Source organism: Aethalodelphis obliquidens, unplaced genomic scaffold, assembly GCF_003676395.1.
Source record: "Aethalodelphis obliquidens isolate GAN/ISIS:26980383/991018 unplaced genomic scaffold, ASM367639v1 scaffold30, whole genome shotgun sequence".
NCBI classification, from domain to species: domain Eukaryota; kingdom Metazoa; phylum Chordata; class Mammalia; order Artiodactyla; family Delphinidae; genus Aethalodelphis; species Aethalodelphis obliquidens.
In genome coordinates this window covers 8,417,751-8,702,506 of record NW_020837974.1, presented here as the reverse complement: position 1 = coordinate 8,702,506, position 284,756 = coordinate 8,417,751, and the positions used below count along the sequence as shown (strand labels likewise).

At 48.1% G+C, this 284,756-nt stretch overlaps 9 protein-coding genes and 1 non-coding gene across 23 annotated transcripts in view; 3 read left to right on the top strand and 7 right to left on the bottom strand.

Annotated features, from left to right (window-relative positions):
- Positions 1-17,560, bottom strand: part of HIP1 (huntingtin interacting protein 1) — a 153,175-nt gene extending 135,615 nt beyond the window's left edge. Inside the window, exon 1 of the mRNA XM_027126129.1 lies at positions 17,390-17,560. Coding sequence (XP_026981930.1) covers positions 17,390-17,509 — 120 coding nt within the window. The 5' untranslated portion in view covers positions 17,510-17,560. The remainder of the gene's footprint in view (positions 1-17,389) is intronic.
- A 26,800-nt stretch (positions 17,561-44,360) lies between these two features.
- CCL26 (C-C motif chemokine ligand 26) lies at positions 44,361-48,062 on the bottom strand. The gene is made up of 3 exons (XM_027126128.1): positions 47,830-48,062; positions 47,626-47,740; positions 44,361-44,855 (listed from the first exon to the last, which is right to left on the bottom strand). The coding sequence occupies exons 1-3, from the start codon at positions 47,900-47,902 to the stop codon at positions 44,759-44,761; spliced, it is 285 nt and encodes a 94-aa protein (XP_026981929.1). The 5' UTR covers positions 47,903-48,062; the 3' UTR covers positions 44,361-44,758.
- A 239-nt stretch (positions 48,063-48,301) lies between these two features.
- On the bottom strand, positions 48,302-48,373 carry TRNAR-UCG (transfer RNA arginine (anticodon UCG)). The gene has a single exon. It is a non-coding gene; the product is annotated as a tRNA-Arg (tRNA).
- Positions 48,374-57,418: 9,045 nt separating this feature from the next.
- Positions 57,419-59,086, bottom strand: CCL24 (C-C motif chemokine ligand 24). Its single transcript, XM_027125481.1, has 3 exons — positions 59,014-59,086; positions 58,656-58,773; positions 57,419-57,587 (listed from the first exon to the last, which is right to left on the bottom strand). The coding sequence occupies exons 1-3, from the start codon at positions 59,084-59,086 to the stop codon at positions 57,419-57,421; spliced, it is 360 nt and encodes a 119-aa protein (XP_026981282.1).
- A 34,512-nt stretch (positions 59,087-93,598) lies between these two features.
- RHBDD2 (rhomboid domain containing 2) lies at positions 93,599-104,675 on the top strand. 2 transcript variants are annotated; one of them, XM_027126126.1, is made up of 5 exons: positions 93,640-93,858; positions 95,476-95,600; positions 95,933-96,340; positions 101,078-101,228; positions 103,694-104,675. In XM_027126126.1, exons 3-5 carry the CDS (start codon positions 96,178-96,180, stop codon positions 104,049-104,051), a joined length of 672 nt encoding a protein of 223 aa, XP_026981927.1. In that variant the 5' UTR covers positions 93,640-93,858; positions 95,476-95,600; positions 95,933-96,177; the 3' UTR covers positions 104,052-104,675. The 2 variants fall into 2 exon arrangements, with proteins under 2 accessions (XP_026981928.1, XP_026981927.1); XM_027126127.1 differs by lacking the exon at positions 95,476-95,600 and having other exon boundaries at positions 93,599-93,858.
- Positions 104,676-133,488: 28,813 nt separating this feature from the next.
- POR (cytochrome p450 oxidoreductase) lies at positions 133,489-192,339 on the top strand. The gene is made up of 16 exons (XM_027126108.1): positions 133,489-133,504; positions 164,206-164,397; positions 179,978-180,026; positions 183,646-183,774; positions 185,326-185,475; positions 185,955-186,079; positions 186,477-186,566; positions 186,954-187,052; positions 188,058-188,174; positions 188,281-188,399; positions 190,229-190,410; positions 190,567-190,716; positions 191,065-191,335; positions 191,423-191,568; positions 191,644-191,729; positions 191,830-192,339. Exons 2-16 carry the CDS (start codon positions 164,219-164,221, stop codon positions 191,972-191,974), a joined length of 2,037 nt encoding a protein of 678 aa, XP_026981909.1. The 5' UTR covers positions 133,489-133,504; positions 164,206-164,218; the 3' UTR covers positions 191,975-192,339.
- LOC113630310 (60S ribosomal protein L9-like) lies at positions 143,149-161,733 on the bottom strand. The gene is given in 7 exon segments (XM_027125508.1): positions 143,149-143,193; positions 143,628-143,695; positions 144,209-144,322; positions 144,325-144,775; positions 160,202-160,206; positions 161,234-161,454; positions 161,723-161,733. Coding segments are annotated over 7 exon segments (915 nt in total).
- A 119-nt stretch (positions 192,340-192,458) lies between the features above and the next one.
- On the bottom strand, positions 192,459-199,583 carry TMEM120A (transmembrane protein 120A). 2 transcript variants are annotated; one of them, XM_027126109.1, is made up of 12 exons: positions 198,166-199,583; positions 196,426-196,544; positions 196,059-196,175; positions 194,357-194,416; positions 194,045-194,140; positions 193,878-193,967; positions 193,603-193,668; positions 193,443-193,504; positions 193,243-193,335; positions 193,055-193,119; positions 192,894-192,962; positions 192,459-192,819 (listed from the first exon to the last, which is right to left on the bottom strand). In XM_027126109.1, the coding sequence occupies exons 1-12, from the start codon at positions 198,244-198,246 to the stop codon at positions 192,706-192,708; spliced, it is 1,032 nt and encodes a 343-aa protein (XP_026981910.1). In that variant the 5' UTR covers positions 198,247-199,583; the 3' UTR covers positions 192,459-192,705. The 2 variants fall into 2 exon arrangements, with proteins under 2 accessions (XP_026981910.1, XP_026981912.1); XM_027126111.1 differs by having other exon boundaries at positions 192,459-192,744.
- Positions 199,584-199,696: 113 nt separating this feature from the next.
- Positions 199,697-267,362, bottom strand: STYXL1 (serine/threonine/tyrosine interacting like 1). 12 transcript variants are annotated; one of them, XM_027126119.1, is made up of 11 exons: positions 266,476-266,616; positions 266,029-266,195; positions 255,875-255,978; positions 233,068-233,129; positions 229,342-229,483; positions 225,520-225,665; positions 219,394-219,539; positions 210,865-210,962; positions 209,149-209,261; positions 207,134-207,180; positions 199,851-199,962 (listed from the first exon to the last, which is right to left on the bottom strand). In XM_027126119.1, exons 2-10 carry the CDS (start codon positions 266,046-266,048, stop codon positions 207,139-207,141), a joined length of 873 nt encoding a protein of 290 aa, XP_026981920.1. In that variant the 5' UTR covers positions 266,049-266,195; positions 266,476-266,616; the 3' UTR covers positions 199,851-199,962; positions 207,134-207,138. The 12 variants fall into 12 exon arrangements, with proteins under 12 accessions (XP_026981915.1, XP_026981914.1, XP_026981916.1 ...); XM_027126114.1 differs by lacking the exon at positions 207,134-207,180 and having other exon boundaries at positions 199,697-199,962; positions 266,610-266,694; XM_027126113.1 differs by lacking the exon at positions 207,134-207,180 and having other exon boundaries at positions 199,697-199,962.
- Positions 266,735-280,304, top strand: MDH2 (malate dehydrogenase 2). Its single transcript, XM_027126112.1, has 9 exons — positions 266,735-266,898; positions 270,675-270,843; positions 272,372-272,455; positions 272,948-273,057; positions 274,407-274,532; positions 277,154-277,231; positions 278,067-278,166; positions 278,509-278,660; positions 279,987-280,304. The coding sequence occupies exons 1-9, from the start codon at positions 266,833-266,835 to the stop codon at positions 280,116-280,118; spliced, it is 1,017 nt and encodes a 338-aa protein (XP_026981913.1). The 5' UTR covers positions 266,735-266,832; the 3' UTR covers positions 280,119-280,304.
- Positions 280,305-284,756: the final 4,452 nt, after the last annotated feature.

The following is a 284,756-nucleotide window of genomic DNA, read 5'->3' as shown; positions in this document are numbered from 1 at the left end:
ACACCATTGTCCTGTCCCTCTGCATGTGGGGTCTCCGGGGTCTCCACGATGACCCAAGGGAGTAGAGGAATGCACATTTACTTAGCCCTGACTAACGTCTGCTAAGCAACATGCCATTCTTTTTTTTTTTTAACATTTTAGTTTGAGATAATTTTAGACTTTCAGAAGAATTGCAAAAATAGTACAAAGTTCCTGTACATCTTTGCCTGGCTTCCCCTTATATTAACTAACATCTTATATAACCATAGGAAAAATCATCAAAATGAAGAAATTCACTTTGGTACAATATTATTAACTATATTACAAAATTAATTTGGATTTCTCCAGTTTTTCCATTAGTATCCTCCTTTTTTTTTTTTAACTGAAGTATAGCTGGTTTACAATGTTGTGTTAGTTTCAGGTGTACAGCAAAGTGATTCAGTTATTTTATATATATATATATATATATATGCACATATATATTCTTTTTCAAATTATTTTCCAATATAGGTTATTACAGAATAATGAGTATATTGGGACTTCCCTGGTGGCGCAGTGGTTAAGAATCCGCCTGCCAATGCAGGGGACATGGGTTCAAGCCCTGGTCCAGGTAGATCCCACATGCCGTGGAGCAACTAGGCCCGTGAGCCACAACTACTGAAGCCCGTGTGCCTAGAGCCCGTGCTCCGCAACGAGAGGCCACCACAATGAGAAGCCTGCGCACCGCAACGAAGAGTAGCCCTGGCTCACCACAACTAGAGGAAGCCCGCGCACAGCAACGAAGACCCAACACAGCCAAAAATAAATAAATAAATATATATATATATTTTAAAAAAAGAATATTGAATATAGTTCCCTGTGCTATACAGTAGGTCCTTGTTGGTTATCTATTTTATATATAGTAGTGTATATGTTAATCCCAAACTCCTATTTTATCCCTCCCCCCCACCCCCAGTGTCCTCTTTCTATTTCAGGATCCAATCCAGGATCCCAGCTTGTATTAATTGTCACATATCCTTAGTCATTCCTGGTCTTTCATGACCTTGACATGTTTGAAGAGGACTGGTCAGTTATTTTGTAGAACATCCCTCAATTGGGGTTTGTCTGATGTTTTCTCATGATTAAATTGAGGTTATGCACTTTTGGCAAGAAAGCCACATAGGTGATGTGCCCAGGTCAGATTACATCGTCATTCATTTCAATCCACTGCCCTCTCTGACTTTCTCTGTATCCTCAGGGTAAACCCATTCGAGAGGTATTACTACCCCCACTATATAGATTGGAAAACTGAGGCAAGGAAGTTAAGGCATTTGCCCAAGGTCACAGGGGTGGTAAGTAACAGAGACAGGATTTGAACTCAGTTCTGTCTTTGGATCATGCTATTACTCACCAAGCTGCTACTTCAAGTCTTTCTAGCTTAAAATAATTCATCATGATCTTGACTGAATATAGGAAGTTGGACTTGGATATTAATTATTCCTAGTTCTACAAGTGTGATTCTAAAACCAATGAATAATAAGGATAACAGCTAACATTTACTTATTGAGCACCTCCTATTTGCTTGGCATAGTGCTTCATCTTTTCCATCTAAGGTATCGTATTCAAATCCTTCCAACAACACGATGGAGTGGGCACTCCAGGGCACAATCCCTTATCCCAAACTCTTGGGGGCTGGTGTGTTTGGGAATTTGGGGGTCTGGGTAACACCTTCTAATCAAACACGGTAACATCTTTGCAGCGTATCGTATGACCATCCATTCTAAAATGGGCAAATAACAGACTATAAATAGGCCCAGACAAGAACAGGTTGGGTACCAAACTTTGAAAAGAACTTTAGGTTTCCAGAGCCTCTGGGATTTTGTGGGGATAACAGACTGCAGGCCTGTACTATTATGTAAAGTAACTTGCAAATGAGGAAACAGAGCTTTAGGGCGTCTCACAGCCAGTCTGCCCCCTCACTCTGAGGCCTAATTCCCCTGACATTTAAGACTCTCCTATCACTTGGTTTTTATTCCCCGTTTTCCATGACAAAACACATTCTAAATATACTCAACTGGCACTCAGAATAAATGAAAATAAATTTTCAAAAAACTCCTAGGCTCAGCTGTTCCTGGAGCAGGGGTCTGGGAGAGATGCAGGTTGTTCTCAATGACATAAGGACACGCTTAACTGCTCACACTTTCCTTCATAAGTCCCAGCTACATCATCTATGACTTGATCCAAACTCCTCATGGACCTGGAAACACGTGTAGCCTATTTTGCCTCTTGGGTTGGATGTGCCTTAGTCCCCACTCTTTTCACAGGGAGGTATCCTTTCATTTGCCCTATAATTACTGTCCAGTTTGGAGGTTTGCAAAGAAAGTTCCGGACTGCAGCCATTATCCCAGTCTAGGTCATCTTCATGATTCCTGACTCCTTACCAAGCCCCTGCCCATCCGCATTCTCACTTGACCCTAGGATGATGAAACTGACAATACGTACCGTATTAAGTAGGTGGCGATTGACACACTGGAGGGATGGTCCTAGATAAATCAGTGATGAGCCCAAGCAAACAAAGAATAACAAAAATGCATACAGGAATGTATATCAAAATATGGGGGGGGGGCTTCCCGGGTGGCACAGTGGTTAAGAATCTGCCTGCCAGCGCACGGGACATGGGTTCAACCCCTGGTCTAGGAAGATCCCACATGCTGCGGAGCAACTAAGCCCGTGCACCACAACTACTGAGCCCGCATGCCACAACTACTGAAGCCCGCATGCCTAGAGCCCGTGCTCTGCAACAAAGAGAAGCCACTGCAATGAGAAGCCCGCGCACCGCAACGAAGAGTAGCCCCTGCTTGCTGCAACTAGAGAAAGCCTTCGCGCAGCAACAAAGACCCAATGTAGCCAAAAATAAAAATTAATTAATTAATTAAAAATATATATATATAGGAGGGGCTCAGCTGTCCCTAGCATGGACAGGGTCATGATAAAGTTGACACTGAATACAGAGTTAAAACTCTGGGGGGATAATGAAGGGAAAGTGATTGTCAGGGGATGGAAGGCACCTATATTAATGAAAGCGAGATCTTTCTCTTATGTAATGGCAGGTTCATGCTAATGGCTATAATGAACACAGTTTAAGCAGGAAATAGTTGGGGAGGGAGAAGGAACTGGGCCAGGAGACTGCTGGGTTTTGGTAACAAGCCTGTGGAACTCTTACCTCCTGTACGTGTATACCTTTAAGGAAAATAAAATCACACAACTAGTCATGGGTAGAGCCTCGACCCAAACCCCATGCCCTGCCCTGGGGGCCTGTGTTCTCTCCGGTCTGCATCCTTGCTTCAGCCTCTGTCTTTCCAGACTGGGCAGTTCTCACTGCATGCCCTCTGTCACCTAACTGTCACCTCTGAGCCAGCTTTGTGCCTCAATGTATTTCCTGAGGCCTTAGAACCAGAAATGCAGATTCCTCCAAGCAGGCGGTTCACCCAAGATCCTGTGCAAAGGCAGGCCGATGTGTTCAGGTCATGGTGCAGGAAAACACCTCCTGAGATCTCCGGGTAATTCCTCCTGTGGTTCTGCACACCACCCTCTGAAACGGCGCCCCTGAAAACCCGGGGACTTCCCTGTGTAGGTCCTCGTCTAGATGAGCCTCAACCCGGGCTTCATCAGGGAGCAGACAAACCAGACCAAGACCCATCCATTTACTTATCCAACAGCCATGTGCCTACACTCTGTGCCAAACAGTGCACTAACCCCCAAACTCAGATGTTACTAAGTACAAGTAAGAGAATAGTTATAAGAGCTGATATTTCCAAGTGCTCACCACGTGGAAGGCAACGCATTGAGCATCTTTTATTTATTATGTCATTTGATCCTTTCAACAGCCCTATGAGGTAGGTATTTTTATTACTGTAGATGCTCTTTCAACAAATCTCTACTTCATTGATCCAGATTAACCTATGCCCACCAGCATCTCTGTAAAGCGGGCTGCCTGGGACCCCAGGCAGGTAAACCGTCTGGCTCTAAAGCCCATGCTCATCACGTCTACAGAGTCTTGGGGCACAACCCAGACCCAGACACAACTGGGTCTGCCTCAAATTTGGGCACTGACTTGCAGTATGGACCCTATTTTTCTTTTCTAATCTTCATTTCCCTTTAGGAAACAGGATTGAATCAGAGGCCATATCTAGATAACAACAGGAACCAGGGAGGTAAGGTCAAAGCATGAAGCAGGCTGGCAGAAGACAACAGGGAGTGGTGGAGACTGTGGAAAATCAGTGTTTATGCCCTGGCCACGGGTTTCAGGTTTATTTGTAAAATTTAAAGAAACACATCTGTAGCTGCTAGCTTGAATCTCGCACATCCCTTCTGGCTCTAACATTCTCTAAATCAAATAGATTTGATAGGTCGGGCCCCAGGTTCACTGCAATGGCATCATGACAGACACTCCATGTGGCCTCTGATTCAGTGTCAAAGAGTTTTTCTGGAAAAAAAATTTATGCTACAAAGTTAGGCCTGATGGGCTACCACTGGGAAGGTGAAATTCAAAAGACACTTCCAAAGTTGTGCAGTGCTCAGCCTGGGCAGACGTACCTGGCAGTTCTAAGCAGAAGACAGAAGATGGTGCCTGGGAAGAAGTAACCAACTGCAAAGGGCTTCTCACTGGGTGTTTTCTGAGTGACTTTGGGAGGCCAGTTCTTTTGGTGGGGGGACAGGTCCATCTGACCAACGCAGAAGAAGTTACCCATAGAAACTAAGCGCAGCTAGGGTTATCCAGGAGGAAAGGTCTCACACAGAGGGGAAAGCCAAACAGAATTCAGTGTCTGAAGCTGAGAACCAAAATCTGGGGTAACAATGGCCAGGTGTTGTTAGAAGGCAGTCAATTCTGCCAGGGCTGTTGCTTCAGTAACTACACTTGCAAGGAATCCCAATTTTCTAAGCCTTTGGGGCAATCTTATCCAACTCCCTCACTTCACAGACCGATAGAAGGTAGGGAACATGGCAGAACAGAGAGAACCACAGCCAGGAGAGGCCAGGCTTCCCAATTCTTAATCCAGAGTTCCGGGACCTCCTGACTGCTCTGCAGGTAAGCCCAAGGATACGGGAACATTCCAGACCACCAGCGAACCTGAGTAAGTCTCAGGACACAGCAGGCCCACCCTGAGGGAAGCCCTTCATTTATTCCCACCTGTGCTTCCTGCCTTTAAGTCAGTTCCCTCAAGCAAAGACACCATCAGGATCCTATAGTAACACTGGGATTTCCCACCTGCCTTTTTTTTTTTTTTAATAGACAGCACAGCACTTGATCAAAAAAAATTTTTTTTTAAGGCTAAGTAACTTACATCTATGATCCTCGAACTTGGAATTGCACCAGAGAACTCCATGGCCCAACAGGAAAGAATGTTTCGAACAGGCTGCTGAATTGTTTTTTCCAGGATAAAACACCTCTGAATAAGTGCCAAGCGTGGAAATCCATTGTTTTATCTATGGCCACAACAAGCATGGATGAAGTAACAAGTGTTCCTCTAGGTTTAAAAGCATGGCCTGTCTGTGCAGCGAGGCCTGGCCTCCACTGGGCTTCTTGCCCTGGAGCGTGCGTTACCTGTTACCATCCTGTATTAGCTTTTACCACTGCTTAACAAATTATCACAAACTTAGCAGCTTAAAACAACACCCATTCACCATCTCACAGTTCCATAGGTCAGAAGTCCAACAAGGTCTCACTGGGCTAAAATCAAGGTGTCAGCAGGCTGCATTCCTTACTGGAAGCTCTGGGGAAAATTCGCTTTGAAGCTCACTCCAGTTGTTGGTAGAATTCAATTCCTTGCTATTCGAGACCCGAGGTCCCCATGTCCTTGCTGGTTGTCGGCCAGGGCCCACTCTGAGCTTCTGGAGGCTTCCCTTGGGTCCCTGCACGTCAGCCCCTCCATCTCAGAGCCAGCAATGGGACATTGAATCCTTCTCTCACTTGGAATCCCTCTGACTTCTCCTTCTGCCATGTCTCTCTTCTGCTTGGCAGCCAGAGAAGATTCTCTGCTTTTAAGGGCATGTGTGATTAGACTGGGCCCACCTGGATACTCCAGGCTCCTCTCCGTATCTTGAGGTCCTTCATTACATCTGCAGAGTCCCTTTCGCCAGGTAACAGAACATAGTCACAGGTGGATATGTTGATGGTGGGGACGTTATTCTACCTACCACATTTCACTTCACATTTCTGAGCTGCAGAAAGAACAGCTAGCAGTCCACTGACAGAACATAAATCAGGCCCCTAATCCGCTGGCTCTAGGTGTACCGTGCCTGCACACGGAAGCCACCTCTGTAAATCTGTCCCTCCCACTGAATTCTCCACTCCTAAAACACGCTCACCTTGAACCCACCAGTGTTGCCAAAACCTTCGTTTCAGTCCAATGTGACACAGATCACATGCGTTCACCTCGGTGTTAAGCATCTGCCTTGGGGTGGGAACTGGGCCCATTCCCTTTTCCGTTACCGCAACAATCAAATAAAATTAGGTCCTTAAGATGCATCATTAGTTCATTTGACAAACATCTCCTGAGGTCCTACTGGGCACTGAGCCCTTTGCTCAGGGTGGGGAGGCCTACAGAGCAGGCTAAGCTATAAGGAAGCTCATGGTCCAGTGTGGGACAGACACCCAGATAAACACGGTAGCACAGAACACACAGAAACAGCAGTCAGTAAATCTGCCTGGGCGGGGGTGGAGGGAGACTTCCCAGAGGAGGGGCTATCGAGCGTGGGACTTAACGGATGAAGAGTTTGGCAGGTGGATGAAGTGGGAGTGGCATTCTAGGCAGACGAGAATGCTGCCACCTGGAAAAACCCAGGAGTGAAGCAGCCGTGGGCTGTGCTGGGAAAGTGCTAAGGCGCTTGGTAGGGCTGCGGGTGCTAACATTAAGGCTGGCCAAGCTGGGCTGTGTGCTGTGACAATGAGCTTGGGTTTCAGCTTAGAGTAGCGCATAACAAACAGAGGTTGTTAAAACCTGGAGTGATACAAACAGTTGGACCTCTTAAAACCAAACTCTGATGGCCAAGGAGAGGGTAGCTCTCATGAGGGTCGAGACTGGAGGGCAGGAGGGCCGGGTGGGCCATGCAATAAATAGCTCGGGCTTGAGATGAAGACCTGAACTAAGGTGGAGAAGGCGGAGGCGGTGGTGGAGAAGTTGGGGCGATACGGCGCGCAGTCAAGGAGGCAGGAACAACAGGCCTCTGTGACTAGCTGCAGGGGTGCAGAACAGCGGGGTCTCCTAGGGTGACTGGCAGAACTTCAGGTGGAATGGCCCGAGATGGTTTATAAACTGAGATTCTCTGAAGCTGTGAACAAAGGAGAATGAGCAAGTCTGTGGCAGGAGATGGAGACAAAGTTTAGGTGGGTTGGGTTTTTCTTTTTCTTTTTTTTTCTTTTTTGAGTCGGATTTTTCTTATCAACAGTAACAAGGCCTTGGCTGTACAGGGAGATCCCATCCTGGAATAAGGGTCTCAAGGGAAGCAGGAGATCGCAAGTCACTGCCGAGCATGAGTCAGGGAGTTGACGTTCAATAGGAAGTCCCCAAGGACCACCCACAGTTACATCAGAGAGACGGTGTCTTCAGGGTCCCTCTTGGTGGCTCCAATTGTGCTCATGTGACCCCAGATTCAGGGTTCGCAAATCAGGGTTCACATTTTAGAACTGGGACCCAAAATGGTTGATGCCCATTCAGTCCTTCACCCAAAATATTTTATCCTTCATTCCACGAACCCTTATCAAGAGTCGCTCGGGGCCAGACACTGCGCCAGGAACTTGAGCTGACAAAGAAAAGGCACTCAACATATATATTTTTTGAATTTCTACCACGTGCCAAGCCCAGAGAGGTGGAGCCCTGGGATGACCTGTGACTCCAAGGGAAGCTGATCTGGATCTTGCTCGGAGAGGAAACCACAGAGCTCATGCCTATGTCTTTCTGAAGGATTATGGGAAATGGGAGGGAAGAATATAGCAATAGTTAAGCCAGATCCAAGGAAAACCGAACAGAGAAGGTATTTGCTTCCAGGCCAGTATGGGAGAGGGGACACGTGACAGCCTAGTAAGACATAATAACACATACAGGAACTGTCTAGCCTAAGAACTGTCACCATGGGCTGGCCCCAGGGACCACACAGCCAGACGGAGACCTCAAAGAACCACTGTTAGAAGGTCAGCGTTTCTGCCATGTTCCCAGGTGACATCCTCCAGGCTCCCAGATTCTCACAGTGGCTCACCGTGTCTGGCTTGATCTCAAGCTTTGGAACAGCAGCCAAGCCCGAGGTTCTGTGTTTCAGAAGCCTATCACCTGGGTCTTTGGTTTATTCAAATGTGCTTCTTTTGAGCCTAGAGGCACGCTTTCTTCTCTCGTTCTCTCCTTTGAGAACTTCTCACCGCCTAATTTATTTCGTATTTAACAGACATCCTGAGCTTTGGCTGGTGTAAAGCCCTCTGCTAGACACTGGGGCAACTCACCAAAAGATGAGTGAGAAATAAGGGCGCGGGACTTCCCTGGTGGCGCAGCGGTTAAGAATCCGCCTGCCAATGCAGGGGACATGGGTTTGAGCCCTGGTCCGGGAAGATCCCACATGCTGCGGAGCAACTAAGCCTGTGAGCCACAACTACTGAGCCTGCGCTCTAGAGCCCGTGCTCCACAACAAGAGAAGCCACCACAATGAGAAGCCTGCGCACCGCAACGAAGAGTAGCCCCCAGTCGCCGCAACTAGAGAAAGCCCGTGCGCAGCAACGAAGATCCAACGCAGCCAAAAATAAATAAATTAATTAAAAAAAAAAAAAGAAAAAGAAATGAGGGCCCGTCTGCCACGAAGGAAGGTAGGCACAAGACACACATGAACGGGAGCCAAGGGCACCATGCTAAGTGTGGGCTAATGATAGGTGTCAACTTCCTGGCTACGTGTTACAGCAGGGCTCAGGGTGTGCTGCTTGTATATGCGTGATTCATATATCAAACATTTCCCAGTTCTAGGGCAGCCTCAGAAGTGCTTTCACGGGGGAGGCTGTGTTTGAGAAAGACCTCAAAGGGTGGGTGGATATCTAAATGGCAGGTTCTTATTTAGCCTCCTTAAGACCGTCTCCTACTCCCTGGGAGGAGCCTTTTTATAATCCTTTGTATTCTGAAATATATAAATAGAGAAAACTGCATGAAGCAAAAATGGAAAGCTTAATGAATTATCATAAACCACCACCCAGGCCAATAAACAGATGGATGGCAGGACCTCAGAAGCTCCCCTGTTCTGAACATCCTACCCATCACTAACCTCTCCTGCACCCAGGGATGACCTTTATCTGGACTTTTATAATAATCACTCCCTTTTTTTTCTTTTCAGTTTTACCATCTAAGCAAGCACCCCTAAATCCCAGTTTTGCTTTGCCTGTTTTTTGAACTTAATATAAATGGAAGCCTTCAGAGTTGTCCTTTGGGGTCTGCCATTTTTCCCCTCAACGTTATGTTTGCAAGAGTCACCCGTGTTGTTGAGAGAAACCACAGTTTGTTCATCTTCACTGCTGTATAGTATCCCAATGAGAAACCAGATCACAATTTATTTATCCATCTACTGCTGATGGGCTTTTGGACTGTTTACAGTTTGGGGTTATTATTAGACATGATTATGGATAGTCTTCTAAATATCTTTTAGTGCGTGTGCATGCATTTCTGTTGGGTATATAGCTCGCTGTGGACTTGCTGGGTTACTAAGTGTGCTTATCTTCAATTTTGGGATAATACCAGGCTGTTTTCCAATGCAGTTGCACCAGTGTACACCCCCCTCAGCAGTGCATGAGTGCTTTCACTGCTTCACATGCTTGCCAACACTTGGCACTGTCAATTTTTTTTTCATTTTTATTTCAGCCATCCTGCATCTCACTGTAATTTCAAGTTTCACTTCCTTGACTTATAACGAAGTTGCACACTTTTTCATATGGTTACTGGCCATTTGCTTATCCTCTTTTGTGAAGTACCTCCTGCCTGTTTTTCTATTAGGTTGTCCTTTTTTTTTTTTTCTTTTAAGTTTTTTTTACATATTCTGGATAAAGGTCCTTCGGTAGTTACGTGTGTTGCTAAAAATCTTCTGGGAGGAATTTCAAATGTCCAAATAAGTCAATTTGGAAAAGACCTAGGGGGAAAAAAAAAGAAATCTCTGTACCTTTTCTAAGTTACCAGCCCCAGGCCAGGCTTCAGTTTTAGAGGGAAGTATGGAAAGGAAAGTGTACAATTTGAGATCAGACCCACCAGGTTCAAGTCTCAGCTCCTCGGGCCACTTCCTGAGTGCTCTTAGGCAAGTCACAGAGCTCTCTGGGCCTCAGTATCCACACTTGAGAACTGACCAAAATTACCTCCTGCACGGTTGTTCTGTGGCTGGAAAGAGGTTATGTGTAAACGTACTTTAAAAACTGCACATGGTGGTAGCTGTAGTTAAATCAGAAGCAACTGGCCACACTGGCTTCCTGAACTGCCCGACCAGCTTCCTGAGCTGTGTCCCAACACTAACAGCAGAGGTGGCAGCAGCCACCTTTCAGATCCAAGAAGATCCCTTCTCTCTTTCCTGTGGGCTAAGCCAGAGGAACCTTTAATCCCCAGCTCTCTCCCCGCAGTGTCAGACTGTACTGCCCACAGCCTGGAACAGGGCTCCTCCCTGCCTGCCCAGGCAGGAAAACAGGAAGCACTCCCCACCCTGCCAGGAGGTGGGGCTGACTACTTCCCTCTTCTAGGTGGGCATCTGTCCAGGACATCAACCCTTCTGGATGCAGGAGAAGTCATGGCCGCTGGCCTGTGGCACCACTGCACCAAGCTGTGCCCTACACCCCGCCCAGGTCACTCCCACACTTTGTCCCGAGGTAGTGGAATAAGTGGGCCCACGCATGGGGAGCATAAAACGGGCCTCACCAGTGCCTCACAAGCAAGGAACCCTTTCAGTGCTCAAGTGGGGCTGGGAATCTGCTCTCTTGGACCACACGGACACACCCTATCCCTTCCCAAGGTGCACTAGCATCCTTTCATGAGCCCCACGTCACTGGTACCTGGGCCCCATTCCACATACAGGGGGCAACTGGAAACCCCTTTCCAGAGAGCAGTTGAGAGCTCAGAAGAAATGTGTGTCCTTATTCTAATGGCAAAGGCTGCTTACAGGAGTTTTATAAGCTGAAATATTTGAGAGCTGGAAGGACCCCCAGAAATCTCTTCCAGCCTCCTCATTTTGAAATGAGAGATGCAGGGGCAGAGCCAGAGACATATTTCCTGTCTCTGCACTCATCCTAACATCCCTCATGCCCTGCTGCAAACTACAGCACCTGCACGCAGGCCACTGCCATCAGCCACGTCCAGGTGCCCGGGACACTAGGCCAGTTTCTCTCCCTTCCCTGTAACCTCTTCTAGCTCAGAAAGATCTGACCTGAAGCAGAATGAAGCCCTGGGAAGTCCAAGACCATAGTTCGGGAATGTTTATCAAGTGTTCTGAACTTGATGGAAATTCAAACTGTCAACCTTGAGCCCTAATTCTGTTTCCAGCCCCTGCAGGCTCTTTCCTAAGTGAAGTCTCCAACCTAGTGGGCCATGTATTTCCATGGTACCCTGGGTGCCCAGGCCTGGCACACAGGGCAGGCACTCAGTGAGATATGCTCATTGGGGAAATCAAAGGAGACAGAGGGAGAATCTCCAAAATGTGCAAAGGAAAAGCACTCTGCAAGTGGAGGTCTGCCTGCGGCCCTCAGGCTGCTGTAGATCCTCCGACTGTTGTATGTTCACATGTTTGGCAAACAGGCCCCAGTGCCTGCCTCATGCAAGGGCCCACTGGGCACTGAAACCCAGACCCTGCCCTCAAGACCTTCCAGTCTGGAAGGGAAGCCAAGATGTGCGCGTGGATGAATGGGAGGGACATAGAGTAGCTAAGGGACCCTGCTCACCTGAACCAGACTGCAGGGGCTGCCTGGTGGAGGGATGCCCTGTAAGTTAAGGCCTGCAAACGACAGGGACTAGGGACCCTGATGGTGCCACATCATGTGGGGTCTCTGTGCAGCCAGCAAAGCTTCCTGGAAAATGGGCAGTGCTGGGCTTTAGAGACAATCCATCTGGCATCAGATGCTTTGGGAGGCAGGGAGGATGGAATTACAACAATACAGGCGAAGGAGGAAATAAGGGCAGCGACAGCGAGAAGCAAAGGAGGGAAGGACAAGAGAAACATCACAGAATAGAGTGTGGCTGTGAGGGCAAGAGGCGGGGAGGGCTCAGAGCTGATGCCCAGGAGATGATGGGACTAATGGGGACCAGGCACAGGCGTTCACAGGCTGGGGAGGCCCAAGCAGAGTTTGGGGCATGTGTGGTTTATCAGGGGGCAGATATCCAATGGGAAGTGGTCACACAGGCCAGGAAGTCAGAGAGTCGGCGTCATTGAGGTGAGAACAGAAACCATCAGATGGAAGTGAGGGCAGAGGAAGTGGACAGGAGGAAAAAGAGAAGTGAGGTAAGGACAGAGCCTTGGGGACCCCAAGTGTTAGGGGAGGAAGGAGGATGAGAGCTGGAGGGGGCCAGGCAGTGCCACAGGGATGGCAATCGGGGCCAGTTTTCCTGGGTTTGAGTCCCAGCTGTCACTTACTTCAGAATCTTGAGCTGGTTATTAACCCCTCTCAGCCTCAATTGCCTCATCTGTAAAATAGGGTTTATAACCCTATTTGTAAGTTTGTTGTAAGACTTGAAAGGGGAGATTTGTGCAAGGCCCTTACACTTGCACAAGAGTAAGTGTGATAAGTGCAGGCTTTTCTCATTAGTATTGGTGGGAGGAAACCAGAAGAGGACAGAACCACAGAAAAACCAAAGAAAGCTCTCGGCATCCTTTCTAGTTTTCAATACCAACTAAGGGAGCAAGCAGGGGACAGGAAGGGTACAGCACCTTTTATGTTAGAAACCATTCCTGTGTAGCCAGGGTTGCGACCCACTGATTCCTCTAGCCCAACCCTACAATTTTTCAGCTGGTTAATCGAAGGTTGAACAACTTCTGATAATCATGAACGAGATGGCAGAAACATCCCTGACTTAAACATGGAGAAGAGGACTTGTCATCTGATTTTGAAGCCCTGGCTTGTCTGTCTACTTGCTATGTGGCCTTGGAAAAGTCACTTGGCCTCTCTGAGCCTGAGCTGTTAAATAGGTTAAAGGCTATAAATCCCCTAGCATGTTCCTAGGACCCAGCAAGCCCTGCATAAATATTTGTTTCTGTTCCTGGCTCTTCCCAGTGTATGACTGGTTAGGATCCTTTACTCTATCGTGGGCTCCATCCAAGAGATTGTGACTAACGGTTTGTTCCTTCCCCTGTGTTTCCAGAGCCCCATCCTCTCCTCTGATCCCAGCATTCACCTGCCACAGAGCAGAGCTGCTCAAACTTCCGTGTCTGATTGAAATGCAGGCTCTAATGCAGCAGGTCCTGCCTTGCTAATGGCTCCAGTGATGCCGGTGCCACGGGTCCTCTGTCCCCCTTGCAGAGAAGGCCCGCAGTGGCCGGTCCACCTCCCTGCTGACTCATGAGCTCCTCTGGGGCCACTCTCTTTACATTACTCATCTCTGAGTTCCCTTCATGGTATGTACTCACTAAATGGATGTGGAAAAAAACAAGTAAACCATACAGAAAACCATTTTCCAGATAAGTAAATACAGACAGGGTATTTTGTTTGTGAGTGGCAACCCTCCAGATTCATTCCAGAATCGCCCTCTTGCCCGACTTGAGGACAGTGTGGTGGGCCTGAGACCTGGAACCCAGAGTCCTGGGTTTGAATCCTGACCCTTTCTCTCACCGACCAGCGGCCCTGGGCAAGTTACCAAGCTCTCATCCATAAAATGAGGGTGATAACACCGAACCACAGTGTAACCCCAAGGATGGCTAAAACCTGCTTTATAAACTGTAAAGTACTCCAGGCAACGTAGCATTATTACTGCAGCTTTTTTGAGGGCGGGAACTACTTTTTATTTCCCTAGAGACTGAAGGTTGCTTGTGATGGGCTGGGTGGGAGACACACCAGGGGTCTGGTTGCAGATGGGGACTGAGGCAGGCAGGACAGGGGTCTCCACTCTGGCAGGGACACTGGCCACGTGAAGTGTGAGGATGATCCCAGGAGAGTCGAGGAGGGAAGGCTTCCCAGAAGAGGCTGGCAGTGGTGGGGAAACAAGGCGGGTCTGAGGGCACAGGCAGCTGGGGAACGGGCCTGACCGGAAGGAAGGCAGAGAAATCAGAGTCCCCTGATAGGCCTGGGGCAGGGCTCCCGACTGAGACTGCAGAGACAAGGCAGGACCAGGAGGGAACTTGGGGCCACTAGCAAAGAACATCAAGTAATTACAGATGTTCCCTGCAGCCCAGAGCCGAGTTCCCCATCCAGGCCAGGCCTCCCTGTGGGACCAACCAGTCACTCTGTACCCTTGACTACAGCCACTTCACCACTCACATGAGCCTCAGGCATGTGAGGACAGAGGCAAGAGCAACAAGACACAGTCCCGCCCTCAGGACGCTCACAGTTTACTGAGGGTCACAGAGAAATGGGGACAGGACAGGTAGCAGGTGCAAGACGTTCAGAGGTGGAAGGGACCAGTTCTGCTCCTGTCTCCACTCAGCCAATAAGTCTCATCCACACCCATCTCCAGACCATTCCCCATTCCTGGAATGGCCCGGTCCCTCCTCTCCACCCAGCAAGTGCTAGCTCAGGCTGAAGGGTGGGGTTCAGACCTCAGAGGGCTCCCACCCCCTTGCCACCCCCTTCCCACCCCCTTCCCACCCCCATGGCCTGTACTTTAAGCACACACTCTTAGTAATTATTGCATTAACTAGTAACACTTCTGCCCTTTTACTGAAGAGTTAATCACAGCCGATGCAACTAAGACCCGATGCAGCCAAAAAATAAAGAAATAAATAAGTAAATTAAATAAAAAGAAAGGTTAGACAACTTGCCTGGGGCCACACCACCCATCCACGTGCCTGGCAATCAAACTCCAACCTCTTCTAGCTCCCATGCCAGTGTTCTGCCCAGTACTCAGAGGCCACACAAGGTAGTAGTTAAGGCCACACAAGGTAGTAGTTAAAGGCTGGGATCAATTCCAGCTGTGTGACCTTGGGCAAGTTACTTAACTTCTCTGTGACACAATTTCATCCAGGTAAAATGTGGCTGATACCCACCTCATAGGTCCTTATCGATACCACCTCACAGGACCTTACTGAGATTAAAGAAGGAAATATAATAAAGTACTTAGAACAGTGCCAAACACAATAATTAGTTACAATTATCATTCTAACGTCGTTAATTCTCATGGTTTCTTAACTCATTAAAAAATTTTTTTCTAACTCATGTTTATATCTCGTAATACATTTCATAGGTAGTCATTAAAGAAAATACATTTCTGCAGCTTGACTAAGGTGAGGTTTCAGGATTATCCTCTTTCCTTTTCTTCACTCTCCTACTCCCCTAATAGTTTCAACAATAGAGAAACTCTCTTTTCCTGATTCATTCTACCTCCCCTCCACACTACACACACACAGACACACACACGCGCGCACATGCACACACACATGTGCAACGCGTGCACGTGTGCACACAACACATGTGCACACATGCACGTGTGTGCGCGCGCACACACACACACACACACAAGCCACTAGGTCAAATTTGGCCAATTATCAGTGTTCCATAGAATGGAACTGGCAAACACTGACCTAGACTCTTCTTATTGGGCTGTCCCTGGATAGCTAGAGAAACTTCCATAAACCTAATTTCTATCACTATAATGGGTCAAAGTCTTACGTGTATTTCTCTATTGCTCCAGTTTTTACTTATTTGAGACTCTAGAAGGAATGAATTACCATTCATTTTCCTTTGCCATTAAAAAAAAAAAAAAAAAAAAGATTCACACTGTTTCCTGGAGCAAGAAGCCTCATGTGCCCAGGCAGCTAGTTGAAGCCATAATACCCACAGCAGACAGGTAGCTTCCTTCTTTTCTGGGGTCCAATCCACAAAGTCAGAGAATAAACCTTAAACCCAGCTGGGCCCTGGGAGACAGAAGTGAACAGCCATCTCTCCCATCCCACCTGGGGTAGGATGGTGACCTAGGAAGGGGACACTCCCTACTCTACATCACCCAAACACACCTGCGAAGGGCTTGGAAAAAGAAGAGAAGGAAGTCCCCTGGGATGAAAAGCTTCATTCTTTGCAAGATTCTCTATATAGAACACTCAGTCAGGAGCTCACCATCTGTATCTAAAACCCCAAAGCCCTTCCCTCACACGGTACTGTATTTGGGGGTGGGGGGGAGCAGAACACAGCAGGAGAACCAGCCTCTGGCAGTAGAAGTCCCACTGGTTCTTCAAAGGTTCCACTCTGAGAGCAAGAGTGAAGAAAAAATGTGCCCATACCACTTTGGCCCTGGGATTCAAAGAGGTGCTGTGCCCTTGGAAACGGATTTTGCATACAAACGAGCCAATGAACACCACAAACATGTCAGCTTTATTCAGTCCAATCAATACACAAGGCATTAAAACTCTGAGGTAAAAATGGATTGTGGCTTTTTGTTGACGACAGTGAGGAATTTTGGCCCCCAGCCCTGCTCAGGCTGGACAAATGGGGCAGTCTGCCTATTAGCTGTCAGGCACATCTTGGGGGATGAAACCAAAACCCCAATTCAGGGTTCTGGGCACCCCAGGGCAGCTCAACTTGACCGGCATGGGGCCACTGGTCTAAAAGCCTCAATTCCTGCCCCCGGGCCGGCCCCCTCCAGCCCCCAGTCATCTTCCAAACTCGGCCACACATCACATTTCCCACATTCCTTCTCACCGCTCAGACCCCTTCAGCCGGGCCCTCGGAGACCGACAGCTGGGGGTGGTGTGAGCCAAGCAAGAGGCACAAGGAAGGAGGCGCTAGGGGTGGGGGCAATGTCAGCACAACCCTGAAGCGATCGAGAGGGGAGGAAAGGGCTCCCCACCCTTCACATCCCCGACCCAGCGCCCCACTCTCGGCCGCCAGTAGCCCCCTCAGTAGCCTCAGCTACCCTCAGCAGCCCCCCCCAGTGAGCTTCCCCAGCCTAGGAGCAAGCCTTCCATTCGGCTCGTTTTCGGGTTCCTTCCCCTCTCACCGCCCCTGTGACCCCTGCCTTGCCCCGCAGGGATCGGCTCCCCTCAGTCGCGCCGCACGGATCATGTCAGCTCCTCGGGGCCGCCCTGCCCTCTTCCCCAGGCCAGCCGGGTGCCCCCGGGGTCCCCGACCTTCCCTGACCGCCCTGACCTGCGCACCAGATGCCCTCTCTCGCGGCCCCCTTGCTCTGTCCTTTCCTGGGTCTGCAAGACCCCTACTCCCTTCAAGTCCGCTCCAGGACACTGCGTCTCTCGGGATGCCCCAGCCATGCGCGACCCGGGGTCCCCCGGTCCTCACCTGAGTCCGCTCGAAGCTCTCCCGCTCCGCCGCCTCCATCCCCGCGCCGACCCCACGTCGGCTCAGCACCTTTGGCAGGGGGTTGGGTACTTGCTTCATGGAGCTAGTCATCCGGTCCATGTCGCCCCGCGGAGCCGAGTCAGGGGCCCTCAGCAGCCCCGGGATCCCCTCTGCGCCGCCCGCCCCGCCCTACCCACTGGGATCCGGCGCTAACGGTACGGCTCCCGCCTCCCATTGGCTGAGAGCACTGCTACTCTCCTGAGGCCCCGCCCCCGCCCAGAGGCTTCCCCGTCCGCCCCCGCCCTCTCCAGAGCCCCTTGACTCGCCCTACCCGGCTGGGCCCTAGGGACGGTGAGGCCGGCCGTGACCGGCCCGGAGGCCTGTCCGTCACCGGGCCCCACCTCCCCTGGCGGGGGCGGGCCTGGGGCGGGGCTTGGGGCGGCCCTGACCTGCCCTCGCCCTCCCCTCCCCCGACGCCCAGCGCACCGCTCTCCCTGCTCTGCCGGCGCCCGAGCCTTCCCCGCGACCAGCGCTCTCCCAGTGTCGGGGCCGCTGCGAGATCCCGGCTTGGGGGGCGGGAGTCAAGCTGGCGGGGAGTCGGACCGCCCGCAGGGAATCCGGGTCCGCTTGGGACTGGCCTATTTACTCCTTTCGGGCCGGGGACGAGAGAGCGCGCGTTGGACCGGCTCTGCGGCCGGAGTCCCAAGATGCGCTGCCTCGAGGCCCGGCTTAAGCAGGTTGGGTCAGCTTGTTTTAGACCTGGCCGCCATGGGTAGCGACTCCCGCCCAGCTCCCTCTGCTTCCTTCCTTATCCTCCCCCTGCCCCGAATCCCTGCCCATCCCTTTTGTAATGTTCTCAGACCAGGGAGCGCTGGGCTGGGTCGGGTCAGTGGAAACTTCTCGACACCTTTCCAAACCTCTCATCATCTGGATCTGGCCAGAACGTATTCAGACACTTTATATTTATCCCCGGCTCTGGGACACCCCTCCCATCCTGCTCAGTCGTCAGCCAGGGTACCGACAGGCAGAGGGAAGTGTGATCCTTAGCGGAGATGCTGAAGAAAGTTAAAAGTTTTCCGTTCAGTGCCAATTTTGGTGTTTTTAAAATAAATGCTTTTGAAACTCAAAGAAAGCCGTTACTTAAAAAAAAAGAAACTAAGAGCTTTTGATAAAAATTTGCACATTCAGTAGAGAAGGGGAAGAGGGGGTGGGCCTCGGTAGGCACTAGGAAGCTACTGAAGGCTTTGCCAGCTGGCATTGTATGGACGGGATTATGGGGGCGAGAGGGAAGGGAGGGAACCAATGCGGAGACTCCAGAAGTAGGTGAGACAACGAGGGCCTCCACTAGCGAGGAGCAGAGAGTTCGGTCCCGTGGGAGGTTGTGTGAATAGGTTTGGACAAAGGGAATGCGGGGAGGGAGTGTCGGGGCCAGAATTTCTGTAGAAGAAGGATTTAAGGGTGGCATCGTGATGGAGGGGAATTGCGTTGAGGCTACATTTGCATAGCAAGAACCCTGGTTTCGCCTTCTTAGATTGTGTTCTTAGGGGAGGCCTTAGGAGTGGCTCTCCTTGGGTTGCTCTGGGATGGGGTTAGCTGTCACCTAGTTTTGGATTCTTTGCTCCAATCGTGGGAGAGGAGGCACCTGACAAGAATTGTGACCTAAGGTAGAAAACCAGTCACCGGGAGACCGCAATCTCTGTCTTTCCCCTCCTCTCATTTCCTACTAGTGCCTCCCCCTGGCCAAACCCAGCTGGAGGCAGGAGGGCTAAGGGTGATGGATCAGGTCTGCCCCCTCCCCTCCTTGCAGGCTCAGAGCAGAGTGGAGAAGAGTGGAGGCTGGAGCTGGAGGTTCCCAGCATGGGGAGGGGGTGGGGAGGGGCTCACAGGAGTCTGCCTACAAAGAAAACAGACAAGCTTCCTAAGCTTTACTTCTCTGAGCCCATTCTGTTCTGTACCCACCTCCTGCTCTGGACCCAGCTAAAGAGTGATTTATGATCCTTTGCCCTGAGTTTATGGCTTCAATAAACAGCGGCCCTTTAAACAGGGATTAAGGGATCAGCCTACTTCTTATTAGAATAAACCAGAGTAGGAGTCAGGAATCTGTGGTTTGGAGGCACCCTGTGGAGAAAGATTCAAGCGAGTTACCTTCCACTGTGAAACTCAAGAGTAAGTTAAAAATAAGATTTCCCACTTGCCGCAGCAGCAAAACCCTTTACCAAGGGTAGAGGGAAACCCTCCCCCAGGAAGTAAACTACAGGACCCTGCCTGCTTCCTTCAGCTCTTAGCAACTCTCCCAGCAACGTTGAAACCACTTGTTTTATACGTTCTAGGGATACCGTTTGCAGACGTGGAATCTATCTCTGGGAAACCCACAGGGGGATCATAACTGTCTTATTACCTGCCTCTCCACAACTGGTGAAATCTGCCCTACCCCACACCTAGTTTGGATCTGATTTAATATCTTATGATACCTAAGCTGACCACACTGTTCCTACGGGTTCCTGGAGCCCACGTATACATATGTTGATAGCTTGATGAGATATAATTAATATATATTAAACTGCATATATTTAAAGTATACAATCTGATGAGGTTTGACATACATATAAACACTCATGAAAACATCACCACGTCAAGAACATATTCAACGACCCCAAACGTTTCCTCATGCCCTTTTGCAATCTGGTCTTACTTCCTCCCAAACTTCTGTACTTAGGCAATTACTGATCTGCTTTTTGCCACTATAGATTAGTTGCATTTTCTAGAATTTTATATAAATAGAATCATACAGGATGTACTCTTTTTTGTCCCCCTCTTTTCACCAAGAATCGTTATTTTGAAATTTATGTTGTTACATGTATCAATAGTTTGTTCCTCTTAATTGCTGAGTAGTATTCCAGGGTATGGATAAGTCCACAATTTGTTTATCTATTAACCTGCTGATGGACATTTGGATTCTTTCCAGTTTCTGACTATTACCCTCCTCCCCAAAAGATGCTATGAACAGTTGTGTACAAGTCTTTGTATGAACATATGCTTTCATTTCTCTTAGGTGAGTATCTAGCATCAAATGTCTGGGTTGTATGTATGTTTAAGTTTTTAAAAAATTGCCAAACTGTTTTCCAAAATAGTTGTGCCACTTTACATTCCCACCATCAGAGAGTTCCAGTTGCTTCACATCCTTGTCAACACTTGATATGATAGACTTTTAGATTTTAGCCGTTCTAATGAGTGTGTGGTGATATCTTATTGGTTTTTAAATTTGCGTTTCCCCAATAACTAATGATATTGATTGTCTTTTCAGATACTTATTTGACATCTGTATATTCTTTCTGGTAAAGTGTTTATGTAAATCTTTTGCCCATTATAAAAACCTTTTTGTATTGAAATAAGAATAAACAGAGTTGCAGGATGGTGGTAGTGTCTATCATTTTTCTCCACTGTGAAGTTACTGTTTTTCCCTTTGTAATAAATAAAAGTTGGGGGGAGATACTTTGAGGCTATGCCAATACGCTGCTTCTCCTTAAATTTTTTGCCCATCTTTTAATTGGGTTGTTTGTCTTTTTATTGAATGAATAAGTGAGTTTAGCAAGGCTGAAGGAATCAGAGTCAACATACAAAATTCAATTGTATTTCTGTACACTAGCAGTTAACAATCAGAAATTTTAAAACAATACCATATAGAATAGTTTCAAAAATATGAAGTACTTAGGGATAAATTTGACAAAAGACATGAAAGTCATGTACGCTGAAAACTAAGCCATTCCTGAAAGACATAAAGAAGACTTAAATAGTGGAGAGCTACACCATGGTCATGGGTCTGAGACTCAATTTTGTTAAGGTGCCAGTTCTTCCCAAATTGACTTACAGATTTGATGCAGTTCTGATCAAATTTCCAGCAGCTTTTTTGTAAAAGCTAGTAAGGTGATTCTAAAATTTATATGGAAAGGTAAAGGATCTAGACTATCCAAAATGACTTTGAAACAGAACACATTTCCACTATTTACATTACAAGATCAAGACTTATAAGGCTACAATAGTCAAAACGGCGTGGTATTGGTGAAAAGGTAGATATATCAATCAATAGAACAGATTAGAGAGCCCAGAAATAGACCCACGCCATATACGGTCAATTGATTTTCCAAAAAGGTACCAGGAAATTCAAAGGAAGAAAGATAATCTATTTTAACAAATGGTGCTAGAACAATTGGATAACCATTAAAAAAAAAAAATCCAAATACTTCAGTCCTTTCCTCACACCATATATCAATACAAAAATTAACTCCAGATGGATCATAGACATAAGTCTGAAAACTAAGACTTAAAACTTATAAAAGGAAACAGGAGAAAATCATAGTGACCTTAGGTTTGGCAAACGTTTGCTAAATACAACACCGAAAGCATGAAGTACAAAAAGAAAAAAAAATCAATAAAAACGACTTCATCAAAATTAAAAACTTTCGCTCTTCAAAAGACAGCTATGAAAATGAAAAGGAAGGCACAGACTGGAAAAGGATATTTGTAAAACATTCATCCAACAAAGAATTTGTAACTAGAATATATCAAGTATATATTTTTAAAGTTTGCGTGGCTTGGATTTTAAATTATTCACACAGATCAGGGTGACCCAGGCACAAGAAGACAGTGTAGGGAACTACATACAGACTTTACAATGACAGGGATCTGAGTCTGAGCTGCTGCTCCACTGAATTTTTTTTTTTTAACATCTTTATTGAGTATAATTGCTTTACAATGGTGTGTTAGTTTCTGCTTCATAACAAAGTGAATCAGCTATACATATACATGTATCCCCATATCTCTTCTGTCTTGCGTCTCCCTCCCACCCTCCCTATCCCACTCCTCTAGGTGGTCACAAAGCACCGAGCTGATCTCCCTGTGCTACGTGGCTGCTTCCCACTACCCATCTATTTTACATTTGGTTCCACTGAATTTTAGTTGTGGGTTCTTGAGCAGGTTAGCTAATGCTCTGAGCCTCTTAACCCAGTGTAAACCAGGAAGAATAATAGTATAACTTTCATTCACTCAGCAGACATTGGTTGAGCTCCTAGTCTGGAAAAGGCACAGGACTAATGGGGTTATAAATTTACTGTTTGGTTATGGATACACAAGTTAATAAAAACACAGCCTACACAAGGAGGCAAGGTAGAGAATAGAGGTAGGAGAATGCCACATTTCTCCAGATATTTGTGGGATTAAAGAAGAATTGGAGGGAATTCCCTGGCGGTCTAATGGTTAGGACTCTGCGCTTTCACTGCCCAGGGCCCAGTTTCAATCCCTTGGATCCCATTTATGCAAACGTAAAACGTATATCTCTCTATGTGTGCATATGTGTGTATGAATACATAAGAAAAAAAGGTAGAGTTAGGGCTTCCCTGGTGGCGCAGTGGTTGAGAGTCCGCCTGCCGATGCAGGGGACATGGGTTTGTGCCCCGATCTGGGAAGATCCCACATGCCGTGGAGCAGCTAGGCCCGTGAGCCATGGCCGCTGAGCCTGCGCATCCAGAGCCTGTGCTCCACAACGGGAGAGGCCACAACAATGAGAGGCCCGCGTGCTGCAAAAAAAAAAAAAAAAAGTTAGAGTTAGATCTGTATTTACTGAATTATAAGAATGTCTGTGTTAAATTGTCAAAAGGAAGAGAAGAAGCAAGCTGCAAAGTAATATGTATAGAATGATTCTACTTTGGTAGAAACAAGCAAACAAAATTTGCATAGAGCTGTAGATAAGCTTTTGTGTGTGAATGAACACAGAAAAGGGTATGAAACAACATATTCCAGGCTGCTAATACTTGTTATGAGATGGAGATAGGGTTTTTTTTTAAAAGTATTATTATTTATTTATTTATACATTTACACGTTTATTTATTTTATTTTTGGTTGCATTGGGTCTTTGTTGTTGCACGTGGGCTTTCTCTAGTTGTGGTGAGCAGGGGCTACTCTTCGTTGCAGTGCACGGGCTTCTCATAGCGGTGGCTTGTCTTTGTTGTGGAGCACGGGCTCTAGGCACGTGGGCTTCAGTGGTTGTGGCAGGCGGGGGCTCGGTAGTTGTGGCTCATGGGCTCTAGAGCACAGGCTCAGTAGTTGTGGCGCACGGGCTTAGCTGCTCCGCAGCATGGGGGACCGTCCTGGACCAGGGCTCGAACCCATGTTCCCTGCATTGGCAGGCGGATTCTCAACCACTGTGCCACCAGGGAAGTCCCAGAGATAGGGTTTTATAGGGATAGAGATTATTGCTTTTATGGATCTTTTAATTTAGAAAATAAAATTAAGAAAATGTAAACATAGTAGTTGATAAACACAGAAACAACAAAACACACCCCAAGAAGTACTTTTAATGTTGGTTGAAACAGACTGTCAGCTTATTACCAGCTGGTGCACAGTAGGAGCTCCAAGACTGAAAACTTTCCTTAGTGATGCAGGGATGACTTATACTTTATTATCCAAAGGCTTTGCCAGGTCTCGGAATGTTCATGCCGGTACTCAGAATGTTAACTGTGTGTGTGTGTGTGTGTGTGTGTGTGTGTGTTGTAGGGGAGTCAGGGTAGATTGGAGAGAAGGGTGGTGACCAGTAACAGGGCAGCAGAGACCTACCAGGAATGGTCTGGGGTGCCCCACACCTGACCAGGCCAGGTAAACTGGGATGGGTCACCTATCCTGGTTGAATCAGGAGCTAAGGCAGAACCTGATACTGGAGCCTGGGGCTGTGTCAAGTCAGAAGCCAGGGGGACAGGAACTAAGCCAAAATGGGAACCCCAGCTAACGCCAGACAAGCAGCCTGCAAACCAGGAGTGGGGGGACAGTGCTGAATTGACCCCAGTGATGGACCAGGGTCAAGTGTCTACAGGGCAAGCTGATCTTCTCCTGCACTAGCAAAATAATGCCATTGACCGATATGAGGAATACATTCAGGGAAAGATAATGAGTTCACTTGTGGACACTCCGGGGTTCAAATGCCACACAGAGATGTACATCAGGCTACTGGAACCTCAGAAGGGCTGTCAGAGCTGTAGATGTAAGCTGAGTGTCACTCTCATAGAGAGGAGAGGGGAAGCTGTGGGCCTGGATGAGAGAAGAGAGGAGGATACAGAGAGAAACTTGGAGCAAGCCGCACACTAGGAGAAAATATTTTCAAAACATTTATCCAATAAAGGACATGTATCTAGAATATACTAAGTATACATATTTAAAGTTTACCTGGTTTTAAATTATTCACACAGGTCAGGATGACTAAGGAGCAAGGGGACAGTGCAGGGGACCAAGCCAGGGATTTGCAACAACAAGGATCTGGGTCTGAGTTTCCACCCCAGTGTGTTTAGTTATCACTTGGAGAAGTCATAAGAAGCATCCACAAGAAATGGTCAAGGAAAAGGAGACTGAGAAAATGAGGACGGAGAAGTAGAAGGGAGGCCAGCAGATCTCAGTGCCATCAGAGCCCAGGCAGGAGAGCATCGCAAGAAAAAAGGGGGCCAATAAAAGTGTCAAAGTTCACAGAGGATGAGTGGGAGAGGACCTCGAAAGTGGAAAGTTGTGCCTCTGATGCAGCAGTTTGCGTACGTGTGTGGATGCTGCAATGTTCAGGGGTCCCCAAGGTTTGATAATTCACTGGAAAGACTCACAGAATTCACTGAAAGCTGTTAGACTTGTGGCTACAGTTTATTACAATGAAAGGACACAGATCGAATCCCTCTAAGGACAGAGTTCGGGAGGGCTCTGCACTTGGAGTTTCCAGTTTTCCCTCCCAGTGGAGGTGTGGGCAGTGCTAACTTCTCCCAGCAATGACATGTGACAATATGCATGGAGTATCGCCAACCAGGGAAGCCCCCCACCCCCAAGCCTTGTGTGTGGAATTTTAATGAGGCTCCATCACATAGACATGGTGGTTGCCCTTTAGTCTCTGCCCCCTCCAAAGGTCAAGCTGATACTGTGTGGCCCCAAGCCCCAATGATAAATCACACTGTTAGACTGTCCAGTGTGGCCAAGGCCCCCAGGTAGACAGAGATGCTCTTATCAGACAGGATGCTCAAAGGGCTTTGAGATCATCACCCAGGAGCTGAAGGCAAAGCCAGCCCTCTCCTTGGGTAAGGTCAATGCTTTACGACACAGATGCTAACTTGCAGTGAGTTGAGAAGTGAACTAAACACGAGCAAGGGAAGTTGTCACTGTAGCTCTATGGCACTAATCCAAATCACGTGTCAGGAAAAATGAAGGTGGAGAAATGGGGAGGAGCAGAAAAATGGAAAGATGATGAGGGGCTGCAGGAATGCAGAGATGCAGGCTGCCACGAAAACAGAGTGGAGTCCAAGGCCATGAGAGAGGAGACAGGTGGAAGACACTTAGGTTGTGTCCAGAGAGGGGTAGGATTGGGAGAGGATTTCTGCAGGGAAGGTGAGGTTCCCCATCTGGCAGTGAGATTCTAAAGTGGGACCGGGTATCACCTCCGGGATAGGAGGCGACAAAGAATTGGGGGTGAGAGTTGATGGGGCCATTCACACTGGACGTGAGAGAGAGCAAAATCAGAAGAAAAATTCGCTGAAGGGAGAAATCTGTGACTAGGGGAGTGGCAGGATAATACTGAGTTGGCCAAAAATTTGTTCAGGTTTTTCCATTAGATGTTACGGAAAACCCGAACGAACTTCTTGGTCAACCCCATATTTTTGCAGTACGTCACTGAGGTCCCCCCTCACCACGCTTCCCACAGTATATTCCCTTGCCCCTTACCCAGTGGCATTTACTGCCTCAGGGGAAGAGAGATACAGCAGAAAAGCAGAAAGAAATGCTTTGGGGTTACAGAAGCCCAGAGCTTGAGTTTCCAAAGCCTGGAAGGACACAGTTATGCCATAAACAGTAGATAGGAAAGAACGGAGGAAAGATCAGGCTTTCCCATCCTCAAACCAGAGAAGTCAGAATGTCTCCCATGAACCCAAGAGCTGTGGGCAGTGGCCCAGGGAGCCGGCATGGATTTGTGGGGACCGTGCTCTGAGGGCACAGAGGGCACAAGGATGTCTCGGGGGTGTCAGTGTGGACAGATGTTGACAACCAAGGACCTGATGGCCCCCCCCACAATTCCTTAGCACTATAAGAGCCCCGTGGAGAAAGGCACCATGAGACCCTGAACGGCTGGAGATGGGCTCTGCCCTCTGGAAAGCCAGGAGCTCAAAGGAGAACTCCAGCTCGCTTACAAAAAAACAGGTACCTTTCATCGGACTGTGAATTTTGCAATCTGGATAACTAATACGTGTAGACTAGGGAAGGACTTCTTTCTGATACAGTGTTTGGACCAAACTTCCATCCTATTCGCCCAGGGTTCCATTTTACAACACCCATCAGTTTTCTTGACTATGGAGAAACAGAGTCTTCCTTGAGTAACACTTTTTTCTCTGTAGTTTCTAATGGTCTCCAACCAGTAAAAAGGGCTGCTGAGGTCATTTTCAGGAAGAACTGAAGGAGCCAGCCAGACTCCAGCAGTAGTGAGTAAGAGAGGGTGGAGGGCTTCTATAGGCGGCAGTAAGCAGGGCCATGGTGGGTGGCAGGGCACATGGAAAATAGGGCCAAGGGTGATCCCAAGTTCTCAGTTACACTCTGGGATGAAGCAAGTTCCCCTACAAAACCACTTCCTTGAAAGACTCTTTTGTCCTTTCCAGGACCACGTCTCTGTGCTCCTGACCATACGGCAGGGCCTGTCTGGCAGCCTTTGCCCCCACCCATCTCTCCATCATTTAGCAGCAATGGGCTGTTATGGGCTAAAGGCGTCCACCCAAATTCATGTGTTGAAGTCCAAACCCTTAGTTCCTTAGAATGTAACTGTTTTTGGAGATAAGGGTCTTTAGAGAGGTAATTAAATTAAAGGAGGTCACTGGGGTGGGCCTTAATCCAATGACAGTTGTTCTTATAAGAAGAGGTGATTAGGACACCGAAACATACACAGAGGGAAGGCCATGTGAGGACACAAGGAGGAGGTGACCACCTACAAGCCAAGGAGAGAGGTGTCAAAAGGAACCAACTTGCCGACACCTTGATCTTTTAGCCTCAGAACTGTGAGAACATAAATTTGTGTTGTTTAAGCCACCAGGTCTGTGGCACTTTGTTATGGCAGCCTGAGTAGACTAACACACCTGCTACTCAGAACACTTAACCCTCTCCTTCTAATGTGGGGATATAACCTCCTTTCCAGGGACTTACATACCTGTAAAAATACGTTCAGTTGAGAAACTCAGGAGAACAGAACTTCGCTTGTGTTTTCATCTTGCCCCTTATCCTGTGGCTCCAGTCCCATTTCTCATTCATTCAGCTAATGTCCATGGCTGATTTTGTGCAGGAGGACGACATAGGCAGAGAGACAGACGTGGTCCTTGCCTGCATGGAACCTGCAGTCTGGTGGCAAGGCATTGTCAGCCTGACAAATAATACAGGGCCATAGACACACAAATGCCACAGATTCTAAAGCAATATGAATCACTTGAAATAGAACGGTATAGAGAAGAGAGCATGAGCTTTGGGGTTAGACATATCTGGGTTTTCATTTTCCTTTCTTGTCTGTTCTTTTTTTTAATTAAATATTTAATGACCACTTGCTATCCCTGTCCACAGACGTAGGGATGACCACAGAAGATACTATCTTTCCCCTTAAGGAGCACATAATCAGAAACTGTTCTTAGGATCTGATATATAATTTACATTTGTGTCAGTTTGCATTCATCAAGAAACACTGGCTCAGTGTCTCTACATGCTGGTCTAGAGTGCATACAAATATGAATGGGAAAAGTTACTCTATCATAGAGCTTTAGTAGAAAGAAAGAAAGAAGGAAAGAAAGAGAGAGAAAGAAAGAAAGAAAGAAAGGAAGGAAGGAAGGAAGGAAAGAAGGAGGAAAGGAGGGAGGGAGAGAGGGAGAAGGAAGGAATGAAGGAAGGAAAGAAAGAAAAGAAAGAGAAAGAATAAAAGAAAGAAAAGAAAGAAAGAAAGAAAGAAAAAGGAAGGAAGGAAGAAAGAAGGAAAGAAAGAGGGAGGGAAGAAGAAGAAAGAAGGAAAGAGTTAATAATTCTGGCTCATTCAAACACACGGGAATTTATAGGAAGACTATCTGGCAGGACTAGTTACATAATTTGGAGAGGCCAGTGCCAAATGAAAACGCAGGCCCTTTTTCAAAAAGTATCAAGAATTTCAAGATAACAACAGCAGAGCATTGAACCAAGTATGGGACCCTTCCAAGCGCAAAGCCTTGTAAAACTGCACACACAGGTCATAGGCCCATGAAGCAAAGCCAGCCCTGCTATGCAGGCGGGGCAGGCAGGAGAATAAGGCTTGCAAAGGGGAAAACCATGACAGCTACAAAGGACTCATCAGTGATTTCAAGTTATGTTCACAAAATCTTCAATCCACATTTTAAGGGGTGGAGCCTAATTCTCCTTCTCTTGAATGTGGGCTGGACATAGTGATTGGCTTCTAATGAATAGAACAAAGCAGAAGTGACAGAGTGTGAATTTGGGGACTGGGTGGTGAAAGGCCCTGCACCTCAGGGGGAAGCCAGCTGCCATGACACGAGGACACTCAAATGGCCCAGGGAGAGGCCCACAAGGCAAGGAACTAAGGACTTCTGCCAATAGCCACATGTGTGAATGAATCCCCTTGGGAACCCATCCTGCAGCTGCATTCGAGCTTTCAGATGACTGCAGCCCCTGGGGGCACGTTGGATGAAACCATGGGAAACCGTAAGCTGGAAACACCTAGCTAATCTACTCCTGAATTCCCAACTGTGAGATAATGAATATTAACTGTTTCTGTCACTACTTTTTGGGGCAATTTGTTACACAGCAGTAGACAACCAACACAGCGCAGAAGCTGGAGCTACATGATAGGTCTTTTAGTAGACCTTTCTGGTGGATCCATCCCTTCCTTCTTCAGCCTTCAAGCACTTGCTCAAGATTCAAAATCTTGGGAGAGAGTATCTGAGCTTAGGTCAGGCTGAGCAGGACAGTTAGAGAAAGGATGTCAAAGGTGTCCCTTTGACAGTTTTCTGTCTTAATGGGTAGGTACTTTGGGTTTACCCCCCCTCTGAGGTTGTCTTTATTGGGAGGGGGTGCTGTTGGGAAGAGAAAAGGGCCCAGGTACAACAGATGTCTGCTAGTTCTACTTAGGGAACCCAGATCAGATTCTTTTTTTTTTTGCCACACCTGGTGGCTTGCAGGATCTTAGTTCCCCAATCAGGGATCGAACCCAGGCCCCCTGTGGTGGAAGCTTGGAGTTGTAACCACTGGACCTCCAGGGAATTCCCAAATCCAGATTCTTAACACATGAAAGAGGACTCACAATAAAAGTGGCCAATGAGCATCGAGGGAGAGTCCTTGCTTTCATGATGGCTGTGGGATGGGAGGTTTTGTCCTCTCTTAAAGGAGTTTCGGGCATCTGTAGCAGACGAGGAAGGAGATGTTGGGCCTGGAACCTTCCCAATGTCCATGTACCAGGTGGCTGGTCATTTCTTCCTTTGACAGTGAGCCTGTGCAGCTGGAGAAGCACAGATTTTGGGGTCAGCCGACCTGAGGCCAAGTGCCAGACCCACTTGCTAACTGTGTACTCATCACTTAACCTCTTTGACCCTCAACTTCCTCATCTGTAAAATAAGTATGTAACTAATTCTTACCATAGTAAACTCTTAGATCCAAGGAAATAATGCTGGAATTATCTTTCGGGTTTTTTTCCTTTAAAATTTTTTATTTTTATCAAAGTTGTAATGTTTAGAGTTTTAAAATATCAAATAGTAGTTCTCTAAGGCTAGTAAACCAAAGAATCAGCCTCCTCCCCTCCCCTCCTCTCCCCTCCCCTTCATGATGGCTGTGGGATGGGAGGTTCTGTCCTCTCTGAAAGGAGTTTCAGGCAACTGTAGCAGACAAGGAAGGAGATGTTGGGTCTGGAACCTTCCCTTGGGACCACCCATCCCAGGTCAGCTAATTCCTAGAGATGGCAACTTCCCTGGGAGTGTACCTTTCATATGCAAACCCCGTACCCCAGGGTTCACACCTTAACCCACTCCTTTATGGAGTGCTCATTCCAGGCCCCTACCCACCTGCCCTAATCTCCCCTGGGCCAGGTACCAGACAACTAGGGACGGCCCTATCATACCCCAGAGCCCGCTGAAATTATCCAAAGGAGCCAATCCTAAACCTATTGACCCTCCTCGCCCATTAAAACCACAACAAAGGCTCTTGCCATTTTCCTTTCTCCCTCTGCCTTCTGATGGGATCTGTGAGTTTAACAAACTACTTTTTCAATGACAGTCATCTCCCGATCTGTCAGCCTTACCATACCTGAGTAATAATAAAATCTGCATTTTAAAACATTGACGATTCTAGCTTCCTGGCTCACTGTCACTCTCATCAACATTACTCCGTCTCGATTCCCCGGTGATTTCCATTTGCACGCAAATCATCCTCCCGCATCCCCGGTTCTCAGTTCCTTGTCCTGCACCCAATCCCAGCCACCCATTCCCAAGTTCATACCCTTGACTTCATAGATATCAATCACTTGATTTTGTGCTTTCCACTCGCTGGCCACCACCTCTTATCCTTCCACCTTCCTCCTCTAGAACCTGACTCCAGTTCTGTGGGGTCTGCCATCCTTTGAGGCTACCACCTCTTCATTGCCCCCGCTGCCACAGTCCCCCATTCCTCTCTTAGCAATGAAACCGAGCAGGACACTGTGGGGTTCCTGGGCATAAAAGGCTTTCTGTGTCCCCTGTTTCTTGTGTGTAGGAAATAGACTTCATTCAGCCTCCACGACCTTCCCTGAGTTCCAAAGGGCAGGTTCTAAGCAGGGAAGGGAGGCGATGCAGAGACAAGGTAGCAGAAGTCAAGATACAATAGTGCAGCCTTGGGGCAGGTCCTGGTTCCCCCTCAAGGGATACACATAACAATATCTTTGAGCTCTTAAGCAGAACTAAAGCCGCCAACCAATGGAAGATGTTAACTGCTAGGTGAAGCATTCTTCACTCCAGAGAGAAGGTCACAGTTCACCCGTCACCAGCTGATGCCAGATGATCTCTGGATTGAAGGAATGCGGGCCCTGCAGACACACTGATTCTTATCAACAACCCCGCCCCTGGGTTATAAGACTTCTCACACACACACACCCCACCCCCATCCCCAGGTTGCCACACAGTTTTGCAGGCATTAGCCTACTGTGGCCCCCTTTGCCTGGTACAGCAATAAAGCTATTCTTTTCTGTTTCACCCCAAACTCTCAGATTCAATTTCGTACCAGTGCACAGTAAGAGCCAAGGTCTTGACAATAAGCCACAAGACCCTACATGCTTTGTCCCCTATTATCTCTCTGATGTCACCTGCTAATCTTCTTCACTTCACTCACTTCTCTTTCATTATACTATCTCATCTAACAAAGCCAGGCACACTTCTACCTCAGGCCCTTTGCACTGGCTATTGCCCATCCCTGGAACATTTCTTCTTTCAGATACCTGCAGAGCTCATGCTCTCACCTCCTTCAAGTCTTTGCTCAGATGTCACCTTCTCATTGAGGCTTTTGCTGAGCACCTCCCCACCACTTCTATTCTTTCAGAGCTCTTTCCTTCCAATGCACTATCTAGTTTACTTATTTATTATGTTTATTGCTTATCATATAGCTCCCCTCCCCCCACAAATGTGAATGCAGAGATTTTTCTCTTTCACAGCTGTATCCTCAGCCTCTAGAAGAGTGCTTTGCATATAATACATGCTCAATAAACATTTAATGAATGAACAGAATTTTAGCCCCTGAGATCATCTTGTCCAACTTTCTCATTGTAACAATAATAAAGACAACAGAAGACCCAGCTGCAGCAACTGACATAGTTAATCACCGACCACAGACCCGGCCCTGCACTCTCAGCTTTTAATGCATTACCTCATTTAGACCTCAGGGCGACCCCTTGAGCTTAGTGTCACTACAGTCTCCACTTTCCTGGTAAGGAAACCGGGGTTAATGGAGAGTTCAGGTTCAGGAACTTATCTTAGATCCGCAAAGTGATAAGCGATGGTGCTGGGGCCCGAGCCAGGCAGCCTAAGTCCAAGCCCGAACTCCCAGCCACTGGCTCTGCTGCCTGCAACGTGCAGATCATGTGCAGAACGTCCCGGAATGAGAAAACTGCTTCACAAGGAGGAGGAATTATTATGTAGGACGCTGGGAACTGCTTGGTGCAGACGTCCTTAGTCAAGCTCCTTGAATTTGCTGGGGTTCCTGGTTGGGGGGAGGTGTGGGGAGTGGACGGGCAGGCCGGTGGGTGAGTGGTGCCTCTCTGCCTGCACCGTCTCCACTCTAATGCACTTGGTGGAGCCTGACAGCCCCAGGAGAGCCTTAATGGACCTGCAGAGTCACAACTTCAGCTGAAACAGTGGATAATAATGGAGGAGGCAAGGTCATTAAGGACCAGAGCTGGGAGGTAGAGGAAAGAAGAACTGTGATTGGCTTCTAAGGATCCAACCCCACTCTGGCCAATCCTTGGCTCCTATCTCTCCATCCACAGCTTCGCTCTTCTCTGTTTCAGGGTCCCAGTGTCTACCAAGGCCCCAATCCATCTGTATGCCTGGGTTTCTCACCTGCCAGGAGTCCACCTCACCTGATTGATTATCCCCCAGCCTCCACCCCACCTGAGACTGCATTGGAATTTGGCCGTGGCACTGGGACAGCATTCCTTGAAGGGCAGGAGTAAGTTTATGTAGTAAAGGCTTCCCTGTGATTCTATGATGCTACTCCCTCTCTGCCGTGTCTGCTGAGAGCCACTGCTGTGGAGTTCTGGTTTTTTTATTCCTTCCTTCCTTCCTACAATACATTGGTATTAAGTATTTAATGTGTGTCAGGCATTAGCCCAGGCACTATATCAAAGATGTATTAGATAATTGGGCAGCTACATGTAAAAGAATGAAATTAGAACACTCCCTAACACCATACACAAAAATAAACTCAAAATGGATTAAAGACCTAAATGTAAGGCCAGACACCATCAAACTCTTAGAGGAAAGCACAGGCAGAACACTCCGTGACATAAATCACAGCAAGATCCTTTCTGACCCACCTCCTAGAGAAATGGAAATAAAAACAAAAATAAACAAATGGGACCTAATGAAACTTCAAAGCTTTTGCACAGCAAAGGAAACCATAAACAAGATGAAAAGACAACCCTCAGAATGGAAGAAAATATTTGCAAGTGAAGCAACTGACAAAGGATTAATCTCCAAAATTTACAAGCAGCTCATGCAGCTCAGTATCAAAATAACAAACAACCCAATCCAAAAATGGACAGAAGACCTAAATAGACATTTCTCCAAAGAAGACATACAGATTGCCAACAGACACATGAAAGAATGCTCAACATCATTAATCATTAGAGAAATGCAAATCAAAACTACAATGAGATATCATCTCACACCGGTCAGAATGGCCATCATCAAAAAATCTAGAAACAGTAAATGCTGGAGAGGGTATGGAGAAAACGGAACCCTCTTGCACTGTTGGTGGGAATGTAAATTGATACAGCCACTATGGAGAACAGCATGGAAGTTCCTTAAAAAACTAAAAATAGAACTACCGTACGACCCAGCAATCCCACTACTGGGCATATACCCTGAGAAAACCATAATTCAAAAAGACTCATGTACCACAATGTTCATTGTAGCTCTATTTACAGTAGCCAGGACATGGAGGAAACCTAAGTGTCCATCAACAGATGAATGGATAAAGAAGATGTGGCACATATATACAATGGAATATTACTCAGCCATAAAAAGGAACAAAACTGGGTTATTTGTAGTGAGGTGGATGGACCTAGAGACTGTCATACGGAGTGAAGTAAGTCAGAAAGAGAAAAACAAATACTGTATGATAACACATATATATGGAATCTAAAAAAAAAAAAGGTAATGAAGAACCTAGATGCAGAATGGGAATAAAGACGCAGACCTACTAGAGAATGGACTTGAGGACGTGGGAAGGGGGAAGGGTAAGCTGGGACAAAGTGAGAGTGGTAGTGTATATATGGACGTATAAACACTACCAAATGTAAAATAGATAGCTAGTGGGAAGCAGCCGCGTAGCACAGGGAGATCAGCTCTGTGTTTTGTGACCACCTAGAGGGGTGGGATAGGGAGGGTGGGAGGGAGGGAGATGCAAGAAGGAAGAGATATGGGGACATATGTATATGTATAACTGATTCAATTTGTTATAAAGCAGAAACTAACACACCATTGTAAAGCAATTATACTCCAATAAAGATGTTAAAAAAAAGATGTATCAGATAATTCATAGTAGTAGCATAACAGAAGCAGACAATTTTAGAATAGAATCAAAGCATGTGAACCTTGAAGAGGATCCAGGTGGGAACAGCGGCCCTCGGCATTTCTCACGTGGACTCTGTAGCAGTCTCCCCACCATTTTTTAAAAAATAAATTTATTTATTTATTTTTGGCTGCATTGGGTCTTCATTGCTGCGCGTGGGCTTTCTCTAGTTGTGGAGAGCAGGGGCTACTCTTCCTTGTGGTGCATGGGCTTCTCCTTGCAGTGGCTTCTCTTGTTGCGGAGCACGGGCTCTAGGCGCACGGGCTTCAGTAGTTGTGGCACGAGGGCTCAGTAGTTGTGGCTCGTGGGCTCTCGAGCGCAGTCTCAGTAGTTGCGGTGCACGAGCTTGCTTGCTCTGCGGCATGTGGGATCTTCCTGGACCAGGGCTCGAACCCGTGTCCCCTGTATTGGCAGGCGGATTCTTAACCACTGCGCCACTAGGGAAGTCACCTCCCCACCATTTTTAAAAACTATTTTTCATTGTGGTAAAATATACATCACATAAAATGTATCATTTTAACCATTTTTAAGGGTACAATTCAGGGGCATTAAGTAACTTCACAATGTCATGTGACCACCACCACTATCTATTTCCAGAACTTTTCCATCAAGCCAAACAGAAACTCTGAACCATTAAATAATAACTCACTACTCCTCCCTCCTGGTCCTCAGTAACCTCTCTTCTACTTTCCATCTCTATGAATTTGCCTCTTATAGGTACCTTATATAAGTCAATCATACAATATTTATCCTTTTCTGTCTGGCTTCTTTCATTTGGCATAATGCTTCTCCATGTTGTGGCATGTATCAGCATGTGTCCCTTTTAAGGCTGAATAATATTCTATTGCATGTATATTCCACATTTTGGGTATCCATTCAGTGGTGATGGGCATCTGGGTCATTTCCACCTTTTGGCTATTGTGAATGATATTGTTATGAACACGGGTGCATCCCTGCTTTTGATCGTGTACCCAGCCTGTTCTCCATACAAATGTCAGACACGATTTCCTAAAATACAGATTTGATCATTTACTCTCCTACTTAAAATCCGCAAAATGCTCCCTGTTGTTCACACAGTCGAGTCCAGAGCTGCCCTGGGTGTTTGAGTCTTTTCACAATTCCAGCCTACGCTTTCTGCTCCCCTGCAACCTGCCACTGTGGTGCTCTGTGTGTTCTCCAAACACACCCTGCCCTTCCCAGCTCCCGATGTTTCTGCATGTGCTCTTCCCTGCTTGCCAAGACGCAGCGTAAACACCAGTCTTCTTCAATCCTGATAGTGAATGAACCCTACCTTCTGCCATGTCCTGGCTCTGAGGATAGACAGAAGGGATAGGAATTCCCACCTCTGCCACTTGTTTAGCTGGTGACTTTGGGCAAGTTTCTTAACCTCTCTGAACCTCTTTTCTCATCTCTAAAGTATATTATTGAAAGATAATTTTCAGAAAAAGGCAAAATCGTGGCTTCATACAGGTATAAAAATGAACACACAGTAAAGATTTTATTTTACTCATAATAAGGGAACCAGGCAGATGTTATGACTGGTTCAAAAGAGTCTGAGAAACAGACACCTTTACAGATCAAGAATATTGAAATGAATATGCAAATAGAGGCAAACTAGTTTTTCCACAAAGAGAGAGTGCGCTTAATTGAACTTCTGTCAGATGGAACAGAATTCACGTGTCTATCAGTTACCTGAACCTTACAGAGTTGTAGAAGAGTTCCCATAGAATCAGAATCTGATAGAGCGGATGGTATGTTATAGATACTGCATTGCTCTCCCTATTTGACTTTAGTACCCACCAATATTTTCTTTCTTTCTTTCTGGGCACAAGGAAGACAACTTCCAGGCCCCCTTATGGTTGACTGAGGTCTTGTAGGGGGATCTGTACAGTGAATGGACAGGTGTCACTATGGGCCACAACATTTAGCTGCTGGTTCAGAGTTCATTTTATCCTGTCGTTGCAATCACAAAAGCGTAGTCAAGATGGAACCTCAGTTGGCCTGGATCCCTGAGTGACCATGTGAGCAAAGCTTCTTGCCCACCCATGTTAGAGTGGGACATGTATGAGTGGGACATAAACTGAGATTTGGGCTTATTTGTTCTGGAGCATGACTTAATTTGTCCTGACTGATCTCAAAGGAAGTTGTGACCAAGCCCTTTATGCAGGGCTTAGCATATAGAAGCTACCCAATCACTGTTCTTACCTTCCTCAACATTCTACTGTAGCACTTATTACATTGCAACATAATAATATATTACTGTGTCTATCTTTTTTTGCTAGAACATGATTGCCACAGGCTAGGGAGCATAATTTGTTGGCCTCCATATTCTCAAATAGCACCTGGTCATCCAGTGGTTCGTAATAAATATTTACTGATTGCATAAGTCAAGTATCTGTTGAATTCAAGCTCTGCCACTTGAGCTAGTTATAAATTTGGGGAGCCTTAGATTTTCTTATCTTTAAATTAGAGGGAAAAATTTCCTAACAGAGTTATAAAGAATGAAAAAAAATATGAGGATGTGGGAACATGTTATCAGTTTTAAAATTACATGCAAATGAGAGGGATTATTATAAATTTAAAACCTAAATTATAAATTAAAGGTCCCCAAAGATGGAGTGACTGAGCTGAAACCAGGACTAACTCAGTCCTGAGCTGAAACTCAGGACTAACTCTAAAACTTGAGATTTTGAGACTTAAAAGTTCAGAGTTGAAGGGACCCTGAGAGGCCTTCTGGAAGTCTCTTTGGGGGCATCAACCATATGGATCTCCAGGGTCCTACATGAGTATACTCCTTTTTTGACCAAATGGAACTGGAGATTGAGTGACTCACTGCTGATGTCAGGGGCTCAGCAGGGAGGGGCAAGTGTCTCATGAGATTCCCAGCAGCCTGGGATGAGTTTGAGAGTCCCTGGAGAGCCAGTAACCATGGGACAGGGCAAGGACACCAGCCCCTGGTAGTCACTCTGGGAGTATATGCTACCCAAGTAGCCCAGGATTTCCCTCAGGGGACCAAGAGGTTTGTTTGTTCCCTAATTAGTAAAGAGTAAAGGAGGAGTTTTCTGATGTTCTGGTCTGAGAGCCAAGATTTTCGATTTTGTAGCTGACCAGCGGGGTCTTATTGCAGCATGAGGAAGTACACAAAACCACAGGATATGAATCTGGAGAAACTGGTGATAGCCTGCGTTCCACCACTCCCAGAAGTGTGACCTCAACCCCAGTACTTCATGTTTCTACCTCTGCTTCCTTGAAAATGGGAATCCTTGTCTTCCTCACCTCACAGGATTGAGGAATACTCTAGACGTGTTTTTTAAATGATAAGGCGATAGGTATATCAACGTTAGCTATTTTGACAGCTCTTATCGCATGGCACTGTACAAATTTCACTGTAAATATTTGTTGGCATGTCAGTTCTCCGTTAGACCATGAACTCCTAGGAAACAGGGAAAGTCTTTGCCACTTTTACGTGTCACCCCTCCCCCGCCTCAGGGCCCCCAGCACCTAGCAGAGTGTCTAGCACAGAGCCTGTGAAAGTGGCTGAGAAGAAGAAAGGACTGAATGGGAAGAACCAGGTGCAGTATGGACAGAGCTGTTTATTTCTACAATTGCCTCTCCCTTACCAAACCCTGCCCATCTTTCTGGACCCAGCCCCAGTCTCCTTCACGAAACCTTGCAGAGCTAGATCTGCACATGGTGATCTCTCTTTTAGCATCTATTCCAACCTTCTGATTTTACGAATGAAGAAACTGAGGCCCAAGGAGATTGTGTCTCCACTCAAGCTCCCACAGGTCCCGTATCTTGTAGGGGATCTTAATTGTTTTGTGTGCATTTCCTTCCCACCCTCCCTAGACCCCCAATCCCTGAACTGTACCCTCTGAAGACTGAGCCAAGTCTTCCTTTTCTCATATCTCTCCTTTGCCTTCCTCCTCCAGTGCCTGTGTGTGACCCTGGATCTCAGGTAGATCCTCAGTAAAGACTCATAGAATGGACTTCTGTGCAAATTGGCCCCTTGGCAGGGAAGAGGTAACAAGAGTCTTGGAAAGATGGTAAGTGACTGTTGCCATCTGCTGGTAGCTGTGTGGAACTACAGACAAAAGTCTTGCAGGCTTGCATGTCTTGCCCTCTTCCTGTGTATAAACCACTGTTACTGGAGCCTAGGCAAAGTGTGTCTGGCAACGTTCGCGGCATAGTCCACAAATGTTTGCTGAGTCCTTTACTTCTGCAAAGATATTTACACTTAACTCCTGACCTCCAGGAGCCTACAGTCCGGTAGAGAGCTAAGAACATCAGTAAATATGTCACAATTGAAAGATACACTCATATTCTGAGCCATAAAACAAACCTCAGATCAAAAAGAATTGAAATCATACAGAGTGTGTTCTCTGACCACACTGGAATAAAACTAGAAACTAATAACAGAAGGATAACAAACACTTGGAACAAATACTTGGATACTAAACAACAGACTTAAAATAATCCATGGTCCAAAGAGGAAGTCTCAAGGGAAATTTTAAAAATATATTGAGTGAAACTACAACATATTAAAATGTGTGAGACACAGCTAAAGCAGAGCTAAGAGGAAAACTTATAGCACTAAATGCTGACATTAGGAAAAAGAAACAGTCTCAGATCAATCACCTAAGCTACTACCTTAAGATATTAGAAAAATAAAGGAATAAACCCAAAGCAAACAAAAGGGAAGAAATTATAAGAAGTAGAAATCAATGAAGATTGAAAACAGAAAAACAATAGAGAAAATAAAAGAAACCAAAAGCTGATTCTTTGAAAAGGTCAATGCAGTTGACAAACCTCTAGCAAGAATGACAAAGAAAAAAAGAGAGAAAATGCAAATTACAAAATTCAGGGATGACATGGAGGAAACCACTATAGACCCTGCAGACTTCAAAAGGTTAATAAAAGGACACTTGGAACATCTACGTGTAGAACATCCACACGTACGAATTTGACAAAGATGAAATGAACCAGTTCCTCAAAAAATACAAACTATCACATCTAAACAACAATATGAAATAGATAATTTGAATAGCCCTGCAACTATTAAGGAAATTGAGTTTGTAATTTAAAACTCCTAAAAAAGAAATCTCCAGGCCCAGATGTTTTCATTGGAGAATTCTGCCAAGCATTTAAAGAGGAATAAATGTCAATTCTACACAATCTCTCATAGAAAGTAGAAATGGAAGAAGCACTTCCCAATTAATTTTATCTAGAACTACGCTAATACCAAAACCAAACAGACAGTACCGAGAGAGAGAGAGAGGGGACTACAGATCAATATCTCTCGTGACTATAGACACAGAAATCCTTAACAAAATCTTTCAAATAGAATTCAGCAATATATACACCATAACAAGTGAGGTTTCTTCCAGGGATGCAAGACTGGCTCAATATTTGAAAATCAATCAACGTAATCCATCATATTAACAGACTAAAAGAGAAAAATCACATAATCGTGTTAATCCAAAAAAGCATTTGACAAAACTGAACACTCATTCATGATAAAAACTCTCAAAAATAGGCATAGTGGGGAGCTTTCTCAATTATGAGCAAAAAAAAAAAAAAAACCTAAACAACTAGAACTAACATCATCCTTAACGGTGAAAGATTGCTTTCTCCCTGAGATTGGGAACAAAGCAAGGATGTCTACTCTCACCACTCTTACTCAACAAAGTACTTGAAGTTCTAGCTAATGCAAGAAGTCAAGAAAAGGAAATAAAAGGCATACAGATCAAAAAGAAGGAAATAAAACTGCCCCTGTCTGCAGCTGACACAACTGTCTGCTTAGAAGTTCTAATATCTAATAAGGTTCCAGTATTTAGAATATATAAATACCTCTTACAACTCAACAATGAAAAGACAGAGTCAAAGGATTTGAATAGACATTTCTCCAAAGATGTACAAAGGGCCAATAAGCACATGAAAAGATGCTCAACATCATTAGTCATAAGGGAAATACAAATCAAAACCACAATGAGATACCAATTTCCATTTACTAGGATGGCTAACATCAAAAGGACAGACAAGGGTTGGCAAGGATATGGAGAAATTAGAATCCTCATACATTGATGGTGGGAATGTAAATTGATGCAGCTGCTGTGGAAAGCAGTTCTACAGTTTCTCAGAAAGTTAAACATAGAGTTACCATATACCCAACAGTTTCATCCGTACACGTATACCCAAGAGAAATGAAAATATGTGTTCATAAAAATTTGTACACCATCATTCATAATAGCCAAAAAAGTGGAAACAGACCAAATGTCCTTCAACTAATGAATGGATAAACAAAATGTGGTATATCCATGCAATGGAATATTATTCAGCCATAAAAAGGAACAAAATACTGATATATGCTACAACAGGAATGAAACTTGAAAAGATTATGCCAAGTGAGAGAAGCCAGATGCAAAAGGCCACACATTGTATGATCCCATTTATATGAAATGTTCAGAATAGGAAAATCTATAGAGACAGAAGTAGATTAGTGGCTGCCAGGGCTGGGGGTGGGGGTGGGGGAAGAGGTTGCCAGGGCTGTTAGGGAGTGAATACTAACAGGTATGGGGTTTCTTTAGGGAAGTGATGAAAGTATTCTGGAATTAGTAGTGATGATGGTTGCAGTACTTTGTGACTATACTAAAAATCACTGAATTGTACACTTCTAAATGGTGAATTTTATGGTGTGTAAATTAATCTCAAAAAAATTTTTTTAAATTGATTGTATTTATGAAACAGATGAGACAGAACATAGAGCCCAGATATAGCTCCACACAAGAACTGAAGGGCAAAAGCAATTCAATGGGGGAAGAAGAGTCTTTTCATTAAACGGTGCTGGAGCAATTGAGTTGGTAGGTAGGTAGGTACGTAAATCAATCAACCAACCAACCAACCAGTCAACCTTGACCTAAACCTCACACCTATATAAAAACTAACACCCAATCCACCCTAGGTTCAAATGTAAATGTAAAACTATAAAACTTTAAGGAGAAAACATAGAAAAAAAATGTTTGGGACCTAGGGCTTGGTGATGAGTTCTTCGGGAGGACACCAAAATCATTCTCCATAAAAGGAGAAAATCAATAAATTAGACTTCATCAAAATTAAATCTTTGAGGCTTACCTGGCAGTACAGCGGTTAAGACTCCCCAATTCCACTGCAGGGGGCACGAGTTTGATCCCTGGTCGGGGATCCTGCATGCTGCGCCGTGTGGCCAAAAAAAAAAAAATTAAATCTTTAACTCTGTGAAAGACGCTGTTAAGAAGAAGAAAAGACAGAAAACCACGTATCTGACAAAGGACTCATATCTGGAATCTATCTGATAAAGGACTCATATCAAAACTCAACAGTGCTATTTACAATAGCCAGGTCATGGAAACAACCTAAATGCCCATTGACAGATGAATGGATAAAGAAGATGTGGTACATATATAAAATGGAATATTACTCAGCCATAAAAAGGAATGAAATTGGGTCATTTGTAGAGACGTGGATGGATTTAGAGAGTGTCATACAGAGTGAAGGAAGTCAGAAAGAGAAAAACAAATATCATATATTAATGCATATATGTGGAACCTAGAAAAATGGTACAGATGAACCGGTCTGCAGGGCAGAAATAGAGACACAGATGTAGAGAACAAATGTATGGACACCAAGGGGGGAAAGCGGCAGGGGGATGGGGGTGATGGTGGTGGGATGAATTGGGAGATTGGGATTGACATATATACACTAATATGTGTAAAATAGATAACTAACAAGAACCTGCTGTATAAAAAATAAATAAATAAAATTAAATTAAAAAACCTCAACAGTGAAAACAAGCACTTTAATTAGAAAGTAGAGAAAAAACACAAGAAACTTTTCACCAAAGAGGATATATAGATGGCAAATAAGCACATGAAAAGACATTGCATAGTGATAGCCATTCAGGAAGTGAAAATTAAGACCACAATGAGAGTTTGAAATGGAGCAGGGTCCCATGGTCCTTCTCTCCCCATGTCCTCAGCCTGCCTTTTGTCTGTGGAAAAACTTTAGCCAAAGAATAAGTTTAATCAGAGAAATGAGAAAATGCAGAAACAAAGGAAAACAGTCAAAGGAGACCAAATAATAATAGTTTAGTCACTAAGTATAGTCAAGGACCTTTAGTTCCTCCCCACAGGCTACAGATAATATTCTGAGCCATATCCTGTAAACTGTCTTATAGATACTGAAACCCACACCAGGTGGAAGAAGTTAACTATGTGATGACCAGACTGTAGCCATGATGGTAAGCTGCCACAAACAGTTCCGAGAACTGGCCTCAAGGAAATGGGAACAAACCAACCCTGGAACTGAAGACTAACTGTACTTAAAACAATCAAGATGGTGCTGGGCAGACCCCTTCATGATTAATTTCAAGATGACCATCAGAGCTGACTGTGCTGTTTCTGCACGTAGCCCCCTCCCTCCGCCTATAAAAGCTCTTGCGCCCTGATTGTCAGTGGGGGGAGTCGGCCTTTGGACAGGCATCCGCCCTCCCCCACCCCCGTTGCCAGCATCCAAAATAAAGCAAACTTTCCTTTCCACCAACTTGGCCTCTTTATTGGCTTTCGAGCGATGAGCAGCCGGATCCCACATTCGGTTACAATATCACTACACACCTATTAGAACAGCTAAAATGAAAAACAAGTGATAATAGCAAATGCTAGCCCAGATGCACAGAAAGCTGGTGGAAACATACATTACTCGTGGAAAGGTCAAATGACACAGTGACCCTGGAAAATAGCTTGGCAGTTTCTTTAAAACAAAACCGAAACATACATTTAATTTATGACCCCCAGCAATTAATTGCATGCCTGGGCGTTTATCTCAGAGAAATGAAAACCTATGTCCACTCGAAAACATCTGTGTGCGTGACTGTTCTTCTTAGCTTTATTTGTAATAGCCCCAAAATGAAAACCTACAGGAGGGTAGTGGTTCAATAAACTGCAGTGTGGCACTCCATGGAATACTAGTTAACAGTAAAAAAGAATAAACTATTGAAACCCACAACAACTTGGATGTATCTCAAGAGCATTGTGTGAAGTTAAAAAAAAAAACAATCTCAAAAGGTCACGTATGATATGATATGATTGTTTATATAACCTTCTCGAAATGACAAAATCATGGAGAAGAATAGATTAGTGGTTGCTAAGGGTTAAGGATGGTGGGGGAGGGGAGATGTGACCGAAGAGAGAGAACACTGGTGAGATCTTTGTGCTGACGGAAAAGATCTGTATCTTGGTTGTAATGATGGCTACACTAATCTACGCGCGATAAAGTCACAGAACGATACAGACACTTTATACCAATGTCGATTTCCTAGGTGTGGTATTGTACTGTGATTATGTAAGATGTGACTATTGGGGAAAACTGGGTAAAAGGTACCCCTGACTTCCTTGTATTGTTTTGCAACTTCTGGTGAAGCTATAATTTTTTTTTTTTAAGTTCTTTAGGCTATATAGACATAGGCATCTTAGGATTGGTAGGTAGACAATATTCATGCTTATTAATTAATGCCTTATGAGAAAACACTGCCCAATATGGTTGCATTTCATATACCCCGCACCAACAGGCTGTGAGGCTATGAGGTGTTGCACAGAGTTTAATTTTCCATACAACATAAACTTGTCTCTCTAAATAATGTTAAGACATTTCATGGGCATTTTGCCAAAATATATTAACATTGTCCCTGCTTTTTTTGCCCAAACAAAAACATGAGGCAGAATTCAATACCAGGGTCAGTTCAGGGATTGGAGACTTGCCAGGCCGTCAGCTGCAAATATCGACTGCTTTATTTTCTTTGAAGAAAACTCAGTTTTTATTGAATTAGAATGTTTATTGAGCAAATGAAATCTTTATTAAAAAAAAAGAAAAGGCTGGTGAGAAATATCCTGTCCTCCCCACCAGACCCATGCAGCCTTCTGTTGGAGAAATTCTTCAGGCTCCACCAAGGGGGGCAAAGCCAAGAACAGAGCAGGATCCAGGCGTTTTGGACTGAGAATTCGGCGGTCACGGTTGTTGCCGGGCTCTTAGTAAAGACACGTATTTTCGCACCCATGCTTCCCTCGGTGTTGCACAGAGTTTCTGGCCTCTTTTGGTGGTGAATCTATGGAAAAGAGATGCTGACAGTCAATGCTAAAAACTTTTGTCTCCCGGAAAGGGATGGAAAGGGAGGGGCAGCCCCCCGCCCCAATCTTCTTGCTCGCTTTGCTGTACCCCTGTCACACTGTCCCTGCTCCCCCTTCTGGCCCTTGACCTCCCTCTTCTCTGCTATCCTGTTTTCCACTGGAAACCACACTTCCTGGCCCACCTTCACCAGGAAAGATGTAACAACAGCTCTGGTCTGAAGCAGGTAATCTGCACCGTGCCTCTTAACTCTTTCGTTTTAATGTAACAGTTTTGTTGGGATATAAGTCACTAATTTGCCCACTTAAAGTGTATAATCATAATTCATTGGTTTTAGTATATCAATAGATGATGCAACCGTCACCATGATCAATTTTATAACATTTGTATTGCCCCGCAAAGGAACCTCTTGTGTATTGTGCCACTTAATTCTTAATCACATTATCATGGGTTGTTAGCCACGGCTGCTTACGTGGATACGATTCCTGCCTTCCTTACCACACTGTGAGCTCATTACGACTGGGGGTTGTGGTTGATGTCCCTGAAAGGCTTCCAGCCTTTACTCCCTGAGAGTACTCGGAAGTGACAAGAGCCTAGGTCAGGGGGTGCTCTAACCTGGAGCAGGGGAGAAGAGCCAAAAGGATGGGGAAATAAGAGAGAGGAAGGGCTCTGTGGGTGTTTGAACATCCATGTGACATTGCTCCCATTGAGAGATGGGAGTCTATGTCCCCTCCCCTTGAATTTAGGCCAGTCTTAAGGACTGGTTGACTAATAGAGAATGGCAAAAGTGATGCTATGTGATTTGGTAGCTAAGTCATAGAAGGTTGTAGAACTTCTGCCTGGTTCACTGAGCACTTACACAGGAGCTGTGGACTTCCTCATAAGGAGTCCTACCACCCCAGCTCACCATAGTATGAGGAAGCCCAAACTAGCCCAACAGAGAGACCACACAGAGGGGCCCTGGAGGGAGATGCCTCCAGCCCCCTGAGCTGTTCCAGCTCCAGCACCATCTGTCTGCAACCACACAAGAGACGCCTTTCCAGAACCTTGCAGCCAAGCCTTTCTGGAATTCCAGACCCATGGAAACCGCAAGAGATGAGAAGATGACCATTGTTGGATTAAGCCACTAAGCTTTGGGTGGTTGGTTACGCAGCAACAGTTGACTGATATAGGCCCCTCATCTTCCTTCTACAAATGAGGAAACTTGACTTGCCCAAGGTCACACAGCTTATAAAATGAAAGAGCCACTGCTTTGAGCTCAGCTCAGGGCTCTTTGCCAGCTGTTGGTTAAGTGTTGGTGTCTTTAAAACTCCAGAAAGCCAATCAAGACACAAAGGAGAAGACCCAGGACATCCTGAGCCCTGGAGCATCCCCCTCCATATCGAGGCACTTGAGTGCTTCTTTCCCATCCATAACTGTCTCAAAATGATAACATTCAGCTTTGTCCCTGGAGCCCGTTTTCTCCCTTTCCGCACCGTTCTCTCATGCTCAGGAACCCAAGGTCCCCTGATTGTGTATTTGCACTTAAAGATCGCTTCCATTTGCTGAATGTTTACTGTGGGCAGGCTCAGCGCTAAATTCTTTGCATATATTAACCTCATTTAGTCCTGCCAGGGAGCCTTCCAGGTGTGTGTCATCTCTCCTGCTACCGATGAGCTTGGCGTGACATGCCTCCTGTCTACCTGTCTGCCTAGTCAGTAACATGTTCATCCTTCTCCCCTCCACCATGCTCCTGCCTGCCCCCTTCACCTGGGCTACTCCCGCTTAGCCTTGGGGGGGGTCTCAGTGTAAATGTCACTCCCTCCAGGAGACCCTCCCAACACTAAGTTAGGTCCTCCTGTGACTATGATGAAGGGTGGCCGAATATGCCGCCCCCAAATATGCCACTTTGACGTGAGGATTATTCTGAACGAAAGACACTAAAAAAACCCCCAATGAAACAGAACAAAACAAAAAAACCCCAGCAGGGGGCAAGAAGAGCGTTCTGACCTCCCCTTTTTCCCTGAAAGCAGGAGATGAAACTCCCATGTGAAAAATGTCCTCCTCCTACCAGGAGGAAAGAAATATTCTTAACACCAGAGATAGAGTCAAGGCCAAGTGAACTCTGTAAAAACAGACCTTGTTAAGATAACTCTTATCAGTCGTTAGCTTTCCCCACGCCCATATATTTTAATTACTTCTCCACAGTTCCTTCCTTGTTCAAAAGCACGCAGGTTTTATATAAAAAGCATGTAGCTTTTGCCACTTCTTTGGGTCTTCAGCTTTCTGTGGGGCTCCTGTGTGCGTGTAAAAAGCTATATGTTTTCCTCTTGTTAATGTCTTATGTCGATTTAATTCTAAAGCCCAGCTGGAGCCCCTAAGAGGGTAGAGAGAAAGTTTTGCCTGCGCTACAATATGCTCCCTCCTGCTCTCTCTCCCACTGTCTTTTTCAAGCACTCATCACAATCTTGATTATTTTGTGCAAATGTCTTTTAATGCCCTCTTTCTTATGCTAGATATAAGGTCTGTAAGGGCTGTTTATTCTTTTATACCCAGCACTTAGCACAGTGCCTGGCAGGCGCCCAGCTCATGGTCTGCAAGCTAGGAAACCAAGCTCAGGGTTACGCTTCTTAAGGCCTGAGATAAGGTGATAACCCAAGTCACTGGGTTCCCATCTTGAGGCTCATCCTGGCACTGTGGGGGCCTTCCCAGAATCCATCCAACAGCATGAATGGTAAGGGACCCTAAAAGCCCAAAGGAGAAATACTTACATCACAGCCTGCTGGGAGCAGCTATTCCTGGTGAATTCATAGTTACTCACCCACCTCCAGGGAGGGATCTTGTGGGTGTATCGAAAGCAGCAGAACTTAGCCACATCACTGCCACCTAAATAAACAGGGAGAGAAAGGAGCTTGGAGATGTCCCTTTGCTTCCATCCCTAGCCAGCCTGGGAAGGGAGTTGGACAGCGCCGTACGTGCAGCAGCTCCAAGATGGACACTCAGGATAAAAACCAGGAAAAGAGGGAAAGCCGTGGGGAAGTTCTTCATGGTGCTACAAGCTGGGTCCTTCACAGCCTTCTTCCTAATTCCTCCTGTCTCAGCAGTACCCTCTTTTATGGGGCTGAGTGGTCCCTGAAGATAATTCCAGAGAATTTTACCGTAAAGCACAAAAGCAGCTCTTTTGTACTACAGAGGGGAAGCAACCTGACACCCCTGAAAAGGAGATTGGAAAGTGAGGAGGTGTCATGGGGCGGGAAGGGGAGGAGTCAGCACACCCTTGAGAGTCTCCCAGCCAGTGCGATGGTCTGAGGCAATGCTTGATTGTTTGAAAAGCAAAAGCAGAGGAAATAAGAATTCCAGAGAATTGATCTTAGTTATTCCAGATACATTCCTGGCTCTTGCCCAGAGTTTTTTCTGTTTTTCGCCACATGGCATGTAGGATGCTAGTTCCCTGACGAGGGATCGAACCTGTGCCCCCGCATTCGAAGCACGGAGTCCTAACCACTGGACCACCAGGGAAGTCCCCTTTCTTGGTTTTCTAAACATTGTTTATCTCTTGTTGAGGTCTGGACAGTCTCAGGACAGGAGCATAGAGCAGCCTGACCACACAATGGATGTTCAGGAATGAAGCTCCTGGGGAGGAGCTTCAAGATGGCAGAAGAGTAAGACGTGGAGGTCACCTTCCTCCCCACAAATACATCAGAAATACATCTACACGTGGAAAAACTCCTACAGAACACCTACTGAACGCTGGCAGAACACCTCAGACCTCCCAAAAGGCAAGAAACCCCCCCACGTACCTGGGTAGGGCAAAAGAAAAAAGAATAAACAGACACAAAAGGATAGGGACGGGACCTGCACCAGTGGGAGGGAGCTGTGAAGGAGGAAAGGTTTCCACACACTAGGAAGCCCCTTCGCGGGCGGAGACTGCGGGAGGCGGAGGGGGGAGCTTCGGAGCCGCGGAGGAGAGCGCAGCCACAGGGGTGTGGAGGGCAAAGCGGGGAGATTCCCGCACAAAGGATCAGGGCCGACCGGCACTCACCAGCCCGAGACGCTTGTCTGCTCACCCGCCGGGGCGGGCGGGGCTGCGACCTGAGGCTCGGGCTTTGGTCGGAGCGCCGGGAGAGGACTGGGGTTGGCGGCGTGAACACAGCCTGCAGGGGGTTAGTGCACCACGGCTAGCCGGGAGGGAGTCCGGGGAAAAGTCTGGACCTGCCAAAGAGGCAAGAGACTTTTTCTTCCCTCTTTGTTTCCTGGTGCGCGAGGAGAGGGGATTAAGAGCGCTGCTTAAAGGAGCTCCAGAGACGGCGCGAGCCGCGGCTAAAAGCGCGGACCCCAGAGGCGGGCATGAGACGCTAAGGCTGCTGCTGCCGCCACCAAGAAGCCTGTGTGCGAGCACAGGTCACTCTCCACACACCCCCTTCCGGGGAGCCTGTGCAGCCCGCCACAGCCAGGGTCCCGGGACCCAGGGACAACTTCCCCGGGAGAACGCACGGCGCGCCTCAGGTTGGTGCAACGTCTCGTCTGCCTCTGCCGCCGCAGGATCGCCCCGCACTCCGTGCCCCTCCCTCCCCCCGGCCTCAGTGAGCCAGAGCCCCCGAATCAGCGGCTCCTTTAACCCCGTCCTGTCTGAGCGAAGAACAGACGCCCTCCGGCGAACTACACGCAGAGGCGGGGCCAAATCCAAAGCTGAACCCCGGGAGCTGTGAGAACAAAGAAGAGAAAGGGAAATCTCTCCCAGCAGCCTCAGGAGCAGCGGATTAAAGCTCCACAATCAACTTGATGTACCCTGCATCTGTAGAATACATGAATAGATAACGAATCATCCCAAATTGAGGAGATGGACTTTGGGAGCAACGATATGTATATGTTTTCCCCTTTTCCTCTTTTTGTGAGTGTGTATGCTTCTGTGTGTGATTTTGTCTGTATAGCTTTGCTTTTACCATTGTCCTAGGGTTCTGTCTGTCCTTTTTTTTTTTTTTAGTATAGTTTTTAGCGCTTGTTATCATGGGTGGATTTGTCTTTTGGTTTGGTTGCTCTCTTCTTTCATTTTTTTTATTTAAAATTTTTTTTATTAATTATTTTTTATTTTATCTTCTTTGCGGTACGCGGGCCTCTCACTGTTGTGGCCTCTCTCGTTGCGGAGCACAGGCTCCGGACGCGCAGGCTCAGCGGCCATGGCTCACGGGCACAGCCGCTCCGCGGCATGTGGGATCTTCCCGGACCGGGGCACGAACCCGTGTCCCCTGCATCGGCAGGCGGACTCTCAACCACTGCGCCACCAGGGAAGCCCCTAACCAACATTTTAAGATAACTATAAATGGAATATAACCTTTAAAAAGTGAATCACCATGTTGTACACTTGAAACTTATATAATATTGTACATAAACTATACCTCAATTAAAAAAAAAGACTTTATGATGACCCCAACATTATTTTGCCGCTCCAGCTGCCACCTGGAAGGAGAGGTGGCTGAGACCAGACTCTGTTCATCAGCTGCCCCTGCCCCCAAGCAGGGGTCCTGAGTCACTTAACCCAGCTCAGCACTTCTCAACTGGTCCTCCTGTGCCAGATGAAGCCAAAGGTCCCTTCTCCTCCCCGGTCCCTTGTCTGCCAGAGTGGGAGATAAAGTCTGTCAACCTGGCTGGCTGTGACAATAACCTGGACTACTTTTTTTTAAAATTGCGATATAATTGACGTATAACCTATTCATTTTAGGTGTACGACACAATAAGTTGATATATGTATACACTGTGAAATTATTGCCACAAGTTAACATCCATCACCACATAGAGTTACAAATTTTGTTTTCTTGTGAGCAGAACGTTTAAGATCTACTGTCTTAGCGACTTTCAAATACACAATACAGTATTGTTAACTACAGTCGCGATGCTGTATGTTATACCTCCAGGGCTTGTTCATCTTATAACTGGAAATTTGTAACTTTGACCCCCTTCACCCATTTTGCCCAACCCCTAGCCCCCGCCTCTGGCAACCACCAATCTGTTCTCTGTATCTATGAGTCTGGGGTTTTATTGTGTTTTAGATTCCACATATAAAGGAGATCAGATGGCATTTGTCTTTCTCTGTCTATCTTATTTCGCTCAGCACAATGCCCTCAAGGTCCATCCATGTTGTCGCAAATGGCAAGGTGTCATTCTTTTTTATGGCTGAGTAACATTCCACTGTGTGTATATGTGTGTGTGTGTGTGTATTTTCTTCTTTATCCATTCATCCTCCAGTGGACACTTAGGCTGCTTCCGTGTCTTGGCTGTTTTAAATAATGCTGCAATGAACATCAGGGTGCAGATATCTTTTCAACTAAGTGTATTCATTTCCTTCTGATAAATACCCAGAAGTGGAATTCCTGGATCGTATGGCAGTTTTGTTTCTACGTTTTTGAGAAAGCTGCATACAGTTTTTATTTGTTTGTTTGTTTGTTTGTTTTGCGGTACGCGGGCCTCTCACTGCCGTGGCCTCTCCCGTTGCGGAGCACAGGCTCCAGACGCACAGGCCCAGCCGCTCCGCGGCACGCGGGATCCTCCCAGGCCGGGACACGAACCCGTGTCCCCTGCATCGGCAGGCGGACCCTCAACCACTGTGCCACCAGGAAAGCCCACTCCATACAGTTTTCGATAGTGGCTGCGCCAACTGGGGCAACTTCTTCAAGAATGCAGATTTCTGGGCCCCATCCCAGCAGAGTCATCACGTATGGGGCAGGGCCCAGGAATCTGCATTTTAAGTCAGATTCTGATTCTAAAGCCCCGCTAGGGTTGAGAACTGCTGTTCTGTGGGTCTTCTTTGTTCCTCCTCCCACCCCTTGGACTCAAGGGCTCACCTGTGCTTGCTTCCTCTTCCACCCTTGGATTATGATTGTACTTTTTGATATGTCAGCCGTGGGCTAGAGCAGAGCTTAATTAACTCTGTTTCAGTGAGTCATAGGACAGGTTTTGTCCGGGGTGGAGTATTCTCCCAAACACAGACCAACTTTGTCTTAACGTGGCCACAAACTAAGCCTGGTCCCTCCCTGACCACAGCAGCTTCCGGCACCCCTCCATCTCCAGAATATCTCAAGGTAGCTTGAGAAAGACTGTGGGGGACTCAGTGCATTGTCATTGTGCTGGTGGTCCGCCCAGAGCCAGGGCGGGAGCTGTCACCTCCCCACACACAGACTGGCCATCCACGGCCAAGGCTCGCATCCCAAAGCAAGGCCGGGCCAAGGCAGGCCAGGACTTCTGGTGGACAGTTCAGGCGCCCCATGATCAGCACTCCAGTCAGTGCCTCCTTTCTCCAGAGGCATTTAATGGCCACCAGAGAAATGAGACAGGAGGAAGCAGGGGGCACAGAGCCACTGGAGTGGCCATAGAAGTATTAGCTGGGTGCCCCGGCCACAGCAAGACCAGCTTCAGCTTCTCTGCCTCCTGCCTAAACTTGAGGCTGCCCACAGCCTTTATACCATGTGCCAGGCATTCAGCTAAATGCTTCCCATGCATTAATTGCCTGTTTAATACTTACAGCCGACCCATGAAATAGGTACTTCCATTATGCTCATTTTACAGATGTGGAAACTGAGGCCTGAGAGTTCAGTTAGCTTCCTCCAGCACCACACAGTCAGAAACCGAGGAGGCTGGGATCAAATCCAGGTCCATCTGACTTCCTAGACCAAGTCATTTCTCCTTTATTTATTTATTTGTCATCTAAACTAGTTGACTTGGTTTGTATTCTCCCAAATACAAACCCTGGGACAAGGGTTTGGGAGTATGTAGTTTATTCAGGAGAGGCAGAGACACCGGCGAGAAGGGCAGGCAGCCAGGAGCGTGTGTTGTCAAGCCAGTGACTGATCGGGAAACAGGGCAACGATTGGCAGAGAGCGGAGAACACACTCCCTAGAGCTATTCCGACCAGGGAGTTAGGGACCTGGGATGGTGGTTAGACACCCACTTTAATTAGCTGTTGGTTGAGGGCTGCCCGGGGGCTGTTCATTCCCTGGCACTTCTGGCCTGACCCAGCAGAGCAGCCTTCGGGGCGAAGCACCCAGGCACAGAGAGGCAGATCCTCCTGGCTGTTGGAAGAAGTCAGGAGCATGATGAAAGATAACAGTCCGACGGAAAGGCGCACAGGCAACGCATCGACAGCTTCTGTACACTAGTTTTTACTACAAAAGGGATAAATGCACATAGCAAGAAGTTTAAACACCCCAGAAAAGTACTGATAAAGATGTATCTTCTCTCTCCCTGACTCCCAGCGTGACTTGCCTAAGGCAACCACCTGTCACCTACAAATTGGCCCTTGCCCTCTACCTCTGCAAGGATCAAATTATGAGCTGCTGCAGCTGCTGACCATTGACACCCCCTGAAAGGAGTTCAGGGTGGAGATCAGGAATGAGGCCCTCTGTGCTCTGGGAAGAACTGGCAGAACATGTCTTTAGATAGTTAGATATTTTCAGGAGAAGACTTTATGAGCCCAACTCTTGCATCTCCTCGTGTCTAGAAAAGCACTAACATCCTTCATGGTGACGTCCGCTCCTCGTGACTAGCAGCAACCTTCTGCAAAAAATGTGTGCTTGGTTGCATGTACTCCCCCTTCACCAAACTCACATCTATACTCATCTTCCCCCCTACCTCTCTGGAGCAGTTTCTCAGAGCTATCTGAAATGCTGTCTCCTGGACCACAGTCCTCATTTTGCCCCTCATTAAGTTTGTAAAACGTAACTCGCAACTCTCACGTTGTGCATTTTTTTCAGTCAACACAACTTTGATAGTTTGCATCCATCAAGTTGCTAAGCATACGTGTATTTTTTTTTACATGAATAGGATCATACAGTGCATGTCCTTGTGTACCTTGTTTTTTTTCACTTAAAAATATATCTTTGCTGAGTCCCCTATGAATTGGCAATTAGGTTGTTGCTAGTTCTCTATAACCACAAATAGTGCTGCCTGCATCCTTGTACATGAACCTCTGTGCAAATGTGTAGGACATATTTCTGGAGGTGGAATTGCTGGGTCAATGGCGTGTGTGTGTATGTATGTATGTATGTATTTATTTATTTTGGCTGTGTTGGGTCTTTGTTGCTGTGCGCGGGCTTTTCTCTAGTTGTAGCGAGCGGGGGGCTACTCTTGCGGTGCGCAGGCTTCTCACTGCGGTGGCTTCTCTTGTTGCGGAGCACGGGCTCTAGGCGCGCAGGCTTCAGTAGTTGTGGTGTGCGGGCTCAGTAGTTGTGGCTCGCGGGCTTAGCTGCTCCGCGGCATGTGGGATCCTCCCGGACTGGGGCTCGAACCCGTGTCCCCTGCATTGGCAGGCGGATTCTTAACCACTGCGCCACCAGGGAAGTCCCAGTATGTGTGTCTAGCATTTTAGCATATGCTACCAGACGGTCCTCCAAAGAGGCTGGCCCAGGAGACACACCTGCCAGAAGAAGGACAGGGTTCCAGCTTTGCACACTCTTGGAGGCTCTCCCCTCCTCGCCACTGCCTGCTTCAATCCTTCCATGGCTGCATGGCTGCAACTGTACCAGATTTTACAGCTTCCCTGATGAAATAAATGAGAACCCTCAGATGGGAACCAGCAAAGGTAGTTTATTTAGCGCTTGCCTAGCAAGGGAATCAGGCGCATCACCTGTGTTTGGCAGAGACTCACAGGCCTCCGGGGAGTGGGAGAGCTTCAGAGAGGACCAGAGGGAAAGCACAGGTATATCTTGAATGGAGGCTGTTGGCCCGGGAAGCTGGAGGCGGGATAACTAGAAGCAGACATCTTCTGTGATTGATTCGGGAGTATGTTTGGCCATCTCTGGTTGGTTCTGAGTTGGAGAAAGGGGACAATTAGGAAGCTGGCAGTCACTGACCAATCTCATGATTCTGGGGTTTTTGCTGCAGAGGCTGTGCGTCAGAGTTCTGTTGTCACCTACAGTCTGACCAATGTCTGTTTGTAGTTCCGTCTCTCACCTGAAGACACCAGCTCTCTTCCATCCTTAGAAAAACACTCTGTGGGAATTCCCTGGTGGTCTAGGGGTTAGGACTCTGTGCTTCCACTGCTTGGGAACTGTTCGGGGGTGAGGGTGGGGAACTAAGATCCCTCACAGCTGCACGGCACGGCCAAAAAAAAGGAAGAAAAGACTTTTTTTTTTTTTTTTTTTAACATCTTTATTGGAGTATAATTGCTTTACAATGGTATGTTAGTTTCAGCTTCACAACAAAATGAATCAGTTATATATATATACATATATTCCCATATCTCTTCCCGCTTGCGTCTCCCTCCCTCCCACCCTCCCTATCCCACCCCTCCAGGCGGTCACAAAGCACCGAGCTGATCTCCCTGTGCTATGCGGCTGCTTCCCATTAGCTATCTACCTTACGTTTGGTAGTGTATATATGTCCATGCCTCTTTATCGCTTTGTCACCGTTTACACTTCCCCCTCCCCATAGCCTCAAGTCCATTCTCTAGTAAGTCTGTGTCTTTCATACAGAGTAAAGTAAGTCAGAAAGAGAGAGACAAATACCGTATGCTAACACATATATATGGAATTTAAAAAAAAAAAAAAATGTCATGAAAAACCTAGGGGTGAAACAGGAATAAAGACACAGACTTACTAGAGAAAAGACTTTTTAAAAAGAAGAAACACTGTTCTTTAGAGAGTGAAAGCTCAGTCACCGTTCAGAGGCCAGCTCTGGGCCGAGGATTTCTGCAGGCTCTCTTCCCCCATCAGAATGTCCTCTCTTGTTTTTAACGCTACCCTTGATTCTGCTTTGTATTGAGTTAAAAGAACCTTAATAGTCTGCTGCCAGGCCTTTCCTGTGCTCTGCAGACTCTCTGTACCTGAAGGCTTGTTTTGAACCGTGGAAGGTTGCCCTGCTCCCACTTGCAGTAAGACCGACCCTCCCCGCAGCTGACAATGACTAATGGAGGGGGTGTAATTCTGAGGGGTGGGTCTCACACCACTGCCCAGTGGCTGGAGCTCTAATTCCCCTCTGCTTGATAACACACTCTTATTGGAAGTGATAACACACTCTTATTGGCAGTGATAACACACTCTTATTTCCTTCCCTTGTATTACCTCCTCATTTTCCTGGTGTTGTTTCCTGTACCTCCCAAATATAATATCTGAACCCAAATCTTTGTTTTCAGTGAGTGCTTCTGGGGAAACCCCAAACAAAATTGAAAGGTTTCCTTATCCGTATTTTACAGATGAGGGAAACTGAGGCTCAGAGAGGTTAAGTAACATATTTCAAGGTCATGCGGCTTCTCAGTCAGGACTGGTGTTAAACCCACACTGCTTTTGATTTGTGAGTGTGTTATTTTTCTCCCTAATCCTTTGAAGCCGGAGGCCAACCACCTTTTATAATTTAATAGTCTTTTGATGCCTAAACAGCTCCTTGTGCAATAATACGTTCTGTCAAAATTTTTTACAAATTTAACTGAATCCAGCTATGCATGTATGTTCTTCAGGGTTCATAACAGGACTCCCAAGGGCTCAGGCTGTCTTCATTCCCCCCCCCGCCCAGCCTCGGATGGGCAACTCAGGGTGATTTCTGGGGCACGCACTCCACTGTTGACACCCCAACTCTGCCACCCAAGGGAGATGAGGACAGGCAAGACACGACCACCTTCGAAGGAGAAAGCACATTTTACTTAGATTGTTCTTAGAGAACAGCAAGTGTGTCCATCTACACTCGACATACAAATCACATAGTATAGAAAAAAAAAAAAGCTGGGATCCTCTCCCCCCTCAGCTCCCACCCCATCTTCCCCTCACCAAAATGTGGGGAAAGACCAGCCTTAAAGGCAGAGACGGCCTTTGTCCCCAAAGTAGCATGGAACACACTGTGCCATGAAGCAAAACATCTCCTTAAACCCATATCTTCACAAAGGAATTCAGCTCCCCAGGCTGGCCCCTCATCCAGGTCCTCCAGGTGCATTTCATTACAAAAACCAATGCGTTCCTGAAAAAACTTTATTAGTCGTATCCCACGAGAGGTGTGCCAGGAGGGTCAGGGTCTGGCAGTGAGCGCAGCAAAGAGCCCTGTGCTTTTGTTGGGTTTTTATTCACCTGGGAGGCTGCAAGTGGGACAGGCCAGGAGCATCCCCACTGTAATGGAGAGCTATGGGTGTTGAGAGGTCACCCATCCCCAGACAGATAGACAGACAGCCCGTAGGCCCCACTGCAAGACCAGAGGGCCCATAGAAGACGGCTGCAGGCTAAGGTACAAGCAGAGTCTGTCTGCAGGGTAGGACTCATGCGCTTGGGCTCTGACGGAACCCAGAAGTCAGGGAAGTGCCCGCCCCAGCTCAGGGGGAGGACAAAGGACCGCCATGGCCCTCCTCCGGGACCTTCTCTCCCAGCTCAGGAAAGGCAAGAGGCCCGGGATGCTTGGAGCCCTCATTCAGCCCCCAGGAGCAGGCCTCCCCTGCCTTGGGTTCTTTTAATAGACTAGACACATCCCCTGAGAATGATGCTAGGAAACAGGACCATTAGCCCTTTGCCTATCACCGCTGGCTCACCAGGCCCCAAGCAGCCTTTTAGGAGGTGAGACCCAGGCCCAAGCTCAGGGCTGGGGGCCGGGCAGGGGTTAGATGAAGGTGCTGTTGGCAGGGTGCCTCTGGACAGCGACTTTGGCATCCATCACTCTGGTCCTACTGGAGGCTTTCTTCTGCTTGGCATCCAAGTTCTTCATGTACCTCTGGACCCACAGCAACTTGGGGTTGCCACAGAACTTCTGGCCCTTCCTGGTGGTGAAGCTGCGGGAAGAGTGACAGGGCACACGTGAGGTCTGGCAGGGGGTCTGGATCCCTCCACTTTCTGAGGAGGTCGTGTGGAAGCCCAGAGGACACGCTGCTGTCCCAGCCTCCTGGCAGGTTCCTGACACGATGTCTCCTCTCTGTGCGTCTGCATCTCTTTGTTTCAATAACCTCATGTTCATGTTCAGTAACCTCCTTGTCATATGGGGGAGGCCCAGCCCTGCCTTTAGATAACACTGGGTCTGAAGAGAGAGACACAATGTCTACTCACAGGGGCGAGAGAAGATGCACTGAAAACCCCGAAGAAAAAAGGCCTCCAGTTCACACAGTGTGCAAGGAAGCGTGGCCGATAAGGATGCCAGAGCTGGGAGTGGGCAGTGGGATGCCATTTTCCAAGCCAGCTCCGAGCGGTGGATGCCAGGCTGTGGAGCTGGGTCTGGAGCCAGTGGGGAAAATTCCAGTTAATAATTAATTTTTTTTTCTCAAAGATGCAGACAAAATTAAGATTCAAAGTTTTAATTAATTTCCATACTGATGAAAATAATTCCATGAATTCGGTAAACCATTGCATAAATGCTATAGGGTAAAAAAATGTAAACAAGTTTAAACAATTCACTACAAGTAAATGATTCTGCATTATAAATACTACCTTCTGGGTTAAGAAAAGACCACATTTCTAGGGCATGCCACTGTTTACGCAGTGAGCTTACATTTGCTGTCTTGTAACTCTGAAGTTATTTGGGGTCCTAAGTGACCTTGAATAGGTCACCTTTCTGAGCCTTAATCGCCTCCTGTAAAATGAGAATAATCAATCCTGGCTCATAGAATGGCTGAGAGGGTGAGATAAGGGAATGTTATATGCCCCGAATGGTGCCTCGTATATATTTGGTGCTCAGTACATGATTATTGACTCTGAATCCTCTTCCTAATCTTATGGATGAGGAAGTTGAGGCTCAGAGAGGTGAGGTGACCTCCCCAGGGTCACAGAGCAGGGCCCTCAGTGATCCTGAAGGCTCACGTCTCCCTGCCCCACTCCTGCCAGGTGGCCGAGGAGGAGTAGTTTCTTACATCACTCCTGCCTTGGGGCAGACACTCCTGTTGGACAGCTGGTAGTTTATCACTCGTCTCTCAGGAATTCTCTTGGAAATGAAGGCTAAGCAGCAGGAAGAGGGGATGATCATGGAGCCTAAAAGACAGGAGAGAGAAGAGCCAATTTCTTTACCAGCCTGCTCTAGACTCTGGGCTTCAACATGGAGCCCGTCCCCTGCACTAAACCCCTCCAGTCCAGCCACTGGGCTGCCCCCTTCTCAGCAGTCCCCTCCAGACCCAGGCTGCTCAGTCCTCCATCCTCTCCTGTGCCATTTCAGCCATGCCCTTGGGACGGCTGTCCTGTGTGAGCAACCCAGGGTGGGGTCAGAGTTCTTACCTGTAAGGACAATGCAGTAGGTGCACAGGGCCAAGAGCAGGAGGCCGGTTGCCATGGTCATGGGGGCTGCCATGTCCTGGAGAGCAGAGGAGGCAGCTCAGAGCTCAAAGCTGGGGGCAGGAGGGGCGGGGCTGGGACAAGGGGTGTGGTTCCCTGCGAGCACTCCAGCTGCCCTCTGGCCTTTACCAGGGCAGCTAGGAGGAAACATGTGCTTATATATATATAGCCTCCCCAGGGAGCCTTCCCCTCCCCTCCTTCAAAGTCCTAGAAGCCTCTGAGATCAGCAAAAAGGAAGTCGCTGCTAACTGAGTCAGGGGTTATCTTGTCCTCTAAGAAAGGGCTGGCGGCGGAGGACATTGCCCTGCTAGGGCGAAGTGCAAACGCATTGGATGCATGATGGCGATCCTGGCTGTGCTGCTCATTTCCTGTGGGACCCTGGGTAAGTCATTCACTTCACTGAGCCTCAGTTTCCTCATCTGAAAAGGAGTAAAGTTATCCTCTTTCCTTCCATCCATTCGTTCATTCACCAACTCTTGTTAAGCAAGTGCCATGTGCCAGGCGTCTACTGCGGAGGCAGATGTGAGGTCAAACGTGCAGTCAACTATCACAGGCGCTGGTGGAGTGGGCATAGAGGAAAGCGGATGCCGTCACTGTTCATTACTATCTCCTCGGACCCCTCTCCCATGCTCATGCGGCACCCCCTCTTGGTGACCTTGCATTCCGAATCCCCAAGCTGCCAGAGCCACCTAGCCTGCAGGCTCTAGGCAAGTGGGACGTGCTTGGAGACTTACATCCTCGGGGAAGCCCTTGACCAATGCCTGCTGGAGGGGTACAGACTCCAGGTCCAGCGTGACGTGTACTGTTTCTCGAGTTCCTGGAGGGGTGGAGCCAGTTTCCTTCTGTGAGACAAGACTTGGCTGTCTCCTCCCCTTCAGGGTCTGCTTCCCCCTCCCCTACTGGTTTCCCCTGGAAGCTCTGCCTGATAAACGACTGGCCCACGAATCCTCGTCTCAGGGTCTCCTTTGGGGACCCCAATCTGAGACAATGTGTATGTGTGAGGGAGTGAGGCACATAGGGAGGACTGGCCAGTTCTTCTGGGGGGAGAGTGGCGCATGCACTTGTGGAGTATGAGGTTGGCTCTGCTGAGGTTTGGAAGATGAAAGGCAGTGGGGACCGCGCTGGGGCTTTGTAAACCATAATACTTGGCTCAGTTGTCAGAGTGGGACATGCCACCCACCCACCCCCCACCCCCATTCCAGACTCCCAGCCTGGGACCCCATGTTTAGAGACTCTTGTCACTGCTGCTTCCATTCCTAAACCCTTCGCGTCCTCTCCATTTCACCTCTCATGGAAATACTTGGTTTTCTCCAGCCTCCCTGCTGTGGCCTCCCAGGAGCACACCTGTGTGGCAGCACAGTGGCCCACATCACCTGGCTGATGATGACCAGCTGTGTGTCTACATCTCCCACTTGACCATGAGCACCTTGAGATCAATGTCTCATTTCCACGCCCACCAAGTCCCGTGCAGATCACCTGTCCCATGGCCAGCGTTTGTAGAATGAATATATGATGGACCGACTCTGAGTCATTCTCCTTTGGATCAGGGACTCCCATGTGGTCTCTGCCCAGCATGACTGGGGTCAGTGTGTACACAGGGGAGCCATGCAGCAGGTCCTCTGATGGGGACAAGACTGAAGTTGGGGAGGCCAGCAGTGCCTGATCTCATAGTCCTTATTTATGGAGTGAAATATGGTGAGCACCCCGCTCAGCTCTTCACTAGCTTTGCACATTCCCCTCCCCAGCCAGCAGTAAGGACCCTCACCTGGCAGAGGAGCATTCAGTGAGAGTCCTTTACATATGCAAGGGCTTCTCACTGCGTCCATTTTAGGAAGCTGCTTCTAATCTTTGCTCCTCAACAATTCCGAGGGGATAGCCTGCTCTCTGTCTGGGTTTTATAACAGGGGGCGCTGGGAGGGGTGGCTGGAGATGGGAGAGACAGAGGCAGCACGCAGGAGAAGGGTGAGGACTGGCCTGAGCAGGGTGGGAAGCCTTCGCGCCTTGACCACGTGTTGCAACTTCATTGGGACGGCAGAAGGTCATTGGGCAGGAGGGTTTGGGGTGGGGTGCCTCACCCCAATTAGTAACACTATTTAGGGGCTTTCCCAAGATGCTTTTTTTTTTTAAAGGCATTTCTTTTAAAGTTTATTTCTTTTATTTATTTATTTTTGGCTGCGTTGGGTCTTCGTTGCTGCGCGCGGGCTTTCTCTAGTTGCGGCGAGCGGGAGCTACTCTTCGTTGCGGTGCGCATGCTTCTCGTTGGGGTGGCTTCTCATGCTGCGGAGCAGGGGCTCTAGAGCGCAGGCCCAGTAGTTGTGGCTCGCGGGCGCTAGAGCGCAGGCCCAGTAGTTGGGGCACACGGGCTTAGTTGCTCCGCGGCACATGGGATCTTCCCAGACCAGGGCTCGAACCCTTGTCCCCTGCATTGGCAGGCAGATTCTTAACCACTGCGCCACCAGGGAAGCCTCCAAAGAAGCTTTTTAAAAAAGCACCCAGTCTCGCTGCTCTGTCTGGGAAAGTAAGTAAGGCAGGGACTACCAACCCATTTTACAAAAGGAAAAGCTGAGGTCTACGAAAGGTGAGTGAGTAGACACCGCCACGGAGCTACTTATGCTGACTCCCAAAATGGGAACTGCACGTTCCCGCTGGAAGGGGGGATTCCAACAGCCCTAGCAGTTATTCAAAGTAAGAGTGGGAGAAGTAGGAGATCCCAGGAAAGAATAGAAAGGGATAACTAGTGTAAACAGTGCTGCAGTGAACATTGGGGTGTATGTATCCTTTTGGACCATGTTTTTCTCCAGATATATGCACAGGAGTGGGATTGCAGGATCATATGGTAAGAGAGCTGACATTTAGATAGAGAAGGAGGAGGAGAAGGAGAAGGAGGGGAAGGGGGAGGGGAGGGGGAGGAAGAGGAGGGGGATGGGGAGGAGGAGGAGAAGGAGAAGGAGGGGCAGGAGGCCAAGACAGCAGATGCAGGCAAAGACTTGGGGAACGGGGCTTCCCTGGTGGCGCAGTGGTTAAGAGTCCGCCTGCCGATGCAGGGGACACGGGTTCGTGCCCCGGTCCGGGAAGATCCCACATGCCGCGGAGCGGCTGGGCCCGCGAGCCACAACTACTGGGCCCACACCCCACAACTACTGAAGCCCGCGCCCCTAGAGCCCGTGCTCCGCAACAAGAGAAGCCACGGCAATGAGAAGCCCGCGCACCGCAACGAAGAGTAGCCCGCATTCGCCACAACTAGAGAAAGCCCGCGCACAGCAACAAAGACCCAACTCAGCCAAAAATAAATAAATAAATACGTTTTTTTTAAAAAAGAAAAAATATGTTGGCTTATTTATTAAAGAGGTAGTTTAGTAAAGTGTATACCTGTTACCATATTTCAGCAAACAAAAAGTGGTCATTCTTGTTTTGTTGTTTTTATTACGACTCGTTTACAAGCTGGTGAACTGACTAAGCAATCCACAGTCTCTTCCCTTTAATATATCATGTCATTTAATCTAATCTTTACAGTAATGACCCTGTGGAGTAGATATTATTCATTTTGTTGCACAGAGGTGAAGTAACTTGTTCTGGTCACAGTCCCTGACCACACCTTGTTTGCAGCTGAAACCTGAAAACAAGAGTGTTAGAAATATGGGGAAAGTGAGGGAGAAAAAGGCTAAGAAAGAGGAGGAAAATGGACAAGATGATCCTAAAATTCATGTGGAAATGCAAGGAGCTCAGAACAGCCAAAAAAATCTTGAAAAAGAAAGACAAAGTTGGAGGACTAACACTTCTGGATTTCAAAACTTATTGCACCGTAAAGTAATCAAGGTAGTTTGATACTGGCGTGAGAATAGACATACAGATCAACAGAACAGAGCTGAGAGTCCGGAAAGAAACCCTTACATTTATAGTCAATTGATTTTTGACAAGGGTGCCAAGTCCATTCGACGGAAAAGAACAGTCTTTTCAACAGTTGGTGCTGGGACAACCGGATATCCACATGCAAATAAATAAAGTGAAACCCTACTCCATACCACGTACAAAAATTAATTCAATATGGAGCAAAAATCTAAATGAGAGATAAAACTCTTAGAAGAAAACAGGTGTAAATCTTCATGACCTTGGATTAAGTAACAGTTTCTTTGATGTGATATCAAAAGCACAAGCAAGCAAAGGAAAAATAGATAAGTTGGACTTCTTTAAAACTAAGAACTTTTGTGAATCAAAGCACACTATCAAGAAAGTGCAAAGCCAACCCACATAATGGGAGAAAATCTTTGGAAATCACCTGATAATTCTAGTATCCAGAATTATAAACAAGTCCACAATACAAAGACAAATAACCCAATTTAAAAATAAGCAAAGAATTTAACTAGACATTTCTCAGAAGAAGATATACAAATGGCCCATAAGCACATGAAAAGATGCTCAACTGTGGATTGCTTAGTCAATAGGGAAAAGCAAATCAAAACCACAATGAGATATCACTTCACAGCTAGTAGGATGGCTATGAAAAAAACCCAACAACAACAGAAAATAAAAAGTGTTGGCAAGGAAATGGGAACTCTCATATATTATTCATGGAAATGTAAGATGGTATAACCACTATGGAAAGGTTTGGCAGTTCCTCAAAAAGTTAAACATAGAGTTACAATATGACCCAATAATTTCACTCTAAAGTATATACCCTAGAAAACTGAAAATATTTACACAGAAACTTGCACATGAAGGTTCATAGCAGCATTATTCATAGTAGCCAAAAAGTGGAAACAACCTAACGTCCATCAATTGATAAATGGATAAACGAAGGTACAATGCAATATACAGTGGAATTTTATTCAACCATAAAAAGGAATGAAGTACCGATATATGCATTATGTTAAATGACAGACACAACAGACCAGACATTGTATGATTCCATTCATAAGAAATGTTCACAACAGACACATCCATAGAGACTTAAAGTAGATTCCTGGTTGCCAGGGGCCTGGAAGGAGTAGAAAGTAGGGAGATACAGAGTTTCTTTTGGGGGTGATGAAAATATTCTAGAATTCGATAGCAGTGAGCGTTGTACAAATTGTGAGTATAGCACTCACAGGTACACTTTAAAGGGGTTAAAATGATGAAGTTTATGTGATGTGGATTTTATCTCAATTAAAAATTAGACGAAAAAAGAAAGAGAAGATGCTGTGGAAACATTCAAAATGTTTGTTCAAATGGTGGGGCCTTTATTAATGGCTTTATTAAAGCTGCGCCCAGTTTCAAAGATCTTGTCTGCCTCCCTCATGTGGCCTGACTTTCATCAAACAGTCTGATATATTAGACTGGAAACCGAGAGGGCACAGGCAGTGGGATTTTCCCCGGTCCTCCCTTACCTTGGTCACACTTCCTGGCAAGCAGGCAGACAAGGAAGCTTCCTTCAGTGGGTCCCATGGCCGAGTCCTTAGAGAGTTGAGGCTTGAGGGCCCCCTTCTCTCTCTCTTTTTCCTCCTGTGACCGTCCTCAGACCCCAGTGCCTCCTTACTCCCTCTCTCCGTTCTTATATCAAAACCTACTCTATAGACAGGCAATAAAAGGCACACATTCCCTCTACACCTAAGTGACTGATAACAGCTTAAAATAAGACGCTTCTTGTATTCTAGGCCTCTGCAAATGAGGACCATTGAAGCCAGGTTTCTGCTTCTTGGAGAGAGGCATTGAAAATATGCAAAGGGGGAGGAGTGCGTGAACCCAACGTTGCTGAATTGAAAGCAGAGGTATCCATGTATATATCATCTTTTAGAAACACTGATACACCAATAGCGATGAGCATACCTAGCAAAGATATTTCTCCTTGGAGAAATAAATGATTCTAGTCCTGGGTCAAAGAAAGTAGAACCTGGAATATCTTTTTGGTGCCAGAAAGTAAGAAGTTGCTCAAAGAATCATGGGGATATGTCAAAAGGACATAGGAGCCAGCTCTCAGGGGCTCACACTGGCCAAATCTGAGACAGTTGGACCAGTAATAGTTGATAGTGATGTATTGAATAAGAAATCAATCAATCAATGAACAAACAAAGTAAGTCTGAGGTTGAATTTTGTCTCCCCACAAAAATGAATGTTGGGGTCCTAACCCCCAGGACCTCAGAATGTGACCTTATTTGAAGATAGGGTCTTCACAGAGATAATCAAGTTAAAATGAGGTCATTAAGGTGGGCCCTAATCCAGTATAACTGGTGTCCTTACAAAAAAAGGAAAATTGGACACAGAGATAGACACACAGAGAGAATATGATGTGAAGATACAGGGAGAAGATGGCCATTTGCAAACCAAAGAGAGAGGCCCGGAAGAGAGCCTTCCCTCAGAGCCCTCAAGGAAGAACCAACCCTGCTGACACCTTGATCCCAGACTTTTAGTGTCCAGAACTGACTGGGAGCAAATACATTTCTGTTGTTTAAGCCCCTCAGTTCATGGTGCTTCATTATGGCAGCCCTAGCAAACTAGGGAGAGAAGAGAAAGCTTTACCCTACAGTAGGATGCCAACTAATAAATATAGAAGAAATGATGGAGTTAGAAAATCATCGATGGATGCTAAAATGAGTGGGTAAACGGGTGATGAGAGATGGGATATTTACATAGTCTCAAAGTATCTCCCCACAAATCACATGTTAATTACAAAGAAAAAGTCGGTGACTCAGTAGTGAAGAAACCTGGGGGATAAATTTCTTAAAAACCATGTGAGTCTTCCTAGGAAGGTTTGGAACTGGACTGGGGATCAAGGAGAGAATCAGCTATGGTATACTGGAATGTTCTATACCCAGACCGCTAAGAACTAGCTGTGCAGACTTGAGCAGGTCACTCACTTCTCCCAAGCTTCAATTTCCTCATCTATGTAATGGGCAGGGGGTGTGGGTGACATGATCATGAGACTCCAAGGAAGTTATGGATATGAGAGCTTTTAGTAAACTTCAAAGCATGGTGCCCCTGCAAGTCTTCACCATCGAACAGCAATCAGAGCCTTAAACTAGAGGAATTAAGCCCATTTCAGGCATTAGACAGCAGAGGAGCAAATATATGGGGTCATTGAGGTCTTTCTTGGGCCCCTAAAATTGAATATCAAGGCAGATTGGCTCTTTTTCTTTTCAGGGCCACACCACGTGGCATGCAGGATCTCAGTACCTCCACCGGGGATGGAACCCACGCCCCCTGCAGTGGAAGTGCGAAGCCTCAACCGCTGGGCCACCAGGGAAATCCCTTTGCTGGCTCTTGAATGGGCTTTAAGGAAGAAGGGAAATGACTTGGAAGATAGGACCAACAATATCGGTCTTGCTCTTTTCTTGGGATCTGGGGTCTGGGTGACAGACAGCTGTTTCAAGATCCTTCCTGGGGTAGATGAAGTGGATGTGTTTTAAGAGGTTAAAAAAAATCTGTCGGGCTTCCCTGGTGGCGCAGTGGTTGAGAATCTGCCTGCTAATGCAGGGGACACGGGTTCGTGCCCCGGTCCGGGAAGATCCCACATGCCACGGAGCGGCTGGGCCCATGAGCCATGGCCGCTGAGCCTGCGTGTCCGGAACCTGTGCTCCGAAACGGGAGATGCCACAACAGTGAGAGGCCCGCGTACCGCAAAAAAAAAAAACCAAAAAAACCACAAAAATTTAATTGTAGACCTGCTTATTGATGATGTATATAAACATACTAGTAAAAAAGACTCTTGACCACGTAATAAAAACTAAACATATGTTTATGTCAGCGGCTCAGTGTGTGAAATTAACTCAGAAATCAACAATATAAAAGTCTCATAAGTTTCAAATAATGTAAGTTTTACTTGCAGCATGAGTTTATGCATTCACTATATATGGTTTTTACCATACACCATGCTTAGATTATTGGAGGCCAGAGCTCAACTTAACACAAACAGGAGCACAGATAGTGGTACCGCTAACCAGCTGGTCCACTCTGCCTGGTGAACTGGGACAGCTGTAAACCAAAGGGAACTAGAAGATCCCCTTGTATGTCTCAGTGTCATTGCTACCTCCTAGATGTTGGAGGCCCCAGGGGAACAGAAGCAGGGGTCAAGAGATAAAGCTCAAAGAAGAAAAACATTGGTAGTGGGCAGAGCCATTCAGAGACAGATCTGCTCACCTTGAATGATAGTGAGATCCCCAACAAGGGGACCATGCAAGCACCTCTTGGCAGGCCTCCAAGTAGGAAATTCAGGCTTCAGATGAGGAAGTCCCATTCAGTTCTGGGGTTCTGGGATACAGGGAAGGACCCATTTCAGACTCAATGCCATTAGAACTCTAAGTCCAATGGAAAGACAAATGCATAAATGAATAATTACACTATAGCATGATAAGGCATACGTAGCAGAGAGAATAAGAGCACGAGCTTTAGAGACAATTAGGCCTGGGTTCATATACTGGCTCTATCAGCCTCAGTTCTGTTATCTGTGAAGTAGGGATGAAACCCTTTGCTTCCCAGGGGTATTATAAGAAAAGAGTGAACCACGTGCTGTACATAATGTTCCTGGCAGGGTGCCCGGCCTGTAATAAATATTAACAAGGGGGGTCATTGCTAGTGCCAAGCACCTGCAGGCACAAAGGTACGAAGGGATCTGGGAGTGCAAAGGAAGACACGGTTCTGTGTGGCAAATGAGGAAGCTTCAGAAAAGAAGGCAGCCTACTCCTGGGCATATATCTGGAGAAAACCATGATTTGAAAAGATACATGTAGCCCAGTGTTCATTGCAGCACTATTTACAATAGCCAGGACATGGAAGCAACCTAAATATCCATTGACATAGGAGTGGATAAAGAAGATGTGGTACATATATCCATGGAATATTCCTCAGCCATAAAAAAGAATGAAATAATGCTATTTGCAACGACATGGATGGACCTAGAGATTGTCATACTGAGTGAAGTAAGTCAGACAGAGAAAGACAAACACCATATGATATCGCTTCTACGTGGAATCTAAAAAAATGGTACAAAGGAACCTATTTACAAAAGAGAAATAGACTCACAGAGGTAGAAAACAAACTTACAGCTATCAAGGGGAAAAAGGGAGGGGAGGGATAAACTAGGAGATTGGGCTGGCATATACACATTACTATATATAAAATTGATGACTAATAAGAACCTACTGTATAGCACAGGGAACTCTACTCAATACTCTGTAATGACCTATATGGGAATAGAATCTAAAAAAAGAGTGGACATACGTATATTTATAACTGATTCACTTTGCTGTACAGCAGAAATGAACACAACATTGTAAATCAACTATACTCCAATAAAAATTATTTTTTAAAAAAAAAAAGGAAGGCGGCAAGAGCTCCGCAGGACAAGGGGTCAAGGACATTCCAAGCCAATGGGAAGCCTGGTGAGCGGCAGATCGGTTGAGTTCCAGAAGGTAATGGGAGGAGGTGAGGTTGGGAGTTTGGGGGCAGAAATAACACACTGCATCTCAATTGTCCTGCCCCCAAAGCAACTCACATATTATTCCTTAATGTCCAGGGAAGTCACCATTGTCCCCTCCCCATATCTGATAATGTCTCTAATTTTGTTCATTGTACCTGTTTAACTCCCAGACCCATCTATTCCTTCTCAACCCCATTCCTCCGCCCCTACTTGCCTCCCTCCAATCTGTTCTGCACACAAATGCAAGAAAACTCCTCCTAAAATGCAAACTAGCCCTGCTCACTCCCCTGCCTAAAATTCTTCACTAGGACCCCATCACCAACAGCTAAACTTTGTTCATTCCATCATCTCCATAATTTTTTACCACTTCTGCCCACCACCCAATCTATTATACACTTAATTGAAATTGACTTCATCCAGAAATATCCATGAGGGAATTGCCTGGTGGTCGAGTGGTTAGGACTTGGCGCTCTCACTGCCAGGGGCCCAGGTTCCATCCCTGGTCAGGGCATTATGATCCCTCAAGCCATGTGCCACGGCCAAAAACACAAAAACAAAAAAATAAAAATACCCATGAAATCACAGATTTAGTGTACTGGCTGTATTTTTTCCAATATGCATTGAAACGGACCCACAAGTGTTAAGGTAAACCAGGAGTGAGTATGTGTGTATGTGTGTGTCTGTAGCAGAAACTATCCATGCTCTGCCCATATCTCCTTGTCCTTGTCAATTCAGGGCATGCTGGCCTGGCTTCCATTGCCACCACCTGGCTGGCTCTGCCCCCTGGGGCCTGGATGACCTGCTGGGAAAGGGGACTCAGGAACTCCACCTGGAAGTGGCTGATACCAATACCAGTGATTATGAGCAAATAACTTGGCAGGTCTTGGTTGACAGACAGGTAAGATGGGGCCAGTGATGTGCTGGTAAATGTTTAACAACTGGCTCTGAGCGGAAAGCTCTGATTTGCAATGTTTGCTGATTCCTATGATGTAAATACTCCTACAGTGGCTGATTTCAAGCTTTCAACCTGGTGTCACTGAACGTGGAGTTGGGAAGAGTTGCTGTCCCAGGTCGGTATGTGCTGGCCTTGGTATACCACTGGGTGGGACCCAGGATGAGGACTTAGGGGGCTCATGGTCCTTAAGTTCTGGGAGATGCAAGGAGGGGAAAGAGTGGTGCTGAGAGGGAGGTTGGAATATATTTACTAGCCAGAGGCTCACTGAAAGCAGGTGGATGCAGGAGGAGGGAAGGCCTCTGAGCACGTGCACAAAGGTCCTGATGGGCCACGGCTGAGGAGGCCACACCCTAAGAAGGCAAGGAGTCCCCGGGCTTGGGGACAGGAAGCCCTAACCACCAGCTTTTCCTGTCTTGCCTGAGGCCAGGTCCCATCCTTCTCCTTGTAGAAATAGCTCCTGCTTGGAAGCTAAGGAAGGATTAGATTCTGCTGATCCTCGAAAGCTCATGGCTGAGGACCTCACTAAAAGGAGAAGTGAAAGGGGCATTCTTCTTGAAGGACTAGCCCAGCTGGATTTCTTCCCTAAGACAGAAAAACATGAGGCTGGAGCCACAGAGGCCCAGCTCTTTCACTGGGCTGCCCAAGGATATTGAAGTTCTGGATCTGGGGTCAGACACACTGTTCCCATTTACTTGAACCCAAATCTCATGGGGTCGGTGGGAATAATTGGGAATCTTATGCTTCTGGGATATTCTTGCTTGCCCTACCTCCTGGAAGCAGTAGGAGGCTTGACTGAGAGACAGTTACAAGAGCACTTGGCAAATTGCAGAGCATTGAGTAGAAATGAGTGACGGAATGATGGTGATGCCTTATCCACCAAAAACCCCTGGGAAGCAGCCCCAACTCATTGACTCAGTGGCTCAGGCTACAGAGAAAGTCCTTGGTGAGTTGGGTAGTTAGCTGTCCAGTAAGTTTTGGGAGTCTGGGGGAGATGGGGTTCTAAAGGATCTCCTGGACACCAAGTGGGAAATTGGCGGGGGGTGGGGTGGTGGTGGGATGAACTGGGAGATTGGGGTTGACATATATACACTAATATGTATAAAATAGATAACTAATAAGAACCTGCTGTATAAAAAATTCAAAAAATAAAATTCAAAAAATAAACAAATAAAAATAAAATAAAATAAAGGAGCTCCTGGGAGAGGTGGAGCACCAAGACAGACGATGGCACTGAGAGAGGAGATGGGAAGGGTCTCAACACCAACCACTGTGCCCGTGAACCCTCTCCATCCTCAGGAAGCTTATAACCTCAGCAGGAAGACAGGGCACATGAGAAAGATCACTTTGCTCATCTTTTCCCTGGTTTCTGCTACCAAGGACCCCCAAGAATGGCTCCTTACAAGGAATGATCTCCTGATGGACAGAGTTTCCCAGAATATGATGACCCCAATAGGAGAAGCTGTCTATACAACACGAGGAGTTCTAACTATTTTGCCATCTTTGAGAAACATGGGAAGACACTGGACCGAGAGTTGATAGACCTAGATTCTGATTCCAGCTCTGCTACTTAGCAGCTGAGCAGGCAAGTCACTAACTCTTCCAGGGTCTCAGTTTTCCTACCTGTAAGATGGGCATGGTGATCTCCACCCTGTGTGCCAGCCCAAAAGCATTGTCAAAAACTTAGCTGAGTTAGTGGGTGTGAGATGGGAACTCTTATTCAGATATGAAGGCTGATGAGTTCTGTTCTGTTGGACCACAGACCTGGATCCTTAGGAAGGAATGAAGAACATCAGAAATAGTAAATATTTGGGTAAATATTAAAGGCAATATTTTTTCTTTTAATTTACTTAAAATATATATAACTGTTTATGACAAAGATTTAAAACATTTTGTGAGGTTTATTACATACGTAGGTATAATATATATGATAAGTATAGCATGAAGAATGAGAAGAAATGAACCTAGATGGTTGCAAAGTTCTTAGAGTGTATATCAAAAGATACAATATTAGCTGTAAATAGCCTGAAAAGTTAAGGATGTATATTGTGTTCCTTAGAGTAACCACTAAAAAGGTAATGTAAAGAGATATAGCAAAAGAACTAATAGATTAAAAAGAAATTCTAAAATAAATATGCTATTAACACAAAAGGAGGCAGGAAAGTAGGAACAGAGGAACGTAAGACAAAAGCAAAATAAAACAAACTAAAGGATAAGACAAACAGAAGCCAAATAAAATAGTAGCCCTAAACCCAGTTATACTGATGATTACATTAAATGTAAATGGATTCATATCAGGGTCCCCAAGACCATCTCTTCATGTAGAGATTCACTAGAAGGACTCAGCATTCATCATATAGTGTACTCATCCCTAAGATTTACTGCATTGATGTATGAAGAATGTACAGGGCTTCCCTGGTGGCACAGTGGTTGAGAGTCCACCTGCCGATGCAGGGGACACGGGTTCGTGCCCCAGTCCGGGAAGATCCCATATGCCGCGGAGCGGCTGGGCCCGTGAGCCGTGGCCGCTGGGCCTGTGTGTCCGGAGCCTGTGCTCCGCAACGGGAGAGGCCACAGCAGTGAGAGGCCTGCGTACCGGAAAAAAACAAAAAACAAAAAAAGACGATATGGAAATTTTGTAGATATCACAGGTGGCTGCTTCAGGCTTGTGATAAGATTTCCGGGCTTCCCTGGTGGCGCCATGGTTAAGAATCCGCCTGCCAATGCAGGGGACACGGGTTCGAGCCCTGGTCCGGGAAGATCCCACATGCCGCGGAGCAACTAAGCCCGTGCACAACAACTACTGAGCCTGCGCTCTAGAGCCTGCAAACCACAACTACTGAAGCCTGCGTGCCTAGAGCCCGTGCTCTGCAACAAGAGAAGCCACTGCAATGAGAAGCCTGCGCACCAAGGCGAAGAGTAGCCCCCGCTCGCTGCAACTAGAGAAAGCCGGCTCGCAGCAACGAAGACCCAACGCAGCCAAAAAAAAAAAAAAAAAAGAATAAATAAAATAAATTAATTAAAAAAATATTTTACAGATTTCCAATGATGACATCATATATGATTTCCAAAAGTGCTCTATTTAAAACCTGAGACATCTTAAATATGATGTGCTCTGGATACCCTCCTGAATGATTCAAAATATTGCTCTAGATATACACGCGTTGGAATAAAATTGTTGCATGAAATGTGAGAGTGGGGGAAACAGTATTCTTAATCAGTATATTATTTTCTATAATAGGTGAAACTACATGAAAATTAAATATGGTAAGAAAAAGAGAGAAAGAGAGACCTAAGAAGCATTGCGACCAAGTGTACTGTGTGGTCCCAGTTGGCGTCTCGTTGGAACAAACCGAAAAGACATTTTTGAGATAACTGGGGAAATTGAACACAGATTGGGTATTAGGTGATACTAAAAAATTGTTGATTTTGAAGGATGTCATAGTAGTCATTATGACTATATCATAATGAAGGATGTCATTATGATTATATTATCTGCCAAAAAGCCTTATTTATTAGAGACATAAACTGTAGTGAAAGGAGCCAAACACAAAAGGTCACATATTGTATGAAATACCCAGAAAAGTAAACCCAAAGAGACAGACAGCTGATTAGCGGTTGCCAGGGGTCGGGGGTAGGAGTGACTGCTTAATGGCTGTATGGGTTTCTTTGAGGCTGAAGGAAATGTTTTGAAACTAGACAGAGGGGGTGATTGTACAACATCATGAATATACTTAATGTCACTAAATTGTATACCCTTTAAATGGTTAATCTTACGTGAATTTTACCTCAATTTTTTTTTTTTTCGGCCACACCACATGACTTGTGGGATCTTAGTTCCCTGACCAGGGATTGAACCCGGGCCCTCGGCAGTGAGAGAGTGGAGTCCTAACCACTGGACTGCCAGGGAATTCCCCCTACCTCAATTTTTAAAAGAGAAAAAAAATATGTGGGAGAGATGAACAGGGTGGACATAAAGAAAACAAGATTGGCCAGGCATTGATAATTACTGAAGCTGGTAATGGGTACTTGGGGTTTCACTATACTACTCTCTTGATGTGTATATATGTTTAAAATGTTCTGTACTAAAAAGCTGTGTGTATTTGTGTGTGTGTGTGTGTGTGTGTGTGTGTGTGTGTGTGTGTGTGTGTTTAAGAGGAGGGTTCTAGTGATAATAAAGACACTGGTGTCAAAGATTCAGGGAAAGATTTGAAACAAATAGTTTCATGAAATCAGAAAATGGAAAATCCAATATTTGCAAATTAATACATTGTTATATATAACATGCATTTTAAAAAATGAGCATACACCTAAATGAATAAATTACATTTTTTAACATCTTTATTGGAGTATAATTGCTTTACAATGGTGTGTTAGTTTCTGCTTTATAACAAAGTGACTCAGTTATACATATGTCCCCATATCTCCTCCCTCTTGCGTCTCCCTCCCTCCCACCCTCCCTATCCCACTCTAGGTGGTCACAAAACACCGAGCTGATCTCCCTGTGCAATGCAGCCGCTTCCCACTAGCTATCTATTTTACGTTTGGTAGTGTATGTATGTCCATGCCACTCTCTCACTTTGTCCCAGCTTACCCTTCCCCCTCCCTGTGTCCTCAAGTCCATTCTCTGGTAGGTCTGCGTCTTTATTCCCGTCCTTTACCTAGGTTCTTCATGACCATACATTTTATAAATAGTACAAATATAATATTATAAATAGGCATCATTCTCCCTAAAAGTTTATATATTCAAGTTGGGAAAAAGACCCTTTATCTTAGACTTCTTCAGAAGGAGCTTTGTCTTTGTGGTCTTTTTATATTCTAGCATTTAAGGCATATTTCTGTGATGAACGAGAGGATCCCGTAATTAGAAAGGCATACTCATTCCTGGAGAAGAACTGGGTCCCAATGCTTCAGCAGAGCCTGGGTGACACGAGACCGGCCACGTCCACCAACCACCTCACTTTACCAACTCGGTTTCCGTGTTGAATAATTCTGCTGGTCCATCCACAAAAATGTTAAGTCCACACCTTCCCCAACAAAGTCTCATTATTTTCATTAAACCCCGCAAATGAGATTTACCTAGAGCCTGCTTTACCCATACTGGGACCCAGGTCCCCTCATATTATTCATCTGTCATTCCTGTGTGTCCCCAAGGGGCTGCTTCTCATGGACTCGAGGTGAATTTGTCAGTTTCTTCCCCTCTGGCCTTCTGACCACATCTGTCCCTTGTGAGATAACCATGCCCTGGGTACACACCTTTTCTGACGGTGATCTCCACGGCTCTCACCTCCCTTGACTTCCAGAGAGGGCACCAATTTTCCCCTGACACCATGTCATCCCTTAATTCCCCACAGAGCCGCTGCAATCAGACTATAACATCTGACGAAAGTCTATTGGACGTTAATGGGTAATAAGCCATAGCAGGGTCTGCAAACTTGTTTTCGTAAAGGGCCAAATCATAAATATTTTAGACATTGTGGGCCACATACAGTCTTCTGTCACCTATTCTTTTGGATTGTTTGTTTGTTTGTTTTGACAGCCCTTGAAATGTACAAAACCCAGTCTTAACTCCGTGAGCTGCACACGATGGGCTGGCGTGGATTTGGCTCTCAAGCCCAACATCTGCTGACCCTGGTGCACACCCTCCCAGCTGAGTCCTGGGAGGGGCTGCAGCCGGAGTCCACGGGTGCCCATCCCCCCACAGGACCCCTTCCAGCACTGCCCTTGCCCCACTCCCAGCCTCAGCTCTCGCAGGAGTCGGTTTCTGGAGAAATTGTTTGTGTTAGTGAGGATCCTCAGAGAAACAGAACCATTAGGGTGTAGAGCTAGAGCTAGAGCTTCCGGAAATAGAGATAGAGATTTATCTGAAGGAAGTGGCTCACAGGATTAGGGTTGAGGACGAGTCCAAAATCCGTAGGGCAAGACGACAGGCTGGAAATTCAGGATGATGTCACAGCGTCGAGTCCAGATTCCACAGGGCCGCTGACCGGATGCTCAGGGAGGAGGTTTATGTTACAGTCTGCAGGAGGAGAATTGCTTCTTTTCAGGAACCCTAGGCTTTTGCTTTTAAGGCCTTCAACTGATTGGATGAGGCCCATCTGCTTTATTCAACGTCTACTGATTCAAATGTTAATCACATCTAAAAAGTACCTCCACAGCCACATCTAGACTGGTGTTCAACCAACACCTGGGCATCTCAGCCTAGGCAGCTTGACGCATCAAGTGAACCATCCCTTTGCCTGTGCCTCAGAGCACATGTTCAATGGGCCTGAGGCCAGGAGAGAGAGAGAGACCTTTGCTTTCCTCCAGTCCAGTCTGAGCCCAGTCGGAGGAGTTCCCACCCTCCACTCCCCCACCCCGCCATTTACTGTCCAAGGACTGGCCTCTTTCCAGGTTGACTTAAAGTGAAATCTCTACTCCTTCCAGGGAAACACAACTCCCACCCACACTTCCTTAGTACTGAGTCAAGATGATGGGACCCAAATTCTAGTTCCAACTCTGCTGCTAACCTGCTGTGGGACCTCCTGCTGAACCCAATACACAGAAGAACCCTGTGGAACAAAGTAGATGTTCAACAGATATTTGTTACGTTGTCTTAGCTTTAGGAAGCCTTATCTGATCAGAAGATAGCTTTATTTCCCCAGGCTAGCCTTCCCTCCCCTTTTGCCCCTCAGCTTTGTGTCTCAGTGCCCATGTTTTGGCCCAAAGAACAGTATTCATTGTTTGCAGCTTGGGCTCACAGTGGCAAGTTAGTCTCCCTTCCTAATAAGGAGAACTTATCACTGACAAATGTCACCACCTGCCAGAAACGGTAAGCATTCTATTTAACCCTCGAAACAATCCCAGGTACTTTCACCTTCAAGCATCTTTGCTGTCAGCATCTTTGCCACAAGCATTCTTGCCAGACACATTTTCACCACGTAGCTAATTGGCCATAACGCATTTTTGCTGTGAAAGATGAGATAACTGGTTGACACTTTGGTTTGACTGTTTGGTTTCAACTGGTTACATGTGTTAGCATTTCTTCTACTTAGTGATGTGACTGATGGCTTTTTCGAGCTGACGATTGACAGTGATTGGCCCCAAGAGCTGGTTTCTTATTTTGAAACACACTACATTGGAGGAGAAAGAGGCTGAGAAGTTACTGAACCTCTCACTGAAGTTGATTTTTGGATTCTTTTTGCCATTACAAATAATGCTGTGGTGGATAATTTTGCACGTGAAGCCTTGCCAATATTTTGGGTTGTTTTCTGTGTGAAAGCTATTCACAAAGTGGATTGTGTTTAGAGGAGGGTGAACAGGATGGAGATTGAGGTTTGAATCCATGCAACGGGATAACTTCAGGTGATGTGGTACTTTACATTTTATGAAACACTTAGCTCTTCCTCCCTTTTGCAGATATGTGAAAAAGTGGGGATATTTAACCTGAAGAACAGGAGACTTAGAGGGTCATAATCACCACCTGTAAATCTCCAAATGGCACCATTTGAAATGGAAGAGACTCATTTCATATGATTCCAAAGAACAAGCTCTGCTCACTATTGGTCAAGCCTGTTGGGCTCGAATGTTTTCTCCCAGCCCTTCCCTATAGAGGGCAGCCTTTGAATAGCCTGGTGCTTCCGCCTGTGACTCAGAGGTGACTTCCTGTGAAATACAGATGGGTTTTATCTGTGAAAAGGAATTCTCAACTCTTTAGCAAGAACGAGATTAATGTAAATTTAGGCTGTCAGCAGAGTCGAGGTTTACCAAAGAGCTGACTTCCGGAAGGAAGGGAACTTTTTGTTCTGGGGAGTTGTCAAGGGATTGAGATAGGGGTGTGTGCGTGTGTTGAGAGATTCAGCTGCAGATGGAAAGGAGCAAGGGAATTTGGGTTACAATGTGTAGAAGAAGTTGTGGTTGGGACACAGTCAGAGTGAGTTTGTTTCTCGGGAAGGCACGTTAACCTAGGCTGGCAGTGGGCAGCATCTCAGAAAGGGATCCAGGTCAACGCGTGTTTGTGTCAGTGAAGGTAACACTGAGAAGGTAACATGTCAGCACTGGGCCATGAGAATGGAAGAATATGTGCCCTAAAGTTGCTCGTGTTTGCCGAAACAAGATGATTTTTAAATTTTTTATTTATTTATTTTACCTTTGGCTGCGTTGGGTCTTCATTGCTGCGTGCAGGCCTTCTCTAGTTGTGGCGAGTGGGGGCTGCTCTTCATTGTGGTGTGTAGACTCCTCATTGCGGTGGCTTCTCTTGTTGAGGAGCACAGGCTCTAGGCGCATAGGCGTCAGTAGTTGTGGCGCGCAGGCTCAGTAGTTGTGGCTCACGGGCTTAGTTGCTCCACAGCATGTGGGATCTTCCTGAACCAGGGCTTGAACCCATATCCCCTGTACTGGCAGGCGGATTCTTTTTTTTTTTTTTTTTTTTTTTTTGCGGTATGCGGGCCTCTCACTGTTGTGGCATCTCTCGTTGCGGAGCACAGGCTCTGGACGTGCAGGCTCAGCGGCCATGGCTCACGGGCCCTGCCGCTCTGCGGCATGTGGGATCTTCCCGGACCGGGGCATGAACCCGTGTCCCCTGCATCAGCAGGCGGACTCTCAACCACTGCGCCACCAGGGAAGCCCTGGCAGGCGGATTCTTAACCACTGCGCCACCAGGGAAGTCCCAAGAAGATGATGTTTTATTTCATTTTATAATTAAATAATGTTTTAATAAGCCGTTTCTAAAATCCTCCAAAGTTCCCTACTTTGGATTGGGGGAAATTCCTTGACTTCCAGGCCTCCCTCCACCCCAATATTCGCCAACGTGCAATGGTGGAACAGGAAAGGTTAACCATAGTAAACACTCCCACTCAGACAGGGGAAGATGGAAGGCCGCTTACCTGGGACTGGGGAAAATTCCTTGACTGGGTCTAGATTCTGTCTCTGGAAGTGTCTCCCTAGTCCATCGTTCCCTGTGGCTCTTGGATTCACTCTTTACAAAGCTCTGACTACATCATTACACCCAGCGGCCATATCTGAAGTAGACATTGGACAATAAGTTCTTCATGGGGGCTGAGTAACTTTCTCAATTTGCTTCCTTCCTGTAGAATGTTGGAGGGTCCAAGGATGATTTCAAGTACTGAAATAGTCACTCTTTCTTTTAGCTCAGATTAATGGTTCTTTTAATGCTACAACTTTCTCAAAAATTTCTTTGGTTTCATGAATATTTGTCAGATACAACCGAGTGAAACCAACTCATGCTACCAAATTTCTCATTTCTTTATCTAAAGCCAAAAGTTCATTAGCTAAATCATCTTCCTTCCCGGTTAGCTCAGGTGATAGTTTTGACAAAGGTTTTGCCACATGGACTGCCATTTTTTCCCAATCTCTAATGGCCCCCAAAACAATGTCACTTATTTTTAGATTTTCATACTTCCAGGTACCAATTCTTGTATAGGTCAGCATTCACTATAATGTTTCAATAACCACCCACAAATCTCAGTAGCCTACCAAAAGAAGTAAAGGCTATTTCTTGCTCACTTTACATGTTATTCTATGGTCAGCCCCAGCTATGTTCCATGTCCCAGGCTGCAAGAGCAGCTCTTATCTGGAACAAACCAGCCTCATGGCAGAGAAAAAGTACAAAGAGCAATGGTGGAAGCCTGAAGTAGAAGGATACTTCTACTCATGGGGTTCATTAGCTACATTCAGTAAATGCTCCTAAATGACTTCAGGAGTGTGGGGGGAATAATCTTCTCTAGGGAAGAACAGTGAATATTTGGAACAATAATACTATCTACCACAGGGCCAATGAACAGAACCCTCTTTTTTAATTTAATTTTTATTTTATATTGGGGTATAGTTGATTTACAATATTGTGTTAGTTTCAGATGTACAACAAAGTGGTTCAGTTATACATATACATATATCCGTTCTTTTTCAGGTTCCTTTCCCGTATAGGTTATTACAGAATATTGAGTAGAGTTCCCTGTGCTATACAGTAGGTCCTTGTTGATTATCTATTTTATATATAGTAGTGTGTATATGTTAATCCCAACCTCCTAATTTATCCCTCCCCTCTCTCCTTTCCCCTTTGGTAACCATAAGTTTGTTTTTGAAGTCTGTGAGTCTGTTTCTGTTTTGTAAGTAACAGAACCCTCTTTGTACTTGAGTTCTGAACTAAGACATAAGACAAAGGAGGCAACATACAGACGATCAAAATGACTCTTTTATTGCTAATATAGGCTAGATTGGAGGATAGCAGCTTGGTATAAGAGCCAAAATGGGATCCCTGATATACAAGCCCAGAGTTAAAAACCTTTCTGCCCAATCGACGCTTTGCTGGGTAGGGCAGGCCTGTAGGGGGAACCTGTTCCTGGAAGCCAACAGAAAATATACTCTGAGGGAAGGAACCAGCTCATAAGCAAAGGGGAAGATGGTGGGAGGTGAGGGGAGACACCTGATTTCTCCTTCCAAACTTTCCAGGCAAGTAAGTTATTCCAACTTCTCTGGAACAGAGTAAGCGGACAGACAGAGAAAGGCCAGGAGTGTATTGCCAACAAACTCCCGCCACATGGAAGGAAACATCCGGAGTGGAGAAGAAACACTTACAAAGTAGGTAACATGTCGGTGAAGACCAGTAACTCACTCAAGTCCCAAGCGGGCAGCTGAGTGTCACCCAACTCCAGGGGAGGGAGGGATCGATTTCTACTTAAGAGAGATCAGACTGTGCTTCGTGGAGAGGAATTTGCCATTTGGGTAGAAAGGTTAAGATTTGAGGAACATTTTCTTCATGTATCCAAATTTGTATCTGCTGATTTCATATAAATCTTCTCTTTGTGTTTGATGAGCATAAAATTTTTTAATAGTTTTATCTTTTTTAAATATTTTATTTATTTATTTGGTTGTGCCAGGTCTTAGTTGCAGCATGCGGGCTCCTTAGTCGTGACACGCATGTGGGATCTATTTCCCTGATGAGGGATGGAACCCAGGCCCCCTGCATTGGGAGCGCAGAGTCTTAACCACTACGCCACCAGGGAAGTTCTGAGGATATATGGTTTTAAACCTCCTTCCCAGTCCACTCCCCAGGATGGCCATTCAAGAAACCATAGAATCAGTGAAAATTGGTTGATTCTGAATAAAAACAGCTTTATTGGGACTTATTAGGCCTATTTTACAGGCCCAGAGGGGCTGAAATGGTGCCTGAAACCCAGATCAGAGGAGGCAGGGCTGGGACGTAAGCCCTGGTCTTCTGATTCCCATACTGTGTTCCTTCCCCTGTGTCACCCTGCCTGTCTCGCCTGATGAGGGGGCTTGAATGTCTCAGTGCACGTGTGCCACTCCCCAATCCCCAGTGGATGGCTGCCTGCTGATGCGAGTATGGGATCCCAAGCCAGTGCCAGGCTGACCCACGCAGGGGCCCCGAAGAGGGGTCTTTGCCTTTCACCAGGCTGTGATTCCTTCCAGGCAGCAAAGCAGACACCGTGGAGGCAAGACATCACGGACGTGCAATTCCAGGATTTACCGCCAGCAGCGGCAGCCCAGGAGCAGGCCAGAGTCACAGACTCTTCTCAAAATTCTCCCCATATCTGCCCCCAAACCGAGCTAAGAGACTATTTGTGAATCGTGACCCCTCTGGATTCTTGTTGCCCCATCTGACTCATCCCCATTGCCATGGCAACCGGAGGGGGATTCTCCTGGGTTTGTTTTTTGTGTATTTACGGATTCCCCCTTCATTCTTGGCTTTCCTCACTCTTTTTGACAAAAGAACGCAAACCAGGCCATCCTTCTGCTTCCTTTCTCTCCCTACTTTGCTTCTCTTTCCAAGGTCTGAATCTCCCTAAAAGATCAGATTGACCTCTGTCACCTCCCCCAGCATACTCACGTACATCTTTTAATTCCTCCAGCCGGTGGGTGCCTTAACCATCTCCTGTAAACAGGCTCTCTCTCGGATTTCTCCTTTAGGTTCCTACCTCCCAACAGTGAGGAGTTTCTACTTCACTTCCGGTGGTGAGGAATTCACAGGTGGGATTTGAGCCCTATCTGTTCTGGGAGGAGATTGATCTGGCACTAGTGGAGGGTCAATAATCACAGCTACAATTTATTGGCCGCTTGCTTTGTCATGTGTCTTACATATATTACTTCTAATGTTTTGAGGGAAGCTTTATTGTACCCATTTTACAGATGAGGAAGTTAAAGTGAAGAGGATTACGCCAGGTCCCCAGCTGGTGAGTGGCAAAACCAGGGTTCAACCCCACTTCTACTTGGCTCCAGCATCTGTGTCCTTCCCGTGTCCTCTCCAGAGGGGAAGCTCCTGGGGAAATGGAGACCTAACTGAGGACAGCACAGTGGGAATTTAGTGCATGTGGAGGGGGCAAGATGTAAGTCCTCGGGAATGCAGTCTGGGTTGGCTGGTGATCCTCAGGAGGGACACACAGGGGAGGGGCGTAACTCCAGTAAATTAGTTTTGGATAGCGCGTTATCAAACACTTCCACAGATATTAACTTGTTGGTTTCTCTTCACAGATTTGGGAAGTAAATCCTATTATCCCCTTAAATTCAGGTATTCTGATTCAAAAGCTGATGCGTGTATTCCCACCTTCTCACCCTCCCACCCACCACCAGCAGCACAAACTCTAGGGAATAAACTCCTATAAAGGAGATTTGACTCTTAGCTGTGGTGTAATTTTGGGTAAGAGCAGTGGCAGCTATAACAGGGTGGGCAGGATATTTTCCATCCCCCCAGACACACCCTCCACCCTTCTCCATCCTTCTCTGTGGAGTAGGCTGACCTTTATGTGTCATATCAGGGGGCTCCGTGGCCATCTGGCTTCAGGGGCGTTGACCAATGGGGGGCGCCAGGAAGTTAGCTCATCCGTCTCCTGGTACAGCTGCCCTCATCAGGCCCAGGAATGACACCCTCCTCTTACCCCTCAGGCCCTGGAGGTGTAATGACTCTTAGTCATTCCCAGCCCTGGGGTACCTACCAGCCTACCTGGCCCACACCTTTACAAAGAGTCCCTTTACTAAGTTTCCCTCAAGGACCCCATTTTGAGTGCGTCTACCATCCTTTTACTCCAGGGCCTTAATAAGAAAGATAGACCTGCAAATCTCAGTGGCTTGACCCAATAAGAGGTTATTTCTTGATCATGTCACAATCCATTGCGGGGCTGTGTATGTGTACACATGTATAGGAACTCTGGGAAGGAGATGGAGGAAGTTGGGTTAGACAGTATAGAAGAAAAGTTGTGGGTGGAGGGTTTGTTTCTCTGGAAGGCTTAGGGCATGCTGACCCAACTTGACATCTGGCAATAGCTCAGAAAGTGAGTTTGCAGGTCAATGTGCGTTCACTGGAATGAAGGTTTGTCAATCACAGAGAGATAGGAACCTCTTGTCAGCATTAAGCTGTGGAAATGAAAGAGTAATTGCCCTAAAGGGGCCGATGTTTGCTCAAAGAAAATAACTTTGATTTAATAATCATTTACTTTAATCTGCAACTTCTAAGCATAAAGCAATGTACTCACCTCTCTGGGAGTTATCAATCTGATGCAGACATAGGGTCTACCCTCAAGAAACTTGAAGTTTCTTCACACTTAAAATTTATTTTTAAATTTACACACAGGAAAATTCATTCTTTTGGCCTACAATCCCATCAGGTTTTTAGTTTATTTTAAAATTTGTATTCTTTTGCACATATTTTCATTGCAATATAATTCACATACCATAAAATTCACCATTTTATAAATTTATTTATTTATCCATTTCTTGGCTGTGTTGGGTCTTCGCCGCTGCGCACGAGCCCTCCCCAGCTGCGGCGAGCGGGGTGCCACTCCTCGCCGCAGTACACGGGCTTCTCACTGCGGTGGCCTCTCATTGTGGTGGCCTCTCCCGTTGCGGAGCACGGGCCCCAGGCCCGTAGTTGTGGCTCCTGGCTCCAGAGCGCAGGCCCAGCTGCTGTGGCACAAGGGCCCAGCCGCTCCGCGGCATGTGGGATCCTCCCGGACCAGGGCTCAAACCCCTGTCCCCTGCATTGGCAGGCGGACCCCCAACCACTGCACCACCAGGGAAGTCCCAAATTCACCATTTTAAAGTAGCCAGTTCAGTCACTTTTATTTTGTAATTATTTTTATTTTTATTTTTTATTTTTTATTTTTATTTTTTTGGCTGCGCTGTGTGGCTTGTAATCGTAGTTCCCTGACCAGGGCTAGAACCCGGGCCCACAGCAGTGAAAGCACAGAGTCCTAATCACTGGACCACCAGGGAACTCCCTCAGTCATTTTTAGTATATTTGGAGTTAGGCAACCATCACCACTAGTTCTAGAACATTTTTATCATCCCCAAAAAGAGACACCATGCCTGTTAGTACTCACTCTCCATTCCCTTCCGCCTCCGCCACCCCTTTGCAACCTCTAGTGTATTTTCTGTCTCTGGATTTGCCTCCTTTGGGCTTTTCATAAAAATGGAATCATACAATATGTCCTCCTTTTGGACTTGTTTCTTTCACTCAGCGTTATGTTTTCAAGGTTCATCCATGTTATAGCATGTTTCAGTACTTCATTATTTATTATTTTTTTTTTTGCTGTGTTGGGTCTTCATTGCTGCACACGGGCTTTCTCTAGTTGCGGCAAACGGGAGCTACTCTTCATTGAGGTGCGTGGGCTTCTCGTTGCGGTGGCTTCTCTTGTTGTGGAACACAGGCTCTAGGTGCGCGGGCTTCAGTGGTTGGGACATGTGGGCTCAGTAGTTGTGGCACACGGGCTTCGTTGCTCCGTGGCGTGTGGGATCTTCCCAGACCAGGACTTGAACCTGTGTCCCCTGCATTGGCAGGCAGAATCTCAACCACTGCGCCACCAGGGAAGTCCCAGTACTTCATTCTTTTTTATGGCTGAATATTTCACTGTGTGTATACACCACATTTTGTCTATCCATCCATCAGTTGATGGACATTTGGGTTGTTTCCACTTTTTAGCTATTATGAATAATGCTGCTGTATACATTCCTGTGCAAGTTCTTGTTTGAATGCCGGTTTTTCAATTCTCTCAGGTTTGTACATAGGATTAGAATTTCTGAGTCATATGGTAATTCTACGTGTAGCTTTTTGAAAAACTACTGCTGTTTTCCGCAGTGGCTTCAGTATTTTACATTCTCCCCAGCAGTGTATGAGGGTTCTGACTTCACATCCCCACTAACACTGTGATTTCCTCTTTTTTCTTTTTTTTTTTTTTTTAAATTATAACCATCTTGGGGAGTGTAAAGTGGTATCTCATTATGGTTTTGATTTGCATTTCCCAAATGGTTAATGATGTTAAGCATTTTCTTATCGTCCATTTGTATATCTTCTTTGGAGAAATGTCCATTCAGACACTTTGCCCAGTTTTTTAATTGGGTTTTCTTTTATTGTTGAGTTATTTATATATTCTGGATACTAGACCCTTGTCAGATATGTGGTTTACAAACATTTTTTTCCCATTCTGTGTATTGTCATTTCATTTTCTTGATGGTGTCCTTTGACACATAAACGTTCTTAGTTTTGGACTTCCCTTGTGGCGCAGTGGTAAAGAATCCTCCTGCCAATGCAGGGGACACGGGTTCGAGCCCTGGTCCGGGAAGATCCCACATGCCGCGGAGCAACTAAGCCCGTGCGCCACAGCTACTGAGCCTGTGCTCTAGAGCCCGCGAGCTGCAACTACTGAGCCCACATGCCACAACTACGGAAGCCTGTGTGCCTAGAGCCCGTGCTCTGCAACAAGAGAAGCCACCGCAATGAGAAGCCTGCACACCACAACGAAGAGTAGCCCCCGCTCACTGCAGCTAGAGAAAGCCTGCACGCAGCAACGAAGACCCAACGCAGCCAAAAATAAATAAATAAATTTTAAATAAAAGTTCTTAGTTTTGATGACTTTCAACTTATCTATATTTTCTTTGGTTGCTTGTGCTTTTGATATGAAAACTAAGAAATTAGTGCCAAATCAAAGGTCACAAAGATTTACACCTATATTTCCTTCAAAGAGTTTTCTCCCATTCTGTGGGCTGTCTTTTCACTCTCTTTACAGTGTCCTTTGTTGCACAAAAGTTTTATATTTTGATGAGGTTCAGCGTATCTATTTTTTTTTTTTGCCTGTGCTTTTGGTGCCATATCCAAAAATAACTGCCAAATCCAATGTCATGAAGATTTCCCCCATGTTTTCTTCTAAGAGTTTTGTAGTTTTAGGGTTTTAACCCAGTTTGGGTTAACTTTTGTATATGGTTTTTTGTATAAGGATCCAACGTCATTCTTTTGCATGTGACATCCAGCTTTCCCAGCATTATTTGTTGGAAAGATTATTCTTTCCCCATTGAATGGCATTGGCACTCTGTCAAAAATCAATTGACCGCATTTGTGAGGGTTTATCTATTATGGGCTCTCTGTTTTACACCACTTGTCCACATGCCTGTCCTTATGCCGTACCCTAGTCTTCTTCTCGGTGAAGGCCTCACTCTGTAACCGAACGCAGATTCAGCCCCTTGCGTCACTAAACAGCCAATTAATCGAGGGACAAGCTTTGGTAGAGAAGAAAGGTACTTTATTCAGAAAAGCCGGCAATCTGGGGAGACGGTGGACTTAATGTTGAGAGACCAACTCTGAAGGTTCTGCTCAGCCATGACAATTTTTGAAGGGAAAAAGGGGAACGATCTCAATTAATCATTAAGGCAACAGGTCAGATTCTTTGTCATCTTTCCATTGCGTGCAGACCTGCTGACTTCTCTTGGTCTTACTTGGGATGCGGTCTTGTTCATGTGGTCTGCCTGCAAGTTTACTGAGGGTAAGCTAGGGGCAGAGGGTCAGTCATTCTTTAACTGCTTAATTCTTTATTCTTACTCCTTCTAATTCAGGAAAGGACTCAACAGGTTCCTTTCAGGAAACAGGAAAAGTGTTATATATATATTTTTTCTTTCGGCCACGCTGCATGGCTTGTGGGATCTTAGGTCCCCAACCAGGGATTGACCCTGGGCCACAGCCGTGAAAGGGCTAAGTCCTAACCACTGGACTGCCTAAAATGTTGTATATACCCAGTAAAGCAGAAGTCAGGAGCTAAATTAAATGTTTTCTAATGCTCTCGTCTCCTTGATTAATGTCTAAAGAAAACAGGGATGATCAAACAGAAAAGAGGCAAAGGAGCTGCTTACAAGTCGACCCCTGGGCAGTTTGAAGCTGCCATGATCCTTCAGAATTGTCACAAGTTGGGGTGAGGGATGCACCTTTATGCTCCCAGTTTATGTCATTGAATGTGGGCCACCCAGGAAAGTGTTGTGACCTCAAGCCAGGCAGCTCTCTTTAGCCGAGCCAATCTCCATAGAGCACCCATAGTGGAGGGCTTTCTGCAGGTAGCATGCCTAGCAGCTGGGAAAATAGGCCTTTGTTTCTAAAGGGCGATCTGAACGGTGCATCACTGTGTCCACCACATACACCTGTCCTCCACTCCTAGATGTAAATACCCAGTGCAGATGTATACACACACACACACACAAATCATGTATAAGAATGTGCATTGACGCTTCATTTATAATAACCAAAGGAAAAGAACAAAAAAAAAAGGAAAACAACCAAATGTTAATCAACAGGAACATGGAAACATAAATTATGATTTATTTATACAACCCAATATTACACACAGCAGTAATAATAACAACAGGACAAACTACTGCTACTTAGAACAATGTCAATGAATCTCATAGATAATATATTGAATGACGGAAGCCATACATAAAAGCATACTACTATATGATTCCATTTTTATGAAGTTCAAGAATGGTCGAAATGAATTCATGATAACAGCTGTCAGAATAAAGGTTATGGGGGGGGGGGTAGGAGGGAGAGGAACGGCTTGGGGTGGGGCAAGGTGGAAACTGAGAAAGGGCAGGAGAGGACCTGAAGGGACGCTAGAAATTCTCTTCATCTGGGTGAAAGTCACATGAGAGATATACATACATATATATGTGTGTTAAACTTGCCAATTATACTTAAGATTAACTTTTTACTGTAAGTTAGAGATGCTTTCATAAAAAAATAATTGAGTAAAAACATTTCCTTAATTTTATTTACTTTTTAAAATAGTATTACTTGCACATATGTCTTCGTCCACTTGGGCTGCTGTAACAAAATACCATACACCACGGGGCTTAAACAACAGACACTTCATGGGACTTCCCTGGAGGTCCAGCGGTTAAGATTCCGTGCTTTGAATGCAGGGGGCGTGAGTTCAATCTCTGGTCAGGGAACTAAGATCCCACATCCCTCGGGGCGCGCCCAAAAACAAACAAACAAAAAAAACCCAGACACTTCTTTCTTAAAGTTCTAGAGGCTGGGAAGTTCAATATCAAATTGCTGGCAGATTTGGTTCCTGGTGAGGACTGTCTTCCTGGCTTGCAGAGGGCCACCTTCTTGCTATGTTTTCACATGATTCTGGTCTCTTCCTCTTTTTATAACAGTAATCCCATTATGGGGTGACCACTCTCATGACCTCATATAAACCTAATTACCTCCCAAATGTCCCACCTCTGAATACCATCACCTTGGGGGTTAGGGCTTTAACATATGGATTTGGGAGGGACACAAACATTCAGGCCATAACAAAATTTTAAATGTACAAAAGAGATTACGAAAGAGCAAGCCTTCCCAGACCTACTCCCCAGTCACTCAGTTCCTCTCCCTGGAAGCCTCAGAATTATTCCACGCAGAGTAATGTATTATTTTCTCCCCACCTCTTTATATTTATTGTAGCACACTATATCCACTGACAATAACCTTGCTTCTCCACTCAACAAAATATTTTAGGTATCATTCCATATTGATACAGAGCTTTCTCAGTTTTTTGTTTCTTTTTATGACTGTGGAGTATTCCTTTGAAGGGATGTACCATCATTTATTAATCATCCCCACAATGACGGACACCTGGGCTGTTTCCAGTATTTACTATTGCAATCAACACTGCAATAAATAGCTTTTTACATAAGACATTTTCCACAGATGCAAGTATGTCAGTAGGTTAAAATCCTAGAAGTAGGATTGCTGCATCAAAGATATGTGCAGTAGTCATTTTGAAAGATGTTGCCAAACTTCCTTCTACAGAAATTGTACCAATATTCAGTCCTCTCAGCAATGTCTGAGGGCGCTCATTTCCTCCACTTTTGAAACCATAAATGGTTGATGACACTCTGGCATAACCCCTCTTTCCACTTTCTTGGAATAATATCTGCATTCCTCACCACAGCCTGCAAGGGCTTCCACTGTTTGGCCGCTGCCACCCTTTCTTCCCAGGCCCCACTGAAGCCAAGTGTTGGGGGAGATCCAAGGAGGATCATTGTAGAAAATGGGATGCCAGCCAGAAGGGGTCAGGGAACCGGCATTCCTTTCCCTGGGGGGATGTGTGTTTAGGCAGCGAGCTTGCTGCCGTGCACCCCATGCTGTGAGTGTGGGAAAAGAGAGCTGGGGCGAGATGGCATGGCACCCGAATGCCACGGAGGACTGAAGTTACATTGCTTTGGGGGTAGCCATCCAGGATTTTGGACCTACTCAGCTGTCCCCGAATTAAAACCATCCGTCTAGATGTGGGCTGCTTCCCAGGACAGCCAGCAGGGGAGCAGTATTCTGCTCTGGGACGTGGCCTCTTCGCCAACAGACCAGAGGAACCTTACACAGGGTTGTCCACCAGGGGCCAGTAAGGACGTGCCTTGGAGGCTCCACAGCAGCTTATTGAAGCTGGAGTTGGGAACTAGTTAAGAAACGTCATTCTGCACCGCTGCCATCCTCGGTGGAAATGAGGAGGAAAGAGAGGGACTTACGGGCCAGGAAGGAGCAGCACTGCTCAGTGGGGTCCGCCCAAGAGGAACCTGCTCTTCTGCGCCTCTGGAACTGCCCTTGGGGATGGATGAGGTCCAGTCCCCACCCTACCCCTAGCCCCCCAGAGCCCTTTGGTCATTCTGTACCTTCTGCAGATGTGCACTGCGGGTGGGGGCGGTAAATCCAGGAACACCCCTGCCCCATCAAGTTGGGTGGTTGGCACTGGTCCCAGTGCTGCCTAAGCCATGCGAAGTGCGACAGCTGGTGTTTGTTTAGCACCTCCTCGAACCCTCCACAGCCTTTCCTTCCCCACACCAGAGACACCAGCTGTGGAGAGCAGGGACTAAACAAGTATTTCTGGGTACCAACTGTGTGCCAGGCTCTATCCTAAGTGCTGGGATATGGCAGGTCCCTGCCCTCAGGGAGCTTGTAGTCTAGTAAGAGTGACAGTTAAATAAGTAAAGACACAAACAGGGGAGTGCACTGAAAGAAGTAACAGGAAGAGGTGACCTGGGAAGGCCCTTATGAGGAGCAGCATCTGAGCTGGAGACCTGATGGCTAAGAACGTGGCCACTATACTAAGAGCCAGGAGAGCATTTCAGCAGATGAAAGAGCATGTGCAAAGGCCCTGAAGTGAGAACAACTTTGGCTTGTTTGGAAAACAGAGACCAGTGTAGTGAGTGAGGGAATGAATTCATTTCTTATCGTTGCCATAACAAATTACTACAAACTTAGTGGTTTCAACAATGAGAAGCCCGCACACCGCAACGAGGAATAGCCCCCACTCACCGCAACTAGAGAAAGCCCACGCAAAGCAATGAAGACCCAACGCAGCCAAAAATCAATCAATCAATAAATAAAATTAAAAAAAAAACTTAGTGGCTTAACACGATACAAATTACCACTTCGCACCCATTAGGATGGTTACTATCCAAGAAACAGAAAATAACAAGTGTTGACAAGGATGTGGAGAAATTGGAACCCTTGTACATTGTTGGATGGAATGTAAAATGCTGCAGCCACTGTAAAACAGTATGGAGGCTCCTAAAAAAATTAAAAATAGCATGACCATATGATCCAGCAATCTTACTTCTGGGTATATACCCCAAAGAATTGAAGGCTAAGTCTCAAAGAGCAGCATTATTCACAATAGCTAAAAGGTGGAAACAACCCAAGTGTCCATCAACAGATGAATGGATAAAGAACGTGTGGTCCATCCATACAACGGAATATTATGCAGCCTTCAAAAGGAAGTATATTATGACACCTGCTCCAACATGGATAAGCCTTGAGGGCATTATGCTAAGTGAAAGAAGCCAGTCACAAAAAGCCAAATACTGCAGGATTCCACTTATATGGGGTACCTAGAGTGGTCAAATTCATAGAGACAGAAAGACACATAGTGGTTGCCAGGGACTGGGGCGAGTAGGGAGTGGGGAGCTATCATCTGATGTGTACAAGATCCAAAGAATTACAGAGATGGCTGGTGTTGATGGTTGCACAACCTTATGAATGTACTTAACACTACTGAACTGTACACTTAAAAATGGTTAAGATAGTAAATGTGGTGTGTACTTTCCCACAATGAAAAAACATTGGGGAAAAAACCCACGTACATTTACAATCTTACAGTTCTGGAGGTTAGAAGTCTGAAATGGGCTTGACAGGGCTACTTCAAGGTGTCAGCAGAACTGTGTTCCTTCTGGAGGATCTAGGGGAGAATCTGCTTCCTCGCCTTTTCCAGCTTCTAGCGGTACCCTCATTCCTTGACTCGTGGCCCCCACCTCCGCTTTCAAGCCTCATAGCTCCACCCTCTGCTTCTGTCATCACATTGCCGTCTCTCCCTCTGACCCTCCTGTTGCCTTAAAAGGACCTTCACAATTCCATTAGGCCCACTCAGATAATCCAGGATAATCTTCCCGTCTCAAGATCGTTAACTTAATCATACCCACAAAGTCCCTTTTGCTACATAAGGTAGCATAAACATAGAATCTGGGGATTTGGACGTGGACAGCATTGCTCGTGGGTTTCATCTAGAAATGTCCACACTGGTATGTGTGCCCCCTGAGAAGTCACCTGTCCCCCAGCCTCCAAGTCTGGCACGTGGAAAACTAGACACTCTCTAAGGAGGAGGATGCTTGGTGGAACCGTAAACAAAGGCAACTCCAGGTAGCACATTTGAGGCCTGGAAATGTTTGCAGACCAAGAGTGAAAAGACAGGACAAAAAAGATTCATGGTACTGGGTTGCCCCCTCCCTGCGCCCATCTGCTGAAGAAGGCTCTGCTTTGCTCGTGACAGTCCTCTGTCGCCTGAGCCGAAGAGAAGGTCTTGGGGTTTTCTGGGGGCATAATTGGAAAAAATGAGAAGAGGGAGGCAGAATCAGAGAGAAGGGAGACCATTGGGTGCTCCCTGCATTAGACTACACAGCCCTTGGCTGTAGGATATGTGATGTCACCACAACTCTCATCCTGCCAGGAATCCAAATGCAATTATCCCCAACCCCCCGGTAAGTGGCGAATGTATCAACACTCCATATGTGTTTGTTTGTTTATGGAGTCTTAGAACTGAAGGTCCAAAAAGATTTTAAAAGGCATCTAGTTCCACCTCCAAACTGACGCTTGAATCACTTCAGTTTTCTCATCAAGTCCCCAGATTGCCTCTGCTTGCACACTGTAGTCACAGGGAGCTCACTACCTATTAAGGCAGCTCATGCCACGGATAGACAGTCCAAACTGTCAGAAAGTTCTTTCTTTTTTAAAAAAATTTACTTATCTATTTATTATTTTTTGGCTGCATTGGGTCTTCGTTGCTGCACACGTGCTTTCTCTCTAGTTGCGGTGAGCAGGGGCTAGTCTTTGTTGTGGTGCACGGGCTTCTTATTGCAGTGGCTTCTCTTGCTGCGGTGCATGGGCTTCAGTAGTTGTGGCACTCAGGCTCAGTAGTTGCGGCTCACAGGCTCTAGAGCACAGGCTCAGTAGTTGTGGTGCACAGGCTTAGTTGCTCTGCGGCATGTGGGATCTTCTGGACCAGGACTCGAACCCTTGTCCTGTGCATCAGCAGGCGGATTCTTAACCACTGCACTACCAGGGAAGTCAGAAAGTTCTTTCTTAAGTCAAGTGTGTCGCCCTATCATTTCCAGGTCTCCCCTCTGGAGTAACACAGGATAAGTCTACTCCCCCTCTTCAGGAAAGCCCTTCACATAGTTAGAGCCAGTGGTCTGGACCACTAAGCTTCTCCACGGAAGTCTCCCTGGTCCCTTTAATTGTCCCTCATCAAGATATGATTTGAAATTTCCCCCTTTCCTCCCAGTCCTAGCCACTTTGTGTTGGACAAGCTCTAATTTTCTACATCCTTTTTCAGAATATATGTCTGAAAGTAGACCCAGAACTCCTGGAGTGGTCTGATGGGCACAGAGGAGATGGGACCATCACCCCCTTCCTCTTTCCAAGGCCCAGACTTTGGTTCCAGCAGCCCAAGTCCCCACTCGCTATTTTTAGCTGCTCCACCACACTTCTGATTCCCGTTTTGCTTCCTGTTGAGTAAAACCTTAATTTTCATGCCCACTGCTGCGTCGTGAGCAGCATTAGTTTAAATATACATAGCATTCATTGAAATATGTCCCATTGCTGTATATTTATATCCAGAAAATTACATGGTTATATTTTAGTACTAAACACAAAAGACAAAAAGAATCTTAGGTTCTCTTCCTGAGGTTCATGGGCACACAGACATTGCCAGAACTACTGAGGGGGGCAGACTAGGGCTGGGAACGGATCTGAATGTCCAGCACAGACAGTGAAGCATCTGTTTATTTTTCAGTAGTCGAATTTACATACATGTAGCAGTAGGCAGGATATTAGAGGGAAGTAGTGAAAAGGGAAGAAAATCGGGGCCTAGCAAACAGGAATTCAGATCCTAGTCCTACTGCTTCCCACTTGTGACCTTGGGCAAGTCACCTTCCAAAGTATCTGTAATCAGGGAAACCATATTCCAGTTGGCTACTTTAAATAGCTGTTCTCTGGTGAAGGTGCTTTTCAGACTTTAAGGGCTGAAATAGACCTTGGTTATCACTGTTGCTACATTACATCCCTTCGGGGACTTCAGTAGAATCCCTCCTTCCTCTCCCACCCCTGTTTCTCTAACCCAGGCACCTTGCCAGTAGCCAATTCCAGGCCATAGCAACTGGGGGGAACCTGAGTTCTAATTGTCTTTGCCATTTAACTGCATTACCCTGACACCAGTTTCTTCATTGGTATAATGGGGGTAAACACAGAAAAGGGGAGTGCTGCCGCCAGAGGGCGCTGTCCTACGCGCGGGGGAGACTGGCCAGAGCGACCGGATTGGGCAACTCTGCACGGGGCGGGGCGTCTGGGAGGCGGGGCTTCCGGCCACCTCCTCCGCTGTTGCCATGGGAGACAGCCGCAAGGAGGCGGAAGGAGCCGAGAACCTGCCGGAGTCGCCTAGGGGAGCGGGAGCCTTGGCGGCCATGGCGGTCTCGGAGCCCGGGTACCGGAGCTGGTCCTTGTGGCCCGAGGTGCCATCCGCCACCTTCTTCACCGCGCTGCTCTCGCTGCTGGTGTCTGGGCCTCGCCTGTTCCTGTTGCAGCCTCCCCTGGCGCCCTCGGGCCTCTCGCTGCGGTCCGAGGCTCTGCGCAACTGGCAAGGTGAGCAGGGCGGGGCCGGACCCCGGGTGCCAGACCTTTTCCTCCGACCTCGCCAGGCCCTGGGCTCTGGCCTCCCAGCATCCGCGTCACCCCGCCTCCGTCCGCATCATCATTCTGCCCACCTGGAAGACCAGCCCCATATTCCACGTCTTTGTGCAGAGCCCCATCTTCGTCACCACTGTAATGCTTCCCTACCCAGATTTGTTCCCTTACCTGTCTCCATCCGACTGGTCAAGGCCCCCATATCCATTCGTAGCAAATAGGTTTCATTCACCCCTGCTCCATCACCAAGGAGGATTTTTCTGTTCCCCTGCCTTGTCACATTCACACCTACGTCTGCTTTAAGGGCCCAACCTCCCACTGAAAAAATTTTTTTCTTTCGCCTTCGTCAAGACACTTGAACTTTATCTGTGGCCAGCCCTATAAGATCCTGGCTTCCTGGGGTTTAGAATTTATTGTGCTTCTTCGTTTTAATCTTAATCCTCACTCCGATTCCCTGCTCATGGCGCGAGGGGGTATCTTCTACCTTTGGGAGAGGTGTTTGTTTTCTCGGGGAGGGTGAGAGATTTTGCAGACCAATTAAGTATAAACATCTGCTCATAAAAGATGTTCTTAGTCTCTGTTTCTTACCCATTCTTTTATAGGGAGGAAAATGGGAAATTTGTATGACTTGTTTTCCAAAGCACATTCACATGCATTAATCTCGTTTAATACTCACGGTGATCCCATGACGTAATGTAGGCTTTATTGTTGCGCATTATTTAGATGAAACTGAGGCTTAATGCGAAGACTCGCAGAGCTATTGAGTTATATAATTGACACAGGAACCCAGATTTTTCTTTTTATCGTGTGATGTGTTGGGACTGGAACCTTGGGGTTTATGATCCCCAAATTATATAGAATTGCTTCTAGAATCTTCACATTTATACTTGGGATTTCAGTGTCAGAAGTACTCAGCAAGCAGTGACGTACTCTTCAGATAATGAAGCCTTACAGAGATGGCCTGACTGAGGTACATGGTTCATAGCCTGCCTCCCTGCTCAGATCTAAAACTGGTCCCTCCCAGCCTCACCTGAGATGCACACAGCACATCTGTCTTCAGAGGCAGATGCAAAATGCCAGCCTAAACTGAGCTCCCTTTTTTTTCTTTACTTCGCGGCTTCTCTGGGGCTCCCAGGCAATGTGAGTATTAGACATGTAAGAGACCTTTGAGGGCCTCGAGTGTATGCCTGTTATTATACAAAGAGAGAACTGAAGCCGATAGGGCCTGTGACTTGACTGAGCTCAACCGGCCTGGATGCGATAGAGCCAAGATTCCACTCCAAGCCTTTAGGCTCCCAAGTCCACTGTTACTGCCACTTCGCCAGTCCCCCTCCTTCAGTTTAGTATTTTGGCCTGTGGGGATGTAAAAGTACATAAGAGAGAGGACTGGTTCTAGAAAAATAAAAGTGAGATTCTTTGCTGTCTTATTGCATATAAAGCGTGGCTCTGCCTCGAAGACTAGATCAGCACTTTCAAGAAAGACTTCTGAGTTCTGTATCTACATTATCAGTGATAGTTGTCTAATCTTTACAGGTGCAAAATAATTCATGGTCCCTTTTTTCTTCCTCTGAACAGCCACTATGGAAGGAGAGGTCAGGATTACAGCCGAGGAGACGGGCACAAAGAGTGTTAAGTGACACCCACTCAATCCACCTGAAGCCGTTACAATTAATTAACCCTCAAACTGCCCGGTGAGATAGGTCAGTATTAAAACCTAAAAAAGGATTATAAAGCACATTGCAAATTTAAAGACCATCCCACGCTAAAAAGTGTTATTTTTTTCCCCACGTGGAAGCCAGTCACAGATAAGACTTGCTCCAGGTCTGGGAAAGAGCAAAGATTAGACATCCACGCCTCTACTTTGAGTCCTGGGTCTTTCGTTGTTGCCTCCCTCTGCTTATCCCACTGGCTCCGGGCTGATTTTCACTGGCAATGAGAGCCAGCTACTCCCCGTTTCCTAGGTGGGTTGTAACCTGGCTTTCCCTTCTTGGAACAACCCACCGTTGGGCCTCTAACTCAGTTCCCTCTGCAGTTTACAGGCTGGTGACTTACATCTTTGTCTACGAGAACCCAGTCTCCCTGCTCTGCGGTGCCATCATCATCTGGCGCTTTGCTGGCAATTTTGAGAGAACCGTGGGCACCGTCCGCCACTGCTTCTTCACCGTGATCTTCGCCATCATCTGCGCCATCATCTTCCTGTCTTTTGAAGCTGTGTCATCGCTGTCAAAGCTGGGGGAGGTAGAGGATGCCAGAGGTTTCACCCCAGTGGCTTTTGCCATGCTGGGAGTCAATTCCGTCCGCTCTCGGATGAGGAGGGCCCTGGTGTTTGGCATGGTTGTGCCCTCAATGCTGGTGCCGTGGCTTCTGCTCTGTGCCTCCTGGCTCATTCCCCAGACCTCTTTCCTCAGTAACGTCTGTGGACTTGGAATTGGGCTAACATGTATCCTTCCTAGAAGGTAACTGTAGAACAATGACATGCCAAAGGGTGAACCAAGTTGTGGGGCCTGGGGGTGTCAAGTAGATAGAGCTGTGAGCTCAGATGTAGGTAATCTGTGTGCTAGCTTCAGCTTTGAAAACGGTGTGGCCTCGGGCAGGTCACTTCCCTTCTTTAGGCCAGAGTTTTCTCATCTGGAAAAGATCACCATAGCTTACTCCTCACACTGGCTCAGCACTGCCAGTTAGTAAAATATTCTGTATTGATTTTTTCCAAGGTGTAAACCTACATTTGACTAATTTTTTTTATTGGAGGAACCTGAACTACCCATGGGCTGGAGAGGTTCCATGAAAGGAATAGGAAACAGGTTTGTTTGTTTTTGTTTGGCTTAATCTTTTTCTCAGAAGAAAAAAAAATTTTTTTTTTATGGTAGGCTTTTACCATATGGGTAGTTAAAAACTTAGGATAAGCCTCATATTCCTTGTATAAATATTCTGGCAATTAGGGGAAAGTATTCTAAAATACAAAGTGGTTCTTTTTTAAACATCAGAATGGTAGTGTTTGGAGTTGGACAAGGTGCATTCCTGACATATCTTACAATTTGTGATTCTATGAGCTGTTAGTGTGGGTAGTGTATAAATCCACATTGATAACATTGTTCTTATGTATCTTATTTTTAAATTCTAGTTTAATTTCATTGGTTTTAGACTTTTTTTCCTAACATGAAAATTTAAAGCTATACACTCCCCATGTAAGCACTACTTTAGCTGTGTCCCACAAATTTTGATATGTTGTGTTTTCATTATCCCTCAGTTAAAAGTATTTTCTAATTTTCCTTGGGATTTCTTTTTTGATCCAAGGGTTATTTATAAGGGAGTTGCTTAATTTCTAAATATTTGGTGATTTCCCAGATTTTGTTATTGATTTCTTATTTCATGTGGTCAGAGAAAATTCTTTGTAAGATTACAGTCCTTTTAAATTATTTCTGGCCCAGCATTTGTTACATCTTGGTGAGTATTCTGTGTGTACTTGAAAGGAATGTGCATTCTGCAGTTGGTGGGTATAGTGTTCAGTATATGTCAGTTAGGTCAAGGTATTGTATTGTTCAAATCTTCTATATCCTTATAGTTATTCTATTTATTACTGGGAGAAGACTGTTGACATCTCCAGCTAATACTGTAGATCTCTCTTTTTTGCTTTCAGTTCTTATCAGTTTTTGGCTTCAAGTGTTTTTGAAGTTCTGTTTATTGGATACATACACATTTGGGATTGTTGTATCATCTTAATGAATTTACCCTTTACTGTTATGAAATTGACCCTTTAAATCTCTGGTAATATTCTTTGCCCTAAATTCTTCATTGTCTGATATTAATTTACTTATTCCAGCTTTCTCCTTTCTTAGAATTAGGATTTACAAGGTATATATTTTCCCATCCTTATATTTTTAACATGTTTATGTCTACATTTAAAGCATCTTTCTTGTAGATAGCATGTAGGTGGTTCTCTGTCTGACAGTCTGCCTTTTAAAGGCTTGTTTAGCCCATTTGCATTTAGTGTAATTATTGATATAGTGGGGTTAAGTCTACCAGCTTGCTTTTTGTGTTCTTTTTGTCTCAAATGTTCTTTGTTCCTTTTTACCTCTTTTCCTGCCTTCAATTGCATATTTTCTTAGTATTTCATTTTATCTTCTTTGCTTATTAACCATGCCTCTTTGTTTTATTTTTTAGTGGTTGCTCTAGAGTTTAAATATGCATTTTTAGTTTATCACAGGCTACATTCAGATAATATACCACTTTGTATGTAAGAATCTTATTCCATTGTATTTCTGTTTTCCTTCTTTACATCCTTTGTGTTATTGTTGTTCTATGTTTTACTTCTACATATGTTATAAACCTCATAATACATTGCTGCTTCTCTTGCTACTCTTAAACAGTCAATTATATTTTTTTAAAAAGCAACATTTACTCACATATTTATCATCTCTATTTTTCTTCATTCTTTTGTGTAGATCCAAATTCCCACCTGGTATCATTTTCCTTTAGCCGAAAGAACTTCCTTTAACATTACAGTAGGTATGCTGGTGAAAAATTCTCTCCATCTTTGGTTCTTTGAAAATGCTTTTAGTTCACTAAATATAGAACTCTAGCCTTCTCTGATATCCTTTCACTTCTAAAGATGTCCTTGCATTACTTCTGGTTTGTATTGTTTCTGATAAGAAATCAGTAATCATTTTTATTGTTTCCCCATATAATTCATTGTTTTTCTCTGGCTCATTTCACAATTTTTTCTTTATCATTGGTTTTTAGCTATTATCTTGTGCCTTGAGGTGGTGTTTTTGTGTTTACCTTACTTGGAGTTTGTTGATCTTGGATGTGTGAGTTTAGAATTTTCATCAAGTCTAAAAAAATTATCGTCATTATGCCTTGAAGTATTTTTTTTCTATCCTCTTTTCTCTTCTCCAATTATATATATATAAGCTACATGGTATTGTTCAGTGGGTCACTAAGGCTGTTGTATTTTTTTTTAATTTTTGCCTTTTTTACCCTCTGCATTTCAGTTTGGATAATTTCTGTCACACTGCCTTCAAGTTCAGCAATCTCATCTTCCGCAGCGTCTACTCTGCTGTTAAACCTACCCAGTTAGTTTTTTATTCCTTGTGTTGTATATTTCAGTTCAAGAGGTTCTTCTTTATGGTTTTCATTTCTGTATTGCGATTCTTTATCTGTTTGTTATGTTTATGTTTTCCTTTAAACACATTCACTTACACATTTATAATAGCTGTTTTAAAATACTTGTCTCTTAATACCATCATCTTTGTCCTTTCTGGACCCGTTTCTTTTGACTGCTTTTCCTCTTGATTATGGACCCTATTTTCTTGCTTTGTCCCTTGTCTTGTAATTTTTTATTTTTTGATAAACATTGTGAATACTGTGTTATCAAGGGCTGAATATTGTTGTCTTCCTTTAAAGAGTATTTATTTTCCTAATAGGTAGTTAATTTACTTGTTAAGGCATTGCCTTTTGGGGGTCTCTTCTGAATGTCCTGGGTGTTCAGTGAAGTCTCTTTACTCTGGTTAGAACTTGAGCGTGTCCCTGTCCTGTGGGAGCTCCAGGAGTTGTTAATCTTACAGCTCTTTGATAGTTGTTGTTTCTTCAGTAGCTGTTCTTTGCCTGACTGGAGGAGTCTCAGCCTATGTACGTCTACATTAGTGTTTAGCTAAAGACTCGGGGAACCTCTTCGGGCCCAAGGGACTTGTGGCCCCATCCAGAAGAAGAGGAGGAGCTTCTTCTGCCTCCTCTCCATTACTGACCTGTAAATCGCAGGCATTTTTTCCTCCCTGAACTCTCTGTCTCTCTACAGTACAGGAGCACTGTACTCTGCTTGGATTCCCCGTGCTTGCTTCGGCCGCACGTATACTAAAGTTGGAATGATACTTGGATTCCGGTTCCTGTGCTGTGGTTTAGAAAGTGCCTCCGGGCAGAAAGCCAGCTTGATCTTGAGGCTCACTTACTTTGTGTCCCTTTTCTTAGGTATCACAGTTTGGTAGTGTTTGTGGTCCAAAGTCTGAAAGCAATTGTGTGAAATATTGTATCCTGGTTTATAGTTATATATGTGGGAGGACTAGTCTAGTATTGTTACTTCATCAGAGTCAGAAGCAGAACAGATTCTTGAGAGCATTCTGAAGTCATCAGCCATGACACCTTTTGACTTCCTTACAGCATTGCTTACCACCTGGAATCCGTATCTGGAAGCATACTGTCATCCCTGAAAGAATTTAGAAATAGCAAGGGTGTGTTTGTTTATCACAATGACTAGGTACTACCACCATGTGGTGGCTGGTGGCCAGGAACGCTAAATGTCCTATAATGAGTGGAACAGTCTAGCCCAGCAGAGAATTATCTCGCCGGCAGTATTCTCGTTAAGAACACTGCCGCAAGGAACAGTGCTCTTTTGGTGCTTCTGTACAGTCTTCTCTCTGCCAGCACCCCTCTTCTAGCCAGCACCCCTCACAATTTAGGCTTCAACATCCTCATCACATCCTTAGAGAAAAATTTCTCAGATCTCCCTAGGCCAGCTTACGGTCCCCAGCGTGGTCATCCATAGATAAGCTTTTGCTTGTGGCCACTTATTCTACCCCAGCACTTGGTACATACTAGAGGTTCAATGAATATTTGTCGAGAGGACGGATGGATGGTTGGATAAAGGCTGACTCTTTTTGGCTGTCTAGGCAGTGATGGGCTGACACAGGGCGGATGACCAGAGTACCATCACATCCCTGGGACCTCCCAGGGCTGCCACAGAGGCCCACAGGAAGCTCAGTTGGTCACCTTGAGACAAGGTTCCTCCTATTTGGGACAAAGTACAAGAAGATGTCAGTCCTCCCAGAGGGTATTAGGATAGCCTCCTGCTTCATCCCACTGGAAAGACAGAGATGTGTGCTGGCTTCTGACCGTGATTGAAGGGGCCAGAGGGGCTCAGGAGACAGGATGGGTGTGTCTAGGGGAAGGTGAAATGTTAGGACCTGTCTGCCCTCCCCTGTTGCTGGGTCATGTTCCCTCTGAGGTACAGGGGATAGAAACTCAACTCTTGGTTTCCCCTGAGATTGAAACTCCAGTCAGATATTATGGTGGAATAAGCACTTACGTCCCCTGTACAATCAATGTGGGCACCTGTGTCCTCTGGGGAGTGTTCAGCCCTCCTCCCTTTAGCTGCCTCCAGTTTTCCTTAATATGGCAACCTCAGATGGCTTCACCTACTGCTACTCCATCGACCTCCCAGAGCGAGTTGCACTGAAGCTTGACCAGAAGTTCCCCTTCAGCCTGATGAGGAAGATTTCGATGTTCAAGTACATCTCCGGCTCTTCAGCTGAAAGAAGGGCAGCCCAAAGCCGGAAGTAAGTTATAGAACTCTGTGCTTTATTCCTAAAGCAATTCCTGGGCCTCTAGAGGGTGTGACTCGTTCACTGTCCTGGGGAATAGGCAAGAGGGTGTGGGCAGCCTGGGCCCCAAAAAATCTGTGCACAAATTTCTCCCGAGCACCCTAGATTCTGCCCAGCTGCATCTGAAGTAGGGACCGAGCAGGAAGGGGCTCTTGTGCATAATCCCGAGTGACTTGTGGCCCCATCCAGTGGCATTAACAGCCCTCAGCGCCGACAAGCACCCTGTGCAGGTGGGATTGGGCTCCTGCGTGTGACGCTGGTAAGAAGCACAGTCCACGCAACGGACTGGGAGCCTTAGGAGGTGGCACAGCCCGAACCTGAGAGGGTTTTCTTGGCCACCTGGCAGGAGAAGGCGAAGCTTACTGTTTTCCAGTCCAGGCACGTTAACTCTCAATGGAAAGTCCTGGGCAAGCCACCAGAGCTCACGTAGCCTGACTCCCTCCTTTCAGAGAGAGGGCCCAAAGGGGACAAGAGTCTGTCTCCAGGTAACACAGAGTCAGAAGAGCCCAGTCTAGAGCCAGGGGCTCCTGCTTCCGGGTCCTACTGACTCCCTGTCGCTGGGGCACACACTGCCGGCCTCAGGTGGCCTTCACTGGTTTTTGCCGATGCTGAGAGTTCACAATGGAGGAGGTTTCCTTTCCTTCAAGTCCCTCCCAAAGAACGGATTCAGTACAAAGTCAAGGTGCTTTGTCAGTGGCCCTTTTCTGCTTCAGCTGTGCAATACATCTTGCCCCCACGCTGCCCTGGAGGCAGGACTTTGGCTGAATTGGAGTCTGCTCCTTGTACTTTATTTTAGGAGGTGGACACTCCAGCCTTCAGCAGCTCAGAGCCCTCTGACCATTTCTTTTTTATTTTTATTTTTTTCACCAGGCCGCACGGCTTGCAGGATGATCTTAGTTCTCTGACCAGGGATCGAACCCAGGTCCCCACAGTGAAAGCGCTGAGTCCTAACCACTGGACCGCCAGGGAATTCCCCACTCTGACCATTTCTTAAAGGCAGGGACGGGTACTGGGAAAAATAGAAACGCACACTCACCCATTTTGTTTCAGGCAAGTAATTCCTGGAGTCTAAATGGGTGGGAGGTGTTTAAATTTAGAATTAGGTGTATTGTAGCTTTTGGGCTCTTAATTGCTGTTCTCACAGAATCTAGAGAGAACTTAAGGGTCCACATTTGCAAATGCTCTCTCCCCCGCCCTCTCCCATGAAGGAATCCCCTCTAAGACAGCTGCCGATGTTCACCCCTGGCGGCTGGGGGCTGGCTCTCCAAGGCAGCCCCTAATGAGAAAGGTCTTCCACGCTGAATCGCAGTTACTTCTCTGTAACTGTGACACCGTGGTGCCGGGTGATCTTGCTTCACCATGACGCGCTGATCTGGCCAGGGGCCATGGTGACCCTCTCAGCTCCTTCTGTGTCCCTTGCATGGCGTGGTGTTCGATCCCTCGTTATCCTGGCCTGCTGTAGGCACCCGGAACAGAATGTGATGTTTTGGATGACCTGACAATGGGACACAGGTAGTATTAGAACACGCGTGTTTGTTTCGGCAGCGGACCTGACTGCCCGGACAGCCTTGCCTCCCTGGAGGCTCTTGTCAAGCTTCTTATCGGCCAAAACCTCTATATTTTTAAAATGCCAGAAGTGCTGTTAAGCGTCCTGTATCTGTACTTAAGCAGCTGATTTGTAAGCTTAGGTTTGGATTGAAATGTATACAGGTTTAGTCTAGTTACCTAACACAGGTATCAGTGGTGTTGACACTGTTCTTCATATTTGGAACTCTGCACGAAGGTCACAGGCTAAAACCCTTAGAACGTGTCCCCCTTTGTGGCCCCAGCCGCACGCGTCTGTGGTGGGGTCTCCAACCTCAGCACAGACAGCTCCCCACGTCTGTCATGTCGGTTCCTGCCTGCCAGGACTTTGAGTTGTGAGTCTTTATTCCTGAAGACGTGGGTAGAATATCTCCCAGCAGACAAGGCCTGGGCCCCAGCTCTGTGTTACCCGTTAGAGCCTTCCCCTCCTCCCTCCCACGGAGGTGGATCCATTCTCTCTGGGTCCAGTTGCTGAGCCGACCACAAACACTGACTGCTGTGATCTGTCCCCATCTCCATCCGGTCCATCCAGTTTGCAAGCTGCTCTCACACCTCAGCGTGTCTCAGGCATGGGCCTGATACCCCTTCTTCCTGCTGACTTACTGCAGGACTGTGAGTGGGCCCTGCCCCCTCTGGGCATATGTTTTCTGTCCAGTTGAGATTGACCTTCCTCCCCGCTTGGCACTTTCGCAGCTGGTTATAGGAACCGTCCACAGCACGTTGTAATAGAAAGCAGTATAGCGACCCACGCTTCGCGCCTGCGGATCGACCGCTGGGGCTGCTGTGAGCCCCGGCATGAGTGGCTGAGTGACCATTTTCTCTCTGTTCCTTTCCAGGCTGAACCCTGTGCCTGGCTCCTACCCCACACAGAGCGGCCACCCTCACCTGGCCCCGAACCACCCTGTGGCCCAGATGCAGCACACCAGTGGCCAGAAACTGGCCCCCTGGCCGTCCTGGGTCCCTGGGCACACGGCCACCCTGCCTCCGTACCAGCCCACGTCCGGCCTGTGTTACGTGCAGAACCATTTTGGCACAGTTCCCAGCTCCTCTGGTGTCTACCCGGCTTCTGCGGGTGCCTCCCTGGGGGTCCAGCCCCCCGCCCCCCTCAATTGCCCCGGCACAGTGCATTCCGGGGCCCTGGCCAGTTCAGCGACTACAGGCTCCAAGGAGTGCTCAAGGGTCCTGATCCCCTGAGAGAGAGTTTCCAGGGAAGCGATCTCCCATCTCGGCCTTCTGAGGAAGGTCCCTTCTGAGCTGAGATGTTCTTGACAAAAAGTTACTTACTGAACACCTCTATGTGCCAGGCTCTGTGTTGAGTATTTTGATATGTGTCTCTATTTCATTCTCATTCATCCTCGTGACAACTTGGTGAAGTACAGCTTGTCGTCCCCAGTTTACAGATGCAGAAAGCGTACAGTGAGGTCACGTGGCCTTGTAGTGGCACAGCTGGGGCGCTTGGCTCCAGGCCCAGGCCCCGGCCCCGCCCACCCACTGTCCCGCCCCCCACAGGACACCTGGGAGAAGAGGGCATTGGTGGTCAGTGGCTCGTTTCAGCTCTCCGTTCCCTTCCTGTCCTCGTACGTCATGCTCGTGGTTATGCCGTGTTCGTGTGACTGCGCGTGCCCTTTGGGAGCTCCCGGCTGGTGTGCTCGCCAGTCCCCAGGCCTGTGCGGTGTTCCTCCCTTGCGGTGACCCCCCAGCCCCACAACCAGACTTCTGCCCCGGAAGTGGTGCGACGGGCCAGCGTGAGCCGCAGCTGCATGCTTCTGGATCCATAGTGCTGATTACCTTTGTATAAAGAAACAGCCTCCAGCCTGCCCTCGGTGTGTGGTGTCTTTGTGGTCAAGTCAGGCAGACGACTCCCAGCGGGCATCTGGCGTGAGGGCGTGAGTTGAGAAGGTCCCCAGAGAGCTGAAAGGACAAACGGGAGAGTTTGGCAACCCTGAGATTGGCAACAGCGGGGAGCCGCTGTGGTGTTCCCAGGGCTCCAGGCTGGGTCACCACAAGAAGGGCTGCCCGCGGGACCTTACGCCAGGGAGTGACGCAGGCATCGGCCGCGGTGGCCTCTGGAGCAAGAGGCGGGGAGGAGAGCCCTGGCGGCTTTGTCGCCTGATCTACCCGCAGGGTCTCCCGTGGGCCATATTAACCAGGAAACCTTTGGCAAGTGAGCCCGGGAAATGCAGTTTGCAGAGGTCAGGCCCCCCACACACCACGCAGGGCGGGACAGGGACAGGGATGTGACTGAGCCTACGGGCGCCTGACCAGGCCGAGGGGAGCTCCTGGCTCCTGATCAGCCTTCAGCTGAGCTCTTTGAAGTGGGCTCACGTTGAGAAGACACGCCACATGCAGGTGTCCTCAGAGACACCAGCACACGCGGCCTTCGTTTACTCCTGGAGCTGCATGGCCTGCTCGGGGCTGGCTTTTTGGGAGGCCCTGGGTATTAGAGGTGGATGAGACACACCCACAAATCCGCAGCAGTGGACAGGGCAGTGAGTGGCCTGCACTGGGGCGGGGGGCAGGGCATGAAGCTGAGACGGTGGCTCCTGAGCGGGATTGTGAAGAGGATTCACCAGCCGAGGAGCTGGGGGCCCAGGCTGCAGCTGAGACCTGTCTGCAGTCCCGGAGCCTGGTGCCTCCAGCCACACCCAGCATCTTTCCCATCATGTTCACTCGCTGAGTGCAGGCTGCTGTGTGTCCCTTGGACATTTTCCCTCCAGTCCCAGCCTGTATCCAGAGGCAGGTGAGGTGGCCACCTGCTCCCAGTGTGGCACAGTCACCTCCCTCACGTCTGGCCTTCCTGCTGGGCTGTCTGGCTGGAGCTGTGGGGGCCTTGGGCCTTGGGGATGGTCAGGCTCCAGGGCCCTCATGCGACCCCGAGTAGAAAGCCGAAGGGCCCTCGGGTCGTTCTGTTCAGCCGTCTCCTCCACCCCTGCTTTCCTTAACGGGGTTCCAGGGAGGCAGGATGCGTCTCGCAGAGCAGCTGACAGCAGCGGCTGCCTTGGGCTGCGGCCACAGCTGCTACGCTGAGACTGGTTCTTAGTCCGTTCCCCCGGACTTTGCTTGGGCCACAGCAGGCAGCCTGGAGCCAGGTCAGAGGGGGCATTTCTCCCCTGAACACGCATATGAGAGGAACTGGAGGGGCTCCCAAGCCCCTCCCCAACTTGCTGTTGAATGATCCGCCTGTGTGCCCCCTTCTGCAAACACCAAGTGTGTGTCAAGCCTCAGGCTGGGCCTGGAAACGGAAAGGTGAGCTCCGTGGGGGCAGAGAACCCCCTACGCGGGGCTGACACGCAGTAAAGATCTGTTGAGCAATTGAATGAACTGGGATCCCTGCCCTTGGGGAGCTCAGTCTGGGGGTGGGGGCAGTGGATGATTAAAGAACTGTAATTCAGCAACGCTGTTCAGGCGCTCCCAGGAGGCGCCCAGACCAGCCTGGAGAGCTGGGGGTCGGTCTCGGATACCCAGGACACACCCTTCCACGGGGGCGAAGGGGTGACTTTGGAGGGAGGGAAAGAGGAAGACCCTAACCACTGGCTGTTAGGAGGATGAAGAATACAGCACGTTTGGCAAAGGGAAGGCCATTATTCCCCGCGCACCAGAAACCTCTCTCTTATCCCCAGGCCAGGAGGGAGCCACTGTAGCCAGAGACGCTTCCAGACTTCATCCAGTTTCCCCTTTTTCGTCAGCAGGGGGCAGCAGAGAAGCAGCCCCTTGGCTGCCTCTGAAACCTTCCCTGGGGCCGGCGCTGGGGGAACAGGAGGAAGAGGGATCGCTCCCATCCTTTGAGGAGGCCCCTCCCGGGAGGGAACCAGCTTTGTGGTTAACCGCGACTCAAGTTAAGGGCCTTGAGAGGCATGGCCGCCCTGCCCTGCGAGGCCTCCCTCCTTCACACACCTGCTCCTTCATTCTTCCATTTAACAAATGCTTTGTGAGCAACTGCTGAGTTCCAGGCCTGTGCTTGGCTCCGGGGACGTGAAGATGGAGAAGAACGAGTTGAGCCTTCAATGCACTCACAGTCCATTAAGGGAGACGTGCTCTATGGAGTGAGAGAGAGCAGCCAGGTGCAGAAGTGAGGTGAGCCCACCTTGCGGCGAGGGTGTCAGAGAGGAGACTTCCAGGAGGAGAGAGTTACCCAGCAAGGGCAGGGCCCGGAGGACGCCGGGTGACGGTGTGAGCCGAGACAGGAAGGCGGGGATCCAGTAGGCAGGGCGGAGACGTGAGCCCGGAGGCTGGGAGGGCAGGTAGGAAAGAGTTGGACGTGATGGGAGCCCGTCCTGAGGCCCTGGCCGAGGGGTGGGACAGGCAGAAACAGCCTAGACGCAAAGTGACTTTCCGGGGTCACACCAAGCGTGTTGCCGAGCTGAGAGCGTGTGCACAGCTCTCCCATCCGAAGTCCAGAGCTCCTGCCCTGCCTGAAGGTGCCCGCTCGCCCTCAGGTGGTGGGATGGGGGAGGGCCCCGGGTAGGGGTGGAGGCAGGACAATCCTGTAGGATGAGGTTCCCCCAAGCGTGGAATGAGGGGACTGGGGAAGGGCAGAGCTGGCCTCGGAGTTGGGTACTGGACCTTGGACTCCTGAGACCCGCAGGGGCACCTCCCCTAGTCTGCATCCCAGGATGCTCCCTGGCCTCTGCTCTGCCCATCTGTGCCTGGACAACCGCCAGCTGCAGGAGCCGCGTCCCCCCACCTGGACCCAAAGCTCGGCTCCTGAGGCGCCTCCACACCATCTCCAGATCCCAGGCCACCCGGGATCTTGCTCTGTTTTGAGCCTGGAGCCCCTCCCCAAGAAAGCTTGCCTGTCCAAGTCACATCCCAAGGCTGCTTCCTTAACAGAACTCCTCCTGGGGGCCTGGCTTCAGCACCCCCAGAGCCAAGGATCAGGTGGGCTACCCATAGAGGTGACACTGGGACAGCTCAGGCCTTCCCAGGGCCCGGGGCAGTTGGGACACAGAGGGCCCACACAAATACGCACACACACAAACACACACACATACCAACACAGGCACATGTAAACACGGACACGACACTTTGAACTCACAAACCTGGGCCCTTACCCACACATAAATTCAAGTTCAAATAGGTAGGTACCCACCCACAAAAAAGCACACATATGTGGTTAAGTCACACACCTATGTGTATTCGCACACGTACACACACAAAATCGTGCATAGGCTGGTCTGTGCCCCAGTACATGCTGTACATACATGCATGTGCACCTGACACGTCACAGAGCAAGGCAAGCCCTTGGGTGGGAACCCCTAACCCCCCCTCCTCGACCTTACCTGACGTGACCCCAGCCTCCCTCCCCAATCTCATCTCCCACCACCCTCCTGCTTTCCCCAAACAGACTGCTGCTGGCACGACGTGAGATGACCAGACAGCTGGCAGGAAGCTTCTGGAGATGAGTGAAATCTTTAGCAGCAGGGCAGCAGGAAAAGCCCAGCGGGCTGAACCTCCCTTCCAAGCGCCCATCACACACTGCCCGGAATTCCACCATCAAAGCCATTCCTGTGGGTTAGGCTCCTCTGACATTGAGGTAACCCTGGAAAAGATCTTGAGTCCAACCCTCACATTGCACTTGGGAATGTGAGGCCCAGAGAGGGGAAGTTACCTGGCTAAGGACACCCAGTGAATCCATGACAGGGCCAGCACCGAACCCGGGTCTCCTCACTCCTGTTTGCTCCGCTGTTCTGGTCGGTGGGTGGAATGGGCTGGCGGGCAGCTGGGATTACAGGCAGGCCCAGGCAGCGGCTCTCACCTGGCCCAGCTGAGCCCACTCAGCTGTGCTGATGCCAGGAGTGGTGGCAGGGGGTCCCAGTCCTCACAGGGTGTCCTGAAGCCCCCTTCAATCAGATTCTGCTGCCGAGGCGGGGTGGCCTCGGTGTACGAGAGCTCTCCGAACCCTTCCAGGACAGTGGCACCTCTCCGGAGAGATCAGGCGCTCAGAAGAGCAGGTGAGACCCCTTCTCCCATCAGGCTGGGCCAGGCCCTGGAGGCAGGACACGCAGGACCCCTTCCCAGCCTCATCTGCAGCCTGGGGTCTCCCTGGGGAGAGGAGAGCAGAGAGTTCCCACCCACCCCTACCAGGGCTGGACGGGACGGACCTCCACCTCTCCTGCAATCCCATCCGCACCTCTAGGGGATTCCCTGGCGGTCCAGTGGTTAGGACTTGGTGCTTACACTGCCACAGGCCTGGGTTCAATCCCTGGTTGGGGGACTAAGATCCCGCAAGCCGCAAAAAAAAAAAAAAAAAAAGCTTACCATCCCCGCGTCTAGCTCCCCTCGCCGGGACCACACCCCCGTACACTCATCCTTCTGAAGGGAGATTTCGGGGGAGGCTTTTAGGGCACAGGAGAAACACTCCCCCCCACGAACCCCAGTGCGGCCCCTTGCCCCCTTACCCTCTGCAGTGGCCAGGCCTCGCCGGGCCTCACCTGGGAAGAAGCAGGTCAGGGTGACGAGGAGAGACCCCAGCAAGGTGGCGCCCCACAGCACCCACACACGTGGCCACAGCAGCGAACCCACCACCTGCACTGCACCCCGGAGCGCAGCTTGGAGAGCGATCGCCCCTCCCCAGGGCTCGCACCTCGGCCCTACCCCGTCGGGGTGGCAGCCTCCCGGCTCAGCTTTGGTCATCCGCAGGGCCTCCCACTCCGTTGCCACCCTTTGGTTAGGGTCATGGGTTGTAATGTGTCCTCCCCACCAAAATATGTTGAAGTCCTAACCTCGGTACCTGTGAATGTGACATCATTTGGAAATAGGGTCTTTGCAGATGTAATTAGTTAAGATGAGGCCATACTGGATTCAGGCGGGTCCTAAACCCAACGACTGTTGTCCTTATAAGAAGGCCACGTAAAGACACAGGGACACAGAGACGCACAGGGAGAAGACAGCCGTGTGAAGACGGAGGCGGAGAAGGGGTGGATCTGTCTATCAGCCAGGGGGCGTCAAAGATCACTGGAAGCCACCAGAAGCTGAGAAGATGGGAGAAAGTGTTCCTTCCTAGAGCATTCAGGGGAAGCATGGCCGCCTGGACACCTTGATTTTGGACTTCCAGTCTCCGGAACTGTGAAAGAAAAATGTCTGTTGTTTGAAGCCACCCAGTTTGGGGCATTTTGTTACAGTGGCCCTAGGAAGCTAATACGGGCAAGGTCGTCTCCCCAGACGGCTACATTCAGTACATCACCATCCCGCTCAGAATCCCAGGAGCCCATCACAGCCGGCTCCCCCACCCCTACCCGGGCCCCCGGACCCCGCCCCTCGCCATCTCTCCACCAACAACGTGGTCAGTTCCACAACATCCTGTGCTCATTCGGTGGCAAGGAACGGGGGGAGGTGAGTAGAAGAGAAATGACATTTTGAACTCAGGTGACTGAGTCCCTACTGGAAATAGGGAGGCCAGAAGAGGGAGGTGGACTGCAGGCAGGGGTGCGAGTGGGTGCGCCACTTAGGGCCGTGTGATTCTGCAGTCACGAGGTCACGAGGTCACGAGGCAGAGACTGCTTGAGGCCTTGGAAAGAGATGGTGCTAGAACCCAGATTCTGAAGAATATAGACTTCAGCCCCGGGCCCCAGGGAGAGGGAAGGGAGAGCTGGAATTATAAATTGAGCCCAAGGAAGGAGCTCTGATCAGAAGGCAGAGGGGGGCCTCCAGGCTCCAGCTGCCTCTCCTGGCTATGAGGCCTTGGGCAAGTCACCTGCCTTCCCTGAGCTCAGGGAGACTTGCCTGCGCCACACAGGGAGATTATATAGGTAATAAAGAGGGAGGGGGGTTCAAACCATGCTTCTCTCTAGTGTTTGACCTGGGGGCAAGGCACGCATCCTCACCTGAGCTTCCTTCCCTCACCTGCCAAGTGGAAACAGTCATCCCTATCTTCAGGGAGGTTGTCAGAGGCACCTGACGTGATGTGAATGCAGCTTCGAGGGGTGGGGGAAAGGCTTTTATCAACTGTGGCAAATTGCACCAATTCAGGTGGCCTTCTCCAAGCAGGTGCCTGTGTACTGCACCTCAGACTCCGTGAAAACGGGAGCTGTCTGGCTTGGGCTCTCATCCCCAAAGTCTGCATTCACTCATTCACTGAACATCTACTGAGTACCTACTAGGTGCCAGGCTCTATTCCAGGTGTGGAGATGCAGCAGAGAGCAAGGTAGCCAAACGCCTGCCTTCAAAGAGTTTAATAATCTGTGTGTCAGGGACAGGGAGGAAGAGAAAGACAATTAGCAAACAAAAATAAACAGAAAATAGTAGCTAGTGATAGGGTGGTGCAGAGCATTAAGACAGGACAATGAGGCATAGAGAGGGGTAACCTTAGATCAGGGAAGGCCTCCTGGAGGAGGTGACTTTTCTGCTGAGACTTGATGGAATCCAAGGAGCAGCCATGAGAGGATCAGGGTGCAAGCATTCCAGGTGGACAGAGGGACAAGAGCAGAGGGCCAGGTGGGAAGGGTGGAGCATGGAGGAGAATGGCCTGGGGTGATGCACACCGTACGCGCTCAATCGATGCTGGTTGCCCTGGGAATCTGCATGTGGGCATCCTGGGCTGGGGAGGCCACACCCATGCTCACGGCTTGGTTCTCTGAGCCCAGATGACCTGTCCACCTGGCCCACAGAGAGCTCATTGTCAAGGGCCATAGATCCTGGGAGCCTGAGCCTTCACAGTGCCCACCCTCACTCATTTGTTTCATTCATTCATTCATTCATTCCCTTACCAAATAGTTACTGAGCATCTGCTACATCCTGGGCCTCATCCCAGGGGCTGGGGCACAAAGAGGACCACGGTCCCCTCCCATCGAGGTCTGATGAGGGAGACAGAAACCACAGTAACCCCGGGAGGCCCCAGCTCTGGGAGAGACATCTGCTCACCCCTGGCAGAGCACAGACAAGGGAGCAGCCAGCCCTACAGCACCCAGGGAAGGTGTCCCAGAGGAGGTGATCCCCGAACCTGGCCTGGAGGGCAGGACTCCCCAGAAGAGAATGTGGAGAAGGACATTCCAGGAGGAGAGGACAGCCTGGGACCAGATACTTGGCCAGCCCAGAAAGTGTGGTATGGAAGGGCCCATGGGGCCAGCACCGAGAGATCGATGTGGAGAGGCCGTGGTGGCCAGGGTGAGAAGGGCCCTGAGGGCCAGCCTAAGGAGTCTGGACTGGATCCTGTGGGTGGTGGAAACCTCCGTGGGTTTCCCTGCTCGGGTCACTGTGGGGTGTCTGAAGGGAGCTGCACACATTCACGTGGCTGAAGCCGGGCTTCTCCCCTGGGGCTGCCCCTGCCTTCCTCGTGTACCCAGGGCTCACGGGGCTGGAGGAGGACATTTAAGGGTGGGCAGAGCTGGCCCTTCCATGTGCCTGAGCTCTCTGCCGAAGCCGGCTCTCGGGATCTCCCTGGCCATGTGATGGGGCGGCCCCTCCCCCGTCCCACCCCCCACGCCGTCTGGGCATTCCTGTGGCTGGCAGAGAAGAAATCTAAAACCCCTGAGCCTTCTCGTCTGTTCTTTGTTGTTCACTCCCAGCTGTGGTCCCTCTTCTGTTAACTCCCAGGGCTCCAGGTGCACAGAAGTGTTACCTGCCATTACAGGTGAGGTAGGGCAGAGCCGAACTCCCCACATGGATGGATGGAGCCCAGGTGTCCCACTCCCCAGATCCCACCTGCCCCCAGTTCCTCCCCTCTCCGCTGTCTGAGGAAGTGGGCAAGTGGAGAAAAGGAGGGTTTTTCAGCCTCACTTCCTGAGGGCTCTGCCAGGGTGAGGCAAACTCTCCGCCATCCTGGCCGTGGCTGCTGGGACAGCCCCGAGCCCACGTCCCTCGAGAAATCAGCTGGCCTCAACTGCAGGTGTCAAATCCTGCTAACCCAGTATCCCTTCTCCTTATCTGGGATGTGAGGAGGGACAGGAGAGACCAGGACCTCCCCTGGGGCCTGAGGGAGCGGGCGGTAGCCCCAGTAGCAGCATCCCGTCCCCGTCACTCTTCCTTCCCTGGAGGAACCCAGGGATGGGCGGAGGAGCAACGGAGTGTGTGTATGAGTATGGCGGCTTGGGCAGCTGGAAGGTGGATGCATCGTTGTGTGTGTTCAACGTGGGAGCAGGTGGGTAAGTTTGAAGGTGCGGGTGACACTGCCTATTAGACATTTCTCCAGTGGAAAAGGTCCTTTCCCAGGCTGGTTCGGCCTAGGGGCACTGATGGCTGTGCGGGAAAGGCCCTTAGATCCCCTCTGGTCCTGAGAGGAAAGAACCCTTTCCCAGGGCTGCACAGGGAGTAGAGGCAAATCCCACACCCCAGCATCCCATTCATCCCCAGAGACTTTCTCCCATGAGTGAAAACTGCCCGGGTCCTGCCCTGCCCTGCGTCGGCCTCCACCCAGGCCTCTCCAGTCAGTGTGGCTCAGTCCCCCTTGGTGTTCAGCCAGCCCTCTGGGATGTTTGAGGTGGAACTCTCTGCTTGGAGTCTAGCCTTAAGCCTTCATGCTGCAGTCCCAAGTCCTGATGGAAGAAGCCCGGGTCTCTCCGTAGGGCCTTGACCCCTCCCTTCTCAAGGGTGCCAGGCCCTTCTGGTGGCTTCTGCACCTGGGAGAGGGTCAGTTTTCCTGAGAACCAAGGTCTGATGGGGTCAGGTTCCGACTTTCACTGGGAGGCTCCGGGTGGTATTAGGTAACAGTTCCAGCCCTCTCCAGCCTTCGGGAGCCGGCCCATCCCCCTTCACCTGTCCCGAGAGGCTGAGCTAGGTCAGAATGAGGGCAGAGGATGGTGAGACCTGGCTTCTTTTCCCCCCACCGCCCTGCAGGGCCCCTGAGCCTGGCACCCCACACTGGGAGGCAGGGACTCTCACTCCCATTTTATGGATGAGCACATCGAGGCTCTGGGAAGGAAGCCACTTGGCCAGTAAAAGCAGAGTCTTGCTGAGCACCCAGGTCTTCAGCCCACTGATCCTGCCCTGCTCACAGCCAGGAAGGGGGCTTGCAGAGAGGGTGGCCACAATGCCTGCTGGATGTGGCAGAACGGACCTGGGTCTTCTCAGAGCTCTGTGTGTGTGTATGTGCAGGCATGCGTCTGCATGTACGCGTGTTTCTGTGTGCATTTGTGTACATGTGTGTATGCGTGTGAATGGGGTGGGGGACCAGATTCCTCCATGAACCCCTCCCCTGCATGGAGCCCACTCTCCCCCTTCCCCTCACAGAAACTCGCTCCACCACCCCGTCAGAGAACTCCCTCCCCTCCCCTGCTCAGGAGCCCCTCCCTTGCACAGAACCCCTTCCCAACATATATATATAAAGTTCCATGAGGGACTTCTCTGGTGGTCCAGTGGTTAGGACTCTGTGCTTTCACTGCCAAGGGCGTGGGTTCCATCTCTGGTTGGGGAACTAAGATCCCGTAAGCTGTGCAACATAGCCAAAAAACAACAACAAAAAAAATTAAGTTCCATGAGATCAGAGCCTTGGTTTCATTCACAGCGTTATCCCCCGTGCCCAGAACTGTTCTTGTTCTGCCAGTCCTGGCACACGGCAGGCACTCAACAAATATTTGCTGGATAAAGGTAGTAACTCGTTTAATCATTGCAACGATCCTATGAGGTAGGAATGACTCATCGCTGTCGTCATATAGTAAAACCGACACGCAGAGAAGTAAAGTAAATCATCACAAGTCATACCATTAAGAAGCGAGGATTGAACCCAGGAGACAGATGCCAAAGCTCTGGGTTCTAACCTCCGTGCCAGCCCGCTGGGTGCAGCCGAGGTCCGCTCGGCTGCAACGTGGCGGCGCTGGGAGTGTCGTCATCAGCTGGGGACACAATCCCTGGCCGGTGCCCAGCCTGTTGAGCCTCTCTTGCGGGTCCACTGGCCCCTCCTGGTCTCACCCCTCCTCTGCAGCGAGAGCCTAGCTGTGCTCCCCCTTAGAGTGGATAGGGCTGCGCCCAGATGGGGACACAGAGAGACAAAAGGAAAAGTCCTGGGGAGAAGTCCAGAAGGTTCCTTGCAAGCCTGTGGAAGGCAAAGGGCCAGCTTCTAGTACAGGACAGGGAGAACCAGAAAGGTAGGCCAGGGTGTCTGCTCCTTCCGCAGCAGAACTTGGTGCTGGAAGTGTGTGTGTGTGTGTGTGTGTGTGTCTTCTGTTGGGAGAGGTGGAGGAAGGGCTGCCCAGGCGGGGCTGAACTCTGGAGAGGGAGGGACCACAGGGGTGCTGCCCGCTCTCGGGTGTGGGGGGCAGCGGCATGGCCATCAGGAGGCCGGCTTCACTGTGTGCCCTTGGCCTCCCAGTTCAGGTCACTCAACTGCAAAACGAAGGTCATGTTGCCCACCGCAGAGCCTGCTCTGGGAGCTGCGTGGACTGGTACAGCGGCCAGGGGGGCCCAGCTGAGGATGAACCGGCTGCCTTGGAAGACAGTGAGGTCCCGTCACCGAGGTGAGCAGACAAGGGGTGCTGTGAAGGCTGAATTTGATGTGCTGTAGGGTCCTGAAGACCATTGACTCTCTGAGAATTTGGGCAGAATTGGGGCAGATCACAGTCTACCTGGGCCTCGTCCACATAATGGGCATTTCTCCCCACTGCTCGGCTTCTGTCTATTCCCTACTGTGTGAACTACACCTAGAGCCAGGCTGTCTCTCCTCTCCTCCCTCCCCGCCCTACACCCGATGTGGTGTGCTCCAAGGACAAAGAACAAGATAAACTCAAGGGGCCAGTATTGCCTGAACAAAGATTTCCAGGACTCCTATCACTCTGTCACAGTGTGACCACTGCAATGTCCCAGAGCCCTCCCAAGCAGCATGCCCTGTCCCTTTCCCATCCCATATAAGGAAAGACATTTGCCATGTTTTTCTCCCGCTCAGCACACTGAAAGTATACATACTCTGCCTAGTCAGCAGAAGACTTGCAGGTTCCCTGGCTATAAAGCCAGACCAGCAACCCATGCTCACTTTCGACCTTCCCTGGCTACCAGAAAGTCGGCCCGCTGTTCTTGCAGCGACCCTTCTCTTTAATAAACTCTATCTTCCTTACATTCTGCCTTGTGCCTGGAAACTCTTTTCCAACCCCCGCTCGGACAACGACACCCGAGTCATCCTTTGTGGGCTGTACTCCCTGAGGGCTCTGGGAGGGTGGTAGGTAATGGGGGCAGTGGTGTCAACAGACCTCACCTCTCCTGGGGTCTGGATCACTGCTCGGAAGCAAACACAGCAGCAAGATGCCACCCTTCTTCAGGCTCTGGTCCCTTGTTCAGGGCTTTGCTGGGAATTGCTGGGTCTCTGAGGATGGAGAGTGGGCCCCACCCTGGACCCGCCGGTGCAGTGAGAAAGCTGTGTACACAGGAAGAAGGCCCACTCGAAAACCATGCTGTCCCTTTCTCGGCCGCCTTTGCCCCAAGCTGGCCGGGGAGGAGGCGGCTGCGTGTTACCATCCTCTTCCTGCAAGGAAGAAGCCAGATGCCCAGAGATGAGAAACACCAGGGGGGAATCAGATCTCTTTTTGCCTCATTGGGGGCCCACCCGTACTGGTCTGGGGTCCTCAGAGGCAGAACCAAAGACCCGAAAGTATCCTATCTGGTCTCCCCTTTCCAGCCTGCCTGTACCTCATCCCCCATTCCTGTCCCCTCTGATCAGTGGACAATGGAGTGACCAGAACACAAGGAAACAAGCCACAGCTCTTCCCAGCTCTCACCCCTTTGATGCCGCCCCCCTCCCCCCTCCCCCCGCCATCACACACGTTACCCTTTGTTCGTCAGCTCATTCAACAGATGTTTAGGAAGGGTCTGCTATGTGCCAGGCGGGGGTGCAGTGAGGATCAGCTTACAGGCTGGAGGGGAGAAAGCCAGTAATCACACAGCCACACAAATGAATATCTAATTACCAACCGTGGCAAGTGCTCTGGGGTAAATGAACATGGTTCAGTGGGGGGTTTAAACCGAGGACCCTGGCTGGCCAGGTAGAGGAGCAGGAGTTCACAGAGGACCCTGAGCAGGACATGAGGAAGAGAGCACCAGAGGGTCACAAGCCACAGAAGGCGAGGGTGGAGGGGCATTCAAAGGGGCCAAATGCCGCTGAGACATTGAGTAAGATGACAGAAAACCGTTCTTGGGGTAAAGCACAAACTTCTTAGTATGGCCATCAAGACCCTTCAGGATGGCCTCACTGAGAGCTCCACCCACCCCTGGCCGCAGCAGTCACCGTGCCTACCTTGCAGTTATTTGCACTGTCCTCCCTGCCTGGAATTCCCTTCTCCTCCTGGCAAATGCCCAATGATCCCACAAGTCTCAGCTCAAAAGCCACCTCCTCCGTGAAGCCTTCCCTGACTACCACCCCTCTGGTAGAGCATGTCACTACATCCTTGGGTGTTCCCTTAGCACTTAGTGCAAACCTCTGTTGGAACACATGGCAGACCAGTTGGGCCTGCCCAATGCCCTCTCCCCTCATCTTCCTGTGGGGAAGCAATGGTCCCAGCCCCAGCAGTACATTGGGATGGATCTAATCTGATTATGATAATCCTATGGTCTACTTTTCCAGCCTCCCTTGCAGTTAGAGGTGGCCGTATGACCCAGTTCTGCCCAATAAGACATGAATATAAATCTATTGCAGCAGGCAGGGTTGGAAAACCTTTGCCTTCCACTCTTTATTCCATCTTGAACACAGATATGATGGCTGGAGCCATGGCAGCCATCTTGAGGCCATGAGGGAAAAGTCAAGGACATTACAGAAATCTTGGTTCTGATACTATTGAACTGCTGAGCCAAAGCTAGCAGCAGACATACTTGGACTTCTTGTTTTGTGTGAGAAACAAAGCCTTCTTCATTTAAGCCATTGTTGATTGGGTTTTCGGTTGCTGGCAGCTGAGTGCCTCCCTAATAGCCAGTACTTTACAATTTATTTGGTTGCATGTCTCCTTTCCCTACTTGAGAGAAGGGATCCTGCCCCATTTGTCTTCAGGGCCTTCCAATTTAGCAGGGTGTTTGGCAGTGAGTCGGGGCCCAGTAAGGGTCCATTAACTTAAGATTTCTGAGGACCAAGGCCACTCCCAGGTGGAGGTGGAAACAGCAGTGACTTCAGAGTCTTAGTACTAGAGTTGCCAGGTAAAATACAGGATACTCAGTTAAACTGAATTTCAGATAAATCATGAATAATTTTTAAGTATAAGTAAGTCCCTTGTAATATTTGTGATATACTAAAAACTATTTATTGTTTATCTAAAATTCACATTTAACTGAGTAGCCTGTATTTTTATTTGCTAAATCTACTTAGGGCTATTTTCCACAAAGCACCCTCACCTGTGTTCAGGGGCTCTTCAGTGGGCGTGGGTGGCGGGGCCTTATCCACAAGGGGAGAGGCTATTCCTGGGGCCAGAGCTTGGACAAAATGGGATGAGAGGACTCTGGGAGCCTCACCGGCTTTCTGGCTGCAGAATGTGTAAGAGTGAGGCTGGAGAGAAGCCCCACTGTGAGTAACAGCCATTACCAGGAGGACCAGTGGGATATATGGAGATGTTGGGAACAATGGATCAGACTTTCCAGAAGGGCAGTGCTGAGACCAAGCCCTTCATGTCCCCTGGCAGAGGCAAGCACGGAGCCCTCCCCACACTGGCCTGTGGGTTGGAAGTACTGACGAGTTGGTGTCGGGTCCACCCTGCTTCTCCCACTCCAGGGCCTCTCATACAACCCACAGCACCTCCTGTCCTGCTTGGCAGGCTGCCGGGTATCTGCCTGTCTCCCTGTGTACCAGCCAGTCCCTTGAGGGTTCTTTCTTCATGGCCCCCCATCTGGTGTAAAATAAAGGGCTCCGTGATGAAATGTGGAACTTGAGGCCAAGGCGAGGGATGCAGTGCCAGCTGCCTTCAGCCCCAGCTAAGGATGCTCCTGGGTTCCCTCCCTGACTCCTTCATTGCTCATGCGGTTCTCAAAGGGTGCGACCAGCCCCTCAGTCCCTGGCCTCAAGGGCTCCTAGGCCTGGAGCTGAGTCTCAGAAAGGAGAGGAAGCTGGGTTCCTTGAAGAGCCACCTAATAATACAGGGGTTGCCATCTGACCCAGGCAGGCCTTCCAAGATCATTGTAAATGCCAGGGCTACCACTAACAGGGCCACCATCCTGGAAATGTCCTGGGAGGCTGGAGCAGCTCCCTCAGCGCAGGCTCCTGTGGCTGGGCTCTCCAGCCTTTTCACCTGGCCAGCTAGGTCCCAGGCTGTGCTGAGGGCCTACTGTGTGCTCACTGTTGACCAAAAGAAAAACACACAACCTAAGAGTTGTAAGTTTCAGTTTTTATTCAGGGGGCTTACTGAAGACTATAGCCCGGGAAACAGCCTCTCAGTAGTTTTGAGGAGACTGCTCTGAACAGGTAGTGGGGAAGAAGCCAGGATACGTGTATATATGATTTCGGCTGCAGAATACATACAATCAAGTATACCTTTTGGTAAAAGGTCACTGCTAGTCACAAGAAACAGGTATCTCAGTTAATGGTTTTAGTGCTTTTTCTATGTCTGGGAACGTGCAAGAATCTGGGTCCATTAAAATTCTTCCTGAGATGTATCTAACTATCTAAGTGGCCTGTTTTTTCAAAGAACAGAGTGCCTCATCCTGTTCTTGGTGTTGAATTCCTTTTGGGCTGCACTGTAGGTCAGCGACTGCGGTGGCTAATGACTTGATCCTTGAAGAACTGGATGGTGGGCAACATTCTTTGTTTTACATCAGGTAGGATGTGGATCCGCTTAGAGCCTGGGAACAGACCTGGTTCTGGTCCAGGCCCTGCCACTGACAACCTGTATAATCTTCAGCAAGTCACTGCAACTCTCTGAGCCTCAGTTTCCCCCTCTGTAAAACAGGGATTATAACTACCTCCTGGGGTTGGTTGCCACAGTGAAAGGTTTGCTCATGTAAAAATAGTCTGTAAGCTGTAAAGAGAGGTGGATGAAGGCGTGGACCATGTGGGCTGGGGAGTGCCTCTCCCATTGATAATAATACTCTTCCCTCACTCTAGGAAGGACAGGTAGGAAAATAAGATCTCGATGGCTTAAGTCCCAATATTATCTATTGCTGTATAACAAATTACTCCCAGATCTAGCAGCTTAAAATAACAAATATTTATTATCTCACAGTTTTTGTGGGTCAGAAATTTGGGAGCAACTTCACAGTGCGGTTCTGCTTAAGGCCTCCCTTGAGGTTATAGCCAAGGTATCATCTGAAGGTTTGACTGGGGCTGGAGGATCTGTTTCCATTTCCCACTCATATGGCTGTTGGTGGGAGAGCCCAGTGCCTTGCTGGCTGTTGGCAGAGGGCTCCATCCCGTAGCACACAGGTCTCTCCATGAGGCTGCTTGAACGTACCCACAATGTGCCGGCTGGCTTTTCCCCCAGAGCTGGTGATGGAAGAGAGAGTAAGACAGAAGCTATGATGTCTTTTATGACCCAGTTTTGGGAGTCACAAATCATTCTTTCTGCATATTCTACTGGTCACGTAGGCCAGTCCTGGTACAGTGTAGGTGGGGACTACACGATGACATGAATATCAGGACGCTGGATCATTGGGGGCCATCCTGGAGACTGGCTACCACAGTCCCCTGCTCCAAGATTTATACAACCACCCCTTCTCCCTCGTATACCAGGAATCTGGCCATCATGTTCCCCTCCCCCTTCACCCTCACTCTCTCCTTCAGTCACCAAAGCCCAGGATTGGGCCTCTACAATACCTCTTTCACCAGTTTCCCCATTTCTCCCCTCTGTTCCCACCCAGGTAAGATCCTTGTCACTTCGATCCTGAACACCCAGGCTCTTCTAATCCAAAATGTACATATTGCATAAAACTTTTGTTGGCTCCCCAGGATACACAGATTCCTGGGCGAGACACTCAGCCTCTGCTCACCACTCCTCAATGGACCTAACTTGAGCTTCACCAATGTTCTCTAAGCAAAGTTGTACCCCTTCATTGACCTTGTTAGCTCTGCCTGGAACACATTCTTTTTGTCTGTCTGTAAAACCCCTAGGCATCCTTCAAAACCCATATCCCATAACCCTTCTCTAACTTCCCAGGACAGTTAGTCTGTCCCTCCCCAGATACCCTCAGCCTCTGCTCACAAGCTTGCAACCATCTATTGATAATTACCTGCCAGGCTCTCCCTTCACAACTATGAGCTTCCCCAGGGGAGGCACAGAGTCTGGCTCATCTCAGGGTCCTTACAACAAAGCCCAGGACTGGGCACATCTGCTGACTAGTGCTGGGAATGATGCAGGTAGGGGCTGGAGAGAAGATCAGACAGGACACGTTTAGCTGTGAGTAAGAAAACCCAACTCAAATTGGCTTAACAAATGAGGACCTTCATTATCCCACACAGAGAGAAGTCCAGAGGCAGGTGGGCAGTTGGTGTGGTATGACCAGCAGTTCAGGAACTCTCTGCTCTACGATCCCCATCATTGGCTTTGTCCTCGGGCCAGTTCCCCTCATGGCCATAAGAAGGCTGCACGAGTTCCTATGTCACCAGTGGACATGACTATATCCGGAGGCAGAAAGGGGCCATTTCCTCTAGTATCTTTCTCTTGGGAGCCAGGAACTCCCTCCCTGCAGCCTCCCAAAAGACCTCCCCTCCTGCTTCATTGGCCAGAGCCAGGTCATGTGTCACTCCTAAGCCAGTTGCCATCAGGGAAACCACCTGGGCACAGGGGCTATTGGGAGGCAACCAGCCAGAGCGAGAGGGAGTCACAGCCTGACCATGAGAGGATGTGGGGGACAGTTATGGATGGAGCTGGGAAATGGGGAGAGACTTTGGCATGTTTAGATCAAGCAAGGTGAGAGGTTGAGGAAATAAAGTTGCTAGGGATGGGTCTCCAGACCCCTCCCAACCTAGTCATCTTTCTATTCATTCATTCATTCCTTCAAATAGTGATTGAGTAGCTATGTGCTAGGTCCTGGGTCAATCCTATGAAGTGAGTATTATTATTTCTACCTTAGAGTAAAGAAACTGGGCCCAGAGATGGCATAATTTGTTCAAGTTCCCAGAGTATGTGGGAATTGTCACATCTGTCTGGCCCCTGATGCAAAGGTCTGAGTCCCCCGAAGACAGGACCGCAGGGGGCTGGGGAGGGTGTGTGTCCCGAATGGGCCTCACTCCCCGGGGCCCTGACCAGCCCCCCAGGAAGCCCGGGCCTGGCTGGATGGGGCGTCTATGCTGTTTGTAAGGGGCCAGGGCCTCAGCCAGGGCAGAAGCTGTCTGGGAATCAGCTCCAGCCTCAGCTGCTCCTCACAGGGGCACTTGGCAGGGGCGGGGTGGGGGGCATTTCTCAGATACGACACAGATACACCAGGCTCCACCCCTAATCCCTCACGGCATACCTCTCTGTCCCATAAAAGGCCACCATGGGCTCAAGCCCTGGGAAGGCAGGACGGTCCTCAGCCCAGGACCTGCCCCAGGTGGTTGGCCCTGCCCAGGGCGCCCACACCTCCAGCTGCCCAGGTAGGTGCTTTCTCAGCATGGGGCAGGGTAGGGTGGAGGGGGAGGGGGCCAGAGGCTAAGCGCCGGAGGCGGCAGTCTTGCTGCTCCACCCCTCCTTGGCCCTCCTGGGAAGCCAGGTTCAGGGCAAGGAAGGCAGAGAGCAGGCTGCCTGCTCCTGGAAGGTCCACCAAAACTGCGAGTGAGAGCGGCTGAAGGCAGGAGGCATTGAGGATGCAGAGCCGCTGGCTGGGCTCTGCCCTGCCCTCTGTCCTGTCCCAGTCTGGGGGTGGGGGGCCTATCCCCCACCCGTGTCCAGACCTAGGGGTGCAGCAGGGAACGTCCTGGATACGGATGCTGAACCGAAGGCTCTAGTCACAGCCCTGACATTCATTTACTCTGTGACCTTGGGCAAGTGCTTCAACCTCTCTGGGCTGAGTTTTCTCATCTGTACCATGGGGAGGGTGCCTGTGATGATCCTGAAGGCTCTTCAGGGCTGACCATCTCTGCTTTAAGTTCGTGGTGGGACTGGGTGTGGGTGGCCCGCCCTCCTCCACCTTCCGCCCCATCTGCTCTCACCCTCATCCCGTCCTGCAGCCATTTCTGACTTCCAGCCTTGGGCCTCCAGGCCAAGGACTGGAGACTTTGGATAACTTTTCAGGGCCTTGTGGGGCCCAGATCTTCATGGTCATCTTCTCTCTTCCCCGGAGGCAGGCTGAGCAGGCATTTTTATCGGAGAGAAGGGGAGTGGAATGCCCAAGGCTGCACGGCTGGGGAGGCAGAGGACTGGCCTGTGAAGGGCGTGGGGCTGAGTCCCTGGAGAACCACCCCGAATTTCTCTAGCTCTGTGCTTCCTGGACCACCAGCAGGATGCAGATATGTGCACCTGCCCGGTGCCTGGCCTCCTGAATGGGACTCCTTGGCATGCACGGTACCTGGGGGATTCCTCTGCCGAATAGTTTGGAAGCCACTGCTCTGGAAGACCCAGGAAGGGGTAGGTAGTGAGACTGAGTCTCCTTTGCAAGCAGCCCTACAGAGATGGATGGGGGTGCCACTTGCAGCCTGGGAGGCTCCTGGACTCTCCGGGAGGTGGGCACCAGCAGCGTCTGGAACTGGGGGCCCCCAGGTACCCGGCTTAGGCCAGGAGTTAGGGTGTTCTCTGGAGACCTTTCAAAAAGGGGAGGAGGGAACTTCCCTGGCGGTCCAGCGGTTAAATCTCCGCGCTTCCACTGCAAGGGGCGCAGGTTCAATCCCTAGTCGAGAAACTAAGATCCCGCATGCTGCGTGGCATGGCCGAAGGAAAAAATATTTTTAAAATAAAAATAAAGGGAAATAAGTGCTCAATAAATATTGATCGAAAAAGATAAATAAATAACAAATAAAGGTGGGGGGAGGATGACCTCGACAAAGGAGGCACCCTCTGCAAAGCAGGGCCAGTGGCCACGTGCAGGCTGGGCAGCCCAAGGCGAGGAGGGAGTTTCTAGGGCTCCTTCCTTCTCCTGCTAGACACTCATCCCTCTTGAAAAACACGTTCTGGGGAATGAGGCCAGAGTTGTTTTAATTTCCTGACCTACCACATCCTTTTCTCTTGGCAGACTTGGCAGAGCCAGTGTTGCTAAAATGATTAAAATAATCCTGTTATCATCCCCCTGGCTCCGCACAAGAGGCTTTCCTTCCTTGTGAGACACTACCCCCCGGAAGCGAAGGGTCTCTCACAGGCCCTGGAGAGCTACCTCTGGGGTTGAAAAGTCTCTCTGATCCCAAATGTGGGCAAATCCCCTCACCCAAGAAATTGCATTGAGGCCCATTTTGCAAAGAATCCTGTGAAAAATAAGCCTGAAAAGCAAAACCCAAAAACAGTGATGGGCGACAAGTGGATTGTTCCATTGGCTTTTTCTAGAGAGCTGTCCTCCAAACTCACTGGTTCTACTGGTTCTGCCCCAGAGCTCCAGCTGGGGTCTCCCCCAGGCAGAATGCTAAGCTGGGATTCACTTCTGCCCCTCTCCGCCTCAATAGAAACAATCAACCAGTTTCCCTCATACCCAGACTCCAAGCATTCATCTTCAGAAATCAGAGAACATAATAATATCTCAACAGATGATTTCCCCTCCCATTAGCTTGTTTAATTCTCAGACCGACTTTGGAAGGTGGCTAGGTTCACCCCCATTTTACAGATGAGAAACTGAGGCCCAGAGTCAGAGGCAGATTTCCACGAAGCTAAGTCGCTTAACTTTCAAGATCCCCATTTGCTGAAAACAGTAATATATGTGAAATGATCACGGAAGATGCACTAAGTGAGTTTTACCTTTCTGTCATTACAAACCATCCAACTGTGAATTTATTCAACAAAAGAAACAAGTTCTGGAAAATCGTATTCTTTTTCTTGAAGGGGACTCCTGTGAAAACTGCTGAGGTCCTGCCAGTGTCTCTTGGGGAGGAAGTGGCAAGACGGAGGCTCCACGTCAGCGATCTTTCCCTCCACCACCTCCTGTCCTTCCTCCTGCCCCTTTCTACTTTCACCTCATCTTGTTGTTCCTACTGTTTTCAAGGCAATGGGTTGGTATGTTCTACTTGCCTTGTTTATCCGCAAAGGTGGGTGGTAGATTCATGGGAAATAATTGGGATAGATATTCTTACTTTAAAATAAGCCTGTAATCTCTGTTACGGGGGATTAGACTAACTCATATTGTAAAAGGTGGAAATTACACGGGGATGGATGTCAGCTCATTCAAAGGGAAACTTAAGCCCAACAGAGCTTTCACAGATGGATGGGCTGCCTGAAAAGGCAGTGAGTGCCCAGTCACGGAATGTGGGCAAAGAGAGGCTGGAAGTCATTCGTTGCTGAAGAGGTGATTGCAAATTTAGGGAGGCAGGTGTTCAGGCAGATGCTGTGTAAGAGGGGACCCTGAGAGTCTGCAGGGGGCAAAAGCGAGGAAAGAAACCAACCTAGCGTGCAGGTGAGTGAACACAGGAGAGGAGGTCTCAGGATTGGGGTCGGGCTTAGAAGCCTGGATGGCCTCGGCTGGGGGGCATTATGTCAGCCCAGTGTCCCCACATTTGGGGCAGGTGGTTGTCGCCAGGGCTGCTGCTCTTTCTGACTTTACTCCCAGCTCTTCTCTGCTCCCGTTGTAAGGTTTTCATTTCTGTCTGCATCGTCACTCTACCCCGACCCTGCCGGACACAGTGTAAGATACCTCTATGTTTCTCCAGCCAGGATCCAGGAAAAAGTATATCTGCTCATTACCTTATCACAGGTGCTACACAGGTAGAATTTGACACCGGGAGGGACCTGATAATCCAAACCCTTCATAAGCTCTCAGCTAGTCTGCACACAGAGCAGGACAGAGCCTCCGTTCCCTCATCTGTGATACAGGAACAATAGACCCCAGCTCTTGGGATTGGGTGAGGTTTTAATTAGATCTGTGGTCCTCAGACTTCAGCCTGCGTCAGCATCACCTGGGGGGCTTTTGTTAAAAGCCAGATTTCAGGATCCCCTCTCCCCCAGAATTTCTGATTCAGTAGACTTTGGAAGGAGCCTGAAATGTGGCATTTTGAACAAATTCAAAGGTAATACTGATGCTCCTGGTTTGGGGACCATACTTTGAGAATCATTCAACTAGACCAGTAGATTCTCTATCTTGGCCAGGAGACCACCAGCCCCTTAAAGCCAGGGACCAGCTCTAACTTATTTCCATTTCTGCTAAGGCCCATGGTAGGTGCTCTCAGGAAGTGCTGTTGCACTGAATGTAGATGGAAGCCAAGCAGGCTCCTCCTCAGAGGCTCTTTCTCAATGGCTGTCCCTGGGTTCTGGTTGCTGTGTCAACAGCTGGAGCAGCAGGCAGGCGATATGGGGAACGTAGTCACGCGGATCTTTGCAATAGTGAGGAGGGGGCGGAGGGCCTGACCTAGCAGCACGTGGACAAGAATGCGGAGGTAGGCAGGGAAGACGTGGCTTCCAAAACCTCCCATTACAGAGCCACCCTCCCATTGGCTTTGCAGCGGCCCCAAACCCAGGAATAATTTAAACTTTCGTTGCATAACAGAGAAAGGAACAAAGGGAAGGGGGCTGGGCGGGGGAGGGGCTCATATGTAGGAAACAGGAAAGAGGAAGGAACCCTGGTCCCTGAGAACCAACAGACACTTGGCTACTTCATGCCCATTAACTCATTTAATCCTCACCCAGACCCCAAGGGGCCGCATTACAAGGACCCACAGTACCCGTCCAAGGTTACACAGCTGTCTGGGCCTTGGCGGTGTCCAGATTGGAAATCCAATCTGCTGTTGCCAAGGGCTATGTTTGTTCTTTCATTTCAGGGCTGCCTCTTTGAAACTGTTGAACTTTGGACGAGGTTAGAGCACTAGGAGTGTGGGGTGGCAGGGAGGCTGTGAGGAAGGTCTGGGGACATTTTAACACCCCGGGGGGGGCCAGGCCAGTCATCATCTGAGCTTCTCCTTCAAAGCAACCACCCCCTCCTCTTTATCTGTTTTTGTGTTTGGATCCACCTGAGGTGTGCCTTGCCGTGGACATGCCACCCTCACCCCTGTTCTGGCCAAGTTAACCCCATAAGGCAGTGGTTCTCATATTCCAGTGTGGATAAGAGTGAAGCTTGTTTAAAATGTCAATTTCTGCCTTGCCTCTGGAGAGTCTGGTCCAACGGCTGGGGGTAGGGATGACCTAGGAATTGGCAGTTTTAATAGGCCCCAGGATGATTCTGATGTAGGGGACCCGTGAACTGCCCTTTGAGACATTCAGCCAGGGCCTCCGCTATCTCCTATACTTTCACTGTCCCTTCTGGAAGGCCCCAGGTTTCAGTGACTTCTCGTTCTAGCTCCCCGCTGCCCCTGCCCTCTCGTCCTCTCAGCTGTTCCCTGGGAACAATTCATGTTGTCCCCAGACACTGTCTCCAGACAGGATATCCACAGCTGCCCCCCGCTGGCCAGCTCACCCTGCAGCCAGCAGGCCCCCACACACCCAACTGGCTTAGTAAGCCCCGCAGCCAGGGCCTCTGCTCTTTCTCATAAGGACCTGGCTCCTGACCAGCCAGGGAGCCTTTGGGCAGGCTGAGCCAGCTGCCCCTGACATCAGAGGGAGCTAGGATGTCTGCCCTTTGTAAAAGAGGTTTGGGCAGAGAACCATCCCATCAATGGAGAAAGAACAGACTTTGGGTGCACCAGCCAGATGGAGCTGCTTTACTTCGCTGCCTTAGTTTCCTCATCTGTAAAATGGGGGCAAGACCAAGTGCTCATCGGAGAACTTGAGGAAGTTCAGAATCCCCCTAGGCACGAGATCAGGCATGAGATTTGGCCAGAGGCTTAGAGGTTGGGGAAGTGTGTCTTCAGGCTCCCTCCCTCTGCTCCTCTTTGACAATAAGTCTCACCTGGGTCCTTGCCTTCGGCCCTGCCGTCACAAATACATCCTTTGGTCATCACCACGAACCTCAGAACACCTGGGAGAAGGGGGTGCGGGACAGGGTTTTTCTCCCCATTTTGCTGATAAGGAAACATTTCTTATCCAGGGAGGCCGTGCATCTGGTTAGCAGTCAAAGCAGAATTTGGCTCCTGATTTCCAGATGGAGGTTCTGTGCCTCTGTGCTCTGGTGACTGCCGCATCCCTGGATCTATAAGTAGACAGGGCAGCCCCTTTCAACACACCTGGAGTGAGTTCCTGCTCAAGGCAAGGGGTTTTGAAGCGGATCTTGGAGACTGTGCACCCGAGAAGGAGGAAGCCGGAGTCAGAGGGAGCAGGGAAGAGTCAGGCTGACTGGGACAGGGGCCCTGAGAGGCTGAACCCTCCAAGGCAGAACTGCCCTGGGTGGGGCTGGGGGGAGCCTCCACCAGCATGAGAAATGGTACCACTCCGAAGCAAGAGTGGCACAAAGCCCCCCTCCTAGGCTGGGTGAGTTCCCCCGGGGGAAAGGACGGCTCCCAGGGTTGGGGTGAAGTGGGAAGGGTTTGGATGTGCTTGACACGCTGACCGGTGGGTACCAGGCCCCAGTCACAGTTTAAACACTTACTAGTTGTGGGATCTTGGGGAGCTTGGGACACATCTCCTCACTTCTCTGAGCCTCTGTTTACTCATCTGTCAAATGGGAATCATAGAATATACTTTTGAGAGAAGATTTGCAGTAACACCTGTAGACTGCTTAGTACAGCGCTCGGGATCTAGTTGGTGCTCAGTAAATGGTAATCAGCTCCTCCCTTCTGTCCCATAGCAAGTGGGAGCCCATTGCAAGTGCTCAGTGAACGTTTGGTTCTATAGAGCAAGGAGAGGCTTCAAGGGATCATGGCAATCAAGAGGTACGGATACAGGGTACGGTCCTTAGCTTTGTGGGATGTTATATGTGTAAAAGCTTCTGCTGTGGAGAGGAGCTTTGCTTTAGGGGTCAGTTTCTGGCCCCCCAGCCCCTGAGCTTTCTGTCTGTTGTAGGTGCTCTGAGCTTTCAGGCTGTTCACATTCAGAAGAACCTTGTGGGAAGAGGGTGCGGGATGGCAGAGAAAGGCCCTATCCTGATGGCCCCCATCCCTCCCTTAGAAGACTACATCTTCCTGATGAGCCCTTAATGCAGTGGTACCCGCACCTTCACCTGGACAAACCTTCTTCCATTCTGTTCAGTGGAAGGACACAGCCCTTCCAAAAGCAACAAAGCAGTGGCCTGGACAAGTCACAAAGTCCTTGTTCTGCCCAGACCACAGTCCATTTCCCTTCTCTCCCTCTCATTCCAGCCCTGGCTCTGGCATCCCTGCCCCTTGGACCCTCATTCTCGTTCACGCAAGCCCAAGCCCCTCGACTCCAGGCTGCCTTTCCTGAATCCTCTGCGGCTCATCCCGCAAATGCCTCCATGCTGCCTGCATCTGGCAGAACCTGGGGCTTGGGAGGCAGAGAGAGAAGAGGCTTCTGAGACAGACCTGCCCCGGAGACACTTAAGACTGACGAGACATGATTTAAAGTAGGAAATACTCTGGGCCTTGGAGAGCTGGACAGTAGTGAGGGAGCCATCACTTCTGGAGGGATCAGGGCATCTTCCAGAGGTGGAAGCATTGGTAGGAGATGGACATATAAACATGGAAGAGAACAACATTCCTAGTGGCTCAGAGGAATAAAAATGCACAGCATGTACAAAACTGGATTCATCCAGTCTTGCTACAGTGTAGAATTTGTGGAAGAAGGTTATAAAGATTGAGCTGGAAAGATACATTGGGGCCAGATTTTGAACGCTCTTCCTGCATTCCAGACTAAGGCAATCCACTCATTCCACAAACTGCTGTGCCCCTTTATGAGACCCGAAACACAGATAGGAATCAGCCTCGTCCTTTATAGTAACCAGTGTGGATGGGGGTGGGGTGTGCCTGAGAACCTTGGAGGGAGTCTCAGGAAAAAAGCTTGATACACCAGATCCCTGGAGAGATTGAGGATCTGTTTCTTTTAAATTGTGCCGGGAAAAAAATGAACTTTCAGAAAGAGGACACACAGCACGAGCCCTGTACTCATAGGGGTGGTTGGTTTGGTTGTGCATCCCCTGTACAATGTGACAACAGTCGGTGCTGCTTGACAGCTGGACTTCTAGGCTCAAGGGACAAAGCAAAGAGCATATGTACAATGCAAATGTCGTCAAGCTCAATAATGAAAATATGGAAGTTCAGACAGCTAAGTGGGGAGACAGAGGCTGGGGTACAGAGCAAAGGGAAGGGCAAGGATGCTGAGAGCTTCATGGTATGGCGTGAAAAGATACTGCTTGCAGTGGATGGCTCAAGAAATAAAGGTCCAAGGCTATTATTTCAATTATAAAAATGATTAACAGAGGAAGTAAAATAGGTATATAAATAATTATGTTGACATGTGGGCAGGGGAGGCGGGCTGTGGTTTTAATAACCTAACTCATCATTAGCAGGACTCTAGAGGTAACTCTAGAGGTAAAATTTCGGACAACAGGCAGCCACACAAACATTTCTTTACCAGCATGGAAATAAGGACCAGAAGCAAGTGCGAAACGAGGTAAGAAGTGATTCTTTCCGGGCAGTGAAGATGAGGCGTAACAGAGGGGAGTTGGCAGGAAACTGTTGTCTGTAACCCCACACGTGCTGAATTTTGATTTAAGAAAAATGAAGTGGATAGTCACTGTTCTTTACCTATTGGGAGCCAGTAAAAGAGTTGGTTCTTTGGCCAGCGACAAGGTTGTTTGAGTATTTTTAAAAGTATTTACGTATTTGACTTAGAATAAATAAAACATTCATAAGGCACAAAATGTGAAAGATACAAAGGGTGTACAGTGACGCTTCCTTTGCCCTTGGTCCCAGTTCTCCCAGTCCTCTAGAGACAACCAATGCTATCTCTTTTTTTCTTTCCACAGAGGTCACACACATACAACCAAATATATATACACAGTATGTACATTTTTTCCACCACTTTCCCCCACTGCAGTGCTTTTAAAAACACCAACAGTAGCATTCTCTGCCTTGTATTGGCCATCACCTTGTACTTTTAGTTCATCAATTTATCTGAGAGATTGTTCTGTATCAGCAATGAGCTTCCTTATTTGTCTTCTTTATAGCTGGATGATATTCATGTTTGGATGGGGAAACAATGAATGACAGTGTCTTTTTCCACACAGCTCCACCGACCCTGTGTCATCAGATTTTGTCATCATTGTAGGTGAAAACCAGTATCTTGGTCAACTTTTTTTTTTTTTTGCGGTACGCGGGCCTCTCACTGTTGTGGCCTCTCCCGTTGCGGAGCACAGCCTCCGGACGCGCAGGCTCAGCGGCCATGGCTCACGGGCCCAGCCACTCCGTGGCATGTGGGATCTTCCCGGACCGGGGCACGAACCCGTGTCCCCTGCATCGGCAGGCGGACTCTCAACCACTGCGCCACCAGGGAAGCCCTTGGTCAACTTTTAATTTGCATTTTTTCTACATGTGGGGTTGAATAACTTCTCATATGGTTAAGAGCCATTTGTATTTTTTCTTCTGTGAACTGATGATTCCTATCTTTTGCCCCTTTATATTAATGTCTTTTTCTTATTAATTAGTAGAGGCTGTTTATCAGGCAAATATTTCCTCCTGGGTTTGTCCTTTGCCTTTGGACTTTGCCCGTAGATCTTTGTCACACATCAAGTTTTTTTTTTTTTTTACACATCAAGTTTTGATTTTTAATCAGTTTACCTTTTTAAAAAAATTTTGGCCGCTTTGGGTCTTCGTTGCTGTGCGCAAGCTTTCTCTAGTTGTGGCGAGCGGGGGCTATCCTTTGTTGCAGTGTGCAGGCTTCTCATCGCGGTGGCTTCTCTTGTTGTGGTGCACAGGCTTCTAGGCACGTGGGCTTCAGTAGTTGCGGCACGCAGGCTCAGTAGTTGTGGCATGTGGGCTCTAGAGCTCAGGCTCAGTAGTTGTGGCACACGGGCTTAGCTGCTCTGCAGCATGTGGGATCTTCCCGGACCAGGGATCGAACCCTTGTCCCCTGCATTGGCAGGCGGATTCTTAACCACTGTGCCACCAGGGAAGTCCCAAGTTTTGATTTTTATGTAGTGGTTTTCTCAGTCATTTATGGCTCCTGGGGTTTGTAGTAGTTTTCTGTCATTTATGGCTTCTAACTCAGAAAGTCCTCTTGGAGATTAACACAATTCTCCCATGGTTTCTTGTAGGACTTTTCCTTTTTCTTCTCTTTTTAAAAATTGTTTACATCTTTTATCTATCAGGAGTTTATATTAACGTAAGGTGTGAGATGTGTCTCCAACTTACATTTTTTTCCCCCAGCTGGCTAGTGAGAGTATGTTTTGAGGAGGAAAGCTTAAGGGACAGGAAGGTAGGGCACTGAGCAGAGCAGTATAAGAGGAAGTTTCCCTGGTATAGGTATAGAAGAAACTGGAGGTGACATTCGAGTCAGGAACTGCTGAGATCAGCCAGGTGAAAGGTGAACCCAGGTAGGCCTAAACTAGGGTAGGGAGAGCAAGAAAGATGAGAAAGGGGGAGGGTGGTCCTGGAGACAGAATCCCTAGTACTCAGCTACTGGTTTAATGGTAAAAAGTAAGAGAAGATGCCTGTCTCCTGCCTCAGAGATGCTATTAGCAGAGAGAGAGAATTCAGTGGTATGTGTTCTGGCTTCACAGAAGCAGGGTGCAAGGATTCAGAGGCAAAGTTTGAAGCCTCTCTGGGACACGCAGGGAAGATTGTTCAGCAAGGTGGTGAAAAGGTGACAGGGAGTATCAGAGATCTGGGGGATGAATTTCCCTACTGCTCTCTTGAGGGCCTAGCATAGGAGTTACACATTCAGTCCCTTAGTTAGACAGGGGTACGCCCCACCCTGAGGGCTACTGCATTCATCCAACCTGTTGGAGGGACTGATTCAATGGGGTGAATCAGACATGTTCCTGACAGACTGGAACGATGGAACCCTAAAACTGGGGCCACGGGAATAATCCTCTCCTTATATAGGCCTTTAGTATTTTCAAAGTAATTGGTTGTCGTTGGTGGGTCCCATTTTTAAAGATGGAGAACGGGTTCTGAACGAAGTGAGTTGCCCACTGTTCCAAAAGGAATTCGCAGCAGAGCCTGTAATAATAATAACAACAACAACTTACATTTCTAGAGCACTTACTATCGCACTGAGCTAAATTATTTATGAACATGAGTTATATCATCTAATCCTCATAATCCTGTAATATAGGAACCACGGCAGGAGGAAAAGGTGGGCTTCTTACCCCCGACCAACACAGCCTATCTTTCCAAACCTGAAGTGCCTTCTGCCCCCTCCTGCCTCTTCGGTCCAGTCCTTGTCCCCTGCCTGCTCACTTCCTGCCCCCCGACCCAAGCAGGCCAGCATTCCAGTCCCAGGCTGGAGGGACCCCCGACACTCTGTTCATGCAGGTTCGCCATTTTCAGGCAAGGGCACTGAGGATCGTGGAGGAGAAAGAGTCGCGAACACACGCGAGCGGCGGCCGGCAGCAGGAGGCCAGAAGGCGCGGCTCACGGCTACAGCCCCCACGGAACTGTCAAAGGCGTGAGGGGACTCCCGCCCCCTCCGGGACTAAGCGCGGAGCTCCGGGGTCCCTCTGCTGAGCTGGGACGCTAAGGGGGCGTGGCCTTCAGGGCCGTACCAAGAGCGCGGATTCGCAGGGGGGAAGCCTGGCCCCAGAAACAAGCGCACGGCCGGGTTAGGCGGAGCGGCGCCGCCGTCGGCCACGCTCCCACCCCCGCAGCCGGCGCGGGCGGTGGTAGCGCCTCAGTGGTGTGGGCCTGCGTCCTGCTCAGGTGTCCGTACTGCAGCCGGCCGACCGTGGTGAGTACGTGCGTTCGCTGGTGCTGGGTTGGCGGGGTCCGGTCGCCAGGACTCTGGGTGCCCGGGCTCCGGGGCCCGACGCCTTCTGGCCGCCTCGGCCGCCCTGGCCCTCGGCATGGGGGCGGGCTCTTGGGCCGGGTCACTGCCCAATTCGCCAGACGCGGAAAGCGCGGCTCCCATTTCGGCCCTTCTTAGGGTGGCCCTTCCCCTCGAGCTGACCTCTCGAGGAGGCTTGAGGGTCGTCGTTTCCACGGCCGAAGGCGCCCTACCGGCCCTTCGGCGGAGGCTCGGGTCTCGGCGTGAGAGGGCTCCAGACCCCACGCCGCCACCCTTGGGCTAAGCCACTTTTCCTCTCTGAGCCTCAGGTTCCCCGTCTGTACAGTGGGCCTCAGGAGGCGGCCACTTATTGGGTTCACTCGCGTAGGACGCGCTCGATGAGTGTGGGTGGGACCCGAATCTGATCTCGCAGCATCAGGTGGGCTCAGTCGAGCCCGCCAGCCCGGCCTCTCCTGGGAAACGTTCTGCGTGTCGGCGGCATCCCTGGGGGATAGTGCTCCTCGCGGGCAGGTGTCTTGGCAGGTGCTTTGCCGGGCTCTGCTGGGCAACCGTGACACCCTTAGCTCGTGGGAGCAGTTGGGAAAGAGGTGGAGTTCTTCTGGGCGGCGGGGGCACTTGACCTCGACTTTTTGCTTTTCATTTCTCGATGAGAGTCACCATTGCGTGAGCCGGTGACCAGTACTGAGAAGTTTGGGGCCATTTCAAAGAACGTGGCTGCCTCCTCTCTTAGACCGACAAAATACAGCCTTCCTTCTGAGCTTGGCCGAAGTAGGGAATAGTGCTAAGACCAAGGGAGACAGGTCTGGAGTGGGTAGTCCTCGGTTGGAACGTTGGCATCTTGGCAGGACACAACTTCTTGGAGCCTCTGTTTCCTACTCAGTAGCCCAGATGGTGATAACAGCCCACCCTGTAGGCCCCCACAGGGTTGAGGTTCAGAGGTTCAGAAGAGAGGGTCTCGAAGGGTGACACTGAGAACTGTGACATTCCACGTAAGCTGAGCAGTTAACTAACCCTCTGGGATCCAGTGTCCTTACTGTGCAATGCTGTAATTCACAGGCCTACCTGTTTGGGGAGAAAGCATTGATTCATCAACCACTGACAAGTTCTGTCTACACAAGTCCCCTTTGAGTGGTTGTGGGCTTGGCTTGATCAGGAAAAAAGTCCAAACGTCCCGGTTAGTAAAGCAGTGCACCCAGAAGAAACCACTTTCTTTTCTTTGTGTCCCTCTACGGAGTTCTCATTTTCCTTTCGAGAGAATGGTCAGTTCTGGAGCTTCTCATGACTTTCATACCACCTAGTTTAATCAAGTCTAAAAACGTGGTCTGCATTTCAGAGAACAGAATATTGGCTTCTAGTTGGGTTGTAGTGTTGAAAACTTCAGAGTGATCGTAACTCTCCCAAATCCTTCGTGTCTAGTACTTGAAAACGTTACAGGTAGGTTTGAGGTGAAAGGAATGTACTTCAGCACCTGGAAGTAGCAACCTTGACTGCAGTCAGCATGAGTAAGGCAGGCGAAACTCCTGAGTGGTATGAGTTTGTAAACAATTCATGAGATGTATGAGGTGCTTGTTGCCAGACAAGCCTTACATTTTAGGACATGCCGATGACTCTGAATTGATCCTTCCTTAACCCTTTGAACATTAGGATCCGAGTTCAATAAAGTTCACACGTACTTAGGAGATAGACTATTTGAAATCAGAACTGCTTGGCAAATCCAGAACATTTACTTGTTAAACTCATGGAACATTTCAAGTTCATAAAAATGTAGCTCTTAAGCAACTTTTTTTTTCCCCCCTAATAGAGGCTTCTGTAATTGTGGGACTTTTCATGGTTCCAGAGGGCCCAGCTGCCCTGGCAACATCTGCTTCCTCATGCTTTAGGAAGGAAGAGAGCCCTGGATGGGGTGGAGGGTGTGGTGTCCGGGGACCTGAGTCCCGGCTCAGGCACTAGCACTGTGTGCCTTTCACCAAGGCACCCCAGGCCCAGGGACCTCAGGTTAGTGCTGTGGGATTTAACTTACATGTCAGATTCATTTAAAAATTAAAATGAGAAAAAAGTGAAATGGAGAAATGACTTTTTATAAAAATAGATTTTATTCTGTTTACAAAATTACTAAGTGCTCATTATTTTAAAAAATACTCTTATATCAGAAGGAGAAAAACAGATACCGTATGCTAACACATACATGTGGAATCTAAAAAAAAAAAATGGTTCTGAAGAACCTAGGGGCAGGACAGGAATAAAGACACAGACGTAGAGAATGGACTTGAGGACACGGGGAGGGGGGAAGGGTAAGCTGGGATGAAGTGAGAGAGTGGCATGGACTTATATATGCTACCAAATGTAAAATAGATAGCTAGTGGGAAGCAGCTGCATGGCACAGGGAGATCAGCTCGGTGCTTTGTGACCACCTAGAGAGCTGGGATAAGGAGGGTGGGAGGGAGACACAAGAGGGAGGAGATATGGGGATACATGTATACGTATAGCTGATTCACTTTGTTATACTGCAGAAACTAACACAACATTGTAAAGCAATTATACTTCAATAGAGATGTTAAAAAAAAAACTCTTATAGAAATACTCAATATAATAGTGAACATTCCTCATAGCCTTACACTGAGACAAAAAAATTACTGCTAGTGGTGTAGTATATATTCTCCAGATATTTTTCTTCACATATAAAAACACTTATTACCTAGATTTTTTTTTTTACTTAAAATAACAGGAATTTTTTACTATTTAAATTGAAAACACAGAATTAAGATGAAACTAGTCATGTTGTTCTGAGTCTTGCTTTTTATAACTTAACATGATGTCTTTCTATAGCACTATGTAAAGATCTACCTCATTCCTTTTTTAAAACCTCATTCTTTTTAAAAATGACAATACCCCAGTATCCAATATTATTGAAAAAAAATTGTGTTGTTTGCAGCCTTTTACTGTTTTGAATTCTGCTGCAATGATTAGCCTTGTTCTTTATCTTTCAGCGATTAGACAAATATTTTTGCATAATGAATTCTTAGAAGTGGAAGAACTGGAACATTTTTGAGCTTTTAAATGTATTCGTTTAACAGATGTTGATTACCTGTGATATATCAGGCACTATTTGAGGTGTTAGGCCTATAGCAGTGAACATAACACACAAGTCCTCCATGGCTCTGACACATGGTTTGTCAAATGATGATATAATTTTAGATTTAACTTTTTACTATATGTCAGATTCATTTGAAAATTGAAATGGAGAAATGACTGTTTTTTATAAAAATGTATTTTTTCTGTTTACAAAATTATTAAATGCTCATTATAAGAAGTCTCTTACAGAAATGGCAATATAGAGAGCGAATGTCCTTCATAGCCTTACACTGAGACAGTTTCCAGATGGAGACAAATAGTACAGAGGAGTATGTGTGTTTGTAAAAATGGGGTGACTTTAAATGTCAATAGATATTGCCAAACTTCCCTCCAAAAATGATAATCTTGTTATGTTCCCACCAGCAGAGACTCATCATTTTTTTAAATTAATTAATTTTATTTTATTTTTGGCTGTGTTGGGTCTTCGTTGCTGCACGCAGGCTTTCTCTAGTTGCGGCAAGTGGGGGCTACTCTTTGTTGCGGTGCATGGGCTTCTCGTTGCGGTGGCTTCTCTTGTTGCAGAGCACTAGCTCTAGGTGCGCGGGCTTCAGTAGTTGTGGCTCGCGGGCTTAGTTGCTCCACAGCATGTGGGATCTTCCCAGACCAGGCCTTGAACCCGTGTCCCTTGCATCGACAGGTGGGTTCTTAACCACTGCACCACCAGGGAAGCCCAAGACTCATCATTTTTTAATTCATAATTCTAGGGCCAGTTGCTAACTGCTAAGGGCAGAGATGCTTTTTGTTTTTTGGCCGCACCATGAGTGCCATGTGACCTTAGTTCCTGGACCAGGGAATCGAACCCTCACCCCCTGCAGTGGAAGCACAGAGTCTTAACCACTGGACTGCAAGGGAAGCCCAGAGATGCTTTTATTTCAGGAAAATTTATGTGAGACTCTGAGCTAAGTTTGTATTAGGTATATATATATATATATATATATATATATATATATATGGCACAGAACAGTGTATTCTTTTCTTAGGTTTTCGGACTTTCTTACTTCTCTCTGGATGAATTCATCATTTAGGAATCTTACTCTGCCTAAATCTGTGTCATACCATTTTAGAACTCTACATCCTAAAAGTGTTTTTCCTTCCCCAACCCCCTCCCCAAGTGAGGTGTTTACATTGGTTGTGCGCCTGCTGGTATGTGTGTGTGTGAAGGTGGTGGAGGAGGCCCATGGCGCAAACCATGGCTCTTTGCGGACTGGTGGCTCCTGTTGGTTGGGTCCACTGGAGCCAAATTCATCAGCCTGTGTTATGCCCGTTGCTCGTTGGCATGGCAACACGCTCGGGGATGTTGTGAACAAAGCAGCTGGGGGACCTGGTCCTTCTTCTGGGTGGCTTAAGGAGAAAGCTGCTGACATAGGGGCTTACTTGTTTTACTTACAAAGAGGTGATGTGGTGGGGGAATATCTAAGAATTATCCTTTAATTGGAGTGCTGGAGGGTGAGGCATTCTGGTCTGTACGCAGCTGAGAGAATTGTACACGTGCTTCCCTGAAATTAATGTTTCAAAGCTAAACTAGAATAAAATGATGAGCCAGACTGTGGTGCCATCAGCCGTAGACTGTTTCTCAGAGAACTGGATTCTTTGGGAGTGACCTGTAGTAGGAAAATAGGACGGAAAAAGCTGAGTTTTGTCCCCTGGTTGTAATCACGGAGAAGATGGACTCTGTGAGGATACTCTGATGTGGGGTTGTGTAATCTGCTTCTAGGTGAACATCAAGAATGATGTTTAGTCATTTTTTTAAAAAATCTCCCCTAGTTTTTTGTCTTCAGTGCCTTTTCCTGTGGCCCTGTGTACCCCATTCCTTTTGCCAGAGCAGCCTTTCATATCACTTCTTCCTTTGACGCTTAGGTAAGAGCACTGTGACCGAGATAACTTTGATCCTCACGGCACACACCGTCACTGCGCCGGGTAGGCTGGGTCTGTACAAAGGTTGGAGGACTGGGTAGGAACACACGAACTCATGCTCAACTTCCCTGAACCCGATGTGCTGACTCTGTATCTACAGGTCACTTGGGGTCTGTTTTCAACACTGAAAACAGGGCTTGCAGTTCTTGAAAACACAGGAAAATGGATCAGCCAGTTGTGCCCGGCTTCTTTCAGAAGTGGGGTTTCGGGTGGGACTGTGGTCTTTTGAAGAAGGGCGTTTGTTGGTTTCAGAACCTTTGCGGTTAAGAAACCACATGGCATTACCTGGACATGTTGGACACCGTCCCTTATGTAATGTGATTTGCAAACTCTAAAAGGTCATTGAGCAAGACCGTCCGGCCTATCTGAAACCCCCACCAGCAAGGTCTCTGCCCCTGCTAGTGACCTTGCCGTCCCCTGGTCCCCGAAGCTCTAAGGACAAAAGACATTTTCCACTTTCCCCTTGTCTTCACGCTGGGGTGCCTCCACCACACAGTCCCAACAGTGTTTAGTCTTTGAATCTCCTTCCACTGCTGTGGTCTTATTGTGGCCCCTGTCATTTTCTGCTGTGCCAGCTCTCGAATTGGCCTCCCTGAGTCCAAAATTCTCCCTCCCTGCCCCACCCCATCACTTCTTGTGATCTGTCCATGGTACCATTGCTCATGAAGCCCAACTCTTATCAACCCTCCTTTGCTGAAGAATTTACAGTCGGGCTTCCCCGGTGGTGCAGTGGTTGAGAGTCCGCCTACCGCTGCAGGGGACGCAGGTTCATGCCCCGGTCCGGGAAGATCCCACATGCTGCGGAGCGTCTGGGCCTGTGAGCCATGGCCACTGAGCCTGCGCGTCCGGAGCCTGTGCTCCGCAGTGGGAGAGGCCACAGCAGTGAGAGGCCCGCGTACCACAAAAAAAAAAAAAAAAAAAAAGAATTTACAGTCACTCTTACTGTTTTCTGTTTATTTTTCCTTCTTCTCCATCTGCTTCCACCCAGAATATGGAAGTGGCTTATAATAAAATGAGTCTTATTCTCCCCATCTCTAATGGCAATATGGGGGTTGGAGAGGAATGTGGATTCGTTGAGAACAGAGAAGTCCCTTCATTTCTGCGAGTGTAGGCCAGCACATAGAATAGTGCCGGGCAGGAAGCAGGCCCTCAGAAACACTAGCTGGATGAGTGGCGCGTGGGTGCTTATGGCTTCTTCTCCCAGGTGTACTGCCCAGCTTTCTCCTGCATATTGACTGAGGTGCCAATATCGGGTCTGATCTATGTTTTTAAAGATTATTCTAAGATACAATATGAACTTTTTGTAGGATTTTAGTTTCCATCTAGGTGTGAAATTTTAAATGTTTCAAGTTCCTCCTGCCACTGATAGTTTATTCAATAATTATTTTTTAATTGAAGGAGAGAAAGAACTTGTGTACTGCCCTTCCATCATAGTATACTATGTCTTTCTGGATATTTCTAGATCAGGTACCTGGATGCCAAAAGCATGAATAAATTTGTTTATTTAAAAAATTCTCATGAAATGAATAAAAGGGATCTAATCTGACCTTTGAGTGTCTGTTGTATGTCAGGTGTTTCATATCTCATGTGCTGATCATATAACAATGTGAGAGGATGGTCAGCAAGGAGACCGAGGCAGAGTAAGCGACGTGCCCAGGGTCCCGTGGTGTGGAGGTGGCACATCTGGGGTTTGAACCAAGGTCTGTCTACCTACAAGGCCCATGTTCTTTTCATGGCTCAACTGGGTTTTATTTTAGGTTGGTTGAATTTCAAGGCCCACACCCTCCTCAGCAAAACCAAGAACCTAGTAATTGAGAGAAGGCCCCAGGAGGCAGGTAGTTTTACCAAAAGACAGTCAAGGGAAGTCATTGTGATGGAGCACAGAATTCATCTCAGAGCCTCGTGGAAGGCAAGGAAAGAAGGACAGGATTCACAGCAAACGTGATGGAAAAAAGGAAGCACTTTTCCTTGGGGCTTCGTATAACGGTCACTGAGTAAGGCACCGGGCAGCAGCCTCCGTACTCAGCAGGCGTTTGAAGAGCCCCTCGTGTGTACCAGGCCCCCTGTGAGGTGCTGGGACTGCACTGTGTGTGGACAAGGTCGACAGGATTAGATAGATGGCTTAGGCCAGGGTGGAGGGAATGTTCTAAAGAACAGAGGAGTGTGACCACAAGTCACCCTTTCTGGAACCCACTGCGGTAAAGGCAGCGAACTTCAGACTCCCTTATAATAGTGTCAGAGCAGCTCTTTGGAGATGGGAGCCAGAGAATAGACCCAGAGTGGTCTATTTTATCAGGCAGGGGTAGAGCAGGGGAGTCTGGGAGAGCGAGCGCAGAGAGACCCTTTGCCAGAGGTGGAAGGCAGGCAGTCCACAGTGGAGGCCCCGAGGCTCTCAGCGCATCCTCCACGCTGTGTCCAGCTATTTTGCCGTGAAAGTTGGAAAGCCTGGCTTGGCTTCTTGCCCCTGATCAGGTGACTGTAGGCAGAGCCGGGAGTTCTCAGAAGGCAGCACTGGTTATGGTTCAGTGCTCCCAGCCAGCATTCTGTACCACCGAGTGGGGAGCAAGAGAGATCCTGGAGCTTTTGTGGATTCAGTCGTGCAGCAGGTACATGGTGAGCACTGTGTCATGCCAGGCCTCCTGAGCACGAGGGCTACTGAAATGCAGGGCAGCCCCAGCCAGACACCAGCCCAGCAATGCTGTCACCTGATGGTATAGTCAGGATCTTAAACTGCCAGATGAATCCCAGGCCAGGCAGTGAGGCGGCTTCTGTCTACAGCTTGGCCTTGTTCTAAAAAGGTGGTGAAGGGCATGCAAATGGATGATTGAGTGGCTCTGACGCCAGTGGGTCTGGGTTTGAATCCTGCTTCTAACGCCTATCAGCTCCCTGACTTTGGACAAGGCACTCTAATCTCTGTGCTAATTACAGCTCCTGTGCCTCAGAGCGTTGCTGTAAGGAGAACATTAAGTAGTAGAAAGTCATAGTGTGAATGCTTCATACCTGGTAACGGCTGTTACAATTAGTATTTATTTAGAAAAAAGTAGATACGATGGCAGGTGGGGACCTAGGGATAAGATAGCATATGGCTGCTCAAGGCTGTTTGGATTTGTCCCGAGTTTCCTGATGTCCAGAGCAAAGAGGGGGTGGGGCACATCAGGGGTGGGAGTGGCTGCTGATGGGTACAGAGATTTCCTTTGGGGGGCGGGGGTGATGAAAATGTCCTGGGGTTAGCTAATTGTGCTGCTTGTGCAATGGGTGAACATAGTGAAAACCACTGAATCGTGCACTTTAAAATGGTGAATTTGGGGTGGGGGGGGCATGAATTATATCTCGATTTTTTTTTAATATTTATTTTTTTTGGCTGCATTGGGTCTTCATTGCTGCGCACGGGCTTTCTCTAGTTGCGGCGAGCAGGGGCTACTCTTCGTTGCAGTGCACAGGCTTCTCATTTGGGTGGCTTCTCTTGTTGCGGAGCACGGGCTCTAGACGTGCAGGCTTCAGTAGTTGTGGCACGCTGGCTCAGTAGTTGTGGCTCGTGGGCTCTAGAGCGCAGGCTCAGTAGTTGTGGCACACGGGCTCTGTTGCTCTGTGGCACGTGGGATCTTCCCGGACCAGGGCTTGAACCTGTGTCCCCTGCCTTGGCAGGCGGATTCTTAACCACTGCGCCCCCAGGGAATTCCCAATATATCTCGATTTTTTAAAATCAGGTTTATCGGTCTCAAGTCCTTGAGCAGCTAGACTCTCACTAGTTCTGCTACTGAGTCCCCATCACCTCGAGCAAGTTGTGCACACCTGCGGCAGACACATTCACTGCTCACGGCGTATTTCTGTCCCCACCCTCCCATCCCTTAGCCCTCTGGAAGTTAACCTCAGCTAACGCCCTGTGAGTGGGAGCATGGTGTGTCCCCTCTGCCCTGAAGCGTTTAAGGTCTGGGACCAATCCCTCCCAGTCTTCTCCTCATCACAGAAGCCCTGCAAGTTACATGTTGAGTTGGTGGCATCACAAGGAAAAAGCTGCTTGAAGCACCAAGTCCCCTTAACGAGGCCAAGAGCCTGGCAGAGACACCTGGCCTCCACTGGACATCGTGTAAACTTATGCATTACATCACTTGGGGCATAAGGCAGGGCTGGGAGGAAGACACCTTTCCCCGGTGCTGTGGCCTATGTCCTCATAGCCCCTCCCTCATGCGTGCTGTGTGATGTGGGTCTTTTCTAACCGAAGCCACAGCCGATGCACTGGGACCCAAGTGTGTCCCCACTGCTGGCTGCAGCCGAGTTCACAGCCCTGTCTGTCAGCGAGAGCATTAAACTCAGCCTCTGGGAGCATGTCGAGTGATTGAGTGTACCTGCCTCAAGTGACAGCGTGGTGTAATGTCAGGCCAGCATTTTGTCTTCCTCCCCCCCTAAGAGAACATGGTCAGGCAATCAAAAGCTCTCAGCAGCTCCTGGTTTAGTGTGGGTGGCGTAATAATCGTGGACACTTTTACAGACGCCATGAGACAGTCCTCTATCCCCATGGGGTCTGGTTCTTACCGACTCGCTCATGCTGTTCTGTTGTGAACTTCGATAACCCCACTGCCCACATCCTACCGTTGAAAAGCATGGTGTGACTCGGCAGGCAGAGATCGCGGAGATGACCTTCAGTTGGTGCTCAGACACACTTGACTGACACCAGCCTTTAACGCATGGCAGTGACCTAATGTCAAGGCGAAATGCAGGCAGAGCTGGGGATCAAAACAGTGCCATCCAAGGCCCAAGCCTGACGGCAGTCTGGCCTGACCGCATGATAAAAGCTGGCCCCTGGGAAGTGCGTGGCCACGTGTCTCTCTGCCGTCCTCCGTCAGCGCCTCCATCACTGTGTGTAGCTGCTGGCTGCAGCAGCCTTGTGCGGCTCCTGTCCTCACCCCCCCCCCCCCCCCGCCATCCCATCCCCCCACCCCCGGCAGAGACTCCATCTTCGTTGAAGGGCACCGACTCCTGCTGGCCAAACCTGGGGTGACAGGCCAGCCTGGGAACCAACCGGGACGATGATGAGCCAGATGAGTTGGGCCACCCTGTTGCTCGTCTGCAGGTAGACGATGACTAGAGCTGTGACAGGAAGTGACAGAGAGGGTCTCGTATGACCCTTAAATCTCCCTCTTTGAGTTGCTGGCTGTGGGACTTTCAGTGATTTTCTGGTTCCTTAGGTCTTCGAGTACGTGTCTGTAAAAATGGGTGAAATATTTATCTAAACAGACTAATCAGTAGATCAGTAGATCTACTGGACTTGCCAGCCTGCAGAACTATATTAAGTGTCTGTTGTATAAGCTACATAGTCTGTGGTGTTTGTTATGGCAGCCTGAGCTTAGACACAGACTTGTTGTTTCTGTAGCTGGATAACTTAGATCCTATTAATCAGTCTGCTGAACTGTTCCTTTTTCAGAAACATAGATACCATCCAAAAATTTTTCTGATATCCTTGTTTTTTTTGGTTTTTGGTTTTTGATTGTGGTACGCGGGCTTCTCACTGTGTGGCCTCTCCCATGGCGGAGCACAGGCTCTGGACGCACAGGCTCAGCGGCCACGGCTCATGGGCCCAGCCGCTCCGCGGCACGTGGGATCTTCCCAGACCGGGGCACGAACCCGTGTCCCCTGCATCGGCAGGCGGACTCTCAACCACTGCGCCACCAGGGAAGCCCATGGTATCCTTGTTTTTAACTGTTGTGGCTCGTGAGTCCAAGCAGCTGAGTTTGATACATGTTCACTGCCACCTCCTTCAAGAACTAGCTCATCTTCCTGGGCTTGAGGTAGTGAACATGCAACGCCTGGCCTCATCCGAACCCTGCGGATATATTTTTTGCCCAAGAAAATTTGGATTTCAACGAGAAGACTATTCTTTTGAATGATAGTGTGGACAGGGAAGTGAGAGTTCAGAGGCCGCACCTTGTAACGGGAGCCCCGTGTGACACCCGTGATCGTGTTCTGTATGTGACTACGGATAGTGCCAACGATAGCCAGGTCCTTTCTGTTTCCCCACCATTCGTCACCCCGGAGCCTCTTTCTCTTTCCAAGGAGGCCGAGTTCTACATTAATGTGATTGAAGACCCTCCACAGGGTGCCCCTGGGGCCCTTCACAATAACCGTGTGTCCCTTCAGAGTGATGTCCATGTTTTCTGGAGTGTTAATAGTCTGCTAAAACTGGGCTTCATCCCCGCAGTAGATGCAGAGAGGACACAGCTTTTTTTTGGCCACACCACACAGCTTGTGAGATCTTAATTCCCCAACCAGGGATTGAACCCAGGCCCTCGGCAGTGAGAGCACGGAGTCCTAACCACTGGACCGCCAGGGAAGTCCTGACATGGCTTATTTTAACCTGCTTCTGCCCTGAAGAATACGAATGGGAGAGAGAAGTAATCCACCAAGGTTCTTTGAGCGCCTACCATGCATTCTGTGCAGTTTTACCCATATTATCCTCCCAGTAGCCCTTTCGGAGTTATCAGTGATGATGATTCTCCATTTTAGATAGGAAAGCAGCTGAGGGAAGTTGAGTTTTGCCCAAAGTCATAGAACTGTAAGTGGCAGAGCAATTTTGAACTCGTTTTTATTTTTCTTTAGACCTGTGCCCCCATTTTCCCTTTAGGCCCTTCTGGATCCTCTTCTCCCCCCGCCCGCCCCCATCTCTGCCATTTTGCACCCTCTCCCATCAAGAAGCCATCCTAAGCCAGCCTCTGCCCAACCGTGAGCTGCACTGTTCATTTTGGCAAGGAAGTAACTGCGTGTCTCGTCTCTTTCCATAGAAGGACAGGGGACATCCCCTGACCTAGTTTGTCTTCGCCCGTTTAGGTGGCAGGGTGCTGGGCACGTGACCTACCTGATGAACGTGGAAGAGCCACTCTTGATATGAGTGGAGTGTTTCTCCTCAAGGCAATTTCACTTTGGACAGTTGTCTTCAAATCAACATCACCATCAGTATTTCTAGGATACTTTGCGGAATGCTTCCACAAGCATCAGTTGTGCAAAAGCCAAACAGGGATTAAAAGCCCACCTTGTTGGCTGAGGCTCAGTGAGAAGTAACTTGCTAAGGTGGTGGTCAAGCCGGGCCCCAAGTTCGGTTCTCTGAACTGCTGCCAAGTCCCACACCCTTTTCACTACGTCCCCCTGCTCCAGGTTTTCTGTTTTATAATCCAGTGGAGTGGAGAGAAATCAAAGAAAAGATGGGGCTCTTTGGTTCCCCTCAATGTTATGGTCCCTTCTCTGTGAAACCACTTCTAGTTAGAAAACTCATGATTTTTAGTTGAAATTTGAATATTACTTTCGGAAAGTGGTCTTGGTTTCCTATGATATGACTGAAAAGTAGAGTCACATTTCCAGAGTCAACAGATGATTAAAAAAAAAAAAAAAGTAGTCACTCCCTTTCTCTAGGGGATACTAAATGGAGGCATTTGGAAATTTGAAATTTGATGTAATACTATCATTGTGAAGGAATAAATAAATAAAGGTAGGTAGGTTTTTATTTATTTTGTTTTGTTTTATTTTCCTGTTAAGATGGTTTGGAACAAGGACAGGTTACTCTTCATGCCAGAGCAGACAGGTGAGTTTGGATAGAGGGGCCATCACCTTTCCATTCTGGCCGGTGGAAGTTGACAAAGACTGAGCTGACCTTGTCTGCTGATGGTAGAAAAATGCGGACAGAGGCGCACTGGGGTTTGGCAGGGGTTCCAGGTCCTAACCTGTGTGTTCTTAAAGCCCAGAAGATCTGTTGCTGTGCCTTTTTGAGTCATTTCAGACCTTCCGAGCTCTCTTCTGACCTGCCCTCTGCCAGGCATCGTCTCCTGTCTCCTCTCAGTAGCTTCTGGGGCCTGTGTCCACCCCCCGACCTTCCATCCCTTTAGTTAGAGGACTTGTATTGCATCAGGTATAAGGACCCAGATGTAAGTCAAGGTGAGCCCATCAAGAATGGTTGAAAGGTGATGAATTGAAACTCAACGTGCTCCTGTTGGCAGGGGCTGGGGGCAGGGCAGTGGGGGAGGGAGGGGTGGTGGTCCTTCCACTGCAGCTCAGCCTGAGGCAGGTCTCTGGATGAGTCCTCTGATGGCTCAGGTTCCCTGAAAGGCGGGATGGGACAGACTCTGGGAGCTCTAGACGTCAGAACCCAGATGCTTACTTTCCTCTCCGTAAAGGTCGGGTTTCTCCAGAGCCTTTGGGTGTCTCCAGACCATATTTCTCTAAACTCTTAAGGAAATCTAGGAGTTTCTGGGAGTCGCCCAGACTGCTTTCCCAGGACTCTGGTTCTTTCTTTCCGAGTCACCCACTGCTCTGCCTTGACGGTCTCCCCTCCAGCCATCACACCGCGGCAGGCTCAGGGGACTAAGGAGCAGGTGATGAGTAACTCACAGCAGGAGGAGAGCTGAGAGGTGGAACTAGTGTGTCTCCAGGCTGTGGTCCCCAGGTTGGTGTGTGGTTGTGACCCTGGGCCAGCACCTCCTGCTGCACACCTTTCCCACTTATTACCACAGAGGGTCTCCTTTACTGGGTATGGTTTCCGTGGTGGAGAGGGCCCATCTTTTTTTTTTTTTTAAGAACAGGAACCTGTAGGCAGTTTCCTTTTTTTTAAAATTAATTAATTAATTTATTTTTGGCTGCGTTGGGTCTTCATTTCTGCGCGAGGGCTCTCTCCAGTCAGGGCAAGTGGGAGCTACTCTTAATTGCGGTGTGCGGGCCCGTCACCGCTGCGGCCCCTCCCGTTGCAGGGCACAGGCTCCAGACGCGCAGGCTCAGTAGTTGTGGCTCACGGACCCAGTCGCTCCGCGGCATGTGGGATCCTCCCAGACCAGGGCTCAAACCCGTGTCCCCTGCATTGGCAGGCAGACTCTCAACCACTGCGCCACCAGGGAAGCCCAAGAGGGCCCATCTTGTCTATACATCCATCTCTCCAGTTTCTTCTCTTTGCCCGTCCTTCTGGGGCACAGGTGTTCTGGCCTCCCTGGAGTGCTTATTGATTCTTATATGTAGGGGTTTTTCTGTTTTCGTTTTTTAAAGAATCGATTTTATTTATTTTTGGTTGTGTTGGGTCTTTGTTGCTGCGCGCGGGCTTTCTCTAGTTGCGGTGAGCAGGGGCTTCTCTTCGTTGCGGTGCGCGGGCTTCTCATTGCAGTGGCTTCTCTTGTTGTGGAGCACAGGCTCTAGGCGCACGGGCTTCAGTAGTTGTGGCACATGGGCTCTAGAGCACAGGCTTAGTAGTTGTGGCGCACGGGCTTAGCTGCTCCGCGGCATGTGGGATCTTCCCGGACCAGGGCTCAAACCGTGTCCCCGGCATCGACAGGTGGATTCTTAACCACTGCACCACCAGGGAAGTCCCCATGTTTTTGTTTTTTTACCTTGCTTCCCTCCCAGGCTTCTGGGGATGCAGTGATTTGTGGGTTACTCTCACCTCCCCAGGTTAGCAATATGTCTTGCAGAGGGAAGGCTGCAGAGAAACGTTGAAAATAAATTGCTTTTTGGAAAATAATTTGACAGTGAGTCAAGAATCCTAAAAATATTTATTCCCTTTGATTCGGAAATATTTCTAAGATATATTCAGAAACTCAATAATCAGAGGTGCACAAAGATTTATCTTGAAAAGATATCAGTCATCTTGTTTATGGTGGTGTTGTTTACAATAGTGAAAATATCCAGTAAGGTGCTCTATATTCGTAGGCTGGAAGAACATTTGAGATTTTTTAAGCTTCGCAATTTAATAAATGAAAAAAGCAGGACAAGATTATATGTAGTATAAAACCAATAATGTTAAAAATAAATATATTTTACAATATACACGTAAAAATGGGTGGGACAAAAACAAATAGGTGTTTGGGTTATGTTTTCTTTAACTTTATGGTTTTAAATTTAGCATATTTTCTTCAGTAAGCATGTATTTATTTATTTTTAAATTTATTTATTTTATTTATTTATTTTTGTCTGCGTTGGGTCTTTGTTGCTGTGTGTGGGCTTTTTCTAGTTGGAGCGAGCGGGCGCTACTCTTTGTTGCAGTGTGCCGGCTTCTCATTGCAGTGGCTTCTCTTGTTGCGGAGCACAGGCTCTAGGCGTGGGGCTTCAGTAGTTGTGGCACGTGGGCTCAGTACTTATGGCTCGCGGGCTCAGTACTTGTGGCTCGTGGGCTTAGTTGCTCTGCGGCATATGGGATCTTCCCGGACCAGGGCTCGAACCCGTGTCCCCTGCATTGGCAAGCGGATCCTTAACCACTGCGCCACCAGGGAAGCCCGACATGTATTTATTTTTAACTTTTTTATTTTGAAATAGTCTCAGATTCACAGAGAAGTTACAAAAAATAGTGCAAAGAATTTTTGAATACTCTTTATGCAGATTCCCCAAATATTACCATTTTACCTTATACTCTCTCTCTCTGTCTTTTAAAATTGAAGTGTAATTGACCTATAGGTGTATGTTAGTTCCAGGTGCATGACATATTCTATACATTACATAATATTTCTATACATTACAAAATGATCATCATGATAAGTCTAATTACCATCTGTCACCATGCAAAGACATTACAATATTATTGGCTCTGTTCCGCATGCTGTGCATTTCATCCCCGTGACTAGTTAATTTTGTAACTGGAAGTTTGCTCCTCTTAATTTCCCTCAGCTATTTCATTCATCCCCCCTCCACCCACCCTCTCCTCTGGCAGCCACCTGTTTGTTCTGGAATCTGAGTCAATTTCTGTTTTGTTTTGTAGATTCCACATATAAGTGAGATCATATGGTACTTGTTTCTCTGTCTGACTTATTTCACTTGGCACAGTGTCCTCTAGGTCCATCCATGGTGTTGCAGATGGCAAGATTTCATTCTTTCTGATGGCTGAGTAATGTCCATTTTATACATATACCGTCTCTTCTTTATCCATTCATCTATGGATGGGCACTTAGGTTGCTCCCGTATATTGGCTGTTGTAAAAAATGCTACAGTGAACAGAGGGGTGCATATATTTTTTAAAATTAGTGTTTTTATTTTCTTTGGGAAAATACCTAGTAGTGGGATTGCTGGATCATATGGTAGTCCTATTTTTAGTTTTTTAAGGAACCTCCGTAGTGTTTTACACAGCGGCAGCACCAGTTTACACTCCCACCAACAGTGCGCGAGGGTTCTCTTTTCTCCACATCCTCGCAAATGCGTGTCTCTCTCTCTTTTTATCATGTCTTGTCCTGACCTTTTTGAGAATAAGTTGTACATATGGACATAGGAATTACTCTTAAGTACTTCAGTGTTTCTTTTCTAAAATTCAAGGGCACTTTCTTACATAGCCACAGTATAATAATCAATATCAGGAAATTAACATTGATATACTATGTTGTCTAATCATAGCAGTTATTCAGATTTCCCATTAATGTCTCTTATAGCAAAAAAAAAAAAAACTTTTTATTTTTCCCTTGGTCCAAGATTGCACTGAACTGTAACCACTTTTCAGTTTCCTTTGATCTGGAGCAGTGCCTCCGTCTTTTTTTATCTTTCATGACGTTGACATTTTTCAAAAAGTCAGGCCATCTCTTTATAGAATGTCCCTCAGTGTAGATTTGTCTGATGTTTCCACATGATAAGATTCAGATTATATGTTTTTTAGGGAATATCACAGAAATGGTATTTTGTCCTTGTCCCAGTATTGGACTTTGATCCCTTGGTTATGGTGGTGTTAGCCAGGCTCTCCACCAGGAAGTTCTGGTTTTTTTCGGATGGAATCAATAGCTTCTCGTCAGACTTTTACCCACGGGTTTTAGCACTCATGATTCTTGTCTGAAAGTTATTACTATGGTGGTTGCCAACTGGTGATTTTCTAAGCCCTTCATTCTTTCTGCATTTGTTAGCTCACATTCTACTCTAAGGAAGAACTTTCCTTTCTCACCGATGTGTTTATTTATTCATTTATGTGTTTATAGCAGTATTGACTCTTGCATTATTCTTCTATCCTTTGGGTTATAGTCTGTCGCTGACGGTGTTTATTTTAATGCTCAAGTTGTCCCAGATTTCCCAGTGGGAACCCCCTCATGTAGACTCTTATGTTCTTTAGCCATGTACCTGTCATTCTTCAAGCCCTTCCTTACCCTTTGGTGCGCAGCAAGGTGATCCAGGTTCATCCACTACTTTTCCTGCCCTTATTCTCCAGTCAGCCATCTCTCCAAAGAGCCCTGGTTTCTTTGGATGGAGAATGATGTTTAGAAACCAAGATTTGGGTGCTAGATGGCTCCTTGCTCCTAGGGTATCATTACTTCTATGCCCTCTCAGCAGACAAAACTAGGAAATACACACCAAACATATGCATTTCTATGTCCATCTTTATATATTAAGAGACCATTGTGTATTCTGATATCTGCAGTTTCAGTCCAGCCCCACAGCGTTCATTCCCCAGTCTCTCTTCCCATATTTGTACCTCCCTCCTTCAGCAGTAAGAAATCTAGCTCGCATGTATTTAACTTCAGAAGTAACACATGAATACCAACCATCTCCTTATAAAGAACAGACAAAGCAAAGGTCCCTTTAGACACCCCAATCATATTCTAGGTGTTTCCTAGAGGAAATCACTATTGTATATATCTTCCTGGATCATATTTCTGGAGAAATACCTAATTTTTCTTTTATTTCATTAACGGTTTCCTAATGAAAATATAACTTGCTTTTTTATTTAATATATTTTGTCAGTCTTGCAATGAGAGTACCATTAGCTCCACGTAACTATTTTTTAACTGTTGCATAGCATTCCATTACTTGGAATGGAAAACAAAGCATCCAGTTTGGGGCTGGTACAAGCAGTGCTGGGCTCAGTGAGAGGCACAGTTCAAGAAGAGAGTCACCAGACCCAAGGATCTGGGCCTTTTTTTTTCCCCATAAGAAAACAGCTTTAAAAATATTTTTCTGATTAGATAAATAGCCATTATTTTAAAAGAAGCAAGTAATACATTAAAAATAAAATGGGGGGTTTCCCTGGTGGAGCAGTGGCTGAGAATTCGCCTGCCAATGCAGGGGACACGGGTTCAAGCCTTGGTCCGGGAAGATCCCACATGCCGCAGAGCAACTAATCCTGTGTGCCCACAACTACTGAACCTGCGCTCTAGAGACTTTGAGCCACAACTACTGAAGCCCACATGCCTAGAGCCCGTGCTCTGCAGCAAGAGAAGCCACTGCAATGAGAAGCGTGCGCACTGCAATGAAGAGTAGCCCCCGCTCGCCACAAGTAGAGAAAGCCCCGCACACAGCAACGAAGACCCAACACAGCCAAAAATAAATAAATAAATAAATAAATTTATTTTAAAACTAATAATAGGGCTTCCCTGGTGGCGCAGTGGTTGAGAGTCTGCCTGCCGATGCAGGGGACACAGGTTCGTGCCCCAGTCCGGGAAGATCCCACATGCCACGGAGCGGCTGGGCCCGTGAGCCATGGCCACTGAGCCTGCGCGTCCGGAGCCTGTGCTCCGCAATGGGAGAGGCCACAACAGTGAGAGGCCCGCGTACAACAACAGCAAAAAAAAAAAAAAAAAAAAAATTAAGAAAATAAAACTAATAATAATAAAATAAAAATAAAGTAGGGGATAAAATTAAAATCTCACCCCTGAGATAATATTTTGGTAATCCTTTCACGTATCATCTTATGTATGTACATACATGAATATTTTTACATCATTGGGCCATAGTACCCATGCTGTTGTATTGTGGATACTTATCTTGCAGTGTGACTTACATACAGTGTATATACTTATATACAGTACGATCTTTAATGATGAATTCTTACGTAGATAAACTCCCCTGTAACTACCACCACAGATAAGGTACTGCACATAATCCAGCATGCCAGAACCTTCCCTTGTACCTCTTCCTCCACTTATGACCCTTGACCCAAAGGTAACTACTGTTCTGACCTCTATCACCCTTGACTTTTTGCCTTTTCTTGAAGTTCAACTATAAATGGAATCCTACAATAAGGTACTCTCCTGTGTTCAGCTTCCCTTGTTCAGTGTTACGTCTGTGAGATTCATCTGTGTTACTGCGTGCAATAGTTCATTCTTTTTCATGTCTATGGGTACTTAATACTTCTTCTTGTTTACTTCTTGTTGTTCAAAGAATTTTTCATAGTAGTAACAGCTACATTTATTACAGCACATACTCTGTGCTAGGCACTGTTCTAAACCCTTTACAAGTTCAGCTTGTTTAATCCTCACAATAACCCAGTGAAGTGGGTACTACTATTATTATAATAACATGTCCATGACTCTTTATCAGGTTGATGAAGTTCCCTATTATTCCTAGTTTACTGAATTTTTTCATCGTGAATAGATGTTGAATTTCTCCATCCATTGATGATCAGGTGGAGTTTTTACAAACCTGTTTATAGAGTGAATTACATTGATGTTTGGATGTTGAACTAACCTTGTATTCCTGGAGAAAACTCCATTTGATCATGACATAGTATCCTTTTTACATATTGCTGAATTCGATTGACTAATAGTTTAAATTTTTGCATCTGTGTTCACGAAGCATGTTGGTCTGTAGCCTTCTGTTTTGTACTGTTGCTGTCTGGTTTTGGTATCAGAGTAATACATACCTCATAAAAGAGTTGGGAAGTCTTCTATTTTCTGAAAGAATTTGTACAGAATTGGTATAATTTCTTCCTTAAATGTTTAATTTAATTCACCAGTGAAGCTGTCTGCTCCTGGAGTTCACTTTTTTTTTTTTTTTTTGCGGTACGTGGGCCTCTCACTGCTGTGGCCTCTCCCGTTGCGGAGCACAGGCTCCGGATGCGCAGGCCCAGCGGCCACGGCTCACGGGCCCAGCCGCTCCGTGGCACGTGGGATCCTCCCGGACCGGGGCACGAACCCGCGCCCCCTGCATCGGCAGGCAGACCCCCAACCTCTGGGCCACCAGGGAAGCCCCCTGGAGTTCACTTTTGGTGAAGGTTTTAACTAGTAATTTGAATTCTTTTAGAGAGCTCTTCAGCTTATCTATTTTTCTCAAATGAGCTCTGACAGTTTGTATCTAAGAAATTTGTCCATTTCATCTAAGTTATCAAATGTTGACATAAAGCTGTTCGTAATTTCCCATATTACCCTTTTAATGTCTATAGAATCTATTGATGTCCTCTTTTTCATTCCCTATATTGGTGATTTATGTCTTCTTTTCTTCCTGATCATTCTGCCTGAGATTGATCTATTTGAGAGCAATGTATGTGTCAGGAGTTCTAAGAATTCAAATCTAGTCGAGAATTTAAGGATTTTTTTAATTTTTTTTTTTTTTTAATTTTTGGCTGCATTGGGTCTTAGTTGCTGCGCGCGGGCTTTCTCTAGTTGTGGTGAGCGGGGGCTACTCCTTGTTGCGGTGCATGGGCTTCTCATTGCGATGGCTTCTCTTGTTGCAGATATTGGGCTCTAGGCGTGCAGGCTTCAGTAGTTGTAGCACACAGGCTCAGTAGTTGTGGCTCGTGGGCTCTAGAGCACAGGCTCAGTAGTTACGGCTCACAGGTTCTAGAGCACAGGCTCAGTAGTTGTGGCACATGGGCTTAGTTGCTCCGTGGCCTGTGGGATCTTCCCAGACCAGGGCTTGAACCCGTGTCCCCTGCATTGGCAGGTGGATTCTTAACCACTGTGCCACCAAGGAAGCCCTAATTTTTTTTTTAAATTTTAAAATTTATTTTATTTATCTATTTTTGGCTGTGTTGGGTTTTTGTTGTGGTGCACATGCTTCTCACTGCAGTGGCTTCTCTTGTTGAGAAGCACAGGCTCTAGAGCGCAGGCTCAGTAGTTGTAGCATGCGGGCTCAGTAGTTGTGGCTCGCGGGCTCTAGAGCACAGGCTCAGTAGTTGTGGCACACGGGCTTAGTTGCTCCGCGGCAACGTGGGATCTTCCTGGACCAGGGCTCAAACCTGTGTCCCCTGCACTGGCAGGCGGATTCCTAACCACTGCGCCACCAGGGAAGTCCTAAAATTTATTTATTTTGGCTGCGCCGGGTCTTAGTTGCGACACGCGGGATCTTCACTGGGGCATGCGGGATCTTTAGTTGTGGCATGCAGACTCTTAGTTGCGGCATGCATGCGGGATCTAGTTCCCCGACCAGGGATTGAACCCGGGCCCCTGCATTGGGAGCACGGAGTCTTACCCACTGGACCACCAGGGAAGTCCCCAAAGATTTTTTTTTTTTAAGAGAAAGATTTTTGTTTAAAGATACTTTTCTTAATAGTATTTAGGGAAGAAATCAGAATGGACGTCAGTAACAGACACATCTTAATTCAAACTGCACCCCTCACCAGCTGTGTGACCTCAGGCAAACCACTCAAACCCACCTGAGTACTGATGTCATCGTTATAAGGAGATAATAGTAATTTCCATGTAGAGTGGCTGAGACATTGATGTACACCCCAAAAGTGCCAGGCCCCGTGCCTGCTTACATGGGCACCTGTGCATCTGTTACTCAGAGTGAGAAGTTGGAGACGACCCTGCCAAAATCATCCCTGTGTGCAGTGTGCCCGCGTTTCCCTGGAGCAGCTCCTCACTTCTCCCCTCTGTCCCCACAGCACTTTGTAAACAGTGATTTTATAGCATTTCTCACATTTGACCGCAGTGTCTTCTGTGCTTCCTTGACCAGATTGCGCACTGCTGCACAGCCGGGCCATGTTTTTATCTTTTCTCTCTGTTGCCCATATAGATTTAAGTGCTCAAAAATATTTTAATAAACGTAGAATAGGAAAGTACGTCATAATGGTACGTCAAATCAGTGGACCGTCAGGCAGCCAAAGAAAATATCATTATAAAGGATTCTTTAGCAACGTGAAAAACTGTGTTACAAAGTAGAATACGTTTTATCTACTTTTGTTAATGAGTGTATGTAGATGCGTGTGTATAACGTATTTATATATGGAGAAAATGAAAGAAAACTCTAGAGAGAAAGCAGCTCTGTGGGCAGTCAGCTTCTGCCTGACCTTTCATCCTTTAAGATAACCATTTGAGTGGGGTGAGACTGGGATGGGAGGTGCTGAGTCCTCTGTCGCTAGAGGCTGTACAGGCACAAAAGAAATCACTGGAATCACGGGGCACAAAGGGCTGTCGAGGTGCCTGGTCCAGGAGGCCTGAGGCAGGCATTCCTTCCCTGCCCCGGTTTACCAAGTCCTTCCTCTTGGGGCCAGAAGGAGCAGTGAAGTCCCATCAGGGAGCAGCACTTGTGTCTGTGCAGAGGGAGTTGGGTTTGAAAAGATATCATACAGACATGATGGCCGTGTGCTTGGAGGCTAAGAGACTCATTTACCCCTGAAGATGCTCCTCCTTAAAAGCCGAAAGCCAGGCTCTGTGGGAAGCACAGACTGTTCTTGGGACCAGTTTCTTAATCGGAAGAGTTAGTACTTCCCCCTTTTTTCAGAGTCTGCTGTGTGGCTCCCCGTCTCTCTTCCTATTTCCTGAGTCCTTAGGATGTGCCACGGACCACGTGTCACAGCGTCATTGTCTGCTTTCACTTTCCATAGCTGCTCTTGTTTAACATGAACTAGAAGCGTGTGTGTGTGTGTGTGTGTGTGTGTGTGTGTGTGTGTGTGTGTGTTTCAACACGCTCAGGGAAAGAAGGTCCAGGAATCAGTGTTGGAGTATTAACTCAGGTCAGAGACTAGCGGTTTTTCCTCCTAGCATCGTCACCAATCAGCCGGTTCAGTTTAATGATCATTACTTTGGCAGGTCTGTGTCCCAGGCCCCTGGGGTGGCAGGCACTCTGTCATTAAGCACAGTTCACCTAGCCTTGTGTTGACACATCCCCAGTGATGGAGGTGGGGGGGCCACGCCTCACAACAGCTCATTTTCTTTCTACATATTTTTGTCAGAAAGTTCTTCTTGGAGAGTGTGTGAACCTCTGTCCTCCGTTACCGCGCAGGGTAAGGGCTCAGTCCCTCAAGACTGCTCCCCACACCCCGCTTCAGATGCCAGTCACAGGTCCAGGTTGTCACCTGTGCTTCTGACCAATCAGCTGTCAATGTGGACTCCCACAGCCTGCTGCTCGGGCTTGGTGAATTTGCTAGAGCAGCTCACAGAACTCAGGGAAACATTCACTTATGTTTACCAGTTTATTGAAGGATATGATGAAGGATACAGATGAAAAGATAGAGTGAGGTCTGGGAGGGTCCAGAACCCAGGAGTGTCTGTCCCTGTAGTGTGAGGGTCACTCTCCCGGCACATGGATGTGCTCACCAACCTGGAAGCTCTCTGAGCCCCACACTTCTGGGGTTTTAGGAAGGTCTCCTCATGTAGTCATGATCAGTTATTCACTCCATTTCCAGCCCCTCTCCCCTCTCTAGAGAAAGGGGTGGAGGCAGGGACTGAAAATTCCAAGCTTCTATTCATGGCTTGGGCTTTCTGGTAACCAGCCCCTGTGCAGGAGCCCACCCAGAGCTGCATTTGAACAAAAGGTGCTCCAAGTGCTCTTATCACTTAGGAAATTACAAGAGTTTTAGGAGCTCTGTGCCAGGGACTGGGGGCAGAGACATATATGTGTGTGTGTGTGTGTGTGTGTGTGTGTGTGTGTACATATATATATATATGTGTGTATATATATATATATGTGTGTGTATATATATATATTTTTTCTATTATCTCACAGAACTCCTGTGCAGTCTCTTGTACCCATAAATTGCCTTGTGCTAACTTTTGGTAGGGTTACTAAGTTATACCCTCAGAATGCCCCAGAGTACATTGCCTTAGGGGATCTGTGGGTTTGCCCCACTTGGAGTTCAGGCCAGGTGGCTGGGGCCCCAGAGAGGCTGATAGAAACAAGCCCACGTGGCTGCCCACGACCGGCTGCAGTTCCTGTGGTCAGCGCCTGTGGGGCTTTGTCAGCTCCATTTGTGCTGAGTGATGCTAGGTCTTCTGCCTGCTTCTCGCCAAGTCATGCTTTCACAGATCCAGCTCGCCTGGCTGCCTTCCTCTTTCACGTCATTGCATCAGACACAGTGCCAGTCATGCGTCTCCACATCCCACCCGTAAGCCCTGTTAAGTGGGGGAGAGGTCGTCAGCTGGGGCATTTAGGCATCTGCATAGAATGTTGGCCTGAGAGTGTTCTAGTCTAGGATGCCTTGGTCATAGCTCCATGTCTGCACTGATCCTTTGGGTGTGACCACTGTTCAGGGTTACCACCCTATGACATGGTTCTAATCATGCCACACCCTCGCCCTGTCATCATCTCCAACCAGGGCTCAAAGACTTTAGACACGTAGAGGGCTCCTGGGCCCTTTGCAAACTGGTCTTAATCTGTTTTTAAAGGCCATGCTCTTCCTCACCAGCCTTTTACCCATACATGCATCTCCTCACGCCACTCTTGAGTCACACTAGGTTCTTGTAACTACTGCTCTTTTATCATGTACACCTTGGCATGTGCTTCCTCTGTCTGGAACGACTCTTACCTCCTTTTCTTTTTTTTTTTTTTGACTGCATTGGGTCTTCATTGCGGCATCGGGATCTTTTCATTGTGGCTCACGAGCTTCTTTCTAGTTGTGTGTGGGCTCTGTAGTTTGTGGTACGCGGGCTCTCTCGCTGAGGCATGTGAGCTCAGTAGTTGTGGCTCGCGGGCTTAGTTGCCCTGCGGCTTGTGGAATCTTAGTTCCCTGACGAGGGATTGAACCCACGTCCCATGCGTTAGAAGGCGGATTCTTTACCACTGGACCACCAGGGAAGTCCCAACTCTTACCTCCTTTACCTGACTGTTGGAACCTGGTCACTTTTCATCACCCTGCTCAGAGGTTGGCCCCTGGGTGACCCTTCTTTGACTGTTTGGACTATCTGACCTTCTTCTTCCTCAGAGCTCCATTTTCCCCTATGCCTGGCCCCCCCACGGTGTTGAAACCATTGGGATATGCCTACAAATCACAGCAATGAGTTGGTGCCCTGCATCTCCCACCAGCGCAATGGTGGGAGAGGCCTGACAAAAGGGAGAATTTAAATAAGATTTAGAGTGTTATAATACCCAAAATGTTCAGGATACAATTTTTAAAATCACCATAGTGAGAACTAGGAAAATCTCAACTTGAGTGAGAAGAGACAATCATACAAGATATAAAGAAGAGCCAAACAGACATCTTAGAGCTGAAAAATACTATAACATAAAAAAAGAAAAGAAAACCACAACTCAGTATATGGTACCATGGCAGAATGGAGACGGCAGAGGGAATCACCAGTGAACTTGAAGATAGAACAATAGAAGTTACCCAGTCTGAGTCACAGAGAGAAACGAGACTGATAAAACTGAACAGATCCTCAGGGACTTGTGGGACTAATAACAAAACACATGTATGTCATCGCGGTCCCAGAAGGAGAAGAGAAAGAGGGTGGGGCTGAAAACGTATTTGGAGAAATAATGGCTGAAGAGTTCCTAAACCTACAGATTCAAGAAGCTGAGTGACTTCTAAACAGGATAAACTCAAAGAAAGCTGCACTGTCTTGTCTCGGTTCAGGTGATTGACGAGGTGGACAACAGAGGGGAATGTGTGCCAGCTGCAGTGCTCTCAGCAGGCTGCCTTGGGGAGGCACTTTCCCCTGAGTATCTCTCAGGCCCTGGAGGATGAGCTGTTAGGCAAGAGCAGGCTTGGTTTCCCTGAGGAGTTTCCCCTGTCTTAAAGCCACTGAACCATGGACGAGTTTTGTGACTGAGCAGGCCCTGCTTCCACTGCAGCTGGGGGGTCTGGGCTGCCTGTTCGCCTGGGCTCTGTGCTTGCTAAAGGGGCCGACTGACTTACTCGCTGGCTTCCTTCCCTCCTGTTGCTGCATCCATGGCCGGCTCACTGTGACGTCAGTGCCAGCTTGGTTGATCAGTCATTTACTGACCAGAAGTTATGTACAGCGAAGGCAAAGCCACAAATACTTCCTGGAGGATGATTTTACGCCCCGGTGTTGTAAACAGTCTGATGGAGAAAGAGCCCTGTTCTTGCCTCATTTGCCCTTTCAGAAGCTGGCAAAGCTCCCATCATGCTCTTGGCCTGGGTGACCAGCAATTTGTCCGCCCTGCTCTGCAGGGTGTCGGGCTGCCTGGGGACTGGAGTGGCTGCCTTTGACCTTCAGCATCAGTGGGAACTGGCTAATCAGTGAAATTCAGGAAGAATAGCCCCTGTCTCTCTACCTATCTTATGTATGTATCTATCTATGCCCGTTTCCAAATGTACATTGTCTTTATGATAAAAGTGAAAACCTACGTACAGACCTACTTTGTAATAAAAGATCGAATCAGACCTGCTCTGTTTGGGGTGGGCGAGACCTACTTGGCTAGTCTTTTGATGTACCCCCTTTTTCTGTGCCTAACCTTACAGATGAGGACATGAACGCCTACTGCCAAGTAAGGGATTTGCACAGCTGGAGGCAGAGCTGTGGCAAGAGCCTGGTCTAGTTAAGAACGTGCTCTACTTGCTCACGGCCCTTTTGGGTTGGTTGGTTGGTTTGTTTTCTGTTGCTGACAAATGCTGCTTTGGGCCCCATGAGCTCTGTAGTGTTTGGCGTTCCTCCTTTCCACTAAATGTAAAAGAATGGTGATTAATGGGCAGAAGGATCACACAGGGCTCCCAGAGGCTCCTGGGAGGGCCTGTGGGGACCTCAGACTGTCTCATGGTCACCCTACCACACCTGAAATGGAGGGACACTCACCAAGCAGGGTGGTCAAAATTTTCCCATCAGAATATTTCACACAGCAGAAGAGAGTGATTTTATGTCACAGAGTCTTGTCTCCCAGACTGTACCGAGGTGCCTCAAGGCACCACAGCCGGCGCCCAGAGGTGCTCAGGGAGAGTCCACGTCTGCCCCCGTTGGTGCAGCTTGGGGTGATTCTCAGTATCAATGTGGGATCGTCTACATTCCTTTGATCTTCTACATTCCTTTTGATACTTTGTGTCTTTGCAAAGCTGGGTTTTCAGGGGTTGTTTGGATCTAACTACTCCTAAATGGAACGATTAGGTATTTCTCTTGGCCTAGGGATACCATGAAAATTTCGCTGAAATGTCAGGGATTCCATGAGCTGAGAAAGTTTGGGAATCTGTGTCCCGGAGGATTGCCGCACAGGCACACTCCCAGTCCCGAAGTTCTTTTCAATCTGCAGGCTTCACATAGTGGTTCATGCAAATTTTACATTCTGTGTGTTGTAGTGAATTCACTGACTCCCTTCATTCATTCCACGGGGAGTTACGGAGCACTAGATTATGTGCCAAGCGCTGTGCCAGGAAAGTGTGACGCCCGGAAGTGACGGTTGAGCCGAGGTCTGAAGACTGAATAGGAAGCAAGTAGAGGGGGAGCATGCCAGGCACATGTAAAGGCCCTGGGGCAGGGATGCAGTGACACCGGCTGGAGAGATGGGTAGGCGTGTTTGTGTGCACTTCAACGTGACGATGGTGGTTTAACAGCTTGCTCTCGGCTTCAGCCCCCATGCACGCTGCTCCGATCCTAGTGGGAAGCATAGGGTGAAGGTTTTTCCTCCCAGGTTGACTTCCTTCTTGCCAGCCTGCCAATCCTTCCTTCCCACCATGTGCCAGATACAGAGGTGCCTCTGACACAGATACACGTGTCCATTCAGTCTCCCCACTTAAATGGGTAGTGAGCACAGCCCTCCCCTGGGAAGCTGGCGCTCCTTTCTAGTTTGCCGCTTGGGTGAGCTGCTTACCCCTTGGACCCTCCGACTCCCGGTTGTAGATCAGATGTTCTCCAGGGTCCTTTCCACTGCCCTTCTTCAGCTTTTGTCTGTCTGACCTCAGAGTTAAAGCTGCTGGGGACATTCTCAGGTCTGTGGAGACCTCAGGTCTGAGTGCTGGCGTGTCCAGCATGCTGGTGAGGGCCTGCTGCAGGGGGTCAGTCACGTTGCCTGTGCGCAGCGCCTGGTCATCTCTGCAGTGGGGCAGGAATTCGTGGTGTCCTGATTCTGAGCTCAAAGGGAGAGGCCTGGGATTCTGAAGGAAGCAGCAAGTCAGCTGTTCGAGACAGAGGGAGAGGGGAGAAGAGTGAACATAGCCTCACAAACTGCATTGTAATCACGTGTCTGTGTTGTGCTTTCCAGAATCTAAAACCGCTCCATAATTGTATGCCACGCTTTGCCAGCCCAGCTACTCTAGAATCTGATGCTCATTCATTGAACAATTCTATTCAGTTGCTATACCTGATGCTCATTATCTGCCCTTGTGGGTTGACCCTGTAGTCAGGGAGATGGCCAGTGGGGAAAACGTATAATATATGTCAGGTAGTGATCAGGGCTATGAGTGGGGAAGGGCAGGGAGAATGACAAGATACTATAGCAAGGCCAGGTCTCTCTGAGATGGTGACCTCTGAGCGGAGACCTGAATGAAGCAAGGGAGAGAACCCTGCAGGTAACTAGAAGAGAGTCCAGGTAGCCGTATTAACATGTGCAAAGGCCCTGGGGCACGAGCAGGCCTGGAGGCTTGAGGAGTAGTAAGGAGGCCAGTGTGACCGTGACCGTGAAGTGTGAGGAAAGGGGAGAGCAGTTAGAATCGGGGTGGGAGTGGTACCCAGGGGCGAGATCGCATGGGACTAATCGACCACGTTAAGGACGTTAGATTTTGTGCTGAGTATGATATGAAGTCATTTGAGGGTTTTGATTAGGGAGGTGACAGAGTCTGACTTTTTCAAAGCCTCCCTCTGGCTACTGTGTGGAGAGCAGCCCGTTAGGCACCTCTCGCAGGGTCGGGTGTGTGGGAAAGCCGCCAGGCAGCTCCCCTTGCTCTGCGCGCCGTCGCCTTAGACGCCTCCTCCAGGGCTGCGCTTTCTCCTCTGATTGCTTGGTCGACTGCGCGCGTGTCAAGAAACAGTCATTTCGTTTGGTGGGCATCAGTCACCCCTTGGTAAAGTAAGGGGGCCGGGCGGCCTGAATCAGAAAGGTGGCCGGACAGGGAGCGGGCGGTCGTTGCTGCGATGTGAGGGGCGCCAGCTGGGGGCTCTCCGGAGTCAGCACATCAGCCCTGCCCGGAACCCCCAGGCTTCCAGGCGGGCTCTGAGATCATGTGGGACAGGTCCCCTCCCCTCTGCTTCTCCATGGCAGTAGGCTTGTGGGCCAGATAACAGTGCCACCGCCAGGGTTGGATAGAAAGATGTGACTAACATTGAATAAATATTCAGTGTGTTTATAAGTTAATGCTTAAATATAGACAGTACTCTCTGGGCACTAGAATTAAGATTGTCCTTTAACGTCAGATATCGCAAAAGGGTGTAAGCTGACATGACTCAGGAACTCAGCATGAGGAAAGCCCCTCAGATTAATAACGAAGCCAAGAGCCAGGCTTGAGGGCCGTCCTGAATGGCCTGTTCCTGGCAGGTTGCACAGGTCAGCAGGACTGATGCCCAGCCCTCGGATGACAGGGTGCTCTGCTGCAGGGCCCACCCTGTGGCTTCCTGGAGGCGGTGACAGCTAAGGGAAGTCAGATGTGAAGTAATCTCCCATTGCCCGAGTTGCAGAGCTGTGACTAAGGCATTCCTGACCGAGTCTGGAGCCTGGTTACAGTGAGAGCCACCCACTCGGTGACAGGGCACAATGCCGACTCCAGAGCTGAGCCCAGCCTCGGTGATAAGAGGCAGAAATGCAGAAATGCGCTGCTGGGGTTTTAGGTCCTCTCACCTCGGGTCTTTGTTGACTCATATCTACATACCCGCCAGGTTTCAGTGGTGGAAGGACCAGTTGAGCACCCTTCAACGGAGCTAAGTAGGTTGGTGTGCTGGGGTCCCAAAGACCACCCCCTGGCTCAGTGATTCACCAGGACTTGCAGAACTCAGAAAAGCTGTTTTACTCTCAGTCACGGTTTATTACGGCAGAAGGAAACAGACTGAAATCAGCAAAAGAAAGACTCCGTAGGACAGAGTCTAGCAGGAGCCAGGCAGAAGCTTCCAGTTGTCCTCTGCCCGTGGAGTCACGCGACGGTGCTTGATTCTCCCAGCAGCCTCGTGTGGAAGCCCACTTGAGCCTTGGTGTCCAGGTTTTTTACTGGGGGTCAGTCTTGGAGGCATCGGGCGCCCCAGTGCCTAAGCTTACCTCCTCAGTCTCCAGCACCCCAGAGGCGACACCAGTGTGATGTGATTCAGAGCCCCAGGTGCTCCCCTCAATCACATCATTAGCATAAGCTACGTGCATGACCCAAGGTCTCAGTATATGGAGACACCTTATCAGGTGGCACATTCCGTGGCCCCAGGGGTGATTTCCTTGGAGCCATCCAAGGGCCAGTCCTGAAGACCTTTGGAATGTGCAGGGTTGGGGGCATCCCAGGCCTGCCACACAGCTGGGGAAAGGGTTTGCTGTGAAGCGGCCCCTCTATCGTGTGGAAGCAGTGCCTCTGCTGTGTCCTTGTGGGGCTGGAGAATGCGGGCACAGGGAGGCTGTGGCTTCCGTTCTCTGTGTCTGCAGGGGACCCAGTCCTAGTTCTAGCCGTAGGCTGCACCCAGGTGTGCCCAGGGCTGTGCAGGCACCGCGCAGGCCACGTGCGCTCTTAGTCCTGGTCCAAGGCTGCAGCTGCTGCCCCGAGGCTCTGCTAGTTGCTGCAGCCCTTGGGGCGTGAGCCCCAGACCAAAGCCTTCGGGGGGCTTCCCAGCAGGCCTCAGATGGACCCTGCTGACGGCTGTCCTTCTGTCTCCCAACAGTTTCTCGATCAACATGGGAGACTCCAGTGTGGAGGCTGGCGCCACCGCATCTGACACGGTGGCTGAAGAAGTGTCCCTTTTCAGCACGACGGACATGATCATGTTTTCCCTCATTGTGGGTCTCCTGACATACTGGTTCCTCTTCAGGAAGAAGAAAGACGAAGTCCCCGAGTTCACCAGAATTCAGACCACGTAAGTGACTCGCTCAGGATCCCTCTAGAGCACATCTCTGCCATCCCAGCAGTGCCTGGGCAGGAGCGAGCCGGCTGAGAGCTGCAGGGTCTCTCGTACCGTGTTGGGCTGCGTCTTGGGTTTTGCCTTATTGATGGACTCTGCTTTGGAGCCACCTTCGTAATCCCTTATGTTTACACTGCACTTCACAGTGTTCAGGGTCCTTTGATACCTGTTTCTTATTCAGGCTTCACAGGAACCATTCTGAGTAGAAGGCACCTTGCACAGACAGGTAACCTGAGGCTCAGGGCATTAAAGGTCATCAGCGTAGGGCAAGGTGTGGGGAAGGGGCACAGAGCTTCCATGCCCCCTCTGGGGTGCCACCCTGCCAGCACCTCCATGTGTCCGGCAACCCCGAAACTCTCCAAACCCCATCCTTTTGGGGTTTTATGAAGGTTTTGTTATGTAGGCATAATTGATTAAATCATTGACCATTGGGGATTAATTCAGCCTCCAGGCCCTCTCCCCTCCCCGGAGGTCAGTAACCCTAAATGAAGGCTCTTGTGGGTGACGGTTATGATGTTACCTAGCCCTGGTCCTGCCGCAAGGCAGCTGCTTAGTCTTTGTGTCAGAGAGTGTCTCGTACCAAGCACTACGCTGGGCGCTACAAGTAGGCAAAGGTGGCCTTTACATTAAAGAGGCTGAGAAGTCAGGACATTGAAAGATACTTTTGAAAAATGGTTTGTGAACTGCTTTCACGTGCATGATCTAATCAGGGCCTCTGCGACAGCAGTGCCCACTCGGTGCGGGGGGACGGCCTCATCGCTCATGATGGAGGGAGAGGCCAGGCAGCCGGGACACACTGGCTCTGGGGACTCCAAGAAGGAATTTCCCCTTGGAGGGATCGGGAAGGTGTGCTGCTGGAGGAGGGCCACACCCCGAGGCTTCGAGGACTTTGTCAGCAGAGGGCCAGAGGGAAGATGGGAGGCTGGGCAGGTGAGCAGGGTCCAGCCTGTTCCCTCGGGGCTGGACAGGTCCATTCCTGGTGTGGCAAAGTAGTTTTGCTGAAGATATGGCACTCGGGATAAGGGGGCCAGCGTCCAGGGCCCAGTTTACAGTAGCCCTGCGTTTCCTTGTCTGTGGGATGGAGGTGTGTCCCCACCCCCATCCCCAAGCGAGGTTGAGCCGCAGGAGAGCATGGGGCTGCCAGCCTCCCCGTCCCCAAGATCTCTGGCCTTGCAAGATGGACTTGAAGCAGAACTCCTGGACTTGTATCTTGTGGATTCTAATTGTTTCTCCTTGCCAGGATGCTGAAGCAATATTTCCCTCTTCATAATCTTAAAATTTTAACCCTATATGTTTAAATCCGCTTCTCATCCCTTATTATATCATGTTGAATACCCCATGGCCAGGGGTTCTACGTGTACACTGCACAGGGAAACTGTCATAGTGCAGTGGTTAGGTTCTAGGCCCTGACACTGGGTAATGAAGGTTTGAGTCCTGACTCTACCATGTATTAGCCATATGACATTTGCCCTTAATATGACATTAATCTTTTGAAGTCTCAACTGTATCTTTTGAAGTGTCCTCAACTGTAAATTGGAGATAATAATAGAACTTACCTTGTAGGGTTGTAAAAATTAAACGGCATAAGCTGTCGTAGAGCTCTTTGCCCAGGTCCTGGAGCCCTCCAATGGTATGTATTTTATGGTGCGTGGGCTTCTCATTGCGGTGGCTTCTTTTGCTGCAGAGTACAGGCTCTAGGGCATGCAGGCTTCAGTAGTTGTGGCACGTGGGCTCAGTAGTTGTGGCTCACGAGCTTAGTTGCTCCACAGCGTGTGGGATCTTCCCGGACCAGGGATCAAACCCGTGTCCCCTGCATTGGCAGGTGGATTCTTAACCACTGTGCCACCAGGGAAGTACCTATTCTTATTATTAATACCATATCCAGTCTTACAGGAGCCCTCCAAGAACACCATTATTACCCCATTTTGCAGAGGAGGAAACTGAGGCACTAGTGATTGAGGAGTTTGCCCGAGGCCACCTAACTCACAAGTAGCAGAGCTGCCTTTTGAACCCAGATCTACAAACTCCACACTCCCTGTTTTCCCTGCTTTGCCATGCTGCCTTCCATCTCTTAAGAGGTAGTTAATATCCCTATTTCAAAGATGAGAAAACTGAGACTCAGAGTGGTCACTTAGCTGATACATCTGGGCCACCAGCTAGATGGTGGCCACCAGCTAGATGGTGGCCGCCACCTCCTGCTAGAAATCCCGCACTGTTGTCCCTGCCCACTTGTACTTTCAGTGAACACAGGTGGTTTTGGCCATGGCACGGTGCCTCCCTTACCCCAGCAGGTCAGTGGAGGGTGATTAGTGTGGGGACAGTACGCGCCCAGGGTTGTATCAGTTCTCACCACAACCCCCAGTGGCTTCTAGTTGGTCTTTTAAGGCCTTTTCAGGCCTTCACCACCTGGGATGGTGAGTCCAAACCTTGGGGCATGGATGTTTTTTAAAAACCAAGCCAATGGGAACAATTGTGTCTGAGCAGCAAGCATAGGACACACACCTGCAGCCCCCTGACCCTGGACTTACAGGCGCAGGGGATTCAGAAGGAGTCCCTGTGCTCACAAGTGAATCTCCCAGGCACGCTGGCCACTGGGGCCCTCACCATCAGGCCGGATTTGGCTTCAGAACCTCAGGAGCCCAGGGAGGGCTTAGAGGGAGGTCAGTTCTGGAAGGCCTCCTGGATTTTTTTCATAAACTATTCACTGAAGTACTGAAGTACATAACAGGCAGACATAAAAGTATACAGATCGTAAGCACACAGTTTATTTGTCACAAAACGGATAGAATCATGTAAGAAAGGACCCCTCTTCCCCCTCCAATCCCACCACCCCCAGGTCACCCACTCTCCTGACTCCTCGTGACATAGACGAGTGTTGTCTGTGTCCCGGGATATGTAGTATTTGGCCATTCTTTCTGAGATTTCTCCATGTCGTGTGTAGTCGTAGTTCTCTCGTTCTCATTGTTGCATAATGTTCTGTTGTGGGAATAAACTGTAATTTATTCATTCCCATCATGATGGCCCTTTAGATTGCTTCCAGCCTAGGGCACTGTTACCAGCAGTCCTGCAGGGAACATCCTAGTACATGTGGATGTGGTTCCCATGTGGACGTAGCTCTGTTGGGTATGTGTTGGCTGTGGAGTTGGGGGGTCAGAGGGAAGGCTCATGTGCAGCTCTGTTAGATACAGCCAGTTTTCCAGCATCCAGTCCCACCCCCAGCATGTGGGGTTTCAGTTGCTGCCCATCCTCACCAACACTTATTTTTGTCAATTAAAAAATTTTAGCCATTCTAGGGAATTCCCTGGTGGTCCAGTGCTTAGGACCCCATGCTTTCACTGTCAGGCGCCCAGGTTTGATCCCTGGTCAGGGAACTAAGATTGCACAAGCCGTGCAGTGCAGCCAAAAAAATTTTTTTTTTTTATTAAAATGAAATGAAATAAAATTTTAGCCATTCTAATGGGCATGTGGTGGTAATTGTTTTAACTGCATTTCTCTTATGTCCAGTGACCTTTTCATATGTTTATTGGCCACTGAGGTATCTTTTGTGACTTGGCCCATTTTTTTCCTGTCGGGCTATTGGCCTTCTTGTTGATTTGTTACAGTTCTTTATATATTCTAGATCTGAGTCCCCTGTTAGATATCTATGTATTGTCAATATCTTTCTGTATAGTTGCCTTTTTACTCTCTTCAGTGTCTTTTTGTGATCAGAAGTTGTTGCCTTAAACTGGCCCAGTTTGTCAACCTTTTGGTTGGCCTTCACCTTTATGGTTAATGCTCTGGTGTTCAGTTTAAGAACTGTTATCTTGTGGTCAGGAAGCTTTTCTTTTGTATTTTCTTCTAGCAGCTTCACTCTTATAGTTCTTATCCTTAGATCTGCCATCCAGCTGAAATTGATTTTGGTATCAGCAAATTGTCAAGGCGCTTCGAAAATCATTTTTTCCTGTGGTTATCCATCCACTTGACCCAGCATCATTTACTGAAAAGGGTTATTCTTTTCTCACTGCACTGAAGCATCCCTGAAGATATAAATCAGGTGCCTGTATAGCTGGGGGTTGATTTCTAGACTGCTTGTTCTGTTGATCTGTTTTCCGCCCTTTCGCCAACACCACATGGTCTGCTTTCTGTGGTTTTACAGCAACCCTTGACTTGGTCACTGGTAGTCCAGGTCCTCCAGCTTTGTTCTTCTCTTTTAAGATTCTCTTGGCTTTTTTGGGGCCCTGGGCATTTCCATATACCTTTTAGAATCAGCTTGTCAAAGTCCACCAAAACAAACAAAAAAACCTTCTGGGATTTTAGTTGAGATTGGGTGGAATCTATAAATTAATTGGCATCTTCCAGTATTGAGCCTTCTAATCAGTGAACATGATTTTATCCCCCGGGGAGGTCTTTTGAATGGTTTATCATAGCAATTAAACACTGGTTAAAGAGGAGCAGTTACAGCAGCGCATTCTCTTAATCATAGTCATTTTAAAAGTCGCTCTTTCATCTCTCCTCCCACTGGCCCCTCAGGCTTTGCTCAGCTTGTACCTCTGGGCAGAGCACCGGGGCCAGGGCAGCTCCTGATGGAAGGGAGCCGGGGGGATGGTGGCTCCCAGAGGAGTCTGAAGCTCAGGGAGCCTCTCTGTGGCCCGAGGCGCATTGTTCGTGCCTGTAATGCAACACCCTTCTGGCTGGGTGGGAATTTGTTTCTATTTCTGTCTCCCGTAATGCAGAGGGAGCATCCCATTCCTGTCTGGGTCCCTGGCTCTGTGCAGGGCCTGTCGGAGTGAAGATACTCAGAGAAAGGCCATTGAATTAGTAAATGCTAAACCAGCACGTGTGTCTGCCTCTAAGGCAAACTAGCTCACAGTCTGGGTGTGGCTTATGTTAAAATTTTTTTAATTTTTAAATTAGAACATTGAAAACGCTGGCAATTCCACATAAAAGTCACTTATAGCTTCTTTTGGAAAAAACAAAACAAAACAGAGGACCTGACCCCACGGAGCCCACCGTGACACTTGCCAGCGGGGGCTGAGGCTGAGCGGGGCCACCCTTCCAGATGGGGCCTGCACCACAGCCTGTGCCCCCAGCCAACCCTAGCTGTCCTCCTCGGCTCTGCTCACAGCCCCCCACCCCCCTGCAGTCTGCTTCACTTGCAGCGCCTGAGTGCTTTAAAGAAAAACAAAGCTTTTTATTATGGAACGCTGCAAGCAAACACCAAAGCTGGAGCATAGGAGAGGGAACTCCTGCACCTGTCACCCAGTTTCAACAACTGTCCGCTCCTGGCCAGTCTTGCTTCCTTCCCCTTCCCCACTGTTGCTGGATTATCTTAAAGCAAGCATATAATTTCATAATTAATCCTATAATTCATATGAATTATGAATAAAGAAATCATGATTTCATAGGAAATTGGAAATATTTCCTATGAAATTATGTGGAAATATGAACTATGAGAATATTTCAGTCCTCTCAAATGCAGAGACTCCCCTTTTTAAACCTAACACAGAGCTGTCCTCCCACCCCTGTAAGTTCACAGTATGTCTCAGTACCATTGGATACTCAGCCGGCATTGTTCGTAGCTCCCTGAGTGACTGATCAATTTTTTTTAACCTTTTTTTTTTTTTTTTAATTCAGGATCGAAACCCACACATTGCAATTGACTACCGAATCTTTTAAGTCTCTCTTTCGGAGGTCAGGTCTATTGAGGTGTAATTTACATGCAGTAAAAGTCACCTTTTTAAAGTGTACAGTTTGATGCATCCTGATAGGTGTGTGCAGTTGTGTAACCAGTGTTGCAGTCAAGATACAGGACACTCCACACCCCAGAAAGCGCCCCCCCCTCCACTGCCCAGGTCCCATTGCAGTCGCCACCCCCCAGCCCCACCTCTGGCAACCACCAATCTGATTTTTGTCCCTGTAGTTCTTGCCTTTTCCAGACTGTCATGCATACGGGGTTATGTCATCACAGCCTCTGGTGCCAGGCTGCTTCCCCTTAACATAATGTCAGATCTCTCTCAGTCCGTGGGCTTCCTTCCATCCCTGTGATTCCCTCGTGGCATTTTCATCGAAGAACCCAGATCATTTGTTTCCCAAAGTTTCCCACAGTCTAGAATTTTGCTGCCTGCATCCCACTGGGGGTTGCTTCTGAGAAGCCACAAAAGAGCTCATTTTCCTCCGTGACCTTCGTTTGACGGCCTGCTCTTGCCAGAAAGGCCGGGAAAGCCAGGAGTCAAGGCTACCGGCATCATCTCTATCCATCTTTATCTTCTTTCTCCACACCCAGCTCAGGGCCACTCTTTCTAGAGATGGGTCCTTGGCTCTGCCGAGCACGACAATAGAAACATCAATGGGTTTTACAGAGAGAAGAGCACAAGGAAAGGCCCCTGTGGCCGTGGAGGGTGGAGAGTGCCCGAAGTGTCCTGCATCCGTGGAAACGGTGAGGCTGTGGGCTCAGGACATTCACGCCGCCCTGCAAGCACAGGCGTGGGTTTTCTGATGCAACCTGACCACCAAGGGACCTCTCCTGTCCCTTGATGAGACTGGGGTAGTTTTGCTGTTCTAGCCAGTGCCCGAAATCTTGACCGTGGCCTGTCTGGGAAGGTGATGCAGAGCCGAGTGTCATCGGACCTTCTGACCTCTCTGGGCATCACCAGGGCACTCGGTGCTGGCGGCTCCCTCTCTGGGCCAGACACCAGGGCACAGGGACATGCGGCATCCTCGGGGGCTCACATGCAGTTGGGGCGCGTGAGGATGGTACAGTGACGATGCTCGAACAGCCCAGGGCGCCACCGGGGAGGGGACTATGTCAGGATGGAGGTGCCCCCTGAACTGAGTCTGGGAGGCTGAGTAGGAAGCTGGGCCAGGGCTGCGTGTGCAGAAGCCCAGGGCAAGGAAAGCAGGGCCTGCTCTGGGAAGGGCGCGTCTTGGTAGAGCCTGGGTGTAAGTCGCCAAGGGAGTCAGGGGTCATGAAAGGAACTGAGAGGCCAGAGGATGGATCTACAGGGCCTTGGGGTTTTATCTGACCCTCGTGGGGAGCCGACGGGAGGGCTGGTGCCAGGGCAGCCCTGAGACCAGCCATTCCTGAATGCAGTTTGGAGTGGATTGGAGGAAGGTCGTCGGGAGGCGTTGGCGCTGACCAGGGCCCGCGGTACAGGCGACAGGCAGGGCACGGAGAGCAGCCGTGCCAGTGGCCCAGAGAGAGGATGTGTGCTGGGGCTTTCTAACACTTTAATTCTTGCATCCCTGTTTTCCAAGAGGCAGAGCCGATTCGGGGGGAGGTGAGTAACTTACCCAGGGCTGAGAAGGAATAAGCCCCAGGGCAGGACTTCACTCCCCAGGCCGTTGCCGCCACTCCTGCTAGCCCCCCGCCCGGCCCTGTCGCCACCGCCCCTCCCACCCCACTCTCCTTTCAGGGCCACTTTGTCTGTGACTAGAGCCACGTCATCCCAGTGTCAGACGCTGTGGCTTTTCCTCTGTCCTGGACAGGCTGGGTGACCCTGAGCAGTTTCTTGGGCCTCGGTCTCTGCACAGTAGCACTAGCCCTACCTGGCACCCAACTGGCCCAAGAGAGGGCAGGCCACCCGGGCCACGGCACGTTGTGGAGTCCCGACAGGCACGGTGGTGAATACGTGTTGAAGGCTGTGTGGGTAGGGGCTCTACCAGGGGAACAGCAGCCCCCTAGAGCCTTGGAGCACCCTAAGTGACAGGGAGGAGGCTCCCTGGGAAGGGCAGTGAAGTGTGAACGGGGCTGCTGTGTCCTGCATCCCGACTGATGAGGTGGCCAGGGGAGGTGCAGCCTTGCTCCGCACAGTGGGAGCAGATGCGAAGCTGTGGGGGCCCTGGGCTTTCACAGGCTTGGAGTTGCTGCTTCAGCCCTGAGCCTCACTCCCCTCCGCTGTCAAATGGGGTAGAATCCTTTGCCACTTCACAGGGTGGGGACAATTAAATGAAGTAAAATCAAAAGTATACAGGAGGTACTCAGTTAGTCGTAGTTCCTGTTCCCTTTTTTGTCTTTGACCAGTGGCCTCACACCTGCTTCAAGCTCCCACCTGTCCTCACTGCCTTCCGTTGGCGCTGGTCCCTGTTCCTGGCCCCGTCCGTGGAGAGAGCTGCGGTTTTTTGTTTAAGCTCCAGCGAACCACTTTGTCTTCACCAAAGGCAGCTCTTCCAAACCATTAGCTTTCTGCCACGAAGCTCCGGGCTGGCTCTGCCCCGGTCCAGCCGCCTGCTCAGCTCTCGTCCCCTCTCCTGTTGCGCTGCGCTGGGGACCAGAGAACTTGTTGCCACACGCTAGGCTCTGGAAGGGAGCCGTTCAAAAGCAACTGGCCTGTGTGTCGCCAAGGGCAGGGGGATATCTCAGAAGTCAGTTCCGCTCTGCAGAAAATTTAAATTTCAGAGTAACCCTTATGAGCCCTGCCTGGGACTGGAAACAAAATGAATCGTGCTGGGCCATCGTGGTTCATCTCTGTCCAAGTGACTCAGTGCTTTTGTCCAGCCTCCCTCTCGCTTCCCCACCCGGCGGGCTGCAGTTGACTTCCAAAGCCTGAACCAGAGACACTCCTGCTCCCAATCTGGGAGCCGAGAGCCCTAATTGGAACCACTTGTGCTCCATGCTGGAGCGTCGTGGTCTCTGGGCTCCGCGCCTGGGTCGGCTGCGGCCTCTCCTGATGGGCCGTTTGTACTTGGATGCCTTCGAAGGGGGCTCCTCACTTGCTAACGTCTCAGCAGCGAATGCGGTGCCCACCTTGCTGGGCATTCCCCGCGCTGTGTGACGGGAGGCCGAGATGTGCTGGTTCCACAGCGCGCTCTGCCCGCAGGTGACTGGACCCAGCATCGGAGGCTCTGTTACCCACAGTTCTTCTGGAGGGAGGGAGGTGGGAACCAGGTCTAATTTAATACGATCCTGAGGTGCCCCGGCAGCAGGCTCGCTGCGCTCCCTCTATGGGGAAACGGCCCTGCCATAGCAACCTGCACCACCGCCTTCCAGTGTCCAGAGGAGCTTTGTTCTGCCTGCACGACTCACTTTTTTTTTTTTTTTTTTTAATGGGAAAGGGGGAGGATGTGGGGAGAAAGGGCTCTGATATAAACAGTTACCAAGGAGACCCGAGCCGGGGTTGGAGAGGTTTCCTCCTTCCCTCGGTCCATACAGAAGGAGGAGGGGTGTGTGCCAGACGCAGGGGCTCACGGGAGGTTCCAGCCCAGAGTCCTGGTTCCTCCCTGCTGGAGCCGCCAGACGCAGCAGCTCTCCCAGGCTGCGGGGACCGAGGCAGGCAGGGGCTCAGCAGGGCTTCCGAGAGGACCAGGGTGTCCGGGAGGATGTTCAGTGTCTGCGGGCCAGTCTGCCCGCTGCCAGCACTGGTAGAGAATGGACAGAGCCCGACTCGCTAGCTGCTGGCTCCCCGTCCGTTTCCAGGAGAGCAGCAAGCTTCCTTTTCCCTTCAGTCCAGAGTTGAGAGTAAGAAACCATGGGGTGCGCGTACTCATCTCTGCAGGACGAGCCCATCCTGAGAAGGTCAGTTCCAGACAGTGTCCGGGCAGATGGTGTGGATGCCCGCGGGCACCCCTACTCAGTGTGGATGGAACTTCTTCCCCGGGCAGGGATGCCTGGAGGCACGAGGAGGGCGCTGTGTAGAGTTGACCACAGACTCGGGGGCAGTCCCAGGGGGCTCACCCGGGCACGGCCACCCTGGCTCCTTCGGTCCTGGTTTGCAGGCTGCATTTCTCTGCTTCCAGAGGAAGGGGTTTAGACCGGAAACCAGAAGGGCCCCCATCACCCACTCCTCGGCCTGTGAAAGATCGGGTTCCGAGTGCAGATCCCGGCATGAAGCTGTCAGGAGGGGTGAAGCCAGCCGAGGGCACCCAGGTGTGGACCTGCTCGGGGCCCGGCAGCCGGGCGTCGCAGTGGGCAGTGGCGGAACCCGCCTGGTGTAACCGGTGGGAACGTGGGGAGCTGCTCCGCGCCGGGCAGTGACTAGAGGCACGGACAGTGTCTTTCCCCGCCTCCACGGGTTTCCCTTTTCCCTCATGGGGCTGTGGGCGTGTTCCTCCTTTTCCCCGTGGGCCGAAGCTAATGACGGGACCAGTGCTGCCTTCAGAAGTGCATGCCCTTCTCAGGAGCACCCTTCCCCTGGGGGCGGGGGGCCCTAGCACCTCCTGCCCGCCCTCTGACACCCCCAGTGAGACCTGCGTGGAGGGCCCCCCCCCGCCCTTGCTGCCGGCCCGGATCGTCCTCCCCGTGCAGCTGCGTGGGCGCCCCCCAGACCTCCTCCCCAGAGCTCAGCTCCCACTCGCTGCTTGGGTCTCATCCAGCAGCCCCTCAGCTGCCGGCTGCCACGGCTTTCCCTCCTGGGAGCCGTTTTCCTCTCTGAGAATAGAGCCCAGCTCTTCCGCAAGGCCTTTCCTGGGTTCTTCGGCCGCAGTGCCTGCTCCCTCAGAAACCCCGTGGCATGGTGTCCGCTCCGTCCATTTGGTCTTCGCACACCTCACCCTGTTGAAATCACAGAGTGACCCAGACAGCTTTCTTCTGCCCTCCGTATCCTCGAGAGCTAAACAAGTTCCAGGTGCTGAGTGCGACCATGGGGTGACTGCAGACGCCGAGATGCAGTGTTTTCCATAGAGGAACCTGAGGCCTCAAGAGGCCCGACTTGTCCAGTCACAGGCCCATTTGGTGGCAGAACCAGAATTTGAACCCAAGTCTCTGCTCCTGGTGTGTGGCCCCTCCCCTTCCTCCGTGATTCTCCCGGGCTCTTTCTCCAGCCTGGCGATGGGCCCTTGGAAGGTGGAGGCTGCCTCATTTAGTCTCATGCCCTCGGCACCACCCAGTGCACACGTCACCCGGAGATGGAGAAAGGGCAACCGGGCACTCCCTGGGCGGTGCGGGTCCCTCTGGTCCCTTTCTTCAGCAAGGCCCCAAATCTGCTCAGATGTAGCTTCTGAGGAAACCTCTGCCCTTTGAGAAAAGAGAGCTTTTCTACTGACGTCAGACCCTCTCAGGTGGACAGGGGAGCCTCCAAAGGCCTCCAGGCTGCCTCAGCCAACCTTCTGTTGGGCAGAGACTCAGGACTGACCGCCCGAGAAGCCCATACAACGTCGTGTGCTGAGTGCCGGGCACCGTGCTGACTGCAAAGAGTTACACAGATAGCTCCCCCCAGATTGTGAAACCCAGGCCTCAAGTTGAGCAATGAGAATACGCTGAGACAAGCGCCTGGATGGAGTTCCTGAAGACGTACTGAAGACGGTGACAAACAACCTTATGTCTGAGCGGCAGGGAAAGGTGCTCTGGAGAGGAGCTTAGGCCGAGTGTCTTCAGGGATAAGCAGGGGTCGGTGGCAAAGGGTTAGAAGAAGGACACTCTAGGCCACGGCGTGGTGGGTCCAAGGGCACAATGGAACCAGGGAGCGGCGGGCTGGTCACTGTGGCCAGAGCATTTGGAAGGTGGAGGGGGGTGGATTCTGAACTGGTGGGCCCCTTTCTCTTACTTAGAATAGCTTCTCTGATGTGGGTTTCTACCCAGGGTGTAGCTCTTCTAGTCATCCTCACCAGAGCCTTCAAAATTAACCCATCTATATCCACTGGCACAGCGTTTCTTAAAATAGCAAGTAATTTGTATCTTCTTAGTACAAAAGCCTTACATTTTCATTGTAGGAAAGAAAAGAGTGGAGGAGTTGGGAATAGAAATTAGCAAGAAAAAGAAACAAAAAACTCATAATTGCTCAACCTGAGGACAGAACAGCTCTTAACACGTCAGCACCTACCCTTCTGTACCTTGCTTTTACACAAAAATGGGATTGTGTCACCTGTGTTACTTTGTAGCCTGCCTTTCCCATTTGACAAGAACATCAGGTGATGGTCTGTGCTGTTCGGTACAGAGCAGCGTGTGTCACAAGGCACTAAGCTGTTCAGCCTCTCCCCTGTCTTCAGACGTCTGAATGTGTATTTGAATATAAAATGTATTTTTAATTATAAAAGTAACAGAAGGGCTTCCCTGGTGGCGCAGTGGTTGAGAGTCCGCCTGCCGATGCAGGGGACACGGGTTCGTGCCCCGGTCTGGGAAGATCCCACATGCCGCGGAGAGGCTGGGCCTGTGAGCCATGGTCGCTGAGCCTGCGCGTCCGGAGCCTGTGCTCCGCAACGGGAGAGGCCGGAGCAGTGAGAGGCCCGAGTACCGCAAAAAAAAAAAAAAAAAAGTAACAGAAAACAAGAATTTGGAAAATTAGGGAAACCCTCTCACCTGTTATCCTTACACTCCCGTGTCCTCTGTCTTAAGATGCTGGTGTGTTTCTCTTCAGGCCACTTTTCTATGAACAACTAATCATGTGCATTCCACTTCTAAGGACACAGATTCTGCTTTTCCTAGAAGAGGGCAATTGTGAGGGAAGATGCATTGGTTACCTTGCTGGCTTGTTTCTCTCTTGGCTTTGCGTCGTCTGAATTTCTCCTGGAGCATCTGCTGTGGCCCGTCCACACGTGGAGAACTGGCAACGGTCAAGAAATTGACGAAGAAGAGTTCCATATAAGTGAATATTCCAAAACTCAAGCCTGGCCCCTTTTAGGTGTCAACTGAATGCATTTACTTTGTTTTCATTTTTTTAATTGAGGTGAAATTCACACCCCTTAAAATTCACGGCTTTCACCATTTTACAGTGTATAATTCAGTGGCTTTTAGTACAGTCATCCTGTTGTACAGGCATACCACTGCCTCATTCAAAACCTTTCATCACCCCAAAGGGAAACACTGTCACTCCCCACCCCCTCCCCCCAGCCCCTGGCACCACTAGTCCACCTCCCGTCACTATGGGTTTGCCTATTCCAGACGTTTCCTATAAATGGAAATTGCATTTAGTTTTGACCTGCTTTCTTTCTCATGATTTTTCATCAGAAACATTTGTCTAGGTTGCTGGTATTTAACCATCAGTTTAGATTTACATCTGATTTTATGTTTAGTGGGTAATATATTCTCATGACTCAGAATTCAAAGCTACTCAGTGGTGGAATTCGCGTCATCGTGCGCCTTGCTTCCTTTCCTGATGGTGTGTCTTGGTGAGCACGCCGTGTTAGTGCTCAGACAGACAGACAAGGTTGTAGGTTGTGTTGTAGTTCAGTCTGCACACAGCTAGAGGGTTAGTGAAGACGTGGCCATTCGCGGCTGGGCGCGGGCAGAAGTTGGACATGTGGCCAAGATGCTAGACACAAGACCCCTTTGAAGTGCAGGTTGGAGCTGGGTGTGGGAAGATGGAGCTGGGCATGGGAAGATGGAGCTGGGCTTGGGAAGATGGAGCTGGGCGTGGGAAGATGGAGCTGGGCGTGGGAAGATGGGGCCAGGCCTGAGGGCCTCTGCTCATTCGTGCTCCTGCCCTGGCCCTGCTGAGGTTAGGGATGGGCCGGCCCGGGGATGCCGGGATAAATGGGGAGTCGGGGATGGCCTGCTCTGGGTTCCTGTGCAGCTGGGCCCTTGCTGGGTGGGAAAGCCTGGGTGGCCAGCCCCCCGCTGCTCCCTGCTGCCCATTGTGGGGCTGTTGCACCGAAGGGACCTCGGGAGGGAGGAGGGAGGCTGGAGTGGCCAACCCGGGCACCGGGCCTCACCTTTCCCTGCTGCCTACTGTGATGTTATTTAATGCTAAGACCCTGAAAATAGCATTAGTCCTGCACCTACTAACCTAGTGAAAAACCCAGCGGGGGCTTAGACATGAAACTTCTGATACCCTTATGTTTACAAAATACCTGTCTGAACAGCTTTGCAGGGGCATCCTTAAAAGAAACTTTCAGGGCTTCCCTGGTGGCACAGTGGTTGACAGTCCGCCTGCCGATGCAGGGGACACGGGTTCGTGCCCTGGTCCGGGAAGATCCCACATGCCGCGGAGCGGCTGGGCCCGTGAGCCATGGCCGCTGAGCCTGCGCGTCCGGAGCCTGTGCTCCGCAACGGGAGAGGCCACAACAGTGAGAGGCCCGCGTACCGAAAAAAGAAACCTTCACTTACATAAGTTTTTCCACGGACTCCAGGCCTGTAGCCCTGACAGACATTGCTTCATGCTGTTGTGATGAGAGAGAGAGAGAGAGAGAGAGAGTGTGTGTGTGTGTGCGCGCGCGCGCGTGCATGCTGACACTTCACTCTGTTACACTCTACTGTGCACAGGAGGCAGTGGAAAGAGCAAAGAATGTATGTCTTTCGTTCCCCGGGTATGAATGCAGCCTATGGGGCATGTAGCAGAGTGAATTGCTGGGCTGTAGAATCACAGGAGGTACTGCCAAGCCGCGTTCCAAAGTCACCGTGCCATGTCGCCCTCTCCCAGCTGCATGTAGGAATTCCCATTGCTCCACAGCCTCGCTTGTTTGAGATCTTGTCTGTCTTTTCAGTTTTAGCCATTCTTACTGGGTGTATGATAGATCTCACTGTGGTTTTAACTTCCTTTTCTCTGGTATCTAATAACGTCGAGCACCCTTCCCTATGTTCTTTGGCTGTTTAGATGCTCTTTAAGAAGGTACCTGGTCAAGCCTTTTGACAATGTTTCTGTCGCAGTATTGTCTTTTCTGATCGATTTGTAGGGATTTCTTATATTCTCAACCCTAGTCATCAGTCAGATACGTGTACATTGCAGACACCTTCTCCCGTGCTGGGGCTTGCCTTCCATTCCCTTGATGGTGTCTTTTTAAACAGAAACAACGGTATTTTAGTGTTCAGATTTGTCGCTTGGTTCAGGCCAGCCATGTTTCAAACATCTTAAATATTTACCGTCCAGAGGTAAATCACCTTGCTGTCTTAGGCCTGAGCGTCCCTGGGGAGGCTCGCTGGGTTGCTGTAGATGGCTCTGCAGGCCTGGGGCAAGGACAGAGAGAAGGAAAAGGACCAGAAGTGGAGAGGGAGGGGCAGGAGGCCAGAACTAGGAGGTGGAGAGGCGGTCCAGTTCAGGGCTTTAGAAGGTGACAGGGTCACAGAGAGGGGAGCAAGTAAAAGTGGCTCCAGGGCAGGGGAGGACTGGGGGGGGGGGGTGTCTTGGGAATCCCACGGACTTGCTATTCACGTGGGGCCTTGGTGGGGAACAGGGGTCTGTCAGGTGAGGAACTGGAGTGAGGACGCTCTGGGCGGAGACGGTGGTGTTGACAGAATTCTAAGGACCATCGTGGAGGGCTGGTGTGTGGAGGGGAGTGGCAGGCGAGGCTGGGACAGGTTCTGAAGGGACTTGTGCACCCCTGGTCCTGTGGGTCATGGGAGCCATGGAAGGTTCCAGAGCGCAGCAGTAGCACGGTCAGAATCTTATTTGGGAAACTCCTGGTTGCCTTGAGGTGGGGACCATAGGCTGTGGATGGTGAGCGGCCGGGGAGTGAGCTTGACCCTTCGTTCTCGTGAACTCATGTGCCCGGGTGGGTCAGCCCAGGCCCTGCGAGGTGCTGGATTTGGACTTACCAGGCCCCGGAGCCTGGGTTCTGCCTCTTCCAGCCCCGGCACTGGACCAAAGGCGGCTGCTGGCGGGGGCACCACAGAGTGGAGCGGGCGGAGCTGGAAATGCCCCTCGCTGCTGCCATGTGCCTCCCGTGCCCAGCAGACACTTTTATTTTTCAGGACCTCCTCTGTCAAAGACAGCAGCTTCGTGGAAAAGATGAAGAAGACGGTGAGTTTTCTCTTTGTGCTCGGCCCTGGTGGGTGTGCGGGGGCATCCAGCAGAAGGCCAGCTTCACTGGCCGGGAAGCCGACTCAACTCCCTGTGTGCGTACTTTCTGGGCTAACCAGAGCCTCGAGGCTGCTCTGCTGTTGCTGGGACAGTTTACTCCGCTTTTTGCGTGTTTGCTTCTCGAACAAACCAAACTGTAAGAACAGACCCTCCCTCTGACTCGGATGCTGCCCCATCTCCTCCCTCCCAGGCCAGGCTGTGTCCGTGAGCATATGTAAACCTCACATAGCTGTGATCCTAGCACAGCTACAACTTTATCTGTTTGATTTTTGTTTATTTAAGTGTTGAATTTATGACCAGGTGCTGCATTCACATGGTTAAAGTCCAAAACATAAACTGTTTAGTGGAAAGCCCTCCTGCCCCTGTCGCCCATCACTGTCCTTAGTACTTTACAGATCCTTCTAGAGCTTTCCTATGCACATATAATAAAAACACATACAGACCTACACTTTTTAAACACAAAAGGTGGCATATTACGTACACTGCTATAGACCTTCATTTTTTTCCCACTTAATGGTATGTCTTGGAGCTCCTTTCACAACAATTCAAAAATACCTCCCGCATTCTTTAGTATAGTTGCGTGATGATCCCATGTGTGGCCACAAGTACTATAATTTGTTTTAATACTGCCTTGTTGATGGGCGCTTGGAATATTTCTAATCTTTAGCTCTTACAGATAGTGCTGCTGTGACTGTGTAGATCAGTTTGCATATTTGAAAATACAGTAAAATCCCAGAAGTGGAATTTTTGGATCAAAAGCTATATGCAGGGCTTCCCTGGTGGCGCAGTGGTTGAGCGTCCGCCTGCCGATGCAGGGGACGCGGGTTCGTGCCCCGGTCCGGGAAGATCCCACATGCCGCGGAGTGGCTGGGCCCATGAGCCATGGCCGCTGAGCCTGCGCTTCCAGCGCCTGTGCTCCGCAACGGGAGAGGCCACAGCAGTGAGAGGCCCGCGTACCGCCAAAAAAAAAAAAAAAAAAAAAAAGATACATGCATTTGTGATAGAAACTGCCAGATTGTGCCCCACCCCCGTAGAGGTCGCGCCGCGGGGCCGTCACTAGCAGTGTGAGAACACCTGCTCCCCAAGCCTTGCCAACAGAGTCTGCTATCAAAGTTTGGGATTTTGCCAGTTTTCTAGGTTACAAAAAAGATATTTCTGTGGAGTTCTAATTTGCATTTTTCCTATGAATGAGTTTAAGCAAATTTTCATGTTATGCTGGCATTTCTTTTCTCTTTTTTTACAGATTCTTTGTTCAAATCTTTTGCCCACTTTTCTGTTGGGATTGATCTTTCTCAAGGAACTCCTTAAACTTATTAGGGTGATTAACCCCTCGTCTGTGATATGAGTTAAAAATATTTCTCCCAGCTAACAGTTTGTGTATCATTCGGCTTATTGTGTGTTTACTTGTTCGTTTTGCCTGTTAAAGTTCTTTAGTCCATTTAACTGTTCTCTGACTTCTGGACTTTGAGTCATCATTTGAAAGGCTTCCCCCCTCTAAAGAGATAAAGGAATTCTTCCATATTTTTTTCTAGTATTTTTATGATTTTGTTTTCCATATTTAAAATTCAATCTGTTGGGAATTTATCCTGGTGTAAGATGTAAGGTATGGGTCCAACAATTTTTTACACAGCTCTCTAAATTCCGTGTAATAAAGTCCATCTTTTCCCCACTAGTTTTATCATAAATGTAATTCCCATGGGTATTTGAGTGTAGTTCTGTATTTTCCTGTTCTGGTACTTTGATCTAGCTGTCTGTGTATAAGCAATATCATACTGTTTAATTATTATAACATTGTTGTATAATTATTATAACTTGTTTTAATATCTGTAGCACTAGGCACTTCCTCCCTCCCCATCACTCTTATTTTTCAGTTTTCCTGGCTATTACTTCATACGTATTCATTCATGTTAGGTAGCAGTTTTATTGAGATATAATTCCTATTCCATACAGTTCTCCAATTTAAAGTTTATTTTAAAAAATAAATATACTAAAAATCACATCAGTGATTTTTAGTATATTCCCAGTTGTACAAACTATCACCACAATCCATTTTAGGACATTTCCATCATCCCCAAAAGAAACCCTATGCCCATAAGTAGTCACTCCCCATTCCCCCACCCTGAGCCCTAAGCAACTATTCATCTACTTTTTATCTCTATAGAGTTGCCTATATGGCAACTGGACATTTCATGTAAGTGGAATCATACCGTATATGGCCTTTTGTGGCATCTTTCACTTAGCGTAATGTCTTCAAGGTTCATCCATGCTATAGCTGTGTCAGCACTTAATTCCTTTTATTGCCAAATGATGTTCCAGTGGATGGATTCGCACTTATTTTTCCACAGGATTTTTAGGATCAAATAGTTGACGAAAAAAGAGCTGTTCAAGTTTTTATTAGGATCGTGTTACATTTCTGTACTGATAGAGGGAGGGCTGACATCTTGTACGTTGAGTTTTCCTGTGCAAAATCAGAGTGCCTTTCCATTTGGTTGAGTCCTTTATCACTCGGTAGCTTCTCACATGTTTCTTGTATGGCTTATTTCTAGGTACTTTATATATTTTGATGCTACCATAAATATTTAGCTACTGTTTTATATCCTCTTTTGCTCCCTTGACATCATAAGCATTATTTTAAAATACCTTTTTAAATGATTTTAAAATGATTTGTAGAAAATTCAGGAAATGTAAAAGGTATGAGAACACTTTACAGCAATTGTAGTCCCTCCGTTTTATTTTGTCATTTGTACCTGTCAGTTAGGGCTCTGTGCCAGGCCAGAGACCCCTCCAGGCATTTTGGGCACTGGAAGGCTGCCGCAGAGAAACCTCATGTCTACAGAAAGGGACCGGGGAGGTGGCCTGTGCCTTGCTTCCACCTTCCAGATCTTGCAAAGCGCATCCAGTTGGCTGGACCTAATTTGCTGCATCCCTGGCTGGAGGCAGTCTGGGGGATGGAGTTCCAGCTTTTCCAGAGCTGCTGCAGTGGGCACAGTAGGAGGAGGGTGGGATGAAAAGCCTGTGAGCCAGTCTATATGGTACCTTTCCCCATTGTCTAGATTTTTATAAAGCATATGCATTACTTTTGTAAACATCCAGAAAAACTCACCCATGATTCCCCATTTAGAGACTTGGTATGTTTCACGCCATTCTTTTTCCCTGTGCATTTATATGTATGAACACACACATGTATGTGGAGTGGATATGTAACAAAATTGGATTATGCTATACACAGTCTTTGATCACTTTTTTTTTTTTACTGAACGTCATTTCTGCATTTTTACATGTCCTTTAAAAATATGCCCACAGTGTGATTTTGAGCAGCTTGTGTGAGTAGCATTATCTTGATGGCTCCACTGAAGTCAGCTAGGTGGCCTCTGACCCCATCCGCTGCAGTGGCTGTGGCAGTGAGATGCTAGCCCCAGAGCGACTTAGAAAGGACCTGAAGCAGGCAGGAAAGAGGGTGCCCTTGAGGGACCTGCCTGCCCCTGTGGTCACCTAGAGCCTCCAGTGAAGCCTGTGGCTCTTGGCCCCTCACTGATCCCGCGTGTCTGGCCGTCCCTAGGGCAGGAACATCGTCGTGTTCTACGGCTCCCAGACGGGGACCGCCGAGGAGTTTGCCAACCGCTTGTCCAAGGACGCCCATCGCTACGGGATGCGGGGCATGGCGGCAGACCCGGAGGAGTATGACCTGGTGAGCTCTTGCCGCACCCTGCCCCCTTCCTCCCATGCAGTGCAGCCCAGGGCATTAAGGAAGTCACGTCTGGATTGTGGAGACGCTTAAAGGGCTGAGTTAGCCAAAGGGACAGACAGGAATAGGCGTCTCTTGTCATCTGTTCCAGCAGCCAGGTGGCCCCAGCTGTAAGGACATTAAGAACACCTGGCCCCGGTGTGCGCATGTGCGCTCAGCAGTGCTCACGCTCAGCCTTCCAAGCTCTCCACGCTGCAGGCTTTGCAAGTGCTGGGCAGGTGCCAGCAGAAGGGACTCGGGCACCTAGTGGATTGGTTGTGGCTTAAAAGATGAAAAGGGTCTCAGCAAGTCAGGAGAGGAACTGTTTCTCATCTCCCCTCAACCCCCACCTGAGAACTGCAGTTCCAGGGGAGCTGGGCCGAGTCATCGGGGGGTCTGGGCTCTAGTGCCGCTCTGCCCTGACTGCCCGTGTGACCCTGAGCGAGCGCCCACCGAGGGCCTTCCTTGACTCGTCTACAGAGAGGCAGTGAGGGTGTTGGGTGAGCCATCTCCAGGAACCCTTCAGCTGGGCTTTGAAATGAAGCTGCAAACTCGCATGTCTGGGCTTGGGGAGGGCCAAAGAGAGCCCAGGAATTGAGGGAAGGGCCCCCATCTGGAGCTGCAGGATCCCCGCCTTCTCCTGTCAGCCATCCTTGGCACGTGGCTCCTCCGGGCCAACACAGGACTGTCTGCAGGACGCAGTCCCCACTTCCTGGCCCCAGCTGCACCCAGCCTGCCTCTGAGGGTGGTGGGGACCCGCTCGCCTTGCTACCTCTCCTCCGCGCATTGGCTCTTTCGCCAGTCGTGGCTCTCCAAAGGGCAGGAAACTTCCAGCAGTCTGCTTGCCTGTTTCTGAGACAGCCAGGCCAGAGGCCCCAGGTGGACTCAGTGGGCAGGGAAGTGGGGAGTGGTCCTTAGGCACCCAGGAGGGGCAGGGCTGGCAGGGAGCAGGTAGTCCTGGGAAGATGCCCCAGGGAGTTGCCTTCCTGCTTCTCCCCTGAAGGGTCATTGCCAGACATCGGGGCAGGGGAGGCAATGTCGGGCTCTTGCTGCTCCAACAACATGGTAAATGAACTTTCCCTTAGAGCTGCTTCCCACATGTGCCACTCCATCTCCCAAACCGAACCATCCCCCACCTACTCCACACCCCTGCCTTCGGTCCTGGGGACGAGCACCACTACCCATCTGTCTTAGGACCTGGGTTTCGAGTTGGCGGACAGTTGGTTAGGAATTAGTGCGAGCCCAGGTCCTCCTGTGCCCCAGGGACTTGGTGGGATGATGAGGCTCTCCGGAGGTGGCCCAGGGCACCGTGTTCCAAGTGCCAGCCCATAGCCTAGAACCCAGCATACTTCTGTCCACACCCCAGGCCCTCACCTGTGCTCTTCTGGGCCTGCTGTTCCCTTTGCTCTTGAAATGCACCCCGTCCACGTGAACCCTTGACTCGCCCATCTGCACCCCTGCTGGGAGCAGGCTTAGTCTTGGTTGCTGGGCCTGGCCCTGCCTTTGTCTCCCCAGGGCGACCTGAGCAGCCTGTCAGAGATTGAGAACGCCCTGGCAGTGTTCTGTATGGCCACCTACGGCGAGGGGGACCCCACTGACAATGCCCAGGACTTCTATGACTGGCTTCAGGAGACGGACGTGGACCTCTCTGGGGTCAAGTATGCGGTGAGTCACCCGTGTGGGCTTGTGCAACCTCCGGAACCCCGTGTCCAAGAGGAACTCCTCCGGTTCTCACCTCGTTTGATCAGCTAGGGCAGGCCCAGGTGCCAGGACAGCGGCTTCGAGCTGAGGGCCTGGTAGGGAGCTCGTGGCAGGGAATCCCAGGAAGGCCGCTCATGGGGCGACCCTGTCTTGCGCCCGGGCCCGGCCCAAGAGCTCCCCCCCCGTCCCAGCCCCACTTTGCTCGGGAGCATGTGCTACTGGAGACTGAAGGCAAGAGAAGGGCGGTGGGCTGACCAGGATTTGGCTGGGCAAGGAGAATCTTGAATGGGCAGGGTGAACCCCCCCTGCTGCCGCCAGGGTCAAGGCCAAGGTGGTTGAGGAGGGGCTTGGACTGCAGGTCACCAAAACAAAGCCGCCTCTGGGGCCTTACAGTGCAAGGTGTCTGGCAGGGACCGCTGACCACTGGCCCCTCATGCACACAGGTGTTTGGCCTTGGGAACAAGACCTATGAGCACTTCAACGCCATGGGCAAGTATGTGGACAAGCGGCTGGAGCAGCTCGGGGCCCAGCGGATCTTTGATCTGGGGCTGGGCGACGACGACGGGAAGTAAGTGACCCCCCTCCAGGGCCCCCGCCCTTGCACGCCCCCCTGGGCTGTCGTGTGTCAGGAGCCACAGGTTAGGGCTGGCTGGGGCACAGGAGGAGAGGGCAGAGCCATGATGTCAGCGCAACTCCGTGACCCGCCTCACCACAGGGGAGGGAAGGCCATCCCCCCATCGCCAGTCCCCACGTTCTTTGCTCATCCACACCCTCCCGGCTCACCCGGCTCAGATGGCGCCTCCCGTGGTTACTGCAGACCCTCTGGACGCTTCCTGATGCCCTGGGTTACGTCACTGGGTGGGCTGGCGTGAAATGAACCCTCCAGCTTGGAGGGGTGATGGGACAGAGTCCGAGCTCTCCCGGCAGCCCCATCTGGAGCCTGGCTCATCCCCTCTCGTCCCCAGCCTGGAGGAGGACTTCATCACGTGGCGAGAGCAGTTCTGGCCGGCCGTGTGCGAGCACTTAGGGGTGGAAGCCACTGGAGAGGAGTCCAGGTGAGTGTGCGCAGGTGGGCTGGGGCCTCGGGTGCTGCCTGCCGAGGGCGGGTACTGGACTGGCGTGTGTGGTGGGGCTGGAGGAGGCTCCGTCAGGGTGTGGCAGGGGCGCGGGCCTAAGCGCTTGGGCTGTGCCTGCAGGTGACGGTCAGGGCGGGCTTCCTGGCCTCCTCAGGGCAGAGCCTCGGGCCTGCTGACGGGCCGCCCCGCCCTCCGAGCACGCTGTGCTGGCCCCTCCTGCCTCCCATGCTCACGCGTCTCCTTCCTTGTGGGTCACGTCTGGCCCCGCAGCCCTCGCCGCACGTCCCATCGCCTCACAGCCTCACTCCCTCCTTGGGACCCGGCCCCCTCCCGCCCCCCGCCTCACCCTGCGTCTCCCCTTTGCAGCATTCGCCAGTATGAGCTTGTGGTCCACACAGACATAGACGCGGCCAAGGTGTACGTGGGCGAAATGGGCCGCCTGAAGAGCTATGAGAACCAGAAACCGTGAGTAGAGAGCGTGGCTGGGGCCGGACAGCTGCCTGTCCTCCCAGGCCCTGTCCTGTGGGGCTTCCTTACCCCCACATCCAGGAGTGGGCCCGGGTGAGGGCACCTCCGTTTCCATCTCCACCACACAGGAGGGCGTGAGGCCTGGAGCAGAGAGAGATCGGAGGCTGCTCTGACCCCGGGGCCCTGGGGACCCCTCCACTCCGCTCCCAGCGGTCCCTCCGCCCAGGGCGTGGCCTTGGGGGGACTGGCCCTTGCTCAGCTTGTACTTCATTTTCCCTGTAAATACCCTGGGGTGGGGGGTACCCACCAGTCCCTGGACCAGGACAGTGAGTTCAGCTCTGGGTCTAGGTGGAACTTGGGCAAAAGGGCTCGCTTCCTTAAAAATCTGCCTCGACGTCTGGACATATGTCCAGAAACATAGTGTTCTTCTCTGGGGCCCCTGACTTGCCCCTGGGTGCCACCCAGAATCCTGCTGGAGCCGCCCAGGAAAGACCTCCTAGAACCACCAGGCTTTGAGACCAGCAGCCCTGCTGCAGCTGTAGCCGGAAAGCCCGACATTTCAGTGGCTTCACAGAGTGAAAGCCTCTCTCCTGCTCACGTACAGTCCTGGGCACGTTGGGGAGGGGGCTTTGCTCCACAGTCACTCGGAACCCAGGCCCCTTCCGTCCTGGGGAGCCACCTTCAAGGGCCTGGCCCTCCTTGTGCTCTGCTCACCAACGTGTGCAGAGTGTGGAGGGTCCCCCAGGTTTTTAGGGACCAGCCTCAGTTTCCATGTCTGTAAGTGGGGACACTGATAGCCTAGTTGTACCCCCTTGCGGGGTGCCAGGAGCACCGCTGTGGATTAGGCTGGGAAAGGCCACTACCTAATTGGAGAGGTGTCCTCGTGACCCTTGGAGGCCAGCTCTGATGTTTCCTGTGTCCTGTGTGGCCAGAAGTGTCCCTTGGGGTGGGAAGATTCAGACTGGAGGCCTGGCCAGTCACTGAGCTGCTCTCCCCACCCAGCCCCTTCGACGCCAAGAACCCCTTCTTGGCTGTCGTCACCACCAACCGGAAGCTGAACCAGGGAACCGAGCGACACTTCATGCACCTGGAATTAGACATCTCAGACTCCAAAATCAGGTATCAGCTGCTGCCACCCCCCACGCCCTCAGACCTTTCACTCAGGCCTCCTGTTTGGGTGCAGAGCTGTCTTCCACCCTCCTCCTGAGCCTCACATCTCCCCCAGGTATGAATCTGGAGACCACGTGGCTGTTTACCCAGCCAACGACTCTGCCCTGGTCAACCAGCTCGGCGAGATCCTGGGTGCCGACCTGGACGTTATCATGTCCCTGAACAATCTTGACGGTGAGTCCTGGGATCCAGGCCTCCCTACCTACCTGGGCCTGAGGTGGCTGGTGGGAATGGGCCCCTTGGCAAGGTCCATAGGTTGAACTTCTGCTTCGGCCTAAAGCCTGGTGCCCTAGAAGCCCCCATAACCAAGACCCCAGTTACAGGCTGTAGAACAAACTCAGGGCTGGGGGAAGAGGTGGCTGCAGGGTCTGGCACTCTCCCTTTTGGGGTTACCCCATCCCCTCACCGCCATACTCCCTTGAGGGAGTGTGGGTGCCTGGAGACAGAGCCAGCCCGTGTCCTACAGGGAAGAGAGCCACAACTGGCTGCTGAAGGTCCTCTCTGGCTCCAGGGTCTCCTCACCTGTGAACCCAGGGATCCGAGTCAACAATCCTGATGGCCCTCCAGGCCCATTCAGGATGCTCAGAGTGCAAGGGGCACTACCATGGGGCAGGGCTGCCCACTGACCTGGGGCCCAGCACGGCCTGGCCCTGCCCCGCTCACTCTTGTCCTCAGTGACCTGAGCCTGGGCAGCTCCTTCTCAGCAGCTCCCGAGTCAGCCTTGAGAGGAGCTGCGTGAAAGGGGGCTCATTTGTATCAGATCTCACTGTGCCGGCAGTGCACTCACGGTCGGTAGTGCACACGTGGGCCTTTCTTGCACTGGGGGGCATGTCTCTTGTGCCATCTGAGGCAGGACCTTGCTGGGGGTCAGGAGGGGTGTTGGTGCTCCCTCTGCCCCAGGAGACTCTGGGCCCCTGTGGAGAGCCGTCCACTGCCAAGAGCTGCTTAGGGAGAGGGCTGCAGAGGCTCAACCAGAGGCAGCAGTGGGGCTGCAGAAGCGCCCACACCTGCCCCTGTAGTGCAAGGCCTGAGCCCTGGTTGCTGGGCTCACACAAGAGGGCGCCTGGGCGCAGGGAACACCTGCTGCTTGGTGTGGGTGCTGGGCACACGAGGACTTTCAGTTCATGAAAATCCATCAGGCATTGCACCGTGACTTGTACACTGTACGTAGGTCACACTTCAGTACCAAGTTCAAACCCCTCCCCAAAACAGACCCAAACCCCTAAAGGCTGAGCCGTCCTGGGCCAGGCCCTCTCCTCTCCATGTGGCTCGGCAGCCTCGCGGTTCCACGGGGCTCATTTGTGCACAGGAATAAACACCCCTGCAGTCATGCCTCTAAGAGATGGAGTGGCTCCTGGGTCCAGTCCAGCTCTAGCCTGCTTGTGGGGAGCTGTCAGTAAAGCCAGCCTGTTGACTGTGGTAGTGGAAGGACCCTGGCAAGGGCTGGTGGGGGGGTCTGTGCCAGCAGCTGCCCCTGAGTGTACAGGATGCTGCCCCCATAGCTTGGCCCTTGGGTGACCCATGCACAGACCTCCACATGTGTCCAAGCATAAAAACCGACCTGGAGGGAGCTCTGCTGTCACAGCTGAAGGCCCGGTATTGGCATCGCACAGTCATGAGCCTGGAGCGCCACCCCCCCACAGTGGACCAGGTCCAGCCCGCAGGCAGGACACACTTGGGGAGCTCCCCCTCTACAGCCCTGTCTCTGAGCAGCTCTTGGCAGGGGAAGGGTGCCCGAAGGGGCTGATTCTCCTGGGTGGGGACAGTGACTGCCAGGCCTACCCCGGCAATATCCTGCCTCTGATGAAGACGACCTGTCCAGCGTGAAGCTTGAGGGTGGCCGAAGCCTGAGGCTTTGCCCCCAAAGTCAAGGAAGGACCAGAAAGAGCTGGTCTTGCTTCCAGTGAGAGCAGGCCTGAGGCTTTGCCCACCCCATCCCGTGGCACCCCACCCATCCCGGGGGCGGCCACTAACCCCGAACCCTGCCTGCTCTCTCCCTACAGAAGACTCCAACAAGAAGCACCCGTTCCCCTGCCCCACCTCCTACCGCACGGCCCTCACCTACTACCTGGATATCACCAACCCGCCCCGCACCAACGTGCTCTACGAGCTGGCCCAGTACGCCTCAGAGCCCTCGGAACAGGAGCAGCTGCGCAAGATGGCCTCCTCCTCGGGCGAGGGCAAGGTGGGCCTGCCACCCACACCCCAGCGCCCGCCACCGCCTCAGCCCTACACCGCGGCTCCCAGCCAGCACCCCCGGGCCATTCCCCAGGCTGCCTGGGCCCCACTTCAGCCCTGTCCCCTAGGTCCCCGTGTCTCACCTACGTCTGCATCTCCCCAGGAGCTGTACCTGAGCTGGGTGGTCGAGGCTCGAAGGCACATCCTGGCCATCCTGCAGGACTACTCGTCCCTGCGGCCCCCCATCGACCACTTGTGTGAGCTGCTGCCTCGTCTCCAGGCCCGCTACTACTCCATCGCCTCGTCCTCCAAGGTGTGGGCTCCAGGCCTGCCCGCTTATAGGAGACATAGTGTTGGCTCCTTGGAGGGACCGGGGTCCCTGGGCCACAGCCCCAGCTCTGCCCCCCGTGCCCAGGGCAGTTCACTCGAGACTCCTGGGCTGTGTGTCCAGTAGGCTGGACTGTAAGACTGCAAACTGCTGTCCGGCCCCAGTGCCGAGAGCCAGTCAGGAGAGCTGCCAGGAAGGGGCCTTTGAACAGGTTTGGGCGCCGCGAAGGGTGTAAAGAGGCGCTGAGCAGGGACCCCCCGCGGCAGGGTGGGTGGCAGGAGGGAGGGGGCCTCCGGCATCACCACGCTCACTCCGACCCTGCCGCCCCACCAGGTCTACCCCAACTCCGTGCACATCTGTGCGGTGGCTGTGGAGTATGAAACCCAGTCTGGCCGCGTTAACAAGGGCGTGGCCACCAGCTGGCTGCGGGCCAAGGAGCCCTCCGGGGAGAACGGCCACAGGGCCCTGGTGCCCATGTTCGTGCGCAAGTCCCAGTTCCGCCTGCCCTTCAAGGCCACCGTACCTGTCATCATGGTGGGCCCCGGCACCGGGGTTGCCCCCTTCATAGGCTTCATCCAGGAGCGGGCCTGGCTGAGGCAGCAGGGTGAGTGTACGGGCCCTGGGCGGGCGGGCGGGCGGGCAGTGGGGGCGGGACCGGCGTCCCACATTCCCCTGACTGCTGCTGCCCCAGGCAAGGAGGTGGGGGAGACGCTGCTCTACTACGGCTGCCGCCGCTCTGACGAGGACTACCTGTACCGCGAGGAGCTGGCCAAGCTCCACCAGGACGGTGCCCTCACCCAGCTCAACGTGGCCTTCTCCCGGGAGCAGCCCCAGAAGGTGAGGCCGCGGGCAGGGCCCCGCAGGGCGGAGGGTGGTGTGACCAGCCCTCCTCACAGGTGCCCCCACCCCCAGGTCTACGTGCAGCACTTGCTGAAGAGGGACAGGGAGCACCTCTGGAAGCTGATCCACGACAGGGGCGCCCACATCTACGTCTGTGGGTGAGTGAGGGCAGACGCGGGGCGGGGACAGGGCCTACCTGCCCGTGGGGGGAGGGGGACCCCTGCCCAGCCCCCAGTGCCACCTCCTTCCCGCCCCCAGGGACGCTCGGAACATGGCGAGGGACGTGCAGAACACCTTCTACGACATCGTGGCCGAGCAGGGGGCCATGGAGCACGCCCAGGCCGTGGACTATGTCAAGAAGCTGATGACCAAGGGCCGCTACTCCCTGGACGTGTGGAGCTAGGAGCACCCGGGCCGCCTTGCTCTGCTCTGCACGCCCTACAGACTCGCTCCCCAACGTGATCGCTTTCCTCGCTCCCCTCTGCCAGTCGCCTAGGTGGGTTCTGCTGGCCCTGCCACAGGAGGCAGGCCCAGTGACTGACAGAGACTGCTCCAGGCCTGAACTGTACCCTCGGACCCGCCAGCCCCAGGGGGCGTGGCTACGGGTGACCGGGCTGATGCTCCGTGAACACCTCGGGCCCTCGCTGGCTGAACAGGAGGGGCTCCTCCTCTCAGCTGAGTGGGGCCTGGCCCCTCCCCGTGATTTTCAATGAGTGTAAATAATTTTAAATAACCTCTGGCCCTTGGAATAAAGTTCTGTTTTCTGTATTTGCCAGGTATTACTTGCATAGATCTGGGGCCTCCACCAGGACTCCTTAATTCAGACCCCAGAGAGACCTCAGGAACCCCAAGACCCCTGTCTTACCAGCAGGAGAACACACACCGAGCCACTCTGAGCCTCTCACCCTTTATTGAGGTCGCTGGCCCCCGGCTCCCGCAGGCGGGGACACAGGCCCGGGTCTTCCTCTCCAGCGCCGCCTTCAGGGCCCACAGAGCCCACAAAACCCAGGGAAGAGCAGACAGACCCTCCCAGACGAGAGGAGCCCCCACCCCCTCAACACATGGGGTTCAGAAGCCCCTTCCAGGCCGGGGGTGCCATAGAGGGCTGTGCCAGCAGGCAGGGAAGGCCCAGCCTCATTCTTTCTTGCTCCCGTGCTGCTGGTTGTGGAACTTCTGGTGTACAACCCGCAGGGTGGTGAAGAAATTGCCAAGGAAGAGGAGGAGGAAGGGGAAGCCACACATGAGCACCTGGGGGAGGAATCGGGGTCAGGACAGAAGCCAGGCCCGGCCCTCCCGGCGTCCTCTCCAGGGGCCCGGCTCACCTGCCACTCCTTGCACTCGGGGTCCCGGGCCAGGTTGAACAACGTCAGCGCGTTGAAAAGCTGCCAGAACTGGGAGGGAGGGCGGTTTTTACACACAGTCCCTGTTCGAATCAGAGCCGGGGACAGACAGCCCGATGGACAGGGACAGAGGTACAACTTACGTGTCCAAAGAAGAGGAAGGGCAGCAGGAAGGTGAGGCCCCGCCACATCCAGGACTGGAAGCCCTCTGCAGGGACCACAACCAGGACAGAGACGACCCCATCACTCAGGCCCAGGTCAAGAGGAAAGGACTTTGCCCTTCCAGCTCCCCCGTCAGGATTCCAGAGAGGGGCGGCCACGCCCGACTCACCCACAGTGAGGTCCATGGTGTGCCTCTCGCCCAGGGCCCGCAGGCGGTACAGACAGCCGCTCTGGTAGTAATACTGGAGGAACTGCACGAAGCCTGGAGGGCGGGGGGGACATCAGGACTGGGCTGGAGTCCCAAGTCTCTTTCCCGCCCCTCCTAGGGGGGGCCGGTCCCAAGCTCAGCAGGACCTCTGAGACACTCACTCTGGTACATGGAGAAGGACAGGAACTGGTTCCGGAACTTCTGGTACATGAGGCCCTCGGGCCTAAGGCAGAGAGCAGAGGAAGGGGTCAGGGCTCGGGGATGCCACCTCTCCCTGCCCCGGCTCCCCCGGAGACCCTAGGACCAAGCTGGGCCACTCACCACGTCAGCATGACTCCTGACAGGAACGTGGACACGTAATGATGGAAAACCCACCAGCCTTTGATCCTGCGTCAGGAAGCCACCGTCACTCCTGTCCCCTCAGCCCCCAGGATCAGTGCTCCGGGACAGGAAGTGGGAAGAAACCAGTACCCCAGCCAGTTCCCGCTTCTCAGAGGGCCATGGCACCCGCCGCCCCCACCCCGCTTTCTAGGGCAGCTCCAGTGTCACTCCCCCCACCCCCCACCCCCAGGAGCCGGGCTCCGGCCCTCGCCCACCGGGAGCCGTTGTTGATGAGGATGCTCTCACGGATGGTCAGGGTGCAATAATACCAGACCAGCAGGAAGTTGAAGGCAGCGTCTGTCACCCTAGGGAGGGGTACAGAAGGTTGGTGCCAGAGCCTGGAGAGGGCACAGGGTCCAGCCCCGTGCAGCAGGACACCCACCTGGAGTTGAGGAGGAAGCGGCAGGTGAAGGAGATGAGGATGAGGATGATGGTGAGGTAGAGCTTGAACTTCTCGTACTCGTCTTTGTAGGCAAACCTGGGGAGGAGCGAGGGGTACACACTCATGGGACAGGCTGGGATGATGGCAGGGCCCACCCACGCCTCTGGACACACTGCTGTGGTGGCATGGGGCCAGCATGGGGGAGCAGCCCCTGAACCCCAAGCTTAGCCAGGGAAGCTGGGGCAGACTGGAAGGGGCCTGGGGCAGGGGACGGGGAGTAGGGTTGAGACCCCGCCCACGACAACAAATTACTTAGCCTGCTTGCTCAGGAGTGTCACGTTGACATTGCCCAGAACCAGGCTCAGATACAACCTGGGGGAGGGAACACCAGGTGAGGAGAGGTAGCCTTCAGCCCCAAGTCCACTGCAGCAACCCACACCTGTGACCACACCACCCTCCTCCCAACCCAAAAGGGCCTCCTCGGAAACCCTGGCTATATTCTGACCCCTGAGCGCCCAGTCTCCCACCCACAAGGACCCTCTCCCTCACTGAGGCTCCCAGGCCCTCCTGACCCTGGTCTCCCTTCCCGAGCCAGCTGAGTCACCAAGCCCTCCTCCATAACACGGAACCACTTTCTTGCCAATCCTTGCATTGCCATCACCCCACCATCTAAGCTTGTCTCGTCCTTCTCTGCCAGAGGAACTCCGTGAGGTGACTGAAAGCTACAGTCGTGTATTAAGCAGCTGTTCCCACAGGGGCTCTTGTTCACACTCGAGCCGTATGCACAGGCTCAGAGGGGTTCAGGGACTTGCCTGAGGCAGCGAAGAGATCATGGGGCACAGCGGGGACTGGGACCAGGCTGCCTCTCAGCATCGCCACGGGCTCCCTCTCCCATTCTCAGCAGTGGCCTTGTCCAACCCTCTCCCAAATCCTCCTACCTGTCCCCGTCCGGGCAGGTGACATCTCCCCTGCCTGCCTCCTCACCCTCATCTCTGCACCCCCCTATCCCAGAAAACAAGGGCCTACACCCACCCTTTCCCACCTCCCCAGGGACTTCCCTCCATTGTTTAGGGCACCTCTTCTGGGTCTCTCCCTCTGCTGGCCCACCTCTCAGCAGGTAGATATGCTCAAGTCTTTCCTATGTACAAACTTACACCCACACACCCAAACAAAAGCCACTCCTCAACTCTCATGCCAAGTCCTAGCCACCGGTTTCTCGTTGCCAGTTTCTCCTTCCACTCACAGCCAAGCTTCTGAAGCAAGGCCTAAACTTGGCTGTATCCTCAGCTCTTCTGTCATCCCCAGTATCAACTTCCACCCCTACGCTCCTGTGAAGCGGTTCTCTCCAAGGTCACCCTGACTTCCAGGAAACATTTCCCCTTCTGCATTGCATCTGACTGCCTCCCACGCTGCCCCGGGCCAACTAATCGGAGGCTACTGGCCAGGCCTCCCTTCCTTGCCTTCTGGAACACGCTCTCTCCCAGGTGTCTTGCTGCCTGGGGTCTCTGCGGGATTGTTTTCCCTAAACCTAGGCTTCTGCCATGTCCTCTACTGTGTCTGCAGCTGATCTAAGTGCATGACTGACCTGTCACTCTCCCCTGCCCACTGGGCCAGAGGGAAGCTCTGCAGGCTGGCTCCCCCTCTGGTCTCATCGCAACCTCTCACCACCTACTGTGAGCTATGGCTGTGACACCTACTATTTCCGCCTTCCCATGTCTGCCTGGCTCACTCCTCTTTATCCTTATGACTCAGCTCAGGCATCACCTACTCCAGGAGGCTTTCTCCGACCTCCCAAGTGGTTAGGTACCCCTCACTGTGCTCCCCCCATTCCCTATACCTCCCCCACAAAGCACTCATTGCAGTGAGCTGTCACTGTCACTCAGGCTGTCCCTGAGCTAGGACTGTGTCTCACTGGTCAGCCCAGAGTGGGTGCAGGAAGCCAAGCAGAGGAAGACGGCGCTTCAGGCCTCCCTCTCAGAAATGGCTGTGAACTGAGCTGGGGGAGGAACCTCACCCATTCTGCTTGGGCAAGTAGGCCTCCATATCAAAGAAAAGGCCTTGGCGCTCCTTGATCTGGTTTTCCAGCTCCTGCGCAGCTTTCTCGGCCTCTGACGGGAGGGAGGGTTTACATCTGCAGGTGCGGCCACAGAAGCCAGAGTCAGAACAGGGGACCCCCACGTGTGAATCACACCTGCGCGGCAGGAGAGCAAATGCAACCCAGAGAGGGGAGAAGCCATGCCCAGGGACATCTGGGAGTCAGTGCCAGCTCTCTACCCCACCAGGTCACACACCCACCCCCAGTCCGAGGCCACAGGGTATGGGGGGGTGGGTATGATGAGGTATGGGAGGGCATGGGGGAGTATATGGGGACAGGTCCTAACTTCTTCAGGACAAGGGCCAGCTCCTGGAGCTGCTTCTTCTGCCGAGTGATGGAGCTGGTACAGTTGTTCTGCAGCTTGGTCAGCTCCTCCAGCTTCAGGCGGTACAGCCGGTGGGTCTCCTGAGAACCAGGTCGGGGTAAGGCTCAGGCTGGCTAGTGGGCTCCCGAGCCAGAGCCTGCTGGGAAGGAGGTGGGGCATGGACTCCTCCAGGGCTCCTTGGGAGGGTCTCAGCAGGAAAGGAGACAGCCAGCTGTGCCAGCCCAGGGAACTCCCTGAGGGTACTCTCTCTCCAAGGCAGGCAAGGAGGCAGGGGTCTCCCTGTAAGCCCAGAAGCCCCTACAGTACCGCTCTCCCAGAAACAGGGGAGTTCTCTGAAGCTTTTCTTAGCCTCAGCCCATCTACTAGTTGTTCCCACCCCTCTCTGGCCTGTCCTGAATCCGGATTCTAGGCTCATGGGTCTACCTTCTGGCCCAAGCAGGCTACCTAAAGCCATCCCTGGCCCGCTCAGATCCTCCTGCCCAGATAGCCTGCAAGTGCAGGGGAAGATGAGGTTGTCCAAGATACCTGCTGCTCTGGCACTCCCAGCATCTTCCTCCCAGAGTAAAGGTCATCAGGCTTTAGCCCTTGGACCTCTTGCTATAAGACCATTCCTCTACTCTTCCCCCAACACCTTTGACCCAAGACTTCCCAGAGCACTTTGCCCCAATGGGTAAGTCTTGAGAAGGAACAGCCTAGAGATGGGGCAAGGAGCAGTGTGAGGAACGTCAGGCAGAGGCTGAGGCCAGGACAGTGGTGACCAAGCTGGGAAGCACTAATGGCAGCAGCTTGGCCAGGCCAGGGGCAGTCAGGCTTCAACGTGGACAGGAAAGGGCTGGAACCAGTCCAGGAGAGGCAAAGTCCTGACCAAGTGCCCAGCTGACCTGGGCTCTACCCTGCCTGGGTCTTGCTTCTCATACCCAGGAGGGGCAACCTCGGCCTACCCCCAGCCACCACGCTCTCCTGTCTGCCTTCCCACAGAACAGCACAGTGGCCCACAGCAGCCAGATCCAGACGATTCCTCCCTTGGCTTCCCACTGGTCTCAGAGAGATTCCAATCCCCGTCGCCCGTGAGGTCTCTCGGCAGGGTCTGGCCCACCCACTTTTCCCCTCACTCCCTGCATCAGCCACGTGGTCCTGTCTCTGGTGGGAGCTGTCCTTCACCCTGGATGGGCCCCGCCCCCATCCAGGGACTTCACCTAAACACCACTTACCCCGACCTAGGCCAGGCTGCCTCCCGGACTGCTCCCCAGCCACACTCAGCCCAGACCGCGCGGCCCGAGGGCGGGGAAGGCGCTCCTCGCCGGTCTGGCCCGGCCGGCGCCCACGGCGCATTTGCTCAGTAACTGACACAAGACTGGCCCCGGTCAGCTCGGACTCTCCTGGAAGGGGACCGGGTCGGAGTCGGGGCCTCTTTCCGAGGCCTCAGAGGGAGGCCGGAGGTCCGCCTGGGTCAGTGGGGTCACTCCGGGGTCGCGGCGGCCGCGCGGGGAAGAGGTCCCGCTGCCGAACATTCATTTGAGGCCGAGGGGAGGGTCCAACCGGGGACACCAAGACCCGGGGCCTCGCCGCCGTCGGGAGCGACACCAGGGTCCCCGACCCCTGACCCCGAGCTCCCGCTGCCCGACCCGGGGCTAACCGACCCTTGACCCAGAGCCAGATAGACATGGCTCGGAACCAATGGGGGACCGCATCAGCACTTACCTGGATGCCGTGGAAGTCCTGCTGGAGCTCCTCCCAGTCCCGCAGGCAGTCGCCCAACGGGCCCGGAGGCGGGGGATGCATTGCTGCCGTTCCGGGAGCCGGACAAGCCGAGTCGAAGACAGAGCCGCAACCCCGGCGGGCTCGAGGCGCCTCCGCCTCCGCCGCCTCCGCCCCCGTCAGCTTCCGGGCTCGAGCCGCCGCGACCACCAATGCGGAAAAGCCTGGAGCGGCGACCGCGCTGGCCCCGCCCCCTGCCTGAGCCAATCCGGGCCAGGGGCGGGGGCGGGGCCACGTGCTCCGAGGGCCCTACGCCCGGCTGCTCCCAGCTCGGAGGGTGGTGGCAGCCCCCAACCGGAGCACTCCTGGTGGCGCCAACTGTGTGGTGCAGCCAGCAGTGTCCTTGCCTGTCAGGCAGGGAGTAAACCAAGGCCCAGGGAGGTGCCACCTGCCTCAAACACTTTCCCCCTTGGGAAGCTGCTCTTTGGCAGGGAGGGGATTCCGAGCCTCTTATCTCGCTTGGATTTTTACAAGGGCCCCTTTACTGTCTCCCTGTCTCCAAGTTCACCGCTAGTGTCCCTTACCACACCCACCAGACTGCCCTGACTAAAACACAAGGCGAATCCCCACCATGTCCCTGCTGAACACTTTCCAATGGCTCTGCCCTTCCTGCCAGGAGGTCCCTAAGCCATCGCTCTGCAGCCATCCCAGGCTCTGTTCCAGTTCAAGTCCCGACTAAAGGCTGCACTGCCTGAAAAGCCCTTACCCCTCTGGCAAAACCCCACTCTTTGAGGGCGTGGGCTCCTTTTGGGGCACGGGGGAGTGCTACTCTAACCCTCTGCAAAGAGTCCTAGGAGGCAACATGGCGTTCACCTGTATGTCCTCAGCCCTGCCCAGGTGTCAGGGAATGTTTGCTGGATGAACGTGGACCGACATGTTAAATTCTCCATCAGTCCCCTTGTCTCCTGACTCCAGGCCCGTTCTGTGGGTGCTGCCAGCACTCAGAAGCGCAGTCAGAGGAAAATTCCTTTTGAGACCCGAGGAATTTCTAGAAACCTGGTTGTGAGGGATGGGAGGGTGAGAGTCTCTTCTTGGTGAACACAGCCAGGCAGAAATGAGTGAGGAGCAAGGAAAGGACATCTGTACAGGTGATGGAGCAGTAGGGATGCTGAAACTGGGGATGAGGCGAGGGTATGCCCTGGTGCCAGGAGCCTCTCAAAGCTGTGTAGCCTGCGGCCTGAGCCAAGGCTGAGCTTGGCATCTCTGGGGCTGGGGGATCTCCACCCATGGGTGGGCATTGTGACATCCCCTGTGGAACAACACAAGGCTGGGGGAACCCTTGGAGCTCCCACCCAGCAGCCTCCAAAGGGTCCACGTTATGGGGGACATGAGGGGCAGCTGCTCTGGCACCAGATGCTCCTCCAGAAGCAGCCTCAGGAGTGCAGTGGGGGTGGGTCCACGATGCCCCAGGGATGGGGGTTCTCGCTGAGTCTGAGCACCTCCTGTGCTAGCACAAATGAGGAACCTGGGAAGAAGCACTGCGGGAGGCTGACACAAGGCTCCAGGCAGCAAAGGCCTTCTCATTCCTGGTTACACACCCTGGCCCACTACCCACAAAAAGCTCCCAAGGCAGGTTCTTCTGGACCCATAGCTGGGCCACAGAGAAAATCAGTAGAGTGGATCCAAGATGTCTGTGACGCTGTCTCCAAGGATAACCTTCTCCCACTCTGACAGCTGAGCCACCAAAGCCCGATTTGGACGCATGTTGGTTTTACACTTCTTGACGTAGGCCCAGGACCTCTGTGAACCCAAGAAGAGAAAAGCAGACTTCAGGATTGGACCTGGGCCCTTACCACCTTGATCACAGCCAGCTCAGAGGGGACAGGAGGCACTTGCCCAGGGGTCAGAAACATAGCTTAAGGGCAGGACAAAGAAACAGCAGCAGCTTGGGGTTAACAGATTAGGGCAAGGAGTTGTAGGAGCTGGCTCTGCCTGGGGCAAGCCCCTCTGCATTCTGAATATAGACAGAAATCATTCTTATGTCAGATGGCTCCCGTGAAGGTTGAGAAAACATATGTGAAACCTCCTGTGGACAGGAAAGCACCATGCCCATGCCTGGCACTCAGTGCTGCCTCAACAAAGATTTGCATTGTAAGTGGATAAATGAATGGAAAGGGGAAGAGAACTTCGGCAAATTCTCTGAAGAAGAAAAACTGAAGCTGCCTTCTTTTAGGTGCCCACCCCCAAACGCAGGAAAGGTTATTACATGAAGGAAGGTGACCAGCTGGTCTCCATCTGGATTGAGGATAGAGGAAAAAGGAAAAGGCAAAAGCAGTTCCTCAACAAACTATGGATTAGAAGAAAACTATCTTAACATAATAAAGGTCATATATGAAAAGTACACAGGTAACATCATAATGGTGAAAGACTGAAAGCTTTTCCTCTGAGATCAGGAACAAGGCAAGGATGCCCACTTCCACAACTTCTATTCAACACTGTCCTAGACAGAGCAATTAGGAAAAAAAGAAAAGGCATCCAAATTGGAAAGGAAGAAGTAAAATTATTTCTGTTTGCAGATGATATGAACTTAATGTATGTTGAAAACCTTAAAGATTAAACACAAAAAACTGTTAGAATAAACGAATGTAACAAAGTTGCAGGATACAAAATCAGTTGTGTATCTAACTAACAATGAACAATCCGAAAAGGAAATTAAGAAAATTTCATTTACACTAGCATCAAGAGAATAAAATACTCAGGAATAAACTTAACCAAGGAGGTAAAAGACATGTGCCCTGAAAAATGCAAAATGTTGCTGAAAGAAATTAATGAAGACTAAAATAAATGGAAAGACATCCCAGGTACATGGAATAGAAGATTTAATATTGTTAAGATGCAAATACTACCCAAAGTGATCTGAAGATTTAATGCAATCTCTATCAAAATCCCAACAGCGTTTTTTGCAGAAATAGAAAAATCCATCCTAAAATCCATATTGAATCTCAAGGAACCCTGGAATAGCCAAAACAATTGTGAAAAAAGAGAGACGAAGTTGGGGTTCTCACACGTCGTTATTTCAAAACCTTTTAAGTTATTACACAACTATGATAAAAGAATATAGTACTGGCATAAAGACAGACATTTAGACCAGTGGAATAGAAGAGACAGCCCAGAAGTAAATGCTCACATATATAGTAAAATGATTTCAACAATGGTGCCAAAACTATTCAATGGAGAAAGGAGTCTTCAACAAATGTTGTTAGGAATACTGGATATCCACATGCAAAAGAATGAAACTAGTGTAAACTTACACCATGTACAAAAATTAACTCCAGATGATGGAAGATATAAAGTAAGAGCTAAAATTATAAAACCCTTGAAAGAAAACACAGGGGAAAAGCTTCATGATATTGGATTTGGCAATTATTTCTTGGATGTGACACCAAAAGCACAGGCAATAAAAGAAAAAATAGATTGGTTTATATCAAAATAAACAACTTCTGTGCATCCAAAAAAACACTTCTGTGCATCAAAAGACACAATCAACAGAGTGAAAAGGCAAGACACAGAATGGAAGGCAACATTTGCAAATCATATACCTGTTTTATATTTCAACCTTATTTCAAACCTTTTAAGTTATTACAAAACTATGATAAAAGAATGTGGTACTGGCATAAAGACAGACATTTAAGACCAGTGGAATAGGATAGACAGCCCAGAAATAAATGCTCACATATATAGTAAAATGATTCCAACAGGGGTGCCAAAACTCTTCAATGCACAAAGTGTTAATATGAGGAATATATAAGGAACTTCTAAAACTCAACAACAAAAAACAAACAACCCAACTAATAAATGGGCAAAGGACTCCGAATAGACATTTCTCCTAAGAAGGTATATGAATGGCCAATAAGCGTGCAAAAAGATGCTCAACATCACTAATCATTAGGGAAATGCAAATCAAAACCACAATGCTATACTTCCTCAAACTGATTACGATGGTACTATAAAGGAAAGAAAGGAAGGAAGGAAGGAAGAAAACAACTGTTGGCAAGGATGTGGAGAAATTAGAACACTTGTGCACTGTTGATGGAATGTATTAAATGGTACAGCCACTGTGGAAAACAGTATGGAGATCCCCCCAAAAAATTAAAATTAGAACTACCATATGACCCAGTAATTCATCTACTGGGTATATACCCAAAAGAGTTGAAGGCAGGGTCTCAAAGAGATATTTGCACAACCATGTTCACAGCAGCATTATTCATAATGGCTAAAACGTGGAAGCAATCCAAGTGTCCATCAATGAATAAATGGATAAGCAAAATGTGGTATATACATACAAGGGAATATTATTAGCCTTAAAAAGGAAGGAAATTTTGACATATGTTACAACATGGTTAAACCTTGAGGACATTATGCTAAGTGTAATAAGCCATTCATGAAAAAACAAATACTTTATGATTCCACTTATATGATGTACTTAGTGTAGTCAAAATTATAAAGACAGAAAGAAGAATGGTGGTCACCATGGGCTAGGGGGAGGGGAGAATAAGGAGTTATTGTTTAATAAATATAGAGTTTCAGTTTTACAAGATGAAGAGTTATGGGGCTAGGTGGTGGTGATGGGTGCACATTAGGAATGTATTTAACACTACTGAATTATATTCTTAAAAATTGTTAAGACAGGGGCTTCCCTGGTGGTGCAATGGTTAAGAATCTGCCTGCCAATGCAGGGGACATGGGTTCAAGCCCTGGTCCAGGAAGATCCCACATGCCACGGAGCAACTAAGCCCATGCACCACAACTACTGAGCCTGCGCCCTAGAGCCCACGAGCCACAACTACTGAGCCCTTGTGCCACAACTACTGAAAACCACATGCCTAGAGCCTGTGCTCCACAACAAGAGAAGTCACTGCAATGAGAAGCCCACGTACTGCAACAAAGAGTAGTCCCCACTCACCACAACTAGAGAAAGCCTGCATGCACAGCAGCACAGCAACAAAGACCCAACGCAGCCAAAAAAATAAATTTATTTTTTAAAAATTATTTCAAAAAATGGTTAAGAGAGTAAATTTTATATTATGTATTTTGTTGTTGTTGTTGTTATTGTTGTTTTTTGTTTTTGTTTTTTTGCTGTACGCGGGCCTCTCACTGTTGTGGTCCCTCCCGTTGCAGAGCACAGGCTCCGGACGCGCAGGCTCAGCGGCCATGGCTCACGGGCCCAGCCGCTCCACGGCATGGGGGATCCTCCCAGACCGGGGCACGAATCCGTGTCCCCTGCATCAACAGGCGGACCCTCAACCACTGCGCCACCAGGGAAGCCCCTGTTATGTATGTTTTAATGCAATAAAAAAGGGAAAAAATAACTACGAGATACCACCTCACACCCATTAGGGTGGCTACTATTAAAAAAAAAAAGAAAGAAAATAGTAAGTGTTGGTGAGGAAATGGAGAATTTGGAACCTTATGGTACTATGTATGGGAATGTAAAATGGTGCAGCTGCTATGGAAAACAGTGGTTCCTCAACAAAGTAAAAACAGAATTACCATATGATCTAGAAATTCCATTCTGGGTCTATACCCAAAAGAATTGAAAGCAAGTGGCCAGTGGGGCTTGTGTTCATGGGTTTAACAGGACAGTAGTAAACAAACAGTTCTTAACTGGATTATCAGCCCAGGGCTAAGTGCAAAGAAAGCATACAGAAACACCCTTTTTCCATTCTTCCCCTTAAAGAGATATATTTGCACACTTTAAAAGTTGCTGCCTGAGGGTCTGGCTTCCAATCAGCCTGAATCTAGGTGCAGACTGAGATCCTTCCCTTTGGAAGGCTGACAGGTCTTGGCACACCCTCAACTACTGGGAACCACTAAGAACAAAGTAGGCTGCTTGAACAATCACAAAGCTGTGAGAGATAACAAAGAGATAGGGAAGGGTTGGACAATATGGTTCATCTCTTACATGAGACACTAGGAGAGGTGGCTGTTTTATCTAATGCATAGAAACCAACACAGAGGGTTAAGGAAAATGAAGAAACATGGGAATATGTTCCAAATGAAACAAAAAGAGAAACCCTCACAAGAACACTTTAATGAAATGGAGATAAGTGATTTACCTGACAAAAGTTCAAAGTAACAGTCATAGAGATGATCACCAAGGTCAGAAGAATGCCTGAACAAAGTGAGAATCTCAACTAAGAGATAGAAAATATAAGGAAGTACAAAATAGAAGTCTCAGAGCATGCAATAACTGAACTGAAAAATGCAATAGAAGGATTCAACAGCAGACTAGATGAAGCAGAAGAAAGGCTCAGCAAACTCAAAGACAGTAGAACTCATTCATTCAGAGCAGCAAAAGGAAAGAATAATTAAAAACGGTGAAGATATTGAAAAAGAATATATACATGTATAACTGAATCACTCTGCTGTACACCTGAAACTAGCACAACATTGTTAATCAACGATACTCCAATACAAAAGTTTAAAATTAAATTTAAAAATCAGTGAAGATAGATTAAGGGACTTAAGGGACATCAAAAGGACCAATATTCACATTATAGAGATCACAGAGGAGAAGAGAAAGAGGAAGGGACAGAAAACTTATTTGAATAAATAATGGCTGAAAACCTCCTTATCCTGGGGAAGGAAACAAACTTCCAGATTCAGGAAGTCCCGTGAATCCAAACAAGATGAACCCAGAGAAACCCACACCAAGACATTATACTTAAATTGTCAAAGCTGAAGACAAGGAAAGAATCTTAAAAGCAACAAGAGAAAAACAACTTGGGAACCCCCATAAGACTGTCGGCAGATTTCTCAGCAGAAACTCTGCAGGCCAGGAGGGAGTGGCATAATATATTCAAAGAGCTGAAAGAAAAAAATTGCCAACCAAAAACTGCTTTACACCTGGCAAAGCTGTCCTCCTTCAAAACTGAAGGAGAGGTAGAGAGTTTTCCAGACAAGCAAAAGCTGAAGGAGTCCATCACCACTAGGCCTTGCAAGAAATGTTAAAGGGACTTCTTTAAGCTGAAATAAAAGGGCAGTAATTAGTAACAGGAAAACATATGAAACTATAAATCTCACTGGTAAAGGTAAATATATAGTAAAATTCAAAATAATCTAATGTAAAAGTGGTGGTTTAATAACTTCAGATGTATGGACACACACAGACTGAAAGTGAAAGGATGGAAGAAGATATTCTAGGCAAATGGAAACCAAAAGAAAGCTGGGTTAGCTATATTTATTCAGACAAAAATAGACTTTAAGACAAAGACTGTAGTAGACACAAAAGTAGGTCACTATAAAGGGGTCAATCCAACGAGTGAATATAACACTTATAAATATTTATGTACCCAACATAGGAGCATCTAAATATACAAAGCAAATATTAATAGTCCTAAAGGGAGAAGTAGACAGCAATACCCCACTTTCATCAATGGATAGATCATTCAGAAAAAATCAGTAAGGAAACACTGGACTTAAGCTACACATAGACTTAACAGACATTTACAGAACACTCCATCCAAAAGCAGCAGAATACACTTTCTCTCAAGTGCAGATGGAACATTCTCCTGTATAGACCATATATTAGACCACAAAACAAGTGTTAATAAATTTAAGTTTAAAATCATATCAAGCGGACTTCCCTGGTGGCCCAGTGGCTAGGAATCCACCTGCCAATGCAGAGGACATGGGTTCAAGCCCTGGTCTGGGAAGATCCCACATGCCACAGAGCAACTAAGCCCGTGTGCCACAACTACTGAGCCTGTGCTCTAGAGCCCACAAGCCACAACTACTGAGACCGCATGACACAACTACTGAAGTCCGCCCGCCTAGAGCCCGTGCTCTGCAACAAGAGAAGCCACCGCAATGAGAAGCCTGCGCTTGCCATAACTAGAGAAAGCCCACGCACAGCAACGAGGAGCCAGTGCAGCCATTAATTAATTAATTAATTAATTAATGTGTCCAAAAAAATTTTTAGATCATATCAAGCATCTCTCCTATCTCTCCTAATCACAATGGTATGAAACTAGAAATCAATTACAAGAAGAAAACTGAAAAATTCACAAGTATGTGAAAAGTAAAGAACATGCTACTTAACAACCAATGGGTCAAAGAAGAATTCAAACAAGAACTCAAAAAATATCGAGTCAGATTAAATGGAAATATAACATACCAAAACTTATGAGATGCAACAAAAGCAGTTCTAAAAGGGAAGTTCATAGCAATAAGTGCCTACATTAAAAATAAGAAAGATCTCAAATAAATTACCTAACCTTACACCTCAAGGAACTAGAAAAAGAACAAACTAAGCCTAAAGTGAACAGAAGGAAGGAAATAACAAAGATCAGCGGGGAAATAAATGAAATAGCAACTTAAAAGACAATAGAAAAGATCAATGAAACTACCAGCTAGTTTTTTGAAAAGTAAAACAAAATAGACAAAGCTTTAGCTAGATTCACCAAGAAAAAAAGAGAGAGGACTCAAATAAATAATACTAGAAATGAAAAAGGAGACATTAAACTGATACCACAGAAATACAAAAGATAGTAAGAAATCAGACAACCTAGAAGAAACGGATAAATTCCTAGAAATGCACAACTTACCAGGACTTAGCCATGAAGAAATAAGAAAATCTGAACAGACCAGTTACTAGCAAAGAGATGGAATCAGTAATCGAAAACCTCCCAAAAAACAAAAGTCCAGGACCAGATGGCTTCACTGGCAAATTCTACCAAACATTTGAACAAGAATTAATACCAATCCTTCTCAAACTCTTCCAAAAAACAGAAGAGGAGGGAACACTCCCAAATTCATTCTGTGAGGCCAGCATTACCCTGACACCAAAACCAGACAAGGACACCACAAGAAAAGAAAATTACAGGCCAATATCACTGATGAACATAAATACAAAATCCTCAACAAAATTTTAGCAAACTGAATTCAACAATACATTAAAAGGATCACACACCATGGTCAAGTGGGATTTGTTCCAGGGATGTATGGATGGTTCAACATCTGCAAAACAATCAATGTGATACATCAAATTAACAAAATGAAAGATAAAAATCATATGATCATCTCAAGAGATGCATAAAAAGCATTTGACAATATTCAACATCAATTTATGATAAAAATTCTCAACTAAGTGTGTACAGAGGGAATGTACCTCAACATAATAAAGGCCATATACGACAAGCTGACAGCTAACATCATACTCAACAGTGAAAAGTTGGAAGCTTTTCCTCTAAGATCAGGAAGAAGACAAGGATGCCTACTCTTACCACATTTATTCAACATAGTATTTCAAGTCCTAGACAGAGTAAGAAAAAGATATCCAAATCAGAAAGGAAGAAGTAAAACTGTCTCTCTTTACATACAACATATATATAGAAAACCCTAAAGACTTCACAAAAAAACTGTTAGAACTAATAAACAAATTCAGTAAAGTTACAGGATACAAAATCAATATACAAAAATCAGCTGTGTTTCTATACACTGATAACAAACTATCAGAAATAGAAATTAAGAAAATAATCCCAATTGCATCAGAAAGAGTAAGATACCTAGGAATAAATTTAACCAAGGAGGTGAAAGACTTGTACACTGAAAACTGTGACACTGATGAAAGAAATTAAAGACGACACAAATAAATAGAAAGATACTCCATGCTCATGGATTGGAGGAATATTGTTAGAATGTCCATACTACCTAAAGCAATCTACAGATTGAACACAATCCCTATCAAAATCCCAAAGGTAGCTTTCAGAGAAATAGAATAAACAGTCCTAAAACTTGTATGGAACGACAAGACCCCCAAATAGCCAAAGCAAACTTGAGGAAGAAGAATAAAGCTAGAGGCATCATGCGTCCTGATTTCAAACTATATTACAAAGCTATAGTAATCAAAGCAGTATGGTATTGGCATAAAATATATATACACATAGATCAATGGAATAGAATAGAGATCCCAGAAATAAGCCCATACATATATGGTCAATTAATTTAGGACAAAGGAGTTAATAATATGCAATGACAAAAGAACGGTCTCTTCAATAAGTAGTGCTGGGAAAACTGGACAGTCACATGCAAAAGAATGAAACTGGTGGGAATTCCCTGGCAGTCCAGTGGTTAGGACTCCATGCTTCCACTGCCAGGGGCTCAGGTTCAATCCCTGGTTGGGGAACTAAGATCCCGCAAGCCACACAGTGCAGCCAAAAAACAAAAGAAACTGGACCACTATCCTACACCATACACAAAAATCAACTCAAAATGGATTAAAGGCTCAAGTGGAAGACCTGAAATCATAAAACTACTAGAAGAAAACATAGGTGGTAAACTCCTTGACATCAGTCTGGTGGTAACTTTTTGGATTTGACACCAAAAGCAAAGGCAACAAAAGCAAAAATAAACAAGTGGGACTACATCAAACTAAAAGGCTTCTGCATAGCAAAGGAAACCATCAACAAAATGAAAAGGCAACCTAAGAAACGGGAGAAAATATCTGCAAATCATGTAACTGATAATGGGTTAATACCCAAAATATATAAAGAATTCATACAACTCAATAGCAAAAAAACAAAAAATCTGATTTTTAAAAGGGCCAAGATTCTGAATAGACATTTTTCCAAAGAAGACATACAGATGGTCAAGAGTCAAAATGCACCTCCCTTGGAAAACCCTGAACAAACACTGGTACACAGACTGACAGCATTGGGGGACACACAGATGGTGCTGCTGGCCACAGCCTTGCCCAGCCTGAGTCCCTGGGCCTGCCCTGTCTGCCCAGCCTCAGGTCTCTAACCCAGATCTCGGGTTCCTTCCCTTGGATGTGGTATGCTGGGTAAAGCCCTGGACTTGGGGCTCCACTCCCTGACCCTTCCCTCCCAAACCCCCCACCCCCAATTAAGGCCCCAAGTCGGTGCTGGAGACCCACTCCTCTGAGGCGCAGCTCTGACCCCACCTCCTGGACCAGGGAATACATACCTTCAGGGTCTGCTCATTTCGGTGCATAAGGTAGGCCAAGATGGCCGCACAGCTGCGACTGATGCCCATGGTGGAAAAGACCAGGATGACAGAGCCAAGCTCCAGGTGAATTTCTGCAAAAGGAAGGAAAGGTGTGAGGTTGTGCGTGGCCCCCTTCCTTGTGGGTCTGTAAGATGACTGGCCTCAGTGGGTCCAAGAGTAGGTTCAGAACCAGCACACCATGGTCTAGGCAAGTCACATGACATCTCTAGGATACTGTTTCATTGCCTGGCAAATGGGGATCCTCAGACTTAGCTGGCAGTTCAAGAGAATCACGCCTGGGCACTCAGCATTATCATGCAAAGGCCTTCTCTGGGCTATGAAGGCTTCCATCCCAGGAAGGTCTGCTACCAGTTGACCTCCCCGGGTAGGGATAAAAGGACTATACCCCAAGGGCACTTGGGTGCTGATAGAGGCAGTGTAGCCTGGATGTGAATCACAACCAGTAAGTACTGGCTGTTGGGCTTGGGCACTCTAACCCACAGTTTCCTCATCTGGAAAATGTGACAACAGTATACTACCTACCTGATAAGATTTTGCACTGTGCTTAGCCCAGTGCCTGGCACACAAGTGTCAGCTAACCACACTCAATAATGCCCCTGGGGCTGTCAATCTCACCCAGTGAGGGGTGGGAAGGAAATCTAAGCTGGCATCTTAGGCTGGTTGGTAACCCCCAAGAACTGAAGATAAATATACCAAGTGCAAAATCACAGACTGTCAGAGCTGGAGGATGACTCAAATGATTAAGGCCAACTGCCTCATTGTATGGATAAGGAAACTGAGGCACAGAGAAGTTAAGGGTTGGCTCAGAGCCACCCAGTGAGGTAGAGCTGGAGAGGGGGCTTCTTTGGGCCATAGGGCTCTGCCACCCCATGATGGGACCCAGGGCAAGTCTCAGTCTCAGCTCCTAGGCAAGTGATAGTTACAACCTCCCAGAAAAATAAAGGATGTCTGGGCCAAAATGCCATTCTCAGGCTGGGGACTGTGTTGGTGCTGAGCAGGCCGTCCTGGGGTGGGCCTCTAACCGGACACAACCTTGCTCTCTCCAGGGATCTTGCTCTCCTTAGGATGACTGAAAACTCCACCCTCAGGGAGGCAAGCGGCTGGTGGGCACTGCTGTGTGTGGTAGGAGAACAGAAGGGGCACTGGGCCCACACACTGGGGACCATGAAATTTAGAGATGGAAGGGCTCTGGAGTCTTCCTTCTACCCCACCATACTGACCAGAGAGGAGGGTCGGGACAGAGTGAGATTCACCTGCAGGTCACCGGAGCCTAGCCTGGAGCAGGTCTTCATGAACATATGCACCCAGGATGGGCCAGCACCCTCATTTCACAACAGGCACAGTGATGCCGAGACTGGAGCTTGGCCAGGCATGAAAGGACATAGCGATCCAGCCAGGGCCAGAACACAGGGCACTCAATCCACAGTCTGGGGCTCTCATTTGGCCCCACTGCTCCCAAGGTAAACGCATGGCTGCCCATATTTCCAAGGACCCCCCGGGGGGCAGGCTTGTCCCAGGGCTTGGCCACACCTGGCTGGGCATGTGCTGGGCCCTGCCCTTTTTCTCCTGAGTGCTGGGAGTGGCAGTCAGCAATAGGCATGTGGATGAGGTACCACAGCCCCTCTGCTCCCTGGGCACAGACCAGTTGTTGCCTGGTTAAAGAATGCTCCTTACCAATGAAGTGACAGAGGTGGCGTAAAAAGGGTGTAATGTTGGCTTCCAGGGAATCTTCTATCTGGATGTGCAGAAGCCTGTCGGCGTCACCTGCAAAACTAAATAGAAGAAAAGCACAGGTAATCAGGCAAACTCACACAGAGCCCTACTGTGGCATCCTTCACCCACAGCAATGGGATCATAGGGGAAGGAGGCTGAACTAGCATCAGGGAGATGTGGGCAAATAAATGAACCCCTCTCAAAAAAACAGCACCTACCTCATAGGGGTGTTGTGTAGATTAAGTCAATTAATCTATGTAAAGCATTCAGCAATCTGCTTGGCACATGGTAGTGCCCAATAAATGTGACATTATTATTATTAAACAAACCTGATGCTTTCCTAGAATACAGCAAAGATAGTGAGGGTGGAAAGGAATATGTAATGAATCTGCTATGTTAAATGGAGAAAGCAAGGTGAGAAGGATGGAGAGTGGTGGGCCTGCTATTTTAGATAGGATGGTCGTGGAAGGCTTTACTGAGGAGGTAACACTTGGGCAGAAGTTTAAAGGAGGTGACAGAACAAGCCAGGCAGTTATATGAGGAAAGAGTGTTCCAGGTAGGGAATACAAGTGCAAAGGCCCTGAGGGCAGTGTGTTTCATATGTTTGAGAAACAATAGGGAGATCAGAGTGGCTAGAGCTTTACCATCAAGGGGGAAAGAGGAGGGAGATGAGGTATGTGGCATGTTTAATGAGAAGATGCCCACAAGGAGCTTGGCACAATGCCTAGTGTGCAGTGCGCACTTGGTAAATGTTATTTATGAAGACTGTGGCCTACTGGTGACATTCATTCACTGTGGTATGCAGAAAGTTGCAGCAGATTCAGAAATGAAAATATCCTGGTTTAGTTTCTGCATGAGCACTTGCTGTGACAAATACAAGCGCAATTCACCCTGCATTCATTCATTCGTCCGTCCATCCTTCCCTTCCCCCTCATCCCTCTCTCCCTCCACACCTGACCACCCATCCACCATCCATTCACCCATCTATCCCCAACCATTCATTCTTTCCTCAGATACACACTCAATGCCTACTGTGTGCCAGACCTTGAGCTGGACCCTAGTGGACACAAGATGAATCAAATAGGGCCCCTCCCAGCTTCAAGGAGCTCCCAGTCTGATGGGGGAGGCAGACGCATAAACAAATGGCCCCAATCCAACTGGCTAGGTTTTAGGATAAAGACCTGCACGTGCTCCTGAAGAGGAAGGCCAGGGAAAAGTCGAGGGAGCTGGGGAAAGCCTTACAACGGAGGAGACATCTGGGTGGAGAAGACTGAAGGATACAAGGTTAATATATAAAAACCAACTGGATTTCTATATACTAGCAACAATCAGAAATTTAAATTTTATTTGAGTTTTCTTGGCTATGCCGCGCAGTTTGTGGGATCTTAGTTCCCCGACCAGGGATTGAATCCAGGCCCCAGGAGTGAAAGCGCAGAGTCCTAACCACCAGCGAATTCCCAAGAAATTTATAATTTAAATATACCATTTATAATCACATCAAAAATATCAAATACTTAGGGAGAAATCTGATACAAGATGTGCAAGAACTGTACACTGAAAACTATAAAACATTGCTGAAAGAAACCAAAGAGCAAAGTAAACGGAAAGATAGACCATGTTAATGAATCGGGAGATTCAACATTTTTAAGATGTCAATCAATTCTTCACAAATTGCCCTATGGAATCCATTCAATCCCAGTCCAAATTCCAACAAGCTTCTGTATAGAAACTGACAAGTTGATTCTAAAATTTATATGGAAATTCAAAGGAAACAGCTTTGAAAAAGAACAACAAAATTAGAGGACTAACACTACCTGACTTCAAGATTTATTATAAAGCTACAGTAATCAAGTGTGGAACTGATAATAAGGTCCTACTGTATAGCACAGGGAACTATATTGAATATCCTGTGATAAACCATAACAGAAAAGAATATGAAAAAGAATATATATCTATAACTGAGTCACTTTGCTATACAGCAGAAATTAACACAACATTGTAAATCACCTATACTTTTTTTTTAATTAATTAATTTATTTTATTTATCTATTTTGGCCGTGTTGGGTCTTCATTGCTGCGCGCAGGCTTTCTCTAGTTGCGGCAAGCGGGGGCTACTCTTCATTGCAGTGTGCGGGCTTCTCATTGCGGTGGCTTCTCTTGCTGCAGAGCACGGGCTCTAGGAGCGTGGGCTTCGGTAGTTGCAGCATGTGGGCTCAGTAGTTGTGGCTCACAGGCTCTAGAGCACAGGCTCAATAGTTGTGGCGCACAGGCTTAGTTGCTCCGCGGCATGTGGGATCTTCCCGGACCAGGGAAAGAACCCGTGTTCCCTGCACTGGCAGGCGGATTCTCAACCACTGCGCCACCAGGGAAGCCCCAATCAACTATACTTTAATAAAATTTTTTTTAAAAGAGAAAAACAAGTGTGGGAAACTGGTATAAAGAAAAACATAGATCAATGAAAAAGAACAAAGAATCCAGATATAATCCTGTACACGTATGGTCACCTGATTTTCAACAAAGGTATCAAAGCAATTCAACAGGAAAAGGATCACCTTTTCAACAGTGATGACTTCCACATACAAAACAATGAACTTTGTTCCATATCAGGCACCATATACAAAAACTGATTTCAAAATGTATCACAGGGGGGCTTCCCTGGTGGCGCAGTGGTTGAGAGTATGCCTGCTGATGCAGGGGATGCGGGTTCTTGCCCCGGTCCAGGAAGATCCCACATGCCGCGGAGCGGCTGGGCCTGTGAGCCATGGCTGCTGAGCCTGCGCGTCCGGAGCCTGTGCTCCACAACAGGAGAGGCCACAACAGTGAGAGGCCCGCGTACCGCAAAAAAAAAAAAAAAAAAAAAAACCACAAAATGTATCACAGGGGACTTCCCTGGTGGTCCAGTGGGTAAGACTCTGTGCTCCCATTACAGGGGGCACAGGTTCGATCCCTGGTGGGGGAACTATGATCCTGTATGCATGCCACAACGAAGAAGTCCACATGCCACAACTAAGACCTGAAGCAATAAATAAATATTTTTTTTTAAATGTATCATAAAACGTGAAGGTTAAAACTACAAAACTTTTAGAAGACAATAGAGGAGAAAATCTTGGCATAATTCAAGTGTCCGTGTGTGCGTGGGTCTGTGTTTGGACTCCATTTTGCTCCATTGGTTTATTTTTCTATCCTGCACCAATATCACAATGCCTTACTTGCTGTGGTTCTTTTTAAGTCTTCGTAACTGGTCAAGTCAATTTTCCCATTTGTTATTATTCACTATTCAGCTATTTTTTTAAATTATTTTATTTTATTTATTTTTGGCTGTGTTGGGTCTTCTATTCAGCTATTTTTGCCCTTTGTATTTCCATATAAAATTTAAAATCACTGTATCAATTTTCACAAATCCATTGGAATTTTATTGGCATTCCATTGAATCTATAGATCAATTGGGGCAAGAATCAACATCTTTACAAAATTGATTCTTCTAATCCACAACTACGGTACATCCTCTGTTTATTCAGGTGATCTTTACTAACATCCTCTAGCTATTTAGATAATCTTTAGTAATTCACAGTAATGCTGTATACTTTTCTGTGTAGAGATCTTGCACATCTTTCAATAGGTATAATCCTAGATATTTAATATTTTTGTCCTATTGTAAATTGTATGCTTTTAAAATTTCAGCAAATTTATTTAAGTCCAATAATTTATCTGCAGGTTGTTTTGGCTTTTCTGTGTATACAATTAGACTGTGTATAATGACAGGTTTTGTTCCCTTTTGATTCCTATTTTATTTCTTTTACTTGCCATATTTCACCAACTAGAACCTCCAGTACAATGTTAAATAGAAGTGGTGATAGTTGCATCTTTGTCTTATTCCCAGGCTCAGAGGGAAAACTTTCAACATTTCATCATTTGTGATGTTTGCTATAGAGATTTTTGTAGAATTTTATTTTTGGATCAAAGAAGTTCCCTTCTATTCTCAGTTTGCAAAGATTTTTTTTTTTTTGCGGTACGCGGGCCTCTCACTGTTGTGGCTTCTCCCATTGCAGAGCACAGGCTCCGGACACGCAGGCTCAGCGGCCATGGCTCACGGTCCCAGCCACTCTGCGGCATGTGGGATCTTCCCGGACTGGGGCACGAACCTGTGTCCCCTGCATCGGCAGGCAGGCTCTCAACCACTGCGCCACAGGGAAGCCCTAGAAGCCCCTTTTACAGATGGTTATTTGTGCTTTCTCTCTTTTTGGCCAAGGGTTTATCAAATTTATTATTTTTGTAAAACTATTTTGACTTTCTAGGTCCTATTTTATTGTTTCTAGTTCATTTTATCTGCTTTTATTATTCCTTCCTTCCTTATTTGAGTTTAGTTTGCTGTTTCTTTGGTAATTTCTTGAGATAAATGCGTAACTAGTTGATTTTTAGCCTTTCTCCTTTTTAATAGATGCATTTAAAGCTATAAATTTCCCTCACAGCTTAGCTACACTCCACAAGTTCTGATATATTCTATTTTCATTATCATATAGTTGAAACTATTTCATAATTTCCATTGTGAGTTCTTTTTTGATCCATGAGCTGTTGTAAAATTTATTTCTAAGCTTCTAGGAATTTCCTAATTATATTTGCAAATTATTGTTTTCTACATTAACTCCACAGTGGTTGAAAGCCAACTCTATATGATTTGCATCTCCTGAAATTGGTTGAATCTTGTTTTAGGAACTATCATATTGTCAGTTTTTATAAATCTATTTCTTTTTAAGTAAGCATTGGTAGCTTGAGTCTTCTGAGGAAACTGTTAATTTTTCAAATGTATTGGCATAAAGTTCCTCATAATCTTCCAAATTATTCTATTTTTAATTAAAAATTTTATTGAGATCAGTGTAGATGATCATTTATAGTTTTTATCAAATTTGGAAAATTCTGGCCATTGTTTCTTCAATGTTTCCTGTCTCCCCATTCTCCTTTCCTTTGGAGATTCTAATTACACGTATGTTAGGCCACCTGAAGCTGTCTCAGTCTCACTGAAGTTCTACTCTAGTTTCTTTTTTTAAGTCTTTTTCTTCTCTATGTTTCATTTTGTATACTTCTATTGCTATGTCTCCAAATTCAGCAATCTTTTCTTCCACAGTGTCTAATCTTTTAATTCTATCCAGTATATTTTTCATCTCAGACTGTACTTTTCATCCCTAATATAGGGCTAAGTTTTTCCTCACTACTGAAGCAGCAGTCTTCTAAGTACTCTGTTTGATGCACTGTATATTGTGAGTTTTGTTTAATCTGACTGGAAACACAAACTACTCCTGGCCCCACATAATCTCTGGGGATTGTACCACCTGTTGATTTCTATTGGTTTTTCTCCCTGCCTTGAGTAGTTTTCTCACATGCATGTGCTTATTAGTACTTAGCTGAAGACACAGGAGGACTCTCTGAAGATATCCAGAGTCTTTCTTTGTACTCAGCTCTCTATTCTCCATGCAGGTCTCCTGCAAATTCTAGCCAGCTCAACAGCTCTGAGTCCTCAACTCAGAAAGAATCATAGGGTCTGTGTTGTGACCTGCAAACAATCTCCAGGCAATAAGCTGGTTCGATTGTGGAGCTCACCATTTTTTTTCCTCTCAGGAATCATTGTCCTGTGCTGTCTGTTGGCCATTGTCTGAAAAACCCTTGTTTTAGATGCTTTGTCTGAGTATTTTTAGTTGTTTAAGGTGGGGTTGTAAATCTGGTGCCATTTACTCTATCATGGCCAGAAATGCAAATTCTTCTCACTTACATTCTTTTTCTTAAATTTATTTTTGGCTGCACTGGGGCTTCATTGCTGCATGTGGGCTTTCTCTAGTTGCAGTGAGCGGGGGCTACTCTTCATTGCAGTGTGTGGGCTTCTCACTGCAGTGGTTTCTCTTGTTGCGGAGCACAGGCTCTAGGCACATGGGCTTCAGTAGTTGTGGCACGCGGACTCAGTAGTTGTGGCACGTGGACTCAGTAGTTGTGGCTCACAGGCTGTAGAGCACAGGCTCAGTAGTTGTGGTGCACAGGCTTAGTTGCTCCATGGCATGTGGGATCTTCCTGGACCAGGGTTCAAACCTGTGTCCCCTGAATGGGCAGGCAGATTCTTAACCACTGCGCCACCAGGGAAGTCCTCTCACTTACATTATTGAAGGATATATTCTCTGGGTACAAAATTGTGGGTTGGCAGTTATTTTCTTTCAGTGCTTTAAGGTTCTATTATTTATTGCTGGATAACAAAATATCCTAACACTCAGTGGCTTAAAACAATAAAAAATTATTATCTATCAATTTCTATGGATCAGGAATCTGGGAGCAGCTTATTTGGGTACCATTGGCTTAAAATCTCTCATAAAATTATAGACAAGCTGTTGTCATCTGGTCTCATCTGAAGACTCAATTAGAAGCTAATTCACATGACTTGGCAGGATTCAGTTTCTCACAGGCTTTTTGACTGAGGGCCTCAGTTCATTGCTAGCTGTTGGCTGAAGACTGTCAGGTCCTTGCCATGTGGACCTCTCCATAGGACAGCTCACCACATGGTAGCTGACTTCCTTCAGAATGAGTGAGCAAGAGAGAATGAGCGATACTGATGCCACAGTCTTTCTGTGACCCAATATCAGAAGTGACAGCCCATCACTTTTGCTTTATTCTATCCATTAGCACACATCAGTAAATCTAGCCCACATTCAATGCTGTGAATGGTAGGAGGTGGGGAATCACCAGAAAGGTTACCGACTACAAAGACGCATTCCATATTTCCTTCTAGTTGCAGTGATTTCTGTTGATGAGTCAGCTGTTAGTCTAATTATTGCTCCTTTGAAAGTAATGTCTCACTTCTCTGCTTCTTTTATTTTTTTGTGTGTGTGTGGTATGTGGGCCTCTCACTGTTGTGGCCTCTCCTGTTGCGGAGCACAGGCTCCAGACACACAGGCTCAGCGGCCATGGCTCACGGGCCCAGCCACTCCGCGGCATGTGGGATCCTCCCGGACCGGGGCACGAACCCGTGTCCCCTGCATTGGCAGGCGGACTCTCAACCACTGCGCCACCAGCCCTATTTTTATTTTTTTAATTAATTTATTTTTTGGCTGCGTTGGGTCTTCATTGCTGCATGCGGGCTTTTCTCTGGTTGCGGTGAGCGGGGTCTACTCTTCGTTGCGGTGTATGGGCTTCTCATTGTGCGGGCTTCTCATTGCGGGGGCTTCTCTTGTTGTGGAGCATGGGCTCTAGGCACGTGGGCTTCAGTAGCTGTGACACACGGGCTCAGTAGCTGTCACTCGTGGGCTCTAGAGCGCAGGCTCAGTAGTTGTGGCGCATGGGCTTAGTTGCTCCGCAGCATGTGGGATCTTCCCAGACCAGGGCTCAAACCTGTGTCCCCTGCATTGGCAGACGGATTCTTAACCACTGTGCCACCAGGGAAGCCCTCTGCTTCTTTTAATATGTTCTCTCTTTCTTTGGTTTTCAGCAGTTTCACTAAGTACCTATACGCAATTTTCTTTAGATTTATTGATTTTTATATAGTTTTTTTTTTACCAGATGCCTTACTGAATTCTTGTGTTATTTATATAAATTCTCTCTGAGCTGAATTTTATTAGCTTTGATCAGGAGCTAGAAGAGGTAGGTTGTACAGTGCAGGGGCCTTGGTGATCATGAGTGGACACAGCTGGGAAGACACAGGCTGACAAGCAAGGCTGTGCAGAACTTTCCTGCTCTTTGAACAATGATGAGTGAGGGTGTGTGGGTGTGTCTGTATGTTCCTAGCACCAAGGAAAATCTGAAATAAAGGTTGCTGTATCAAATGTTTCTGTCCTCTCAAAATTCATATGTTGAAACCTAATCCCCAAAGTGATGGTATTTGGAGGTGGGGCTTTGGGGAGGTAATTAGGTCATGAGGATAGAAATTGAAACCCTTATGAGCGGGATTAGTGCCTTTATAAAAGGGACCCTGGAGGGCTTTGCCCCTTCTGCCACGTGAGGATGCCATCTATGAACCAGAAAGCAGGCCTTCATCCGACGCTGAATCTGCCAGCGCCTTAATCTTGGACTTCCCAGCACCTTAATCTTGGACTTCCCAGCCTCCACACCATGAGAAATTCCGTTGTTCATAAGCCACCAGTCTACAGTATCCTGTTACAGCAGCCCAGATGGACCAAGAGAGGGGTCACTTCTCAGAGGGCCTGAGATAGGAGAAGCAGGGTAAACCAGGGTATTTTGCATCAGAATGTTAAGTACCAAGAAAGTATTATTTTGGTAAGATTTAAGTATGGGGTATGGGGCAAGTGTGGGGTCTCAGTCAGGGGCAGAGGATGCCATGGCCATGCCAGGCAATGAAGTGCAGGCCAGGAATAGATGAAAATAAATGCAGACCCTACTCCAGTGTATGCTGATTTCTAAAAGCCCTTTCAATTCTGTCAATGCATGCCACTAGGAATCTTATATAAATAAATTATACTAATATAAAAAAAACAAAAAAACAATGGTTTTTCTACTTACAACGGCCCTGTCTCCATGGAGACGTTGACATGTGCTTTGATTTTCAAATCCTTCTGAATTTTAGGGTTGCAGGCTTGCCTGAAATTTCCCAGGTAGATCCTGCCTGGCATTATCTCAACAGGGTACGGTTGGAAGGCATCCAGTTCCTGAGGTGGAGAAGGAGAAAGGCTGCTATGATAACAATCCCCAGAGAAGAAGTTGTTTTTGTTTCATCTCTTGAAATGTGGCTCAGCAAACAAGCTTAGAAAGACAAACTGGGACAGTGAATGAGACTAACCCAATGTTCATTGTGGCACTATTTATAATAGCCAAAACATGGAAGCAACCTAAATGTCCATTGACAGAGGAATGGATAAAGAAGATGTGGTACATATAACACATGGAATATTACTCAGCCGTAACACATGGAATATTACTCAGCCATAAAAAAGAATGAAATAATGCCCTTTGCAGCAACATGGATGGACATAGAGATTATCATACTAAGTGAAGTAAGTCAGACAGAGAAAGACAAATATCATATGATATCACTTATATGTGGAATCTAAAAAGGTGATACAAATGAACTTATTTACAAAATGGAAACAGACTCACAGACATAGAAAACAAACTTCTGGTTACCAAAGGGGAAAGGTAGAGGGGGGAAGGATAAATTAGGAGGTTGGGATTAACATATACACACTACTATATATAAAATAGATAATCAACAAGGACCTACTGAATAGCACAGAGAACTCTGCTCAGTATTCTGTAATAACCTATATGGGAAAACAATTTGAAAAAGAATGGATATATGTATATGAATAACTGAACCACTTTGCTGTATACCTGAGACTAACACAGCACTGTAAATCAGCTATATCCCAATATAAAATAAAAATTAAATTAAAAAAATTAAAAACAGGGACTTCCCTGGTGGTCCAGTGGTAAAGAATCCACCTTCCAACGCAGGGGACACGGGTTCAATCCCTGGTCAGGGAACTAAGATCCCACGTGCCGCGGGGCAAGTAAGCCCAAGCACCACAACTACAGAGCCCACACACCCTGGAGCCTGCACGCCACAACTAGAGAGAAGCCCGCGCGCTGCAACGAACAGCCCACGCCCCAACGAAAGACCTCTCATGCCTCAACAAAGATCCCACGTGCCGCAACTAAGACCCGACACAGCCCAAAATAAATAATTAATTAATAATAAATAAAGCTTTTTAAAAAAATTAAAAACAAAACTACCCTTTGATCCAGGAATCCCACTTTTGGTATATATCTGAAGGAAATGAAATCACCATCTTGAAGACATATCTGCACACACACCCCCGCCCCAGGATCATTTGAGCATTATTCACAAAGACATAGAAATGACCTAAGTGTCCATCAATGGATGAATGGATAAAGAAAATATGGCATATATACACAATGGAATATTGTTCAGCCATAAAGAAGAAGGAAATCCTGTCATTTGTGACAACATGAATGGACCTTGGGGCCATTGTGCTAAGAGAATAAGTCAGAAAAAAACAAATATTGCATGATCTCACTCATATGTAGAATCTAAAAAAGTGAAAGTCGGGACTTCCATGGCAGTCCAGTGGTTAAGACTCCACACTCTCAATTCAGGGGGCACAGGTTCTATCCCTGGTCAGGGAACTAAGATCCCACATGCCACACAGCGTGGCCAAAAATCATAATAAAATAATAAAATAAAATAAAAATTAAAAAGCGAAACTCATGGAAACAGAGTAGAGTGGTTGTTGCCAGGGGCTGTGGGGGTGAGGGAAATGGGGAGATGTTGGTCACGGTTATAAACTTCCAGATATAAGGCAAATAAGTTCTGGGGATCTAACGTACAACATGGTGACTACGGTTAACAACACAGGGCTTCCCTGGTGGCGCAGTGGTTAAGAATCCGCCTGCCAACGCAAGGGACACAGGTTCGAGCCCTGGTCCGGGAAGATCCCATACGCTGCGGAGCAACTAACTCCTTGCACCGCAACTGCTGAGCCTGCGCTCTAGAGCCCACAAACCACAACTACGGAAGCCCACGCGCCTAGAGCCCGTGCTCTGCAACATGAGAAGCCACTGCGATGAGAAGCCCGCGCACTGCAATGAAGAATAGCCCCCACTCGTCGCAACTAGAGAAAGCCCACGCACAGCAACGAAGACCCAATGCAGCCACAAGTAAACTTATTTTTTAAAAATACAGTATTATGTACTTGAAAGTTGCTAAGAAAGTACATCTTAAATGTTCTCATCTCACACACACACACAAAATGGTAATTACATGAGGTGACGGATGTGTTACTCTTATGGTAATCATTCTGCATATATGTGTGTCAAGTCATCTTGTTGTAAACCTTAAATTTACACAATGTTATATGTCAATTATATATCAAAGCCAGAGGGAAAATTACAAAATTTGATTGTTTCCAAGGAAAGATTATTAGAGCACCAATCAGGTGTTTAGAAACAATTATCATCAAATAATAAGACTCATCTTACAAACAAGTTGGAAAACAGCCAGAAAAGCATGCCAGTCGAAGACTGTTCTCAAAGCATGCCTCCAGGAAACTGAGAACTAATGGAAATTCCCCTAACGGTTTCTTGGGTGACCTATTACAGTTCAGATGTCTGTAATAAAACAGTGGCTACATATTTGTTGTTGTCATGGATTGAAAACTTACCTGTTACGTTTAGTAAAATAAAACCTAGGCATAACCCCAAAAGAAAAAAAAAAAGAAATCCACTAACATTGTATGAACTGATGTTTCTAATATGATCTGTTTAGAGACCGCTTTGTTCCCATCAGTTTTCCATGGGAAATGCTAACCTATATAATTTCAAAGGTCAAACCAGCTCTAAAATGCCTCTGGCTCCAAGTCTGACTCAGAAATAACATCTTAAGTACCTCAAGCTATTTTGCTGTCCACTTGAGCCTTTCAGAGCCTTCTGGCTTCAGCACATCTCGCCTCACCGTGAACCTACCACAAGCCCGCATTCCTCCCAAACTGTTAGCCTCAAAAGCCTTTATCAATGAGCAGACACCACGCTGAGCCAACCCTCAAGTTTGTGAGACACACGGCCCTTCTACATGCAGGCAGGCCCACTACTTGCGGATGTGACCCAAAGCACTCCCCAGGGTTCAGGGTGATCCCGCCCAGGACGCTCAGCTTGCCGGGGGCCAAATGAAATCCTTCTGGTTTCTTTCAGAAAATCTCACGCAATACCCACCACAAATCTGTCAACTCTTCCTGACGCTTTCAAACCAGCTTCCTTTGTGGTTGTAACAGCTGTGTGGAAGAGGGTGTGGGACGGATAAAAGAAGCTCTGCTGTTAATTCTAGAGGACACGATTTTGACAACCACATTGACAAATGTAAAAGAAACTGGTGTCACAAATTAACATGCCCAAACCGAGCCCACTGCCTTCCCCTGACACTGCCACCGCCTCCTCCTGTGTCCCATTCTCAATGAGCCACACCACTGGCCACCTGTCACCCGCAACTGAACTGTGGCATTATTCTAGACTCCTCCCTCTCCCATACCCCCTGCCCCATGTCTAATCGAAGCCGTTTCCTAAGTATTTCTTGAATCTGTCCTCTCCTCTTCATCCCTGGCTCCTAGCAGGTCTCCCCAGACCCACTCTGCCTGCATTGGTCTGGGCTCTGCTCTGCAATCAGAGTTGATCTTTCTAAAGGGCAATCTAACCAGGTGCCCCTCCCCGGACTTAAAACCACTTGGTGGCTCACCAGCATCTCTCTCTAGTGTGGTCTTCACACGTGCCCTAGTCACAGAACCCCTTTGCTCAAAGTGAAATCTTATTTAAGGGGTACCACATATAAAACGGGAAATTAGAAATCACTGTGTCTAAAGGAGAGGGGCAGTCTCAGAGCCCAAATTCTGTGCCTCCACCTCCCCTCGCAGGAGTTCCTTGGGGAGCAGTAGGAACACTCCTGCTTTATACTGTGTCAGAACACGTAACAGGAAGGGAGTGGGGCTCTCACTCTTGCCCCTGAATTAATAACAAAGGTCCCAAAGTAGGGAGTGGCAAATACTTGGAACGTACATTCTAAAGAGGGCCACATACAAGCAGAGTAGAACTCACCCATCCAGGCCCTGCTAGATACCACCAGCCACCACCCTACCCCTCTTCCCAATCTACTTAAGAAGACTGGGGGCAAGGACAAGTCTCAGGTGCATACACGTCAAAACTGACCAAACTGTACATTTTAAATAGGTGCAGTTCATCCTATGCCAATTCCACCTTCCTAAAGCTTTAAAAGAAAAATAAAGAAGGTGAGGTATCAGCATGTGACGTCTTCAGATCAGAAAGAGTCCCTCCCATCACTGCAAAGCCAGTAAGGGTGCTCCTCTAGGAGCGAGGAGGAGTGCCTGGCAGGACGGGGAGGCTGGCTGTACACCTGTTGAGCTGAACATCATAGCTCAGTGGAAGAAGGAGAAGAAGGCCTTTGGAGAACTTGACATATATACCCTGCATTTGGGAACAGGTATGACCCCAGACACAGGTCCCTAGCTTTTCACACAGGCTGACTGGAGCAGCCAAGCCAGCAGGGCAAGAAGAGGCCTCCTTCCCTACTGTCACACTCCCCTGTGGCTCATTCTGGGATTCAGGTGAAAGAATATGGATGTGGTGGGAGGTCATGAGCTACCAAGGGAAGGGAAGGGCATTGGGGGTACTCCTGTCAGGAATTCTCAGCTGGCTGTCTCTGAAGGATGCTCAGTAACAGACGGGGCCCCCTGAACACAGCCCCAAGAAAACCAGCAACAAAGGCCAGCAGCAGCGCACAGAAGCTGGCTGGGGCAGAATGAGAAGGCACTTCCCCACCACTGACAAACAGGCAGCCACACAAGACAGGGCCCACGCTGGACCCCCAGCACCAAAGGGACCAGACCCAGAAGAGGGGACGTAAGGAGATGCCCATAAAGCTATCCCACACCCCTCCCCACTCCCAGCCCTCAGCCCCCAGCAAATGGAAGGCTGCCCAGCTCTGGAAGATGAGAAGAGAGGAGATTTGAGTTGAGATTGGAATGTTAAACTAGCCTAGATTGTACTGGACTGTTTTTATGCCCTTTTCAAAAAATTACTTCAAAAACACACAAAAGTAGAGAGAATAGTATAACAAACCTTGGATCTATCACCCTTCTGCAAGCATCATCAACTAATGGCCCATTTTGTTTCATCTATACCCCTGACTCCCCAACCCTCCCCAGATTATTTTGAAGGAAATTCCAGACATCATATCATTTTAATTATAAATATTTCATTATGTATCTCTAAAAGATAGGGACTCATATTTTTAAAAACATAGCCATAATAATGTCATCACAACCTAAAGAAATATATAACAATAATATAATATCATCAAATTCCAGTTCATAGGCGCATTTCCCCCGCTGTTTTATAATATGACTAGACTGAAATTGTCCATAACCGAAAGCGGCCAGAAAGTATGGAATCTGCCCATGATGCTGCAAAGGGCAAGAATGAGAGCACAGTTGAAGGCAATTGCTGGAAAGAATGAAACCTCTGCAGGTTCACATTCCATTACATTCAGACCCTTCAAGAAACCAGATACTATAAAATGCCCCCAGGGACCAGTCCCTGCCTGCCTATCATTGCCACCCAGTTTGGCTCCAGGAAGTAAGTGCTCCTCCGGGCTCCAGACATCTGGTGCATCCCTTGGCCACACCTTATTACAACCCGTCTCCCAATTTTTACTGTATCCTCTGGACCCAGCCAGGGTTTGTGAGGCCAGATGGCTAAGGATGGCGAGGCAGCCTCGAATCATGATGGCCCTGCCTGCCCGTGTGACTTTGACCACGACCCACCATCCAGAACACGCTGCCCCGGCTCCCTGCCCTCTGAACCAACCTCATCTATTAAACACTGCCCTGGATTTTGCCTGAACCTGGCGATTATAAATTCATCATACTGGACTGGACCTCCTGGCTGCCCCAGGTTCATTCCCAAGCCATCTTTGACATCTCTTCCATCTTTTCCATGTCATCTGTCTCCTTCTCCTCTTTTTCCAGCCCTGCTCCCTGCCCCTCGGTCCCCAGGGGAAGGCCATGCTCCCATCCAAGCCTGCCTGTGCTCAGCACCTTGCCTTACCTGTGGCATCCAGATGATCTTCTGTGTCCGGAAGAAGTGGTACATGGCCGAGAAGCTCTCGTAGCCTCCTCTCAGGATACGGATGGGGTGGCGGGCAAGGTGAGTCAGGGTTCTGCCACACTCAACGGCAGCTCCAAGCACAATTCCTAAGAGTAGAGACCAAAGAGATCAATGTCCCCTGTGTGCTCACCATTTGCCTAAAGGCCCAGTGGATAGGCACTCCATTCTGAAAAGCAATTGTCTAGAAAGCTGAAGCAAATATAAATAGAGGTGAATGTTACAATTAAAATTTAAAAAGCAATTCACCACCAAGTAAGCTGATCTTTTTCTATAAACTCCGAGATTTCATTTTTTTTTCATATTGTTGCAAGGAAGGATGATTCAGCATGAGGGGAATGTGTGTGTATATATACAATATCACATATTATATACCATACAATTCATCTATTTAAAGTATATAAATTAATGTTTTTTATTATATTCACAGTTGTGTAACCATCACTGCAGTCAATTTCAGAACATTTTAATCACTCCCAAAAGAAACCATGTACCAGTTAGAGGGTTTCATTCCTCATTTCCCTCCAAACATCCAGCTCTAGGCAACCATTAATCTAATTTCTACGGATTGACCTATTCTGGACATTTCATAGACACTGAATTATACAATATGTGGCATTTTGTGTCTGGTTTCTTTCACTGAGCATAACGTTTTCAAAGTTCATCTATGTTGCAGCAAGTGTCAGCACTCCATCCTTTTTCATAGCTGAATAATATTCCACTGTGTGGCTCTCCACCTTTTGTTTACCCATTTATCTATTGATGACTATTTGGATGTTTCCATTTTGTGGCTATTATGAATAAGGCTGCTATGAACATCCATGTGCAAGGTTTTGTGTGCACATGTTTAATTTCTCTTGGTATATACTGTGGACAAAGAATGTTGCTTGCCATATCAGTAAACAAAGGATGCTGCGGCCATCAAGCCATCAGCCACTGCAGTTGCCCCCGACTGTGCAATTTTCCATGAGCAGGCAAATTATATGCGTGTGGTTTTTGGGTTTTGTTGTTCTGTGGTTGTGATTTCTTACCAAGTGAGGTTGGGGGCTCCATAGCACTAAAGTGAGGTCAGGTATAGACTGCAGACGGCGCTGTCTTTACTGACCAACATTTCCTAGGATTTCAGGGTCCAGCCGACAATCCTAGGATTGCAGACTGGAGACCAACAGGATGAGCTTAGGAAAGAGGGGACAATTTCCTGGCTAAGGACCTCCTGAGAAGACTGGTTTTATTAAAGGTGGAAGCCTAGCGCCACCCAGTGACCGCTGGTGTGAATGCCCAACCCATGGAACTCCACCCATATATATTAGTCACTGAGCCACAAGCAGCCGCAAGGGGTGGTCAGCCCAAAGCAGGGGCTGAACGGAGAATGCAGTGGAGCCTCAGTGAAGCAGATTAGAACTGACCACGCTCCAGCGTGTGGCTGGAGTGACTGCACTGTTCTCCAGCATCACTACCCTGGCCTTAGGAGACCAGACAGAGCCAAACTGCCCAGGTTTGAATCCTGGCCCCAGCACTTGCTAGGTGTGGTGGTTTAAAAACTCTCTCCACAAACCTAGAAAAATGGTACAGATGAACCGGTTTGCAGGGCAGAAGTTCAGACACAGATGTAGAGAACAAACATATGGACATCAAGGGGGGAAAGCCGCGGGGGGGGGGGGATGGTGGTGTGATGAATCGGGCGATTGGGATTGACATGTATACACTGACGTGTAAAAAATTGATGACTAATAAGAACCTGCTGTATAAAAAAATAAAATTCAAAAAAGTTCTTTAAAAAAACTGATACTAAACTTTCTTTGGGTTATTTGTATGGAAATATGTTAATATAAATGTTTCAGACATTACATGAAATTCATAAAAATCTTATATGTTCTGGTATAATAAGTCATAATTCTAGTTATTATTTTAAAATGTATGTCTCAGAAATAACTAAATTTCCTGTCAATTGCATTAGTATGAACTTTCATCAAATCTTTAACCGTGGTCGTTTCTAAGTCTTTGTCATTTACAGACAGTTCTGGGTGTACTGTGATGCTTTTGCAAAAATGTTCCTGTAAAAGGGTTTCATCTTCAACGAATTCATGGAAAAGACTCTGACAAGTACAGGTTTCTGGTAACTGACTATACCGTTGAACTGAATGAATAAGCGTTTTCAGAACTCTAATGGAAAACTGATGAATTCATAAAAGTGCTAACAAAAGATCAAGATGAAAAAAAAATTAATTACATGGGACTGAGTGAACTGATGAGGATGATTATAATTTTTGTGACTTTCCATTTGAATAAAAAAAAAAAAACTCTCTCCACAAATTCTTTCAAACACCTCCCTTTAAAAGGTTGAGTTTAGGGACTTCCCTGGTGGTGCTCCCAATGCAGGGGGCCCAGGTTCGATCCCTGGTCAGGGAACTAGATCCCACATGCATGCTGCAACTAAGAGTTCGCATGCCACAACTAAGGAGCCCGCCTGCCACAACTAAGATGGTGCAACCAAATAAATAATTAAATATATTTTTTAAAAAGGTTGAGTTTTAATTCCCCTCTCCTTGAGGGTAGGCTGTACTCAGTGACTTGCTTCTAATGAATAGAATGTGGCAAGAGTGACTGTTTAAGTCCCAAGACTAGGTCATAAAGGGTACATGGCTGTCCCTTTCTCTCCCTCTTTCTTGGATCACTCGCTCTGGGGTATACCGGCTGCCCTGTCGTGAGGCCATCTAAGCAGCCCCATGCAGAAATCCATGCAGTGAGGAACTGAGGACTCCTAGCTATTCCCATGTGAGTGACTCATCTCAGAGGCACATTATCTTGGCCTGGCCAAACCTTCACAAGACAGCAGTTCTGGCTAACGTCATGACTACAACCTTAGGACAGGCTAGAACCTCCCAGCTAAGCTACTCCTGAATTCCACAGAAACGAATATATAATTAATGTTTATGGTATTAAACTACAGAGTTGGGCTTCCCTGGTGGCGCAGTGGTTGAGAGTCCGCCTGCCGATGCAGGGGACACGGGTCCGTGACCCGGTCCGGGAAGATCCCACATGCCACGGAGCGGCTGAGCCCGTGAGCCGTGGCTGCTGAGCCTGCGCGTCCGGAGCCTGTGCTCCGCAACGGGAGAGGCCACAACAGTGAGAGGCCCGCGTACCGCAAAAAAAAAAAAACAACTACAGAGTTTTGGGGTAATTTGTTACACAGCAATAGATACCCATGGTCTCACACCTGGGGAGTGAGTTACTTCACCTTCCTGGACCCCAGTTTCCTCATCAATAAAGTGGGGATGTTACCTATTAGGGCACAATTCTCCATGGTCTTTCGTGTTTCTACATAGCCTCTGAACAAAGGCACTGGCTTTTCAAGGATATGTGTATAACAAACAGCCTTGGATGACAGAGACAGTTTCTGCCTCCAGAGCCAAGGGCAGGCAGGCTTTCTGCCCATTTGTTAAAAAAGATTCAGACCCCCTAAGCTCAGAGTTCTCCATAACACCACCCACTGCATTCTGGCTACTTTTACTGCTCTGAGAAATAAAGCCCTTTGTCTCTGACCCAGGAGCCTCATGTCTTTTGTCAGCATCCATGAACCACGGCAGGCTCACCTGTCATCTTGCACAGGAAGGAAAAAGCCCAGGCCCTTCCCAGTTCCTGGCATTGCCATCCTCATCGGGCTGCTCTGCAGACTGCATGAGGTGACCCAGGCAGAGCTCCTGGCACGTGACAAAAGTGCTCAATAACTGAACTCGTATTCTTGCTGCTGTTGTAAAAACCCACCTTGATCGCCTTCATCAGTGTTGTCATCGTCGTTGTCACCTTTTAGGATGACATTCAGGGAGCTGGTGTTGTTATCATACACCACACAGTGTTCCACACACTCCAGATCCACAGACTCCGGGATAAGATATTCACCTGCCCTCTAAAGAAACCACAAAGGAGGGCTGCTGGCAGGTGGGTCCAGCTGAACCCATATTCCCTGCACGCCAGCACCGGGAGGAGCCGGAGCTAGGACGGTGTCCACCTCCCTGACTACACACAGGCACGGGAGCGCTGACAGTGGACAGAGAGTCTGCTGAACTCCAAGGACCTGCCACACCCATATTCCCTCCTGGGGGAAGCTGACCACAGCTGACTGGGCCAGAGATAACTGCCGGGTCAAAGAACAGTGGTCTATGGACCAGCCCACAGCCCTTTAGGTGCCCTGGCATGAGTGCTATGAGAGCAGTCGTGGCCACCTTCACTAATGACATTCTCTGTCTGGGGGAGAGTGTTGGCGTTGGGGACCGAATCCAAACTCTGCCATGAAGAGGGCAGTGAGCAGAAGGCTTGAATGCACAGAAGTCATAAGCAAGCAGGCACCATGAGGCAGGCTGGAAGCTCAAATGGAAGCTCTGTGAGAGCAGGAACTTTTGTCCCTTTATGGCCACTGATGTATCCTGAGCTTCCAGAACAGTGCCTGGCACACGGCAGGCCATAAATATGGTTAAAGGAAGGAAAGGGCAGACAGCAGCACTGAGGTCATGAGGAAGAGCTGGGGACTGGCTGAGTCATCATTATGCTGGACCACAAGGGCAGCAACAACAGGTGCCTTCTGCCAAGGAGGGGATGACCTCTCCCAGTACCAGAACTGCCCAGGACTCCAAAGGGTGTCCCAGAGCTCGGGAAGGCCCAGCTGGTAGCAGCAGAGAGGTGGGTCTCCACTTGTTCACAATGCTTCCTGAAAGCCCCCACTACTCAGGGGAACCTGAGCCTGGCTCTGTCCCTTGTGACCTGAGCTGACTGTCGTAGAGGCCCTGACAGAGGACATTCAGGTGGGATAGGACGAGTGTGCATCTACTGTACTGCAAGGCAGAGGAATAAGGCCCCTGGAAGTACAGACCCAGGACGTTCTCCAGGATTCTAAGGAGAGAAATCATATTCGTCTAACAGAATTGGGAGACAGGTGGTGCTCAGAGGACGAGCAGGACTTAGACAGGTGACAATGAGGGGGTAGAAGGCTCTGGGTATGGAGAAGAGCATGAGCAAAAGGGGAACGGTGAGAACAGCCCCTAGAGGCTTGAGCAGGTGGGAGCACAGGAGAGTTGTGGCCGAACATCCATTTTCACTTAATAAACATTCGTCGAGGACTCAGTTTGCACTCACACTGTGCTAGGTTCTGAAATATGGAGATACAAAAAAAAAGAAAAAAACAAAAAGGGAAATGCCTGAGTTGGCCTGGAGGACTCAGAAGGGTCTCATGGGACAGGAGGCATTTGAGATGAGACTGTGAGGGCAAGTGGAAATTTGCCAGATGGACAAGGGCTGGGGGAGCATTCCAGGCTGAAGGAACAGATACCCGTCATTCATTTTTAGTTAACAAATAGGTCCCAAGCACCTCCCAGATGCCAGGGACCAGAGTGAGCACCCGGGATACAATGATGAACAAAGCATACACGTCCCTGGGTCACAGAGAGCAGTGTGTCCAAGGGACCACACATATTGTCATTTCCTAGATTGTAAGAGACCATTGGTTGTAAGATGCACCACCAATTTCATAACATTTGCAATCAGGAGTCTACACAGAAGGAGAGGTGTGTTGGCACATAACGCTACTTCAGGCAGGGCGGGGAGCAAGTGGTCCTGGGAAGACCTGAATCGGTGATCTAAAGCCCAGACCTCCCTCCTGGGCCCTGTTGCTCTCTGTGTCCCCTGCACACTGGGTTCACCTTCTCAGACCACTTTGTCCTGAAGCCTGAGTCACGACCACCAGCGATGCTCAGACTCCCATCCTCCAAACCCTACCACCAGAGTAGAAGGAGCAGCCTTCCCTAATGCCAATTCTGATTTGCTGTTTTCTTCCCAGGCCAATCACCGTGGCCAGGGCCTGGATCCTATTCTAAGGAGCACCACTAGATCCCCCATGATTTAAGCAGAGAGAGGAGGAGTTCCCCTCAAAAAAGTGGAGGTGCCAGGCAGAAAAACAACAGATGTTGTGGCCACATTCACTTTCGGGGGAAAAGACTTTGTCACTTTAAGGTGCAAATCAATTGTAGGATATATTCCAACCTCAGAAGTGTTAAAATACAAGGACAAATGAGCATCTTAGACCCCAGGAAACACGGCAGGACAAGGTTGTGGAGGTGTCAGGGGAGAGTGGAAGCATGCTGGATGAGGCTGGAGAGGGAGGTGGAACCAGATCCGGTGTGTGAACACCGACTTCGGGGCTGTGTGTCCTGCTCATGCTGGGGTTCCCTTCCAGCCTTCAGGCCTGTAACCTCCTGGCCAGAAAGTAGGGGAGGGGAGGTGTGAGGTGTCAGCCTGGCCGAGGGGCTGAGGCAGAGGGAATGCCTCTTTTCCAGAGCCGGGGGTACTGCCAGAATCAAAGGAACACACAGATTTGAGAGGTGAGTTGGAAGCTGAAAGCCATACAGGATGAAGGGGCTCTGAATCAGCTGCAAAACACCAAGGAAGGCCTGAAATGGAGATGAAGAGCTAGAGTATGGAGCCAGAAAACTGAAAATCCAGAGAGGAAAAAAGCAGATAATGACACACTAGGGCGGGGAAAGGGAGGTGTTAGGAGCAAGCTTATCCCAGAAAAATACTTGAGGCAGGGCACAGGCTCCCTGGCCAGTTGTGTGGGAAAGGGCCAGAGGTGGAGTGCGCAGCAGCACGTGGCAGTGGGAACAGGGAGAAGGGGGAAATATTGCAAGACAGAATTGTGGAAGTAAAATTGACAGGATGGCTAACTGCATGTGGACAGCTGAAGCTGTAAGCTTGGATGAAATCTCTGAAGAAAGTATACTGACCAACAGATATACAAGAACAGGGTAGTGGTTTCTTCAGGTGGCAGCAGGAGAAAATGAAGCTGAACCAAAGAGGTAGAGAAGAAACCAGGGAAGCAAGGGAGAACCTGGAAGTCAAGGGCAGAGAATGTGGTCAGGATGGGAGGGGTCAAGGTAGAGCCCAAGTGAAGGCTGCCATGCTCAGCAGTGACCAGAGAGAGAAGACTCCCTACGGGACTGGAGGGAAGGGCTTCACTGCAGGAGTGAGGCCGGTGACTGCCTGCAGGGCCCAGGCATTATAAAAGCTGGACCGGGAATAGGAAGACAGGATGGAAATGGAAGGGAGGGTAGGGAAGGGGCTTCTGTCTCTGGGTTATACTAACTATTTCTATGGCTTGTTGTCTGTTGCCCAAGTAGAAGAGATGCTCCATGAGGCAGGGAGAATGAATTAAGGGCATCTTATATTCTGTTGTATCCCCAGGGTCTGGAACATTGCACCTGGCAAGTCAAGGAATTAAAGCAACATTTGCTTAATGAAGCTGTTGACCGTGGGGGGCAGTGGGGAGACCTTAAGGAGTGTGAAACAGTGTAGGAGACCCTCATCGTGGACGCACAAGGGCAGTCCTGTCTCTGCCACCCACAGTGTCTAGTAGTAGGTGCTGCCTCCTGGACCTCGGACACAATCTCCCATTCTCCCCACCCCCCTGTAAGGTAGCCCCAGATTCTGACTCTGCCCATATACCTTCTTCACAAGACGGGCTGTAATCACATGGCTTTCATCATACTCCCATTTGGAACGCACATCTGAAAAGGAAAAGTATTTAACTAATAACTGCACTTGCAAAGGAACACATGACCAAACTAGAGCACTTACATCAGCATTAACATATATTTGTTTGGCAGTTAGGCAACACTTGTCGTGAATTTAAAATTCAAAGCGTGTAGCTGTCCTATTCTAGGCTGCCCATATAACTCCCCTGCCCCCTCATATCCACACCCATATCCCCCGTAAGGAACAGTGAGACTCTGAATCTATGATTTAGGGGAAGTTCTCTCTGAGGTCGAAAAAAGCAGGGAGGGGAGAAATCAAAGTCAGGGTAGCCTCATACTAAATGCCCCATGGAATTTTAGACAAATTCAGACTCTAGAGCCTAGGAGTTGAGGTTCTAATGCCCCTGTGAGGACAGAAGTTGTGGTACTGATGTCCTCTAAGTTGGGAGGAACATGGAACATAAATCCTAAAAAGAACCGTTATGCATAAATCTTAAAAAGGACTGTTATCAAAAAAAAAAAGACTTATCCAAAATACACCAAGGATTCTTAAAATACAAGAAAACAATCAACTCAATTTTTAAAATGGGCAAAAGATATGAACAGACACACCATACCAAAGATAAATGGCAAATAAGCATATGGAAAGATGCTCCACATCATATGTCATCAAGGAAATGCAAATTGAAACACGAGACACCACTACATGCCTATCAGAATGGCAAAACTTCAAAACACAGAACACCAGATGCTGGTGCGGATGCAGGGCAACAGGAACTGTCATTTGTTGCCGGTGGGGATGTAAAATGGTACAGCCATTTTGGAAGACAGTTTGGCAGTTTTTAATAAAACCATACGTTCTCTTAACAGCAACTGTGCTCCTTGGTATTCACTCAAATGAGTGGAAAACGTATGACCACAGATGCTTATAGTAGCTTTTTCATAACTGCCAAAACTTGAGAGCAGCCAATATGTCCTTAAGTAGGTGAGTGGATAAACAAACTGTGGTACATCCAAACAATGGAATATTAATGAAACTGAAAAGAAAACAGCTATCAAGTCATGAAAAGATATGGAGGAAAGTTTAATGCATATATGTGACAGAAGCCAATCTGAAAAGGCTTCATTTCACACTGTCCGATTCCAACTATATGATATTCTAGAAAAGGCAAAACTGTAAAGATCAGTGGCTGCCAGGGGTTAGTGACAGAGAGGGATGGACAGGCAGAACATACAGGATTTTTAGGTCAGGAAAACTATTCTGTGTGATATTATAATGATGGACATATGTCATTATATATTTGTCAAAACCCACAGAATGTATCAATACATCAACCCTAATGTAAACTGTGGGCTTTACGGGATAATGATGTGTCAATGTAGGTTCATCAACTGTAACAACTATACCACTCTGGTTTGGGATGCTGATAGTTGAGGAGGCTGTACCTGTGGGGTGTGGGGGGAGTCAGGGGTTATACAGGAACTCTCTGTACTTTCTGTTCAATTTTGCTGTGAACCTAAAACTTCTCTAAAAAACGTCTATTTTTTTAAAAAGACATAAGCAAGCACTAACCACAAAAGAAAACATTGATAAACCTAATCCTATTAAAATTTAAAACTTCTCTTTTCATTAAAATACGACATTGAGGGGACTTCCCTGGTGGCACAGTGGTTAAGAATCTGCCTGCCAATGCAGGGGACACAGGTTCAATCCCTGGTCCGGGAAGATCAACTAAGCCCGTCCGCCACAACTACTGAGCCTGCACTCTAGAGCCCGTGAGCCAAAACTACCGAGCCCACGTGCCACAACTACTGAAGCCCGCGTGCCTAGAGCCCGTACTCCGCAACAAGAGAAGCCACCGCAATGAGAAGCCCGCGCGTCACAATGAAGAGTAGCCCCCACTCGCCGCAACTAGAGAAAGCCCGCATGCAGCAACGAAGACCCAATGCAGCCAAAACATAAATAAATAAATAAATTAAAAATACAACATTAAGAAAGCAAAAGGGCAAGCCAGAGACTGAGAGAAAATATCCCTAATACAAATAACTAAGAAAATCTCGTATCCAGAATTTATAAAGAACTTACAAATTCAGACATCTGAAGATACCTTTATCTGAAGACACCTGTATTATGAGACACATTTAGAAACAGCTCAAGACCACATCCCTGGGCTGACTCCAGCCCAGTAAAGTGCCTGCCTGAGGAAACTCAAGGCTTCCAAAGAACTTACTGTTTATTTCAGCCAACACCTGAAGATAGGGCCCCTGTCTCCCAGGCCCTGTGGAGGGTAAGAACCTAACTCGGATAAGCACCAGTTAGTAAACCCCCCTGGGTTTCACATGGTCCAACTCCCATCCCCTTTTTGTAGTTTTTCACTTCCCTGACTGAGCTCCACTCATCTCCCTCCCTACTCCCTCACTCTTCCTTTGAAAGGCCCAGTTGCCTCTGTGCAAATTGAGGTGGAGTTCCATTCACACTGGACTCTTCCCTATGGCAAGAGTATACTACCGATTAAACTCTGTGTTCACCACTCTGATTAGTGTCTGGCTTTGTTTATCTTTAACATAATTTAACAACAAAAACGAACAAACTACAGTATAGCTACATACAACAACATAAGCGAAACTTAATCATATAATTTTGAGCAAAGGAAGTCAGTGACATGGTCTATATGGCTTAAAAACAAGTGAAACTGAGTATAGTATATTATAAGCTTGTTTCACTCATAAATATAGATGCGAAAATCTGAAATGAATAGGAAGCTAAACCTAACCGTGTTCACAAAAAATAATATAACATGATCTAGTAGGAACTCTGTCATACTAGAAAATCATACTAGAAAATCTTTAAGATATTAAAGAAGGCACTTCCCTGGTGGTGCAGTAGTTAAGAATCTGCCTGCCAAAAAGTTAAAAAAAAGAAAAAGAATCTGCCTGCCAATGCAGGGGACACGGGTTCAAGCCCTGGTCCGGGAAGATCCCACATGCCGTGGAACAACTAAGCCTGTGCGCCCCAACTACCAAGCCTGAGCTCTAGAGCTCACAAGCCACAACTAGTGAGCCTGTGTGCCACAACTACTGAAGCCTGCAAGCCTAGAGCCCATGCTCCGCAACAAGAGAAGCCACCGCAATGAGAAGCTCATGCACCACAACGAAGAGTAGCCCCCATTCGCCACAACTAGAGAAAGCCCGCGCGCAGCAACAAAGACCCAAAGCAGCCAAACATAAATAAATAAATAATTTTTTAAAGATATTAAAGGAGAAAAACTATGTTCATTTTAACAAATTAAGAAAAATTTCAATTCATGTCATGAAAAAAATTCTTAGTACATTAGGTATATATGGTAACTTCCTTAATGTGATAGGTAAATTGTATCTACAGTAAACATCATACTGATTGACAAAGTGAGAAACAAGACAAAATGCTCACTATCACTGTAACAGAGAAGAACAAACCTGACTCCATATTGGATCTATTCCTTTATCTCTAACCTTTGTGCTCTGTTGCCTGTGCTTAGTCATGCTGGCTCTACACCTTTGTAAAGGAATGTTGCCTATAGCATGAAATATATATACTAGCCCTTTCTCAAGGTTCTGACTCCCAGGCTTGACCTTTAAAAGGTATAACATTTGTCTTGTTGGAGGTTTACAGGAACATTGTGACCAGACCTATGTGGACAGCTGCAAGAAGAAAGGATTATTACATACCCTCTGGAGTCTGGCCAGCACCAAGAAGTTTGCAATAACCAGCCACATGCCCTCCCCTTTTAGTATAAAAGGGGCCTGAATTCTAACTCAAGTAGGATGGTTCTTTGGGACGCTAGTCCACCATCTTCTCAGTCTGCTGGCTTTCCAAATAAAGTCACTATTCCTTGCCCCAACAACTCATCTCTTAATTTATTGGCCTGTGGTGCAGTGAGCAGTACGAGCTTGGACTTGGTATCATCACTGTTCCTTTTTTTTTTTTAAACATATTTATTGGAGTATAATTACTTTACAATGGTGTGTTAGTTTCTGCTTTATAACACACTGTTCCTTTTTAACACTGTACTGGAGGGCAAAGGGTATAGCAATGTAGTGAGACTTAAGAATTGAAACAGAAGAAATAAAACTTTTGTTATAAGCAGATAAATGATTGTTTTACATAAAATCCAAGAGAATCACAAACAATTAGCATTAGTAGGAGAGTACATCAAGGTTGCTAGATACAATATATTTTAAAAATCAATAATGGTCTGAAAGTGGAGAAAAAAGAGAATGTTTTAAAAGAGAAAAAGGCTTATAGTAATGTCTCAATGATCCAAGTGTCTACCAAAACTTGCAAATCAGCAACAGAGACTAAAGAGATGGAGGTGCATACCAGCAATGATTCAGAAATCCTGTAAAACCAAGAAAAGTTACAAGAAAATAGAAGCTGAAGCCCATTCCATAAATGATCCTGTGAATGATGAAAAACCTATGACAAAAAAGAAAAAGAAAAGCTTTCTACCAAAATAGTCAGGAAGTGCCAAAGGGTGACAGCAAAGTAGAGGAGAATAAAAAGAAAAGTACCTGCATGAGAAAAAAAAAAGTAAAATGATAACTCTGGAAAGTAAATCAAGTTAAAAAAGCAGTAAGACTGCTCAGAAGGGGCCTGCTCGGGTGAAAACAACTCCTTCTACAGATCTTCTTCTTTACATGGGGCCAATTCCCAAAAATGTCTCCTTTCCAAAAAGATAACAAAAAGGAAAAGTCCAACATGCAGAGTGAATATAAAGTAAAATGCAGCATCTCTAGGAAAGTGCAGGTGCACAGGGTCTCCTACCACCATCACCACTGCAGCCAAAGGAAAACTTAAAAGAGGAGGAGTCAAAAGACCAAAAATTACTCTCCAAAGGGAAGAAAACAGGCTCCCCTTCAGAAAATAGCAGCAGAAGGGGCAGATAAGAGCCTTGCTGGTTTTGCTGCCAGTATAAAGGAATCTACTGGTACTTCATCCTCTGAATAAAACCTGAATTTCACCCAGAGGGTGAAATTTCAGATAGTTAACAGGCTGACATTATGCACTGTAAAATGGAAAATGATCAGAACACAACAGAGAACCTCCCTGGTAAGAACTCAGCAGGTGGAGAACGAATTTCACCACTGTTTCTTCTCCCACCAATAGAAAAATGTGGAGCAGTGTCTAGAACCACACTGGCATCACCTCCTGTTACCATGTCAATAGATGAGTCTCAGGATACTGATGAAGATGCATGCATCCACAGTCATGATGGAAGTGACCTAAGTGACAACATGTCAGAGGGTAGTGATGATTCTGGACTGCACAGGGCTCAGCCAGTTCCACAAGAAACTAGTAGAAGAAATGCAAAGGAAGTCTTGGCAGTCTAAGGGACTGAAGGAGATTTTGTTTGTATCTTCTATGCTTCTTTTTTTAGAAAAGAAAAAGATCACAGCAAACATTTCAATCATCCTTTGGTTAGTGTACACGTCCTTGAAAAAGCAGCTAAAGGGAGAAGTAATTAAACTTTGGACAAGGCTTTAGTTCCTAGTTTGTATATCTATTACATTTTATATTCATTCACAGTAATAGACAATCTTTTATTTTGAAAATTGCTTTGATAGTTTCCGATGTTGATTTTTAAGTGGTACTCTTTTCCTTAGGACTTTATGTATACCTATTGATTGTTGTATAAATTTTAGCAAATCCAAGGGAGTTAGTACGCTAAACCAGCAGACATCTAATCTGTCAGCTCATGCGTTTCACTGAAATTAGGAGGCCAAGATGGCATTTTATTGCCTTGTGCAGCTACAACTTGTTTTTCCCCATGTCTATCTTTTCCTGTTTCACCTTAACTTATTCTCAGTTCCTTGTTTAGCTCTATAAAAATTGGCATACTTAATAGCAAATTATTTGAAGAATTTGCCTGCTTTATATAATATTAACACTTAAAAAATTTTTAGAGATGATAAGACATTTAAATTGAAGTAAACGTAAACCAAAATGTGAGAAATGGAGAACTGATTGAAACAAAAAGGTGTTTATTTGGGCTTTGTTAGGACCGCAGCCCAAGAGACACCGATTCAAGAAGCACTTGAATTGTGTTCCGCCAGATTACAAAATGGGGGAGGCTTATAAAGGGCAAAAAACTTCACAAGGTTACATACATTGTTGGTCAAGAATTAGAATTGGAGTTGGCAAGAAGTAAGGGTGCTTGCTAAGCAAGGATTGGTTGGGGATTGAGATGTTTCATAGTTTCAGTGCGGGAAGAGGGGGCTCAGACTTTGATACTACAAGGTTGAAGCTAGCAGCTGCTAGCAGATACTGTTTTGAAAATGGCTGGTGGTATCCATGAGTTTTATACGGTTCAGAAAACTCAAGCTCTCAGTGATGTAGGAACATGTCTAAAACCACATCCACAGTGGCCACCCAGATCCATTTTGGATGCCTGAACTCCATTTTCACTTTTAAATGATCTTAAATATGTCAAAAAGTTTTTCCAACAACTGACATCCAGGCATTTATTTCCTGAGTTTTGATCAGTATTTCTTATTTGGGTACGTTAATCACCATAAAAACAGTGATTTTGATCCATTTTTGCTGTTGTTGCTGTTGCTGCTGCTATAATGGCTTAAGATGTTGCACACTGTCACAGTTTTAACCTATGTAGTTTTTTCTAGAAATAACATGTGTTGAACAGTAACACTTTATACCTATATACACATGTTTACTCTGGTCTCTTTGGAGGAATGCTTTTAGACTATTTGCAAAAGGTCATTTTTCTTTGCTGCAATTATCTTTTGCAGAATATTAGTGTGTGCAAGTTTGAGCAATGAAACACGAAATCTGCAAGTTCAATCCATTGAACTGATTTTCACATCCTTTCTCTATACCAGAGCCTGTATTTTTTATGCTACTTATTTTGAATGGATGTAGTAAATTCACAGCTCTCAGCTTTTATTTTGCAATAACTCAACCCCTAGGCTCTATAGTGAAAGGATTTTCATCTCAAATACCAGCCATCAGAAATTTCTTTTTTGTGTTTGTTTCTTTTTGGCCTGTTTTGGTACAGCTACTTCCTAAATGACAGTGTTAAGTCAGATATTTGAGAAAAACGGTTGGTGTCTATATGGCTACTCAACTGAATAAAGAACTCTAAGTGATATTTGGAAAGTGCAAACCTGGAATGAGGAGACATGATTATTCCTTCAAACTATACAGAATCTCACTTGTATAATAGCTACCTATGGCTTCAGAATTTCACAACAAACTCAGGATAAGAGAGACAGTATGACTGCTGGCAGACCAGCTGCAACTTCCTATGAACACAATGAAAAAGACTAGTGAAACTCAAGTACATTCTAGATTAAAAATCCACACTTTCCCAGGGATCTCCACAAACTAGTACGTGTCCTCGTTGTCCCATTGAGACAGGCTGGAACCTGGGACCCTTTGCTGCAGTACTTGCACCTGGACAAAAGTCTCCTCCAGCAATAAATACAAAGAAACTATAAGGGACTAAAAATAACTACATGCATGCCCAGTTGGGAAAATTATGAACAACAAAATACAAAAAGACCAACAACCCAACTGCCACTTCTGAGGAGTTGAGAGCAAAAGCAGGGTGCTACACATGTACCCTGCACACAGCACTACCAAGGGGGTGGGCAGGCCACCTTATTATTATAATTCAAATATATACTCTCTTACTGACAGAGTTGACACAAAGCAGAATTACAAGCCAAATATAGAAGATTGGTTCAAGATGGCAGAGTAGAAGGATGTGCTCTCACTCCCTCCTGCGAGAGCAACGGTATCACAACTAACTGCTGAACAATCATCGACAGGAAGACACCGAAACTCACCAGAAAAGATACCCCACATCCAAATACAAAGGAGAAGCCACAATGAGACGTAGGTAGGAGGGGTGCAATCACAATAAAATCAAATCCCATAACTGCCAGGTGGCTGCCCCCCGACTGGAGAACACTTATACCACAGAAGTCCACCCACTGGAGTGAAGGTTCTGAGCCCCACGTCAGGCTTCCCAACCTGGGGGTCTAGCAACAGGAGGAGAAATTCCTAGAGAGTCAGACTTTGAAGGCTAGTGGGATTTGATTGCAGGACTTCGACAGGACTGGGGGAAACAGAGACTCCACTCTCGGAGGGCACACACAAAGTAGTGTGTGCACTGGGACCCAGGGAAAGGAGCAGTGACCCCATAGGAGACTGAACCAGACCTACATGCTAGTGTTAGAGGGTCTCCTGCAGAGGCAGGGGGTGGCATGAGGACAAGGACACTGGCAGTGGAAGTTCTGGGAAGTACTCCGTGGCGTGAGCCCTCCCAGAGGCCGCCATTAGCCCTACCAAAGAGCCCAGGTAGGCTCCAGTGTTGGGTCACCTCAGGCCAAACAACCAACAGGGAGGGAACCCAGCCCCACCCATCAGCAGACAAGCAGATTAAAGTTTTACTGAGCCCTGCCCACCAGAGCAACACTCAGCTCTACCCACCACCAGTTCCTCCCATCAGGAACCTTACACAAGCCTCTTAGATAGCCTCATCCACCAGAGGGCAGACAGCAGAAGCAAGAAGAACTACAATCCTGCAGCCTGTGGAACAAAAACCACATTCACAGAAAGATAGACAAGATGAAAAGGCAGAGGGCTATGTACCAGATGAAGGAACAAGATAAAACCCCAGAAAAACAACTAAGTGAAGTGGAGATAGGCAGCCTTCCAGAAAAAGAATTCAAAATAATGATAGTGAAGATGATCCAGACCTCGGAAAAAGAATGGAGGCAAAGATCAAGAAGATGCAAGAAATGTTTAACAAGGACCTAGAAGAATTAAAGAAAAACAAACAGAGATGAACAATACAATAACTGAAATGAAAAATACACTAGAAGGAATCAATAGCAGAATAACTGAGGCAGAAGAACAGATAAGTGACCTGGAAGACAGAATGGTGGAATTCACTGCCATGGAACAGAACAAAGATAAAAGAATGAAAAGAAATGAGACAGCCTAAGAGACCTCTGGGACAAGATTAAACGCAACAACATTCACATTATAGGGGTCCCAGAAGGAGAAGAGAGGGAGAAAGGACCCAAGAAAATATTTGAAGAGATTATAGTTGAAAACTTCCCTAGCATGGGAAAGGAAATAGCCACCCAAGTCCTGGAAGCGCAGAGAGTCCCAGGCAGGAGAATCCCAAGGAGAAACACACCAAGACACATAATAATCAAATTGACAAAAATTAAAGGCAAAGAAAAATTACTGAAAGCAACAAGGGAAAAACGACAAATAACATACAAGGGAACTCCCATAAGGTTAACAGCTGATTTCTCAGCAGAAACTCTACAAGCCAGAAGGGGGTGGCATGACATATTTAAAGTGATGAAAGGGAAGAACCTACAACCAAGATTACTCTACCCTGCAAGGCTATCATTCAGATTCGATGGAGAAATCAAAAGCTTTACAGACAAGCAAAAGCTAAGAGAATTCAGCACCACCAAACCAGCTCTACAACAAATGCTAAAAGAACTTCTCTAAGTGGGAAACACAAGAAAAGGACCTACAAAAACAAACCCATAACAATTAAGAAAATGGTAACAGGAACATACATATTGATAACTACCTTAAACATGTATGGATTAAATGCTCCAATCAAAAGACACAGGCTTGATGAATGGATACAAAAACAAGACCCATATATATGCTGTCTACAAGAGACCCACTCAGACCTAGGGACACATACAGACTGAAAGTGAGGGGAGGGAAAAAGATATTCCATGCAAATGGAAATCAAAAGAAAGCTGGAGTAGCAATACTCATATCAGATAAGATAGACTTTAAAATAAAGAACGTAACAAGAGACAAAGAAGGACACTACATAATGATCAAGGGATCAATCCAAGGAGAAGATATAACAATTATAAATATATATGCACCCAACATAGGAGCACCTCAGTACATAAAGCAATTGCAAACGGCTATAAAAGAAGAAATCGACAGAAACACAATAATAGTGGGAGACTTTAACACCTCACTTACACCAAGGGACAGATCATCCAGACAGAAAATTAATAAGGAAATACAAGCTTTAAATGACACAATAGACCAGATAGATTTAATTGATATTTATAGGACATTCCATCCAAAAACAGCAGATTACACTTTCTTCTCAAGTGCACACAGAACATTCCCCAGCATAGACCACATCTTGGGTCACAAATCAAGCCTCAGTAAATTTAAGACAATTGAAATGATACCAAGCATCTTTTCTGACCACAACACTATGAGATTAGAAATGAATTACAGGGAAAAAAAATATAAAAAACACAAACACATGGAGGTTAAACAATACATTACTAAATAACAAAGAGATCACTGAAGAAATCAAAGAGGAAATCAAAAAATACCTAGAGACAAATGACAATGAAAACACAACAATCCAAAACCTATGGGGTGCAGCAAAAGCAGTAATAAGAGGGAAGTTGATAGTAATACAACCCTACCTCAAGAAACAAGAAAAATCTCAAATAAAACAATCTAACCTTAAACCTAAAGGAACTAGAGAAAGAAGAACAAACAAAACCCAAAGTTAGTAGAAGGAAAGAAATCATAAATATCAGAGCAGAAATAAAAGAAATAGAAACAAAACAATAGCAAAGATCAATAAAACTAAAACCTGGTTCTTTGAGAAGATGGAGTAAGTTGATAAACCTTTAGCCAGACTCATCAAGAAAAACAGAGAGAGGACTCAAATCAATAAAATTAGAAATGAGAAAGGGGTTACAACAGACATCGCAGAAATATAAAGCAACCTAAGAGATTACTACTACAAGCAACTCTATGCCAATAAAATGGACAACCTGGAAGAAATGGGCAAATTCTTAGAAAAGTGTAACCTTCCAAGACTGAACCAGGAAGAAATAGAAAACATGAACAGACCAATCACAAGCACTGAAACTGTAACAGTGATTAAAATTCTTCCAACAAACAAAAGCCCAGGACCAGATGGCTTCACAGGGGAATTCTATCAAACATTTAGAGAAGAGCTAACACCTATCCTTCTCAAACTCTTCCAAAATATAGCAGAGGGAGGAACACTCCCAAACTCATTCTATGAGGCCACCATCACCCTGATACCAAAACGAGACAAGGATTTCACAAAGAAAGAAAACTACAGGCCAATATCACTGATGAACATAGATGCAAAAATCCTCAACAAAATACTAGCAAACAGAATCCAACAGCACATTAAAAGGATCATACACCACGATCAAGTGGAGTTTATTCCAGGAATGCAAGGATTCTTCAATATACGCAAATCAATCAACGTGATACACCATATTAACAAATTGAAGACGACGAACCATATGATCATCTCAATAGATGCAGAGAAAGCTTTCGACAAAATTCAACACACATTTATGATAAAAACCCTGCAGAAAGTAGGCATAGAGGGAATTTTCCTCAACATAATAAAGGCCATATATGACAAACCCACAGCCAACATCATCCTCAATGGTGAAAAACTGAAAGCATTTCCACTAAGATCAGGAACAAGACAAGGTTGCCCACTCTCACCACTCTTATTCAACATAGTTTTGGAAGTTTTAGCCACAGCAATCAGAGAAGAAAAGGAAATAAAAGGAATCCAAATCAGAAAAGAAGAAGTTAAACTGTCACTGTTTGCAGACGACATGATACTATACATAGAGAATCCTAAAGATGCTACCAGAAAACTTCTAGAGCTAATCAATGAATTTGGTAAAGTAGCAGGATACAAAATTAATGCACAGAAATCTCTGGCATTCCTATACATTAATGATGAAAAATCTGAAAGTGAAATCAAGAAAACACTCCCATTTACCACTGCAACAAAAAGAATAAAATATCTAGGAATAAACCTACCTAAGGAGACAAAAGACCTGTATGCAGAAAATTATAAGACACTGATGAAAGAAATTAAAGATGATACCAACAGATGGAAAGATATACCATGTTCTTGGATTGGAAGAATCAACATTGTGAAAATGACTCTACTACCCAAAGCAATCTACAGGTTCAGTGCAATCCCTATAAAACCACCACTGGCATTTTTCACAGAACTAGAACAAAAAATTTCACAATTTGTATGGAAACACAAAAGACCCCGAATAGCCAAAGCCATCTTGAGAATGAAAAACGGAGCTGGAGGAATCAGGCTCCCTGACTTCAGACTATACTACAAAGCTACAGTAATCAAGACAATATGGTACTGGCACAAAAACAGAAACATAGATCAATGGAACAGGACAGAAAGTCCAGAGATAAACCCATGCACATATGGTCACCTTATCTTTGATAAAGGAGGCAGCAATGTACAGTGGAGAAAGGACAGCCTCTTCAATAAATGGTGCTGGGAAAAGTGGACAGGTACATGTAAAAGTATGAGATTAGATCACTCCCTAACACCATACACAAAAATAAGCTCAAAATGGATTAAAGACCTAAATGTAAGTAAGGCCAGAAACTATCAAACTCTTAGAGGAAAACATAGGCAGAACACTCTATGACATAAATCACAGCAAGATCCTTTTTGACCCACCTCCTAGAGAAATGGAAATAAAAACAAAAATAAACAAATGGGACCTAATGAAACTTAAAAGCTTTTGCACAGCAAAGGAAACCATAAACAAGATCAAAAGACAACTCTCAGAATGGGAGAAAATATTTGCAAATGAAGCAACTGACAAAGGATTAATCTCAAAAATTTACAAGCAGCTCATGCAGCTCAATAACAAAAAAACAAACAACCCAATCCAAAAATGGGCAGAAGACCTAAACAGACATTTCTCCAAAGAAGATATACAGACTGCCAACAAACACATGAAAGAATGCTCAACATCATTAATCATTAGAGAAATGCAAATCAAAACTACAATGAGATATCATCTCACACCGGTCAGAATGGCCACCATCAAAAAATCTACAAACAACAAATGCTGGAGAAGGTGTGGAGAAAAGGGAACCCTCTTGCACTGCTGGTGGGAATGTGAATTGGTACAGCCACTATGGAGAACAGTATGGAGGTTCCTTAAAAAGCTACAAATAGAACTACCATATGACCCAGCAATCCCACTACTGGGCATATACCCTGAGAAAATCATAATTCAAAAAGAGTCATGTACCAAAATGTTCACTGGAGCTCTATTTACAATAGCCAGGAGATGGAAACAACCTAAGTGTCCATCATCGGATGAACGGGTAAAGAAGATGTGGCACATATATACAATGGAATATTACTCAGCCATAAAAAGAAATGAAATTGAGCTATTTGTAATGAGGTGGATGGACCTAGAGTCTGTCATACAGAGTGTAGTCAGTCAGAAAGAGAAAGACAAACACCGTATGTAACACATATATATGGAAATTTAAGGAAAAAAATGTCATGAAGAACCTAGGGGTAAGACAGGAATAAAGACACAGACCTACTAGAGAATACACTTGAGGATATGGGGAAGGGGAAGGGGAAGCTGTGACAAAGTGAGAGAGTGGCACGGACATTTATACATTACCAAATGTAAAATAGATAGCTAGTGGGAAGCAGCCACATAGCACAGGGAGATCAGCTCAGTGCTTTGTGACCACCTAGAGGGGTGGGATACAGAGGGTGGGAGGGAGGGAGACGCAAGAGGGAAGAGATGTGGGAACATATGTATATGTATAACTGATTCACTTTTTATAAAGCAGAAACTAACACACCATTGTAAAGCAATTATACTTCAATAAAGATGTTAAAAAAAATACCTAGAGACAAATGACTATGAAAACACAACAATCCAAAACCTATGGGATGCAGCAAAAGCAGTAATAAGAGGGAAGTTTATAGCAATACAATCCTACCTCAAGAAACAAGAAAAATCTCAAATACACAATCTAACCTTAAACCTAAAGGAACTAGAGGAAGAAGAACAAACAAAACCCAAAGTTAGTAGAAGGAAAGAAATCATAAATATCAGAGCAGAAATAAATGAAATAGAAACAAAGAAAACAATAGCAAAGATCAATAAAACTAAAACCTGGTTCTTTGAGAAGATGGAGTAAGTTGATAAACCTTTAGCCAGACTCATCAAGAAAAACAGAGAGAGGACTCAAATCAATAAAATTAGAAAGGAGAAAGGGGTTACAACAGACATCGCAGAAATACAAAGCATCCTAAGAGACTACTACTACAAGCAACTCTATGCCAATAAAATGGACAACCTGGAAGAAATGGGCAAATTCTTAGAAAGGTATAACCTTCCAAGACTGAACCAGGAAGAAATAGAAAATATGAACAGACCAATCACAAGTAGTGAAATTGAAACTGTGATTAAAAATCTTCCAACAAACGAAAGCCCAGGACCAGATGGCTTCACAGGTGAATTCTATCAAACATTTAGAGAAGAACTAACATCCATCCTTCTCAAAGTCTTCCGAAAAATTGCAGAGGAAGGAACCCTCCCAAACTCATTCTATGAGGCCACCATCACCCTGATACCAAAACCATACAAAGATACTACAAAAACAGAAAATTACAGACCAATATCACTGATGAATATAGATGCAAAAATCCTCAACAAAATACTAGCAAAAAGTATCCAAAAACACATTAAAAAGATCATACACAATGATCAAGTGGGATTTATCCCAGGGATGCAAGGATTCTTCAATATATGCAAATCAATCAATGTGATAAACCATATTAACAAATTGAAGAATAAAAACCATATGATCATCTCAATAGATGCAGAAAAAGCTTTTGACAAAATTCAACACCCATATATGATAAAAACTCTCCAAAAAGTGGGCATAGAGGGAACCTACCTCAACGTAATAAAGGCTATATATGACAAACCCACAGCAAACATCATTCTCAATGGTGAAAAACTGAGAAAGTGGGCATAGAGGGAACCTAACTCAACGTAATAAAGGCTATATATGACAAACCCACAGCAAACATCATTCTCAATGGTGAAAAATGAAAGCATTTCCTCTAAGATCAGGAACAAGACAAGGATGTCCACTCTCACCACTATTATTCAACATAATAGTTTTGGAAGTCCTAGCCACAGCAATCAGAGAAGAAAAAGAAATAAAAGGAATACAAATTGGAAAAGAAGTAAAACTGTCACTGTTTGCAGATAACATTATACTATGCATAGAGAATCCTAAAGATGCCACCAGGAAACTACTAGAGCTAATCAATGAATTTGGTAAAGTTGCAGGATACAAAATTAATGCACAGAAATCTCTGGCATTCCTATACACTAATGATGAAAAATCTGAAAGAGAAATTAAGGAAACACTCCCATTTACCACTGCAACAAAAAGAATAAAATACCTAGGAATAAACCTACCTAGGGAGACAAAAGACCTGTATGCAGAAAATTATAAGACACTGATGAAAGAAATTAAAGATGATACCAACAGATGGAAAGATATACCATGTTCTTGGATTGGAAGGATCAATATTGTGAAAATGACTCTACTACCCAAAGCAATCTACAGATTCAATGCAATCCCTTTCAAATTACCAATGGCATTTTTTACAGAACTAGAAAAAAAATCTTAAATTTTGTATGGAGACACAAAAGACGCCAAATAGCCAAAGCAGTCTTGAGGGGAAAAAAAGGAGCTGGAGGAATCAGACTCCCTGACTTCAGACTATACTACAAAGCTACTTTAATCAAGACAGTATGGGACTGGCACAAAAACAGAAAGATAGATCAATGGAACAGGATAGAGAGCCCAGAGATAAACCCATGCACCTGTGGTCAACTAACCTATGACAAAGGAGGCAAGGATATACAATGAAGAAAAGACAGTCTCTTCAATAAGTGGTGCTGGGAAAACTGGACAGCTATGTGTAAAAGAATGAAATTACAACACTCCCTAACACCATACACAAAAATAAACTCAAAATGGATTAGAGACCTAAACGTAAGACCAGACACTATAAAACTCTTAGAGGAAAACATAGGAAGAACACTCTTTGACATAAATCACAGCAAGATCTTTTTTGATCCACCTCCTAGAGTAATGGAAATAAAAACAAAAATAAACAAATGGGACCTAATGAAACTTAAAAGCTTTTGCAAAGCAAAGGAAACTACAAACAAGACCAAAAGACAACCCTCAGAATGGGAGAAAATATTTGCAAACGAATCAACGGACAAAGGATTCATCTCCAAAATATATAAACCGTTCATGCAGCTCAATATTCAAAAAACAAACAACCCGGCTTCCCTGGTGGCGCAGTGGTTGAGAATCTGCCTGCTAGTGCAGGGGACACGGGTTCGAGCCCTGGTCTGGGAGGATCCCACATGCCGCGGAGCAACTAGGCCCATGAGCCACAACTACTGAGCCTGCACGTCTGGAGCCTGTGCTCCACAACAAGAGAGGCCGTGATAGTGAGAGGCCCGCGCATCACAATGAAGAGTGGCCCCCGCTTGCAGCAACTGGAGAAAGCCCTCGCACAGAAACGAAGACCCAACACAGCCCCAAATAAATAAATTAATTAATAAAATTAAAAAAAAAACAACCCAATCCAAAAATGGGCAGAAGACCTAAATAGACATTTCTCCAAAGAAGACATACAGATGGCCAAGAAGCACATGAAAAGCTGCTCAGCATCACTAATTATTAGAGAAATGCAAATCAAAACTACAATGAGGTATCACCTCACACCAGTTAGAATGGGCATCATCAGAAAATCTACAAACAATAAATGCTGGAGAGGGTGTGGAGAAAAGGGACCCCTCTTGCACTGTTGGTGGGAATGTAAATTGATACAGCCACTATGGAGAACAGCATGGAGGTTCCTTAAAAAACTAAAAATAGAATTACCATATGACCCAGCAATCCCACTACTGCCCATATACCCGGAGAAAACCATAATTCAAAAAGACACATGCACCCCAATGTTCACTGCAGCACTATTTACAATAGCCAGGTCATGGAAGCAAACTAAATGCCCATCGACAGACGAATGGATAAAGAAGTTGTGGTACATATATACAATGGAATATTACTCAGCCATAAAAAGGAACGAAATTGGGTCATTTGTAGAGACGTGGATGGATCTAGAGACTGTCATACAGAGTGAAGTAAGGCAGAAAGATAAAAACAAATATTGTATGTTAATGCATATATGTGGAACCTAGAAAAATGGTACAGATGAACTGGTCTGCAGGGCAGAAATAGAGACACAGATGTAGAGAACAAATGTATGGACACCAAGCGGGGAAAGTGGCGGGGGAGGGGGGGTGATGAATTGGGAGATTGGGATTGACATGTATACACTGATGTGTATAGAATGGATAACTAATAAGAACCTGCTGTATAAAAAATAAATAAAATTAAATTTAAAAAAATAAAAATAAAAATAAGCCAAATATAGTATGGGCACTGAGGCTTTTCCCTTGTCTGTAGCCTCCCCAATCTGTTACCCTGAAAGAGCCTTTCCCACATCTAATTAACCAATAGCTGCTCTCAGGAAAGAATCTCATCCACCACTCCTTGGGAATGTAACACTTAAGAATTCAGTGTATCACTTATTTTCTTGAAAAATGATAATAAACTTCTTGAAATTCATGACCTGGATATGTATTCATTCTCAGAGGGAATTATCATGTGTTTACTAAAATATAAATGTTTTAGGCTGAAAATAAAAAAGCCCTGAACCTGATAGATTCACTGGTGAATTCTACCCAACATTTAAAGAAGAATTAATATCAATCCTTCTGAAACTTTTCCCAAAAGATTGAAGAGAAGGCAACACTTCCTAACTCAACGTATGAGGCCAGCATGACCCTGATACCAAAGTCAGACAAAGACACAGCAAGAAAAATACAGATCATATTCCTTATAAACACTGATGCAAAAATCCTCAACAAAATGCTAGCAAACCACATTCAGCAGGATTATACACCATGATCAAGTGGAATTTATTCCTGGAAGGCAAGAATGGCTCAACATTCAAAAATCAATTTAATTTACCACTTCAAACGAATGAAGGAGGAAGAAAAACTACATGATTATCTCAATCAATGCAGAAAAAGTACGAAAAATTCAACACCCTTTCAAGATAAAAACACTTGACAAACTAGGAATAGAAGGAAGTTACCTGAACATAATAAAAAAACATATATGAAAGACCCACAGCAAACATTATACTCAATGGTGAAAGACTGAAAGCTTTTCTTTAAGAAACGAGACAAGGATGCCCACTTTCACTACTTCTATTCAACGGAGTGGTAGAAGTCCTAGACAGAGCAATTAAGCAAGAAAAAGAAACAAAGGGCATCTAAATTGGAAAGGAAGAAGTAAAATCATCTAAGTTCACAGAAGATATGATCTTATATGCAAAAAAAATCCTAAAGATTCCACACACAAAAAACCTAGTAGAACTAATAAATGAATTCAGCAGAGCTTCAGGACAGAAAACCAACACAGAAAAATCAGTTGTACAGTTGACCCTTGAACAACATGAGTTTGAACTGCATGGGTCCACTTACATGCAGATATTTTTCAATAATAAATACTACAATGCTAAATGGTCCATGGTTGGTTGAATCCACGAATGCAGAAGAACCACAGACACGGAGAGCTGACTATAAGTGATACACAGGTTATTCCCCACATTGTTCAAGGGTCAATTGTATTTCTATATACTATCAATGAACAATCTGAAAAGGAAATTAACAATTCCATTTTCAATAGCATTAAAAATAATAATATACTTGGGAATAAAATTTAAACAAGGACTTGAAAGATTTGTACTCTGGAAACTACAAAATGTTGCTGAAAGAAATTAGAGGCAAAAAAAAAAATTCTGTGTTCACAAATTGGAAGACTTAATATTAAGATGTCAATACTACCCAAAGCAATCTACAGATTCAATGCCATCCTATCAATACTCCAATGATGTTTTTTGCAGAAATAGAAAAATCTATTCAAAATTCATGTGGACTCCCTAGGGACCATGAACAAGACAGTCCTTTCAACAAATGATGCTGGGAAAACTGGATATCCACATGCAAAAGAATGAAATTGGATGCTTATCTAAACATCATATACAAAAATCAACTCAAAATGGATCAAGGACCTAAATGTAAGGCCTAAAAGTATAAAAATTGTAGAAGAAAACATAAGGCAAAAGCTTCATGACACTGGATTTGGCAACAATTTCCTGGATATGACAAGCAACAAAAGAAGAGATAGACAAGTTGAACTTTGTGAAAAATTTTAAATGTTGCATATCAAAAGACAATATCAACAGAGTAAAAAGGTAACCCACGGAAGGGGAGAAATTATTTACAAGTCATCTATCTTGTAAGGAATTAATATCCAGAATATATAGAGAACTCCTAAAACTTGAAAACAACAACCCAATTCAAAAATGGGCAAAGAACTTGAATAGTAATTTCTCCAAAGAAGATATACAAATGGCCAATAAGCACATGAAAAGATGCTCAACATCCCTAATCATTAGGGAAATGCAAATCAAAACTACAATGAGATACCACTTCACACCCATTAGGATGGTTACTAAAAAAAAAAAATAAAAACCCAGAAAAATAACAACGTTGACAAGGATTCCAAAAAACTGGAACACTTGTACACTACTGGTACAAATGTAAAATCGTACAGCTGCTACAGAAAACACAATGGTGGTTCCTCAAAAAATTAAAAATAGAATTACCACATGATCCAGCAATTACACTTCTGGGTATATACTGAAAATAATTGAAAGCAGGGTCTCAGAGAGACATTTTGTACATCCATGTTCATAGCAGCATTATTCACAACAGCTAAAAGGTGGAAGCAGCCCAAGTGTCCATTGATGGATGAATGGATAAGCAAAATGTGGTATATACATACAATGGAATATTATTCAGCCTTAAAAATAAAGGAAACCCTGACACACACTACAACATGGATGAACCTGGAGGACATTATGCTAAGTGAAATAAGCCAGTCACAAAGACAAATACTGTATGATTACACTTATATGAGGCACCTGGAGTAGTCAAAATCAGAGACATAAAGTAGAATGGTGGTTACCAGCATTGCAGGGAGGAGGGAATGGGGAGTTATTGTTTAACGGGTGTAGGGTTTCAGTTTTACAAGATGAAAAGAGCTATGGAGATGCTGGTGATGATGTACCACCGAACTGGACATTTAAAAGTGGTTAAGATGGTAAATTTTATGTGTATTTTAAACACGATGTTTTTAATTGTGGGGAAAAACATCATAATACAAGTTCATGCCAATCAGAGAAAAAAATTTAAAGGGTGACAAAACCAGGTATTGGTAGGTATGTTTCTTACACTGCTGATTGGAGTATAAAATTGATACAATGTCTTCGGAGGGCAATTTGACAATAATGTAGTGAAGGTGAATGTGCAACTTGGTACTTCCATTTCTGGGAATATATCCTGAAAAAATTCTTGCACATGAATAGGGAGAGAGATACAAACTGTTCACTGCAGCACTGTTCATAATAGCAACACAATGCAAGCAACACATCACAATCAATTAGGAATGGATATATATTGCAACTACCAGTTAAAATAAACTAGATCTTCATATACAGAAATGGGGAAACAGATGAACCCGTTTGCAGGGCAGAAACTGAGACACAGATGTAGAGAACAAACGTATGGACACCAAGAAGGGAAAGCAGCAGTGGGGGCAGGGGGGTATGATGAATTGGGAGATTGGGATTGACATGTATACACTGATGTGTATAAAATGGATAACTAATAAGAACCTGCTGTATAAAAAAAAAAAATTAAACTAAATCAAAAAAAAGTAAGTTGGGCTTCCCTGGTGGCGCAGTGGTTGAGAGTCCACCTGTCGATGCAGGGTACACGGGTTCGTGCCCCGGTCTGGGAAGATCCCACATGCCGCAACGGGAGAGGCCACAACAGTGAGAGGCCCGCATACCGCAAAAAAAAAAAAAAAAGTAAGTTGCAGGATCACTGTACCTTATGGTACTGTTTATGTAAATGTTTGAACCATACATTACTTTGGGATGCCTGCCTATGTCGTAAACGTGTAAAAATACAGAAGCAGTCATCTTCAGGGAGGGAAAGGAAGAGGATCAGGATGGAGTACAAAAGAGGGGTACATTTGTGTAACTTTTTATTATGTTAAATCTTAACGGTGTGTACATAAGTGCTTATGTGTATTACTATGTGTTTGTTAGATGTTTAAAATATTTCAGTAAAAACAATAGTAAGAGGAGGATAGAAAGCCCAGAGATAAACCCACGCACATATGGTCACCTTATCTTTGATAAAGGAGGCAGGAATGTACAGTGGAGAAAGGACAGCCTCTTCAATAAGTGGTGCTGGGAAAACTGGACAGCTACATGTAAAAGTATGAGATTAGATCACTCCCTAACACCATACACAAAAATAAGCTCAAAATGGATTAAAGACCTAAATGTAAGGCCAGAAACTATCAAACTCTTAGAGGAAAACATAGGCAGGACACTCTATGACATAAATCACAGCAAGGTCCTTTTTGACCCACCTCCTAGAGAAATGGAAATAAAAACAAAAGTAAACAAATGGGACCTAATGAAACTTCCAAGCTTTTGCACAGCAAAGGAAACCATAAAGAAGACCAAAAGACAACCCTCAGAATGGGAGAAAATATTTGCAAATGAAGCAACTGACAAAGGATTAATCTCCAAAATTTATAAGCAGCTCATGCAGCTTAATAACAAAAAAACAAACAACCCAATCCAAAAATGGGCAGAAGAGCTAAATAGACATTTCTCCAAAGAAGATATACAGACTGCCAACAAACACATGAAAGAATGCTCAACATCACTAATCATTAGAGAAATGCAAATCAAAACTACAATGAGATATCATCTCACACCAGTCAGAATGGCCATCATCAAAAAATCTAGAAACAATAAATGCTGGAGAGGGTGTGGAGAAAAGGGAACACTCTTGCACTGTTGGTGGCAATGTAAATTGATACAGCCACTATGGAGAACAGTATGGAGGTTCCTTAAAAAACTACAAATAGAACTACCATATGACCCAGCAATCCCACTACTGGGCATATACCCTGAGAAAACCATAATTCAAAAAGACTCATGTACCAAAATGTTCATTGCAGCTCTATTTACAATAGCCCAGAGATGGAAACAGCCTACGTGTCCATCATCGGATGAACGGGTAAAGAAGATGTGGCACATATATACAATGGAATATTACTCAGCCATAAAAAGAAACGAAATTGAGCTATTTGTAATGAGGTGGATAGACCTAGAGTCTGTCATACAGAGTGAAGTAAGTCAGAAAGAGAGAGACAAATACCGTATGCTAACACATATACATGGAATTTAAGAAAAAAAAATGTCATGAAAAACCTAGGGGTGAAACAGGAATAAAGACACAGACTTACTAGAGAATGGACTTGAGGCTATGGGGAGGGGGAAGGGTAAACGGTGACTGTTGTGAAGCTGAAACTAACATACCATTGTAAAGCAATTATACTCCAATAAAGATGTTAAAAAAAAAAAAAGTAAGAGGACTCAAACATGAGTCTTCTGGGAACTTTTCTTCTAGATTTATTTAATCTGGCAATATTCCAAGTCACATGACAGTTAATAGTAGCATTTTGAGCTATGCCTAATTAGTTTAATAGTTTTCTAAAGTAATTTATTACTCTTCAAAGTTTGTTAATTCATGAAAAATAATCTTTGAAGGACACTGTTCACAACATTTTTTAAAGTACTTACCTAATAAACAGAGATAGTTGGGTTCAGTTAATCTGGATAGTTTTGTGACCTGATTCAAGATGTTGTAAAGCTCTGTTGGTTCACACAAAACCAAACCACTCATCCTACAGGGAAGAATCAATCATGTAAAAGCTTAGTGCATCTTTCTATTTTAGATGAATGACCACAAAGTAAGATAATTCAACTCTTTCTTAACATGCCTTCAAACAAAGGTGAAAATAATCACGCATGTGATCAGGGAAAATCCCAAAATTGATAGTGAAATGTGTGTAGGGGAGATAATCGTTGCACACGACATATCTGAACCATATAAATACAAAGCAGGCTGTAAAACAGTCACCAATTCACTTTCCTTCAGTAAATAACTACTGAGCACTTACCACAGGCCAGGCACTGGAAATAAGTGTGGTAAACTAGACTTACCCTCATGAAGGTTACAGTCTAGCATGGAATGCAGACACTGGACAAAAAAATACATTGTGAGTAGGAAAAGCGTTTTTTTAAGAGTCAGCATCCAGTGTCATGGGAGGTGCTAATAGGAGGGCCTCACCTAGCTGGGATCAGAGAAGGGCTGTCTGAGATGTGATTGCTAAGCTGAGACAGGAGGTTAGGCAAGACCTAGGCAGGTGGAGGAGAGGGAGAGGATGGAGGAGGTAGGAACTGACAACAGGAGGGAACTTAGTATCTGAGAGATTTCAAAAGGAGCCTGGTGTGGCAACAGTGGGAAGAGAGTAATGAGTGAAGACCCTGGGGAGGCCGACGCAGGTGCCCTTGTGAGGGGCCTTTAGGGTTATGATGAAGATTGCGATGGTCTGTGGAAGGAGGAGAATGGCTCAGTTGTACTGACAGAACTGCCCAGCCAGCCTGGGCTCTGGTTCCTGATTACAGGGCTGCTCTTGGGACACTGGTTCCTTGGCACAACTGTCTCTGGTGCCCCATGGACACTGAGGGGGAAGGCTGGGCCTGTGCAGCAGCTTACTGCAGGGAGGCTACCTTTTAGCTGGGGTGGGGGCAGCCAGAAGACCTCTGAAGGCCAGTCAAGTCCAGGGGTATCCTGCTCAAAACAGTTAGGGTCCACTTCAGAATTACCAGAACAATGCTCCCCAGAAAGGCTAACCCCTTGACTTGGGCCCTGGATCCTTCTCACTTCCTCAAGGACTTCAGCTCTCAGCCTCCCCTCCAGCATCATCGGTTTCACCCTCCATACAGGTCATTCCTAGTGGCACGCAAACATCCTCTGTACCAGTCTCTGTTCTCCTTTACAGCCAAGACTTCTCAAAAGGGTGGTGTTGGGCTTCCCTGGTGGCGCGGTGGTTGAGAGTCCGCCTGCCGATGCAGGGGACACGGGTTCGTGCCCTGGTCCGGGAAGTTCTCACATGCCGCGGAGCGGCTGGGCCCGTGAGCCATGGCCGCTGAGCCTGAGCGTCCGGAGCCTGTGCTCCGCAATGGGAGAGGCCACAACAGTGAGAGGACCGCATACCAAAAAAAAAAAAAAAGTGGTGTTAACACTGCCTCTATTTCTTCACCTCCAAACTCTAGGTCCAAACCCCTGCTGTGCCACCTACTATTGGCTGCCTGACTTGAGGGAATAATTAGCCTCTCTGTGCCTCAGTTTCTACCTCTGTAAAATGGGGGTAAAAATAGTATTGCCATTTCGGTAAAACAAGGATAATAGTACTTGTTGTGTGTGGAATAATGAAATTACACATGTAAGACATTCTGAGCAGGGAGGAAGTGTTCAGTAATTGTTAGCTGTTGGTACAACCTTCTCCCCTGGAATTTCTGACCCCAAACCACAGAAACTGCTCCTATCAAGGTCATCAAAAATACTCCTCTTGCCTAATCCACTAGTCATTTCTCTTTGTGCTCAAACATGGAGCCTCAGTAACCCAGTTGAGCGCTCCTCCTTCCCCAAACACTCTCCACTCCCAGGACACCCCACTCTCCAGGCTTCCCTCCTACCTCTCAGATAGTTCCTGCTCTAACTCTCTCCATGAGAATGCCCTTGGGCACAGTCATCTCTTTTCTTCTCTATCTACTCTCACCCTGGGACAGAGCTTCTCAACCTCAGCACCACTGACATTTGGGGCCAGATAATGCTTCGTCGTGGGGCCGACCCGTGCGTTGCAGAATGTTCAGCAGGATCCCTGGCCTCCACTGGGTGGATGCCAGTAGCAACCCCACCCTCCAGTTATAACAGCCAAAAATGTTTCCAGACTTCACCAAATGTCCCCTGGAAGAGGGGCAAAGTCACTGTCAGCTGAGAACAAGCATCTAAGACCTAGAGTCTAGGTGATTCATCTAGTCCCTTGAATACCCCATGTATAATAACGACTCCCCAACTATGGCCCCTACTTGACCTCTCCACTGAGCTCCAGGCTCCACTTGGACGCCTGATGGACATCTCAAATAAAACATGGCCAAAAAGGAATGTTTAAATTACACGTGCCCTTACCTCCAATATGTCTTTTAGTCTTCCCTGTCTCAATAAACAGCACCATTTAGCCACCTAGTTACTCAAGGTCACATCCCTAACCTCTCTTTCCCTCAGTCCCTCACATCCAATCTATTAGCTCTACTACTTAAATATGTTCCAAACCCGAGTCCAGGGCTATCATCCTAGACCAAGGTACTAGCATCTCTCTCCTGAGGATGCAATACTTCCCAACTGGGCTTCTTGCTTTCTCCCTACAGTCTGATCTTCCCATGGCAGTCAGGGTGATCTTTGCAAACTACGAGTTTGTCTTCACCTGCATTATTGCACTCATTTGTCTGCTTGTTTTATCATCAGTCTCCCCACAGTGGAATATACGGCTCCTGAGGGTACGGACCTTGACCTTCTTGTTCACTGCTGTGTCCTCACCCAGTGCCCAAGATTTTTGATGCAGACTAGTGCTCAGTAAGCACGTGTTGAATGACTACATTATTACTAGTCACCATTCCTGCCTTCACCAATGGGGCCATCCTGACCTGAGGCCATACTTCTAGATGCTACATAAAGATCCTTCCTGAGGACATCCCAACTCGTACCCTCAGGTCCTCTGCCTCTGAAAGTCCTGATCTCAGGTCATTCTGGAGGTGGTGAGCATAGGGGAGAGAGGATGGGTTTTGTGTCTAGTCCCACAACTTTGCTAAGCCAACCTAAAAGCTGGCTCCTAACCTATCTGGTCTATTGCTCAGAGCCCATCCTCACACTCCAACCCGCTTTCCCCATTACAACCTCCATCTCTTTATTCACTAGCCAAGGGATTGTCTCTGGGCGTTCAGGTAAAAACCCAGTCCAGCCCCAGCAATCAACTCCTTCAGACATCTCCTTCCCAAAGGGGGCACTCTCCCTTGTCAAGCAAGAGCTGCCTCACTGGGACTTCCCTGGTGGCACAGTGGTTAAGAATCCGCCTGCCAATGCAGGGGACACAGGTTTCAAGCCCTGGTGCAGGAAGATCCCACATGCCACGGAGCAACTAAGCCCACGCACCACAACTACTGAGCCCACATGCCACAACTACTGAAGCCCACGCGCCTAGAGCCCGTGCTCTGCAACAAGCGAAGCCACTACAATGAGAAGCCCGCACACCTCAGCAAGATCAGCCCCCACTCGCCGCAACTAGAGAAAAGCCCGCGCGCAGCAACGAAGACCCAACGCAGCCAAAAATAAATAAATAAATTTATTTAAAAAAAAAAAAAAAAAAAGAGCTGCCTCACCTGCTGGTAAACTTCAGGAGGGTAAGTACAGTCCTGAACCTAACGGCACACTTCTGAGAGAAGACACGTCCCTGTGAGCCGTGATGAGGAGGGCCACTAGCCCAGGTGGGTGGAGGACCGGACGTAGCTAACAGCCCTTCCAGCACTACTCCAAATTCTGAAAGGTGGAAGATGTTCTTGGCTCCACCATTTGGGGCCTAAGAATATTCTGATGTTGAGCTTTTATATAGAACCATTAAACAAATGTCGATGAGGTTTTGCAAAAAGTATTTTTCTTAGATGAATTCCACTAAGCCGATTTAATCCCTTAACTGATTTTCTATATTTCACAGTTAACCAATTCCAATTTTTTTCACTTTCAATTTTGTTTAGCCAAAATTATTTCTCCCAAGATCAAGTCTTGTTTCCCTGTGAATTTTACAATAAATACCTGATTCCTTAATCAGATTCTTATTGTATCGGATTTTACCGAGTATGGTTTCTGCCACTGTGGGTTTCATTTGTAATGATTATTTCTACCAAGTCTCATTTCCTGGTGATCTATTCAAAACGGTGGAGCCAGGATGGCAAGTCTAAGACATCCCCCTTTGGGGTCTTTTAGCACAGCACAGCTCTGAAGAGACTTTCAGGGCATTTAGTGCAATAGCTCTTGCAAGGGTGATGGGGCAGGCAGGTGGGAAGGGAGGTCAAAGGGAGCACCTCCTGGGGATCTGGCTTCATAGGGTGAGAGGATACCAATATTCCTATGAACTGACACATCTGGGAAATCCACACAGATTTTTGGGTGGCGAAGAGCCACCTACTGTCAGGAGAGCAGGGTGCCAGCACAGGCCTCATCTCTGCACACTGGACACCCACCAGCAGGAAGGTTCTTCACCCTCCCTGTAATGACCTGGCCTGAACTTCAACCTAGGGGGCTTGTGTGGGGCTCTCTCTCCGGTCCAGACACAGCTGGGCTGGAGAGCTCAGCTCCAGTAAAAGACCGTGTCTACCTTTGAGAAGGGATGTTTCATTAGGGGTCATCATAGCCTGAGACTAAGGGGAAATTGGCCAGATTCAGGCCTTCTTGCCTCCTTATGCCTGACCAATTCCATTCTGACTGATGGCATCACTGCCAGAGGCTGGGCCTGACCCCATCCTTCTCACAGGCATTCCAGGGTCCTGAGAGCTTGGTCTAGTGCTCAGGCCCAGACAGTCCAGGTGGACACAACTGATGGGCATTTGCTTCTAGTGGAAAAGAGGCATCACTCAACACTCCTGGAGAAGTCAGACCGTAAGCTTTACTCTGGGTTCCTGGCTCAGGCTGAGCAGGAACCAGAGGACTGCACAGATATGAATCAGGGTCCACAGCCAACCCCACTATGCCCTGGTTCTGTGTGGGAAACTGAGGCTGTGCCAGGATGACCCAGGCTTAAATACAGTGACAGGCATCAATGCTCTCACCTGTAAACTGAGGCAATAATACACCCTGGAAAGGCTGTAGGAATGTTATGTTGAAATAACAAACATAAATTGCCCAGAACTGGGCCCAGCACAGAGCAGGAGCTTAGGAAACAAATTCCTTTACTCCTACTTTCTCTCTCTTTTCAGTTTCATCTAGGAGCCTCTGGATGTCCAGTAGACAGAAAGCACCATTCAGAGAAATCTCAGGCCAAAGACCAGAGCAGGAGCTGGCCAAGTTTGTAAGCGGGAGGATCCAGTGATGCTGCCTAAGGGTCAGGCTCCTAAGGGATCTGGTATAGTCTTTCCTCAACCCCAACCAGACACCTTCCTTGTGGCCTGAACCCTGACAAAGCTAGAGAACACAGTCACAGGCGCAGCACCCCAGAGCTGTGGAGGCTGCAGAAGTGGTCCTGAAACCATTTCTCAGCTCAGAGAAGGTCCTGTGGCTAGTGAGCACCAGTATCTCCAGAGGCCCAGACTCAAGCCACCACATCCCTGTCCCTTGTCTATCTTACCTTCATTCCCATCGCCCCAAACCTAGGCCCACTACACCCCCAAGAGGTACCCTAGTGGTCCTGGGAGGGTGACAGGCCCACCCATGCAGCAATTCACATGTCAAAGGTAGCGGCTAGCGAACTGCTACACAAAGGCTGTGTGGCCACCAGGTCTGGTCTCACCTCCTCCAACTCTGTCTCCAGCACTTGTTTCTCCTCTGCTCAACTGGGCTAGCGCCCCACCTTCTGCACCTGACACGGGTTCTTGGACATGACCAACCTCTGGATTCAGCTTTGTTCTCACTTCCCTGACCTCCGGCTGGCCTGGAGGACTGCAGGCTTTGCTCCCGACTCAGATCTGCCACCATCGGCGACTCTCAGCTCTTGGGAGCTCCTTGCCAGCAGCTTCTTGCTGCCTCTGCTGTCACCAGTCCACCATCTCCTAGTTGCTCTGCTGGCATGTATCTTGGAAAGCCACACCCTTTGACTTCCAGCTGGGCCACAACTGAAAGTTAAGCTATATATCTAAACAGTTCTGTTTTAAAATCTTATGTCCCCATTTGCCGATATTCTAGAGACCCTAGAGGAAAATAAAGAAAACTCTCATGCAGGTGGGATGATTACCACCTTTCTAATTCTTCATTTTATCTCCAGGGATCTGAAAGGAAAGATTTGAAATACTGCACTTTGAGGTACGATTTTAGGGTTGAAGAGAAGGTAGGTTAGCATAGAATATGTGCACCTAAGAGCAAAAATCTGACAGCTCGACTGTGGCCTCAGCCTATTGTAAGGAACAAAATGGTCAGTATAGGTGCACGTGTGCGGCTTGTGTGGGGGTGTGGCAAGGAGGACATCAATGTATTTCTATACTGTGTATGAAAACATGCAATGAAGAACTAGTGAAATTAATCTATGGTGATAGAAGTCAGGAAGTAGCTGCCTGGGGAATGGGGCATGAGGGAACTTTCTGGAATAATGAAAATGCTTCTATAGCTTGTTTTGGGTGGTGGTTAGAAGACTGCAAACTGTCAAAACTATCCAACTGCACACTGAAGATCTGTATACTGTACTGTATGTAAACTATATGGCAATAATTGCTTTTAATCCCCCGTATAGAAACATGTGTTTGTGTTCAAGGATACAAATGTGTGGGTGTGTGGCCCACCCGTACATCCGTGAACTTGGTGTGGGGTCTGGGCTGTGAGAAGCCACATGAGCTTGGGCACACAGAAAGGACACACTGCAGACCTTCAGCTGGGCCCCCAGAGCTGCCAATGAATCCTTTCTCACCGTTCCTGATTTTCCCAGCATTCCCCCAATGGCTACAACTGTTATCCAAACCTCCTCACCATGCAGCAACCTCTCTCATTTTCTAGGTCTTGCCTGGGAAGGCTAAGGCCACGGGATGCAAACTGCCCTACCTCACCAATTGCCCGCTGGGTGCCCTTCAAGTTTCTTCCCAAAATCAAAAGGATAAGTGTCCTCTGACCTCATCTTTTCCCACCTAATCCTTTTCTCTCTTCACTTCTAGCATCTCAAAGCTCTTCACCTCTATTATAGCCTCTTTCTCCCTGATTTCAAATATTCACAAGTCTCAGCTTTCTTGAAGCAGTTCACGAAACCAGAAAGAACACCCCTAGAATAGCTTGGCCTGTGCCCTCTGAAGCTTGTGCAGGCATAGAGGCTGGCGGTGGGCCCCTGCCTGGAAAAATCGGAAGCTGGTTAGCTGTTAGCAAAGAGCAGCAGCTGCATTTGAAACAGCCTACACCCCCAGAACTTGATGGGGTGAAGGATACCTATGTGTCTCTTGTAGACTAGATGTGGGCCAGGCAGGAGAGAGGGCCAACTAGAAGCAATCTTAAAGGGACTTTGCCCAAGAGGGCCACTTGGACAGACAATGGACCAATCTCAGGTACTGGAGGATTCCAGAAAACAGAGGTTGAGGGAGCAACTGCAGACAGCAAGGCTGAGGTGTAACCCCCCAGGTCAAGGGAACTGCAGGTAAGAGAGACCCACAAAAGCACCACATGGAAGTGTCAGCCACAAACTCCCATCAAGCTCAGAGAATTCTTACTAATGCCAAATGGACCCTTCCTGCCCCTATCTTTATTCTCACAACCCCCTCCACCAACACTGATGGGCCTGAAGCCTCAGTCTTCAGGGATGAGGCGTAGTGAGGAAGTAAGATGGAGAAATGGAGAAGACAACCACTCTCCACTCCCAAGGTGGGAGCCTGAAGCAAGCTCAGGAGGGGAAGGGGAGAAGCTTTAACACTGACTTAAAAGTTCAGAGTTTTGACTATTAACGTGAACAGGACATTTAGGCTATTGCAACAAGTCTGTCCTGGTGGCTTGATGTAATCCAAGGGCAAGCAAAGATTTAGAGGAAGAATGGGGATGAAGACATACAGCCATTTTCTGACTGCACTAGGCTTCCTGAATGAGGCTGTGCATGTTCCCTGTTAACAGTTACACTTGCAAAGCAGGGCATGGTGCCTGGTACAAAGTCAATGCTTGATACGGTAGCTGCTAAGAGTGTTATGAACCATTTTGCGATTTAAAGGGAAGCAACTAGGAGCTGAATGTGAGGACGTTTTTCTAACAGTCAAGTGGCTGGGATGGCCCGAGTAGAGGACTTGGGAGGTAGTGACTCCCTGCCGTGGAGATGCTGACAGGGGCTGACTGACTTGCCAGGGGGGTGGGGAGGAGTTCCAGCCCCAGATGTGGGAGTGAGCACACGAGAATGTGACTCTAGTTTCTCTCCCCTGGCCTCAGCTCTCCCCTGGCCTCAGCTCTCCCCTCTATAGGGATGACCTCAGCCCTGGCCTCTCTCAGGGGCTTCAATCCCATATTTCCCCTTGGAGTAATTCCCCAAGTGTCCACTGATATTTCTATATGGACAACTCACCATCACTTCCAATGTAGCCCATCTAAAACAGAACTCTTTACTTTTTCTCCAGCCAGCTCTCCTTCCACACACACCCTGAATTCCATTTCTGTACATATACAGTTCTCTCAGGCTGGTTTCCCACATCACTTCCATTTGTTTCTTAAACCCAGATGGGCACAAACGCTTATCAATTCTTCCGTCTCCCTCATTTGGCCCCACTTCACCATTTCTAAAACCATGACAGTAACTCAGATATTTATCATCTCATTAGATAGCCTCCTGAACAATCTCCCTGCCCTGCACATTTTTCCCTTGGAACTTTTTTTTCCCCCCTTGGAACTTTTAACACGCCAAAGTCAGTCTAATCTTCCTCAAACACAGTTCTGGTGGCATCACAAAAGCCTTTGATAAACACCTGCTTCCCGAGGAATAAAATACAAACTTCTCAGCTAACATTCGGTTAAGTCCTGCACAATCTGGGTTTTCCAGCCTTGTATCTAAAACCGCTCAACTTTCCCAAAATTCAGAAACCCACTCTCAGCCTGGTCAGATGCTGGACAATAAAGAGATGAAAGAACCTGACTGTAAGATGCTTTCAGTTCTAGTGGTAAGATAGAGGGGTAAACAATTAGAGAGAACACAGTCAGTGATAAGATAAAGAACACTGTTTGTCTTCATGTCCCCTCTCCAACAGAAATTATCTGTTCACTGTCCCTTCCTCCAGGTTTGTCTTTGGGCTCTTTTCCCTTTCTTTCTCACCCGGACACTTCCCATTGTTAAACGCCCAGCTCCTAGAGCCCCCGCTTTGAGAGGTCCAAAGCCCAGGCAAGGATTTCTCCCTCCTGTGGAGGTGAATGGTCCCAGTGAGAAACTCCTGCTCTTCCTTTACATCTCAGCTTAGATGTTTCATCCTCCCAAGTCCTCTCTCACATGGCCCCCACCTCCACCCCAAATCTGGGGTAGATGGACCTCCTTTGTGTTCCCACAGCCCCTCGTAATTTTCCTGGTGTTAGCCATACCATGCTGCTTGCAGTCTACCTGTCTCCCCACTAGACTCTGAGCTCCCGGAAGGCAGAAAATGTCTGGATCTTGTTCATAGTTGAACACCCAGCTCCAAGATTGGACTGGCACATCTTAGTAACTCAGTAAACAAGTGGAAAGGAGGGAGGAAAGAGTGAGCCAGGCACCATGCACCCCCTCCTACGGATAGGTTCTTCAGCACCTGTGCTAACTGTTCTTTTCACCGCTGGTTCCCTGACCACTGTTCCCAGGGAAGCGGTCACTGGTCCCCCCCACTGGGTTTGTACACTCCTCTAAGGTTAACAACCTGCCACACACCTCCCTGTCCCACTTGACCCTGACCTTTTTGTGGGCAAGGAATTCTCTGTATGCCCAGAAAACAGCAGTGGGGCACATGAAGCTTATAAGGATACTGATCAACTTAAATACGCTTCTTGTGAGGAGAAACCGTATCTCTACTTTCTTTCTGGTAGACTCTGAACGAATCCACTTAACTGAGCTCAGCCATGGTTTCTTGGTCCCTAAAGCAGAAACAGTGTGGCCGGGTTCACAGCACGGCTGGGCAGACCGGAGGGGCAGGGACTGGGTGACTCCGCAGGTTATCACCTGTATACCTGTTTCCTCATCTGTAACGCGGGACTGCTTTCCTGTAAACTCGTAGAACAGTGCCTCGCGCCACGTCAGTGCTCAGGGTCGGCCATTCTTGGTAGAGGTGTCTCTAAAGCTTTGTAAACTCTACTAGAAGGTCCTGGGCACCAGGAGGGACGACGACACTGGCGGGTGGACGGGGTGTGTGCGACCGGGGAAGGAGGGGTGCACGGGAGTGACTGATTAGAGGAGCCTTCATCCTCCACCCCAACGGCGGGACTCTCAACCTCCCCCCCCCCCCTTTCCTTTCCAGAGCTTTCCAAAGCTCGGAGCCCCTCCCGCCTCCAAGGACAGGAGGGGTGGGTTGGGCTGAGCTCGGGGGCGCTCGGGCCGCACCCATTCTGTCGGGCCTGCGGCGCGACCTCAGCCGGTCTCCCTATCAGAGCCTCTGTCTGGGGCCCCCACCTGCAAAATCGCTCCTCTAGGGCTCTTCCAGCCTAAAGCCTGTCTTCTTGCACCTCTCGGATGCTGACTCTCCCTCCCACTCCGGCCGCGTCTCCCCGACAGGCCGCACGGCGCCCGCCTGCACAACGACCCACCCCAGGACTGCGCACGGAGAGCGTCCCTCCGCCGGCCTCCGCGACAGTCCGGATGTGGCCGAAATACCGCGAGATCTAGAAGGTGGGGTGCCGGAAGCCAGGCCACTCTCGCGAGGCTAGGTGGAGCAGAGCCGGGAGGCTCGGTGCAGCGTGGAGGTCGTTGGAGTCACTATCCTACTGCCAGCTCCTTCGCCGACCAGTCCGCACCCCGCCCGTCTCAGCCATGCTCTCCGCCCTCGCCCGGCCTGCCAGCGCCGCTCTCCGCCGCAGCTTCAGCACCTCGGCCCAGGTAGGTCCTGCGAGGGGCTGCCTGCAGGTGGAGGCTCCCCGACCTAGGCCACGTGTGCTCCTGGCTCGCGAGCAGCCTTGACCCCCGGGCCAGCCTGGACCGCAGGGCCACCCGGTGCTGGTCCTCGGCTGTGGCGTCCTGGGCCGGCCCTGATACCGGGCAGGAGGTGCGGGGGAGAAAGCCCAGGAGTCGGGGGTGGGGAAGTAGTCCAGCTGGATTCAGGACCTGGGCGCTTCTCCGAGTCTCCCAGTTCGCCCCCGAGCCCCCCAGAGGGTCTACTCTTGACCTGTGCTCCTTCAAGGTGGAGAAGCCAGGGCTCTAGGGCCGAAAGTAACTTATTTTCCATAGTATTTTGAGAGACTAACCTCGTTCTTGCAGCGTCCGTACAAGCACTGTGTAATTTGTTTGTTTGCGGTACGCGGGCCTTTCACTGTTGTGGCGTCTCCCGTTGCGGAGCAAAGGCTCCGGACGCGCAGGCTCAGCGGCCATGGCTCACGGGCCCAGCCGCTCCGCGGCATGTGGGGTCTTCCCGGACCGGGGCACGAACCCGCATCCCCTGCATCGGCAGGCGGACTCTCAACCACTGCGCCACCAGGGAAGCCCCTACACTGTAATTTTTAACTCCATAGTGCAGGCAGGCAGAGATACCGAGGGCAGAGCATTGGTCCAAGGTTACACAGTGTTTTGGCCAGAGGATTAAAATTCAGCTCTCCTGACCACTGTCAGTGACTTTCTTGGATCATCAAGGCTTTGCTCTAAGAACCTGAAGACTCTGCTTCCGCTTGAGGACCTTTTGAAGGCTCCTTCCTGCGGTGGGCGGACTGGGCCTGCCCCCGGGTGTTGTTAACTGCGCGGCTTGGCCTGAGACTACTTAAGCCTAAGCTATTTTTAGCCGTCTTCTTCTAGGGCAGCGATTCTCAAACTCTGTTGTCGGAATCACCTGAAAGCTGGTAAAGATCAGAGGCCGAGGCTCATCGAAGGAGGGTAGGACCTGGGCCTCCGTGTTTTTTTACCAAGTTCCCCAAGTGATTCTAATACAACCAAAGTTAGAATCCAGGAGATGCCCACATTGCCTCTTGAAGTGCCACACCCTAAAAGGGAGGTGATTATTAAATGAGGTTCCACATTTCTTACTTAGCTTTTGTTCTTCAGATCAGTTTCCTGTGCATTCAGTTCATTCGAAAAATAAATATACGAATGAGTACATTTGAGTATCCGTGTTGCCCAGAACTGTGCTGGGTGCTGCAGGTGATACCAGGATGAGTGAGAAGTGGCACTTAAGCCAACAGTGAGTAAACAAACGTAGGACAGGTGGAGGTGATGAAGATTGATGCTGAGGAGTGGGGGAAGGGAGATTAACTGCAGGTAAGACAGTGGGATTTGCTGATAACGATTTCATGAGGTGTGTGGAGAGAAAGAGGAACATGGAGAAAACCAAGGCTTTGGGTTTTGGAGTTGAGATTTGCTGAGGTGGGAAATACTGCTAGAAGAGAGTGATTGTAGGGGGGTGGGTATCAGGAGCTCAGATTTGGATGTGTTGAGTTTAAAATGCCTATTGGACATAAAGGTGGAGTTGTTGAAGTATATAAGTGTATAAGTCAGAAAGATGAGCTTGAGCCAGATGGTACATTGGCCTAGGGAGACTTCAACCTCAGTGTATTTATGTCTTTCCGTATGTACTAATGTACTAATATGTATGACACAAAACACAGAAATTTAAAAACCATAACAGATTAAAAAAAGAAAACTTACAAGTGAAGGAAGTGTTACTATACATCCATTTTCAAAGCCCCGTTGCTAAACAGTGTGCTGTTGACAACCACTCCTCAACGTGGAAAAAGATATGGAGTTTGGAAACAGCTTGTTTACAAAGAGATCATGAGCTAACCTGCAGTACCAAAGATTCTCATCTCACTGTAAAGATAGCACCACTTACAAGTTATGTTTTTATAAATATTAACTAAGTTGATGAAACCTTATAATATACAAACAATAACATCACCTCGTCACACTGAGAGCAGTCCCCTCTTCCCTCTCCCTGTGTTGGGGTCATCTCCTGTGTCACGTGGGACTGATTCACTTAAGGACCCTAATTGAGAGCACCAGGTCAGTCTGTTTCTTGGTAGAGTTTAATTCTTCACCTGATTGATGAAAATAAAGACACAGCCTTGACATTGACATCCTGCACACCAAGGGAACTGTCTTATGCTCCCCACGTTGGAGCCCTCGTCAGCCTTGGGAGCCAGGCTGAGTAATCTGGGCATGAGGAACTTGAGAAGATTTTTTACCCAAGGAAATGATTAAAACTTTGAATTTTTGGAAGGGTGGTTTAGAGGTGGAGCTGAGGACCTAAGTTAGATAATGGAATCAGGATGGAAATCGGGGGGCAGATTGGGAAGATGTTTGAGATGCCAAGTCCTTTCGTGTCCTAACTGGGTGTCTCCAGTAAGGGAAGAAGCAGAAGATAGCTCTAAAGTTTTGAATTTGGGTGAACACAGATGCCATTTGGGAACAGGGATGGGAGAGGTAGTAAGGACAAATTTATTTACACAGTTGGGTTTGTGGGACCAGTGGGTATGCCTAACAGAACTGGGAATGTGGAGTTGGAATTTGGGAGTCCCTAGGATTCGGGACAGGATGTGGGAGTGATAATTGAAGGTCTGGAGACGGGTGAGATTGCCAGACCTCAGGTTCTGGGTTGGTCCAGCTAGTTTTCTATGAAGTCAAGGGTCCACCTTTAAAGCACCAACTTAAAAACAAATGAAACCTGAATTCCAATCTTAGATGTAATATATGCTTTTTAGAGTTTCAGTTTCCTCGAGCAGATGACACTGTGTGGTTGTTTTGGTTTCGGCTTGAGTTTTGGTTTGTTTGGTTTGATTTTTGTTTTTGATAACGGAAGCCTGTTATTACTAGCATCCGTTGCTGTGGAACACAGTGTGCAGTGATAATGTAAAGACCCAGAGTACACGGCTGCCCTAGAGGACCACACGCCATGCTTTGCGTTCTTGTGGCTGCTCTTCTCTCGGTTTGTCTTCTTCCCTGGCAGCTCCCTGCCTGCTTGCCCGGGATAGGCTCCCCTTCTCATTTGTGAGTTTAGGTTAGAAACAGCCTCACTCACAGTGGTTAAGAATCCGCCTGCCAATGCAGGGGACACGGGTTCGAGCCCTGGTTCAGGAAGGTCCCACATGCTGCGGAGCGACTAAGCCTGTGCACCACAGCTACTGAGCCTGCATTCTAGAGCCCGTGCGCCACAACTGCTGAGCCCACGAGCCACAACTACTGAAGCTTGCGTGCCTAGAGCCCGTGCTCTGCAGCAAGAGAAGCCACCGCAATGAGAAGCCCGCACACCGCAACGAAGAGTAGCCCCCGCTCACGGCAACTAGAGAAAGCCCCGTGCGCAGCAACAAAGACCCAATTCAGCCCAAAATAAATAAATTTATTTAAAAAATAATAAAACTGCACATTGAAGGAAAGCCTTCTGTTACCAGTCCAGGTGGCGATTGAGTGAAGTTTGCTCCCCTTTCAGAGGGTACAGGAGTATGCCCCTGACTGTCACAGCATCTAGAGACATGAGTTCTCCCCCATTTTCCTGAGGCAAACCTCTGAACTTCAGAAGGAAAGGGGGCCTTTGGAATGGTAGGAATACGATTGCATCTTCATTTGGTACTGCTGCAATAAGAAAGACCCAGTACAGTACTCTGCAGTTTATTACCATGTGAATCCTTTTAATGCTGATTCCATCTTCACAGTCCTCTCTCTGTGCCTCTTTCTAGAACAATGCTAAAGTAGCCGTGCTGGGGGCTTCCGGAGGAATCGGGCAGCCGCTCTCACTTCTCCTGAAGAACAGCCCCTTGGTGAGCCGCCTGACCCTCTACGATATTGCTCATACGCCCGGAGTGGCCGCCGATCTGAGCCACATAGAAACCAGAGCGACAGTAAAAGGTATTGAGTGCGCCGACCCTGAGAACTTACACGTGTCCTCCCCCGTCGGCCAGGATTCAGGTTTAGAGTGAGATTCCTAAGTGAAACTAGGTGTTCAGAGACTTGGGGTTTCCATGTTCATTTTAGAATTAAATTTTATATATTGTTGCACCTTTTTTGACTTGAGTCTACAAAAATTTAAATAGTGTCTTTGAGAATAACAACGGTGGTCTCACCTTCCCATTTTTAATTTTTTATAATTTAACAAGTAATATGAGGATGGGGAAGAGGCAGCCTCGTGCAGGGGCGTGGGGGCAGTGAGAAATGCTGCCAGCCGCTCCCCACCTTGGGCCGTCCCTCCACCCCAGGGTTTCCTCTGCCAGCTTCTTCAGAGCAGGGCCACCTTAGGAAAATCCAAGGGACATCTAGCTGTGTCATCCAAGGAGTCACTCATAATTACATATAATTATATGTATCCTGCTTATCTTACCTTCACATTATAGCAGCATTTTTCCATGTCACCAAATTCTTGGTAAAATCATTTTTAAAGGTGTACTATAATTTATCACTTATTTATTATTATACCCACAGTGTTGTCCATTGGGCTGTTTCCTGTTTTGCTCTACCGTAAATAGCTAGGCTGTGTAAACATCTTTATCTTTACATCTTGTTTCTTAGAATCCTTAAAAAAAAAAGAATCCTAAAAGTAGAATGAGTAGGTATGACTATTTTAAAGCTTTTACTATAAAGTATCAGGTTGCTGTGCAGAAAACTTGTACTGCTTTCTGTCTCTGCTGTCAGTGTGAGACTGTTTGATGGTGTTTGCATGTATCTTCATCTGGTGTAGACAGCACAGGAGATTGACTGACTGTCAGATCATTTGTTCGTGTGCCTTCCGTGGTCCCTCTGAATTAGTTCGCTCATTTTCTTTTGGGCTGTATATTTGTGTTTCCAAAAGCTCCCACAATAAGGGAGAAGTCAAATCAAAGCAGATTTCGGCCGATTTCCCCGAGATCTTTGAAAGTGGACCTTTTATTCCTCGGATGATAGGAGTAAACAGAATGGATGCCAATATTCGTCCCTGCTTCTCAGCACGGGGCTTTTCTCTCCTGGCCTCCACCGTGCCTTCTGATCTGACTCCAAGAGAGAGCTTTTGTTAGGATGACCGTGACGTGGAATAAGCAGCTCTTACTGGGAGCCGAGAAGGACTGAGAAGTGCTGGCGAGTTAGGTTGGACAAGGAAAAGCAGCCGACTTGGCTGATTCTGTGGGAACCTGGACCGTTACTCTGTTCCGAATCGGGGCTGGGCCAGTGAGGCTGGAGGAAAGTGGAGTGAAAGAGACTGTCCTGCCAGCCGGTGTCATCAGGCCCACAGTGGTAGTTCTCCAGAAGAGGAACCCCTTCGTGGGAGGTCCTTCCAGCCTGTCTTGAGGCCTGTGGCCGGCCTTGGACTCAGGTGGGCCCGTCCTACCCGGGCTCTGTCCCCACAGACGTGCCGGCCTCTCCAAGTCGGAAGTGGTGAAATTGCTCACGTGGGTGTTTCTTCCAGGTTACCTCGGACCTGAGCAGCTGCCAGACTGCCTGAAGGGCTGCGACGTGGTGGTGATTCCAGCGGGAGTCCCAAGAAAACCAGGTGTGTGTTGAACTCCTTGCCTAGCATCTCCCCACAAGTCAGCTGAGGATGTGGTTTTCCATGAAAAATGGATCTGGTCAGATCTCTGCTGCAGAAAAAATTCCAAAGGCTCCCCAGTGCCTGTGGGGTACAGATGAAGCCCTCCACCTGTCCCTGGGTCCCCTCGCCCAGTCTCATTGTGCTCTGTGTGCACTTTTTTTTTGCATGCAAGGCCCTTTCCTCCACCTGCCTCCACCTTGGAAGCTGTACTGATCCTTGGTGATCCTCCTCGGGTATAACCCCCCTCATTCCCCTCCCCACGCTCCACCCTCACAGACCTCTATCTTGGCACTTATCACACTGGGCCGTTTTCCCTACAAGATGGATTTACTTGAAACAGGGACCCTGTCTCACTCATGTTTGAATTTCCCATAACAACAAACACACACAACGTGGTACACGTTTGGAAATTCATCCTGTGTTTATGAACACCTCGAATTGGATTGTTCTCAGGCATGACCCGGGATGACCTGTTCAACACCAACGCCACGATTGTGGCCACCCTGACTGCTGCCTGTGCCCAGCACTGCCCCGAGGCCATGATCTGCATCATTGCAAATCCGGTGAGTGCCGGCTGCTGATGCCGCGTGAAGGTCCACAGTTAGCAAAAGTGTGCTTCTGTGCTTAGAGGGGGAATAATCAGGTTCATGTGCTGAAATGGATAAAGTGGATGAGCTAATAAAAGGCCCTTAAATTTATTTCCTAAGGATTCCTTCTGGCATAGACCAAGTGAGTTTTAACCTGGTTTTCCCATCGACCGTGTGCCTTTGGGCAGATCGCTTCCCCTCTCGGTATCTTGGTTTTTCCACCTGGAAAATAAGCCCATTCCTGAGGCTGCTTCAGCCGTGACTGTGGTAGCCTGTTAACTCCTTTTCCTGTGTCCTACTTGGGGGTTGCAATTCCTGCTTCCTGGCGCCCCCTCCCTCCTCACACTCACACATGGTCCCGTACGCAGCCCCCCAGGCCCTGTTTGCTGCTTTTTGCAGGAAGCTAGTTCTTCAGTTCAGAAACTCCGGGTGCTGTGTCCCTCCTGAGAAGTTGGCTGTGGCTCCCACGCCCGCCCTAGCAGGGCCTCAGGTTGCATTTGACAGCAGCCCTTCTGTTCCTCCCTGCTGGTTGATCTGTTCTCGCGAGTACAAGAAGGATCTGGGTGGAAGTGCAGTGACACTGACGTGGACTCAGGAACGTGGCCGCTGATAAACACGCAGAGCTTGTGCCCGTGGCCTCTGAGAAGAGGATCCTGCCCTTTCCAACCAGCTCACCTTTCCTCGGGGGCAACTGGTCAGAAGATCTTGGGGGGCTGATTAACCGGTGCCTAATATAAATCTCGCTGTTTTTGTCTTGTTTTTATTCTTTCTATGTACCAGGTAATGTGTTAAGCCCTTGCCATGTATTAAGTCACTTAATCTTCACAACCACCTCATGAGGTAGTTGTCTCCCGTTTTAAGAAACTGAGTTCTAAGGAGTTGAGGTAACTTGGCCGGGGTTACGACACAGAGTGACAGAGCTGGGACTGAGCTTGTAGCTTGTAGCTTCTTGCTAGGCTGTCTTTTTTTTTTTTTAAATGGCCATTTGGGCTAAGTCCCAGCTGGAGCAGAAGGTGCCTTGTGGATCCTCCATCACATTTTTAAGTTGATAGTTGAAGGGTCACGTGCATGTTTGAACTTTGGGCTCGGAGGCCGCCAAGGAGAAGAGTGCCTCCCCCAGCGAATGGTTTCTTCTTTCTCGTGGCGGGGAGAAGCAGCAGTCTTTTAGAGTAGGGGGCCTTCCATCGTGAGGGTCGCTTATCAGGGCAATTTAATGTGACAGCTTAGAGCTTGTTCATGGTCTGACGAGAAGATTTTTCCTCCTGTCGCGAGGCTCTGCTCTCAGAGCACAGGCAAATTGTGCCCCTCTCTCTTGGATTTACTAGGTTAACTCCACCATCCCAATCACAGCAGAAGTTTTCAAGAAACACGGAGTATACAACCCCAGTAAAATATTTGGGGTGACAACCCTGGACATTGTCCGAGCCAACACTTTTGTTGCAGAACTGAAGGTAAGAGCTGCCTCGGGCATCTTTCAGGCTCCCTTTCGGAACCTCTCTGGCTATTCTTGGCTCATTTACGGGCCTGGAGGACACCGGGGCCCTTACAGGCCACATGCAACTGGAGGGTTTAAATGTCTTTATAGCTCGCCTCCTTGGTGGGAAGCAGCTTGCGCGCGGGGAGCGCAGACAGCAGGCGCCTGCGGGCTGGAACCGGCCAGGCTCGCTCTTCTCCCTGCTGTAGCAAGGGTTCGGCTTTCCCCGGGTTTCTCACTGGCTAGACTGGGTTGTGCTCTTCGTGTTCATCGGCTCGGCTCTGAAAACTGGTCCTAACAGGTTTTACCCGCTCAGCATTAGACAGATGATAAAATCAGCAAACACGAAGAACTTGGGAGAGTCCCTGAAATCATGTCCGAATTCTTGTCCCTGGTCTGTTTTCTGACTCCCTGGGTGCCTGCAGTGACTTACCTCAGTTCTGCTCCTGCTGGCTGCCTGCTTCTTCCTGAGCCGCCAGGCTTGCCCCGAGGTGGGTGTGGCACCGGCGCCAGGTCTGGAGTCCTCGGTACCTTTCACAGCTCGCTGTCTAGTCTGTTGGGTTATGGACCTAGCAGAACCACTTCCTCTGGCCCAAATAAGTGTCCCTCCTGAGCTTCAGGCCATTTTTCGTGAACTTGTGGAAGAGGGGGTCCTCCCAAGTCGGGAATAATTGTCGTGCACACAGCTTAGTGAGAAGGGCGCACGCAGGACCGTTGACCTTCCTCTTCCTCCCCTGCACCCAGCACTTCTCTTCTAGGGTGTGGACGGTACGGTGCCCCGCTGCAATTCATGCTCTGGCGTGTTCCTCAGGCTCTGCTCTCCGAGTGGGGTCGGATCCCTGAGATGTGGCCCCGGGGCCTGGGAGCTCTGTGAGTGAAGCGGAAAGAGACACTTTAATTCCAGAGACAACTGAATCACCGTTTCAGTGCACGTGTGTTTAGACTGTGGTTGGCTTTGAGTCAGGAAAGGCTTTGCGTAGCGGGTCTCGGTGAAGCCAAGTCTGAACGCACCCAGGCCGGGAGGCGGGGGTTCCAGCTTCCCGAGGCACACGCCCCCAGTTCCTGGAAGCAGCAGTGCTCGTTCTCTTAGGTCCCGTGGTGCTGCCAGCTCCAGGGGGAAGCACGCGTTTCCCCTGGGCCCCTAATCCTGCTGCAACAGTAGATACCTGTGGCTAGTTGAATTAATTATAATTAAATTAGAAACTGTGGTCCTCTGTTGCACCAGCCACACTTGAGATGCTCCAAAGCCCCACGTGGCTGCTGTGTTCCACAGAGAGTTCTGTTAGACCATGGAGGCTTGGCCTCGAAGCTTTGCCATGTGAGGTGGGGAAGCATGTCTCCGCCCTGGATCCATCAGTTAAGGAGTGCGCCCTTTACCTCAGGCTGCCTGGCATTCTGAAAAGTTCCTGGATTGCATGGAGGGTGAAAGGCTGCCCTTAACCTCGCAGCCTCTGGCTCCCCCCTCGGCCGTCTCTACCCCCGCCTTCCACTGCGCTTGCCCTTTGCACTTCATGCTCTGCTGATGGAACCTGCCCTGTGAACCCCCAGGTCTTTGTTCTTTCTGCTCCTTTTGCCTAGAATACGCTTCCCTTGGTGGAGTCCTGCTCCTTCCCAGATGAAGTTAGGTCTGCCCCAGGAGGCCTTCTCTCAGGCGCCTTCCAGAGCCACCCTGTGGCTGGCTTCACCCGTCGCATTGGAGCGTCTGTTTGTATCTGTCTCATTTTGGACAATGAGCGTCTCAAAAGCAGGGGCCCTTTCTGTTCGTGCCTGTGTCCCTGGTGACCGGCGTGGTGCCCTGGCCTGTAGACACTGCCGTGCATGTCCGTTAACGGTGCTGCTGGGTCTGCCCACCCTTGTGGCTGGGCTCCCCAACCTAGGCAAGGCTGGTTCCTAACTTACGGTGTCTCTCTTTAGCAGCTGCAGCATTTGGGGAAGGTGGCAGCATTTTGGGACTGCTCACCCCCTCCCGTTACTCCCACCAGCTTCTTTTTTTGACTGTGTTAAGAAATACCTGGTTCGCAGATTCTTGGGGGCATCCTGCCTCCGGTTTAACAAATGAATCAGCCGTCCCAGCAAGCCCCACTTAATGAACCTTGGCGTTGTGACCTCTTTCAACTTGGTTTCCTTCTTTCTGTTCCAATCACTGTTTGAGTTGACGGACTTCTCACCCCTGGGTGTTCTGGAGTCTTGCTCTGATACGAGGTGTTTGTTCTCTGTAACAAAGTGTAGGCACATAAGTCTGAGCTAAGGCATGGGGATGACATCAGGTGTGGGAAAGAGGATTTGTCATCCTCTGATTCCAAGAAGCTGTCGGACTGATGGGAACCAATTGGGACCCTTCACGAAGGCAGTTTTCAGCACATTGTGAAGGGAAAGCCTCGGAGTGACCTCACCAGACACCGAGTTACTCACTGCATGTGTTGAAACTGCAGGGGGCGCCTAGTGGGACATGTGAGCACGGCTGGAGTCAGGCGGCCTCTTACCTGGTTTCCGAGTTCTGTGGATTTTTCTGGTATTGGTGCTTTAGGTGCATATGACGTGTTTTACACTCAAAGTGCTTGTTAAAAGTTAATCAGGCTTTCCACTTTCGGTGACCAGGGTTTGGACCCGGCTCGCGTCAGCGTTCCTGTCATTGGCGGCCATGCTGGGAAGACCATCATCCCCCTGGTCTCTCAGGTGCGTGTGTCACCCTGCCCGGAAGCCTCAAGACCACGAGCACAGTTCAGAGGTTCACTTTGGGGCCCTCGGATCAGGCTGACACGGATCTCACCGTCTGTTGTTACTTTGAAGCGTCCACAGCTGTGGGAGTGAGTGTGGTCAGAAGGTGTTCAAAAGGCCCAGCTCCTACACAGTGAAAACTGCTGGTGGAAACATCACTGCCTTCCTGATTAGGTCAGAGCAGGCAAAGCTGCTTTGTTTAAAAATGAGGAGAGACAAGGTAAACACCACTGAGAATAAGATAAATCACCTCATAACCTCAGGAGAAAATACTGAGGAAGCACCTTTTGAACCTAAGTTGATGGACATCCTACAAAGCGAGCATTCAGTACCCTTGACAGATGTCCTGAAAGCCAGGGGAGGACTGAGGAAGCAGTCAAAGGCGAGATCCCTGGGTGCTGGTGGGTCCTGGGCAGGACCCTGAACAGAAGGGACGGTAGTGGAACAGTCGGTGACACTTGAGTAAGGTCTGTGGTTTAGTTAATTTCCTGTTCTTTATAACTGCACTGTGGTTATGTAAAGTGTTATCAGGGTAAGCCGGGTGAGGAAAATCTTTCTGCTATTTTTACAACATTTCTCTAAGTCTAAAATTAGTCCAAAATAGAGAAAGTTTTTTGTTTTTTTTTTTAATGAGTAGAGAACTCACTACACCTCCCAACAAAGTCGGCTTTTTCTTTAAGGAAAAGGTCTTGGTTTCCCACGTGGCAGCGATGCCGGGGCCCGCCGGGCGTGGGGCTGGGAGGTGACCGGAGCCTGGTCCTGCTCACGTGAGCCCTGTGACTTGCACTTGCAGTGCACCCCCAAGGTGGACTTCCCCCAGGACCAGCTGACCCCCCTCATCGGGCGGATCCAGGAGGCCGGCACGGAGGTGGTCAAGGCCAAGGCCGGAGCAGGTAGGCGCCCAGGTGGCCCCAGGCTTTTGGAGGCAGAGCCGAAGACTCGTGAGGGCCCAGCAAGGAGCGGGTCCTTTTCTAAGCCTCACGTCCGTCTGCTCGATAAGCAGCCCCCCGGTCAGAGGGCAGCGCGGCTTGCTGGGGGGCGTGGAGTAGTGTTTGAGGTCAGCAGAGCTAATTGCGTGCCGTCTGCGGGTCTGTCACTTCAAGGGATGCTGACCTAAATTCCTGATGAGACTGGAAAGCTGGGGGTTATGCAGATGGGGTTTTAGCTGGTGGGGAAGCTCGTCTGGGTCTTACGGTCGCAGCGCTAGCTTGGCTGACCTGCCTTTGTCCTCCTAGGCTCTGCCACCCTATCCATGGCGTATGCCGGAGCCCGGTTTGTCTTCTCCCTCGTGGATGCGATGAACGGAAAGGAAGGAGTTGTCGAATGTTCCTTCGTTAAGTCCCAAGAAACGGACTGTCCGTACTTCTCCACACCATTGCTGCTGGGGGTATGTGTCCCAGAGGCCAGGTCTTGGCCGGAAGGAGGAGCATTTTCTGTAGCTGAGACTCAGCAGCTGTACTCCGTGCGTTTGCTCCATGGTTCAGATTTCCTTGTGCAGTAACTGCATCTCACTGCCTGGCCTGTGCTTGGACTTTTGAGGGTAGAAGCATCCCAGAAGCAGTGGCGGGGAGAAACCTCAGTCTGTGGGGGCTGACGGGGATCTCACGGCTCCAGCAGCCGGTCAGCAGCGGCCGCCTGGGTAGGTTTCCCAGTGAGACCCTCGCTGTGTCCCGAGGCGGCCCACGGACAGCCCTCACAGAAGAGGCTTCCCCGCACCAGGCTGTGCTGGTTCCTTCTCATTCTGACCTCAGGGCCTGCCGGGGCGTGCACACGTGTTAGACCTTCCAGCTCAGGCGTTCCTGGGCCCAGCTCCTCGTCTCACTGCTTTTCCTCCTTGAAATGCACTGGGACGGGGCCCTTCTAGTCACCTTGCTGGCTTCAGCCAGGCTGGTTTGGGGCAGCTCTCTGGTCTGCTTGACTCCTACCGAGTCTTCAGTGAGCAGGTTTCCACGTCTTAGCCGTGGGCACCCGCTGGAATCAGGCAAATGTGTGCTCGCCTTCCTCTCGTGCCCAGAAAGAAGCCCTTCCCACAGACACCCTGGTGTCCAAAATCCCTGAGACCGACACTGGTCTCCAGAACTACCTGTGGTTATAGCTCCAGAGCCAGCTGAGCGCAGGTGTGTGCAGCATGGTGGGGCCTGTAGGAGAGGCCCCCAAGGCTGATAGTCCTGGTCAGGGAGGCTCCGAGGAGGCAGCCTGGACGCCAGCCTGCTGTCTTCCTAACGTCCGACGTGTAGCTTCTTAATTACGTTGGATTCAGGTGTCTATGAAAGTGTTTCTTCAGTCCTTTACCAACTTGGGAAAAAAACTAGATCCCAAAAGTACGCTCCGTGTCAGGGAGAATAACTCAGGTTCTACTAATTATTGAGTTCTTTGTGTGCCAAGCAACCCACATGTGTCCTCACAGCCTCCTGTGGGGTCGATAAGGAAACACACTTGGCGGGTGCGTGACAGGTGCACACACAGTGAGTGCCAGAGCCCGGCTTCCAGCCCAGGGCTGAATGACAGAAGCTGAGCTCCTGGCACGGCTCACACCCGTCCGGCCCCGTCCTGCCCCGTCCCCAGGGTGTGCGGCTCCCTCAGCAGGCTGCCCAGGAACCACCGGTTAGGCAGGCGAGGCAGGGCTGATGAGGTTACAAGTGGGATTTTCTGTAACAAACCCATTCATGGAAACTTTCTTGTAAAATCTTACCACCTCCCCTCTCTCCTTCAGAAAAAGGGCATCGAGAAGAATCTAGGCATTGGCAAAATCTCCCCTTTCGAAGAGAAGATGATCGCCGAGGCCATTCCTGAGCTGAAAGCCTCCATCAAGAAAGGAGAGGAGTTTGTAAAGAACATGAAGTGAGAAGGCGGTTAACGAGCAGGCCGTCTCCGTAACTTATTAAGGCATCGTGTCGCTGTAAAGCCACTTCAGACACCGTGGTCTTCTCAGTTTGCTTTGATGATGAGTATTGTATTAGCGAACTACCCCTTCCAAATCGCGGGTCAGTCTGTCGGTGCATCAATAAAAGCAGGCTTTGATTTTCTTTTCCAAGGTCTCCAATTAAATACTGTGCTTTCAGAACCCCATTGGAGCTGACTGCAGAGTGTGTGTCTGACATCTCTTCCATCACGAATTAGAATCAGGTGTTATTTAAAAAGTAGACTTGGGCTTCCCTGGTGGCGCAGTGGTTGAGAGTCAGCCTGCCGATGCAGGGGACACGGGTTTGTGCCCCGGTCCGGGAAGATCCCACATGCCGCGGAGCGGCTGGGCCCGTGAGCCATGGCCGCTGAGCCTGCACTTTCGGAGCCTGTGCTCCGCAACGGGAGAGGCCACAGCAGTGAGAGGCCCACGTACGGTTAAAAAAAAAAAAAAAAAGTAGACTGAAACATCATGGTCTCATCAGTAGCTTCAAGCCTGTAATCTTCATCAGTAACTGCTCTCCCAACCCTGCTCTTTGCACCATCGTGTCCCTCAGGTGTGTGAGCTGAAGGAAGGGCCAGCTTGGGTCTGATTCCTCGGTGTCCTCTCGCCTGTGCGGGTGGCAGCTCAGTGGCCGACGCTGGGCCACTGTCTTCTGTCGCAGGTTCTGTCTGTGTGTTTTTTCTGGCCGAGCAGACAGCACCACTGGCTGGACTTCGTCCTCTTCTGATCGAGCCCTGATATTCAGTGGCAATGACTAGCCAAAGCCAGAATTGTGAGGAGGGCTGGGCAGGGGCAGGAACAACCAAACCAAAACACCAGCTGCAGCCACAGGGCTGAGGACACAGGGGAGGTGGCTTCGTGTCTTCATCAGTGGCCAGAAGGGACTTTGTTGCATTAGCTGGGCTTAGGATACATGTGGGGAATTAAAGGGAGACCTGATTCCCTTCGGGTACAGTTTGCTCCCCAGAAGCCGTGGCCTCTGAATTGGAAACTGAGAGCTCAGTACCTGAGAACTTTGTGACAACAGGTGATGACCTTGCGGTGAAAGGGCAGGTGGTGCTCGAGCTACGCCCAGTAGACAGAGACCCATTTATCTGCAGCTTTTTTTTTTTTTAAACTGCAGTGGATTTTATCAAGTATGACATCATTGTGTTCTTATATAAGTGATCATGTTCATCGTTTAAAAACTAAAATGTAGCCAAATACAGGAAATTATCTCCGATAATAGTATTTGTGCTCCTGATTTTGCATATTTCAAAAGTCGAGATAAAGCTGCTTGGGCCATTTTGCAACCTGTCCTGGTTAATTACTGCCAACACACAATTTAGTTGCTTTTAAGCCAGTATTTTATTACGTCTCACGATTCTGTGGTTGACAGGGTTCCGCTGGAAGTTTCTGTTCCTCCAGGTGTGGGGGGCTGGCTAGTCAGGCACGTTCGAGGCGATGACTCCGGCGCATGGCTGCTGTTGAGGGGGTGGTGGGACAGCTGGGCTCCACGAGGCCCTACAGCAGGGCACGCAGATTTCTTACTTGATGGCCTGGGGTTCCCAAAAGTGCAAAAGCAGAAGCTGCCAGGCGTTAAAGCTTAGGCTCAGAACCGGCACAAGCATCACGGTTGCCAGATCCTCGTGGCTAAAGCGGGTCACCAGGCAAGCCCAGGTCCGTGGTGGGAGGGGCCTCAAGGGTCCTTTGGGAGCCAGCTCTGGAGATTCTCTACCACACGCGCACAATTCCTTAAGTGTATCCGTGTCTTCCCATATCGCTTGTTTAATAGCTGGATGACCCTTAGGGTGAATGTACTATAAAACGTATTCCACTGTTGGATCATTAGGTGGTTTAGGTTTTCACTACTATGAAGACCATGGCTCTGAACGGCACGGTGCTGTTGGACTAATGCCTCCTGGAGGTTCTGTACTTGAGGCACTGTGCCAGCTCTGGGCTGACAGGCAGGACCTAGTGCGATGACTCCACAAGTGGTCTTGGTTTAGGGTGGTCAGGTCGGCGCCGGTCTCCATACACCAGCGGTTACCGCATAAGGCCCGTCCAAGGGGTTTGCTTAAAATGCAGCCCCCTCCTACGCTGTTGGTGGGAATGTAAACTGGTGCAGCCACCGTGGAAAACAGTATGGAGGTTCCTCAGAAAACTAAAAATAGAATTACCATATGATCCAGCAATCCCTCTCCTGGGATATATCCAGACAAAACTATAGTTTCAAAAGATACATGCACCCGTGTGTTCATAGCAGCACTATTCACGATAGCCAAGACGTGGAAACAACCTACATGTCCATCCACAGAGGAACAGATAAAGAAGATGTGGTACATATATACAATGGAATACTACTCAGCCATAAAAAAGAACAAAATAATGCCATCTGCAGCAGCATGGATGGACCTAGAGATTATCATACTAAGTGAAGAGAAGGATAAATACCGTATGATATCACTTATATGTGGAATCTAAAATATGACACAAATGAACCTATCTATGAAACAAACAGAATCACAAACAGAACAGACTGGTGGTTGCCAAGGGGGAGGGGTTGGGGGAGAGATGGAGTGGGAGGTTGAAGTTAGCAGATGGAAGCTTTTATGTATAGAATGGATAAACAACAAGGTCCTACTGTATAGCACAGAACTATATCAATGTCTTATGATAAACCATAATGGAAAAGAATACTTTTTAAAAAGAATGCATACATATGTATAACTGAATCACCTTGCTGTACAGCAGTAAATAACACAACATTGTAAATCAATTGTACTTCAATTTTTTTTTAAGTTTTTTAAATGCAGGTTCCTGTGCCCACCCCTCAGAAGTTCTGATCTAGCAGTCTTGAGAGGAAGGACCAAGAACCTATAATATTCCAGATCCCTCCAGATTATGCTGAGGGGGGATGGGGTAGTCAGTGACTGCACTTTGGACACTGGCTGCCCCAGAGCTCTTTTCACTATATAAGCCTCCTGCCTTTCAGGACTTACAGATAAGTCAGGGATGAGAGAATCAGAAAAATGCAGATCAATTACCACAGGACTCAGAAGAGGACTAGGTTACTTCTGGACATCTTCGCAGAGGCCAGGATCAGAGGAGACTGCTCCATCAAGATAGCCAGGAGGAAGAGAAGGAGAGGCCATTTGAGCTGGCCCTGCAGGAGGGGTAGGATTCCAGCCGGCGGGAGGGCAGGGTGGTCACGGCGAGCAGGCAGCCGCGGCAGAATCAGGCTAGGCTTAGGAGAATGGGCTCCAGAGGGTTTGAGGAATGGCCAGTGTTCACACGATGAGGGGAGTGAGGCCATTTGGGGTGGCGGGGTGGGGCTCTTCCATGCAGGCTGCAGAGCTCGGACCTCGTGCTGTGGGTGGTGGGAACAGGGAGGGTAAAGGCGCTGAGCAGGCAGGTGACACGATCCTAGGCGGGGGCTTGTTAACATACAGATTGTGGCCCAGGAGCCTGGGGAGGGGTCCAGGTGATGTCCTTGCTGCTGGCCACACTTAAGTAGGAAAGATGTGGCAGCGGGGACTGCTCAGGACGCTTTGACAGCAGAAGGGACAAGGGCCCAAAGCGGGGTGGCAGTGAGTGGGAAGGGAAGGATGACGGAGAAAACACCAGCATCTCCCAGCCCCACCTCTACCGCCCAGAAGTCCATCAGCCCATTGGCAGCGTGAGTTAAACTAACCACACCCCCACTTTCAAGCTCCAATTATACACCTCCCAGTCTGTGAACTGGCTGTCATCCCTACCTTCCGGTGGCCTCCTGACACACGACTCCTGTCCGCCTCAGCAAGGAACAAAAACCCGGGGACTGCGTGGATGGTGTTAATGACCTTGATGAGCTGGCTGAGCCTTTGCCGGGGGAAGCCAAGAACCAGGGCCAACTCTTCCTGGCAGCCCCTGGAAACCCCTATCGACTAAATCATCCCCCAAGCGTGCAAGCTGTGTCCCCCTGTCCAGGCCGTGAGCACTTTTCCCTCTCTCACATTTGCTGAGCACTCACTACTTCCCAGGCCTCCTAGCAGAGGCAGAATAATGGCCCCCAGAAATGTCCATTTCCTTATCCCTGAAACCTGTGAATATGTTACCTTCCAAGGGACTTTGTAGATATGATGAAGTTAAAGATTTTAAGATGGGGAGATTCTCCTGGATTATCTGCGTGGGTCTAATGTAATCACAATGGTCCTCCTAAGAAGGAGGCAGGAAGAGCGGAATCAAAGTCAGAATCAAAGCAGTGGATGTGATGACAGAGGTGGTCAGAGCGAGAGAGATCTGAAGATGCTACTGTCTCAAGCCTTGAAGAGGGAGGGAGGGAGGGAGGGCCCACAAGCCAAGGAGTGTAGGCAGCCTCCAGAAAGGCAGGCAAGGAAATATTCTCCCCTAGAGCCTCCAGAAGGAAAGCAGCCCTGCTGACACCTTGATTTTAGAAAGCCTGACCTCCAGAACTGTTAGATAATAAATGTGTGTTGTTTTAAGCCACTAAGCTTGTAGTCATCTGTTACAGCAGCCATGGGAAACTGGTACACCCTCCTAGGCATTTTGCACACATATTCCCTTTTATCCTCATCACAGTCCTCTAAGGTGGCTACA

Bases quoted from the DNA above. Each gene is read 5' to 3' on its own strand.
- CCL26 (XM_027126128.1), bottom strand. From the start codon at position 47,902: ATGAAGAACTTCCCCACGGCTTTCCCTCTTTTCCTGGTTTTTATCCTG. The intron at 47,741-47,829 runs GTACGGCGCTGT...CTGTTTATTTAG, and splicing joins CCATCTTGGAGCTGCTGCAC to GTGGCAGTGATGTGGCTAAG. The intron at 44,856-47,625 runs GTAAGTATTTCT...TCTTTTCCATAG, and splicing joins TGCTCCCAGCAGGCTGTGAT to ATTCACCACCAAAAGAGGCC.
- CCL24 (XM_027125481.1), bottom strand. From the start codon at position 59,086: ATGGCAGCCCCCATGACCATGGCAACCGGCCTCCTGCTCTTGGCCCTG. The intron at 58,774-59,013 runs GTAAGAACTCTG...CCTGTCTTTTAG, and splicing joins CTACTGCATTGTCCTTACAG to GCTCCATGATCATCCCCTCT. The intron at 57,588-58,655 runs GTAAGAAACTAC...CTCTTCCCGCAG, and splicing joins TGCCCCAAGGCAGGAGTGAT to CTTCACCACCAGGAAGGGCC.
- RHBDD2 (XM_027126127.1), top strand. From the start codon at position 93,603: ATGGGAGACAGCCGCAAGGAGGCGGAAGGAGCCGAGAACCTGCCGGAG. The intron at 96,341-101,077 runs GTATCCTTCCTA...TGGCAACCTCAG, and splicing joins ACTTGGAATTGGGCTAACAT to ATGGCTTCACCTACTGCTAC. The intron at 101,229-103,693 runs GTAAGTTATAGA...GTTCCTTTCCAG, and splicing joins AGGGCAGCCCAAAGCCGGAA to GCTGAACCCTGTGCCTGGCT.
- POR (XM_027126108.1), top strand. From the start codon at position 164,219: ATGGGAGACTCCAGTGTGGAGGCTGGCGCCACCGCATCTGACACGGTG. The intron at 190,411-190,566 runs GTGGGCCTGCCA...GCATCTCCCCAG, and splicing joins CCTCCTCGGGCGAGGGCAAG to GAGCTGTACCTGAGCTGGGT. The intron at 191,569-191,643 runs GTGAGGCCGCGG...CCCCACCCCCAG, and splicing joins CCCGGGAGCAGCCCCAGAAG to GTCTACGTGCAGCACTTGCT.
- TMEM120A (XM_027126109.1), bottom strand. From the start codon at position 198,246: ATGCATCCCCCGCCTCCGGGCCCGTTGGGCGACTGCCTGCGGGACTGG. The intron at 194,417-196,058 runs GTGAGGTTCCTC...TCCCTCCCCCAG, and splicing joins TACTTGCCCAAGCAGAATGG to GTTGTATCTGAGCCTGGTTC. The intron at 193,336-193,442 runs GTGAGTGTCTCA...CCCGCCCTCCAG, and splicing joins GTCCTTCTCCATGTACCAGA to GCTTCGTGCAGTTCCTCCAG.
- STYXL1 (XM_027126114.1), bottom strand. From the start codon at position 266,048: ATGAGGAAACAGGTATACAG. The intron at 225,666-229,341 runs GTGGGTTTTTAC...CTCTACTCTTAG, and splicing joins CACTGATGAAGGCGATCAAG to GAATTGTGCTTGGAGCTGCC. The intron at 210,963-219,393 runs GTAAGTAGAAAA...TCTTCTATTTAG, and splicing joins TCCATGGAGACAGGGCCGTT to TTTTGCAGGTGACGCCGACA.
- MDH2 (XM_027126112.1), top strand. From the start codon at position 266,833: ATGCTCTCCGCCCTCGCCCGGCCTGCCAGCGCCGCTCTCCGCCGCAGC. The intron at 274,533-277,153 runs GTAAGAGCTGCC...TTCGGTGACCAG, and splicing joins CTTTTGTTGCAGAACTGAAG to GGTTTGGACCCGGCTCGCGT. The intron at 278,167-278,508 runs GTAGGCGCCCAG...TTGTCCTCCTAG, and splicing joins CAAGGCCAAGGCCGGAGCAG to GCTCTGCCACCCTATCCATG.